The 288,358-nt window shown below is 38.6% G+C and overlaps 4 protein-coding genes across 7 annotated transcripts; 2 read left to right on the top strand and 2 right to left on the bottom strand.

Moving 5' to 3' along the window:
- Positions 1-104,870: 104,870 nt before the first annotated feature.
- On the bottom strand, positions 104,871-179,187 carry BRD1 (bromodomain containing 1). Of its 2 annotated transcripts, none has more exons than XM_074903246.1 (18): positions 179,052-179,187; positions 176,152-176,400; positions 175,479-175,594; positions 174,416-174,582; positions 172,857-172,951; positions 171,710-172,216; positions 162,245-163,625; positions 149,234-149,390; positions 142,789-142,920; positions 138,476-138,604; positions 137,344-137,656; positions 136,318-136,578; positions 132,642-133,130; positions 117,386-117,521; positions 116,018-116,145; positions 112,018-112,127; positions 109,497-109,651; positions 104,871-106,758 (listed from the first exon to the last, which is right to left on the bottom strand). In XM_074903246.1, exons 7-18 carry the CDS (start codon positions 163,609-163,611, stop codon positions 106,575-106,577), a joined length of 3,561 nt encoding a protein of 1,186 aa, XP_074759347.1. In that variant the 5' UTR covers positions 163,612-163,625; positions 171,710-172,216; positions 172,857-172,951; positions 174,416-174,582; positions 175,479-175,594; positions 176,152-176,400; positions 179,052-179,187; the 3' UTR covers positions 104,871-106,574. The 2 variants fall into 2 exon arrangements, with proteins under 2 accessions (XP_074759347.1, XP_074759348.1); XM_074903247.1 differs by having other exon boundaries at positions 132,642-132,746.
- A 21,411-nt stretch (positions 179,188-200,598) lies between these two features.
- ZBED4 (zinc finger BED-type containing 4) lies at positions 200,599-205,734 on the top strand. Its single transcript, XM_074903245.1, has one exon. It carries the CDS (start codon positions 200,861-200,863, stop codon positions 204,374-204,376), a length of 3,516 nt encoding a protein of 1,171 aa, XP_074759346.1. The 5' UTR covers positions 200,599-200,860; the 3' UTR covers positions 204,377-205,734.
- A 4,770-nt stretch (positions 205,735-210,504) lies between these two features.
- On the bottom strand, positions 210,505-226,979 carry ALG12 (ALG12 alpha-1,6-mannosyltransferase). 3 transcript variants are annotated; one of them, XM_074903241.1, is made up of 10 exons: positions 226,872-226,979; positions 222,640-222,817; positions 222,364-222,496; positions 221,674-221,847; positions 220,113-220,307; positions 218,713-218,816; positions 218,012-218,235; positions 217,126-217,295; positions 216,853-216,928; positions 210,505-212,960 (listed from the first exon to the last, which is right to left on the bottom strand). In XM_074903241.1, the coding sequence occupies exons 2-10, from the start codon at positions 222,802-222,804 to the stop codon at positions 212,729-212,731; spliced, it is 1,473 nt and encodes a 490-aa protein (XP_074759342.1). In that variant the 5' UTR covers positions 222,805-222,817; positions 226,872-226,979; the 3' UTR covers positions 210,505-212,728. The 3 variants fall into 3 exon arrangements, with proteins under 3 accessions (XP_074759342.1, XP_074759343.1, XP_074759344.1); XM_074903242.1 differs by lacking the exon at positions 226,872-226,979 and adding an exon at positions 226,308-226,379; XM_074903243.1 differs by lacking the exon at positions 226,872-226,979 and adding an exon at positions 224,252-224,393.
- Positions 226,980-227,316: 337 nt separating this feature from the next.
- On the top strand, positions 227,317-240,484 carry CRELD2 (CRELD disulfide isomerase 2). Its single transcript, XM_074901599.1, has 10 exons — positions 227,317-227,568; positions 228,703-228,785; positions 229,710-229,820; positions 232,139-232,230; positions 233,227-233,403; positions 234,642-234,740; positions 236,359-236,436; positions 237,206-237,301; positions 238,156-238,296; positions 239,824-240,484. Exons 1-10 carry the CDS (start codon positions 227,416-227,418, stop codon positions 239,880-239,882), a joined length of 1,089 nt encoding a protein of 362 aa, XP_074757700.1. The 5' UTR covers positions 227,317-227,415; the 3' UTR covers positions 239,883-240,484.
- Positions 240,485-288,358: the final 47,874 nt, after the last annotated feature.

The following is a 288,358-nucleotide window of genomic DNA, read 5'->3' as shown; positions in this document are numbered from 1 at the left end:
AAAGAGTATTGCAAATTTTCTTTCTATTTCAGTGGTCATTTTCTTCCCTTTCTTAAAGTGTTTCTTTATAGCATCTTAATAATTTTTTTTTTAATAATTTCTGGTTGTTTGATTTACAATTAGTTTAAGGCATTATTATCATTGTAAACTGCCTAAGCAGTGGTATTGAGACAGATTCTGTCTCCATTTTCTATAACTACCTGTACACAAACATACGATATTTATGCTGTCTTGAGGTGGTCAACTAGCCTGAGCCACTGAAGCCAACCATCCTTATTGACCTTATCGTCCTTACCCACACCAAACTGACCCATATTGTGCTTCTTATTTCTTGAGCTTGACTCTGAGTTCTGTCCCAGGTTTCCCTGCAGAGCTTTCCAGGTATTAATCTACAAAATATTGTCTGTATGTCCATCCAGATTTGTTTCTGCTTATAAGCAGTAGAAAGAAAAAGTGAGGCTCAAAGGGGTGTAACTCAAACCAAACAAATCTGTGCTAACCAATTTCTTGTGCTTGAAGACTGCTCTGTATCTAATCTCCAGCCACTGTGGAGTGCGAAGGTTAGGCAGTGAGCCAGGCTTATATGCAAGAGTTCAGCAAAGCTTGCAGGCTCTGAGAAAACTGTCACTGGAGATTATGGTCAAAGATTTAAAAGTTCCACTTGAAGACAAGCCTTATACAAAACTGTATAATGTCCTGCGGGTGTGCTTGCATGGCTCACCCTTTGCAGATGGCCTGTATAACATTTTTTTAAGAATATGGGTGCAGACACCATGGGTGTCACCATATGGGTGAATCAAATACAGCAAAATGCCTGAGGTGGCATCTGCCCCAAACTGGTCATGTTGAGGAGGAAAGTGACAATCAACTGGATTAAGCAGTTATCAGAGAATTACCAAGGGACTTCTGGCAGGGAAAAACATTAAAAAAAAAATAAAAAGAGTCAGCTTGAAATGCAAGTATAAAAAACCCTACAAAGTTGTGTTAACAGGGGAAAGACCCCAGGGAAGAAACGGGGTGGGGGCCGGCTGCCAGCAGCCCCCGGCAGCACCACTGCCCCTGTGGGGCACTGTGGGGTGGGGAGGCCGGGATGCGTGTGGCTGTGTGCGTGTGAGATGGAGAGGCTTATAACTTCCATGGATTAGCTGCAGAAGGGTGTTCAGAAATTTGTGTGTGTCTAGTAACTGCAGTTTATCTGTTGGTTTTTGTTGTTGTAGATCCTGAATGTATAGTTCTGAGTCTCACATAATTATGTCATTAATATATCAAATTGCTTTAATCCTCATTTGATATGACTACGTGAATTGCGCAGATTTTCCCTGCAACATGATATATAGTGTGCATCCATGCATATTACCCAGCTGAACATACAGGACTTCTGGCAGCCTAGCCTGGCAGCCGTGTGAGCCACATCAGCTAACCAGCGGCTTTCCACACCACTGCTAAACACTGCATCTCAGTCTGTGAGGATTAAAGAAAAAGGAAATAATACATGCTAGAGGGATAGCTGGGAGGAAAGGGGCATTAGGAGTGAATGGGAGGATTGAAGGAAAGTAGAATATATATGCCTAGGAAGGATTACAGAGTAGAGGAAAAAGAGATGAATGAAAGGTTGTAACAAGAGGGAAAACAACAGTGTTATAATAAAAACAGGGTTTTTTAAAAACGGGGAAAAAAAGGAGTGCTAATAAGCGGTCACTCTTAATGGCCCACCTATTCCTAGAATAGCTGTGGACCTCAGCAAACCAGTATATTCAGTCTCTTATAAGGATATACAGATTCAGTCCAAATGTCCTGTTTCTAGGAAGAGCTGCACATCCATTTCTTGTCTGCTCTCTGACGAATTCCAGAGAAGAGGATCAATCCTCATCTTCAAAGAAACCCCAAGCCTATTGGTCCAGAGTATCACTACGATATTTGGTGAAATAAATTGGCATCGGTTTTCTTGATTGCCATTGTCAAAAGTATGTAAAAATACATGGACACTTGATGCTTTTCACTGGTGATAAAGCACTGCTAATATGACCATAGATTTCTTATTCATATCATTCCACAGACAAAATGCAGTAGGGTAATTATAAATAGTTCTTCGCAGTTTCAGCTGTGTAAAATTATACTAACACAGAACTTGCGCTCCATATTTATGCCAGCTGAGATCTTGCTTGACTTCATAAGGATGTGTGTCTTGCTAGATTAAGCACAGTTTTGTACATAAAAGGGGATTTCCTTTGGGATATTTAATTAGGTTGAATATGACTTGAATTACAATAAAATTCAAACGAAATGAATGCATTTAATTCTATTTCTAGTGTATTCAGGATTCTATCCTGGTCCATGAGGTCTACATAGAAATCCTCTAGGGTCTGGAACTTGTGAATATAGCTTCACTAAATTATAGGGAGAATCATGCTATTTGAATTCATATAATACACATCTTGCTAGAAGAAGTTCTTTCTGAAACTATGTCTTTATAAATCATGGAAGGACTCATGAGGACCATTCAGCTGCTTCATGACAACAGCTACTTAGACCATTTCTCTACAGCTGGAAATTTATGCACAAGTTGGAGTCAAAATGACAAGAGAGACCCCTGGGATATGCTTTGGAATAGATTTGAATAGCACAGTTACATCAAGCTTTGCATTTAAAACAACATAATATCAGAACGATCACTAAACAAGTCATTTTTAATGCATGCAGCATAACAAATCTCTTTTAGATTGTGTCATGAAAGTTAAATTTATTGATCTAAAAACTTTGGAAATTTTTACACTACTGTATAAATTACATTTTCTTGTATTATTCCTATTACAAAGGGAAGATAAATAACTGCTTTGAATTAAAAGATAGAGTATAAATGAAGAAAAGTTACACTTAAGTTAAAGCTATTTTGATTACTCAGAAATAAGACATTAAATATTTTGCTTAATGCACAATAGATATGACAAGCTTCTGATGTTTCTCCCTCCCGAGCAGACAGAGTGAATTCCTGTTAGTCAGGGGATTTTATCCATTCACCTTATTTTAAATGCATAGGTCTGGAAAAACTGAGTATCTACAAGTCTTCCGAGGAAAATTCCTGGAGCTTTTGTCTGCCTTTGTATTCTTTAATTCTCATGCAGCTGAAATGAGAGGAGGCATGCTCTTATATAAATTTCATTTAATTATATTGCAGTCTTTTGGCTCTCTTCAGTCATATTCAATTTGTCCAAGGAATTGATGGCCATTACCAAATGGGTTAGACACAGTGATAGTTGTTACTTATTTCAATTGTGAAGCTACATTTAGTGCCTCATTTCTGCACTAGTGAGGGATTTTTCTAAAGTGTACATGTACAGATACACACTCACATACACACACACACATAAATATACACACACTGAACACTTGAGCTCTCCCAGTTACAGTTACTTTTCAGTCATAAAAATATATATTTATTACCAAAGGAAAATAAATCTGTGTAATTAGAAGGTGTTTTAAATAAAAATTCACTTATATACTTGACAAGTCTAATAATACTTGTGGAAATTACCATTTGCATAAGAGCTTATGAATAAAACCATTGCTGTCATGATACTTTCTGTAGTACTATTTCAGGTGAATATGTACAGTAAAAAAGTGACCCTTGTGGTTTTTTCTGGTCTTCAGTTTCTTCAGTGAGATATTATTTTCCAACCTAAAACTTATGACAAGAAAAATAAAACTGTCCAGATCATTCACATAGTTTTCTTTGAGTTTGATCCAATGTCTGAAGCAATTAAAACAAAGCATGAATCTTGCTAACTACAGTGTGTAGTATATACAGTTAACTAACAGGTAAATGCTTTGCCGCACATCAAAGTAGTATATATTTTCAGACAAGAAGTAGGATAGTCTTACAGATGTACAATCATTTTAATTCCAGTTAATCGATTTGTCCAGTCTTATTCACTGTTAACTCACCATGTATAGTACAACATTTTTAACAGTTAAATTTGAATCCTGGGAATCGTCCAAGGAAATGAACTTCTCTGTCAACATATCTTAATGAAGAGTGTGACTAGACTTTATATAAACTTATCAGGGATGTATTAAAAATTGATCTCCTACCGTGCTGGAGCAGATCATGTACTCATTTAATCAATTATTAGATTAGCTCTTTACTTTAGGATTAATTTTCTGGAGTACTTGAATACAAACTTCACTGTAACTAAGCTATTTGTAACTTCAGTTTTAAATGGAAGACCAGGCAGCAAAACTCTATCGTTAGAGTCCTAAACTATACAACTGTCCTTTCTGTAACATTTTCATATCTGTGTATTTTGTATGCAATCTCAAAAGCATACGATACTGTGAATCAAAAGTGCAACAAAATACTTTGGGACATGATTGAAGAATCCCATGCTTAAGAATCAGGAGTAGATTAGTGACAAGATCTTGCTAAGCACACTGAACATTTGACAAAGAAAAAAACAGAAATCTTCTTCCAGAAGATTACTGATACAGTGATCATGAGGTACATATTAAAAGTTATCTTCAAATAAACTGTCACAGGAATGAGTCTGAGGCTGTTCAGCCATATTTGACCAAGTTCTCATCTCCAAGTACACATCTCCCAGGACCTGCTTCTCCCTCTCCCCAAAGCCAGAACATTTGTGGCAAATATCATCCTAGTGGCAGTAGCCTCCATCCAAACCTGAACCTGGAAATCTTTCTCCCTATTCCTTTCCTTCTCCCCATCCCTTTCCCTGCATTTTAGAGTGCACAAACTGCTGGTTTCCTGATCTTGAGTGAACCACTGCATTGCACAACTGAGCTGGGTCATACTGGAAGGACAGCACACTCTTGACCTGGTTAGAATAGAGTATCAAAACAAAATGAAGGGTTCCTGTAATAAATAGCTGAATATATCTGAAATACTTCTGTGAGATTTGCAGTGTTGTCTCCTTTAGACTGGCTTTCCAATTTTTTACATGATCATACCACATGGTTGCATATTCATGTCCTGTAGCTATTACTTTCTTAATAACTTTCAAATGTATTTCTCAAATCTAACAAATGGGATAGAGTTTTCAGGGATTATAACCCCTTACAAATGAATAAATGGAAAAGACATTTACTCTGTCCCTAATGAAGAAAAATGCTAAAAATCTCACTCAGGCCTATGAGATTCCACAAAGAAAGAGTTTTCAGTGGTCCTGTTCACAGTATGGCTGTACTTTTCTCAGTTCTTCTCACACTTATTTTTGTTTATCACTCAGGAAGGAAGAAATAAAAAAGCCAGCTCAAGGCTTAAAACCTTTCTTACATGGTATTGTAGCTGTAGACTTAAAACATCTAATTGGACATCTTCTAATAGAATGTATTAAACCAGCACTTCAGGAGCCAAAGAGCTTTAGCATCTTTTATACCTTTCTGACAGTGGTCTTAAAGAAAGAATGAGAATGGACTCAAGGAACTAATGGACCTGACAGTTCTCTGAACAACTCTAAGAACCATGATCTAGACAAGTGACCAAAGATAATGAAAGAAGTGAAAAACAAAGGCACCAGAGAGACTGAAATCTCTTCTGAGGTATTTCAACATTTTTTTCCTTTCTCTTTTCTACTCTGTTGTTTGTTTGCCTTTTTCTCTTGACTATTCATTAAAATTCGAACCATTTACCACAATTAACAGACATTCCTGTAATTAAGTCATGAAAGGATCACATATTTTTGTTTCTCAAACTCTTACACTCAATGAAGGAACTACATTTTTAAGTTGAAGTGCATTGTGATTAAAGCATTTGTTGTGCTTTAACCTGGTGGGCAGCTAAACACCACACAGCTATCACTCACTCCCCTGCAGTGGGCTGAGGGAGAGAATCAGAAGGGTGAAAGTAAGAAAACTTGTGGGTTGAGATAGAGACAGTTTAATATATAAAGCAATGCTTTGTGTGCAAGCAAAGCAAAACAAGGAATTCATTCACGCCTTCCCATTGTCAGGCAGGTGTTCAGCTATCTCCAGAAAAGCAGGGCTCCATCACACAGAACAGTTACTTGGGAAGACAAACACCATCACTCTGAACATCCTCCCCTTCCTTCTTCTTCACCCAGCTTTTATTGCTGAGCATGACACCATATGGTACGGAATATCCCTTTAGTCAGCTGGGGTAAGCTGTCCTGGCTGTGTCCCCTCCCAGCTTCTAACACCCAGCCTACTCACTGCTGTGAGAAACAGAAAAAGCCTTGACACTGTGTAAGCACTGTTCAACAATAGGTGAAAGATTAGTATCTTATCAACAATATTTTTGTCATTAATCCAAAACATAGCACCACACAAGCTGCTATACAAAAACCCTTGAAACTTAAGACAAAATGAAGTATTGCTGGTGTTTATGCTCTAATGTCAGTCACCATTTTGTTTACAGTTACAGAATGTGTTCTCATTCTCTGTTCATATGAGCTGGATGGAAGATCAAAACAATGCTTTCCCTATCATTAACAATAAAACTATAAGAAGGAAACTTTTTGCAGAAAACCTGCAGCTTATACACTTTAGAAGATAGAAGAATCTTTTACTGTAGGAATGAAACTTTTATCACTGCCATGCCTTTGTTACTTGTCCTAGTGAATGCTTTAGTGATGGACTTGGCCATCTTCTCTGAAAGCCATTCCTTAAAGTACACAGTACATCAGGCAGAAAAAAAAATGGCATTTTCTGCACTCCAGGAAGCTGTTAATAAAATAAAGGAACTCAAACCACAAATAGGCAACTTATATATCAGGAAAAACAAATCAGCAAGGTAAGAATAATCCCGCCAAGATAAAGAAATGCACTCTTTGTTATTTTATTTTTTTTCTAATAAAGAACCTGTCACTACATGTCTTTCTTTTTCTCTAACTTTCATTCTGATCTCCACTGTAATTATCTGATCATTAGCAATGATGTACAGCTAAAACATTCTTGACTGGATTTAGACTTTTACCATTAGATCTGCTGTTTATTACTCCATTATATACCAGGAAACAATGTCACTGTTATTCCTACTCTGATACTCTGTACATTTTGGAACTTTTGAATAAAAACTCTTATAATCTGTATTAGTGTCCTGGTTCAGCTAGAATAAGGTTAAGTTTCCCCAGCAGGGGGAAGGGATCTCCAGCCGGGTTATTCATACCATGCTGAAGTCAGGTCCGGCGCTGAAGCATGGGAAACCTTTTCCTTTGTGGCTTTGGTGGCAGGGAGCATGGCGAGCGAGCTGTCTGTAATCGTTGTGGTGTTTCTCTGTATATCTTTTGTCTTCTTTATTGTTATTACTGTTTATTGTTGTTATTATTGCTATTGTTGTTGTTCAGATTGTTTATTACACTGTTGTATTAAATTTCTCCTTATTTTCAACCCCGGGATTTGTGCCCTGCTTGGTCCGAGGGTGGGGGAAGGACAACGGCAACATGGTCTCCTGTCCCAGCAGGGCTTAAAACTATCACAGCTTTCTTGGGCGCACCAACACAGGGCACGAGAGGGTTGAAATAAGGGTCAAAAAGGGACAGAACCTGACCAGAGTGTGATAGAGCAATCTGTTGGGTGCAATTTTTTCTGTTTGTATTTGTACTGTTTGATAAGAAAATATTTGCAATGCTGGCCAGCTTGCTTGCAAGGTGGGGCTGGATTATTCCTTATATCCACTGTGTGTTCCCAGTGCTGGTGTTCGTTGTTGGTGGAAAATGTATAAAGGGGCTTGTTTTGTCATACTGGCTACTGACTGCTTATGCTGCCTCTGTATCACTGTGTGTGGGGGCAGGCCAGTATCTGTTTGCCGTTTGGGCTTTTGTTAGGGGTCTCACCCCCTCTATGGGTGAGCCAGGGGAAGAGATCCTCTCGGTTTTTGAGAGTTTGAATTATCCTTGGAGCGTCTAGGCCAGTGTGATTGCGGCACAATGCTTTCTGAATGCCTGCCTGATTTCGGTGTTGGCCATGCAGCACTTCTCTAACCATAGCAGTGCCCGGAAACCTGCCCCGAGGTCAGATAATAGCGAGTGGCAAGGGGTGTGGGAAAAGACGGGCAAAGGCCTGAGTCGGTGGGCACCTCCAATGTTTGGGAATTTCACTCCCGAACAAATACAGAGCCCTAAAAAGCTGATGGAGTGCTTAGAAAGGGTGTGTTACCAAGCTGGCAAAACCCAGGAGACACAACTCACTGCAATGTGTTGGGGACTTGCCCATGCATACCGTGTCCTCTTTAATACCACCCACTGCCCTCAGGGGGAAGAAAGGGCTGCAGTATCTGAGAGTCAACTTACTAGTACAGCAGCTGGGCCGGGGGGACAGGCAGAACCAGTATCAGTTGCCTCCACCAGCAGAGCAGCTGAGCCAGAGAGCCAGCCAGTGCCGGTATCAGTTGCCCCGATACAGTAAACCAAATATACCAGAAAATCAGCTCGCAAAGTGGGGAATGGGGATGAGCCAGGCCCATCACAGGAACAGGAGGAAGGGCCAGATGTGATCATCCGATCTCTATCCCCGACTGAGCTGCGAAATATGTGGAGAGATTTCGGCCGCCTGGGAGGCGAGCAGATTTGCACCTGGCTGCTCCGATGCTGGGACAATGGAGCCAGTGCTTTTGAGATGGAGGGGAGAGAGGCCAAGCAGCTGGGATCTTTGGCCAAGGATGCTGGCATTGATAGGGAAATAGGGAAGCAGGCTCAAACCCTCAGCCTTTGGAAGCGACTCCTGCTCAGTGTAAGGGAGAGGCACCCCTACAAGGATGATGTCCTATGTCAGCTAGGCAAATGGACCAACGTTGAGAAAGGCATCCAGAACCTCAGGGAACTGGCTGTGTTTGATATGATTTATGGTGATCTGAATAACGAACAGTCACCCATGGACCCAGATCAGGCCCCTTGCACACACCTGATGTGGCAAAAGTTCCTGAAGAGTGCACCAGAAGCACACTCGAAAGCATTGGCAATAGTGTCCTGGTGGACAGACACACAGACTCTAACAGTGGATGGAGTGGTTGGCAAGCTCCGGCAATATGAGGGAAATCTCCCTTTATCTCACCATTCCCTGGTCTCAGCTGTGGAGGAACTGTCTCAGAGGATCCAAAAAATGGAAGAGGACATGTCCTATGTTCCACCTGCACGGGCTGATATCTCAGCCATTAGAAGTAAATGTTTCCCCACCCAAGAGAAAGGCAGCAGAAGGCACACACCACGAGGCACCCTGTGGTTTTTCCTCCGCGACCATGGAGAAAACATGAGGAGGTGGGATGGACAGCCCACTGCTGCCCTAGCTGCACAAGTAGAGCAGCTGAAAGGGAAGACCATCACAAAAGGGGAGTCCTCCAAGAAGAGCGCAGCTCCAGTATCCAGTCAGAAATCCCCCAGGCAGAACAGAATGGTGAACGTTATGTCTGACCCTCTTGAGGGGACCAGTAAATCGTTCTTGTAAGGAGTGATGATGAGCAGGATTAGAGGGGCCCTGCCTCCAGCCAGGTGGAGGAAAGGGATAATCGGATTTACTGGACAGCGTGGATCCGATGGCCTGGCACATCAGACCCACAAGAGTATAAGGCTTTGGTGGACACTGGCGCACAGTGCACCCTGATGCCATCGAGCTACAGTGGGGTTGAATCCATCTGCATCTCCGGAGTGACAGGGGGATCCCAACAGCTGACCCTACTGGAAGCTGAAGTGAGCCTGACTGGGAAGGACTGGCATAAGCACCCCATTGTGACTGGCCCAGATGCCCCGTGCACCCTGGGCATAGACTACCTCAGGAGAGGGTACTTCAGAGACCCAAAAGGGTACCGGTGGGCTTTTGGTGTAGCTGCCCTGGAGGAGGTTGAACAGTTGTCCACCTTACCCGGCCTCTCAGAGGATCCCTCAGTGGTGGGGCGGCTTAAGGTTGAGGAGCAGCGAGTGCCGATTGCTACCAGGACGGTGCACCAGCGGCAGTACCGCACCAACTGAGATTCCCTGGTTCCCATCCATCAGCTGATCCGCCAACTAGAAAGCCAGAAGGTGATCAGCAAAACTCACTCACCCTTCAACAGCCCTATAGGGCCAGTGAGAAGGCCTAATGGTGAATGGAGGCTAACTGTGGACTACCGTGGCCTGAATGAAGTTACGCCAGCGATGAGTGCTGCAGTGCCAGACATGCTAGAGCTCCAGTATGAACTGGAGTCGAAGGCAGCCAAGTGGTACGCCATGACTGACATTGCTAACGCGTTCTTCTCCATTCCAATAGTGCCAGAGTGCAGGCCACAGTTTGCGTTCACTTGGAGAGGCATCCAGTACACCTGGAATCGATTGCCCCAGGGGTGGAACCACAGCTCCACCATTTGCCATGGACTGGTCCATACTGTGCTGGAGAAAGGTGGGGCCCCAGAACACCTGCAGTACATTGATGACATCATTGTATGGGGGGACACAACCAAGGAAGTCTTTGAGAAAGGGAAGAAGATAATTGAAATCCTCCTGAAGGCCGACTTTGCCATTAAGCAAAAGAAAGTTAAGGGGCCTGCAAGGGAAATTCAATTTCTAGAGATAAAATGGCAAGATGGGCATCGCCACATCCCAATGGAGGTGATAAACAAGATAACAGCCATGGCCTCACCAACCTCTAAAAAGGAGACTCAGTCTTTCCTGGGTGCTGTGGGGTTCTGGAGGATGCACATCCTGAACTACAGCCTGATTGCGAGCCCTCTCTACCAGATAACCCATAAGAAGAACGATTCTGAATGGGGCCCTGAGCAACAACAATCCTCTGAACAGATTAAACGGAAGATCACCCAAGCAGTAGCCCTCAGGCCAGTCCGGGAAGGGCAGGAGGTTAAGAACATGCTCTACACCGCAGCTGGGGAGAATGGCCCTACCTGGAGCCTCTGGCAGAGAGTACCTGGGGAAACTCGAGGCCGACCTCTAGGCTTTTGGAGCCGGGGATACAAAGGCTCTGAAGCTAATTACACACCAACTGAAAAGAAGATACTGGCAGTGTACGAAGGAGTTCTGGCTGCCTCAGAAGTGGTCGGCACTGAAACACAGCTCCTCCTGGCACCCCGACTGCCGCTGCTGGGGTGGATGTTAAAGGAAAGGCCTCCTCCAAGCATCATGCAACCGATGCCACGTGGAGTAAATGGGTTGCGTTGATAACACAACGGGCTCGAATAGGGAACCCCAGCCGCCCAGGGATACTAGAGGTGATTACGAACTGGCCAGAGAGCAAAGATTCCGGGATGTCACCAGAACAGGAGGTGACACGTGCTAAGGAGGCCCCACCATATAACGAGCTGCCGGATGAGGAGAAGCGATATGCCTTGTTCACTGATGGGTCTTGTCGAGTTGTGGGAAAACATCGACGGTGGAAGGCTGCTGTATGGAGTCCCACACGACGGGTCACTGAAGCTGCTGAGGGACAGGGTGAATCGAGCCAGTTTGCAGAGGTGAAAGCCGTCCAGCTTGCTTTGGATATTGCTGAGCAGGAAAAGTCGTCAAGGCTCTACATCTAAACCTACTCGTGGGCAGTGGCGAATACCCTGTGGAAATGGCTGCAGCAACAGAAACAGAACAGCTGGCAACGTAAGGGTAAAACCATCTGAGCCACTGAAGTATGGCAGGACATTGCAGCCTGTGTGGAAAACCTCTTTGTGAAGGTGCCCCATGTGGATGCCCATGTACCCAAGAGTTGTGCCACTGATGAACATCGACACAACCAGCAGGCAGACCAAGCTGCTAAGATTAGAGTGGCTCAGGTGGACTTGGACTGGCAACGCAAAGGTAAACTGTTCATAGCTCGGTGGGCCCATGAGACCTCAGGCCACCAAGGTAGAGATGCAACATACAGGTGGGCTCGAGATCGAGGGGTGCACCTTACTATTGACACCATTGCAGAGATCATCCACGGATGTGAGACGTGTGCTGCAATCAAACATGCCAAGCGGGTGAAGCCCCAGCGAAATGGAGAGCGATGGCTGAAATATAGATATGGAGAGGCCTGGCAGATCGACTACATCACACTGCCACAGACCCGCCACAGGAAGCACCACGTGCTCACAATGGTGGAAGTAACCACTGGATGGCTGGAAGCTTACCCAGCACCCCACGCCACCGCCCGAAACACCATCCTGGGCCTTGAAACCCAAGTCCTGTGGCGACACGGCACCCCAGAGAGAATTGAGTCAGACAACGGGACTCACTTCCGAAACAACCTCATAAGTGCCTGGGCAGAAGAACACAGCATCGAGTGGGTCTACCATATCCCCTACCACGCACCAGCCTCTGGGAAGATCGAGTGCTACAATGGACTGTTAAAAACCACATTGAAAGCACTGGGAGGTGGGACCTTCAAAGACTGGAACATGCATCTAGCAAAGGCCACCTGGCTAGTCAACACAAGAGGATCTGCCAGTCGAGCTGGCCTGGCTCAGTCAAAACCTCCACATGGTGTAGATGGGGATAAAGTCCCTGTGGTGCGCATGAGGAATATATTGGGAAAAATGGTCTGGTTTAGTCCTGCGCCAGGCAAAGGTAAAGGCAAACCCATCCACGGGATTGCTTTTCCCCAAGGACCTGGGTGTACCTGGTGGGTGATGCAGGACAATGGAGAGGTCTGATGTGTACCACAGGGGGACTGGTTTCTGGGTGAGAACATGCCGTGAATTATTCTGTGCCTGTGTAAATTATTACTTTGTTATTGTTAACTGCTAAATGGCAGCTGGACATGACGCAGATGGTATAGAATAAAGGGGTGGATTATGTCCTGATTCAACTAGGATAGAGTTAAGTTTCTCCCCAAGCAGTGGGAAGGGTTATTCATGCCATGCTGATGTCAGGTCTGGCACGGCAGTGCGGGAAGTTTTCCTTTGTGGCTTTGGTCCGGGGAAGTACATGCAGGGGGCTGGCTATGTCCATTGCAGTATTTCTCTGTATATCTTTTGTCTTGTTTATTGTTATTATTATTGCTGTTGTTGTTGTTCAGATTGTTATTTATTACACTGTTGTATTATATTTCTCCTTATTTTCAACCCAGGGTTTGTGCCCTACTCAGTCCGAGGGTGGGGGAGGGACAATGGCAACGTGGTCTCCGGTCCCGGCAGGGCTTAAATCACCACAATTAGAAAGTGTTCTCATTTGAGCTAGATTTAAACAAAAACTTATTTAATTTGGATAACCGTTTTGCCAGTTATTAAGCCCAGCATAAAGATGAACCAATAACCAAATTGTATTTGATACAAAAGGGTCAGTACATGGGTGAGCGTTGGGGGTACAAACAAGTCAGTCAAATTATACATAATTGACATCAATCCCACTGACCCCAACAACACCACCACACAACCAACAATGGGTGCAATAAATGGTGAAATACAGTCTCCCATAGAAGAGATGGGAGACAACCGAGTCAACAAGCCAAACACATCAGACCAAGGAAGCCACACACTGAATCTCTACACAGCCCACACTTACAAAAGCCAGACCTGACTGGAGCCCAGTCCCAGGGAGGCGGGAGGTCCTTCCCCAACAGGGAACTCTGCACAGGGCACCCACCTCACAGACAGACACTGCCCCTTCTGCCAGGGGTCCCAGCTTTTATCCCTCAGTGGGACACCTGACCCTTGTTTACTGAATGCAGACACCTGGGGCTCCTTTACCTCATGGCTCTCCCTGCCAGGCCGGCCGCTCCCTGGAGGGAAGCCTAAAGGCAAACTCACCCCCCTTTGGGAAGGGCTGTGGGAATCACCCATATGTCAACCTTAATTTGGGGCTTGGGATTGTAATCAGGTTCAATAACTCAGCATAGACCTTGAATGCATAAAATAAAGTTTCAGGGAAGGAAACATCTTCAAAAAGGCAGACTTTGTACACCTCTGCTTTAGCTGGCTTTACTTTTCCATTTCTCAAGCTTCTTGGTAATAATGCCGGGCTAATTGGACAATTTGCTTCCTTGCATCATTCAAACACTGTCCATGCTATAATTCCAGCATGTAGTCTGTGCTGCTGTACAGAACAGAGTACTGCATTCTGCTCATCTGTGAATGTCTCAGCACTTCTACCTGAACTTTTTGACTTAAGTATACCTATAATAGAAGCAAATTAGACAAAATATTATATAATCAGGTTATTATTGATAGTTCTGTACCTTGGAATTTCACTGATCACAGGCTAGATGATGAACTGAGAGAGCAATAGTAAAGGAATAGGAAAATGGAAAATTAATAGATGCATATGGACCACATGTAGCTGAAAGCAGTAAACTGACATGTTTTCACCCTCCCTAGAAAGGATCTGTGGCAAAACAGGACTAACAGAAATGTAGGGAGATTATGAAATAGATTTGGCACACCAAACAGAAATACCAAATAGAAGTTTCTCACATAGGAGAGGTTAGAAATAACAAATGAAAATATAATTAGATTACCAGCAAAGAGAAAAGATAGAAAAAAGATGGATTGAAATAAAAAGAGAAAACTGGAAACAAAGGACTAAATAAGAAGAAATTAATAAATAGAGAAGATCAGACTGCAACATGCAAAGTCAAAGGATGAAAAGATGACTGGGAGGTTGAAGTGACACTACAAAGAAAATAATGGACAAATAGACCTAGTAAGAAGAGCATGTAAGAAGGGACAGTTAGATAAAAATAATAGATCTTAAGAAAAAGACAGGGAGGACAGGAAAGAAGAAAATATGTTTTGCCAAAGTGAGAGGATGCTAAATATACCAATTGCTGCCCAGCCACTCTCACAACCCAATGCAGCAATATTCAGACAAAAGTATTTTGGGGCAAAGTAGGAGACAATTAGGGCTAAACATCCAATAACCATTGAAACAAAATGAATATCCATCTGAGGGATGTAGCCCTTGGTAATTTCCTCCTCTGTCAGGTGTTGAGTCAACAGTAGTGAATAGAAGGAAAAGGGAAATAACTTAGAGCAGTAGCTAGAAAGGTATTCTTATTTCTATTCAAATACATGATTCACACTTCTTGAAATTCTAGGGGAAATGAAAATTTTCCTCTTCATACAGGTTTGGGTTATAGCAATGCATTCCATGTATAGGGCATCTGTCAGCCAGAGTTCTTTCATCCTGAGGGAAATCTAAGAATGTAGCAGTTACCCTACAGGCAGCGGGAAGAGAGCAGACCAGTGCCATACCAATTATACCATTTCTCAGAGGGATCCATTACAAGCACTTAAACTCCTTCAGTTCTGCTTCATAAAGGCAGTCTGTGTCAAAAGCTGAAAGCCACCAGTTGAATTCTGAGCTGCAGAATTCTTGAGATCAGTCTCAAGGATTTGGTGGAGTGGAATATGACTAATGCCTTCCATAGTGATGGAGAATCTTCTTTGAAATGTTGACAATTATGCGGCATGTCCCATATTTCTCTATTTGTGCACAATTCATATGCAGTTAATGATAGATAAAATATGCAGGAACAAACAGCTATAGTAATATTTTTCACACTTTTTTTTTTTTTTTTTTTTGCAAAAAGGGAAAAGAGCAAAATCAATGAAAATGTTTTTATACTTTACTTTCAATTTAAATTGCTTTCTTTTTCCCCCTCCCTGGGTTGTGCTCATTAATAATGATGGCTATCTGTTGAAAATTAGGTCTTCTACCCTTTCACACATCTCTGTAGTTCAACTTTTGGAAAAGTACTGTTGGGAATTTTATGTGGGATACTAATCAGTCCCTGGGGCTAGGAAGAATACATTCTGAGGTAGGTAGCAAGGCCCCTGTTATGTCCTTAGACAGCTAGTAAAGAGAGAGAGAAGTCACATCACAGCAAAATAATTAAGGCAGGAGGGGATCTCTGAAGGTCATCTCATTCATATCCCTGCTCAAAGCAGGGTCAACTTCAAAGTTCAATTAGGTTGCTAAGGGCTTTCTCAAGTTACTCTCTGGATATATCTATTGGTTATTTTAACCAAGACAATAAAAGTCTTGCTTTGGCAAGTTACAAGAGAAATAAACAGACAAGCTTGATATTCAGAGGAAACTGAAGAGAAAGTAAGGATGTTTTGGAGATGAACATAACAGACTAAGTGTAGAGGCATCACTGAGAGGACACTACATGTCATGAGGGGCCTGATAGTGATAAAATTGGGGTGTGGGCCTCAAAGTGCAGATGAATTGCTGGGAGATAGACCCGAGGAAGATATCTCAGAACATCTGTCAGTACTAAAGTTCCAGGAGAAGATTTTCAAACATACAGATTTCCTACAACATATTATTAAAATTTGTTTCTAATTTTAGGAGTCTTCAAAATTCCTCTGTGCAGAATGTATTACATTTCAAGGCAAGTTTTATCAGCCAAATGGAGAGCTGTTGCTCTGCCTATTTGAGTGAAAGAAAGAAGGAAAAAAAGAGGAATTAGTTTCAGCTGCATGCAGTGCAAATGTAACATGGTGAGAGTGGGAAGCTATGTTACTTATTCTTTTTATTCACTGCTCATCTCAGTGACATCACTGTCTACATGGGAAGTTCACACAAAGCACCATGCTCCAAAAGAGCATAACTCCCAAAGATACCATCTTACGCCAACCCAGTTTCTCCGAAGATCCTTGCAGTTATGTCCCCTTACTAAGTGCTACCACTGACCATTAAGTAGGTGCCCTTGTTCAGACCAGAGCCTGTCCTCACCTGCTATCCAACTGTGTTGCTGCTTTGAGTCTGTCAACATAGCAATGTGCATGTCTATAGAAATCGGAGTCATTCCTCTCTCTCCATCAAATTTAGCTTAGGATCACTGTGGCATTTGCCCATCTTTTGTCTCAGCAAGAGACATGCCTTCATCAGTATATTTTCTTTCTTCACTTATGAAAAGTCTAGATTAATGCCAAGTAATAAAATTATTTACCAGGAAAAGCTGCAGGGAACACTCCATTTTTTATGTTCTGCTTGTATTTAGTTCCAGAAAGGAAGGGAACTTGTAACAGCAAACAGAAATCTGTGAGCACCTGAGGCACCACTCTAAATTGGATGCAAATTGATAGAATAAAAATTAAGAGAATGCAGTCATGCAAATATTTAAACAGGGCAACCTGCCTTAATCTATAAGGAACTCTCTTCTCAGGTGTTGTAGTTCTTACCTCTAGATATCAGCTCTATGTACTTTGTTAACACTGAGAAACAGAAAAAAAAAAAAAAAATCCGTCTCTTTGTTACAGACAGAGGGTATTGACTAAAACTGCCTGGAAGATAAGTAGTTTTATTACACCACACCCAGAGGAGGAGAGCCTATTTTCTGCATTTTTTTTAAACCGACCACTGTTTAAAATTATTCTTGTGATGGCTTGTTTACTTCTCTTCTTAATCCAAAAAACCCACAGAGGTTTACTTATCAGAAAACAGTTTTCACTAAACAATTGATAACAATCACAATTAAATTTAACCTGCAATTTGAAGTAACTCAAATTATGCCCCAAAGCTCTGTGGCATGTTCACTGCTGCTCTATCAAGTCTCATTCCTCATAAAACCTTGAAGTTTTGCATTCCCCTTGGACTGCATTTTCCTTTCTATCTTTTAATGCTATGAACACTTCTAACACTAAAGAAGTAAATAATTTGTTCATTAATCAGTTTTCTCTGAATATCAAGCTTGTTTGTTTTTTTCTCTTGTAACTTGCCAAAGCAAGACTTTTATTGTCTTGGTTAAAATGAATCTACCTTGCAAATATTCAAAATCAGTTTTGTTATTCCATTTTCTGTTCTCATTCTTACAAGGTGACACTTCTTGTTGAATAATATGAATGCAATTTCCATAATGAAAATATAAAGACAAATTAAATGTAATTTGTTAAACATATGCAATATGGCAGCATCCTGCTGACACCACTGCACAGATGTGAAAGCAATTTAATTATCAAGATGTTTTTCTCTCTGTAAAATATTGAGAACTGCTAAGAAGCAAGACACACAACACTTGAGGTTAGTTCTTCCCTTTCTATTTCACCTTCATAAACATCACATGCATTTAAAGATAATTAACATGGAACACAAACCAAACAAGCTTACTCAACCCTTTGCGAGTATGACGCTGTTCAGTCATGATGTTAAATTTATATAATTAAAGTTTTAATGGTCTTCAGATACATTGTAGGAAAAAAATGTCTATTTTTATTTACTACTTATAATCTCATCAAAAATTAGTTTCCAGATCAAGTTATAATCTCAATGGAAACATTCTTTTTCATTAAAGAGCACATATGAAGTTCAGGAACAATCCTCCCGTCAAAGTGAAAGCACATTTGTACACTGATGAAGCTGGATTTAAAGATGAGATGACAACCACACTAGTTATGGCTTGTGACTTAACTAAATGTTCTGAAAAGCAGGAGGGAAGGGGTGCAAAGAATATGCCTACAGATTATTGTCAGAGGTTTTTTCAATTTAACATTCATGAATATAAAATATATAATGAAGATACACAAGAAAATTATGTCTTCTTATAATACAGCAAGTATACTTTTAGGAAAAAGACAACACTCAGTTACATTATCAGATACAAGACCAGCTTCCTGCAGAAAGTTGACTCATATATGACTCTTCGGGAGACCAGTTTAAGATGGGCTTTTGTATTTTTGCTGTCTTTGAAGACCTGGAGCCAGTGACACAATCTCCAGCTCATGAAAAGGCAGAGGGAAGGTACTAGGTACTGATTCACTACAAGCTCCTGCCCAACTCCCATTGCTAAGACTATGAAACTTCACTACAAGTTAAAGCTGGCCTCTTACTCCTAAATGAGATTAACTGGAGCAATATGAATGCTGGATTAAGAATAGAAGTTTACTTTTTACACGTTGGAACTCAGGTTTGATTTGGTTGTGTGACAGCTACAATTAGAGAAAGATAATGCCCTCTTTCCTCAATTCCAATGAAATTTCTGAAATACAAATGTAAGCAGAAAAATGTCTGAGAAAGGCATTCTTGAGGAAGAGACTTGTAATAGCTCAGCTCTACAGATCTGTGTACCTTAGCTGAAGTGTTATGGGGTAGACCTTCAGCTGGCATTTCAGCTCCATTAACTTTCAATAGCACTATAACAAATTACATGAGCTCAAGTTGTGCCCCATGATGTTTAATATCTCACGACCAGAGAAAAGTGGATTAAAGCAAGATCAAAGGCATACAGGCTCCTAATTCTCTATATAGATCAATGCGAGTTTCAGTTTAAATCTCTGTGGGTTTCATCCTTCACTTACTTCAAGCATCATATCCATACACAGTGAAACTTTGCTTATGTGACGTTGGGAGTCAGTACAATCATCTAGCTATATGGTAACACAATATATTAAGTATTTTTGTACTTGCTTTTCAAAAAAGAATTCTGTATTTGTATTTGTTTAACACAAAATATTTTTTTGTGTGTTAGTTAATCATACTACATATAAAGCATTTAACATTTATATTGTACTTGAAAGTTGCTTTTTTCCATTTGAGAATTATATGTATAACTGTTCAACTATCAATTGCATAAACTTTCAGTATGTATCTATAACCATTTCTGACAATACAGTACTGATCCCTGTATTGATAATTTAGATGTCAGACTTGAACTACAAACTTTCACTGTAGGAGGCACTAACACACAGATTCACAAAAAACGGTAGAAAATTACACAGTAGAGGAAAGTAGTTCCAAAGAAAACAATTTGTTAATTTTAAATAATGCCTGCTATTTCAAAGCACTTTTCCCTCCAGAATCCTAAAAGCAGTGTTTGACACTGGTAAATATATCCTGATCGCAGAATGAAATAACATGCACTTTTAGAATCACAAAATCACAGAATCATCTAGGTTGAAAAAGAACTTGAAGATCATCCAGTCCATTAACATAACACTGACAATTCCCAACTACGCCATATTCCTCAGCGCTATGTCAACTCAGCTCTTAAACACCTCCAGGGATGGGGACTCCACCACCTCCCTGGGCAGCCCATTCCAACGCCTAACAACCCATACTGTAAAGAAATGCTTCCTAATATCCAGTCTAAACCTTCCCTGGCGCAATCTGAGGCCATTCCCTCTTGTCCTATCACTTGTTACTTGGTTAAAGAGACTCATCCCCAGCTCTCTGCAATTTCCTTTCAGGGAGCTGTAGAGGCGATGAGGTCTCCCCTCAGCCTCCTCTTCTCCAGACTAAACACCCCCAGTTCCCTCAGCCGCTCCTCGTACGACCTGTGCTCCAGACCCTGCACCAGCTCCGTTGCCCTTCTCTGGACACGCTCGAGTCATTCAATGTCCTTTTTGGAGTGAGGGGCCCAAAACTGAACACAGGAATCGAGGGGCGGCCTCACCGGTGCCGAGTACAGGAGTCAGATCCCTTCCCTGTCCCTGCTGGCCACGCTATTGCTGACACAAGCCAGGATGCCATTGGCCTTCTTGGCCACCTGGGCACACTGCTGGCTCCTGTGCAGCCGGCTGTCAATCAACACCCCCAGGTCCCTCTCTGACTGGCAGCTCTCCAGCCACTCCTCCCCAGGCCTGTAGCGCTGCTGGGGGTTGTTGTGGCCCAAGGGCAGCCCCCTGCATTTGGCCTTATGGAAACTCCCCCAGTTGGCCTCAGCCCATGGCTCCAGCCTGTCCAGGTCTCTCTGCAGAGCCTCCCTACCCTCGAGCAGATCAACACTCCCACCCAACTGGGTGTCAGCAGCAAACTGACTGAGGGTGCACTCGATCCCTTCGTCTAGATCATCAGTAAAGATGTTAAACAGGAGTGGCCCCAAAACTGAGCCCTGGGGGACACCACTCGTGACCGGCCGCCAACCGGATTTAACTCCGTTCACCACAACTCTTTGGGCCCGGCCATCCAGACAGTTTTTTACCCAGCAAAGCGTGTGCCCATCCAAGCCACAAGCAGCCAGTTTCGCCAGGAGAATGCTGTGCGAAACCATGTCAAAGGCCTTGCTAAAGTCAAGGTAGACAACATCCACAGCCTTTCCCTCATGCAATAAGCAGGTCGCCCTGTTATAGAAGGAGATCAGGTTTGTCAGGCAGGACCTGCCTTTCATAAACCCATGCTGACTGGGCCTGAGCACCTGGTTGTCCCACATGTGTTGTGTGATGGAACTCAGGATGAGCTGCTCCATCAGCTTCCCAGGCACTGAAGTCAAGCTGACAGGTCTGTAATTTCCCAGATCATCCTTCAGATCCTTCTTATATATAGGCATCACACTGGCCAATTTCCAATCTGTTGGGACCTCCCTGGTCAGCCAGGACTGCTGGTAAATGATGGAAAGCGGCTTGGCAAGCGCCCCAGCCAGCTCCTTCAGCACCCTCGGGTGTATCCCATCTGGTCCCATAGACTTGTGTGTGTCTGTGTGATGCAGTAAGGTTTATTAAGATTTTTTCCACTAGGATATCTCAGATTTTAAAAAGAAACAAACAAATAACAAAAAAGCCCACATAGAAGCTATTTGATGTCAAGCACATTTTTAAGCATGCCCATATTCAAAATGAGATGAAGTTGTAATGAAGTTGTCTCAACCTCCTGAAATTTTTTGATGAATTCAAGTACACATTGGAAACTGTATCCTTTTATGTTTCCTCCTCTTTAAATTGCATATCGTGGGAGACGACTTGTAAAAACAGGTCCTGAAAGCAACAGGCCTGCGAGAAACTAAGACTGAGAAAAATAGCTTGAGAAAGAGATAAAGGCTAGTGGGGGGAGTCGAGACCCTCCGAGCTCAGGAATGGCTCAAACACGCGCAAGTAACGAAACTATAGTCATGGGGTGGATAGTGTGGAGGTTGAAGCTGATAAGGCTGCCCGAATAACACAAGATGCAGCTGGAGAAGGGAGTCCTATGGAGACAGGACAGTTCTGTTCTGGTGCACCTGGGCAAATTTCAAGGGCCATCTGTCTGGTGAATGACCTTTGCTTCATCATCCACGTAATACATATTAAAGTTAACAGCCCTCAATAAGCCAACAAAGACTAACATGGTCATGCTAATTACATCATCCCATGAAACACCTTACCCCTCCCCATACAAGGGATACATAGGTATGTTGGTCGACCTAGGGGACAGACCCAAGGAAAGTGTGTATAAATCAAAGGGGGTTTTTGGAGGGGGGAGGTTCGGAGAGTGAATTGAAGCAAAGAAGATGGATGCCTCCTTGAACCCTCACTGGCAGGATCAACAAAGAAACCAAGACTGGTGATCTTTATTTCTCTGTTCCCTCCATCTCCCTCCTTTCCTTTTTCCTCTTTCCATTCACTACCTTTAAGAAATGCAAAGCATACTCTATTGCTTGTCACAACTCATTACATACTTAGCCAGTTATCATGTACCCAATTAGTACGTTGTGAGAAGTTAACAAATGTTTGGACTTTGAGGCTTGTCTCACCGTTGTACACTCCATTGGGGTTTTACAAATCTGAGTCACTTGTCTCCCTCATCTGACTGGGATGTGACACATATAAAAAAAATGAGACTTTCCTAAAATGGACTGAAACCTAGAGTAAGAGATTTTTTAACTGAACCAAGTTATCAAGCTACATATTCAAGTAAACCCTTCTTATGTAGTTGTCATAGACAAAGTCTGTTCATAAAAGCTTTGTTTTGCAGACCATGACGTGAAAACTGGCATGTGAAAAATCTCATTTGCTTGAAAATTAAATACTTGAAGCAGAATTGAGATGCTTCTCTGTATATCTGTTATTGACAGTAATTCAATATGCTACACAGACTGTATAGAATTGTCACACAACAGGTTTATCCTGGATTCTTCAAAGTGATTTTACCTATTTCTAGTCTATCCACCCTCTACTCTGCACCAGCAAATATAACAGTCATTTACTCCTGTTCCACTGAGGAGCAACCACCAACACAAAAAGCTGGATTGTGCCAAGATACACACCAAGCTCCTCACATTTAAGAGCAAAGTCAGTGATATGAACAATGCCAAAAAAATACTGCTGCATTAAATGAGAAAGCTGTTCTGCAGTCATCTTGTTACTACTGACCGATAGCAAAATGAAGGCCAAGCAGCTTAGTGACCCACTTACAGATTTAAAGGATCTCATTTCATGTATTTCTTCAAGTACCTTCATTCTGTTTGCACAACATTACTTACCATGTGTCCTAGTAATAAGAAAACAGATTAGAAAAAAATGTTCTGGAACTTTTGTCATTGTAGAGAAGATTATTCCTAATAATTTTTGTACTTAGATTTCAAAATCATCACTGTGTTTCAGCTTTCCCATGCAAATTTTAGTAATAGGCTTGTAATTCCTGTTTCAAGTTACTCAAAGTCTGGTGGGAGAGTCTGAAGCGAAGGTCAAAGAATAAGGGCCAATATATAGGGAAGTACTGGAATGTGAAGAAAATGATGGTGACTAAAAGGAGTCAAAAATCGGTTCCAGTTTCTCCTTCTAGATTGTCTCCTCACTAAATTAGTCTTTATCAAAACCATTTCAGCTAAATAAATAAAAGTAAAGCAAAATGAAACTTCAGAAATAGTCTTCATTAACATTCGATCAAGAAATTGCACAGAAAAGTATTCATGATCACACAATTCTAATACAGCTTAATCCCATGAAGGAAAAGAGGTAAACTGATTGAAATATAAAATACAAGAAGATTTGACCCTAATCAAACTAATTAAGTGTTACTTTAAATTCATGTTTCTGGAGAAAGGTAGAGGGGCAAAAAAATTTGGAGCTGCCAAGAACATTGGTTTTCTAATTGCGTGTGGAATAAACTTGATTTGAATAATCTGCCTATTACAAAATACGATTTTCAGTTTTGACAAGATTCCTCACTGTGTAACATTGCTGGATGCCATGCTTAAAGACACAAAGGCTTAAACTCAGCATTTTTCTAGGAAGCATATAGTAGGCTTCAGGAAATCAGGATTAGATGATACAAGCAAGCAGAGGGATTAGTCCCACTATAAGAAAACATTCATGGCTGCTTATATGTAAGAAAAGGATGAGGGTCATTTGTCTGAATAATGCAACTATGGAATAAAAAATAATTAGCAAGTCAAAACCACATATTTACCCATTTTTTTAACTCCCTTATGGATTAAGTCATTGTATTGATGAGACTAACATAATAGTTTTCAAATATATATTGTATGTATCACCTTTCATTTGAACTGGATACAAATTATCCTCCACTTGAATCCTTACATTTAAAATAAATCTACAGCAGAATTGCACACAAATCCAAACTGTTCAGAGATTCATATCTCCTATTATTAACACAAAGTACTTCATACATTTATATTGGGGTCAGAAAAGTCATTTATTAGGATACACTTTATACCAGAATGTGACAATTTAATTGAAAACAATTAAGAAAAACTATGTTTTATTGCATAATACCAATAACAAAATAGAAAATTTATTGTTCTTTGCTCTCTTTTAGTCCTATTTTGGCTCATGTGCTGGGAATCTCTGAAAATACGGTCTTTTCATTTAGATAACCTACATTTCCACAACTATGCTTAGTAAAACTATGTTCTTGGCCTGTTTTTTCCAAAAGAAAAAGGAAACCTGGTATTTCAATACATATATCAAAAAAATGTCTTTGGGAAACTGACGTTTTTGACATGTATCAAAAGAAGTTGCATATGCCTTCATGCTGGAAAGTCCATTAAATACAAATCTGTAAATCAAAAAACGATACGCATTTGTTTACAGGCTTCAACACTGGCTTTCTGTAGGGCATACACAGCATCATAAACTAAATCTCTCAGCAAGATCACTTTTCACAAATGGAGACATTCAAATCTAATTGCACTTCACAAATGTAGTTTTAAATACATTCCATGATTTGATAAAACATGTCACCGTCCTTCTGAACTTCTACAATGATACAGCTTACAAAATGTTCAGTAACATTTTCATGTGAAGAAATTATTGTGCTTATCCAATTCTACAGTTACCAGATGGAATATCAAGAACCCAAGATAGCTAACTTTTCAGACTATATTTAGTAATTACTAATTAGAAAAGAAGGAAGATGTAAGATTTACATTTAGCTCTGGGTGAATTTGGGCCTATGTGTAGCCCCAGTGCATGTTTCTCACAGCTGAAACTTCTTTGCAGTCCTAGAGACTAGGGACTTCAGCAGGAAACCCCAGAGGGACCACCAGGGACTCTCTCTCCCTCCTGTGTCACTTCCATTCAGCTTTGCTGGGTGAAAAATGACTAGTGAAATTCTTCATCTTATATGCACAGGCTATGAAAATAAGAACACAGATATTATTTGTGTTATCTAGATAGTGAAATCAGGGTCTTACTGAAGTTAATCATTGTGTGCAATCAGCCTCAATTAAGTACGATTCCATCATAGCAGACAATGTAACCTCCAGGGAGATTAGAATAAAGTTCTGCAGGACCACCAGGGCAATTTATTGGCCACCCAAAAATATTTCCATGTTCATTTAATTTTTTGCACTTGAACAGCTCCACTAAACTGAGGGGGAGGGTGTATTCATGTTTTAAGAAATTAAGTACAGGTGTAAATATTTGCAGAATGTGTGTCCACATGCTTCACATATTTTGCCATTTCAAATGGTCACATCACTTAACATTTTCCTGTTACTCAGAATAACCAAGTATGCATTGTAATCATAATAACTTTATGATTTGAATAATTTTAGGAAGAGTGTTAAAAATCTCAGAGCATAAAATGCATCTTACAAAATGTCAAATGTTGGTAGCTCTTTCACTTTTCTGTAACTAAAATATGGGTAATTCAAAATGTTGTCCAAAAACTGTCTTCTGGACTGAGAATATGAATGCCAGGTTTAAATCTGATGAGGATTAAAATGAGATTTCTTAATGGAAACACTGTCAGATCTTTAACGATAGCAGAGCTTCCAGGCACAGCAATAATACTAGCAACAGTTGTTTGCAGATGTTCTTGTCATTTTAATCATCCAGTTAACAGAATTAGCAATGATCCACAGTTGTCTTTAGTATTCTGTTTGCAAACTGTTACACTGTGAAAAGATGAGGGGAGTCATGACAGCTTAATAAAAAAAACATTAGGTCTTTTTAAAATTTATCACTTACATTATTTAAATACAGAATGTTAGTAAAACTATTATAAATTTTATTTCAGGAACATTTCCCTTATATTTTTTTACTTCAATTTTTATCTCAACCAAAGTAAAACTACTTGTGTTCTGTAACCGTTACTGCTAGATATTCTTGCACAGTAATGCCCCATGTAGCACATAATACCAGGTTATCTGTTATATGTGTTGCAGCCATCGCCTTTGGTGTTATCAATTATGTATCAAGCATATCTCAAATGCCTTATCGAGATGTAATTGAAGAATGAAAATAGGCTCCACAGAGTTAAAGAACACAGAAAACAATATTCTTGCAAACTCAGATTTTGTTTCTTCAATAGTTCTATTCTGCAACTTTTTCTAGACATTTTCTAGCTAGTTTTGCTCTAGATACGATCAGGTACTAAAGGATTCAGCTGCAATAGCTATGAGAGACACACATAAGGTGCCAGCTGAGCGTAGAAAGCCCCAATTATCATGGCTAAATTGCTGTCTGTCCCCAGGCAAGCTAGTTTTAAAACAGAGTTGACATGTTTACACGTGGTGCAGTCATGCCGCTAGACTGAAACACAAACACATTAAAGTTGTGCTGTAAGTGAAAAGAGACATCCTATAGCCTGAGAATTATGGCCATACTTTCATGCTTCAAGACATCTTCTTAAATACTTATTACCATTAAAACAGTGCCTGCAGTCCAGCCAAGAATCAGACTCCCTGTTGTGTGAAGCACAGTGGAACCACAGAGTAGGACTGGATGCTCCTTGAGGCAGAATTTAACAAAATCTCAGAGTCTGCACATGAAACTAAACTCATTTTTGTCAGATGGCAGTAACAAGGCACTCCAGAAGGAAAGCACAAAACTGAGTAGGCAAAAGAAAGGTAACATCAGATGATACTCACTGTAGATGAATATAAGGCAATAATGCATCTAGGGAAAAATAATGTAAACCATGCCTACACAATGCTAACCTCAGAAGCAGCAGTTGCAATTCAGGAAAAAGACATTCGGTTCACTGAAATAATCAGTTCTGTAAGCAATGGCGGCAAAAAAAGCCAACAAAGTATTGGGAAGGATATTGAGAACAAGACAAATATATAATTTTGGTGTCATGTAAAACTGAGAACTGCCCACATCCTGAATAGTGTGTGTTGCTCTGGTCTCTGCATGTCAAGGAGAACATGGCAATGTTAGAGATCAGTTGAAATGCTAAAAGCAATAAAGCAGTTGCCTTACAAGGAGAGACTAAAAAGCTTGGAACTCTTCAATTTGGAGAGCAGAGCAATAAGAGATATCATCGAAGTTTATAAAACTCAAGGTGGCAGTGGCTATGACAAATACCAAACAAAATTCACTAAATTCTTCAGTACAAGAATAGGGGGTGCTCAATAAAAATAGTAGCCCAATTTCAAGCAGATAAAATAATATTTCTTTACACAGAATGTAAGTCATATTTCTTTCCAGATTCTAGAAAATTTCTGGAATGTGCTGCCACAGGAGGTTTTGAAAGAAGAAAGCATCAGCAGGTTTGGAAAGGGATTTTAAAAATTCATGGGCGACAAATCCATAAACAAATACAGGTAAGAAATAGTAAGGGATGTATCTTCTTCAACCTCTAACATGACAGCTATGGGTGCCAAAATGCCTAATTGGAGAACAGACCACAAAAAGTGATGAGGCTGGTGCTCTTCCTGTCTAGCTTGTCTTGTTACTATTACTTTTCTTCCTAATTTCTGGAAGCACAGAAATCGATGTGAACTAATACACAGACTATACAAAGCTAGCTTCCAGTCCCAGCCCCCAATATCTACCTAATATGTAGTTCATAAACCAAAGACTATCAGATATTAAACTGGCAATAGTAAATAGAAGACTAGATTGATTGGGTCATTGTTTTTAGTATTCTTAGACAAGGTTGAAACCACAACTTCTTGATACCTCTTAACTAAGCAATCTCTTAGGCTCCCAGTCTTCAGTACCGTATGCTGTTAGAGTACAGTTCTTCTATTTTCCACAGTACCCTTCCATTTATATAATTTGAACATCAGTTCCCATACCCTTAAGCAACAGTATTTACACTGAGGTCTCGGTAGGTTACACGCACATCCTTTGCTTTTCATCCAATACAAAGACCAATACTAATCACTTCTTTTTCCTCCAAAAGTCCCCAATTTTTCCTTTAGATAGAGTATTGCAACAAAAGCCAGACAGCAGCTCCTGTTTTTTCCAGGTGAAACCATCCTGTTCCTTATAACTTTCCTGGTTGGCTGATTCAGGGCCTCCATCCTGAATTACAATAGTCCCTTCATTAATGAATGGCTCCATTCTCTTTGTGCTATACCCTTACACAGCAGCTGTTTTTGGGGGAAGAAATATAACAGCAGCTAGTGAAGAAGATAAGGCTCTTCATTTCCAAACTTATCTCAGTTAGCTTAATGCTGGAGCTCCAAATGGAATGCTTCAATACCCCAAACACTATTTGGAAATCAGGTGAAGCTGTGGCTACACAAAAACGCAAAGTGATACAGGTGTTCTGTTGCGTCTTGTGGAGTAGGCTAGCTTGGGATTCGTCTTGTACAGAAAAAAACCACAGGCAGATCAACAGAAATTTCCAGCAGAAGTCGGAACTGGCTGATTAAGCAACATCTTGTTTATATGAGAACTAACACATCTTAATTCCTCCAGGTTGGAGACTATGAAGTAATATTGTTCAGGGACATACTGTGCCTGTACAAAGCAGCGATTTGTAGCTTTTCACCCAGTGGGGTAATAATACCTTAGGTATTGCCTGTCATTAGAGTCTGCTAGAATTATCCTGGTGTACATTGTTATTCGTAAAAGTAAGACTTCCACAGGTGTTTGGTTTCAAATTTGCAAAGCTGACACATTTGAATTCTGACTATGCATCTTCAGCTTACTACTGGATTGCAACTTAAGCCCTACATGGTTAAAATCTTTGACAAGGTGCAGTTGCAGCTGTATATATAAACTCTATGAATTTGCTGGGATTTCTCATGTGCTTAAATCCTTTTTTGAAGTGAAGCTTTAGCCTATTAGAAAAGTCAACTATCTGAAGCTTTGAACTTTTGAAAAGAAACTCTGTAATCTCTTTATGTTGTTACACACTTGATCTGATAGAGGATTTACAAAGGAAAAGTGTGGATCCTACATTACACTGGAACAGAATCTGTGATTTTTGCTATCTCCTCCAAAAAGCACAGCAAAAAGACAAATTCTTTACAACACTTTCATGCTCTACCAGGAGAGCTATGGACCAACATGCCAAAATTAACCTGAACACAGACAGAAGGTGAATTATATAATCTCTACCAATATATACATACTTGGTCAACTATCAGAAGTACGTTATGTACTCACATGAAAAATCTTCCTTTCTTCCTTCCTTTCTTTCTTCCTTCCTTTCTTTCTTTTGATACATCAACTCATGCAGTCTGCAATTACTTTATTATTTTAAATATATATTCTGAAGGCCACTGTGACCATCTGTTGAAACTAAACAGGAGAGGCTTAAATTGTAAGTGTTCATTAGCTTATTAACATATTAGTTAGCTTATATATGCTATTAGTGTATTTCCTAGGCATATACCAAAAGAGAAATTATGTCTTTGACAGTGCATTGCAGCACCAAGATAACAGGCTCTTCATCAGTCAATGTTTCTTAGCATCCCGTAAAACGAGACATGCTGAAAGAATGACTTCATTGCACTAATTTTAGCCAGCATCTTGCACAGGCTAAAATATAGACACAATCTTACCTCCTTCAAGGAAGCTAGTGCTTTATATTCCTTTTCTTCAACTTCTGCATTTTGGGCAAACAAGTAAAGAGTCCTTGAAGACTTTTTGTACCTCTAAGTCGTACACACTCATGCTTCAAAGTGACATAAAATGTGATTGCTATTTTTATTTGTCTCTTCTGGGTAGTGTGCTTCATTCCTCAGTACAGGTGAGTACAGGTGCGTGCTGCAGAGTGCAGGGAAGCCAAACTTTCACTACCACTGGATTTTTTCATGACCTCTCCAGCCATTCTTCAATGACCTTAAAAAAAGCAGAGGGAACCATTTCCCCATATACAGAGGCTTTTTACTTTCTCTTGGCCTACCTATAAACCATTTCACACCAACTCGTTCTATTTTTCCCTTTACAGTTTCACCAGTGCCAATATCCTTGCTGCCTTGCTGTAGTAATACCAATACTAGAGCATTCCAATAAATCAGCATTTTTTTATTATTTGCTGTATTAAAAGGATTTTTTTTCTCTGTCTGTGCATTTTATTATAGTTTCTGAGTCTTTAAAATATAATTGGATAACATTTCCAAGTAGTTCTCTGTACACAATGTAGTGGGAATCCCCGTATATTAGGAATTTACAGAAACAATACTGAGCAGAATATTTTAGCAGAAAAGCACAAAAGGTCATGCTCCTCAAGGAGTAGAAAAGGATCCTTCATAGTAAAGATGTGTATAATCCTAATTCCGTTCCATTTTCTGGATTGTTTGCTGTCCTAACTCCCTTTCTGAGCTGAAGCAAGTAGTACCCACCACAGATGATATAAATAGTTTATTTGAAAACTAGTTTCCCTCTCACTGCCAGTATTATGACAATAGTTCCTTGAGGACCTCACTGTGCTCTGCTGCATGTAAGTATGTTAATTCTTAAGCCAAATTTAATAAACAAAATTAATAAACAAAAAGCAGTTAAAAGGTAGGAAAAGAGTATATTATGTTGAAGATGAGAAGATGAGGCACAGGTTAATTACCAGCAAGCCAGACTCTCACCAGGACTGAAGGAGTGCTTAAGAAATACCAGTCTCCTCCATTCCATTGTAGCATGCAGCATGTAGCATGCCTGAAACAGAAAGTCAACTTTAATCTTGCTTCTCAGATGAAATGGAGAGACCCTACCTAATCGAATATTTCTGTGTATACCAATTTCCCTTATATTTGTTCTAATGCATGTAAAAACGTGCGTGTTCACAGTGGGAGTCAAAACATGACTACTCCAGCTTCACTAGGAAAACCAAGACACAGACTGAAAACATAAAAAATTGTGCCATCAGTGTACTTCATGTACCCATATATTGCATTAGTTAACTGTAAGCGTTTGGTATCTGAGTAGCATTGCTGAGAGGAAAGGAACTATTCTCTATAGATGTGGAACTGAAGCAGAGATAGATGAAGTAATCTGATCAAGTTCAAAAAACTCCAATTTAATAAACAAATGCACTGATGTACAGGCTTAATTTTAAACTTATATATCATCACTGAAAAAATGGCTTATATTTGATCAATCAAGAGCAATTATCTACCTTAGTGCCATTTAGATGGACATTGAGATGTCATTTCTGGAAGAAAGAAAAGTAAAAAATAATCATGCCATTATAAAACAGATTGACTTTGTTAATCTTTAATAAAAATGTTCATATTCTTTCATGTGACATTCCCTGTCTCTTACAGTTTTTTACTCAGTTTGTTAAAGTGATGTTTGATTTGGATTTTTTTCTCCAAGACTATATATGGTTGTGTGTTGTCCTTTGTTTCTGTAATTTTATGTTTTCTTAAGTCCTAAAGTTGGAGCCTCTGAATGAAAAGAACGTCAAACCTCAAACAGAAACTCAGTTAGATCCATTAAATATCATCTTCTTGAAACTGAAATCATGATAAATTATTGATCTTATCTGACCTAAGTAAAAATATCCAATAAATCAGCCCAAGCAAACTAGAAATTTGGTGTTCATGCTCCTTAAAACAAACATACCAGGAAACTCTCACAAAGTTCCAGGTAGGGTCAGTGAAGTTCTGCACTCAGTTCTGCTTATGAGGCTTTTGTATACTTCATACTATATATTGCCTGAGTTAGTTCTTTATTCTCAGCATCCTACAGCAACAGATTGCATAAAGAGAAAATAAAACCTTCCCAAATGATCAAAAATTATTTTATGTTTATGCTATAATGATACTGATTTGCTTAATTTCTTTTAACTGAAGTTTAAACACCTCCATAAAAGATAAGGATATTGTTGCTACCATAACTCTATTCAGCCTGGAGGGTTACCACTATTGACTGCAAAACCCAGCTATTCTTACTTATAGCTAAATCACTGGCATTTAATTATTAGGGAAACTTTTTCTTTCACCACAGACTTTATGTAGAATGAGATCTCCCAGGGCTTTGGTTTATAACTCATGGAAATACAAAATATGCTTTGCAGACTGATTCAAATACAATCCATGACTTACAAAACGTATTACTGTTTAACAATAAGTAATGTGATGAAAAAGATAAAATAATGTTCTCTAACCAATAGCAGTGAATTACCAGATGAGGAAGCAGTGATATATGAATCCCCCTTAATCTCATCGAAAACTACAACTTGATAGAGAAGGATTACATGACACAAACACATTCTCTGACATTTACTTCTGGTTTATCAGGAAATATTTGCCCCTCTTACACAATAAGAGTTGAACCAACCTGGAGCTAAACAAGAAATGAGAGAATAAGAATAGTTCCTTTAAGGTCACGGTCAACACAGACGTCAAAAGAAGAACATAACATAAATGGTTTAATTTAAACTTCTGAGGGCACTGAGACATGTTGCTGCTTTAAGGGCTGCATTGCCTACAGAGGTACCAAATGCATAAAATCTTTAATGGTGCTTACTGAGATTCACAAGTGTAATAAAGTAAATCAATCAAATACTTTTGTAGCAGTAAAACTACAGAAGGCCATTATTGGGGGGGGAGGGGTGGTAATATTTCAGATAGCTACTCCAGAGAAATCTTATAAGTGTTGTAACCCTCACCATTCAAATGTAAAGGTAACTGATAAAAAACTGTATTTCACATTTTCCATGCACTTGCATCATTTATATTTTAGAACTGTTCGCTATTTTATCCTTAATTAATTTAACAGCTAGTAGTTTTTATAACAGCTATAGTAAAAGATTGTTATTCTCATTATTCTGCTTGCTGGCATGAATAAGAAAATTAAGATGTTACATGTAAAATAATCCATTGTTAGGGGTAACTCTTCAGCTTAGAATTGATGAGTCCCATGCTTAGATTTAACCATTATATTTAATAACCTCATGGGGAAGGATGGAGAAAGAAATACCCATGAGAACAAGTATAATTTTCAATTGCCAGAAAAATCTAAATTGAGGTTCACCCTACATGCATTGTGGGAAATAACAGGAAATAAAGCTTCTTGCATGATTTATCAATATGCCCAAGAGAATGCAGAAAAAAGCTTCCAATTATCTCATGTAGTCTCAATTAAATAATTATTTAAGTTATGTAAGGTTGTGAATGGTCTTTTCTCTGTTTCCAATATAGCAGAAAATAATTTATCTATAAATTTAGATAGTTTATTTGAAAAGTACTTTTTAAAAATGATTAACCAGATTCATAGCTAGTCAGGTAACACTGATGAAGAATTTATTTATTGATTATAATAAATCTTGTCTTTTAAATCCCTTTTATATATTTGCCCAACTTTGAACAGTTGTACATTCCCAGAATATTAATAACTGTTCTTGCTATTACTTAGAAAGACAAAGATAAAATTACAATGTTATATTGTGTCATTTCTAATTCCAACATGTCAGAAATACATCATCATGGACTTCATACTGCTTGATTATTAATCAATGAATGGCAGAACTCCTGTTGATTACAGTGCCCTAGAAAATGGAACACAGGATGCAATTCAAGAGCTTTAAACATATTCCCAGTTTAAAGTGTCTTTCTATGCATATGTATTCATTTCTGTTTAAAAACAGAGGGAAAAAAAAATCAATAAAAAGTACAGAACAGATCATCTATTAATGCTACCACCATGTTTGTGAGCTATGTCTTTTTCTGACCTTGCCTGTAGAATTGGTCTGAGTATTCACACCAGTGTCAGATGGTATAACAAGAGACTTACTGTAAACAAGGGGATGTCTAATTGGGTAGAGTCTTGGTAAATCTGAGATCCAGATAGTGTGTCACTTCTTATATGTTATCTTGGGTCTCTGCAATCCCTACTATAAGATCCTCTAGTGGATGTCTGCTGTTCTATGCATAACATCTGGAATGAAGAAACCTTTTCTCTGTTGGCTCTCAGGCACTACTGTAATGTGAATAGCAACAACATACTACAGATGAGGTATCAGGGGTGCTGGGGAGGCATTTAATGCCTGTGGAAGTAAAGTACCACATCATCTAAATCAATGTTTTCACTGAAGTCAAATCTGATTTTAAAAAATACATTATGTAATGTGTGATGTATGCCTATTTTCATAGAACAGGGCAGTGCCAAGGCAGGAATAACACAGAATCAAGTACAGTAGCAGTACAGTAAGTACTTTGTGCCAGCATATAAAAGCATTTAACAGCAGCTATATAGTCATAACCACAGTGGCACCAAAAAGCCAGTCTGCATTTTCCATAACTGTGTACCCGAAACCATGATCACCTTTAAAGAAACTAATTGCAGCTCTATAATAACTAACCTATCCAGGGCACATGAAACTCAGGTAAAGAGTTAATCATTATAAGAGATTCTGCTTGCAACTGCAGCTGAAGCTATATTAAATGCCATTACCACATCTGAAAAAAAAAATAAAAGGAGTATTTTCATTGTAAATTAATGATGATCTATTCTTGATGCATCTAAAATTGCCATGACAATCAAGGAAGCAGTCATGGCCACCTAGCTATAATGATAGGTGAGTGATTAAGGCACTCTGAACACTCCTCTGCCAGGAGAAAGAGACCTGGCTTCAGTCAACAGTCAATCTACCTATAAATGTGATCTGAAAATGGGTCTTCCAAATGTGAGAAGAATGTGCTCCATACTATTAACTGAACTTAAGAGTCAGGTACATGTCCTGTGGGAAGGCAGATCAGATTGGGTACCTCTAGGTAGGAGCGTGTAATTAAATAGCAGAGAAATGCTGAGGGATGCAGTTTAAGCCACATAGCCATACCCCAGGATTTCACAATGGCTAGCTACATTGTACTGTGTATTTTTAGCTACTGAACTTCAATTCTTCTGCATTGAATGGTGAACCCAAAACAAAAACCTGCTTTCCAGTAAACTGCGGGCTTCCTACAATTCTTTGCATTATACTAATAAATCTTCATGTGTGTCTGACACTCTCTAAAGAGAAGCTCACTACAAGTGAGCTCTTAGTGTTAAAAAAAAAAAATTACTTTGGGCTCATTTGAAACAAGGCAAATTCATCACGTACTGAATTATGGAGAAAAAGATTCTTTTTTTCCACAACATATTTTCAAAGCCAGAATACCCACTTGTACTCGCTTTGGCGAGGATAGAGTTAATTTTCTTCATCGTAGCTCATATGGTGCTAAGTTTTGAATTTGTGGCCAGAACACTGACCTTGATATCTGCATGGCTGTTTCACATTTTCTCACTCCTCTCCGAGAGCTGCTGCACAGCTGGTTTTACCCTTTCTTAAACACGTTATCACAGAGGCGCCACCAGCATCACTGATGGGCTCAGCTTCGGCTGATGGCGGTGGGTCTGTTTTGGAGCCAGCTGGAACCATCTGTGTCTGTCACAGGGCAGCCCCATCCTCCCCTCACAGAGGCCACCCTGCAGCCCCCACTGCCAGTGCCTGGCACCCAGGAAGCACACTTCCCTATGTAAATTTATCAATTAGGAGTCCTTGGTTTCATCATATTACCCACACAGTAAAAGCCAAGAATGCTATTAAATACCACTGTGATGCAAGACTGTTCACTAGTTAAGTGATAATTTTTCAGCTTTCTTAAAATGAGTCTAATCCCAAATTTCATGGATACAAACTAAAATTGAAGAGCTAAAATTCAGTCCATATATGAATTCATATCTAATATTTTAATGATAGTATTAATCAAAAAAGTTTTATCTTTTTGATGAAGCACTGATAAACACACTTTTAAAAGTGATTGTATAGAAAAAAATAAATTTTTAAGGAAGTATTTAATCCAACTTCATACCCTGTGATCCTCTTGAATAATATCTGAGATTTCATTTTTGATACAGCAGCTGTCTCACAAATAGGCACGATGGCTTTCAGAAGAGCCACAAATGACTGACACATGTTATCACAGATGCTCGTATTCACAAACTACCTTCTTCACCAAACAAAACAGAATGTAGCCCTCTGTCTCTAAAATGCTGAACTTTTATCTGGATGGCTTTCAGGAGACTCAATTAGAATAGAAAGATATTGGAGACCACCCAATTCATATACTATCAATCAGGTTAAAGAAGAAGGGAAAACAAATCAGAATATAAAATCAGCCCCATGGAGTTGGGCTAGACAGGTTCTTAAAATTGACACAAAAATCTAGTCATATTCAAAGACAAAAAGCATTTTCAAGTTACACTCATGCAAGCAAGTTTATCTTTTTTACTACATTTCTCTGCTTTGAGCATATTAAAGTAAAATATTTTCACACTTGTTGAACACTGACCAGATGCTGATATCCTTATTCACCCATGCGATACAGACTTGTGTTCTAAAAGAGTTCCCACCAGCACTGGGATTCATGGACAAAATTACTTGTGTCCTGATTTGAGTGAGTGGCAGGGTCTTTTTGGTAGCAGGGGAGGGGGCTACAGCGGTGGCCCCTTGTAAGAAGCTTCTTGAAGCTCCCCCAGCTCCAAGTCAGACCCACTTTTGCACCAAGACTGAGCCAATTAGCCGTGCCTCTGCAATAACTTACTTAAGGGGAATCTGGGAGGAGTTGCGGGAATTGTGAAAAGAACATTTGTGTGAACTCCGAGGTCAGTGGAAGAAAGGAGGAGAAGGGGGAGAGGTGCAATGGAGCAGAGACTCCCCTGTATCCCACGGTGAGATGGCAGGACCGCCCCCCACTGACACCAGTGGGGGTCTATGGTGGAGCAGATACCGATTTTCGACCTGTGAGGACCCCACGCCGACCCAGGTGACTGCACCCGAAGAAGGCCGGGACCCTCTGGGAAGAAGCTCCTGCTGTTGTAGTTCAGCGCTGGGAGGATTACAACACGTGGGGGTGACCCACGCACCCATGGGAATGACTCCTGTTGGAGCTGGTTTGTGGAGGGCTCTCCTGTGAGAGGGGGACCACGCTGGAACAGGGGAGGAATGCCACAAGTTCCCCTCCCCAAGGTGGAAGAAGCAGCAGGACTGACCGCACCCCCATTCCCTGACCTCTGCGCCATTAGAGGGGAGGAGGTAGAGAGATCGGGAGCAAAGCTGAGCCGGGGAAGAAGGGAGGGATGGGGGAAGGTGTTTTCAGGATCTGGTAGTGATTCTCACAGTCCTACTCTGTCTGTTACATGTTGTTGTTGTTGTTAGTGTCTGTATTAAATTTATGGGTTTTTTTTTTCTTCCCCTAACAACTCTGGTTTTTGTCTGTACCTTAAAGAATTAGTTCATCCCTCCTCGTCCTTGTCTCAGGTTTCTGGGTCTTTTGCTTCACTCCTCCTCAGCACTGGCAGGGGATGAGGGGAGTGAGCAGCTGTGTGGTGCTCAGTTGCCCTCTGAGCTCAAACCACAACAGTTGGGTTGTGTGGGTATCAAAATCCATCCTGTAAATGTCCTTAACCTCTTTTTTTGTTCTTTTTAATTTTGCCACTTAAGAGAAAAAAATCATAAGCACACCTTTCATTCAAGTTATGCTAAAGATAGCATGCTATCTCAAAGAGAGATGGGAGAGTTAAAACAGTTCCATATAGAAAAGCTTATTCAAAACAGAATTTTAAAAGCCCCATTTTCTCATAATAGTAAGCAAGTAATCTTTATTTGTATCATTCTGTATCCAAAAAGGTATGTGTATGTGTCAATTTACCTTGTGGTATGAGCTCCTTATGTGAAAGTGATAGGGATGTGCATAATAAAATATAAGAAATACAGGCAGATGAGAAGAGTATTTTTAAATACCTCTTTTTCTCTAACCCTGATACGAAGTGGACTTTAGCAAGCAGCAGGTGTTTTCTTATCTTTCCAGGATAATCTGTAAATTGCTTGCATTTTGTATCTGTCAGCTTTTCCATGACTCACTCAGTGTCTGTTGCTATTTCATATACTCTGGGGGTCTTCAGTGTGGTTCAGTCTCTTGACAGCTACTGCAACCTCTTCTCATCACTTCTACTTTAACAGTTTTCAAAAACATGGAAGTCAGACCTTTTATTTAAACACAATTCCCTTCAGGAGATTTAATATTTTTTTCTTAGGAAAATTAGAAATTTTACTGGCAAAATCTAGTGCATCATTTTAGTTTGGAGTTTGAGTATGCTTTTATGTTGCGAAACTATTATAACTTTCAAACTGAAGGTGTTTTTTTCTTCTAGCAAAAGGTACAACACAAGACTAGGAGCACAGCAGTGCAAAGTACTCATATGTGTTGGGATGCTGAAGAGTAAGCGAAGGATTACAGTCCCTTGCAGGGGAGAAGAGACTTGCATGTAAATTGACATCTTTGTGTCACAACAGGTCCCGGTTAGAAGTGCCCAGATTCAATGCTTCCTGATCAAGGAAGCCCTGAGCCACTTGACCTAACACCAACCCTAACACAGGGTATGATTATATGTCATTTACATCCTAGGCCAGTTTGTTTCAGTTTCTTGCTCTCCAGAGATACCATCCCTTCCACTCCTGAAATCTTACCCCTGACCTGCTTTGTCCCACTGGCCTTTCACACTCCCCAGCCTAGAGCCACCTTTCTTCATCCTCTTTCAGACCAAAATGTCTCTCATACTAGTGTTAGCTCCTTCACTTTCACCAGACCAGTCTATGCACCCTATCTCAAAACCTTCACATTTCTTACTTCCACGCCAAATTCTCTCATTCAATTTTTTGTTAATTCTTTAAAAGTTTAATTTAATGTTGTAGTCTAATTCAAAATGGAGATGTAGGATAGAAATATGCATGTGTGCGTGCGCACGCACGAGGGAATCATGGACACTTTTTCTGGATGCAGAAAAGAGAAGACATCAATCAGCCTTCCTATGAGAAATGACTGACTTTCAGGTTTCACAGGGTTCATGCTGATTATTTGCTACTCAATAACATCACTATTTACAATGAAGTAACACCTGATGGCAAAGCTTTGGAAGGGAGGTGACAATGTTTTACTATAATGCAAGGATCAGCTGACTCACAAATAGATCATGGGAGCCTAAACTATTGCAAAATCACTTTCTCCTGTAGAGAATGCCTTGGCTTCAATAGGGGTATAAAAAAAAAAAAAAGGAAAAACAAAGAACAACAACAAAACAAAAACCCAAGCCACCTGGCTTAAGCAGAAATAAAGAAAAATGTATGTAAACTGTTCAATCATGTATGAGTATCTTTTTTTGAAACTTTCCTGGTTACACAACATCTATATTTCTTTGAAAAAATCATAAAAAGCTTACAAAGGAAAAATTAATAGAGTTTGAAGTGTTAGTGTTGAGCAAATATATCCTTCTCAATTTTGAATTCTGAGATGAGACATTATGCTATAGATTTTCTTTGCATACTCCAAATTGAAACATAACTACTTCCTGAAAGGACACATTGTAAGGTTAATTACAATGAGATGTCTTGGCTTTTCATTGAAAGAAAAATTCTTGTAACATTTTAATCTCTTTTAACTCTTTCTTTTTCACAGAAAAATGTAAATCATCCACTTAAAAGTCTTATTTATGTTTTTATATGGTATCTTTTCTCTAAGAATTATTAAAAACTATTTTAATAACCAAGTGGTTTTATTAGACCTGGATTGAAGTCAAAATTATTAACTATTCATAATCATATTTTTTAATAAAATGACTGACAATATTATAGCAAATCAATGCAGAAAAGAAGAAATATTTTCACAAAGTTTATCCCTTTTAAAAAGTATTAATGTGCAACTTTCCACAAACTCTTTCTATTGCTTCAAACAATCATACCACAAGCAAAAATATTCTAATATCTAAATAATTTTGCTATAATAAACTGCAGTATACGGATGGCAAGGTTAGACTAAACATCCAGCTAAACATTCTTAATGTTAATCATTCACCCATATAACAGTTTATTTCTAATAATAAAATCTACATTGTTCACTGACATGATTTACAAGATCTGCAGGAGCAAATGGTTGAGAGCATATTACTTGAGTATCTGAAGTGTTATGTCTGTTACTGTGAATAAGTTTGTCTGTTTTGGCCATAATGTATGCCATTAAATAATGACAAAACCTAAAACTGGAAATAGTTTTGAAGTATGTGGGATTGATTATAAACACATGATATTTGATTATTAATTTAAATTTTATTGGCTACAGAAGATTAATGGCCTTAGCCAACAAAGCCAAATACTATAGGTATTAATGCAGGAGACTTCCATTTACAATCAGAAAATCTGCATCTGCCTGTATCATTCAGCCAGCAACAGACAATATGGAGTTGGGTGTCAAGGGGTAGCAAATTATTTTGAAAACTGAGTGCCCACTCTGATAAATGGATAGCTGTTCTATTGGAGGAAAAGCAGTATTTTCTCTTCCTTCTCCAGTCCATTTCCAGTCTTATTCCTCTTTCAGTATGAACTGGGCTATTCCTTCCTTTCAGTCTATTAGCCCTAGTTCAGTTTTTATGTTTTAGTTTTGGACACCATTCTGACTCCATTTGAGATGAAAGCCAGCAGAATAGGTACACTCTGTCATTTTTGCTGCAGAGACCAGAGCAAGGATGGTTCAGTTAGCAGGTCATTAGCCTGCTCTGCTATGAACTCTTATCTAAAGCCATATCAAGATTACAGCACTAATATGCTTTTCTGCCTAGTCACCCTGGTAGGGTGGTTGCCCAGACTGAAGGAACTCTTGTAGCATATCACTCTTCTCTTCCAGCCCTTATGCTGGTTTTTCTTTCCTATGTGTCTGTTTTACCAATTATTATGCCAAGCATAAAGATGAACCAATAACCAGATTGTATTTGATACAAAAGGGTCAGTACATGGGTGAGAGCACAAGTCAGTCAAGTTATACAAAATTGACATCAATCCCACTGACCCCAACAACAACACCACATGACCAACAAGGGGTGCAATAAATGGTGAAACACAGTCTCCCATAGAAGAGATGGGAGACAACCGAGTCAAAAACCAAACACATCAGACCAAGGAAGCCACACACTGAATCTCTACACAGCCCACGTTTACAAAAGCCAGACCTGACTGGAGCCCAGTCCCAGGGAGGCAGGAGGTCCTTCCCCAACAGGGAACTCTGCACAGGGCACCCACCTCACACACAGACACTGCCCCTTCTGCCAGGGGTCCCAGCTTTTATCCCTCAGTGGGACACCTGACCTTTGCTTACTGAATGCAGACACCTGGGGCTCCTTTACCTCATGGCTCTCCCTGCCAGGCCGGCCGCTCCCTGGAGGGAAGCCTAAAGGCAAACTCACCCCCCCTTTGGGAAGGGCTGTGGGAGTCACCCATATGTCAACCTTAATTTGGGGCTTGGGGTTGAAACCCCGGCATTTCAGTGGCATAGCAGGATGTAAGAGCAGTGACGTGTGGGGCTCTGCACCTGTACCCCGAAAGGAGCTCCTGAGGGGAACTCATCCGGGAAAGCCAGTTCTTCCTAGACTTCTGCAGATCCTCAGGCATAAATATGGCTTTGTTCCTGGCTGACTTTGAAGTATATGTGTTATATCTAGAACTAGCTACATCCCCTAGATCTTCAGTGTGAAAGGACACTTTAGAACATCCAGGTGGAAAGAAAAAATCTAAGGATACATAGCAAGTATGATGTTGTGTGTGATTCAATTTAGATTGAATAATAGATATTCTTATTTCAAATTTCAACCTTTGCAAACACATATATGATTTCTGCAAGTGATTTTTTCATGCACATTTTTCTAATAATTTAAGATGAATTTGTAGATTAGGGTGGATTAACTAAAGTAATTTTAAAAGTATCTTCATACATTTTTGTGTGTATTCCCAAAAGAAAAATGCCCTGAAGCATTAATGCTTTAGTGTATAATGTTTGTTGATAATTTTTCAGAACACAGGTTGCCACTGGCAAATTATTTCTATTACTTCTTAAGTAAGTAATTAGTAGAGGTACTTTTTAGATGAACTTTTCATTCCAATGTCCTACAGTCTTTAAAAAAGCATGAAATTGTTTCTCACATTTCATATTTTTCAAGGGGAAGATCCTCTCCAAATCAGGTGTTCATTCGAGTATCCAAGTGTTAGGATACTTATCACCATAAGATCATGAATCTTGTAAGTAGCTGTCTCCACAGCTAATCTTCGGTATTTTTCTTCATTAAATAACAGGACTAATTAAATTATGCAGAGGGATCAAATCATGCAAATATATTACTTTGTACTTAATTCTGATTTGTGGTTCTAGCTGTTCCACTGTGTTCCTCACTGACGTGCTTTACAGTTTTGTGTGTCCTCAACACAGCAAAGATTTTCCTGGCACCATCACCAGCTTTTCAAACCTCACTCTTAATTTTTGACAAAGATTTCTTCTTTGAATAAATTCAGTATGCAGCAGGATGAAGTTATTATGTTGGTTTTAAGTTTGTCATGTTGTTTCATTTTTGTAAACAAAATATTTGCATGACTATTTGATTAAAGTTCTAAATGGAATTTCTTACACTGAATTGTTTTCCCAATCTCTTGTAAATCATCTGAATATCTAACATAAGTTACTGGAAAGTTCACCTTTCCTTTTTAAGAATATAAGACAAAGTCATCTCGGGCTCTCATCTGCTTTCAGAGAAATGATCAAATGTTTTTCAGATGACAAGCAGAGATATCAATGGAAAGTAATTATAATTCACATTTTTAAAATTATTAAAATATTATTTAAAATACTATTTAAAATACCGGATAATTATTTTTTATTTCTAAGGAACCCTTTCATTTTTCTCCTTTGCTGAAACAAAAGCTAGCAGAAACAGCAATGGTGCTGTAATTTATAACCACGGCTGGGTCATTAGGCAAAAACATTGCCTTGATGAATTCTTACAGGCAGTGAAGTAGTCCCCAATTACTCCTAGAATGTGTTTTATTTCACCTAAATGAGCAGATTTTTTAAAAAAGTCCACTACTACTTTTTTTTTTTTCCTGAACATTAAGCATCTGGTTATGGAAGCAGTTGAGACATCAGTGCCTTGCAAATGGTGCAACTGGTCATCTAGAACACATTCAGGTAAGAGGTATCTATTTACATATGCTCGTGGAGATTAAAATCTTTGTCTACTAGAGTCCAGATTTAGCATTTTAATTGCACAATTGAATCATGGACACAACAGCATTTCTTAAACAGACTACTTTTGAAAAGCTACAAAATGTTCAAAAGACCAAATTCACAACTGATGTCATTGGTTTGTTTGTTTGTTTTTTTTTTTCCCCAGAGAATTATATTAGAACAAATCTGGTCTAGTTATATTAAAGTGTTATACTACATGCAGCGGATGTTCCCCTAATAAATAATTTTTATACTATTGGACATCAATTTTTGAGTAAAAAATATCGCCAGAAACAAAAGGAGCAAAATTCCTCAGCAAAATTGTTTTTCATTTCATCAAAGGTTCAAACCCTCTGTTATAAACGGATTTTTTGTTATATCATGTGATATCATTAGAGGATTCTCTTGGAACAGAATTGTTGAGTTAGGTACTCTTGGAATAGCCTGCTAACTTTGTGCACCAATGAAATTATAAAGCCTTGTAAGACATGAATAATAGGTATGTTCTATTTCTACACAAATACTTTTAGCTGAAGAAAAATTTACTTCTCTGTGTGACTTGACTCAATATAAATAAATTGTACTCCAGTAAGTTGTGAGTATCTGCAGTCCTCATGATTTATTCCTATACTTTACTAGAATCTTTTTTTAATCTCTAATGTCTATTAAAATAACTGAGACTTAGTTCATTCCCCTAAGAACTCTGTGTAAAGGGATGTACCAACAAGAAATGAAAAAGCCTTGGCAAGAGAAGCTGGTATATATCTTAATCCTCTAGCTCCTGCACAGGGAACTGTAAATACTCAGGAATGTTCATGTGATCAAAAACCGACTGGGCAGGCCAGGACATAGCCTTGAGGTAAAGCAAGACTTGTAGCATCTCATTATCTATATCACAAGAAAATAATAATGTCTTTTTGAAACCATTTGAGACTTGAGGTCTTGGATCCAGCTGCCATTACCAAGCAAGAATAGTTCAGCTTATGCTCTGCTGACAGAGAGCAAAAGAAGTTTGGTAGACAGAGAAAACGTGAAGGCAAAGGACCATCACAGGGGTGCCCTGGCCTCCTGATAGCTTTAAGAGTTCAGAGTTCTTAGAGGCAGTCCCTGTAACTGTTCTTCAGCAGAACAAACCTTTCACTTTTTGAAGGAATGAAAGGAAGAAAAGCATCCCGATTTGCAGGAATAGTTCCCACTTTTGCATTATTGTCTCTTTTCCTCATAATAGGGAAGATCCATCCTCACATTTCCCAAATACCTCAAACCTGAAAAAAAGATAATCACTAAAGTCATTGTCTCATATTTCCATGATCATAAGGGAAAATTTTAGTGGTGCATGATGCATTTCAAGCTATACAATATAGCAACTCTACGTTCCTAAATCCATTACTTCGTCCAAAGGGCTGCTTAGCTCTTCTATGGTGGATGAGTGCATTTAGAGATTTTAGGTATATTCATTATGATTTGAAACCACAGAAATTGCACAATTGTAGTCAACTTTAAAACAGGAAAAATTGGACCAATTATTTAATATGTAGCTATATGTTTAGCTGCTTAGAAAAGTCTGCTGTGGAATGTAATTCACTGAAATGCTGAGAGAGTGGGAATAAATGACACAGCATAGATAGAATTAATATTGCAAAACAGATGTTCAACAAGTCTCTGTCTAGTTTTGGGTTTTGCAGTAACAATCAAGAATTCACAACTGATATGCAGATTTTTCTATAACAGAATCCTACTTGTGCATAAAATAACTCTTTAATGTACTTTTTACTCAACAACATCGTTATATATTAACAGATAGATGAATCATCTCATTGCTGCTCATTGTTTGGCATCATTTTTTGGGTTATACTCCAAGTTGTATGTCAGATAATATATGAAGAAAATTCTCATTCTAATATTCCTGCAAAAACTGCTTTAGGTTTTAGTCCAAATAAAATCCAATGGATTTACCTGGACTAGTTGCAATAGAGCTTTTGGGTTTGTCTGATCTTAAGCTAGTGCAAGAGTAGACAAGTTAGCCTTTAATTTGCTTCAGATAATCATAGTCAATTCATCTGTAAGTATTGGCAATCCCACAGGAGGTAGTTTTCATTCTTAAGACCTCAAAGAAAGGGATAAATGGAATATGAAAGGAGTATGTAACACAATGTGGGATGCTCTGGCTTCTAACAAAAGAAGAAAGAATCAAACTTCTCATTCCCCCCAAATCTGCGCTAACCAGAAACCCTGTAATGTGAAGTAAGAAACACCCACACACATTAGTATAACCATAGTTAAGTCTTAATGGGAGATAGAGACCCTCCGGAGCAAATAAAAGGGAAAGAATTACAGCCTAGCAACCAGACCAGTTCATTGACTCCCACTGCTGAACAAACGCAGGCTAAAATAAGTGTGTTTCTGTCAATCTCTCTTAAAGTAACGGTTCTTTAATAAGCAATAATATCCTCTGACTACTAGTAACATACGAGTCTGTCTCAAGATGGTTTATCAACAATCCAACAGTGCCATCTATCAGATTTCATTAGAATTAGATTTTTCCATATGGCAACATGAACATGTCATTTTTTAATGCTAAAATATTGAAGAATTTGAACTACAGAAAGTGTACAAAATACTAAACACTGATCATTCACACATTAATGCCTGCAGAGTTCTAGCTAATCATAAAGTTATCAGGATGGAGGGAGGGGAAAAAAAAGGAAGAAAAAAACCCCAAGATTAACTTCCTTTAAAACATGCTACATCTGTTTATTAGAAAGCATCAGTTAAATTCTTTTTTCAGCAAATTGGGTACTTTTTCTTGTGATTGTCAAATGATTTCCTGGAGTTCGAAGTTTGAAATCCTCTCTGAAACTTACCATCTAGCAGTCTTACAAATACAGTCTGTATCATCTAAAATAATTAAATAAAAGGCAGCTCCATGAACACTTTTTTTTTTATTATTAGTATATGAAAAATATGTCTTCTCATCTCCTGAAAATCAGCAGACAGGATAAAGTTATCCTGCCATAAAACTCCCAAAACAAACATAGAATGCAATTAGAACTTTAGAAGTACAAGACAGCTATGTCGTACTTGACTTTCAATTTAACAAGTAAGTTTTAGTTTCTTCTTCCTTCAGTGAATAAAACTACATTATGTAAATTTAAAGTAATTTAAATAAAGAAAATGTACAGGTGAGTCAGAGGACAGGCAATACTCCCAACACATAAGGCTCAGGTAGGGTGAGGTAGATGTCACATGTAAAATTAAATAAAATTTTTCCATTGTTCCTTCTTAAAATACATCAGGGAATGGTTCAGTGGTACTTTTCAGAAGTCAAGTGGATCTGCTTTCTAATTAACCAAGACCTGGAACTGACCTATTGTCACTGTGTAGTAGAAAACATAAAAGAGGGTAAAAATTCCCAGTTTAATAAATACATAAATTCTACAGTGCTCAAGGGAAAAGTAGCTGGATTACAGGCCTCTTGACTATACCTATACAAGTTGCAACTAGTTGGAACTATACAGTACTGCACGAGGATGGTCCTTTTCCCAGATCAGTAAGAAGTAGAAATCTATCACAAACAGATATGCAGATGTAAGTCCTTCTGTGAAGAAGCAGGACCGAAAATTAAATGTTTCCTGTCTTGAATTTATGTGATGAGTATTATGCCAGCCCACAGCTATCAGTGAGCAAATCAGATTAAATACTACTGGACAAGTTATATGAAATTCATTACATAAATTATTCAGTAATATTTTTCTTATTTTTACCAAATTATAGAGATAGTAGAACAATTAGTAAATTATTCAGAGAGAGATGAATATCTCTTCCAGTCCGTTGGCACTAAAACATTCTAGATTGTATGCAGAATATTATATTCATTAGAAAAATATCCAAAGTTCTTTGTAAATAAAACTAACATCTTAAAGTTTTGATGAATCATGTATATTTAAATGACAGTATTATAAAGAAAATTCTTGCAACTCTAATTGTCAAGATTATCAGAACAGAAATCATTCTTTTAAAATGAGCAGGAAAATTAATTCTGTCATTAAATAATTAATTATGTCTTCTTTTCTTTTCTGGACAATCTTAGTAGGAAGATCTGTCTTGAATAGTCTACTGACTGGCCTTAACTTGGACACCTAATTTTTAGACGTCTAGTACTGGGTGAGACAAATTTCGTCAGGTACTTTGGAACCACTGAGATGCACAAACTTATAGTTAAATCAATAGCCTTCATTATGAACAATCCAATAGTATCTTAAAAATCCATACAAAGTGAGTTTTTCGAAAATCCTCCGCATTGGCCTAGCTCTGCCCCCATTAAAGTCAATGGGAGTTTTTTCACTGACCTATGGAGTACTAAAGCAGAAAGAGGGAATTCTGAAGCAACTGACACGGCAAACTTGGCTCAGGACCAAGTATTTCAAAAAGTCTTACCCTAAACTTAAACATGTCCTTAGCTATTTCCATGCATTTACAAACTATGAAAGGGAGTTGCATAGGTAAAACTACTTTGGATACGTATGTTTACTTTGAAAGTATTGAGAGAGATCTAAGCTAAATAAGAAAGCAGTGGCTTATTTATCCCCAATAACACCACCTATTCAAGAAATTGTTTGTTAGAACAAGTCTTAAAATGTTTCTTAACACTGTCTTTCATTATTTTAGCTGATATTAGAGCTTAAATCTTGCAGACTAAGTTTAGGCAATACATGTGTATTTTTTAACTGTAATGCTAGTTTAACACCACCATGAGCCTGTATTCAGAGCAGATAGGACTATACCAATTGCCTCTGTGCAGATTGTTCCTACCAGGGCAACACTATTGTATCTGAGATGAAGGACAGTGGGGTCACAAAAGGTACTGTTAGATCCAGCAAGAACATTTTGATCAGAAGCATTTTCTGCTACAGCTGGAAATGTTCAAGAACCCTGCCATATATTATTGTCATTTCTACCATATTCTATCATACGATATGTTCTCTCATAATGAGCATGAATTCTGTCATCTTTGGGGAGATCACAACATGGGCATTCAAACTCTACCCTTACAGTTCCTCTATTCAAATTTAGCCTAATAGGCATGTATCTAGCTACAATATATAATCAGAAATTGACCTTCTGTGTTAGCCTGCCTTCAGCAAAAAAAAAAAACCTGTTCTGCAGTAGCAGTCGATAACAAGAGAGTAGAATGATCTAAACGAAAAATTCCTCTGCAAATGCAAATATGCAACTACTACAGTTCTAGCACAGTGTAGCAGTCCCCTGTTTATAACCAAACACATTGACATTCAATAAACAGTGCTGCATAAAATTTCATCTCCCTATGGGGAAAATTTAAACTTATTTTATTATTCCTTTGGAATATTTTAAATGAGAGAAAAATGAAGATAAACTGCAGTTGACCCTAGGCATTATAAATGTCATTAAGGCTCTCGCTCTGTTAGGCCCATCTGTTGCTTTTCAGGCCAGCTATTCATTAACCTTATTAGCACCAGCCCCTATAGCCTTGAGTTGACATTTCCCTGGTTAATATGAAAAGCCCATTTCCTAGCACACATGAAGGGGCTGATTAAAAAATTTGTTTGAATTGTCTAATAGATGCAGTAGGATAGAGAAATGACCGATCTGTTTTTCCAAATCCAACACAAAATTCCTTTCTGTGGGCTTTTAGGGGACTGCAGTGTTCTTATCTATTAATATATAGCTTTGCACAGCTACTGTCCTAATCAAATCAGCAGAAAATCAGTCTTCTTGGCATGAGTAATAATCTCTATCTGTTGCAGCAATATAAATCCAACTGGTATACTATCAGATTTTGTACTAGATTTACTGATGAGCCGAAAAAACAACAGCAAATGTGTTCATTCAACTGATATACCCAGCAGCTTAAAATGATGTGAATACATAAACTGTTTATCATGTTTAACCCATTGATATGAAGTCACAGTAAGGTGAATTGTTCGGTATTTAATCCCAGTGCTTCTTCAAGCTGGGCATTCATGCAATTTTTTACTCCCACAGAGAATATTGTGAGCAATTTAATTTGCAGAATGAATTTAGAGGAAGTGTTTTTCTCTCTTCTTTTTAGATTAGGCATTGGAAGCATAAACAAAATTCCATATATTTCTAAATCTGCACACACTAAAACAAATGTTTCAGAAAGCAAACAATATGAATTCCTTCCATGTTTTCGATCTGGTGGCAACAGCTGATATTATTTCACACACTAAAAAGAAATGTTGAACTCTTTTTTTTGTCTAGAGGTTGTTTTCAACCTTTTCTGAGAAGCCTAAGAGTGAAAGTAAATGAACTAATGGACTAAACTAGACAGGAACAGTTCAGCAGCCTTTCTCAGCATTCCTTTGGCTCCTCTGATTCTTCCTGTATCTGTGGCAATACAAGGTAATTTCCAGATAATTTTTTCCCATAAGTGGAATGTCAGGATAATTTATAGAGGTGCCCTATTGTTCCCGGCTGGTTTATTTAGTTAGGAGTGAGCCTTTTAGGATTTTAAGGTTAAAATTAAGATTGTCCTTCCTAAAAACACCCAATTCAGCAATTCAACAATGCAATTAATTAAAAATAAGATCTGACCTACAGAAACGACTACAATTGCTGTAGGTAGAAGGTGCTGGAAAACATACAGCTGCCCAAATGTCTTTTACTTCAAGGATGCATTCATCAAGTATTCTACTTCTGTTAATCATTGTGTGTCTTTTCTTGTGCAGTTATCTATCTCTACCATACCTGTTCTAAGCTTGTGTAAGACACAGCCTCTCATTTCACTTTTGAGTCTTTTTCAACCATCAGCCCGTCATTAATTGCTATTAGAAAAAAAATCATAAATTATATAGATCTTATCCAGAACAAGTGAAATCACTGGAAAGACTTGCAGAATCTTTGCATCATTTTGGAATATACAGAGTTCACTGAGTGTCTTGCATGAGAGCATGTGTTGTCTGTGTACTCGTCCTCCTGTTGTTATCACTGGGATAATCTCTCTTAGCTCAGTGTCATTATTTATACACACCTGAGGACTGGGCCTACACCTTTACTCCGTCACAGTAATGCTGATAGTTAGAAGCAATACGTAACCAAAATGTCAAGTCACAGGAGCTATTTAAAAATAAGGAAAAGCAGTTTCTATGGGCATTTCTACCAATAATGGTAAAATTCTTCATCTTTAATTCTTAAAGATGAAGTTTGTTTGATAAGCACCTCAAAGATTGGACACCTATCTGAAAGTTATTGACTAAAAAAGCTGAATGACTTGCATCAGCTCAGTTTAGCTGGGAAGTTTAAGAAAATAATCTGTTTCTTGAGGCGTGGCTAATAGATACAACAGAGGACACTCAAAGATAATCATTAAGTATAAGGTCTGAAAAAGAAAAAGAAGAAAAATAACTAAATTTCTTCAGACCTCAGAAACATATTTACTTCAGATTTGATTTAGGAAATAGGTTAAGAAATGGATTAGTTCATTTTATTTATGTCATCACTTTTAGTTGTTAATACTATTTTAGTTGTTAATCTTGAAAAAAACCTACATCATGTTAAAAAACTTGTTTAGCATTTCAGTGAGACATAGAGGGAGATGAAAAGAACAGTTTCTGTCTGCTCCTCTGCCTTCATTCCTCTGCAATGTGCTGAGCTGCAAGCTGAAGCTCTGTAATAGAAAAACTTTCCCAGTTTTGGTGCAATGGAAGTTTTCACAAGTGCTTCAACTCCTAGAGAAGCAAAACTGAAGATAACTATGTAAGCTCCCTCATCCTAACAGAACAGCACATTACCCAGCAATCACGAAGCAGCCTTTATGTGAGATTTCATATAAAAATATATGGTACCAAAAAAAGAAATTTCACACCTAGGAAGCTACTGCCTTTTTTTTCCGAGTAATTATTTCTTTTTTCCCTGCATATGCAACTCTTCCAGCTTATGTGGCTGTGACAGTACATTTATCAGTTTGCTGGCTTGAAGTTTGTGCTTTCCCTTAACTTGCACAATGCTACCTCACAATTCAGTTCCTAATTCAAAACAAGATTTCTTTTACAAAGCCCTGTACATACAGAAGAAAAGGCTCTGTGCCTTATCCTTTATAACTGAACAAAGATAAAATGTAGAAAGTGAGAAAAAGAGACATTCTTATTCCCAGTTTTAGATGAAATTTTCTTCTTGTTCTTCTGCAGTCCTTTGTTCTCCACCAGACTGAGGCCAAGCACAAAATACCACCCAAGAAATTCTTGTTAGTGCTGTTAAGAATTACCTAGGTAAGTATTAAAGAAGAATAGTGCATGGGGTTCTTTTTCCTAGACAATTAGAAGAGTAAGTAATTTGCTAATTTCTACCAGCAAATGAAAGAAAAACAGAGATCATGGCTCCATTTCAAGACAATTGTTCACAGAATTTTGACTCTACTGAAATGTTGATATTGGGGGAGGCATTGGAAGTTCATTTCATATCCAGCAGAATTAAATACATAGTTCTTACATAATCTATTTGAATGCATATTACTCAAATAACAAAGAAGCTCATTCCAGGTAAAAAAAGAGGAAGGCACGTCTCTCAATTTTATAAGAATTGAAGAGATGGACTGTGAAGGTTTTAAATGTGAGGGGAGTAGGTGAGTTTGTACTGCTTATAGCAAAAAAAAGCAATCCAATAACAACCATAAAGCCCTTCTTGTGAGCTAAGTTATGTAAATTGAAGAATGCCCTTACTGTCAGCAGGTATATTATTTCAAAGAAGACAGACAACTGTGTTAATCTCCCTTCTGCTTAATCCCTGTCTCTCCACAAATCATCATGTCGACAGTTTAAACAGATTTAGATGTGACTGAAATCAAGAAAAGAAGATAGTCTCAGGATACTGGGGCTGATGCAGGCCTCCAAGAGGTAATTTTGTTTGTGGTAGAGAGAGAGCAGTGGAGAGAGAGTAAATCTAACAAATCTAACAAAGCAGCCCTCTAGCCCAGCCCTGAGGATCAAATCCAATTCTACCAAAATACACATTAAGCCCTGTCTATCACAGCTTTGCCCTTGAAAAGACAAATAATGATGAGATTCACCTCGTTGTGTTTGCCTCTGGAGAGAAGAGACAGAAGACATTTAAGGAACCTGCACTATTGCTCATTTTGAATACCTTTTATTATTTAATTCTTATTACCTTACAGCAGGGGTAAAAAAAAAAAAAAGTTAACTCTGTTAGTTTAACCACTTGCTGTCCCTTAAGTAAGACGCAATAATCACTAGAGTAATAGAAGTCGTAAATAATTGAGAAAGTTGTGGTCAGTGGAACAGTGGCTCATGCATTATGCATCTTGACTAAATTATTTGTCGCAAACTGCATCTTTTGTACTTTTATGTGAAAAGGACCAATTTCTACTTACTGCTCTACTGAAAATAATTGTATAAAATGTTCTCAAAAGACTGCTGTGAACTGAAAAAAAACCCCAAACCCACCCAGTACAACTTTGAATATTTAATTTAATCATTTTCTGAGAATATAAAAGTTAGATTCACTTGTATTCCTTCTGTGTCTGGAGTCTGTCTAAAACAGTCCTTTAGCACTATTTTTCAGTACTTAATAGTCAAGATTTAGATGAAAGAAGTCCTTTTTCAATAAGGATTACTAGCATGTGACTCTTGAAGTTTTTAAAGCAGAAATTCTATCATTTAATCACTTTAGCTTTAACTCTTATCTGATCAAATTAGCATTTGCAAGACTACACCTAAAATAACAAAAATAGTCTTTGGAATAATCTTCAATGCAAAGAAAATTATAATTACCTAGGTGGTCTGCATGATCACAGCTTGCAATTCTGTGTCTTAGAAGAAAACTAGAAAATTAATTAGTTAATATTAGTGATACTCTTTGAAGATGAATAGCTATATGAAAGCGCCGAGAATTATTACAGTTATTAGATAGCACAATTAACTGCTACTCACAATTAAAGAATTGAAGTAATTTAACTGAACTTAAGGGGATGCCACTGTTAGCAGTTCCTTGGTCCAGCTCCCCAAGGTCTAGCTGATCGGCTGAGGGGAATGCAAAAGAAAATCTGGACAGATTATCAGTGTGTAAGATTGTAGGACCCCTTGGAAATGACCAAAACAGTGCAGGCTTCTTGATCCAGCAGTGGCTGGGAGCCATTCTTCAGCTAGAGTTTGCACAAGCAAAATCCACTCTGTCCCCTTCTGCCAACAAGTACCATATCCCTTACCATCCCTTGCTGTGGGGTCTCTCCTACCTGAGGAGAGGCACGTAGAGGGAAGAGGTGGGGACACCTCACAATATGGGAAATGGAGCTTGTGTTTGTATTCTCTTTAGACCATTTGTAGTCTCCTCTGAAACCTCTCGACTCAAATTCAGACTAAATTATTTCTGAGAAAGACTTCTGGTTTTGACAAATTAGATTTTTAATGTCAAAAAAAAGACTTTGTCAAAATGGCTCTGACCTATTCTAGATCCAGTAGTTCATTCCCTGGACCTTGAAGGTGCCTCTTTTGGCAGACACTGCCTCTTCACAATTACCATGCTGTGTTTTAGCACTTTTATCTGTTTGTATATATCCATTCATTGTGTCCTTTCAAATATGTTTTCATGTTATTCAAACATGGTACTATGTGGCAACTGCCACCTAGAGATTTATTATATGTGGTTTAAATTGAGTTTACAACATCTGCTGTAGATTTCATTCTCAGCCAACTTTCTTTACTTTGTGAAATACAATTTTTTAATTTCTTACATGCTTTTAGGTCATAGGAATGTGACAAGGAAGTCATAAGGAAGTACAAGATATAATATTCAAATTACATATAATAATATTAGCATATAATTTGCTGAAAATGAATTGACAAATTTAGATTCCCCTTCTACATTGTGAGCCACCTTTCCCGGAACTATTCATAATTCAGACATATTAGAAGAGTCCTTAACTGTGGTGTTTTATGAACTGTTGAATATTCATAAATTAAACTATACATTTTCTTAAGATTGTTCAAAGGAGCTACATAGTGAAAATTCTATTCACCGATTGCTTCATTGTTCATAAAGTATTGCTTGTGTTTGCAAAATTAGAAATGAGATTTTACTAGTACTTTCTCATCACTTCTAAAAACGTGCTTCATGAAAACATTGTTCAGTGAACTGCTTTGCCTGGATACCTGCAACAATAACGTTATTGTGCAGGTGAAAAGCAATTCTGATGGCAAGTTGTCCTGGTTCAGCTAGGATAGGGTTAAGTTTCCCCAGCAGTGGGGAGGGAGCCCCAGCCAGGTTATTCGATGCCATGCTGAGGTCAGGTCCGAGCACCCAAGCGCTGGAAGAGTTTTGGGACGGGTCGGTTCCCTCACTGCTGTATCTGTGCGGTATATCTCTAGTTCTGTTCATGGTTATTACTGTTATTGTTGTTGTTACACTGTTGTATTAAATTTCCCCTTATCTCAGCCCCAGGGTTTGTATCTCACTCCCTGCTCCATCCGGTCCGAGGGTGGTGGACGGGCAGCAACAACATGGTCCTGGGTCACGGCAGGGCCTAAACCACCACACAAGTTTAAGCTAATTCTTTGTCATGGCCGCCTTGAACTTCTACTGATTTTTTATGTGAATAATTAATAGAGATTTATCATTTTTGAATTGGATTTCTTTCAAAAAGTGTGGAAGTTATGAATGATTGGGCATACGTTTTTAGTGGGCCAATGTTTCAGTCATTGAATGCACAAAGGACAATGGAAGTCAGCAATGAGCAAAGTTGCAGACTCCTTTAAATGAAAAAAATCACCCTGGCAAGGGGACTGTGGTTTGTAAAGATCTAGAAAAATTAGTGGTAATTAAACACAGTAAGAGGAATAGTCTCAAAGTTAATTACATAATTGGAAACACAGAAGAAAGCTGTGACAGCCCTATTGCTCTGAGCTATTTCTCTAAAGGAATCGTCTGCACAGAGATACCCAGTGCTCTCTACTGTGCTGGGGAATGTTTAAGGGTGGTAACCACCTTATATTGCCTGCGGTAAAGGCAATCTCTTTAGAGACTAAAGAAGGGAGAGCTGGATGTCTGCCATGGCTGAGCCGTAGCAGACGTTATAGCACCAAACAGCTACACTTCATAACAGTAACGCTAGACAAGAATGCTCTTTTAGGGTTATGAGCCATCGTTTCAGATGCTACATTTAGAACTGGATGACGGGGGTGAAAATACTAATAATGCATCTTTCCAAATGCAAATAATAAAGCAGCTGTCTCTAGCTCAGGGCTGAGGTGCAAAAGCACAGCACTATGATGAAATCTGATCAGTCACTGTTCATGCTGTCTGCTCAGCCCTGAAACCTGGTCTTCATGAGAGTGAGCACAAGGGCTGTGACAAGGGGAAGTGTGTACTCTGTATTATCTTGTGGCACAGTCAGGTCCATTCTGTGTAGCAATAAGAGATTTTGAACTCTTCTGCTAACCTTTATCCTAGGCTAACAAAGTACTGCATTCACGGAAGAAGAAGGATCAGAAGGAAATGGTACAAAAGGTAAAAAATATTTTAGAGAACACCTTACTTAAATGTAGATAATAATCACGTCATGCAGATGTGATCACAACTAAATAATACATATGTCACCATCTTAATTTCGTGCCTTTGCGCTATTAGATATTCCAGTGCAATTCTAGCCTAACAGGTAAGAACACACAAAGGCAGTACTCTGGGTACTGCGGTATCAAACCTTGCAGTTAAATTCCTTACTGCTGCCCTTGCCTGGCATTGACTTCTTTGGGGCAGTTGTATTTTATGCACTCAGTGGAACTATGCGCTAGCTGAAATATAACTTGTAATGCCTTGGGCCTGGATTGCTTTATATCTTATGAAAATGTTAATTGCTTAGTAGCTATCCTCTTTCATTTTTTAATTAAACATTTTCCTTGGAAAAATTTTATTCTCGCAGTGTGCCACGTATTGAATCTTTTTAAATAACCTCCTTGAATGAAAAGAAATACAGTCGTTCTGGCTTTTTCCCTTTTCTCATATTTCTAAACTTTATTTCTTTGTTCTGCTATCTTGATAGTACTGACATACAAAAAGAATCATCTTAAAGCTTTTTTGTTCAGTCTGATTTTTGGCTGAACTTTATTATGCTGCTTCCATTGTTCATTCTTGTTCTGGTTATGCAAATATCTTTATATAGGCAAATTTTAATAAAAACAGGCCTGTTTCCAGTATCTCCTTGAAGTTTTCATGCTTTTATTCATTATACCATAGTGTCTGAGAGAAAAATAAAAGAATACTATCTAGAAAGCCAAGTGGAGAGTGCAATGAGCACAATTTACTGTGAAGGTTTTTCTGATTTTGACAAGTGACACTCTAATTATAGATTGCAGAACCCTCTCCACTCCCATCAAAGTCCAGGTGCTCTACTTAAACAATTCAAACTTCAGAGAAGTCAAAATCAAACTTCAGAGAAGTCACTGCTGCTTTCAAGCTACACTCACAAGTGTAACCAAACCACACACATGTGCTCCAGGAAGATATTTGGTGTAGCGTGTTCCTTTGGCATTTGCAAGGCTAATCCTCCCAAGATTATGCACACAAACCATCATCATGAGAAGTCAACTTATGCTACAGATGGGAAAAATTATGCCAGCATGTTCCTATGCAACAACATTCCCAGAAGAAACAGGACCTGAGTGGAAGAAAAAGAATATGACTTGTGTTGAAACCAATGCTCAAGATAGGAATTGTCAAGTTTCCTTTGCCTGATCCTTCCAGCATCTCTCAAGAACTACAGTGAAAAATTCATTCACTAGCATGTCACTGAAATGGGAAAGGAGGCTGACATCCCAAATTTATCCCATTAATCCAGGTTTTCTGCACTAATCATGGTATGTAGCAACAAAAGTCCAGTTCAGTTTCATAGAGTTAATGAGTTTAAGGAGAAAGGGCTCTTTCCTCTTGTGTATGATAGCAAAGATCTAACTTAATATCTTTGTGATCACATTGTAATTCTTAATAAAGTGATAGAAGTAATTGCACCTGATTAGTGTTCTGGATGTAATGTTCTTAGACTACCGTAAGACTTTTGGCTTAACACATTTTGCTTATGAAATTAGAGCAACACAAAGCCAATATGAAACCTATCAGAGGATTAAAACTGGCTGATCATTTCATAAATGGGTATAAGCAGCTCCCACTTTCAAGAGTCTACCTCATCTGCTAGCTGTTTAGTTCCCTTGCTTCTTTCGGTAACCAGCAGAGAGAAAGAAAGAGAAACTTCTTCAGAGAGCAAAAATGTAACTTGCATGCTAAGTAATAGCAATAATGGAAAGGACCTACTACCACAATTCTGTAAGGAGACTGGCAACTGAGATAACTGAAATTTCAATCCCCCAATCAGAAAAGGTAAAATAAATATCATCATTTGTATCAAGAGAGGATAGCAGTTAGTTTTTGAACATATGCTGTATGGTATATCTGTGATTACACAGAAGTACGTACTTCTAGAGGACATAAATAACTTCTACAGGACATAACAGTGTGTGTGAAAGGCAAACAATAAGGACAGGATCATTAATAATAAGGTTGGATCACTTGCTTAAATAAGCACCAGTGTAAACACTCAGTATGGCTTTCAGTATTTTTTGATTCATTTAGTACAGGCAAATGTAGCCATACTTACAGAACAGAAGAATCTCTCTCCTATTGCTTTATCTGAGGACATAGGCACTAAGAGACTGAATCAGCTAAGCACAACCTCCAAATGAAACAGTGTAGTGAAAACCAGTCACATAAATCCTGATAGAATAAACAGGATGTTTATATGAAATAGATAAGAGATCTGTATTTCTGTACTTGGCAGTGGTGCAAACACGTACTGCAATAATGTGTTGTCCAACTCCAAAGCCTGCAATATGAGAAGGGTGTTAACAGTGTAGAAAATGTTTATACAAGATCTACTGATCAGAAAACACTTCTCACAATACATGTCCTTCAGTAACTAGTTCATTCAGTCTGCCTCGATAAAGGGAAATTTAGGGGATTGCATGCCTAAAGTCTCTGTACCCACATGACAAAAAGGCACTTCATAATGGGAGATTCATCAGTCCAGCACGTAATCCTGTAATGAGATCAAATGGTCTAGATGAAGTAAACCAATAAACCAAATTCAGATTGACTACAGAGTACTAAAGTTAAAGACTAATAAAATAATTTGCTACAGATTATGGCAGATTTATCTCTGGAAACACTTTCAACAAGATTGGTTATTTTTCTAAACAGAAGACTCTAGTTCATATGGGAATTAATTCAAAAATCTCCAATGGACTGTGTTATGCAGGAGATCACAGCAAATGATCACAATGGTTTCTTCCAGCTTTTATAATCTATGGATCTCTGAACTTTGCTCAATAAAATGAGTGCAGATGCCTAGCTGCAGGCACACCAGATAATAGACTAAGCTTTCTCCTCTTCTCACCCTTGATATGTAAGCTCATATTCAAAACTCCCAACAAACAGACCACTGAAATAAATTAATATTCCTCTTGATACAGGTGGCTGGTGCGTAACTCTGAAAAATCTGTTGACTGTTTTATGTTTAGGCATCTGGGGCCAGAACTGAAAGAAAATTTAAGTAACTAAAAGCAGCAGTCTTCAGGGATAGGACACAACTCACCAATGGCTGGGTGTCAGTTCCAAACCCCCCAAAAAATCACATAAACTTTCTCTATAATCAGATGACAGGTGTAGGCATCCCAATAAATTGATTGCAAATCCCAAACAAGGTGTCCAGGAGAGCTGGGATGATTTGCTGCCTGATGATCTCTTTCTTCCTTGCTGACTATGGTGTACCATAAAAGCCTTGCAAAGACTAAATACCCAACTTGTAGACAGCTAAGTGGGAAAAATATGAGAGTATTTCATTAAGGGTAGAATTCTTGTTCACACCCTCAATGGCTGCCTAACACTGGTGTTGCAACTAAAGATATGGGTATATATACCAGCCAAAAAATTAGTTAACACTGTGATAGAAACATTTAAAAGACTTTAAACTTCAAAACAATACTTTACTAGATTGCCATGCATTAACAGTACACATTCCAGGTGGCTACTTCTTGCTCACTATCAATAATTCTCAGTACATATTCAAAATATTCAGTCCTTAACAATCATATCCTAAATTAGCTATGACTACACAGTGCCACTGAACTGATGAGGGATAGTTAGCTGGCTGACAGCTATGGGCTTTGATAGCCTTAGCCATCTAGACTGGGATGTCCAGGTCTAAGACCTTTTCAGTAAATAGTTATATCTATTACGATTTTAATACACATAAGGCTTATAATCTTACAGAAAGTATTAAATTGAAAGCAGTTGACCCAGAATTATTTATTTTTTTTAAGTAACTGTTGCTTATTGTAATTTTAAGTTTTACTTCTGCTACAGTCAAAATATCCCTATGAGCAAAAATAAGACACCCATCATATGTGGAACCAAGTATTTATTTTTAGGCTAGGTAAAATCTTAACAAATTTGACTGTGGAGACAGTGGTCCCTTCCTCCTCAACTGTAGTGAGGTAGGTATAATTTTACCACTCCTAGTAAAGGGCCACAGGCTCTGCCCTGAGCTGAGATCGTAGGTCTCAAGGCTATCCTGGGCTCACCTCGGCTGGTTCTGGGCTCAGCTGATTTCAGCTCCTGCCTTAGGGCCAAGTGCCTGTTGCCTCCCCAGCATGAGCCTGAGCTCCATCAGTGCCTATGTGGGAAGGGTCTGGAAACACAGTTCCTTAGTTGCTGTCTAAGAAACAAGAGGCCGTGGGGAGGCTGAGAGTGGGGAGGGTGTGAGGACACACTCACACTCAGCTGGGAGCAGCCAGAAGCCCAGGGCAAAGAAGCATAATCCCAAGTAGACCCCGATACATTACACCAGTACTCCAGCAATACACCCCAACAGGCCAGCAGCACTGCATTTCTGCCAGGGAAAGAATTCAGGATGCCAATGACTCATGGTAATGACCCAGCACCACCTGGCTGGGGGAAGGATGCCTCCATTGGCCTTATAACCTGGAGGGACACTGGGACAGTGAGTACAGCACCAGCAGAAAGGGGCAGATGTTGGAAAGGGTGTTTTTGTATAACAACTTTATGGATATTATTAACATTAAGATATTTCTATATTAATTTGGACTGTTAGTTCTAATATTATTTCAACTGGCTTAATGACAACTTTTGCTCTATTTTGATCAGATTGTTAAGATTTTAATCAAGCTAAAAGTTAATTCTTAGATCTACAGATGAGGTGTATCTCATTTTTGCTCCTAAGAAGATTTTGAGTTTAACATTTCTGTCAAAATTCAAGTTTCTTCCACTACAGATCCGTGCAGAAAGATGTGATTGCTCAATGACATATTGTAGTAGTAAAGATGAAAAAAGAAACTGAAAAATCACCCTGTTTACTGGTTACCATAAGTGAACTGTCCTGCAAAACCACCATCAATTAAACAAAAGATATTTTTATTCAGTGCCTGAGTAAGCACCAGGTTATAGCATCTAGGCAGCTCAGTTTCTTTTTCTCCTCACGCATGTTTCTTGATTTGTAGATAATCTAATTTACAATGTAAATCTAAATTAACCTAAAGTACTGGTCTAAGGCCTATTAAATTAGAAGACTTTCTACAGACTTCAGTTACCTTTGATTTACTCCTTATGTCTTAACTCTATGTACAAAGGATACCAAACCCAATAGGTTATTTAAACAGATGTTCCAGATTTCTGCAGTTACTACATGGTATTGCTTTATGTTGAACCAGATAAGCAGAAGCTTTCTAAACAGATGGTTTACATGTTCCAGCACAGGTGCAATCACCAATCCATTCCTGCTCATCTAAAGATCTGGCTGTAGGGATGAAATTCCTTCTAGGTATAGTTTGTCAGCAATCACAACAGCTGTTCTGCTGAACAGAAAGTTGTCATTTCTGCAATACATGTGAGAGTCAGGGAAGATAAACCTTAAAGGTCAATGAAAGTTGTGGTGTACTGAACACTTTAAATTCAAAACCGTAAAACTCAAGTCTATCCAGTACATTCTGATGTGTCCCTGCAGCAAGCAATGAAAAATTGAGACTGACTAAATGGGTCTTTGAAGGCTGTAGGACAACAGCGTGTGAGTACAGATGTGTGCTGCAAACCTTTCTGCTGGGTTAGAAGACAGTTGTTCACTGACATGAGGAAGGAAAGAAGCAGCCAGGTTGAACTAAAGGAAAGGGAGGAATCCACTCAGCATTTACCATATCAACATCACAATAACAGCTGATGCTGATGAAGATGGAGTTAAGGTAAACAGGAAAGTTTCTGGTCATCAAAAGAAAGAACGACTAAGACATGATAAGGAATGTGGTAAAGATACAGCCCCCCAAAAAAGGTATACTTTAACTGATAATCTTGAAGTTAAGTTTTGAGTACAAATAAACTGAGAGATCATAGAAACACTGTAACAACCAGTTGAAGAAACATCTCTGGGCACCAATTAAAAATGTAAATTACATACTGGTTAACCAAATCCTGTCAGTTCTGGTTGCTTTTCACAGACCTAGTCAAAAAAGGAGCAGGATCAACCTTCCCCATTCATTTTTCTAATGATCTTGGATCACCGATGAGAAAAAGTAAAAGCCAAAAACTGCAAAGTCTATTGCGTTTCCCGTGCTATAAGAAACTTCTCTTTAACTGGATGAGTGAAAGGGTGTGTGGATGGATGAATGGAGGGAAGGATGGAGAAAGAAAGATAATGTGTATACGCACAAGTATATGCACACACACATAAGTATATGCACACATAGAGCTTTCATGCATATAGAAGTGTGTGTGTATAGATAGATATATATATATAGATATATATATATCTCAAAATGTATTTGCTACAGACGAAGCTTAGTTCAGGCAAACCCCCAGGGAATACATTCAAAAAGAAAAAGGAAAAAAAGTGCTACAGTGAGAAAGCTTTTGAGCACCCTCAAGTTAGCTGACGAACATCCTTTTCAAACAGATTCAAACACTGCGGCATGCATGAATGGTACACAGTTGAGGAAAACAGAAGAGTTTGCAGTAGAAAGAAAATCTGATGCTGTGCAGTAGCTAAGGTAACATTTTTGAATTTAAGTATCGAAACAAAGAACTTACAAAAACAGAAATGAAACAGATGCAGTATAGCATACACAGCTTATTAAGTCAGTCACAACATTTCTGGTTTATACTGCTATTTTAACCACAGACTTCTGATTTTTAAACAAAGCTCCTGATCTCATGCAGGGTTAGCATAGATTTTAAATTCTGATAGAAGTGGTTTCGTGTGTTAGAGAAAACTCAATAGATGGAAAATAGATTGTTTTTCTTCAGTGATTATTTTATTCCACAGATCACGGAGTTGCTAAAGGCAGTGGGACGCTCCCCTGTGGTGCTTTTTGCTTGGTATTTGTCAAGTGAGTTGCAGAATTGTTCATCCGGTACTAATAAACAATCTCATTAATGCTGTCTGAGCCTTGCTGCCTGCTCCAGCAAATCTGTCCAAACCTTCATAGACTAGTCACCTTTACTGCAACACACTCTCTCCCCTGTGTGCAGGGAGAACTCCTCCTCCCTGCTGCACCTTATCTCCCCAACTATCCATTTGTGGTCCCAGTCATTAAATTAACACAAAAAGAATGATGTAGGGGAACTAACATACCAATTTAACAGGTGTATATTGCTTTCACAAATTACAATACATTAAGCAGTATGAAACATATGATCCAGGGGACTGATAATTTTTCATCCCCCTATTATTCATGGACCTTTTTTAGTCATTGCAAACAGTCCATTAAAACTAGAGAGAAAGCTGATTTACAAGCAAGGTTTCAAATCCTATTTAAGGGTACCTTGGATCTCAGTCCTCTAGGAAAATCACATTAGTTTGCTCTGCTAGAGCTTAGAGTCCCTCCAAAAGCAAATGAAGTCTCAGGACTCATTCCTATTGTCTGATTAGACACTCCTCAACCTGGAAAAACCTTACCTATGTGAACAACATTTATGTATTGGGTCCCCAGGTATTTCCACTCCAGGTAGAAGGAAGGTGAAATAATTAATACTTTTCTGGACAAGGTCCCTTAACTACATCTAAGGATTTCTGTATGTCTAAATAGAGAGGTAGGTAAATAGCCAGTTACATTTTTCTAAGAAACCATTTTCCTTTGAGAGTTTAAAAATTTTAATGTGGCTTTTTCTTATTCAGTTATTGTTTTCACTGTATGTAGAGTCTTTATAAAGTATTTGTGCAATAGGCTTACTGTTAAAAAATATATTTGAGTTATGAGAAGAGGAACCATTAATGAAAAAATGACGTCAGACTACCCTTATAAGAGAAGGTCTGCAGATGTGAATGTATCGAAAAATCGTTCAGAGCATCTATAGAATGCAAATATAAGATCTGAAGGCTCTAAAGCCTCCAGAGTGAGTAGACTCAATAAAAGAAACATGAAAATTACAAGAGGTCATTACAGAGAATGTTTCTATACAGACAGAAATCTCAGCTCCTGTTTTGAGAGCTGACCTACACACAAAACATCCAGGTGACAGATTTCTTTGGGATCAGGGGAAATCATTCATGTGTGTACATGTCACATCATCCTTCTGCTCAGCCCCTTTGGGTACTGAAATTTCCAGATCCTTCTCTTACAAAAGTGTGATGACAGACAGTCACTCCTTTCTGACTGAGCTAGAGTCAATTCACAAAAGGTGATAATTCTTTCTAAAGGAACATAAAAATAACTGTTTAATGAGGAGCTGGGTAGCATAGTTTTCCCTTCAAACCTTGCTCACAGCACCCAGGGCATTTTTTCAGTCTTTCCCAGAATTATTCATGCACACCAAGAAATCTCATTTATTTTATTCTTTGCAAAATATGCTTGGCAATTTACTAATGCCAAAAGGAGGAAAGGAAGATGATTCCTTACCATTAGATTCAGATGCTGCTTCAGAACTGAAAAGCAGAGATTTAAAAGTGGGCCGAATTCCATTAATGCCATTTCATAAACTTTCCTCCTGCATTCTCATCTGAAACTCTTCATCCTGTCTGGCACAACAAACCAAACAGCTGTTACATGAGAGTGACACTTAGACACTGCCATGCCTAGATCCACCATTCAAAGTGGGTGAAATGGAAAGTCCTCATATTCTGCTGTTCCTGCTTTCTAACATCAATTTTTTACTAAAAATATATAAAACATAAACAGTTTTTCAATATAGATATGTTTTAAAGGAGAAAACACATGTGTAAATATTTTCAGTAATTGATTCTTAATAAATATTCCTCCTTGACGTAGGAGAGAAAGATTTTAGTGAAATCTGAAATAGTTATTCAATGCCTAAAATTCATCGGGAGTTGAATTCACATGCATAAAAAGTCCATAAAGCACATGATGAACCCCTGGAAAGCAATCCAATACATCCTGCATCCTTAACTCAATTAGATACTTCTGGTATAATTTGATTAGCTAACTACCTTTTTTGCTACAGGCATACATCACCAAAGCATGGAACACAATGAAGATGATACCCTCAGCCACAAGGGTACCATCTACAAGGCAAACAATAGGTATCTCTTTAAAAACTTGCTCTTGAGCTGTTTGTTTCAGCTGTCTTTATATGTCAAAGAAAACACTGCAGAAGGGAATAATAAAACACAGATATTCTTTTTATTTTATTGAATTATTAGCCATCAAGAGAAAATAATCCCAATGCATGATTTTGCTGCATGATCAGTCAGCTAGGTCATTTCAATAAAGCCTAATCCATAACACTCCACCAAAAGGAAACAGAAATTAAGAAACAGACTTACCAAATAAAATTAATTTATTCCTCACACAATTTTCTTGTTGTTGCCATTGTCCATTTTCTCTCTCACCATTCCTCCTCATTTTGCCAAACCTAGTTGTACTTATTTGAGCTCTTCTCCTATTTCCATGTTTTGTCCTTTCTAGTTATTTTCACCCTTTTTATAATATAATCTCTATTCTCTTTTTCTTTTCAATTCAGTCTAAAGGACTTCCTAAATTCTTCATCTCTTTTCTATATAGTGATTTATTCAGCTTCTGCACTCTCCTGTCTAAATTTTCTGAACATACACTTCGAAAGTTTGTTTTTCGCTTTTTTCACTGAATTATGTTCACCCATGCTCATGCTACATTGTTCTGTTTCCTAATTTTTAATTCAAATAGACATTAGCAATGTACCACAAATCTGTTGTTAAGATGTCAACCATTTCTTAACTAAAAAATAAAAATACCTTGGATAGGGAAGTCAGACATTTGGTATAATTCATTTTAATGTTTTCAGCAGGATTGAGTAACTGAGGGGAGGATCAGCTATTTAGGAAAATATTCCTTACTTATACATATGTGCAACTGCTTGCATTTCATTCAGTTCTGGATTTGCACATACATGACCTTGATGACTTTGAAAGACGTGGGTCTACACTGCATATCAGAGCCCAAAATGTAGCTCCCTGGTTTTGCAGTGACTGCCACTTTTGCAGTGAGGTGATCATGTGCAGGCAAAACAGCTTAGGTCTGGAAGCAGTAAAACAAGGCAGTGCTGGATCTGACTAAACGAGCCCTACCTCCCTTGCACGATTGAGCTACAGAATAACACAGCTAGCTTCGCTCCTTCTGGGTCTCAGGATCCCCTCTGATCTCTCTTACACTGCCAGAAGACTTACCTAATCCAAGTGTCTCTGTATGCACGATGCGGTTGGGCTCTTAAAATGACAAGGGACAACCATTCTTGTGCTCTTTTTTGGCACTGACTGATGGGCTTTTGTAACCTGAAAAGAAGCAAATTTGAACCCATACCAATAACACTGTTGTAATTTTGCAATATTTTATTAATATGTAGTTAGATGCTAAGTATATGCTTTTTTTTTTTTTTTTTTTTTTTTACTCTGTAAAATGAATATCCAGGGACCCTAATATAAGGATGTCTGTGTGGTGAGGAACATATCAGAACTGTATTTAATGCCATCTGAAAAAGTATCACTGAGATGCCAAGGCTTAAAAAAGTCTTAAGGAATCTTTGTTTGAAGAAAATTCTCTGAGTTATCCTGATAAATACCTAAAAGTCTTTAGCTGCCTAGGAAAGGTTATTCACAGAGAAGCAGCATATCACATTAATGCAAGCAGGAAGCTTTGCTAACAAAAACAACTAACTGTTTTGACAGCATAGGTGAAATCACATCTGAGTTGCACATGCAGGACTGCATCAAGCACTGCAGAAATGTGCAGGGAACCCTTTTTTTAAAAAATGAGTATGCAGAATTGATGACTGATGTGCAGTACTGTACTGCTGCTTATGTTAAGTATTGCCTTAGCATAAAAGGGATATATGTCTCATATTTTGTACATTTATGCTCAGTCTGATTATCTGTAAAATACTGATGCAGAAGACTGATCCCTTTCTGGATAATATTTAAAATTCTATGTCCCAGCACCAAGACTCATCAACCCTATCCAAGGGAGGTAGTATAATTTGCAACATCCTTCTATGTCAGGAGGCTAATCTAGCACATCAAACACAGGACTGACTCCCACACTTGTGCTCTACCACAATGCTGACTATCATGTAGTGCCTATCCAAGCATAGTATATATGTCAACACAGCCCTGCCCCACAGGACAGAAGAATATCCCTAATTCAGTACTGACTCATATAACAGCTGTCATCTTATTCACATAAAAGAAGCACAATCACAGAAACATTCCTCTGAGTTGTGGACAGCATGCAGCCCTGATACAAGCTATCTATGTGAATCCCCCATTCCTGCAACTGCAGCACTTTGCAGCCTCTGCTGTGTTTTTGCAGTGGGTTGACCTTGGTTGGCTGCCAGATGCCCACCCAGTCACTCTCTCTCCCTCATTAACAGGATGGGGAGAAAACAAGATGAAAAAACTCATGGGTTTAGATAAAGACAGGGATATCACTTACCAATTAGTCATGGGCAAAACAGACTTACCTTGGAAAAAACAATTTATTGCCAATTAAAATAGATTTGGAAAATGAGAAACAAAGACATTAAAATAACACCTTCCCCCCACCCCCAAACACCTTTTCCCAGGCTCATCTTCACTCCTTCATTCCCAACTCCTCTACCCACCCCCAGCCCTCAAACAATGCAGGGGCATGAGGAATGAGGGCTGTAGTCAGCCCATAACAGCTCCTCTCTGATTCTCCTTCCTCCTCACACCCTTCCTTTGCTCCAGTGTGAGTCCTTCCATGGGCTGCAGTCTTTTTCAGGATAGATCTGCTCCACCATGGTCTCTTCAGGGGCTGCAGGGGAGTCTCTGCTCCAGCACCTGGAGCACCTCCTTCTGTGACCTTGGTGCTCACAGGGATCATTCTCACACTTTTGCCTCACTCCTCACAGCTGTGCAGCATTTTGCTCTTTCTTAACTATGTTTTCTCAGAGGCACCTCCACCATGGCCGAGGGTCTCAGCCGTGCCCTGCGGTGGGTCGGTTGGTGTCCGGCTCGGGGCAGCCCCGGCCTCTCCCCACAGAGGCTGCCCGGCAGCCCCCGCTGCCAGCGCCTGGGCACGGACACCCAGCACAGTTTTTTTCATCAAACAAGCTCTGTGGTGGGGGAACGGGCTATTTGCTAATGTCTAGATTGAAAACAAGGACATGAACGGGTTAAATGAGTTGCCCCAGATCTTAACTTTAGAGTGTGACAGAGCAACCTCAGCAGGTGATTATACTTGTTGTCAGCCAGAAATTTCTGTAGGGTCTCTCAGATGATGCGATTTACATCAGCTATGGCTGTGGACTGTGAGCAGCAACTGCGTTAGTTCAGGGTTATGCACAAACACAACAGAGCAGAATTTTCCTGACATTTATTTAATCATCTTTGGAGGTTTTTGTCATTTTGTCCATGACCAGAGAGATATACTTATTACTTGAAATGTTGCATTTTTTACATTTTCATTCCTTTGATTTGTTTAGCTTTCTACAAGGTCAGTAGGATGTTTTAGCTCAGTGCTGTTTCTTAGATCAAAAATACACCATGGCATATTCTGAGAAATGTACAACCAAAAATCTTGCAGCTTTCCTTACTGTAATATCCAAATGCCTTGCAGTAGTAATGGCATTTACAACATTCTATATTTTAATATAGGCCATATAGATTTATATGCTTTTAACAGTGGTTTAGGGACTGTATTATGTAGAACCTGAAGGAATCTGATCACTAGGGGTTAAGAGGTATCTGCAGTGGGTGCATGCATATCAATGCATTCTTCAACAGCTCTAACTTCAATAAATATTTCTCTTCAGGTGCTCCCATAAAGAATTAACATAATAAGTCAAAGACACACACACACACAAAATACATTTGGATGAAAGGAGGAGAGGAGAGGAGAGGAGAGGAGAGGAGAGGAGAGGAGAGGAGAGGAGAGGAGAGGAGAGGAGAGGAGAGGAGAGGAGAGGAGAGGAGAGGAGAGGAGAGGAGAGGAGAGGAGAGATAAAATACAAAAGACCTTCTGACTGTGTTGAGAATTCATACAGAAGGGGGAGAGCAACTGAAATGCCCACTTACCCAACCAGAAGGAAATCCTCAATTATAACAAAAAATATTCTTTTTATATTAAAAAAGAAAAGTCTCATTATCTATATTTACATCTGTTGTGCACAGGTATATCAGGTGGAAAGGTAAGTTAGATGTGCAACAGATAGTCAAAGTTTCCCCTGGTCTTCCCTGTAAAAAGTGGGACAAGAATAGCCTTAGACCTCTGCAAGCCTCCTTGACTAGTGGCTGCTGCAGGGACACAGAGAAGTTAATACAATGTAAAGCAGCTTTAACCCTAATTAGCACCAATACAAGCCCATCGTCAGGACTGTAGGACCACTCAGGGACTGGAAAGTACTGTACCCCCTCAATACAGTTTCTTTGTACTCCACCAGATCACCTTCTGCCACAGCAAACTCTTAGGTACTTACATGAAAGAACATTTTGTTCCTTTGAACTGCTCTGAGAAAAGATCAAAAACTAATCTAGACTATTCAAAAATGTTTATTTTCTTGCCCTCTGAAACTAGCATCAGGCACATGAAGCCATTTAACACACTATTTGCACAGTACTAGAATGGTTTAGAAATGTATTGTGGTTCAAATAAGTCATAAACTCCTTATGACTTCATATATTCAAGAATTATGTACTATAGATTCTTCAGTAAACTGCACTGATGATAACAATGGTCTTGAATGTAGGAACTATAACTTTCTGCAGCTATACTCTGCCTTTTCAAATATTTTAGTTTGTTTTCCTCACCTAAGATTTACCAAAAGGGGCTTTCCACTGCTGAAGTTCTTTGACTGAATCTGAATATTGGATAAGATGCCATTCATTGTCAGAGGACTGCAAAAGGTCTTCTCTGAATATAGCAACCTTCAAATGTCTGTATAATATTTAGACTGCCCTTAACATGGTAGCTGGACTGAACTAATTATCACGAACATCAAGAGGTTTTCAAAAATAGAGTCATTAAATATTTTTCCTTTTCCTAGCACTAAAAAGCAACTCCTGGCTTTGTTAGCATAAGTTTTCTCTTTAATTGGGTGCTAATGATAGTGCTTTTTCAAGGATTTTCATGGGTAGTACCTTGGCATAAGTAAACATTGTGGCAGGTGCACCTGCCCAATGAGATCAGAGCTTCTTGGCTGCTGAAGTGTAGCAGCTTTGGGCTGCCTTTGTTCTCAGGGCCTCGTGGCAATTGGGGCCTCTGGCCAATGGGAGCCGCTATTGACCACAGGTCAGATCGGGCCTGGGGATCAATGGAGTCCCCTGGGGGAGCCATTGGGAGCTCGTCCCCTGGAGCAGCAGCTGCGGTCGAGGACTCTCCCCTTGGGTCCGGACGCTGCCCAAGGAAACTGCTCGAGGGGCCTTGGGTTGGGACGCTCCCCTGAGGAGGTCCTCGAGGTTGAGAGCCCTCACTTGCCAGGTGAGTGATAGAGCGTTTTGGGTTGTCTAAACCATAGGAAGTCGTGCATTGTTCTGTGTTTTGGGTTGCTTAAACCCTAAGGAGTTGTGCTTTGTTCTGCATTTTGGGTTGTCATTAAACCCTAGGAAGTTGTCCTGTTCCCCTCTCACAGACATTCAAACCTGTAATTTACAGAGAGCTAGTTAATTATGTTAATAATAAATATTTAATTTTTGGTGGTTGGTTGTTTATTTGAGAGCCTCCGTAACAAACATATACTTAGGTCTGGTAAACTTTGGGTCTAAAATCTCAGGTTCACATCATCATTATAAAGAGGATATACAGGTACAACACTAAGTATTTCCTTAAATTAACTTTGATGCTTTACATTTCAGAATGACTCATGACTAAAGTCATTAAAATCTGCTCAATCATTAAAATAAAATAGTGATTTTCATAGAATCATGGAATGGTTTGGGCTGAAAGGGACCTTAAAGATCACCTAGTTCCAACCCCCTGCCATGGGCAGGGACACCTTTCACCAGACCAGGTTGCTCAAAGCCCCGTCCAACCTGGCCTTGAACACTGCCAGGGAGGGGGCAGCCACAGCTTCTCTGGGCAACCTGTGCCAGTGTCTCATCACCCTCACAGTAAAGAATTTCTTCCTTATATCTAAAATAAATCTACTCTCAGTTTAAAACCGTTACCCCTCATCCTATCAGTACATTCCCTGATAAATAGTCCCTCCCCATCTTTCCTGTAGCCCCCTTTAAGTACTGGAAGGCCACTATAAGGTCTCCCCAGAGCCTTCTCTTCTCCAGGCTGAACAACCCCAACTCTCTCAGCCTGTCCTCACACGGGATGTGCTCCAGCTCCTGATCATCTTCATGACCTCCTCTTGACTCACTCTAACAGGTCCATGTCTTTCTTTTGCTGGGGGCCCCAGAGCTGAACACAGTACTCCAGGTGAGGTCTAGCAAGAGAAGCGTAGAGGGGGAGAATCCCCTTCTGTGGTCATGTTTCTTTTGATGCAGCCCAAACTACAGTTGGCTTCCTACACTGCAAATACACATTGGCAGGTCATGTTTTGTTTCTCATAAACCAACATCCCTGTGGAGGTTTGAACTCAAGGCGGCAGCCAGAAGCCATGTGGCCGGCCCTTCACCTCCCTCTCTCCCCTCTGATCAGACAGACAATCCCCAAGTCTTTCTGTGCAGGGTTGCTCTTAATCATCACTCAGCTTGTATTTGTGTGTGGGATTGCCTCAACCCACGTGCAGGAACTTAACAGCTATTTTCTTGAGTCAACCTCTAAACAACTGTTTGCTGAATTTCAGTGATGCATGATTTATCACTATCCTTGTTCTGGGTTTTTTTTTGCTCCAAAGTAAACTCAAAATTAGGAAAACTCCTCTAGCAGCAGGAAAAAACCTCTCAAACAACTGGAATGTGACAAACAGGATCTCAAAGCAATATTCTTAATAGATATTTTGTTTTTCCAGATATTTAATTAAAATCTATTTGCTCACTGTATTCACAACTGATGTTTATTGGTAGCTTTACTCCTTCTATTATTTACATTACATGCTACTTTGTGCCCAAAGATTTCAGGGAGGTGATCAATTTTCTGTCCTTCATGATTTAAATGGGTTCGGGCTGAGGCTTGCTCTTTTCGTCCTGGTAATGCAGGAAGGTGTAGAGGAGTGAGGTCTGTCAATGATGACATTTGAGGCGTGAGGTTTGTCAGTGATGTAGTGCCATAAGCCCTGATCCTACCCTCTCTCAGTCTAATGGTAACAAGATTCATTATTCTGTAGGAAACTCGTAACAACCTGCTGTCACTGTCCTCCAGTGTGCAAAAGCACTATCTTACACCAAAGACTATCGTTATTCGTGTTCTCAAAACATAATGACTTCTGCTTTGAGATTCCAGGAAAAGAACAAATCAAAATATTATTAAGATAATTTACACACTGACCTTAACAGCAGTGACTTTATCTGGGAAAATATTATTTTTTAGTAAACATTCTTTCCTACAGAAATGCTTCATTCTGTGTACCAGTCTTAAACCTTGCCCCAATCAGACAAGGAAGAAGAGAAACTGGCAGCAAATGAAATACAATTCAGCTATTCTCCTCACTTCCCAGGTCAAATTTCCCTTTACCTGAGATTTTTAAATGTAAAAAACCCCTGACACTCCATTCTGCAGGAATTCTGAAATTTTGAACAAGATGATAAACTGATTAACCTATGAAATAGGAACAGGGTAAAAAATAAAATTAAAAAGTTGATGTTGAATAAGTTCATCTTCAAATTTTACATCAGTTTATAGTATTATATAGTCTGCTTAAAATATTTAACATTTTCTTCATTAAATGAAAAATTGATGGTGATTATTGTTTATCAAAAACTTCATTGAAATAAATAAGTTCTTCTGAAGCATCTAAGAGAGGTAACTGTTGTCTCTCAACACATCATGTTCAGAGGCAGTGCAGTGTGTACATGGACTGAAATAGTCAGCCTTCATCAGAAAAAAACAGAATGAGACTTTCTCTGCACTGTGGTGTCTTGGCATTTCCAAGGCCACTGCAGAATATTTCCTATGCTATTGAATCACAGAAATGGTATGCAAACTTATTCCCTGTCCCATGTAATCTTCTTCTTTTTTACCCTGTAAGCCATATAAATTTAGATTCTGAATATAATTCTTGCAGGTCATTTTCCTGACATTCCTGTTAAACTACTGACAGTGTTATCTCCTAAAGCTGAAAATCTTCCCGTTCTAAAGATTTTCTATAGACAGAAAAGTCACAAATTCTAATGATTTTAATAAACAAATTCATGTTGCGCTTTTTTTTTTTTTTTTTAGTGTTTGAAACAAAGCAACATTTCATTGTGACTGAAAAAAGCTACTTCAAACCAATCTCCCTCTATCTTTGAATAAGGTGCAACTCTAACAATTTGATAGACCAGACTGAGATCTGGATTTTCTTCTTTACAACTGCAAAGTTTGCTCCATGGTGTCTTTGAGCTTTTAGCTATATGAATGCATCACCTTCTTTAACAATGCCCTCTGGTCAGCTGGCTTTCTGCACTAGACATTCAGCTCCAGACAGATGTGAGGAATATTAATCATGCCAGTGTTTTACCTCCTACTGCCTTGACCTTCACTGGGGAAAGTGAAGATCTCAGAACTAGGATACCTGAAAAAGCAGATTAATTTGGGGTGAGTTCTCTTCATTTTGGGCCAGATCCCAAACCAGAATCAATCTGAAGACTCTGCTGAAGCCAACAAAATTATGATATTGAAAAGAGTTGAATATCATTTGCCACAGCAGTTTCTGCACCCCTCAGGAGAAAGTTTTTTCAGTTGAATCTAGGCTGCCTGAAACATTAAAAACACTAAAGCAAATATATCATATGTAAATGGTACAGTTTAGATTCTTTGGGAGCCAAACTAAAACTACCAAGATTCACATCTTGCTAATTTATCTGTAAATAATAATTTCATTCTTGCAAGATATTTCTCAGCTTTGCAGGCTATCTTCTTAAAATTGCTGGATTTTTTCCAGCAACTTACTAGTACAATATCATGGATATATGAAAATATCCAGTCTTGATTTCTTATATTCAAGAAAGGTTCTACCCTTTAGAGCTACAGCAAAAAGCACAAAACTATATCTCTAATACTTTAATGGCACAAAAAGTCTTCACAGTAAATTAAAAAATAAAAACCACAGGAATCCTCCCCCAAAAACTTGAATATTAAAAACAAACCGGTAATACTCTGGAATGCTGTTCATCACATTTCAGCTTTTGAGAATGTCAATGCAGCTGTCGGTCCCATTTCACAAATGAATATACTGTAGTAGGGCTTTGGATGCACTGGAGTAAGCTGCTTTTGAAAATGAGGCAAGCGTTAGGGCTCAGAGGCAGGAGGGAGTACTAGGTTCCCAAAAGCCTCAGGTAAAAGCTCAGACTGTATTCATCTACCTGTTAGGCTGTATCATCATGTAGTGAGCTAATGCCACAGAGAAAACTAATGAGTCCTTGTTCTTTCAGGGTGATCATAGTGACAGGCTCCGTTTTGGAAAGCCAGAGACCCTAGCTCCAAACTGCCATGCAGTTCTCCAGGCTATGTAACCCAGTGCATCATAGCAACAGTTGATTAGCCAAATCTGTATGAAAGTAATATAATTTATTCCAGTGTAAATAATGTAACTAATCCTCACATTATTTAATTAAGCATTATACTGGCAAGAAGCATTTCTGACAGGAGGGAAAAAAAAATAATTGGAAAGTGTGTTAATGGCCTCTATTTTTAACAAGGAATAAATGTTCATGAGACCTACCATGTCAATAATTCATAACTTCCTCCAAAAGCGGCCACAGCTGGGGCAGGAGCCAAACAAGATGCCCCACTAATGATCTCAAGCCCTGTTTTGAAGGAATAGCAGTGCTAATGACAGGTGGTCAATAAAACTCTGACATATGAGATGAGAGAGCGGCTGCATGACCGATCAACCATAGTCACTTCTCAAGGCAGAGGAACACCTACCCTCTGGGATAAATTCATGCATGAGCTAACACCTGCCATCGGAGGGTCTCTGGAGTGCCAGGAGCCCATGGCCCAGGAACAGCTCCCGTGCTACTTGGGAGTAAAAGGAGCGCCAGCTTCTACCCTTCCAGTTCGACGAGATCCTGTCACCAGATCTGACTCAGCCGTTGTCCTGAAAGGGAGCTGCTCCACCATTTCCATATGGTGAACACATCAGATGATATGAACATTTACACTCTCCATGGTCTGCAGATTATTAGAAGCAAGAATACCAAACTTGAGTAAGGTAACTCCTTCTGCAGGGGTAGTTCAGCTCTGTGGGACAAGGTGAATTGCAGAAAAGGTTTGGAAACCAGAAGCACCACAGTCCCTCAAGCGTACACATGGTGGCTGCCACCATGGGAGCTTACAGCTCCCTAGCAAAAGTCGCTCTCAGGATGGCACAAGCTCAGGTTCTCTGTGGGCTCAGCCCCTGCCACACCTGGGAGTCACGGGGGGGCACACACAGCGCAGTGTGCCCCCCTCCTTGGCAGGCACACCATTCCAGTGACTGTGCAACACCCATCTGGCAAGCACAAATGAGCCAGGCACCAGAGAGGCTTTTGGACACAGCCTACAAGAATGGTTACCACTTATCACCATTTTTAATTTGTGTTACTTTGTGAAGACAAAGGCAATAAGCTTTGAGAGAAAAAAGAAAAAAAACAACCAAACAAACAAACAAAAACAAAACCAAAAAACACTATGACTAAAAGTTCTCTGGTTTTCCCCCTTCCTCCTTGCCTAGAGAAACCTCCTACAGCTTAACTGTGGGAACCAAGGCCCCATAGGGAAGAATTTCCAAGAGCCTAGGAACAGCAGTGCAGTGTGAACCTCCAACTTCAACCAACTCTGCTTCCCTCAAAGAGAAACAAAGTGGTATTACAGTTTCAGTTTAAAAGAACAAATGCTTTCCATGATGTTCTTATACAAATCTCAGTTTGCAATACAGTGATTTTTTTACACAGAAATTAATTTTAGAAAAGCTATTTTTTAAATTATAATACTTTCTATAATAATTTGCTTCTGGTAACCTACAAATCCAAAGAGTCAATGAGGAATTTCATGCGCTCTGAAGTGATTTTTAATTTGTTTATATTTTAAGGATAATTTATCTTATGCTTCTTAGTGTATGCAATAAATAAAATTAAAATATTGGTCATGCATGTGTTTACTGCAGAGAAACATTCTCATTTTAATTATTCTGCAAATAATACACAGCTTTAAATGTAGAAATACAAACTAGCAGTGTACACAAGGTTAGCAGAAATGGTAAAAGAAGGGAAGAATTCTGACTAAGTATACACACTACGTTTCTTCAGGCAGTTTGGACTAACAAAGAGATCCTGTCGGAAAATTTTTAGAATAAAGCAATTAAGACAAGTAACTGTTGTCTGTTTACATTCTCAAGACCTGATCTCTCTCTTATTAATAGCAATTGAAAGACTCCCTATTGTGTAACAAGACTTAGATGACATCTTTAATTTTTCTGTCACCTTTCTAGACTGTTATGTAGGTGTATTGTTTTGCTGACAGAGATAAAATGAGAAATTACATGGGTAGGTTTTCTTAGTGTTTACATTACCTTTTTTTATGAGCTTTATACACAGTTGTGAGGATCAGGTCTACCCTTCCTACTGGTGTTTCTGAATCAGACCTTTCTTTAATAAGCACTAAGGGAGAATTATTGTAGACTATTCTAAATTCATTTCACAATCAACTCTATCAGTGGAAGACACTATAATTCAGTAATATTGCATTCTGGTAAGATCCTCTTTTTTTCCCAGAAATACCAGTAGAAATGTGCAAAATACGATTTTTCTTATACATGCCTAATCAAAAAAAATATTGCAGGTGATGAATAGAGGTGAGATAGATTTATTAAAACGCTTTGTGTAATGTCTCATAAAACCTTAATATCTCCAAAATTAATTACAATTGGAATAGCAATAAACACAATTGTACAAAGTGGAAACTATCTGAATAGCCATAAATACACATCAGTGATAAATATCAAAGTTCTGATTTGTGGGCAGAAGTATTGAAGATCCATTTTTGTTTACTTTCCCTGTCAAATCTGGAAAGCAGGAGGAAAACATGATGCTAACAGAAGGAAATCTGAGAACTAAAACAAAGGGATCTAGACAAATTAGAAATGGTATATCAAAAAGTGGTTCAGCTTCAGGAAGTACAGTCTCGTACCTCTGAGTAAGGCTAATGTAGACCAAAACTTGAAAGGAGGAGAAAGCAGGAAAGCAACTACATCAGAGAGTGTCAGGCTAATGGCAATTTCCTATAGTTATGTGATAGTATCTGCTCCTGCCAGGCTGCCTATACCTCTGTTTTCTGGACAAAGCCAAGACTAGAGCAACCCAGATGAGTTCTTGTCCGTTTGCATGCAGAATGGGCATAGGGTCAGAGGAAGGCTTCAGCTAATACAAATTTCTATGGCTACCTTAGCTTTTGTCTCCTTTTCTGAAGGACATGGAAGAGCAAGCAGGATTTCTTCAGTTTGGTTCCCACAAATATATTATTTTAACTTAGTCTGGTTAGAAAGAAGGCACAATGGTCTCTGCATACTTTATGCTTTAAAGAAAGGTGGTAACACCTCTTTTTGATCCTCAGAAGCCTTCAATAACTGAGAAAATATAAATAAAATCTAGTGCAAGAAAAGAGAAAGTTGTTAATCTTATTTCTGTTGGCTTTCTCCCAGATAATTTCCTTTCCATATTTAATTTTGGGATTTTGCCATTTCTATATCCCAAATTCAAGCCTTGGCATGTTGAGATGCCCTGAACAGTAATGAGTAGGCACAGCTTGTTCATTGAACGAATACAAATAAATTACAATTTTTTTTTTTTTTTTCACTAAGACTAGCAGGTGAGGGTTTGTCATTGCCCAGGTTTTGAAAACATATTTTAAGCTGGAGGAACCAACTAGACAACAGAACTCCAGGGCTAATACATGTCTGTGACACTTATGCTCTGCATGAGCTCCTCCAAACACCTTCCCAGGGATTCATGCTGCCCATTTGTGAAACTGTTTACAGGAAGGCTGAACTACCCCCTTGGACTACACTACCAACTACACTGTGTTAAATAGCCTAATTGTAAAATTGGTATAATGCCTTTAAATCTTTGAGTGCCCCATGAGATAGATGAGCAGCTCCTTCCAGGGCGTACAGCACAGTGATAATGCTGAATTCAGTGGAGCCACACTAGTTCACCAAGCTGAGAAGCTACAACTGTGGTGACTTGCTAATGTCGATGGTCTCACATTAAGTCAGTACAGCTCTACTGCAGACTGTTACAACTCTAGTTAGTAGAAAGGGGCATCCAAAGTGAATCTTTGTTGAGATTTAGACACTTTAATCCACGTGTCCTCATTCTTTAAAGTATTAGGTACCTAATAGCTGTGGGCAACCGTGCTGCTGTTTGTGTTGCAGAGTTGCACCCAGTGCAAAGCCATTTGAGTGATATAGCAGTCTGCAGTACAAAACCGCCTGAATTTATTGTCTGTGAAAACTATTATATACCTGAATTGATGCTTCTGTCTACTCTTTGGCCATTTCCACAAGACTGGAGGAAGGGCTGCCCAGTACCAGGGCAGTGACTTGTCAGGTGTTTTTTCCCTTTTATCCTCTGAGACACAGCTGCACAGGTGGACCTGTATATGCTGAAAGTATGGATTTCTCCTAAGTCTTCCTGAGAGAGAAAGACCGCTTGTAAAGAGAAGCAACAGTACTTCCAAATTCATAACTTGCTGAGAGGAAATATGTTTCGGAAAAGATTGTCAGAGATTTTAATGTTGTGGCAGGGACAGAGCGAGGTAACATTTACATTCAGCAGATAATGTGCACTATATCATTGTGTTTGAGGCTTTTGTTTGCTTTAAACATACAGAAGCCATTAAGAGGTATTTATACTACTAAACAGCCTCTTTTTAAAAAGTTTGTTTCAAAACTGGCTACTTCAATTAGAGTGAATATCACTGGAAACTGGTTAGAGCAAAGAAGTGTGTTTTTGCATTACTTGAGCTGCCAATTTTGAGGGTACTGGAGCCCATCTGAAAGTGCCTTGGGGGTCGTTTGCAGTGCAGCCCCAGCCATAGGCACACCAGGCTTCAAACCTGCTTCCAAAGTTGGAAACAGCCGCAAGACTAACAGAATAATTTGTGGAGGCACTCCCAGTCCAAGATTGCCATCTTGTGGACTACAACTGCAGAAGAAAATTTTTTAAATCTAGGCTTGCCATCCTGTGATCAGCAATGACAAATTTTGTATTTCATTTATTGAATCTTTAAGAGCAAAGTAAGGATGTTAAGGACTCCTGAAACAATCAAAGAAATTGCAGTTTACACCAAAAAAAATCATAATATCTAATAATAAATATTTTACAGCTGCAATGTTTTACAATTACAGGGAACAGTTTTATGTGCAAGAATTTTCAATATAATTTAATCCCCAGTATCAATACAGACTGGGGGATGAATGGATTGAGAGCAGCCCTGCCAAGAAGGACTTGGAGGTATTGGATGAAAATCTGGACATGAGTTGGAAATGTGCACTCGCAGCCCAGGAAGCCAACTGTATCCTGGGCTGCACTGAAGGAGGTGTGGCCAGCAGGTCGAGGGAGGTGATTCTGCACTTCTACTCTGTTTTCTCGAGACCCCCACCTGTGTTCAGTTCTGGAGTCCCTAGCACAGAAAAAATGTGCACCTGTTGGAGTGGGTCCAGAGGAGGGTCACAAAGATGATCAGAGGGCTGGAACAGCTTCCTTAGGAGGAAAGGCTGAGAGAATTGGGGGTTTTCAGCCTGGAGAGGAGAAAGCTTTGGGGAGACCAGATATCAGCTTTCCAGTACTTAGAGAAGGCTTATAAGAAAGATGGGGACAACCTTTTTATCAGGTCCTGTTGCAATAGAACAAGGTGTAATGATTTTAACCTAAAAAAAAGGTAGATTTAGACTAGACATAAGGAAGACATTTTTTATAATGAAGGTGGTGAAACACTGGAACAGATTGCCCAGAGAGGTGGTAGATGCCCCCATCCCTGGAAGAGTCCAGCGTCAGGTTGGATGGGGCTCTGAGCAACCTGATCTAGTTGAAGATGTCCCTGGTCATCGCAGAGGGGTTGGACTAAAAGACCTTTAAAGGTCCCTTCCAACCCAAACTATTCTATGATTCTATTCTGTGAGTCTATGATCAATGGTTTATAAATTCAGACATAAAAATTTAATTAAATCTTTGAGAGAGAGAGTGGCTTGGCAAATAAATCTGCTCTCCCAGCAGATGTTAGCTAGGAAAGCAGCTTTAATACAGGAAAACTACTCTCCTACTGAGTTACACAGGTAAGTGTAGTTTCTTTAAAGAGATTAATGGGAATAAAGTATTTTATTTACTCAATATTTTTATCTAAATCTGCATCCTAGTTGAAGATATTTTAGAATGTTGATTTAAAAAAAAAAAAATCAGCACTCAAGGAAAGACGAGTGTAATAAGGGAAAATTTTAAGCACCCTTATCTGCATCAGATAGCATATATCCAATATACATATATGATGCAGCATTGTGTATTAAGATTTACTTAGTTTCACCTTTGTCACACTTTTCAAACTGTCTGCTTTGTAAGCACACTGTCCTCCTGGATTCTGATTGCTGGGCTTGGAAATCTCAGACAACCAGATGCTCCCAACAGCAGGGCACATCTGGAGAACACAGGTTTATTATGGGAAATGATAAGCCCTGCTCCCTGCTCTGTCATCTGCCATTAAGGAGACTATTTCATCCAAAGATAAAAGCTAAGAGCATTGTTTTATGTTTTCCAAGGCCCTGAAGTATGTGCGGCTCCTTCTTTATACTGTTAATATGTAGTTTACAATGAGACCTCAAAATGCCAAATTCATTTGAGAATCCAATAAGCATCTGTTGAAAGGGCTCCTTGATCAATATTAATAATATGTTGGGGATACATGATATAGAGCGTATCAAACTGGGACATTATTAAAGACATACTGTTTTTCTTTAAACATTTTGCATTTTATCTCAGAGATACAAATGACGAACAATACCAAGTTTGAAATCTAATCACGTAGTAGCAATCCAGTAATAATCAATCACTATCAGCCTGATTTGCATTTCATTTACAGGTTCATTTTCTTAAATGGAAACTTTATTTTAATATTTTATACTGTACTGCAGTCACAATATCTGCTAGTTAACTGTAAGAGTGTTCTGGTGTAATTATTTGTATTATTTTATATAATACTCATTCTTAGTTAACTTTGGCTCTGGTCTATTTACTCTGCTATTTATTTGGTGTAGTAATATGCAGAGGAGATTTTAAGTTAACATACACAACTACTATCACAGAGGTTGAAAAAATGCAAATTTATTCAACCATTTTTTTCCATAATAATCAGATGAATTTTAAGAGTGAACATCTATTTTGACTTTCCAAGTTGAAATTATTCATACCTGATTTTCAGAAGCTCTTAACTTTCTCCTGTCTAAATTAAATGAATAGAAATTTTGTTCCTCTTTTGAAAAAAGAATCATGAGCATCTTGAATGAGGCATGAAAGATCATTGTATTTTTAAAATGTAAAACATAAAGCTTCAATGAACATCGGTGCATGTCTAAAAGGCTCAGGTCTATAATGTGAACATGGCACGTTCTAGAGCAAAGAACAGGGTAGAATATTTCAGTCCTTTAAAACAAGACAGAGAAGCAAACAGGCCAGCTCCCTTCCACCAGACACTGTGTATTTGGCTAACAAAAGGCACTCCCATGCTAACGTAATCATATCTCAGAAGAATAGATGTTATTGAGGCTGTAAACACAGAACAGATACGCCATAAGCAGAGATAAGACAAAACCAACAGACATCTCTTTTTGCTGTTTGCTATTGTAGTAAGCTTGTCAGTTTTATTACGTTTTCTTTTGTTCAAATTCTTCAACTTTGCAACTTTTTGCTATTATCATATTTCTCACATGAAGTATGTGAGTTGAAAGAGATATATTGAGTAACCACAATAACAAATATGTATCCCCTCGTGTGATGTATTTTCACAAGTTTACATTAACACCTTTCTGTTAAATAACAATTTTGAAGAAAACATCAGATGTAACACCAGAAATCATAAAAGGGAAAATATACCTATAGAGAACAGTTGAATATGGGTAGCTAGGGTCCATCTACTCTTTAATGTCCATGGATATATCAGCTGACAAAACCCAAAATTTTAAGGGTGACTTCCAGCACTAAAGACACAAGCATTTAATCTGCTGCAGTGTTAATAACTATTGTATCAAAATGTTTCTTCCAGCATGAACCACCAAGTGAGGCTTATTTTAAAGAACTGTTTAATGAAATATTGCTCCATGTAGACCAGTGTTTCCACTGAAAAGAACATATACAGAAAGAAATACATAGAGCTCCTGAGATACGGCTACTAACTTGTAGCTTGTATTTTATGTTATGGCCCAGAGAGACACAGGGACATAGAAAATTCCACACTAAATGACAGTGTTGTCCCTTCTGCCTAGTGCTGCAAAGAGAAATATGTAATGAATCCTGCTGCAGACCACACATAATAATTCCTCAATGAAATTATTAGGAAAATGAGAGCAGAATTACTGTCTGTGAAAAGTAATCTACAAATGTCAAAAGTTTAAACTATTATTCGAAAACAATTTAGGTGGATTTTACTCCATTGGAAAAAATCAAACATCAATAGAAATGATTTAGACATATATTTTGGTCATCAACAGCATACACCTTTGCTATTTTTCCCTTTCAAGCAAGTCTAAGTTTCTTCAGTCTGAAATCATTAACTTAAGACTGCGCACATCAACAGTTACAGCTTTCTAGGGCTAACATATTTCATTCGTGCAAACCAAATTAATTATTCTTTTAAAAAAATTATTTTAGCACAGAATAGAGCCTGGTGCTCACAGGGAGTCATTTTCATCAATCAAAGCAATAGACATTTCTTGGGAATTTCTGTATGCAGATATTAATCATCTGCTGGTCAATATGTTTGCTACAGCCACATGCTGAAATTCACTTAAAAATTTCCATTGATTAAAAAAGTCACAGCCATTTCTCAGAAATCTACTGCTCTGAACACACAAACTAGGTCTGCTTCACTTATTTTAACAGAGCCTCCATATTTACAAGGACACTGAATCATCATTGTGCAGAAGCTGACGGAGAAAAATCTCTTTGCAAACAAGCTTTTTTAAGTTTTACGGGTTTTAGAACAGTCTTGAAAAAACATTCTATACCAGAATACAAGACTTAAAGACTCAAAGACTCTGATATATCCACACCTGCCTATGAAGGAAGGTATTTTCAGTTTCTCTTGTATTGTGCTGAAAATTAAGCCTAGACATTTTTGTGCCTACATTCTCTACCTGTGCTAATAGATGATCTCAGTGGAAATACAGTGATCATTATAAGCAATGCCACAGAATGAGCCTTGCCATTATTACCCACAAGTATACCATGTTATGGGAATTCTCCACAACCCAAAGAGAAAAAGATATTAATCCTGCATGACTATATATATTCTTTGTAATTTGCTGCTAGACATTTTTATAAGTCGTTTGCTAGGCTCTTCTGGGGGAACAAGATTCTGGGCTACTCTCAATTGCTGTAAAGTCATTTCACAAAGAAAATTTATGATGGAGCTGTTATTTTCCATCATCCTTTTGGGGCTGAAGCGCTAAGGTTTGGACAACCGGCCCAAGCCAGAGCTGACCTATAGATGAATCCTGTATATTTTATAACTGATAACCATTGTGCCAGTAGGTATTGTACTAAGTTATAACAAACCACCTGTTCTGATGTAAAAAGTGCTAAAGCACTGAAATACTGAAGCCTGAACAACAGGTCCCAAGCCGAAGCTGTTAACTCAGTATGGAATCATTAACAAAGTATGTAAACTCGCCAGAGAAAGATGCAGCTTAGAACATAATCAGTAGTGAGGACAAAATGCTGAGAGAATGTATCCAACTTCCCTTGTTTAGCCTTGTTCAAGGCTGAGAACTCAAGTGTTTGGCCTTGTCAGAAACTCCCTTGGTTTCCCCCCCCGAGCCCTGGCCAGGCTTTGGGTGGAATCCAACAGGAGAATGAAACCAGAAATTCTCCGCTCAAAACAAAGGTGCCAGCTATTCTGGCCTGTCGATCTCTGGTATATAAGGCTGGACCCGCTCACAGCAACTTTGGCAGCCTCACCTATGGGTGGACGAGGAACTGCTAGTGTCTGTGAAAGACTGCATGAAACAGCAAGGCATGATTACAGCAAGGCATGTGTGCTGCTGCCAGAGAAACATGACTGAGACAGAGGGATTCACTTCCCTGGGCCAGTGCTGCTGCAGAAGAGAGGTTTTGTCTGTGTTCTGTTCCCAATGGACAGGTACCCACAGCATACACTGCTCTCAAAGAGCAGCAACTTTGCAGGAACTTTCAAGCAGTAAATCAGTTGTACAAAGACCATCTCAGCAGTGCCCCAGATGTCTCCAGAAGAAAGGTAGAAATACAGCATAATGCAATACAATTAAACTCTGCTGCTTTTGCCCTAAATAACCCAAGTTCTGTCCTCAGAACTTTGTATTTGTTTTTTTATTAAAAGCAAATTAATTTCAAAGTCCCAAGTAAACCATCTTTGAAAGGTGAATAGTGGTTTTATACCCAAGGAACCTACAGTTCCATCTTAAAACCACATAAATATTTGAAACAAACCTAATCAGGGATCTCTCAGAAGAGCTGACCACCTGTCAGGAGTAAGGAGAAATCCCTCCAGATCTTGTTTTGGACAGGAGGCTGCGTTAACCACCTGCCTGTACATATGTCTATAAGGACATTTGGGACCAGCTCTATATGACCTCTCTGTTCTTTTAGATTTATTTTAACACATTGTCTGTTACGTTAAAACAAAATTGTCCCTGTGGCATCATCCATCAAAGAGAATACCTGCAGCATAAAGAGCAAGCCTTCATGGGGGAAAACACACAATTCATTTCAAAGTTGCCAATATTCTTAAGTTTTTATTCAAATAATTGTTGGGATTTTTTCTGGATGTTGTGTGCAGTTAGTATGGGCATGTTCATTAAAAGGATTAAAATAGATATGTGAAGTTAAAATAGCATGTGAAGTTAAATCAAGACTGACATAGGAAGAAAACCACAAATGATTAAGTTGCTCTCATTTCTGGTATCAAACAGAGAAATCTCCTGGTTTTAAGATAGGAATGTTAAGATTTAAGAAACTTCTTATGAAGAAAGAAGTTTGATAAAGTTTTGATGACATCAAAAATAGATTTGTAGGACATTTTGTCTCTCCTTCCTGTAAGCATCCAAAATGTTTCCAGGCACACTTTTTATCAGATTGATAATAAGAATTACAGTATCAAATTAGGATAAAAGATTTACACCTTAACCACACACACCTTTCCAGTTCAGAGCACTTTTATGAGAGTTCAGATGATAGCAAACCCATAATAATAAAATAATTTTCTATTAAAATTATAAGTGTGCTACACAATGTCATTGTAGAACAAAGATGTTTTTAAAGGTTCAACTACTCTATTAATTTCAGTATTTTTAACATTAATACTGATAATGTTATTTTCAATTTCACAATTAAAAGACTAAGAAATGTGATGAGACTCATTATAAGTATTTATACCAATATTACAAATAGGGATAGCATTAGTCACATGCAAAAATTGTTCAAATTAAAAACCAGTTGTGTTTAATAGGTCATGTGAAACATCTTGAGCATGAATAAGTGCAGTTTAACAGACTAATTTAGTGTTGCTATTTTCATTTTTTTAACACAAACAAAACAGCAAAAATGAGAACATTACTTATTTGCTTAACTCTCCACAGATTACTGAAATGTCAGTGGGCATTTAATCTCATTAAATGGTTTGGATATTTTTTACAACAAAAATATTTGTGAACTCATATAGATTGAAATTTCAGCCAGAAAATTTAAAAAAATGTGAACCATTTTTAATGTGTGCAATTTCATTTTTCCACTTGGAAATATTTTACTTCAGAAACTGCCTATGCTTATTTTTAAACTCCCTGCAAGTGGGAAAAAGTAAAAATGGTTCACATCAGACGTAAAACCTTTAATGACAATTAAATTAGCAGAAAAATATTACTATACAAAAAGAAAGATCCATCCTGAAATAGTTTAATTAATTTCTCTGATAAGAAAGCAGATTTCAAAAATTCCACAAAATCCATCAGCCATCTAAACCTGTGTAGTCAGAGGCCTTATTTTTGCAGGACGTGAATGAGAGGCATGACACACACCAATATGGTTAACAGTCAAGCTCTAATGTTTTTTAGAAAAACAAGTCCTTATATATTCTTGCGACAGCAAATCCGTGTGTTGCTCTGGCGCATGCTCATTTCAAAAACTCGTTCCTCTCAGCACTTTCAACAAGCGCTACTAAGCGTGCACAACCGATAGATAAATTTCTGCTTTGTTATTCTAAAGATTCCTTTCTTATCTGTTTCTTCCCTAATGAATAAAAATACTTGCGCTTTTAGCTGTTGTTAATCTAGACGCCGTTAGTCTTCTAACACAAGTGCGTCATTAATTTAGACATTGTTAATCTTCTAACTTGAATGCTGATGACACTTTTACATTGTCAGTGACGCAGACGGTTCGCGACCCGGCATACGCACCCACAAACCTGAGTTGTGAAATTATTACTATTAGGGAGTTTTTTCCTAATGTCAAACCTAAACTATCTTAACTGCAATTAAAGCCCTTTTCCTACACAAAAGTTGTTGCAGAAAAAAGTTCCTTATTTTAGCTACTTTTTACACGTTGAAGGCTCACTTTTCCCTTCTCAGAATTAAATACCACCAGCAGCATATACTACTAGACATTTCTCTTTCTGTTGAAAATGAAACCTTTCCTGTTGTCTGAAAATAGAGCCAGCTTCACACTTCATAAAACCTCAAGAAATATGAAGATAGCATGGCTTATGCTGCTTTGCCTTTTCTTGTTGCTGCTGTTAGGAGAATTAAGAGCACAAAAGGGACAGGAAAGAAATTACTAGATGAGTAACATCCTGAGAAGAAAATAATCTTTGGCCCTTTTGGATCCAAATATTTCTCAACCAGTTGTTATTAAAATGTATGTGTTAAGCGTATATTTTTTTTCTGTAAATCTTATTTACATAAGCCTGAATCATGCAGTCAGGCTTGTCATGTAATCACACTGAAAGAGTAGGACCATGGCTGTCATCCAGACCAGCAGCATCAAAATCCTGAAAAAATTGTCAGGTATATGCAAAACTCTTAGTAAAACATAAAACAATTAAACTGTACCTCCTGGCTTTTCTCTATAGCTTTATGTCTTAATACACATTTTCTCACTGCAATGTGCAAGGAGGATGGGGAACAGCAGCAATGCTTTGGCCTCATTTAAGGGTCTTGGAACATGGCTAGAGATTGTCTGAACCACTGTTAGCTTCAATACACTTCAGATGCCTGTGTAACATAAAGAACATGAAAAGTCCCTTGTGAACTGGATTACATAATATGGGATTACATTATACGGGTTTACTTATACATGTATACATATGTAGACACTGAATTGTACAACTAGACTAATCAGAACATTTCTTGAAATTAATTTGATATCACTTCTTATTCCTAGACCTCAAGTAACTGTTTTAAGTCTTTGCTTCAGACTCTTATCAATAGGAGAGATGCAAATAGTTGCAAAATATATTGCATAGATTCATTTGGTATATACTCTCAAGATATCTGAAATTGTTGCTTATCTCTGCCCTTTGAAGTAGGAATCATTTTTACACTACCTATTTCTGTAGCCTTGTGGTTCCAACAGATTATTCAAATACAAAAGAGAAGCTCTACTTGTTTGAATCTGATAAAACAATTACCACTCAGTCTTTGAGGTTTGTTGTCACTTTAAAGCCTTCATTAACAGTAGAAGAACAACTGTCTTAAAATATCTGCTTTAGCATCAGATTCCTTCAGATTGTGCTCTGTTGGTCATATATAATCCAGACTGATGGATCTGCATCCCATCAGCCCAGGAAATACTGATTTAATGGAAAGTCACTCAATAATTTCAGTAAATTCTAGAAGAAACTCTAGCTAGTGCCTTTTGACATGATGACAGGTAATGATGAATCAGCATGTACATAAAGAAGCTTAAAGATCAGGAATCAGGAAAAGTGAGAAGTTAGTTCTAGCTAGCCAGATAGTGAACAGTGGGGAATAATAGCGCTCTGCAAATTGTTTAAACAAAAGAAATCTTGAAAACATTAAAAAAAAAGTTACTAAATGGCATCCCCAAACTATGCTAGTTCTGCAACAGGAGTGATCCAGCAGGGATGAAAATATACCATAGCATTTAGGTACCTGTCTGTACATTTAAGGTACATGGACTATTAGGCTGCAATACTTTTATTGATACCTGGATGGGATTTCTCTTGCAGGAAAAATGACAGGAAGAAAACCAACATTTTTCACATAAAGAAAATTACTTATTTCCGAAGAAGATTCAAATCTTTGAGATAAAAATTGCCTTTTAGTTATTTAATCCAAGACTATGGAGAACAAGAAAAATGAAAACAATGAAAATATTTAATTACAGTTTTTATTTAAATCCAAGCTTTTCACCTGAAGTCCTTTAAAAACTAGAGCTCATTGCTTAGCTGAGACCACCTTCACCCTGGAAACTCTCAGAACATCTGCAAGGAGACCTGTCCATTCTCAGCACACTTTAGGCTCTCCAGTATACAATATATTACATAAAATAAGGACTGGAAGACAGAAATTAACAGCCTTTGCCAACTGAGTAGAGGATCTGTCTGGGTCAGCACTGCTGCCTTGTTCCAAAGCAAAGTCACAGATAAGCTTAAATCATCATGGTTAATAATTTTGCCTATAACAAGAAAGGTCTTTCTCACTGCTGATTAAGTTCTCCCACTTTAAATAAGCAGCTAAATATTTATCAGGTGGGGAATCTGAATCTAGACATCTTATGTTTGTTCCCTGGCCTATAGACCAAGTCTTTGCAAAAATAGTTTAAAATTTACCAGAGTTGAGCAGCTCCACCAGTAAACCAAACCAAAACTATCTGCTTACACTGTAGCCATGAAGGACAGCAGTGAAGATATTTGCATTAGGTGCAGCACAGCTGTTTTCTGCTTCCTTGGCAAATTCAAGCACGGCACAGTGTTGATCTCACATATAAATCCTGGATGGTTACTGTCAGCCTACTGGTACCATGGGAGTTGCCTTCTTGATGGGTGTGGTAGTTGACCTTGGCTGGATGTGAGGTGCCCACCAAAGCTGCTCTATCACTCACCCTTCTCAGATGGACTGGGGGAGAGAAAAATTATAACAAAAGGCTTATTGTTGAGATAGGGACAGGGAGATCACTCACCAACTGCCATCACAGGCAAAACAGACTCAGCCTGGGGAAGTTAATTTATTACCAATCAAATTAGATTAGGATAATAAGAAATAAAAACAAAACTTAAAACACCTTTTTTGCAAACCCCCCCCCTTCTTCTCAGGCTCAACTTCACTCCCAGTTTCTCTACCTCCTCTCTCTGAGCAGTGCAGGGGGACAGGGAATGGGGGTTGTGGTCAGTTCATCACATGTTGTCTCTGTAGTTCCTTCCTCCTCGCTCCCTTCCCCGGCTCCAGAATGTGCTTTCTCCCATGGGAGACAGTTCTCCATGAACTTCTCCACCATGAGACCCTCCCAGGGGTGGCAGTTCTTCATGAACTGCTCCAGTGTGGGTCCCCCGTGGGGTCACAAGTCCTGTCAGCAAACCTGCTCCAGCGTGGGCTTCCTGCAGGGTCACAGCCTCCTTCGGGTGCATCCACCTGCTCCAGTGTTGGGTCCTCCCCGGGCTGCAGGTGGAGATCTGCTCCACCATGGGCCTCCCTGGGTGCAGGGCACAGCTGCCTCACCATGGGCTGCACCAGGGGCTGCAGGGGAACCTCTGTTATGGCACGTGGAGCACCTCCTGCCCCTCCTTCTTCACTGACCTTAGTGTCTGCAGAGATATTCCTCTCACATATTCTCACTCTTCTCTTCTGGTATCTGTTCTGCAGCAGATCTTTTTCCCCCTTCATAAATATGTTATCATAGAGACACTACCACCGTCACGGATGGGCTTGGCCTTGGCCAGCAGTGGGTCTGTCATGGAGCCAGCTGGCATTGGCTCTGTTGGATGTGGGGGAAGCTTCTGACATCTTCTCACAGAAGCCACTACTGTAGCACCCCTGCTACCAAAACTTTGCCATGCAAACCCAATACAATGGGTTAAGTAAAAGGTTTATTTTAGACCTCAGAATATTAATTTATAAAACCAGTGTTAAAATTTCTCTATTTCATGGAAGCTTGAGGTTCAGCAAACTGACCTTTAAAATAAACTTTTGAAAATGGAACAGTTGTTTAATACTTATGTCCTAGAGATTTGTCCTTTACTAGCTTATCTTCCTTGGACCATAAGTCAGGATTTAATTCTGTCACAGCCTAGGGCTTCCCATGATCTTCTAAATAGTTAACTTTCATAATTTGGTCTTAGAACATTATCAGCTTTCTCTGCCAAAGGCCTATTGACATTGTTACTATCTATATGATCTTTAGACATTGTTAGCAGTAAGTCCACTCTGTGATTTCAGTTAAAGTTGAAGGACACTCCAGCTGCCTCTCATTTCTGGACTCAATGAATTAAGCCATGGCAAATAGTAATAAATTCATTGAAAGACAACTGATTTTACATATTATATTTATGCGAGCATTCCATAATCCAAAAAAATGGTGTTAATCTAAAAAGCATTAATTTACCAAAACAAATTGAACATGAATCAGTTTTACTTTGAAGAATGTAGGCATATTTACTGAATAATAAAACGTTTTAATTACCTTTACATTATTTGTGCATATTTGTTCTGTTTGAACTGCTAGTTGTAGAATATTGTCTGGAAATAAGCCTCTTTCCAGACTTGTTTTTGTCTGTAATATGCATTGTTTTTAAAAAGGTAATACAAGAAATCCAATCAAATAGCTATTTTTAAATTTCTTATTTGATACATATTTTCATTCTGTTGTAAATGCCCTAGTGTTAAAAATTAAGGCTGCTTACTTCAGTGGACCTGTTGGTGTGTACAGAGCAGGATCTAGCTAAACTGTTTCTCGTACAGCTTCTTAATCTCACATTGTGCAGTGTTAAAAGTCTGACACAAGATTTGCTCAGTTTGTTCACCTCCTTCACAGTTAACATTTTCATTTCCTCTCTCAAAGTGAAGGAGAAGGAAAATCAACCATGGGGAAACCTGAAAATGTCTGTTAAAAACAGACCCAGAAGTAATCTGGAAGATGAAGGAAGACAGAGAAAATGGAAGGCACGGCCAAGTTCTCTTCATCTCTGTCTCCAGGCACTTTTCAGTTCCACCTTGTTACGGAGGCTCTCAAATAAACAGGTAACCACCAAAACATTTACTATTAAAAGAATTAATTACCTCTCTGTAAATTACAGGTTTGGATGTCTGTGAGAGGAGAACAGGACAACTTCCTAGGGTCTAACGGCAACCCCAAATGCTTTACAAAGCCCCACTCCCTAGGGTTTAACCAAAAATGCTCTATCACTCACCTAACAAGTGAGGGCTCTCAACCTCGAGGACCTGCGCAGGGCAGCGTCCTGGCCCAAGTAACCTTGAGGAGTTTCCTTGGGTGGCATCCCAACCCAAGGGGAGAGTCCTCGACCGCAGCTGCTGCTCCAGGGGACAAGCTCCAAATGTCTCCCCCAGGGGACTCCATTGATCCCCAGGCCCGATCTGACCTGTGGTCAATAGCGGCTCCCATTGGCCAAAGGCCCCGATTACCACGAGGCCCTGAGAACAAAGGCAGCCCAAAGCTGCTACACTTCAGCAGCCAAGAAGCTCTGATCTCATTGGGCGGGTGCACTTGCCACACACCCTTGAGGAATACTGTCAGAAATTATAAGGGATAAGTGGAGGAAGTGGAAACATGGTCATACATAACCTATGTCCAGACCAATCTTCATCTTTGAGCCTGGGGGAAGTGTGAAAACAGCAGGCATTGGAGCAGCCCAGCAGTGGGTCCATTTGCCTGAAAGCAGCCCCACTATATGTTATGATAATTCTTCTTATTAACTAACAAAGGAGGTCTACTGTGCATTAGGATAAACCTTTCCAAGATAGGGTATCTTCAGCATTTTAACGTATCCACAGTGCAGTTCACTTATACCAAGCAAACTGGCTGAGAACAAGTTTTCTGTGCTGGTATTTCCACAACTCCTTTAAAACAAGCAAACAACCTTAACAGAGTAAAATATTTAGGTTTAGTCTTTTCTTATCAAATATTTTGGTCCATGGCTGTAATTTTTCAGTAATAATATATGAATTTTAGCCTAAACCTTAAGTTTTGGTAAAGTTCAACCCATGACAGTATTTGTAACTTAGCTCTGAGGGAGAACTGTTTAACTAAAGTTGTACTCATTCAGTGAAAATGAATTATGTTTGTGAAAGATATATAAGCAATTTATAATTTCACTGTGTTTTCACAATAAGATGGTCTTAATGAGAAAAGTTCTCCACAAGAAAAATTATGCCTACCACAGTTCTCCTACATCTTTGTAATATATTTGTACTAAATGATCAGCTAATCTATCAGAATGAAGTACTCAAATCCCTTAAAGACCATTGTGCTAATTTCGTGCTCTCATTTAATTTATAGTTCACGCCTCCAGTTTTCCAAAATAAGGGATTTTTTTTTTCTTTTTTTACTACTTTAACATATGTTTCGGGGATCATACTTAACAACCTGTCATCTTTTTGCCTAGAGAGTATAAAATGTACTTACATAGAAAGTTAAAACATTCATATTTCAATTAGCGTGTAAAGAAATGGAAATACGGTTTCTAAATGAAGAAGCAGAGAACGGTTGTCCCAGTTTCAGCTGGGATGGAGTTAATATTCTTCCTAGTAGCTTTTACAGTGCTGTATTTTAAATTCAATGTGAGAATAAAGTTGATAACACACTGATGTTTTAGTTGTCCTAAGTAGCACTTAGTCAAGGACTTTTCAGTTTCCCATGCTCTGCCAGAAAGCAGGTGTACAAGAAGCTAAGAGGGAGCATGGCCAGGACGGCTGACCCGAACTAGTCAAAGGGATGTTCCGTACCATAGGACGTCATGCTCAGTATATAAACCAGGGGGAGTTGGCTGGTATGGATGGATCATTGCTCAGGCATTGGTCAGCAGGTGGTGAGCAATTGCATTGTACATCATTTGTCTTTTCTTGGGTTTTATTTATCTCTTTTTGTTATATTATTTTTATTGCTATTATTATTTATTATTATTATATTTTATTTTAGTTATTAAACTGCTTATCTCAACTCACAAGTTTTACTTTTTTTTTTGATTCTCCTTCCCATCCCACTGGGAAGTGAGCAGCTACATGGTGCTTAGCTGCCGGCTGGGGTTAAACCACAACCATGGTAAAACCCCGTAATTTTAAACACAGTACAGATTAATTTAAATTATTTAAATACATGCACTAATTACTTGTTTTGGTACTCTCCAAATGCATTCCCAGGATGCACAGTAGAACTTTTACTTATTTCAATCTTGTTGTGGCATACCTGTATAGAGAGTATACCGGGAACAGGTAGTACCAGCAGTCATTATAGCAGTAAATAGATTAGGATCAATTAGTGTCTGCTTCATAGAAAATGTTTTATATTGTGCCTCATATCTGCAGCACAGGAGTAGACATTAGGTAGAATCAAGATTTATGGGTGGATAAGAGGCTGAGATAAACAATTGTACTGATGAGAAACTTCTCGGTAAATTTATTAAGCTGTTTTTTGTAATAATTGTAATTTTTAATTGAATCATATTAATTTCAAGGTGGCTTTTTTTAGAAGGCTTCCTATTTACAGGCAGGACAGTTGGGGTAACAGGAGCCCAAGTTCAGTGTCCACAGGATGTAAATGAGACACAGAGGTTTCACAGGTAAGTAAGTACCTGTGCCAGGTTCAAAGTGGGGCCTTAAATCCAAGTGTCCTGTATCCCACAGGATTGCTCTGACTACAACACTACTGACTATTCTGACAAGAGGTTAGAGGACTTCAAAATAAATTTACAATTTTATCATAACAGGACCTTTGATGCTGATGCAAGATGAAAATAAATTGAAAAACCTCAAAATTTTTATACTGTGTTTGGCTGGAGTGGAGTGAACTTTGTTCACAGCAGCCCATATGGTGCTGCGTCTTGGAACTGTAACTAAACTGGTGCATTGATAATGCACCAGTGTTTTGGCTATTGCTGAGCAGTGCTTGCACAGCATCAAGGCTTTCTCTGTTTTTCAACCTGCCCCTTCAAGTGAGTAGGCTGGGACTGGGCAAGAAACTGGGAGGGGACACAGCCAGGACTTTTGACCTAAAGGGCCAAAGGCATATTCCATATCCACTTATTAAACTGCCTTTATCTTGACCCACAAGTTCTCTCACTTTTGTTCTTCTTGTGCCCTTCCTGATCCCGCTGGGAGTGGAAAGTGACCGAGCCGCTGTGCAGGGATTTTGACACTGGCTGGGGTCAGCCCACCACACTTGTTTTCTAACAAAATTCACTGAGTGGCTGAGTTAAAGTTCCAAATTTATCAGCTGACTAAAAAAGAAGGCATAATTTGGTGGTTGAGGCAGAAGAGTGTTCAATTCAATCCTTAGCTCTGTCCTAGGCTTCCTCTGAGGTCTTGTACAAGTCACTGAATTTCTGCTTCACTCCCTTATCTGTTAGCTAGAGATAACAACACTTCCTATTATGTTCTTCTGTTACACCTAAATTACAGCCAAGCCCGTAGAAGGGTGTGGGGCACAGTGCAATACCAGACCAAACACAAAGCAAGAGATCAGAAGCCCAAGCAGCAGGATAAGCAATACTATATAAAACTAAACACAAGGAGTGGAAGTGCATTTCCTTTTAAATGACCATTAAAAGCACCTTCTTATATACCTTCATAATACCACATGCACACGTATCTATCTATGCACACATCAAGTATACCTGATTAGTTCTGCATACCTGACTCAAGTATGGGGTCATCCCGGATAATGTTTTTTGTTGCAGACTTACATACATGATTGAAAGAGGATTTCACCTGTGCTGTCAGTTACGGGCAGTATTCATAGGTTGTTGCACAGTTCTGTATGTGGTCAGCATGCAGCCGTGTGATCCCAGTCAGAAGGCTTTTTTCCTAAGATCTTTTCTTACCATCCTTTGAGACACAGAGTTTCCCTCAACCCTTTAAACCAAAGTTTTCCATCAACAGGAGGTTTCTATTTTTATCAAAACTAGCTTAATGTCAGCAGCAGCAGCACTAAGACACGTATTGCTTTTGCCTTGCTCTAGAACAGGTTTCCCTTCCGTTTGTATTCAAATTAATCAATAAGTGGTCATCTAAACTTATAGCAGTACAGCTTCTGGCTTCATTTTATAACAGATCCCACGAAGATCATAGAAGATAGAGGTAATTTGATTATTTACACTTGAGTGGAATAACATCTGCAAAGATTTCATGTTATCTTGCTGCAAACATGACAGCTAAGCAAGCTCATCTTCAGCTTTCTGGTTCTTGACTTTCCAAGGCTGGCTGTTCTTTAGCTGGTAATTTTACATATATGGCTAATATTAAAAAGACAGTTGACTACAAGAGCTAATACGAACTTCAGACTATCCCCAAAGCTAATTTTTAGAAAGACAGGCAATAAGACAGACTTGTATAGTTTGTTAATTACACCTAACCCCAGGACTGACTGAATACATCACTGTCAACTCCAGTAACCTTGGACATATAAAATAGTGTCACACTAAGATTAATGAAAATACCGAATGTTAAATATGAAACAAGACCAGAGTTTTCAAAGCCAAAACATTTTACTGCTGAGGAGGTAAAATGCTAATGGTTTATTTTTTATGCAAGTGGCTTATATGAAGCATGGCAGATTTGATAGACACTTTGAGCAATTGCAGTAATAAGGCAGCAGCATGAGCAGGGTCTCAGGCATACAAGGCTCCGAAGGAGGTGTCATGTGACTACACACTGCTGCTACTGTCTTTGACCTTATTTTTTGTATTCTAACTAAACTGAGAAATCTACCCTCATTTTTTATGCATCCTCTTTTCCTCCCTAGAAATTAGGACTTTTTAAATAACAACTGTTTTACTGATGTTTGTCAAATTCAATTTGCCTTTTTTTTTGTATTTTCTGGTTGATAGACACAGTCTCTGATAAATTAAATAATTCAGTAACGCCTCTAACTGCTAACAGTTCCCTCTTACTGCTTATTTTGATGAGAAGTGTTTTTCACTCCATTCCAGAAGATCTTCTAAAAAGCAGAAAAAAATACAATATTGGTTTGTACATTTTTATTTCCATAAAAAAATCAGTATCTTTAATAAACCAGTGCTTTTAAACTTCTTAATGATATGCCTTGTATAAACACCACCACAACCACCCTTGTAAGAATGCAAAATATTATGAAGTAAATAATAAACAGAACATGAGAGTAAATAAAGAAAAAGGAGAGTAAAAAAACCCCAGCACCTTTGCTTTTCTTATCCTGGGAACTGTTAATTCTGATGACTTATTCTGGCTTTATTTTAACATATAAATGTCAGGGAGAGGGAAAAAAAATCATTCATAGTAGCATTATGAGCTAAAAAGCCAAAACCATATCATATTTACCTGTTATGGGGGAGCTTAACAATTAGGAAGTAGCAACATAGCATTGAAGAGACCTTCTGTATCATCAGTAAATTCACAGATGGCACCAGGTTAAGTGGAAGTGTTGATCTACATGAAGATAGGGAGTCTCTACAGAGAGACTTGGATAGATTGGATCGTTGGGCCAGCGTTAACAGGATGAGCTTCAACAAGGCCAAGTGCCAGGTCCTGCACTTGGGCCACAACAACCCCATGCATGGCTACAGGCCTGGGGAGGTGTGGCTGGAGCTGTCTGGAAGAGAAGGATCTGGGGGTTCTCATTGACAAGCAGCTGAACAGGAGCCGGCAGTGTGCCCAGGTGGCCAAGAAAGCCAACGGCATCCTGGCTTGTGTCAGCAATAGCGTGGCCAGCAGACGTAGGGAGGTGATAGTCCCCCTGTGCTCTGCACTGGTGAGGCCACACCTGGAGTATTGTGTCCAGTTTTGGGCACCTCAATACGAGAGAGATCTCGAGGTGCTGGAGCGAGTGCAGAGGAGGGCAACGAAGCTGGTGAAGGGCCTGGAGAACAAATCCTAGGAGGAGCGACTGAAGGAGCTGGGACTGTTCGGTTTGAGGAAGAGAAGGCTGAGGGGAGACCTCATCACTCTCTACAGCTACCTGAAAGGACATTGTAGAGAGGTTGGTGCTGGTCTCTTCTCACAGGTGATTAGTGACAGAACAAGAGGGAATGGCTTTAAACTGCAACAGGGGAGGTTCAGACTGGACATTAGGAAAGAATTTTTCACAGGAGGAGTGGTCAGACAGTGGAACAGGCTGCCTAGGCAGGAGGTGGAGTCACCATCCCTGGATGTGTTTAAGGGTCATCTAGATGAGCTGTGGGGGATATGGTGTAGGGGAGAACTATGCAGAGTAGGGCTGATGGTTGGACTCGGTGATCCCAAGGGTCTTTTCCAACCTGAATGATTCTGTGATTCTGGGCCATCAAGGGCAACCATCTGTTACTGCAAACAATTGAGTTACATAGTTCCTGTCACAAAATTATTGAGCTACCTTTTTGTTGTTTTTCCCCAGTTAAGTTTTAATGCCCAGTTGCCTCTATCCCACAGCTTCAATGGCCACATGTCAAATCCATTGCAGAAAGCTTGCTTGCTTGCTCTCTTTCTGTGTGTTAATGTACCACATGAATCACAGAGGGCAAACACTGCTGCACAGAGCATCTTGATAACGGACTGTCCAAACCCCAGGATATCTACTCTCTTCTATGTAACATCTTGTGGTTTTTTTCCATTTTCATGCTTCCTAACATGTGTTGTTTTGCTGTTACAACACTCATTTTCAGTGAAAGAGAAACAGCTAAGATAGAATACAGTTTGAGGGCAGCATTAAAAATCAGAATTACTGTAAAAGAAAAACTCTAGGTAAATAAAGCTAGCCCTGTGTTTTGTTTTTAAGTGATCTTTGGTTTACAACATAAAATATCATTATCTCTCAATTATTTTTATTATAAAATGATACATACAAATGTGCTAAAGAGAAAACCTTAAGCAGCACTTTAGGAACACCATCATAATCTTTCCTTTTTTTTCTTTAAGAGTCCTAAGAAAAGAACAGAAGACATGATTCATTTCCTCACAACTTCCTACCCTCCCCAAGGTGCCTCCTAATGGTATCTCTGCACACTGAAAAATTAGACAGTCTTCAGGAAGAAGGCTAATGGTATCCTGGGCTGCATTAGACAAAGAATTGCCAGCAGGCTGAGGGACGTGATCCTTCCCCTTGACACGGTGCTGGCAAAGCCATACCTGGAGTACTGTGTCCTGTTCTGGGCCCCCCACTACAAGACATGGACATACCTGAGAAAGTCCAGCAAAGGGCCATAATGATGATTAAGAGACTGGAGCACCTCCCCTGTGAGGACAGGCTGAGAGAGTTGGGGTTGTTCAGCCTGGAGAAGAGAAGGCTGACCCCTGAGGGACACGACTCATCACTGATCTCCACTTGGACATCGAGCTGTTAACCATAAATCTTTGAGTGTGACCATCCAGCCAATTCCTTATCCACTGAGCGGTCCATCTGTCAAATCCATCTCTCCAATTTAGTGATAAGGATGACATGTGGTACAGTGTCAAATGCTTTGCTCAAGTCCAGGTAGATGACAACAGTTGCTCTTCCTTATCCACCATTGCTGTAACCCTGTTGCAGAAGGCTGTGAAATTTGTCAGGCACAATTTGCCCTTAGTGAAGTCATGTTGGCTGTCACCAGTCACCTCCTCATTTTCCATGTGCCCTAGCACAGTTTCCAGGAGGATCTGCTCCATGATCTTGCCAGGCACAGAGGTGAGACTGACCGGCTTGTAGGTCCTCAGGTCTTCCTTTTTTCCCTTTTTAAAAAAGGAAGTTATGTTTCCCCTTCTCCAGTCAGTCAATGGGAACTTCACTGGGCTGCCACAACTTCTCATATATGGTGGATAGGGGCTCCTTAACTGAAGGAGCTAATGCCTCATTCATCAAGGTGGAAAGTCTCAAGGACAAGTTGTGGCTTCTGTGGCTAGTCTAAGGAATGAATAATCTGCCTAGAGAAGCACAGGGTATATCAAACGGTGCATGGCTCCACTCCCTTGCAGTTCTATTGCCAAGCACCCCAGATAAGCCTCAAAGGGTGTGAGACTGAAATGTCAAATGACTGTCTCAAAGTTTGCTTGTGTCTGTGCAAACCTCAAGGACAAACTGTGGCCTTTGGATTAGTCTAAGGAATGTCACCCAAGGAAGCAGGAGTGTATTGAAGGATGCACCCCTCACCCTCTTGCAGTTGCACTCTCCAACTCCTTAGATAAACCTCAAAGGGGGAGACATGGACTGAGCAAAACCAAATGTTTATCAGTGGCTCCACCGCGTAGCCATTTGTGACTCTACTGTGTACACCAGACATCATGTATCATTGCTAATGAACTGATAAGAGAAGAGCATTTCTGCCCAGAAGAAGAATGATTGCTCAAGAAGCATGAAGTCAGCAAAAACCTGTGGGACCAGAGGAAAAACTAAAGGTGGGCAGATATGCTAATCAGCTGATACAATGAACTTAAAAGGCAACAGAAAACTTTGCTCCATGTGCACACACCACCAAAGAACTGAAGACGGAGGACCAACAGGACTCTGCTGGATCCATGGTGGTGACTATTCTTGCATCTCTATTCTGGATGCTTGCTTGATTTCTGTCTTTTTCTTCAATTCTGTCCTACTGCCACCACTCTTCACTTCTAATAAAACCTGGTTTGGGTGTACAGCATTTGACCTCATTTGTGTCTTAATCTCACTCTTGGGATGATATTGAAACCTCCCCCAACATTAGATCAAGACAAAGGGGGAGAGGTAGACTGAGTAAAACCATGTTTGGGCTAATGCCTACACTTTAATTTATGACTATAGCCTTAAAGAACTAAAGAGAGATAAACAACTGGCTCCAGATGAAACCAAAGGCCGGATAATTGCCCAAGAATCAAAAACTGAGCAAAAGGTAAAGGTGGCAGGGGGAGATCATGACCATGGACTCAACTGGGCAAAAGGGTTAAAGCACCCCATTCCCCCTCAGTGCACACGCAGAACCCATGTTTTACCTTTTCCTTGTCTCTCATGCAAATGTGGAATATCTACCTCTCCTTGTGTAGTATGCGTGTCAGCTAATAAGATGAACCTAAAAGGTGATAGAAAACTGCTTTGTGTGCACCCACCACCCAAGACTACCAGACCTGAGACAACGCTGAAATCGGGGTGGTGATCCAGATTCCTTGACTCTCTCCCCCTTCCTTTCCTTTCCTTCCTTCTTTCTTTCTTACAGATTTATCAGTAAGAGGCCACATCTCTTATTATCCCTTTCTAAGTCATGTTTTTTTCTACCACAGGTGAAACATTTTAGCCAGTCATCTGGTGTCACAAAACCTTTACAGCTCCTTGGGCTCCCAGTCACTTCATCTGTCAGTTCTCTCAGGACCTGTGGATGCATCTCATCAGGCCCCACAGACCTGGGCGCCTTCAGGTTCCTTTGATAGTCTCGAACCTGATCTTCTTTTACAGTAGGTGGTTCTTCATTGTCCCGTGCTGTGCTCTCGCTTCACTGCCCGAAGGATCTTGAACTCCACCATTTCATGGTCACTGCAGTCAAGGCTGCTCTTGAGCTTCACATTCCTCACCAGGCCCCTCCTTGTTGGCGAGAACAAGGTCTGGCACAGCACCTCTCCTCTTTTGCTCCTCTATCACTTGGAGAAGGAAGTTATGAACACATTCCAGGAATCTCCTGGATTGCTTATGCCCTGCTGTGTTGTCCCTCCAACAGATATGGGGGTGGTTGCGGTCCCCTGTGAGGACCGGGTCTTGTGAACGTGAGGCTACTTCTATCTGTCTATAAAGGGCCTCATCCGTTCAGTCTTCCTGTAGCAAACTCCCACCATAATGTCACCTGTCCCTGCCCTCCCTTTAATCCTGACCTATAAACTCTTGGTCGGCTCCTCACCCACCTTCAGGTGGAGCTCCATACAAGTAATAAATATTGTGAAATTAACTAAAAATTAAGTTCTCCACAATCTTTAACTGTTTATAAACCCACATAATTTGTATCTTCTAAGTAGGAAAGTAGAAAAACACTGTTGCCCTCTCTCAGCTATTACCTTTTCATCTAAAAACCAGCCACCATTGCTTCTCTCACTATTCTTGCAATGGCTTCATCTTTAGCAAGACTGGTGGACAACTCTCCAAATCCCCCTTTATAAATGAAAAAATTACTTTAGAATGTCCAGTTCTTTAGAAAGCCCCAAAGTCCTTCATGAGTTCATGATGAAAAGTGCTGTTTTTCCTATAGCTCCCCATTGACTTATTGACAAAAACTGCTAATATTCTTCCTGTAGTTCTTCATCTACTTGAGCATGAGCATCAAACTCCTACAGCCCCGAAGAATAATTAAAGAAGATATTATCAATTTGTTTTTATGAAGGACTAGGAGTATGAAAAAATCAACTGTCAATCTCAAAGCAACTCCGTGAATAATGATCACTCAAAAGAATTCCAATCCTTTATCATCCTTGCATCATCTATTAGCAACTCTGTTTTCCCATTAAAATGAAAGCCAAAGATTTTCCTTTTTCCTTTGTGTTTTCCACATATTTAGATAAGCTTTTTCTGTTTTGTTTTATGCTACAAGAATGCGAAAATTCCCATCCTCATAGAGCCAAGTATGGAGGAGTGAAGGACAGTATAACTGAACAGAGATGAGGAAGACATGTGAACTCTCCTAACACATCTTAGGCTAAAATGAAACTTTGCCAGGGAAGTTGAACAGAGAATACAGTTAGATCGCCCCAGGGTTCACAAAGTGAAGCCTTTCACAGGGGATAATGGCTCCAGACAGCTTAGGCAAGACCGAAAATAATTAATGGGGGAGATGGGAAAAGTAGTATAAATATTTAGGCTCACTGTATAAAGAGAAGCACTCCCAGACCTCTTTGTCCACCCAAATATTAGCCCAGAAAGTTGAGGCTTCCCTTACTTGCTGGCAGCGCTGACTTGTTGCAGTGGAGACATCAAAACAGATGAACAAAAAAATGAGCTTGAAGGAAATGTGAACACAACCAGAGACAGCAAGACAGCAGTTTGACCAGAGGACTATTTTCTAAGATATTTGATATCACTGGGATTAATTTTAAAATTTTAAAGCATAATTAAATTTAAATTAAAAAAGAAAAATTGCTTATTCTGTCCCTTCTCTCCATGTAGTATTATCAGAAAATAGAACAGGGTGACTACAGTCACGGCAGTGTTAGATTTTTAACACTATAGAAACAATCAAAAGGATCATGAACGTACAGCTGATGAAATCTTGCATTTTCCTCCCTGACCAGCAGAGATTTGATAGCAGTTTCTGTGCACAGGCAATAAAAGAAAGGTGAATAAGTAGACAGATAAAAATAAATTTACAGTCCCCTCCCATCAAATAACAATTTCCAAAAAGGTTTTAAAAAAAGCTTGTCAATTTAACGTTGTTCTCAAATAATATCTTCAAACTTTCATTGGCCTGAATTTACTATTTTTCTGTCTTATGAGAGAAGTTTTAGAGAAAACAAATCTGTCAAGTAAGAACTGATAAATAGGTAAGTCATAACTGAATGACATTATACAAGAATGTAAACAAGGTAACCAAAAGGTGTTAAGTAGAATATGGACAGTAAATGCTTCCTCCATATACATTTCACTTTCGTATTTGTGTTACAGACTCATAGGGGGAAAAAAAAAGTGTTTTCTTTATATAGATAATGACCTTTACCCACACGATCACGTCAGAGATACGCTTATTTAATTCCCTTGTGCATATCCTCAAGACGACCCTCCTTTTCCAGTCTGCAGGGCAGAGCAATTGTCTCAACTTGCACCTTCATGTCCAAACTTGAATATTTTTGTTGACAATTGCTGCATGTTTGACTTGCACTGCCTTACTTGCAGCAAGCATCCGAGTCATTTTCTAACACTACAGAATGCACCCACAGCAGTACACCTGTGAAAAGAAAATCAACAGCTAAATAAAAGTGTAAAAAGTAACTTGCCTGTCACTAGCAATTAGACACTAAGTAGGAGAGCCAGAAAATCCAGCTGTTGTTCTAATGTTATGTTTGTAATGTTTATGTAATTTTATGCTTTAAAATTTTAATAGCAATATTTCAAAAATACTACTTATTTTGTGCATGTTGATGGTCTGTGTGTATTGCTCCCTCTAGTGTAAGAAATACAAAATCACATTCAAAGAAATCACCAAGTTTGTTAACAAATAACCATTTTTTTAAAAGAAGTAATTCTCTATCCACATTTTTTACCTAAATATTTATAACATGACTTCTCATATTTTAAAATAACAGAAGACAAATTTTAACTTAGTATCAGCTTCTGATCTGGGACTGGCACACTTTATTAGCAGGAAATGATCAGACCAGAAAGGAGTAGAGAACATGCAAATCTACACCCTGTATTTACTGCTATAACATTCCCCAATAAATCTGTAAGATACAATGTGGTGGTCCTTTTTTTCTTCCTCCACTAGAATACTGATTTCCACTCCATGATCACATTACAGTTCTGGTGTCATAGAAGAGCTTGGTCTAAAATGTAGTCAAGCACATTCTCAAATACTCCTACTCTCTGACTATTGTACCTGGTTAGGCCCTAGAATTTGGAAACAAAGCAGTTTTGGAGCTTGGACTTCCTTTCCAAAATAGGTATGAAATTCCTTAAAAACACACAAGTCACACTGAAGACTGACAAGTCTAAGAAATTACTTTAACACACTCTGAAGAGCCACTGGATGATACATAGGATGCACAGGAGAGCAGGGCAACAGCCACAGCCACTGCTGCAAACTTCTGTTCAGGCAGTATCTAGGAGAAATTGCTGGGAAAGTTTCCATCACATAAACACAAGAAACACACTGTAGCCTTTCATGCCAGTTTCACCAAAAGAATATGCAGTGTGGTTTGTCAGGATGCTTCACAGGCTCCTCTTAATCAGGAAAGTTTTGCAGTTTAGAATTCTCTTTAAGTGCACACAAATACCTGTAAGATCAAGGCAGCAAATTCACCTTCTCCAAGAACTGACGGAGCGGTCTCTGAAGATAAAAGCCAGAAAGTTTGAGTAAAATTCAAACTAAAGCTTTCACTGAAGATGTGATTGAACAATTTGTTGTTCAATTGAGTATATTTGGTGGAATGAGTCTGAAATAAACGCAGGCTATTTTTTTGAAGACTTAATAGGCAGCCCTAACAGATGAAAAGCAGTTCTACTGTCTCAATATTGCACAACTTAAGGTCCACTCCCTTCAAAGATGAGCATGGTTATATGGCAGATCTTTGAGGTCATTACCCAGAAGTTCTATTTAAGGCAAAAAATCAAATATTCATTTTATTTTTCTACATGATGTGGCTGTTGTTTATACGACAGCAGCACAATTCAGTGAAGGTCCTTACAGGGTCCCGGCCATCACTACTCTCCCTGAAGCTGTGTTTCCTGTCAAGACTGAGAAAACTATTTGCTTGATCGTTTGTGAATTTACCCAGCTCATTTCTGTAATTATTAAGAGTCCATTATAAGGTAACTGGTCTCAGCTAGTCTAGCTAGCTAGAATACGTACCGTGCAGGGGGCTCAGTAAGGATGACACTTCATGCCACAGCAAGAAAGCAATCAGGTTCTTGAACTAGTGCCTCTGTAGCAGCTGTCATGGAGTAAGAAAATGGGCACTACAGCAAAATCTCAGGGGCTAAATTCAGGACAAAATTAACAGTTGAGAAAGAAATTTTATTTCAAGCTTCTAAGGGGGTATTACAAACAATAGAGAATAAAAACATTAAAAACTATTTAAAAAGTAATTGTCCCTTTAAAATAAAGATTCAAGCAGGTTTAACAATGAAGTATGCTATTCAATGAAGTTTTAAAAAAAGATTTCAAAAGTATTGGTTTTGCTGTATTTGCTAATCCTTTATAAAAAAGCTGGGCATAAATACTTCGTGCATTCATATGCATTATTTGGTGTTTCATATTATATAACTTGGTACAGTATTTAAGATATCACTGCAAAAAAGAGTTCAAACACAGTGCATTTATAAATAATGGAGTCATTATAAATCACATTGCAAACATACCTTGCCATTTTCATTGTTACAAATTCAGTATCTCAGTGAAGGTAGGAATAAAGTAGCTACAACAATCAATATCTTGACTTTATTTTTTTTTTTTAATATAAAAATGCAGTTCTGGAAACCCACCCTTCTTCTTCCCCCTGCCCAAACATAATGCTTTACTTCTTAAAAATAAAAATAAAGTACTAATTCTATATACATCACATGTACCATACAAAAATGTATCCAAAGTTTCTATTGCTACCAAAGTGTTCTAAATTAAAAGTTACATAAATCCCCTCATCGGAAACAAAAGATTACAAGTTACAAAAAAATCAAATTACACACAAACCATCGAGTTATTTTATACAATTTCCAATACATTTTTCTCCCAAAGCAAGTTGTCTTCTCATGTGCCTGTATAAAAATGCATATCAATATATTTGTCAATTTTATTTTTCATTATAAAGCAAATTAATACATTTTCTACAATAAATAAAACACAGGGAGGCACACATATCAACAAAATTAAATCAATGGGAGATAAATGGGATATGGTTTTGAAAGAAATAATGTGCTTGCAGGCTTTAAGCCAGGTTTGTTCAAAACAAAAACAATCAAGTTATTTTGGGCAACAATGGAGTGTTTTTGGTGATTTGCAAGTGATGTACATAGTATAATTTTTTCTTGATGTCTTTCCCACAAAGTACCCTCCAAAATAATGCAACTTCCTTTCTTAAAATACATATTTGTAATTGTAAATTTACATCAATCTTAAATATGTGGTACTTTGTGCAAAGAGCAACGATTTACACAAACATTCAGAAGTCTTTTTCAGAAGCTACAGACCAAGGAAGAAATGATACAAGCAGCACCATATTGTATATGATTTAGGCAAACATATATTTGATGTCATTTTGATATTAGGTTTTAAGATCCACTAAACACCTTAAGCTGGAAGATGGTGCTTAGGTAATTTAACCTCAGAAAGAAAGAGAGAAAAAAGTAGAAAGCATGGAAACAAATACCAACTCCCTCCCCAGCAAAATTATAAAAGGAATTAAAGAGCTACTTCTAAAATCAGAATAAGTTAAGTGTTGAATATACATTTATGTACAATTATGAACACTATGAACAAGACATTTTAACAGGTTTAGTGGAAAATCCTCCAAACTACAACACGATAAAATCATTAATCAATATGGCAATGGTGATTTAGAAGAATTGCTCAACTATTTCAAGTTTGCAGAACTCAGCCACTGAATGAACAATTAAGGGGTTGTATCTTCAATACATTCTTTTAGACAAAGAGGTTCATTAGTACAGTTCAAGTCTGTGTGGTATTTTTCATGCCTTGGTAGAATTTCTGTTAGTCAATATCACTGAAGTCACTGACTGGTTCTCCATGGACTCTACTCAGGTGATTCATAGCACGATCAAAAGCAATTCTTACTGCTTTTCGTATGCTTGAGTTACGTCCTTCCATCATTTTTAACTTGTCTATGGTCTCATCTATCCCAAGGGGAACCATTTTGGATTTAGGAAGCCACTGCCTGTATGAAAGTGTAAAATAAGTATGTTAAATACAGAGTAAAATCAAGAAGTCTGTCCAGAAATGTCAGGGCTGCTATACTGTGTTTCTCATATGGAAGATCAGCTTTAGCATCTTAAATAAAGTGATAAAATTCCTTTTAAGACAGTACTTACTTGCCTTAAATATTTTAAAGAACATGAAATATTAAGAAAGCCTCTTCCAAAAACAAAGAATACATTCCAATTCAATAACACTTATTTAAAGATTAAGTATCAATTGAAAAAAAAAAAATAGCATGAAGTACTGATGCAGTTTAGTTTAAGAACAGGCAGAGCAACTAATAATGAAGGTGACTCAAGATCCACTTGACACAGTATTGTTTCTCTCCATTCTTTCATTATTACAAGCAATTGGCAGATGAATTTTTGCCTTACATTTGAGACATCTCAATTTGATTTTTAGGGGAAAGCCAAACTGTCAAGGAAGTTCTGCTTAGTATCCTTCTACCCTGCAGTATGAAGTCCCATTAACTCATTATTCAGAGTACTTTTCCATTTCAAGCTACATGAATATCATTAACTGCTGGGCATAGAGGAGTGCTAACGAAAAAAACCTTTACACTCCATTCTTCTAGTTAAATGAAAAACATTCTATATATTTAATTAAAAAGTATAAAGTAAATTTATTCATTTCTATAAATGTTTCTCTTAATCTTATCCTCTTAAATTACAAGTATTAAAGAAAAAAAAAAGTAAACTAATGAATATCTATTAAAGTATGTTACTGTAGTCTGCAATTCCAACCCTGCAAATGGCAGAAGCCATGCTTCTGTTAAAAAACTTCAGTTTGCAAGTCCATTTGGAGCCGAACCATCTGCAAATCAGACATTAAAAGCTGATATAAAACATTTTATTCAAAGATTATTTTTTTTTTACCGAATGAAACTGTCTCTTTAAATACTTTTTATTAAAGCATTCTAAACTACAACCCTATTGCATTGAGCACATACACTGAAACCAAAGAAGTGTCAGTACAAGGATACAGACAGAATAGTAAAGAACAGTAACATCATCATGATAAGCAGCAGTCTAACCATTATCAGTTTTAATAGAGATGAGAGGGAAGTTTTAAGAAGGTATTTTTAACAGAAAGCTTGCCAAGTCCCCCAGATGCAAGGGGCGTAGGAGAAGAAACAAGTATCACTATTTGAAAAGGTAATCCATAGGTGATAGAATCTGGTATCATGGACTTAAGATGACATATAACCTGCAAGCGAATGAAAATCACAGATGTGGGTTCAGGAGTAAAAGAGACAAAAGTGAGTTAGAATGATGAGTGCCAAAATGACCAAAATAATCAGGATAAACAAACCATTACCAAAATAAAAGGGGAGGGGGGAGTAGAGGAGGAGAGAGGAAAGGTGCTGGAAAAGAATTTAGCCTTTCCTGTCCATCTATGCAGAGTGTCCGCTAGAGACAGCTTTGCATAATATTTGCAAGATTTAGGACCACCTGCATATGGTAACAAATCAGAAAGGTTTAAGCTACAGAGGACTCCCAGGATCAGAAACAATCAGAGCAATTAAGAAAGTGGATAGGGATATTTGTGATACCAGTAAGAGAAAAATGAGAAACAAAATACTGAGTATATTTAAATCTGGATTTTCTCTATGAACAAAGGCAGAAGAATGCAGGATCTCATGGCATCCTGCACAACTGAACAAAGAAGATCATGAAGAAGTACCAATTAATTAAGAAAAGAATTGAAGAACAGAGAGTGCAAGCTAAAGAACTGGTTATACCAAAGGATTTAAGGGGATAGAAAAGCAAATCAGTTATATATTTCAGGCAAAAATTATTTAGGTGACAGTGTAGAGGAGAGTCAGGAGAATGGAAGCATTTCTAGACATCACATATGATCAGCTAAAGAGGGAAATGATATCTGAACATGTAAGCAAATTCAAGAATAAAACTGAGATATAAAAAGATTTAAAGCTAGCTTGACCCATGTGGAAACCCAGAAATGAAAGGTATTAAGAACACAGGAAATAAATACATTATTTGATGAAAGGAAGAAAGAGAGGTAATGAAAAGCTTCCATACCTTTTCTAGCAAAATATCCAACCAAACAAAAATAAATCCCCCCCCCCCCCCAAACTAACAAAAAAAAAATCCAAATCAAAAGAGCTAGTGAAAGCAGAAGAGAATGTTTTATTGTGTGAATTATCCCTTCAGGCTCCACACAGCATATTGCTGATACCGAAAGAAATGGAAAAAGGGAAGGTTTCATGAAAAAATTTAGAAAGGGCTAAGAACATCAAATGAGAGTGTTAATAAAGCATTTAACAAGAGAGGTTAAAAATGTAAAGAAAATGCACTTGAGCAGACTGTGGGAAAAAAAAATATTGTTATTAGGAAAGCAGTGATGAAGGCTGATACAGATAAATACTAAAGACTGTTATCTTAAAAAAATCTGTTTAGCCAAAGAAGCAATTTATTCAGGTCAGTAAATGAAACCAGCTTGTAAATTAAACCAGAAGACTAATTAATTACTTATATTATTTTCTTCCAAACTGACCACAAAAAGGCATCTTTAAGTGATGATATGCCTTGGTCCAAGAACAGACTCAAATATGAAATTTTAACATTACAGTTGATACTTCCATAGGAATGATAATGTTTCAATTTTCTTCTAGACTAAAGGTACAGGTTTTAAAATTTTAAGTCACTGCATCAAACAACACATTCAATAACATACCAACTTCTTTTATTGTCAAAAAATAGTACTAAGAATAGTTTCTCATCTGATTTGGTCTGCATTTGTTCTCCAATTTTCAGTACATCCAGAGGTGGCACTGGTATAGTAACACCGTTGTGATGACCAGCAACACGAGGCATTTTAGGGTCAATAATCTATAAAACAGAAGAAAGAACAGTTCCAAATTTTTAAAACTACATCATTTATTTTCAGGAGGTATCACAAATAAAGTTAATGGGAAAGGAGAATCATAAACAGCCACTACATATAAATTGTACTACACACTTAGGTAACTTCTTGACAGAAACTGAATAGGCACACTGGAGGGACAGCTATAGCTTTTAATTGAAAAGAAAAACCCAAACCCTATCTCTAGAGCATTTTTCACCCACATCAGTTGTTCTTAAAATCACATCCAAATTCCACTTTGTACTACTCAGTAGAATGACAAGCACGTTTCAGAAGGAGAAAGTTGAACCAGTGTTTCTAAAAGCTGTAACTGGCCTCAAACTTTGGGTTTTGAATTTCAGATACCTTAAAGAAACAACCTATGTTAAGGTATAACTATTTATTTCTGCTAAATACAAGTTCCACACTGAAAATCTGGAGGGAAAAAACCTCTAAGCAATGAAAACCACCCAAACAGAAAACAATAAATCAGAAGTCACTTTCAAGTATCTTGCATATCCAATTTAATGACTCAGTTTTCTGCAAAACATGCAGTTAGAGTCACAATTCCTTTGTAAACAAAAGTTGGGGGAGGGGCAAAAACGCTGCTAACATTAAACTGATCAGACTGATGGAAAAAGTCCTTTGTAGGCAGATCACAGTACTATCAAGTGCTCTACCAAGGAGGGGATATGTTACCCCATGCCTGTTCCACCCATCTCCTTCCCTACAAACTCCTCTTGCTCTTCCAGCATCCACACTGGCACCATCCTTAATCTGCAGTAAACTGATTACAGGAACTAAACCAACAGAAAGCTAACACAGTGGGGAGTTCGTAGAAATCAGAACAACTTCTCTTGAGTGAGGTTTAATTCCTCAATCAACTCTTCACATGCAGAGAAACACCAGTGCTGACAAAGAAGTGGGCAGAAAACAAGCCCTTTGGTTAGAAAAGAAGCCCTTTGGTCATGATCTGCTTAAATCTAACACTGAAGTGCTAACACCATTCAAGAGACAATCAAATCATCAAATTTTCAGCATGTGACCCAATGGTGTTCAAGTCACACACTGAAGGAACTTAAGTGCTCTGAATCTCACCTCCACAGGTTTTAACTTAACTCTGTATTGAATACATTTCCTGATGTCTCCAGCACACATATATTAAAACAGTCATGACTGTCCAGTCTATTATATATTATATAAATCAAGTATATTATACAAATCAAGTACACGAACTGTTTCTGTAACCCCAAACGCCTGACGCCAAACACTTTATCAATGACATTTTCTCTGCAAACTTTGACTGAAATAGAACTGCGTGTATTTCTCCTAAAATAACACAGGCACAACAGCTTTAATTTTCCAGTACAATCATTCAATTTTTTCTGACACTACCATGTTTTTTGTTTCTATAATGAACTGCAGAATCAGAATATTTTTATACTCATTTTGCAGAAGAAAATATCTTATAGTTCCAACACTAAAAAGATGTCAGTTGATCCTTTAACCAATAATATATATTGTAAAAGCCTACTGAGCCTACTGAGACAGGTGTGCTGGTTTTGGGTGGGATAGAGTTAATTTTCTTCATAGTTGCTAGTATGAGGCCATTTTGGATTTGTGTTGAAAACAGTGTTGATAACACAGGGATGTTTTCATTACTGCTGAGCAGTGCTTACACAGCCAAGGCCTTTTCTGGCTCTCACACCACCCCACCAGCGAGTAGGCTGGGGGTGCACAAGAAGCTGGGAGGGGACAGAGCTGGGACAGCTGACCCCAAGTGACCAAAGGGATAATTCCATACCATATGATGTTATGCTCAGCATATAAAGCTGGGGGAAGGAGGAAGGGGGGGACGTTGGGAGTGATGGAGCTTGTCTTCCCAAGTAACCATTATGTATGATGGAGTGCTGCTTTCCTGGAGATGGCTGAACACCTGCCTGCCAATGAGAAGTGGGGAATGAATCCCTTGTTTTGCTTTGCTTGTGTGTGCAGCTTTTGTTTTACTTATTAAATTGGCTTTATCTCAACCTGTGAGTTTTCTCATGTTTACCCTTCTGATTCTCTTCCCCATCCCACTGGCGAAGAGTGAGTGAGAGGCTGTGTGGTGCTTAGTTGCCAGCTGGGGTTAAACCATGACAACAGGTACTGTACATCCCAAAAGATGTGTAGGGTAGTAGAGATTGACTCAACATCTGATACTGCAATCATTTTCCAAACTGGATGCATGGTAGAGAAGGCGGAATAGTCTACCTTTATTCTATCTGAATGGGAATTTATCAATTAAACTCACACACCGGTATTTTCAGACCAGAAACAGTATCACTAGTGTACTGATGGGAAGCTTACTTACCAGAGCTGGGTAAGAGGGATATCCACTGCATTTGGCCCATACTACTTTTAAAGGCTCAAGAACAGATGTTGCAGCATCAGTTGAAATCCACATACTGCTATGCCCAACTTCTAAGAACAAATAATAATTAAATATAAAATTAAAATGTTAAAGAATGAAACCTCAGACAAATCTGCAGTTCATCAATATCTCATGATCATTATAATCCAAATACCAAAACCACATTTCATGCACGTACCAATAAAAAGCAGGTAATGTTCATAACAGCACTTTAAATGATACTAGTACTTTAATCCACACCTAGAGATAAACAAGTTTTTAGACACTTCTAGAAACAGCATTATCATAAAAGATCTTAGTACTCAGAAAGGAAATGTTTAACAAATTCTAGTAATTCCTTCCCTTTGAAAAAGCTCAAAAGAAAGCATAAAATTATGGTACTCCAAATAACCCGTTTCTTTTGAAACTATGATACTATCAAAGAGACAATGGTCTCGAAGATGCAAGTTGCATGGTATATTTCCAAGGTGTTGGATATCCATAGTAGGATTAGCACTGATAATTTAAAATGGTTGCCTGGTATACCTTTCTATTCTTATGCATAAATTCTAATCTGCATTTCAATTTCTATTTATTTTTAATCAGCCCTCTTGGTCTCTCCGCCTACCACTTTGCTGCAGCGAAGTTCAAAAAGACTAAAAGGGTTGAAAGGAAGCATCTGCAATAGTGGGTTTTTCCTTCTCAGGAGGCAGCAGAAAAGAAAACTGAGTTTTTGTTACTGGTTGCTTCTACCAGTATCCTCTGTTTTCTTCCCTGTTGCTCAGCACTGGACTGAAACATGAGACAAGGTTTAAGCCTTTCAGTAAACCAGAACTGCAGTTGGCCCCCTAGATACAGAGGGACAGTAGAGAATGGGCAGAAGACAGCAAGTTATCCCCTCAAGACAGACTTGGGGGTGGAAAAAGTAGGAAGAAGATAGTGAAATTTCACAAGATCTAAAGATGAGGCAGCATTTGTTGCACAGGGAAACGTGGTACCAAAATACTGTTCAGTGGTTGCACCTGCACTTTTTTTTAGCATTATGGCAATACTTGATAGAAGGAGCTCTCTACTTGCCAAAATACAATTTATTCCTCAATTCTTCCTAATCTGCTCCTATTTACGATGGGCAATGCTTGTTTATAATGAAATTTGACATGCAGATATATATTCTATCTCAACATCACAAAAAAAGTACTGGGAAAAAAGTGGTTTCAGACTTTCTAAGAGTAGAAATAGCTAGGAAAAAGTGTTCAAGGTGATCACAACACAAAAAAGTCCATCATTCTCTACAATATACTCTAGGTCTTTTTTCACCCATAGGCTAATCCTTTCAATTATATTTGATTTTTGATATATAATGGCATCAGCATTTCAAGAAAATACTTCATTGGGAAGTCTAACTTTAGAGATTCACGACTATGTAACGTTATCAAAATGCAGTAATTCATAATAGTTTGCCACCACATGACAAATATGTTAGATGTTTTTGAAGATAAAAGTGGTTATAGGTTCTATTATAGTAGTAGGTATCATAGGAGAAAGATAAATAAATAAGATTTTTCCAGTGTCTTTAAGACCTTGAACAAATCTTAAGAAAACAGAGATCTCTGCCATCAATCCCATCAGGCTTTACAGGTATCTCTAATTAGTGGATTCCATTACATGAAACCATAAAAATGTCTTATTTATACTATTTCTTACTGAATTACATTACCTTGGAAAAACAGTTACTAAATCTATTTACTAGTTTCTTTGTTTCTTTCTATGTCTTTTTAGAGAGGTCCTCTAGGACATTTTTTGCTTTCTCATTAAAAGCCATATTAATGTTAATACGCACAAGTATAATACACTCAGGCAATCTGACAAGAAGGTGGATCAACTGACTGGACAGAGAATTGAAAATGGGACAAAAAGCATGAGAGAGCCCATGAACAGGTGAGCTGGTAAGAATCTTGGATCAGAGAACAAGAAATAAGCAAGAAAAGGACTGCAAGAGTTCAGGAGGGACAGGCAGAAGAACACACTGCCACTTTGGCGCAGTAACTTCCTGTCCCTATAAAGAAACCCAAGGCCTACAAACCTCAGCATGTGTCTGTCTGTAGAGAGCAGCTATTAATGAAAACCACTCATAGCATGTGTCTATTCATCTTCCAGTGCTCTTGCACACAAAGGACAACAAGCTATTACATACAGGCAATTCTATTTAAAAGACAAGAAAACCCTATTGCTTCTACAAGTTGAAGGACCAGAAGTTAGAATTCTGAATCACTTTTGAACCTTTAATTCATCCTCTGTATTTATATCTCAATATAATCTTCATATTTCAGTATAGAACACAGTTTTCTGTAATAGTCTTAACTTGTCCAGTACACTGAGTGGACCTGGTTCCAAAGCATACCTCAACATCACAAGGTAAAAGTGCTGAACATGGCAGCAGTATTACAGAAAACAGCATGCCCTAACTTGCACACTTCACTTTGTGATTTTAACAGCACTCTTTGTAACACTGTTTAAGCTTCAACTAACATATTTCAGTGTACAATGATAACATCCATTAATCACTGAAAAACAGCATCCCATCCTAAGTGCAATGTTACAACATACCATAGGTTCTGAGACAGCATCCTGTAAGTAGAAACAAGATATTCCTTGGACCTAAAACCAGCATAACCATAAGCACTGCTTCTAAAGCATATATATCTGTCAAACAGAACTGTTTAGAGACATTTTGCCACGAATGAGCACCTCCTTATTTAAGTTTCTTTGTAGAATCTGGAATTCTACTAATAAAACATGGTAAAATTTCAGTTATGCACAGAACATTAAGGACTTTTCACTTCCCTCCTACTTATTTTCTCTTCTTGATCTGCTGAGGTAATAGGGTGCAGAAGGCAGCCAGGAGAGCTCAAATTAGACAGAATATATAGTAATAAATAAAATAATGTTGTTATATGTCATTCACTCCTACTCTTATGCAGCTGTAGAATGTATCTGAGAACAGAGAATTAAGAGAGATCAAGGAGAGTTCTGAAAAAACAGGCACAGGAATCTTAAGTGGAAAGTGTTAAATACAGGACTATCCAAGGACAGAGTAAGAAAAACGAATGGAAAAGGTTATGTCCTGTATAAGAGCTCACCACAGATGATAAAGATACTAAACCTGAGAGTAATGAAGCAGTAGCTAAAAACGGATTAGCTGCAAGAAAGAAAAACAAAACTGATCACATGGGGAGAAAAGAACAGACTAAGGCAAACAAAGGTAAAAGCACTAGAAAGACATGAGACGGTCTGGACAAGGAACACCCCCAGGATGAGGGGAAGAAAAGCTGTAAGGTCAGACACTAAGGCCAGTCAGACACTGCAAGGCTGATGCCTAACTTCAGCATGGGAGCACTGCATTAAACAAACACAGTTCTACTTGCAGAAAAGATGACCTACTTAAATCTTTAATGAAATTAAAATACTGAAACAGGTGGAAAACATATCAACAGAACATAATTATTTCCCTAAAATTTGGTAAATTGCTATCCTCTACAGTCATACAAATTTCCACTTCTTTCCAGTTCCAAATTTTTCTGTAATCAAAGCAGACCATGTCTTACTTATCTGTCAGCAAATTTATGCAGAATAGTACAGGAGGAGTAAAACCTAACCCAACTAGCTGAACAAACAAAAAGATGGACAGAACTACAATAGTACTTCAGGCCAAGTTTCACTTGTATTACTAGAGTAGCTTGATCACTTTAAATACCAATTATTAATCAAAAAAGCAAGAACAGGTACTACTCTTTTCGAAGTCTTTAAAGAATCCAAAGCAGAAATCAGTAGTCACTATCAACACCATTTTCAGAATGCTTAATGTATTTCAGCAGCAAAAATAACAATGCTAGAATCTATCAAATAAATGGACAAAATTATAGTTACACAATATTCTTAAGAACACGATATTCATAGTTACCAGCTGCAATTCTTGCTGCTTTGGCATAGTTTCCATTTTCAATGCATGATATTAATTCACTTCGGTCTTCCAGTGTGTGTCTTCGTATAAGTGCAGGTTTACCTTTGCCACACTTCGGTAGGCTAAAACTATGAAAAAACCAGTGTTAAAACCATTACTTGATAATTAATGTTCACTATAAATCAAGACTTTGAAAAAGCATTTAAAATTCATCAGTACATGGCAAAATCAGAGCAGCAAGCTCTAACAAATTTTATGTAACAAACACAAACAACATAAAAGCCAAAAACCCAGATTATTTTCATGCCCAGAATTGCCTGGTTATCAGAAGACAAACAGTATGCAGATGCACCTTGACTGCTGTACAGGTTATACATGCACAATGAGAGAAGCTACTTTGTCTCCAATGTTACACTGGATACTGTCCAAATGATAAAATGTTCCCTCTGCTTCAACAGTTCCACTACATAGGAAACACAATTATTTTCTTTCATTTTTCACTACAAATTCAAGTCTTTCAGTTGTGGAATGCCTATACCCAAAACAGGAATTCTTTTTCTCTGCACACTTGAGTTGTCTAAGAGATCACAGAATCTGAACAGCAATTATTATCTTCAATATATCACATTTACAAGAGATGCGATATTAAATTCTCTTTGTTTCTGAAAGCCTGTTTGACATGAGTGCTTTAACACCATTCCATTAAACAGTTTAATACCTTTTTTTTGTTTTCTTTAACAGATTTGCCCTATATTCCTGTATACACCATCCTCATAGCCCAGGACTGGAGACAGCTACCTTTTACACAGAGACTAGTGTGCTTTTGGAAGATGTGCACCACTGGTGATGGAGAACTATTTCTCACTGGTGACAGAGGTGACCATTCTGACAGTCCTATCTTTAACAACAGAGTTCACAAAGAGAAAGTCAATAGTTGGTATACAGGTACTATTATTACTGCAGTAACTAGCCAGTAATCCAAATCACAGACTGATCGTCTACAGTTCCACAGCTACTTAATTTACCTTCCCTACGTACAAGAGTCTGCTTTGGAAATTGCTTCTCTCCTCTGCTCACCAAAATAAACACATCCATTTTTAGTATTCAAGATTAGGAAGGTAATTAAAACAAGATATGCACAAATATGTACATGTACCTACACAAAGCAAGAGAAGCGTAGTCAAGTATAAAGTGTAACTGCCCAGAACTGCAATAAGCCGAATTCAACAGAAGGATAATACTAGCAATCCTGAAAGGTGTCTCAGATTTGACACACAGCTGAGAAAACTGAAATGCACTATTTTTTCTAAAATTTATGCAATCTTCATGTTGGTCTCTCAAATTTATATTTCAGATTTACAGTTTTACCTTGAGTTACACAAAAGACTGTTACTAGATGAAATACTAGATTCTGATGCACAGCGGCGACGAGGTTCAACTTTTCTTCCCGGAGTATCATCTAATGCTCTCTCATTACTTCCATCTCCAAACCCATTTGACAGACCTACAACATAACACAAGAATAAACTGTGTCAAACTGGAAACCACACCATTTGCATTAACAACCTTTTGTAATCACACACTGTATTTACTTGTTCTGTACTTCAAGTATTTTGATGTGACGAAAAAGAAAGAACATGAACATTAAAAAAGTATTTCATTTCAAAACACAGTATTCTAAACAGGAAGTTCCTGTGGTCCAGTTTTTATGGTAGGATATGTATTTAGGTGACATTAAAAAAAGTTAAGATTATAGTATGGAAAATGTAAAATGGAGTATCAAATCAGTTTTCTAATGTTTCCAACTATTAAGACAGGCAGGCTGCAGAGGCTGGGTAGAAAAAACAAGAAAAAAAAATTACGTTACAAGCCAGGCGGTTTTACCAAGTCAACACAACACTCATTTGAATACAATGTTACAATCCTAAATCAAGAAATACTGAAAATCCTTTTCAAACACTGGAACTAAAGAGCGGTAGGGATTCCCCCTCCTGATGCTTTCTAGTTCTTCCTTGAATTTTTTCCATTTTAGTAAATTCAGAGTGACATTATTTTGTCTGTTTTCTGTGATCAACAGTCAATAATGGGTATATTATTTTTGACTATCCTTCCCCTGGCACAAGTTTATATACATCCAAGGATATTATATTTTAATTTCGTAATTGTACTGAAAACGTAAAAAAGGCTTTTATATTATAAGTACCAATTTGATGGGCTGCCACCAATCCTGCTCTGGATTTGGTAATTCACAAACAGTACAGTTCTTATCAGGCCATTATAGGCCATTGATTAAAGAGACAAATAAAGAGGTTTAAGATAGCGTTCTGAAGACTTTCACAAGGGGGGGTGTGGGGTGTGTGAGTATGTGGAAATGACTAAAAAAGAAAGAATCTAACATGGACTCAAGAGTATAAACACAAATGAACTGGCTGTAGTCAATGGCACTAGCCTGCAATTGCTACTGCAAGCTGCAGACTGCAAAAAGAACAAAATGTTAACACAAATTCAATTCTAAGGATATCTATTTCCTTACAGCAAGTTAACGTTAAGTAAGTTAACTTAAGGCATATGACCAGCATGCTTCTCACAATGCAAGAAAGAGTTACTCATCCCAGTCATCCTATTACCAGTCTTAAAGGTCATCATGATCTTTGTTCATTCAGGCATAGTTAAATAAGCTTATGTAACTTCACGTGCCTCTTCATAGAGTGTTATACTACAAGACAATTATTCCCTTTATTAAGTTCTAATTCTTCCAGTCTGTTTGCTACAAGGACCTCTGCAAAGGCGGCTGACAACAAAGGAACTTGAGCTTAGCAAGTTACTTTGTATGATTCAGTCATATTTCAAGGCATTTCCACACAGTGATTTAAGGGATTTCCCCCTCCACACCGAGGAGACCTTCCATTTGGATTATCAACACAATTTGAGATTTTTAAGAGAAAAAGAATAATTTATTCAATGGTTTTAAAGACTTACAGATAAGCATTCTCTTTAATTGTAATTTAGTTGACATCGTAGAACATTAATTTAAGAGAATGTTTTCTAACTCCTATATTTGCTTTGATTTCCTATCCGAGAAAAGAAAATAAAAAGGCAGCATTGTCTTGAGTGTTCGAGTACCAAACTACATGCTATTGATTAATCTTGTTCTCATTCTCAGCAAGTACAACTATCTGGAGATTAAGAAATTCAAACCTAGACTATACTGAAAGACCTGTCAAAACAGAGTATGCTTTATGAGAAAGCTTAAATTCCTCTATGAACTACTGCAGTGCACTTCACATAGCATCTGCAATGAAAAGTTGAAAAAACATTCTGCAAAGATAAAAAGATCTCTTAGGTCTCTGCAAATAACTGTTCTTTATTCTTAGATATCCTGTCAGACCTATTTTTCAAGTGTAGAAACTGTTTTGTTTTCATCCTGCTACAAGCCAGAGACACAATACTCATCATTGAGCCATCTAGCTAATATAAATCAGCTATCATCAGAAAGAAGTTAGATCACAGATTAAATTTTAAATTTAAAGATAGATCAAATAATTATTGCTACCAGAACCAGAGCACAGCTCAGGTTCCCAACGGACTGAGAAAATGGAAGGCACTGTATGTTTATTCTTGTAAGAGTACGTATAAAATGTTTAACCATATGTACGTCAAATATGACTTGGCTACGCATGCATCTCTATGTACATTGGTTCTGTATGTATATGTATATCCAGGACAAAACAAATTAGGGAGTAGTTTCACATTTTGATTGCTTCAATCAGTTTATGATTGTGCTGCTGCTGAAATGGACACTTTGGCGCTCTCAGTCTCTCGCAATGGCTTCTCACTGCCACCATGCCAGTTATGGTTATGGCAATGAACTAGTTTTCACAGAATCACAGAATTGTCTAGGTTGGAAAAGACCTTGATGATATCCAGTCCAACCATTAACCTAACACTGACAGTTCCCAACTACACCATATCCCTCAGCGCTAAGTCAACCCGACTCATAAACACCTCCAGGGATGGGGACTCCACCACCTCCCTGGGCAGCCCATTCCAACACCTAACAACCCGTTCTGTAAAGAAATGCTTCCTGACATCTAGTCTAAACCTTCCCTGGTGCAACTTGAAGCCATTCCCTCTTGTTCTATTGCTTATTACTGGGCAAAGCAACCATGTGATTTCCTGATTGCTGACGTTGAGAAACAAGGGATGCAACAGAAACATGCAACTATAGCAATGGAGACAGCTCCCTGCAGTGGTAGTCCAGTCTCACACTAGTTTAAACATAACCTACATTATGAATTTAATGACTCTTTTAATTCACTAATGTAGGTTTTTAAGATTACAGTACGTAGTTTTTTCAATCTGTACAATGGTTACTAACAGTGGGAAAAAAAAAAGAACTTTTCTGACAAATAAGGAATATTAAAGTGCAAAAGAATGTAGAGCTTCTCGGAGACATTTCTCTCTTGCTTGTGGAAGTATGAAAAACAAAGAACATGTAGGCATCAGCAGGAATAATTTTCCTGAATATCAAGCCCTGAATGACATGAGCTCACACAGTTTGTGAGACTCAAGTTTATACAGTCCAATTTTCAAAATTATAAGAATAGGCATTATTTTAAGAATGGAAGACCTCAACGCTTATTCTAAACAAAACACACTCATATCTAGTCACAGATGCATGAGTTCCCAAGTGACCTTGTAACTTGCCAGAAAAATCCAGGCAATAAAATGGTAGTGCTTTATGGTATCACTGATGTGTAAAAAATAAAGTTATACTATATTTATATGCTCTAACTGGGAATTTGGTTTTGTAGATCATTACAAAACTCCTTTTCCATGAATCAAGAAACACTCAATCTCCTGTAGCTACTAGAATAACTGAGATTAAAGAAGATCCCAATTTGCTTTAAAGAATTTTCATTTTATTGGCTCAACAGATATTACTAAGAAGGTCAAATAAAAAAAAAAAAAACCATGGGAGAATTAACTCATTCTGCTTTTGCGAAGTAGTAGCCTGGGTAAGCTTGCAACATACCCCTATGAGCCATTTACATTTCCCAAAAGCCCATGATTTTATTAGATCAACTGAGCTTTCTCCACAGTTGTGTAGAAAAATTTTATTAGGTCAGGTACTTAACTTCTTACACATACCCCCTCAGCAACACCATTGACTGAGAACAACCCCCCTCAAAAAAATCCCAAACATCAAACTAACCCCTTCATTAGCCAAGGATTCCTTTTTATTTTTCCAGTGTTCTTAACTTTCTTCAAAAAAAGCAGTCCACTCTCAGAGGCAGAACTCAACTTTTTCATTAAAAAGTAATTCACTAACAGTGAAGTCAGCAATCAATTTTAAATGCAGGGTTACTGCCATTTCCAATCTTCAGCTTTAGTCTTCAATTTACATTACAAGTTTACTGTCATGTCAATCATGGCATATTAACACACACAACCATTTTAAAAATAGAGAAATGCTAACAAACAACTAAGAAGAAAAAAGCCAAAGATGATCTGCTTGATACTTCTCAGGTTTCTCATTGAAAATTGTATTTATCAGGAAAAACTTCAACAACTTCTCAACAGTAGCAGTCTGTTCTTAAACTGCAATTAAAACTTTCACTGACTACCTACATCAAGCAAGTTAAAACCTTGTTGCCTATGCTAAATTAACAGACAGAAGTTTGGAAAAAATGACAGAGGAAGAGAACTCAAGATAGTCCAAGGAACAGCATGCTCCATGAATGTACAAAATGCTGCCACAGAATACAGAACTGTGCATTTAAGACTGCAATCGCATCTTGTAGTTCTGTTGAGACAAAAAGCAGAACTTGTATAAAACTACTCTAAAGCAACTGAAACTTTTATTAGGCATAGCTTGATGCAAAACCAAGCATAACCAAATGTAAGATGAAGTGCTGTATTAAAACTACAGCTGAAGAGCTAAGAAATAATAAAAAGTGTTAAATAATTTCAACCGCCAAAAAAAGTGGTTGCATTCAAAAACAGAATGCACACAGCACCCCAGCAGTTACATAACACTATTTCAGTTCGTTTTACCAAGCAAGGACTAATCAAGTCCTGACTTGTGCACTCACCCAACACCAGTGACATTGATCTTCATTAAAATATATATATTAAAGAAAAATGTCTCTTTTATTAACACTACATAAATTCACAAAAACAGGTAAACTTTTTTTTTGGTACACTTTACTTCTCCAAGGAAGATTAGACTGTTTTTTGGGGAAGGGAAGAGGATGGAAATGGAACAACCTTAACTAATCTGCTCTCACAGAGTATGTTCTGGGAGCAAGAAAGCTGGGACTGGTAAAATCTGCGACCAATTTGTGTCACATATACTACAACATGTACAACTTTATAACTTACGGAAATGGGGCAAAATATTGAATGAAGAGCATAGTTTCATATATGTCAAAGACTTCCTCCAACAGTGTTGTTTGGTTTTTTTTTTTTTTTGTTTAAAGGATGGCTGGTGTCTCCAACATGATCCAAAATAATTACTTCAAATGTAATTGTCTTTCTGCGTTCCAAAATGATCATTTAATTGAATTCCATTCCATGTTGAGGATAACAGAAAATAATTAGGATCCAAAGAGATAAATACCCAGCATGATATTAGTTAATATGAGAACCTGGAAGACAGTGAAAAAGCCATTAAATCTCTCTGAAAGGAAACAGAGCTTTCAAATAAATAAGCCATCCTTATAGCAGTGTCAAGAGACAGTGAGAATGATACAAGTGTTCCATGTATTCTAACACTAACACTCAGCTAAAGTTTCAAAAGGGGCAAAACTAGACTAAAAGTTTCACTTTGATTCAGTCCTCTTTCTTGAAAGAGAAAATATATGCAAATCATTGAAATCACAGAATACAACCTCCACGTGCACGATATACATCAAGAACATGGTTTTGAAATTTACCTAGAAATCCCTCCAGTAAGAGTAAGAAGGGGGATGAGCCTAATTTAGGAGGATTTATATAATACAGGTATGAACAAACAGGATAAAGGAATACTTTAAAGTAATAATAATGAGAAGTTACTGTATTTTTAAATACGCAAACCTTGAAAATGGGCGTATTGCAGCAATATGAAAGCATCCACAAAGTTTTTAAAAAGTGAACCTTGGAGTAACCCTAATGTCTACTTCTAACAGTAAATTCTGTAGTGCAGTAAGAATATTAGATATAATCCTTCTTTTCAGGATACACAGATGATGAGCACGTGAAAGTTCAGAGTTCTTAAAACAGTCTTCAGTATGTAGACAAAATGGGGGCCAGTTACTCACAAAGATGATGAATTTCAGCGTGAAGAGTCCCCTTGGAAATAAAGCTTTTAAAACTTGCTTAAAATTTGGTCATGGCCAAAGATAGCAAAGAAAGCTCAGTGTAAACCCATGACGTGGCACCTACATGCTAAACAGAAGCAGCTTTCAAGATCCTAAACAGAAAAACTTAATCTTGTCGGTTTAAGTAACACATAATGAATACAGTTTGGTGGTTCACCAAATAGTCAGTTTGATATTTCAAAAGAATGCTTAGGAAATCATCCCGTAACTACTGATTTTCTTTTAAATCTGGGAATAAGAGGTGTATCTGGCTAATCAGATGAGTGCTAAAACAGCTGAATCTGAATTGCACAGCAGAAAACTAATCAACATTTAATAACTACAGCTTCCCCAATATAAGGATTTTTGGTTGCTCTGTGCATTATAATAACAGGATCACTTTATGGCAGGATTATTGTTCAAGACATTTTAAAATATATATGTGGGAGGCAACACTAGTGGAGAAGTTTGAAAACATTCCACGAAAATCTGAAAAAAAAAAAAGAAAAAAAAAAGAGCATACAAGCAGAAGTGTTTCTCAAAAAAAAAAAATTTTACTTTTTCTAGAGTATCAGCTGTTCCAGCAGTATAGAAAAGACTCATGACAGTAGTAGTATAGTAGAATGCCATTTAAAAGTGAAGCACAGAACTTGAAGAATTTAAAACTAACTTTACAAAGTGATATATTTAGTCAGCTCTAGTTTGTAACATGTAAAACACATACAGGTGATTGTAAAATACAAGATTTAAGTGCCTGAATCACACACAGATCAATGGTATGTCATTCAGGATCCAAGAAATATAATGATCCAAGAAATATAATCAGTAAGACCATTTACTTCTAATTATCTAGGCAAAGAATACTTAGGAGGAATTAAGATCAGATACTTTTTCCCAAACATTTTGTCTGAATTATGCAGTAATGCAAACAGTAAAGATGCTTTAGAAAAAATACTTCCTTATATGTTTTCCATTTGAAGACTTCTATTTTCTCACCTATCAAATCCTGATATAAATTTAAATAAAATTTAAGTTATTAAAAACTTAAATCAAAACCGATTATTTTTGTTGTCAACTTATATAATGAAAAAACATGATAATTATCTATCAATACATTGCATCAAAAACCTAGTGCCTAGCAGTTTTTCAGAGCAGCCCAGCAGGACCTACAAAGGCAGGCTATTCCTAAATAGAACTAGCTTCTTTTTCTTAAATTACTATCTAAAGGATTTTACACGGAGCTTTTACCAACACTTTTTTTTTTTTTTTCTTCCTTGAAAGTAAATGTTTCCCCTGTCATTGTGAGAACACAATTGGTTGGGTCATGGTATCCAACTGAAAAAGACAGGTGAACTTCAGAACTTGCTTAGGTAAGAATGTCCAGCAATCCTACTCTATTAAAAAGGAAACAAATAATTTACCATAAGCCTTTTACAGCTATTTAAAAAAATCAGTTCTTAATTTGCGCCTCATTCTGGGACAGAGAACAGAAACAGAAACTGAAGTTGTCACCTGAAAGAAAAGATGAAAGCAAAAATGTTTACCAGAGATCTCCCACTCCTGAGATGACACAGGGGACAACACAGTAGACTGCAAGTCCCTGAATTAGCCAGTTACTTCATTAAGGTACACAGCTGCATTTTTGGACCTAATTTTCCAGGCCTTTTGTACCCTGAGAGGTATTTCACACAGCGAGATGAAAACTTCAAGTGATTCAGTGTAAAAGATTCAGTGCTTACTTACTATAGGCATGGGACAGCCTCCTTCTACAATAGCTTGCACTGTCTTTGAAGTGCACAGTCTGAATCCTTTTAGAGACCATAACATCACACTAAAAATTTATTCAAGCCTAACGAAAAATTAACAGTGTTTGCAACCCTAAAATTGTCTTTCTGCCTTCAACGAAAAGAGCTGCAGACAAAACAAGATGTTTCACTGCTCAATACAGTCAACCTAACAGTGCCTGAAGTGTCATCAAGTGAGGATAATCAAGGGCTATTAAACAGCAACCCAGCTGTACTATTTTTAGGCAGCACTGAACACAGTGAACAAAAATAAGGCTGACCTGTACCTAAATCAGATGAATCTACAGTATGGTTTTTTGTCCCTCAGACCTAAAATACTTTTATCTTAAAAAAGAAATTTTTAAAGAACTCAGGAGTACTCAGACACTTTTATTGGCTGAAGGTTAGCTCTTAACATCTGCCTTTGTCTCCATTTTTTTCCAATGACGTGTTGTTAGAAATAATTTCTGAGTGACAGCTATATTATTACAGGTTTGGAGGGAGGAAAAAAAAAGTAAAAGTAAAGGAAGAGGAAAAAAAAAAAGGAAGGTGGAGAGAAAGGAAAATGAAAGTGGGGGGAGCATTACCATGTTAGGATAGCATGGCCTGACGAAGTCCAAGTGGCAGCATGACCAATGAACACTGTTTTGGTACCAATAAAATAAAAGCAACCTCGTTTCAAGTATTTTACCTATTCTTGAGTAATACATGTTTCTTTGTATAGCACAGCTTCTTAATGTGCACACTTCCTCTACACACCAAAGAAACTATGTCTGGGTACTACAATGGGAAACACAGAAGAGAGCTATCAATTAAAATGTCCCAAAATATTGGACTGCATGTATGATACAATGAGTATGTACTACTATAGCTACTCTTTATGGAGGATCTCCCTCTATACATGTAACTACAAAAAAAAAAAAAGAAAACATAACCACACACAAACCTTTTCTGAGACATATTAATCTTGCAGTCAGTCATACCATGGGATCTGTCTCCCTCTCCATGCATAGTAAAATGAACACTAAGTCACCCATATTTTTGACTGCCATGTTCAGTGCCCAAAGTTAGCGTTGGAGTCACTGGATTCATTTTTATGATCATCCATCTCTTAAATCAGACCTGTAGGCAAGTACGTGGGGGTTGGAAATAGATGACGTTTCAAGGTGCATTCCAACCCAAGCTATTCTATGATGTTCCAAACAGGTAAAAAATAATGGTGGTACGATCAACTCTGGTACATTACGTACCTGATACAAGGGACTTCATAATATCTAACCTGTGAATTTGAAGGCAGGCCATCAATACTCAGTCCCAACACCATGGGAAGTGTGTTCTTCATTTATAACCATAGTGTGGATCTCTTAATTCTCTATCTTTTTTTAAAACTGTCAATAAATCCCACAGTTCTCTGTTTACCATCTGCACCCCACAGAAAAATTAGTGTTAAATGCCACAGATGAAGCACATAAGGGACTATGACATTTTATTTTTTAGAAAGCCAAACCTGGGCCAAGAAATGAGCTAAGCATTAAAAAAAAAAAAACCAAAAAAACCCCCAAAGAACACCAAAAAACAACACCAAATGCATGAATACAGTAAAAGGCTCCACAATTCCTACAGCATCAAGAAAACCAGAAGGGAATCTAGAAATATTTTTTGATTGTTACAGAAGATTCAGTTATACTGATCTTAGAAAACACAGCAATTTTAAGTTGGGTGCTAATAATTAATATCTTAACCCACATGATAGTACTTTCAAAGAAATCAACCGGTTTAAAACCCAAGAAAAATTTCTAAAATAATAATGCATATTATAACTTATGTATGCACAGACTTCACAAGCCTTGAAGAAGGACAAAACCTCCGTTTATCTAGTTGTTCATCAAGCCCCACCATTCTTGACTCTTTTGCTCAAAATTCCCTCTTATTCTAATAATATAAATCACGAAATAAACAAGATTTTTAATGGTGAGGAGGTTAATACTACAGTTCTTTAGATGAAATAAACCCAAAAGGAACATTTATTCTCTTAAATGTCACTGCATTTGCTGACTGGTATGAAATAGTTTCCTCCCCCCTCTTTCTGCCTTATGCACTTATTTCATTCCACATGTATTACAGAAATCCTCTCCTAGTTTTCAAAATTTTCCCAGAAGTTAAATTAGCAAAAAATTTAGTAGGGCTGCCTGAACTTCTGTCTAAAGCTTGAGCAGGCCAAATACAAATAAAGAAATTAAGCTTTCAGGGTTTTTTTCAAATTTTTCTCCTTAATTTGATTTATTTTCTTAGCAGATAGTCAAAGTTTCCCAGTGGCCCATCACCCCACTAAAAACAAACAAATAAACAACTACCCCCCCCCAAATGCACAAACAAACTTGTTAAAAGCAAGCAAAAATGCACTAGCACCCCCCAATAATTTTGGTAATGTTCTAGTCAAACTTCACTTTCTCAGCCTTTTTGGTACCTATGGGTTGCCATGCAGCCTGGTTTTATCCTGACAACTCAGCAGTCAAGCTCCTGTAGTCCCCATGTCTCTACACTGACAAATATAACATGCCAGGTGGTAATTCCTTTTAGGCTTTCACAACCTCCAATGATTTGTTTGCATATACAGCTTTTACGTTTTGAAACTTCCTGAAGGCAGACAGCCATGTCCAAAAACTTCAGCTAAGTGCTTAAATATCTAACTACATTTCACATTAGATTTTACAGGAAAAAAATCACTATGCATATACAGAAAAAAAAAACAAAACACCAAAGAGAATGGTTTTAATTCAGAATATAAGGATTCTGGATCTGTCAGTAGATTTAGTCAAATTACTGCATTTTACTCATTAATATATGTATAAACTATCATTCCTGTCTATATTAACCAGACAAGTAATTATGCCAATTTGTTTTTTCACTGAGCAACCTCTAGTTCAGTTTATTTACTCAGAGGACACGTTATGGTCTTAGATAAGCATGTTTTACTTTCTTTTCTTCCATTTAGAAAATGGTAATTGACTGGGGCACATATGAAACTTTTAATCAATTGGCCTGTGCTCCAGAGAGTCAAAGAATTGTTAGAAAGCAAGACTTGAAAATTAACCTGTGTTCCATTTTAGCCCAGATATAATATCTACCCTTATCACACCAAATAAAATTAAGCATAAGTGGTCATCGCTACAATATTACATTATATTGAATGCAAGTGGATTTCATATGCTTGCAGACAGTTCTTAAGTTCATAGAACATTTTGTAGTGATCGGGCAGAAACAAGTCAGGCCAACATTTACTAATACATTTAATAAGGTATAATTACATTTGTTGCATACCAACAACTGCATTCGAAGTATGTATTAAGGAATGATAAATTCCCCCATTCCCCAAAAAGCCCTGTGTTTATACTGTGTTAAATATTCTAATTCAGTGATCCATGTTATAAATATTTTGCATCTGTTTCATTGCCTTGAGAAAATCTGTGTGGCTAGAAGCAAGAAGAATACTACGAAAATGACACGTTTCACTGAAATTTTCTATTGCTGCTGTCTAGTCAAGAAATAAAACCAACGCACTGCACTATAATAAACACTATTTGCAATCATAATTCTATGATAAAGTGACTGCTTTAGGATAGTATAATCTAAATACTTAGTTTCTAATTAAAATAGGGGGTACCAACACAGTATCTGTGAAATACTATCCTAAATTTATGAAAATTTAAAGGTGACTGATAAAACCAGGAACAACATGAAAATTTAATCTGCATCTAGCATTTTACAATGCTGAAAAGGTATCACAAAACAGTAATTTGTTCCAGGATTTTATCTTACTTACACATAACTGGTAGATGTTAACAACCATTAAAAAATTTGCCTCTAAAGCTGATTAATGGATAGAAGATATTTTTCTCACATGTAGTAATTGCACCAACTAATTTCCTGATGAAAAGGATTAATGTTTGTAACAAAAGAGCAAGGTAAGTATACAATAGATATTTTGAAAAGGTCATTGTGTTGCAGTTAAGATTTGACATGCCTTAACTTCAAGAATCACATGTCAATCTCTGATGTGACCAAAATTTCCGAAGTTAAAACAACCTATCTTCTTTTTGAAATTGCTAGATACCATCTGAAGCAAAAATCAAGATACATTAAGTACATATAGGAAATTTTTAAACACGTCTCTCCATTATGTAGTTGTCAGTTTCCACATAGCAACTATGGAGAAAGATGCGCTATATATGTAAGTGATAATGCCCTAGTAGAACACTGAAATTAAAATTTAAGGTTACATTACACTATTGCTTCGTATTTTTTAAACAAAGATTCACATATAAAGGGAGGTCAGAGTACTGAAGTGAACTGCTTTCGGTCCTCTTTGAAGGTTAAATTATATCGTGCAGTAGTCCCAGATTTCTGAAAAAGGCTAGTATTTCAACAACTATTTTGTATATGAAAACCAACAACAGATGGGGCACCATACTTACAAAATAATGTGCCAAGGGATCCTGTATATGTCTTTCTTGAAACAAACTGGCAAGGACATGAACTTCAAATGTAATTCAAGAAATCGCAATAAAAGGCAGTCTATGAGAATAATGAAACATCAGACAAAATATGTGCAGTTTTACTTAACCAGGTAAGCTTTAGAGTCTTCCTTTGAACTCCTCCATAAAAGAATACATATAAGAATGAATGAAAGGGAGAAATATCAAGGAGACTGAGCAAGGTGAGGGACAAAACAAAGCATCTTTAAATAACAGCAAAACCCCCACACTGGTTATGAATAAGTAAGAAAGAAAAAAGATGTGACTGCATCTCTCAACCACTTAAAAGTTTTAATGCTCTATGTATTAAGCAAAGTCTTTTTAATTACTTTTTTCCTATATACGCTAGAATTGAGGGTATTTAACATTCACACCAGTTAATTGTGCAAGAATTCATTTTCAACTACAATGACTGCTCATGAAGTTGCAAGCTCACAAGAACACATGTAAGAAGCCTGTCTCATCCTTTTCTAACCTGGTATGGCTTTGGAGGGAAAAAGCTCAAGTCTGCTGAATTCTTCAGAATAAGAACATTTTTTACCAGCAGCATGAAATTGAAATTTTGTGAAAAATAACCAAATAAAAAAAGTGTATATTACTATATACATAATCTAATTTATTTTTATCAGAACACAGACATCTGCATGATTCAACAACAGCTTGCATATGCAAAAGAAAAACAATTCAACAGGTTTTAAATCCTGGAAAGCATCTGAGGTTTGTGCTGGTTTCCTGCTGAACTGTAGCTCAAAATAGCTGCCAACTGCTAATTGCCTAAATTATGGTGGACACACAAGTTTGAAAATAACATGAGGAATAAAATCTCCAACATGAAAGCAAAATGTAGAAACACAGGAGTAAGATTTGATAAGTTGACACATCTGTATGAACTATATATATGCTTAAAAAACCACATACTATTACTATTAAAGAATAACTAGAACACCTTCAAGTGACTTTAATTTGGCTAAAACATTTCAATTCATATACACAGTCTCTTCTTGAACAAATAAGTTTAAATATAAATGCCCTCTAAGTATTAGTTCTAAATTAAATTCTGTACAAACCTTCATTAGTTTGAATTGACTACAGAATTTTACTTAAAATTATTTTTTAAAAATTATATTTTTTGAGCTCTCTTTTGACCTTTTGGGTCTGCTGTTACTAGCCTACACATTACATACCACCACCCCCACCCCCCATTCTGAAATGGGAGGAGTACTACAATTAGAAGAAACTATTCATATTTTTTTTGTTTTGAAGATAATCAAAAGAATATTTGCCCCACATACACCTAACTCCACAGGGAGAGAAAGACCAAAACCACAGATTTTAAATGTATTCAGAAATCTGGTGAAGGGTTTTCTGGTCAAAAATTAAGTCAGTTTTCCTATGAAATACAAACATTTTTTTCCCAAAGAAGTAACTCACAACATTTAAGATAAAAATTTCAAGGAATTAATTCCTAGTGTCATCTAGCACAAAATGATTCACTGTGAGTGTGATAAAATGCAATCTGTGTAAAGGTACATAATGAAATCACCTAGACTAAAAACTGGTAAATTAGAATATCTGGAAACCAAAGCTTTCTATATCAGAAATAAAGACTAACTCATTTCTATCATCACACTATCTTCACGATTCCTACTTCAGAACTGAAGTACCAGATCAAATCTACATGCTCTTTCCAAGCCATTATGAAAAGGAATGGGAAATGGGGCTTTCCAAGCAGGCAAAACAAAGAAACAAATATAGAAAAGAGACACACCTCCCCACCAAATCTTACTTACAATTTTCTCATGCTATGATAGCAGTATTAGAATAATTTTCTTCCTCACTTGATCATTCAGAAAAAAAATAAAGAACTACAACAAAAAAACACTAACCAAAAAACCAAAAACCAATCAAAAAAGAGCCTCCACGCAGTCCTCCTGCCACCCTAAACCACAAAAAAACCCACATAAACCAAACAGCTTTTGAAGCATGTCTTCACAACAAATGTGCAAATTAAAATTCTTGTATCTTTTATTCAAAGATACAAAAAAACCCACATGCTGCTTTCACACCTGCATATGGGTTAACAATGTCACAATGAAACAGGAGTATTTATTTCAAAAGTAATCTAAAAGTCATAACAATGACCATGGATAACATTAAAGAAATAAATAATCTCCTTATGCTGCTGTTCTTCCTCAAATATGGTTTTGTTCAAACTTCTCCAATAAACAGAACTACAGTTCACTAAGAAAAGGTGTAATTAATGTCTTCAACTGTACTGCACAAACGTGTCAACATTTTTTAAAATGTTCTTTAAAGAAGTCTCATTAAGAGCATAATCTCACACTTAAGATTCTTCAACTTTATTTATTTAAAGTGCATAGACAAAAAAAAAAAAAGAAACACAGGAAATTTCATTACACTTTGGGATTTCAACACTTCCATAAATTACACAGGTATAAAAAGCACCTCATAAACAGTCATCAGTTTCATAATGTGAAAATATACTTGGAGTAACACCACAGCAAAATGAAGTCATACATGAACATGTATTGTCTGTCCTCCACCTTGTAAGAGTTCTAGCTTTGGCACCATGTATGATGTTTTCATGTATTTTAACAGAGAATTTCAAAAAAAGCAGCAGATTGACCTTTCCTACTGGTTGCAACAAAAGGAAATAGAAAACAGCTTAAAAAAATAATATCACCCACTCATACATGTAAACTTGGAAGATTCCATTGCCAAAGCGAAAACTGAAAAAGTAAAACTTGGTTCACTAAGTCTAATTGTGTAGGGCCAAACCAAAAATTAATCATTCATTTTCTGAACTGTAACTACTCAACTATGAGGAAAAACTCTTCAAGTTCTAAAATCCGAAGATTAATAAATTACATGTATGTCAAAAAATTAACAGGTACGTTAACTTTCAAGATGCATCCATTCAGATAAGTTTTGTAACATTTACCTGTATCCAAGCGCTTTACAGGGGACTCATCATCAACCTCAGAATCTCCACATGCACTCCTTGATCTTTTCCTTGGGTGCAGAAGTGTCTCCAACCTTGGAAGGACTACAGACAAAAAGGTTTTGGTCCCTAGCTGTGGAGAAGTTGGCTGGGTTTCAGTGTTCTTTGCAGACTTTTGGGGGCTTATACTTTTCGATTTGCAGAAGAGAATGGATGTACGTCTGTTTACATCAGTTGATGACTCAGCTACAGCAGAAACAGTCGACTCATTGAGATTACTGTCAAGTAAATGTTCTGGAGTGTGTCCATTTATTTCTTTCTGAATGGAAGTGCTATATAATTCATTATCAAATTTTACTCTTTTGTAAAGCTTACTCTGCTCTGGATTGAGTTCTACTGGTTTGAGGGTTGGTGGTTCTGAATTAGTCTCCAAGTTTGAAGGAAGAGGTAATGCATCTGATGGTTCAAGTTTAGGGGGAGATTTATCTCCTGAAAAAATTATAAATAGAGTGTGATTTTTGAAAACCTGTAGTTATAAAGTCTATTATAAAACTCACTATAAATGTGCAGCCCACCAAATATATTGTTGTTTGGAAACAAAGCATAACATTTTAAAAACAAACCTTGTCTAGCAACAACCTGTCCTAGTTAGTAGTTCCTACTTTTATATTGGGAATGTAACAGGGAGAGAAAAGTAGGTGTTTATAGTTGGTGTTAACAATTTACACCCGGATAAATACTTTTTACTTCTCATGCAGTTATGTTAGTTTCATTAACTAAAAACTAAGAAATCTATTTTTTAAATAGGAAGTTGGGGTGGTGGACGATTATCTGTTAATGCAATTACACTGCCATTCAAGTAAAATTTTTTGTAATATACATTTTCATCTATTTCACCTTATCAATATTCACCTTACCTGCCTAAGACAAATTTGTAACCTGACCTACTAGAAAGAGCTAAAATGTGTTATAAAATTTACAGAAAGGTGCAATTTGCAGAGCTATTTTACAGCTCTAGCTAGAAGTTTTATGTACCAAAATGAAACTTAAAAAGGGGAGGGGGAAAAAAAACCCACCCCAAAGTCTTGCAGCTTGATTAGCCACTAGTTGTCAAATACACACTTGACAATGCAGACTTGATAGGAGAAATCAGAAAAACCACCCTCTACCATTTTTAAAATTTTTTTTTTTTAAATACATGATCATGTCCCAGTAAATTCCACTAATTTCATGCTGGGAAAGGACAATGGAGATGTAACTGTGAGCATATAAAACTAGTTTCAGTTTTTCATCCCAGGCAATGGGATATAAAATAAACATTCTACCGTTGCAGCATTTCCAAATACAAGCAGAAGAACTTCCTAACCCATAATTATGAATTCAAAAAGATGTTAAAACATTTCTAGCTTCCAAAAGAATCTTTTAAAATATAAATTAATAATAAGAAAGATGATGCTTATTCTGAAGTAACTGTATGAGACCAACATAATATTTACACTATCACATGAAATTTTAAAGGGTTTAGTTAATTTTTCTATGCCATCTGAAAAAAACCAAGGGTTTAAGTCCTGTATCTGTAGTTAATTAAATATTATTCTCTATATTGTTTTGATTTTCATTCAGCAATGCTTACGTGGAAGTCAATGACTTGTAAGTGCAGAAAAATCTCTGCCCCATTTTGTAAGGTTTAATCAAACAGCATAGTTCATGTTAAAAATATATTGTTAAAATGAAGTGTGACTATGCTTAGACCCTTTGAAGGCATGTAAGTTTTAGAACCAGTAAATAATATTTCAGGAAGACATTTAGAATTACATTTACAGTCCAATAAGCACATTTGAAGTACCACCAATTAAAAAAGCCTGCAGTTTAGAATGTCCAAGGCAACTGTTCTTTATGAACAAATTCTGATTTTCTTACAATTAATCACAAAATACTCACAAAAAAGTTTAAGCACAGAAAAACACTGGAGAACTATTTAGACACTATAACTTAAATTTCATGGGGCTATTCTGGTACCACATTTTTCACATGATCAGAAACTGAAAATAGAATTGCCAGGGGGTAATTCACAACGAAATATCCTAGGCACAGGATTCTGCTACTTTCCTCGTCTTTCTTTTTGGCAATTTGTTTACTCTACTCCTTGAAGTACCTTCCATTTAAGAGTTGAAATTTCAACTAATGACTATCACTCTTCACTAGATGAGAATTGTAACAACAATGCAAATCAACTCTGGATCATGCTCTTCACTATGTTTTCTTTTCTTAAAGCGTACTGTAAATGCACAAAACCAGCTACTGCTCACTTTTGGACTATTTTTTTGCACAACAGCTGCAGTGAAAGGCTGTGTCATAAAAATGTTAAGCTACAAGTAAAATAGTTAGTGTGTATTCATTATCTGCCAGAAACTACATTCTTAACTATACTCAGTAGCATCATCACTCAAAGATTTATAAAAACCCCAATTTGTACAAAAAAATAATTAAATATTTTAATACCTAACAGCCTCAGAACAAGGTAAGTGTGCTAATTCATGTACACTTTTTCTATTATTGTTGTTCAAATCTCAAGCAAGTTATAAGTTTGAAAAGCATTCTCTTAGTCACACTAAAAATTAAACCCCAAGTTGCTGTCTGAATGGCAGTTAAGGACAGTCATTTTATTGACTCCACCTTTCAAAAATTTTGATAGCATCACGCTGCACCAGACACAGACTATTTTATTTATTACCACGCTTCCACTTTCCCTTAAGCTATTTCCTCCTCTCATTCAGTGCATTATTCAAAATGAAACACATCTCTAACTCCCCTAAAGAAAAACAGGTTAGTTTTTAGAGACGAGCTGATCGTGAAAAAACCTCAGTAAAACTTTTTTGAGACTAGATTTTTTTTTTTATAATTTAAAAATGAGCAATAAACACCTCAGTAACTGATTTAAAAGCTAAAAATGCAAATAAAATATTCAACTGAAATACAAAGTTAGATCTTTCTAGTATATTGCTCTCACTGAAATCAATGGGAATTAGCTAAGAGTAGATGCAGTTCTGAGATGAATGCTTTGAGGAGGAAGACAAGCACAAGGGGAAGGGCTGCTTAGATATGGCCGACTTGATTTGACAACATGAAGTTTGTTAGGTCCTATCAATAGCTTTATTGAAAAAAACAAATTAATTTTTTTTAAAAAAACAACCCAAACCTACCCTCCACCCTCCCCAGACTCTGGAGTAGAGAATAACAAAGCTACACAAGACAGTATACAACAGCCAGTTTTCTGCACTATTGATCTAGGCTCACATGATGCCTAATACATATTTTGGCATTTAAGCAGATTTCTGAAAGTACAAAGATGTTTTCCACTCAGGCATTTCCAATTCTTTTTCATATGAGATTGTTTGTACTTTCATTTCTTAACACCTAAATTTTTAAAAAGCCTTGCTATTGTGAAAAATAAGGTTATTTTTAATATGGGAGGTTTTGTTTAAAAAGATCATTCTCATAATTTTAAAATATTTGTTGTGATTAAGTGGTTATTTGACCATTTAAAAAATCAGTATAATGTTCATTTATTACACTTTTTAATGTGTAAAAAAAAATATTTTTAATTCACATGATTAAAGCACCTGACTGAAGATGTTCAGAACAGTACTGATTTAAACATAATTTAAAATCTTACCTTCTTCTTCTCCGTCTTGTTCTAATGCTGCACTTTCTTCTTCAAAACTTCCAATACCTGATTCTATTTGAGGAGCTTGGTTGTGTTGCTGACTTAGTTTGTTGCGAATAATGCTGATTTCTTTCTTTAACAGCTTTGCTCTTTTGCTCCTTGACCCACTGGATTTCATTGCACAGGTGAGATCAAGTTTTTCTAGCAATTCTCTCAGCTGTTCTTCCAAGGACATATGTGCTCTGTTTGCAGGATTCAGTAACCTATCCACTGAAGTCAAAATATGTATAATTGAAAATGTGCTAGTGTTTGTTAGAATATTTCACACAGTAATAATATTAACAGGAGGAAGAAAACATGAAATTCACTTGCCAGAATCAAAAAATGTAAATAAAAAAAAGCTATTTAGATTATAGGCTTAGTAGCTTTACCATTACCAGTGAAGAAATGTTGAAATGAATGCCTACTATATAATTATTATTCTTCTTGATAAGCATTTTGCTCAAGAACACCAAGTAATAGGGCAAAGAATTAAAAAGTCAGAAGGAAGACATAATTAATCCTTCCCACCCTAATAGATGATTTCCTTCTTGTAGAGATCGGCAAGATTATGGTTATGAGAGAAATGTATTAATTATTCTCCTTTACTATAAAAATCTCAGTCACTTTAATTCCTAGTATTACAAACGCACTTGATTTTTAAATTCGGTATGTTAATTTAAAATGTGCACAAGTTTATGCACACTGGTAGTCATTTTCCATGACTTACAGGTATATACAATCATGTGAAAGTTCTCAATTTAAAAACCTTTTTCATTTCTCTTGTTAAATTAGGCTCTGGCATTGTCAAAATCAGAATCTGGATAACACTGTTTCCTAAACGACAGATCTAGTTGAATACAAACAATTGAATCCTTCAAGCAATGTTTTCAAGGTGGGGGATCTAGTCATCAAACTTAAAACATCTGTATGGAATGTACACACTGTGTGTTAATGAAAAATGCAACTTTTACAAATAATCCAAAAACATCTTACCATCTTCCCAAGAGAAAGGCTGGGGTGACTCAAGTTTAGGCCGTTCAGGTAAGTGCATTCCAGTTTCATTATTATAACCGATTCCTTCAGCATCTCGCCTAGCTTGCCTGAGAACTACACCTCCTTGATCTCTTAAGCGCACTGCAGCTCTATAGAATATTGTATCTTTTGCATTGTATTTCATACAGTTATCTATGATAAGATTGAAGTCTTCTTCAAACTCACTGAGGTTTTTATAGCCTTGAGCATCTAACCGTTTCCGCATGGTAGAGAAATCCATAGGATGTTTTATATGATCCAAATAGTCTGGAACCTTTGAATAAATATTTAAAACATGAATGGGTAAAATTACCTTATTACAGAAAAAAAAAAAACATTAGATCTTAACTGATCCACATTTTTTGACATATCTTGCAAGAACTCAAATCAAGAACTTCAAGATGTAGCTTAGAATTGCACACTCTGATAATGCAAATGTTTGCATGCCAACAGAGGTTTGCTTATTAGAAGACTCTGCATCTTAGGTAACAAGTTGGAGCTCTATTAACAGATGCTGGAACTACATGTTTTTAGAATTCTGTGGTTTTATGCACATAGTGTGTGTATTTATGAATATCATACTTATAAGCGTATGCATTTATGCATATTTACACATATGTATAATCTATACATATGTAGTATATGCACTCATACATATAGATACAATCTATACACATACACACACCTGTATGTTAATTACACATGTATGTGTTGCATATGTACGTATGCGCACATACAGATGTGCACGTACACGCTGAGACTAGTTTCTCAAGTGAATGAAAAGGAGTATCACCTGTAAGTAAGAACACAGTATCCACATTTCAATTTTTAAAACACCCTTTGAGTTCGCTTAATCAAATAATCCTAGCGCAAAAGATCATTATGTACCCATGTTACTCTGTAACAGTATTTCCCAGAAATTATTTTGGTATATAAGAATAGATTTTCATACCAGTAAGTCATAACTAAACATAAATTAACAGAATAGATTAAAATGTAACACTGCTCCCTGCTCTGCATGCAATGATCACTTTCTTGTACTTAAGTGTCACCAAGACATATCAGACGTAAGGAAATACAGCTTAAAACATACCTCTTTAAGGTTCACTGGCTGAGCAAATATACGGGCAGAATCCTTTTCCTGCAGCTGATCCAGAACTGATCGCAGAAGTACAGTGAATGGAGTAAGCTGAAGTTCCATAGCAACCTGCTCAATCTTGACCTAAAGAAGTAATAATTATCCAATTGAGCATTTTTCATTAAGATACTGTTTTGAAGTTGTTTTGCATCAACAGCAAAGTACTTCAGGTATGACACACAATATAAATATATTAAAGTAAATGAGTTCAATGCTACTTTCCGTATCATCAGTTGGCATTTGTCTGACATACATTTTCAGCTGATGACTTTGTAAGAAAAATAATTTTCATCCCTTGCTTGCAGACTCAACTCCAGCTTCTCAGAACTCAAATTTTATCTATAAATGAATTGTTTCATTTTTAAACTGTATTTCTTTTCTTTGAAAAGATGTTACATAAGAACAGCTTCCTATTTTGCCAACAATACAGAAATAAGAAGTATTTAATGGTAATATGTTTAAAATTAAATTTCAATTGTAGTTCCATGTTCAAAGTGTATAAAGAAAATTTAATGAACATTTACAGGATACATAAGACCAACGCAAAGAGTAATTTTAAAGACAGTGTTCTCTTCAAATTCCAAGAAAATAATTTTTAAAAAAAGCTACTAACAACATCTTCAAATACTTGATCATCCTTCAGAATTTTCATTACTTTTGACAATATTACAATTCCTCTACAGTTTAATTTTCAAGCCACTTAAATAGTTATCAACATTGAACCAGTCTTGTTATGGCAAAAATAAATTCTTCATGACACATTAATGGAGTGTTTATACATATAGACATCTAAACAAATTATACACAAACACACACACACATAAAATACATGTGTATAAAAATAATACATAATACATGCATATAGCAAGTGATATGTGAACGTACAGGAATGATGTATGGAATTCCAGAAAGCATTAAAGAATTACAAACTATATTAGCTTGCAATGAATGTTCACAGCTTCCAAAAACTAAAAAGGAAATGTTGTTTTTACAAATAAGGACAATTAAAGACTCGTAAGGGCAAACATTTTGCTTTCACAGTTTTCATACCAAATACATTATCTCTTCCTCAACTCTCTTCTCCCAGCAGTGTCAACTCTAGAATGTCAGAGGACACAGATGAAGCTTTTTTGGTCTTTTTTTGTCGACAGAAGAATCTAAGTGGTGCTCAGTATAAGCACATGTATTGGGAAAACCTGAAGAGATCAAGTTTTCTACAGTTCTTCAGAAACCGATTGTCTTTGCAAGTCTTAACAGAATGGCTTGTTAAATAATTTCTTTACACCAATGAACACGGCATGGGCAACAAACAGGAGGAGTTGGAGGCCACCATGCTGCTAGAAAGCTACGACCTAGCTGCCCTTACTGAAACCTGGTGGGACAAATCCCACGACTGGAATGCGGCTATTGATGGCTGCAGGGTGTGAGGAAGGGACACGTGAGGAAGGAGGGCAGAGGGGTTGTCCTCTACAACTAGAAAAGCATAGATTGTGAAGCGCTGTCTCTGAAGAAGAGCCATGAGCAGGTTGAAAGCTTATGGGTAAGAATTAGAGACTGAGGCAACAAAGGGAATCTTATGGTTGGTGTTTTCTACAGGCCACCCCATCAAGGGGAGCCTGTTGACGATGCCTTCTTATTCCAGCTACAGGAGGCATCACGTTCACAGGGTCTTGTCCTGTTGGGGGGCTTCAACTACCACAACATCTGCTGGAAAAGTAGCACAGTGAGCTGCAGGCAGTTCAGGAAACTCCTGGAGTGCATTGAGGGTAACTTCTTAAACCAAACAGAAAGCCCTACTAGAGGGGATGCGATACTGGACCTATTGGTCAGCAACACCAGTGAGTCCCGAGACATCAGGACTGGAGGCAGCCTGGGCTGCAATGATTATGCACTGGTGAACTTTGCAGTCCTGAGGGATATGGTTCAGGCAAAGAGCAAAGTCAGGACCCTGAATTTTAGGGAAGCAAAATTCCAGCTGTTCAAGGAGTTAGTCAGTTGGACTCCCAGGGAAACTGTCCTCAGGGACAAGGCAGAAGAACAGAGCAGACAGATCTTTAAGGATGCTTTCCACAGAGCACAAGAGCTCTCGATCCCCAGGTGTAACAAATCAGAAAATTAAGGCAAGAGACCAGCATGGATGACTCGAGGTCAAACTTAAGGGTAAGAAAGAAATGCACAGGCAGTGGAAGCAGGGACAGGTATCCCAGGAAAAGTATAAGGACATTGCCTGGTTGTATAGGGATGGGGTCAGGAAGGCCAAGATGCAGCTGTGGCTGAACTTGGCCAGGGACACAAACAATAACAAGGGCTTCTACAAGTATGTCAGCCAGAAAATGAAGGTCAAAGAAAGTGTACCCCCCTCTAATGAATGCAACTGGCAAATCAGTAACAACACCTGAGGAGAAGGCTAACATATTAAAAGTTTTTGTCTCAGTCTTCACTGTCAACCTCTCTTCCACACCTCTCGAGTGGATGGACCTCAAGGCAAGGACTGGTGAAGTCCCTCCCTCTGTAAGAAGTTAGGTTTGTGACCACCTGAGGAACCTGAACATACATAAATATATAGAACCTGATGAGATGCATCCCAGAGTCCTGAAGGAAATGGCTGATGCAGTTGCCAGGCCACTCTCCACAATACTTGAAAAGTCATGGCAATCAGGTGAAGACCTTGGAGATGGGAAAAAGGAACACACTGCACCCATTTTAAAAAGGGTGGAAGGAAGGACCCTGGGAACTACTGACCTGTCAGCCTCACCTCTGTGCCTGGGAAGATCACAGAACAGATCCTCCTAGAAGCTATGCTAAGGCACATGGAGGACAGGGAGGACAGTCAGCATGGATTCACCAAGGGGAAGTCTTACCTAACCAACCTAATGGCCTTCTGTGATGGAGTAACTGTATCAGTGGAGAAGGGAAGACTTACTAATGTCATCATGGACTTCTGTAAGGCCTTTGACACAGTTTCCCACATACTTCTCTCTAAATTGGAGAGATATGGATTTGATGGGTGGACTGTTCAGTGGATAAGGAATTGGCTGGATGGTCACATCCAGAGGGTAGCGGTCAACAGTTCAGTGTCCAAACGGAGGTCAGCGATGAGTGGTGTCCTACAGGGGTCCATATCAGGGCCAGTACTGTTTAATATTTTCATCAATGACACAGTGCGAGATCAAGGGCACCCTCAGCAGATCTGCAGACAACTGCAAGCTGAGTGGTGTGGTTGACACACTGGAGGGAAGGGATGCCATCCAGAGGAACCTGGAGAAGTGGGCCCATGCAAACCTCATGACATTCAACAAGGCCAGGTGCAAGGTCCTGCACCTGGGTCAGGGCAATCCCCAGTATCAATACAGGCTGGGGTATAAAGAGATTGAGAGCAGCTCTGTGGAGAAGGACTTGTGGGTATTGGTGGATGAAAACCTGGACATGACCCAGCAATGTGCACTCACAGCCCAGTAAGGCAATGGTATCCTGGGCTGCATCAAAAGAAGTGTGGCCAGCAGGTTGAGGGAGGTGATTCTCCCCCTCTACTCCACTCTCGTGAGACCCCACCTGAAGTACTGTGTCCAGCTAAGGAGTCCTCAGCACAGGGAAGACACAGATGTGATGAAGCAGGTCCAGAGAAGAGTGACAAAACTGATCAGACGGATAGAACACCTCCCCTACGAGGACAGGCTGAGAGAGTTGGGGTTGTTCAGCCTGGAGAAGGCTCTGGGGAGACTTTATAGCTGCCTTCGACTACTTAAAAGGGACTTACAGGAAAGATGAAGACATACTTTTTTACAGGGCCTGTTGTGATAGGACAAAGGATAATGGTTTTAAGCTGAAAGAGGGTCGATTCAGACTAGATATAAGGAAGAAATTTTTTATGACTAGGGTGGTGAAGCAGTGGAACAGGTTGCCCAGAGAGGTAGTAGATGCCCCAATCCTGGAAACGTCAGGTCAGGTTAAACAGGGATCTGAGCAATCTGATCTAGCTGAAGATGTACCTGCCCATGGGACAGAGGCTGGACAAGATGATTTTAAAGGTCCCTTCCAACCCAAACTATTTTACGATTCTGTGATAATTTCATATATTTTAAACAGTTTGCATGAGTGTACGCATGCTTTTAAACAGTTTGCATGAGTGTACACATATGTTTCTTGATCCTACATAAGGATTACAAGACAAACACTTCAGTCTCTCTATTGCAGAAACTGCGTGCGAGAATAGTTAAATTATCTTTCCTTCAGAAATGTTTAATCAAATTAGAAGGTACTCCATTTACCTGTTCTCTTTTTAATTTTTCACGCTTACGTATAAGTTCAATCAACAAACGGGCTCTTTCAAGATCATGGCGCAGCCTTTGCCAGTACTTCAATTTTTCTTTTAAGGCTTGCATTTCTTCATCATCTTCTCTCTAAGAAAAGAATCAACAGGTCTTCATGAAATCAAAAATGCTTACCTCTCTTTATAAGCTAGTTTTATGCAATTACAGAACGCATTCACAGAAAAGGAGAAACTACTGTCTTACAGTTACAGCACTTGGTCATAAACTTCATACTGCAACAAAAGAAAACCTCTCATCAGGGTATGTTCTAGAATTTCTCAATCATCTAGCTGAAAATAACATCTATAAACTGGAAAGCAATCCTATGGTGAAGGCTATTTACATCAGAAGAAGCAATACAGCAAACAGCAACCTAGCAGTGTAACAGGCTGTAAAATTAGATCCAGTATTTTCACATCAAAATCCAAGCTAGGTGAACATCATCAGCTTCTTCAGAAACTCAAGCCTAGTAGAAAAAAAAAATTCTTGTTCTGCTCAACACAGTCCACCTCCCCAGCACTCAGCAGAATTAGGACACACTTGTAACAGAACAAAATCATTATGAATTCTGAGGACAGGAAATGTAAAGCAGTTTATTAAATGATACAGTAATTTTAAAATGGTATTGCAAATGGGTACAACCTTTCAGTGAACAGATGAAAGAATTTAATTCACACATTTTTAGGAAGAAGTAGTTGTTTAATCACTTGCAGTATTTAGTTTGATTAGTACATACAGAAAAAAGCCTTTCTGGTTTTACTATTTTTCATATCAAAAAGGAGGATATTGGAATACTATCTGTACTACTCAAATGATATTGATAATTCAACAGAAACAAGGCCATAAAAAAGAGTAAAAGTCCTGGTATTAGTACCAAGCACACACACAAAAAAAATCTGTTTTGGAAAATTTCTACATTTAAAATTAGTATTGTGTAAAAAGAGTCTCAGAAAGAGACCCAAAGCTTTGTATGCTTGCCTGTAACTAGCATAATGCAATATACACTAGATAAATAATGGTCATATGGGGTTTTTTTAAAAAAACTAAATTACAAATGCCATAAAGTATATATAAAAAAAAAGAGAAATAAAGAAAACCTGCTAAGCAGATGAAAAATTATCAACATTACAGACTGTTACACTCAAAGCAAAAACCTCCTTAAGAGAAGGATAATTCAGAAATACGTAGATCCTCTGAAGGAAGCTTGTGCAATTTCTCAGACAGAAGGTTCTAAAATTAGAATTCAAAAACTGGCAGTTTAAAAAAGTATCTAATAGATTTGTGAGTGCTATGATTTTATGATCTGAATCACATTTTATTACTTTACACACTTCACAGAAGTAAAGGCAAGTACCTGTGGAAGCTAGGAAGTTGGTTTTATTCAAATCTCTGACTTCACTCAAGTTGAAAATGCTTAACTATCAACTATCTCTGTATTACAATATAGCAATCTGGAAACAACAGTTTGTTCCTCTTATAAAAAAAGAAACAAAACACCACACCACAAAAAAGAGACCAAAAACTGTAGCTAGAAACTTCTAGTTCACTTTCCTAATGACTGTTACTACTGACAGTCATAATTCTTTTAACAAGTTAAATTATTACATGTCTAAGTCAAGAGTTAACTGTTGGAGTTCAGAATAGTTCAAAGTAAGTTTTGACAACATTAATATGCACATTTCCAATTCCTTAAAATTCTCAGAGATTTACTGCCACTAACTGCTGGTCTCCTACACCCCTTTATCTCTGAGCACAGATCCCATGTGTGAAAAGCAAACTGTTAACTGACATAGCTATACATTTTTTTTATAGTTTTACTGTTTCTCAGGATCAAAATTAGGCTGTAGCTATTTCTAAAAGTGGAAGGCTTGTCCTCCCCTTTGCTGCCATTCAGAGTCTGCTCTTTTGCCCTATATAACTGCACAGTTCATGAAACTGAGAAACCAATCCTGCTGAAAACTAAGTCATCAAAACCATACTACTTTCAGGGGATCATGAAAGTTAAATACAGCAAGAAAAATAAAAGTTACTTTGTACATCAGGTATTGGGGTAGATCATTAGAGACTTAAATATTTGGTTAAATCTGAAGGTGCAGTCTCACTTCTTTTAAAAAAAACAAAACAAAAGATTATTCTTTTAGTTGAATCAGTTGTTTGACCAATTCCATTCCATAAAATAGATACGTAGGTGTAAATCTTCAGATGTTACCCAAAGTATCAAGAGCACCTTGTTTGTTTTTTTGTGTGCACACATTCACTCCGCACTTGAACATCATTCTTGCCTGGGGATTAATAGCAAGCCTCCAATTTTTTAACACAGCTATGCAAAGTAATGTTGGCAGACATGGTTATGGTTATAATAGCCAAGATAAAACCCCTTTACCCTAACCTGTTTATTACCTAACATATAACATATAGCTTAATTAGATTAAAAGATCCAGGCAAGCTGAAAAGAGCATGATGCACTGGCTTCCAGTATCTAACTAGTAAAAACTTGGATAAAAAGAGTTTCTTTCAAAATTTTTAGTTTTCAAAAGCTTTCCTATTAACTTCCTGGTAAAGAGTTCTTCCAAATCATTCTTTCTGTAACAAAGCCAGAAAAATTTAGAAAGAAAGTCTGTGGTACTTTCTGATGGACTCAGTATTTGGTGTTCAGCAAGAACTATCTTGAGAAGCTAAAACTGATACATTTATTAATATTGAAGGAAGAGGGAAACACTTCTAAATTTACACACAGAACATGCATTAACTGAGAACTGGTCTTCACCTCGAACTCTGCATACAAGCAGGAATACTGTCAGTATACCAAGAGATCACTCCTTATGCTGGATGTGAATACATGGGGACAGCCTCACTCTCTACAGGGACTGTTACTTAATATGAGCCAAGCAAAAGTAGAATTAACAGTGATGAAACTGGATCTTGATCAATACAGTTTTATGAAGACCCTCTGCTGCTACTTGTACGCCAATCAGTCAAAATCATTTACTGGTTTCAACTTGTGTTCTTACTGAAATTTTCAGTGCAGATATGACCTGTCACCAGCACCTTCTCACTTTGTTTCTCTCAACAGCAGTTTTAAACCAACCTCACTACAGCAGCAACAAGCTACTACACTTACATTTCATGTCTTATTTTTATTCAGGCATTAAGTATAGAAAAAAACTAAAATAATGGGGATATAAATTTATTAGAGTCTTTCCAATACCTGTCCTAAATTTCTAGGTAGAAAGAGGAGTGTCGGTATAAACCACTCTTTCAGAGAGGTTCCTTGTCCCTGCAGATGGTGAGTTAGAATATAAGCCAAGATCTTCTTGCCTTGTTTAGAACTGTTTGTTGATATAACATCACCTTCAAAAGCATATAATAACTGAGCTCTGAAACATGTTCATTAGTAAGTAATTCTAACTCAAACACTTCCCCCCCTGCTAAATTTGTTCTATTAAACAAACATTAGATAGGGATGAAAATCACATTCCACTAGGCATCTTGAAACCATTTTCAGGATTTTGGTTCCTCATCTTAACATTTCAGTTTAATTGTTAAAAAAAACAAGTCTTCTGAACCTATATTACATCAGCGTTCATGTTTCTCTGACTGAAAAGCTATTCAGGTTTCTTGACATTCTGACCTCTCACATAAAAGGAAAAAAGAATTTTCCCATCTAGATCAAAATGAACAAAATAATCATCTGTACCTCAAAAATGTTGAGGCTTTCTCCCAACAGCTATGCCACAGCTGTTTACCGAAGTCTTCATTATGGTTTGGGTTATAGTTGGAGTAACGAAGATGACTAATGCATCAAATGCTTTGCAGTTATGACTACTTTAATAGGTATTATAAATACATACAGAGGATGCTATGGAGAAGACACAATGTCATACACAGGACACTTGCTACTCACTGAAAAGCATCACCTACATATTTTTCATCAAGAGAATCATTTAATACTCTGCTTGAACCTAGCTTCTTCTTTTCAAGAGACAAAGGTTATTCTTAAAAACTTATTGGAAAGAAGTCTCAGAAGTGCCACAATTTTTAATAAACCAATATAGTTTCCAATTAATGTAGAAAATATTCTCATTATTTTCTTACTGAATAGTACACAGTTCTGAAATTAGAAAGGAAAATAAAGATACAGTGTTTGTACAGGAGCGCAAACGGGCAAAGGGATTTTAAAACAGCTCCTATCTAATGCTTATTTTATTATAATGAAACATCAATTATAAGAAACCTTTTACATTGGTAGTTACTATTTATATATTTAGAAATGTTGCAGTCTCATCATGCCATCTCAGTAGGAAACATACTTCCCAACTACCAACTAGCAAGTATTATTTTTTCAGACACTAACTGTAGTCTAGGTCTACACTACCTAAGTCCCAAACTTCTGTGCTTCATTTTATTATTTTTAAAAACTCAAGCTCATTAAAAAAAAAAAAATTCTACTATCTGAATAACTTAATTTCAGCTATTACTAGGTAACTGCAAGGTAGCACTCTTCAGAATGGAAACTTCTCTTACAGAATTAAAAGATTAATCAGAGATTAAAAGTAGAATACAGAATATTTTAGACAAGTTACAACCCAAACAGTAGTATTAAAATGTAGTAATTATAGAAGCAATGAAAGATACATGAATAAGTGACCAATTTATATTCAGAATCCACCTAAATTCCACATAAAAGGAATTTGAGCATTTCGGCTATGAGAAAAGGCTGAGAGAGCTAGGACTGTTTAGCCTGGGAAAAAAAGGCTGGGGGTGTGGATCTCAAGCTTATAAATATACCTGAAGGGAGGGTGTAAAGAAGGTTGAAACAAGATCCTTTCAGTGTGCCCAGAGACAAGACAAGAGGCAATGGGCACAAAGCGAAAAACAGGAGAGTCCCTCAGAAGATCAGAAAACACTTTTTTTTTTTTTTTTTTTTTTTTCCACTGTGAGGGTGACTGAGCACTAGCACAGGTTGCCCAGGGAAATTGTGGAGTCTCCACCCTTAAGAGATATTCAAAAGCTGTCTGGACATGGTCCTGTGGGGCAACCTGCTTTAAGTGGCCCTGCTTGAGCAGTGAGGTTGGACCAGATGATCTCCAGAGGTCCCTTCCAACCTCAGTTGTTCTGGGAATTATTAATTAGGTTTTTTTCATGAAAAGCTAAGAAAAGAAACACACACAAAAATGACAGATCAAATCATTACGAAGCAATGTTGACCATGGTAATTTTTTGACTACATCAGTAATGACTTAATCAGCAAATAGCAATGCAATCCAAACAAAAATAACAGTTAAGATTTAAAGGGGAAAAAAAAAAAAATAATCACAATTTAATACAAGTAAAAGATTATAAAATGCATTCTTAAGTTCTAGAGGCTATTTTACAGGAACAATTCCACTGGAAACACCTGGAGAACAGAAAGAACACAGCCAACTACTTTTTCAGTTCAATTAAAAAAAGGTAACTGCAATGCAGTAAGAATGATGCTTTACAGTATTTCGAGGTCTACACACATGGATCCATAAACAGAATTCAGAAAAGTAGTTTTAATTATTTTCGAAGCCACCCAGTGACTTGAAATCAAACCAATAAAAGACCTGCCAAAACTTCTACTGTCACTGAAGAGCTGTTCATATTACAAAACTGGGAAGCAGAAGAGTTTTGCTTTCTGAATCTGACTGATACACATCTGGAGTGACTTTTCCTGTTTTTCACCAATTCTGACTGGTAAACACGTACAACTTTAACCAACTTAGATGTATTTTAGCTAGGATGAGTTTTACTTGAATAAAATATCAGCATAAACTTATGCTTCTCTACAATCCCACTTAACTATGTTAAAAGTGAAACTGAAAGTTTAAACAGGTCTTTGAACTTCATCAACAACTTGCTCTTTGTTCTGTTAATACTGAACAAGGTGGGCAATAAGGACCTGAATTTGAAAACTGTAAACTAGCATGTCTAACCTTTCCTCTGTAAAAATTTCTGGTTTTCTCAGTTATAAATCAAAGATGACATTTGCTTTACATGATTTGATTAATTTAAGATAAAACGTATTTTTTATCTAACTCATAGCACATTGAGGAATGAGTTCCAAAAAATTGCAATACTAGTCAAAGAACGGAAGTATTAGGATAGTTTTGAGGACAGTGTTTTTGTGAAACATTTCAGCAAAACAAAATAAAAACCCGCACAAATTATTCCCCCCCCCCGTATCTCACAAATTAAAAAGGATTAGATAATGTCCGATTTCCAACATAGGTCATATTACTTAAGAAAAAGTTAAAGAATTTACTCAGTCCTGAATAAGAGAAAGTTTTTACTCTGTGCTATGTCTCCTTGTTAATTGTTTATTCTATAAAATAAGAGATTTTTCTGATTTCTTCTTATAAGTAAAAAGTGTGTCACATACCTGTTGTGTGTTTCTTTGTGACTGTAAACTGGACTGCAGCCTTCTCAACAGAGGAACACCATTCCTAGACAGTCTTTTAAGCAACCAGTAACTGTGCACTCGTTCAACAAACTGCTTCTTCCGCTGAATGGCCACCTGATTCATAATCTTATTTAATCTAAAATATGGAAAAACTGATATTGTATTTTTCACAGCAAAGCATAAAACATACTGGTCTACGGAAGATAAACATCATATATATATGAATGTATAACATAACAACAGCAGCGATCGCCATATTCTTTATTTCTTTCAATGATATCCCTTTCACTAAAATGATTTCTGAGTGGTAGATTACAATCAGATACATCTGCTTGACACTGCAGTTTCTACCAAATACATTAAGATACTTTATAAAGCTAAAGGGTATCAATTTTTTCATGACCATTATCTCAAGAGCAATCCCAGATTAGGGCTGAGAATAAAGCTTTATGCGAATTTCAAAATATAATCAGAAATAAAGAAGCTTTAAAACCCTACAGAAGTTTTCAGATCATTTGTTGCCATCTTCACACAAAATTAGTTTATTTTAAAGGTAATATTTTAAATATTTTAACATAAAAACAAAGTTTTAACATAAAAACATGCAACAAAAAGCTTGCATTGCTCATCTACTAATGTTAAATTTTGGTAAATGTAACAAAAAAATGTAAAACAGAAGAACACTTATTTTACCCCACGGATATGATGAAAATATCTACACAGAAAATATGCAAGAGAGGATACAAACAATGAAGCAAAATACTTAAATAAACAGTACTTTCTCCAAACTTGTTTAAGATGCAAATACTGTTTACAGATATTCTGTTTAGAAATACTGTAAGAAAGTGCTATATGAACATCACATGCAGCAACCTTGACTCTTCTCTTTTTTAAATAATTACATATTAATATGTCCAGGTCTCACACATAACACCAACCTCTTAAAATTTACATTCAAAAAGTTTATCTGAAATAGATCATCAGCCCTCTGTGCCTACAGTGTCCTGAAATCACAGCAAAAAATGTCAAAAAAAGTTAATGATCATAGAATTAAAAGGTTTTGCCTTTGTAATATATTGTAGGGGTTTGTCACTGGTGGAAGCAGAATTAACACAAGAGGCCCCAAGACACTAATCACCTGTACTGTTAGGGGGATTGTTCATTAGTTTGGGGACAGGGGTGAGCTGGAGTGAGAAAAGGATTTCCCTAAGGATATAAACCAGAGTATTATATGTATTAATGAACAGAAATCTGTTAATTCTTCGCTCAGTATATTACTGCCCATAGCAAAATTCTACAGTGAATAGTACTAAATTTATCAGATTCTCCAATAAAATCTAGTATCAAATTAGGCAAAATTAAATTCAAGAAGTGTCTGACTTGTAGAGCACTACCATGAGGTGTTCAAATAAAAACACAAATTACACATAGTAGTATTTTTCTACTTCTTCCCTTTTAATATTAGGAATAAAGCAGTTTGAGTAAGTGACAGAAGTACTTAAATACCTAAACAAAATGTAAAGCTATAAATAAACCTTGGGTAAAATTATTTTTAACAATAGGTGGGAAACTTGAATGGTATCTTTCAGACAGCTATACAAGTGAGTCTATCATGAGTACACCAAAGGTTACTGATCCCTGGTTGTTTTTTTCTTGGATGCACAGAAGGTAAGGCACAATAGGTCTACTTGGTGCTAAGTTAGCAGTACCTAGAGCTTTCTGCCATCACAGGGTAAAGGCAGAGCAAACATAGGTTTTCTTCAAAATACAATGCCATTGTGTCCTCCAGTTCTTTAGTGACATTGTTTTTCAATTAATAACTAAGCCAGTTAGGCATTTTTGAAAAATTTTAGCTTAACCTAAAGCTTAGAAAGTCTGCAGATGGACTCAGGACTGTCCTATAAGTCTTTCACTGAAGGGCAAAGGCAGGCTCCACAAAGATTTATTCAATGCTGAACAAACCTTGATGTGACAAAACTTCCAACATTACAGTTAATTATAGAATGCAATCAAAATCAAACAATTACTTTCACATGTCCCTCTTGTAAACAGCAAAACCTACTGAACGGAGTCAAAAAAAGGCAGTCAAATATATACCTATTTGTAAAGATCATAACTTAACATGAAGAAAGATGCCTGGGCTTCATGCCCATCAGATGTGGCAAGATTAAGCAAATATCTTTAATTACGGTTTTGAGTACATTTGCCAATTCACATAACGAACCATTCTACTACTAGATAATTATAACAGTAAAGTGCTAGAACAAGCCTAGGACATGTTCACAGAGGATATTCTCCAACTTTCAAAATACAAATAAACAGAAGGTAATTTGGAGTGCAGAAACTACCTAACAAGGGGCAGGAATCTATTCCTGTCTGCCTTCCCTCCAAACAAAACCAAACACTGATTGTTCATATTTCACTTAGATACCAGACTTTGGTAGTGGTAACATATATCACCAGTCACTCCTTAATTTCTCAAAATACAAATGTCAGAGGTTCTTCACATGGCCACTATCTACAGAGCCTCTACACTATGATCTTACTGATATACGATGATTTTACATCTGCTGTTAGACCCTAAGAACCCACTAGCTATAGAGGAGTTCTTTGACCATCTTTCTGCTTAGTCAGATACTCTCAGGTAGACTTTTACTGTTCAAACTGCTTTGAATTTTGACAGACAATACAAATGTTTTGGAGAAATAAGACACAATACGTCCACTGCTGTAGAACCCTAGAATTAGCACTGGGTGTTGATTTTGAAGCTCCCACCCTTGACAGCGCTACCATATTGGGAAAGAGGTTTTCACTCAAAGAGACATTCAGCTGCAGTGAAGCTGAGCACAAGCACGAAATAAGCACATAGGTATGATCAGTCTTGAACAAGTTCCTTTCTGCTGCCTGAGCTTGAACTAACTTTGTAGATGTTGAAACTAAATTTTCAAACTAGAATTCTGAAATTCTTTGAGATCTTAAAGGAGTTTGCCACACATTCTACTTCCTTTTTTTTTTTTTTCCAAAAGAAAGATGTAATTTAAAAAAAAATTAAATTATTGAAGAGTAATATATATATATATATATATATATATTTGAAGCAGGTAAGGGAGTGCTGTTTGAAGGCTTTATAGTTTTGCAATCCAGCATCTGACTTGCACAAGACAGGATTAACTGCTACACTACACTAACAAATCCCCCATGCAGAGGCAAGGCTTACAGAACTTGGGTCACCTCCCAGAACTACATAAAACACCTCAGCAAAGGCTTTTTTTGCTAAGGTATCTGTCTACCCTAGAACTTTTTCCAAGTGCAAGAACAGCAGGAAAGAACAGCTTTCTGTGTTATGTTCTAATGTCAAATCAAGCATAGCAGGTACTGGGAGAAAAAAACCCCACGTATTTGGAGTTCACATTAAACACAAGTGTTATCAACTGAAACTGCTTTCTCTTTAAAAAAAAAAAAAAAGGCCCATCTCATTGCAATGAGCAATCTCATTACTTAATTTATTATATCTCTGTTAAGACTGACAAATAAGCGCAAGACTACTGTTGAAGAGAGTTCACAAAGAGAACGTAGGAACATACATCTGGAAGATACTACCAGAGTTACAGTCTCCCCTATGACAACTGACTTTAGACACATCAGGGAAAAACAGTCATTATAGCGACTACAGAAAGCAAGCAGGGAGACAAATGTTCTTGCTGTCCAGGTTTCACACAGAACAGAGAATTTAAGACAAAATTCCCAAAGAACATCTTGAAATGGACCATGTTAAATGCTAAACAGTTTCCTCTCAAAACATTCAAACAATTAACAGTTAAGCTAAACCCAGAGCAGAACAGTTCTTACTCTAACGCTGCAACCTGAGCCACTGTTCTGAGGCCTTAAGAACAGCTCAGCGTGGCCCACAGTATGTTGTTTTTCCTTCAACTTATCAGTTATTTAAAGTACATACAAGGAATTTGAAAATTCTTAAAAAGGTGCCTATGTTCCCACAAAATTCAGTAGCTGCTGTCATATAACTGGTCCCATAAAAGCAACATCAGGTTTCAAGCTGATGACCACCCCAGACTTTCAATATTTTCACACTGAAAGTCATACTCCCTCATTTTCTCCTTTTTTGGTGGGGGCTACATTCCATGACTACACAGATGTCAAAACGTTTTTCAAAACAGTTTTATTTGTGCCACAGGCAACTGAGAAAGCCAGTGTTACTTCCCTTCCGCAGCCCCACATGTATCCAACTGTAAAACACTGTGACATTCACTATAAACGTGATAGGGAGGTATCATACAATTCCCTGCTTGTCTTTAAAAAGGGAAAGGTCCCTTTTCAACTGAATCTTTCAAACAGCACCTGCAGTTATCCACCTGAAAACACAGTTCAGGCCGAAGTGTAAATTTATAGCATTAAAAATATGTTGCATTTACAAAAGCAACAGAAGGATGAGGAGAGGAAACTGGTTTGTTTTGAAAGGGTAAGACAGACTCAAATAATTTAATTTAAAATGAAAGTTAATATACAATAGCTTTGTTGAGAAACTGTTAATTTATCAGCTGCTCTACACTAACCCCCTCCTCACATGGAGAGAGCTGTTGGATAGTCTACCTTGCAAAGGGCGATACTCTTAATGCACTGGTCAAAGCATTCAAAGAAAGTTGAGTGTTACTCAGTCCTCTGTTTTCTCATCTTTTAGTTAAATGCATAAAATAGTTTTTGTCAACAGAAAAGATGTGCTCTTGTCATATTAGCAATCTCACAGTTTCCTTCTTCCGACTCATGACTGCCTTCCTCTCCCAGTTTCAGTTGCATGTTGATGTGGCAACTACAGCAACCGGTTACAAGAAAAAGTGAAAACTATTTTTGGTGATTATGTGACAGTTTAGCGTAAGAAATCCAGTAAGAGATAAGCAGCCACTTTTCTATTAATCATCACTAACTGCTCCACAGACCATACATGCTTTTTAACCCCACAGATATCATTTTAGTATTACACATATGAAGAATTCTATAGCATCCCTCCATTCTCAAGTTTTTTAAATACAAACTGGAAAGAAAATTCCCTTAAGCAAATATGTCATTTTGCTAGTATTACTATAGTAACTCAGGCAGAAGGAATATACAGTGAAAATCTGTAAGATTAAGTAAAATCAAATGCCAACCAAAAAAATAAATCTATTGTTAAACATGAACTAAACCTAGTATTTTAATTACTATACTTGTCCTGAACTTCCAGTTTCATCTATTTGCTATTTTGCACCTTTCTTTATCCAACATAGCGGTATTAAAAGCACGTGCAAAAGACTAGCCAAGCTAAATTAAACTGTAATGGTTTATTTCATATCACTAAAATAGCAGTTTCTCTTGACCTATGATAATACCCATGAACAATCAAATGATGTTTCACTTTACTGGGCAAATAAAATACCTCTATTTTCCAACACAAAGACTGAACAAATTGTAACAAAGTAAACCGAGTTTCAAGAACATTTGAATTTTCAAGCCTTGCTCAGCAAAGTTCCACAGAACATACCAAGACTCATAGGAAAGACACAAAAAGTACCTACAAACAATTATAGTAACTCTAGTAACACTAACTGGAAGAGAATTAGCAAAAAAAAGAATAAAAAGGTATGGGAATGTCTATTTTAGGAGCTGGAATTAATTCTGGGGCTGTGCCAACTACTGCTCCTAGCTCCGTGTCCAAAAACTTCAGCTTTCGAAGACAACAAATCGTGTTTGCACAGACAAAACTCTACTCGTCCCACAGAGAGCCTCTAGCAGCAGCTGCTTATCAAAGTGTTTGGAAAGCTGAAAAAAACCAAACAGAAGAGTGGAGACCGTTTTGTTGCTGTGTCTGTATTTGTTATCCCTTCCCTCAATAAAAAATTCAAATTACTATATGATTTCTTAACTAAAAAAAAACCCAACCTCTTTTTCATCAGTTTTAAAGGCAACACATGTAAATGAATAACTATGTAAAAATTGGAGTCCATTTGCACGTCTTTATTTCCTTTTGAAAAAGGATAAGGTTACTTTTGTAACTAGAAATCAGCTATATATCCAACAGGGTAGATATCAAATCCTGAAAAGACTGACAATTACTTAATTTAAAATTCTGTGCAACATAAGTCTGCAGAATCCCCATGCGACAAATACACACTTTCCTAATTATAACTACTTTCCAGATTTTGTACTGCAGATTTGAAGAAACGGGAATGTCCTGTTTTACCAAATCACTTCCCTCACTAGTCTAATGCAGTGATTAATCATCTTCACAGTTACTCCTTTGTGTCTGTACGTTTTAAAATTCTAGCTACTGAATATGCCTTTCTCTGCTAGGTTAAGAGTCCAACAATATATATTTTACCTACTGATACATCTTCTGAAGCCTGAAAGTCTCTCCAGGTTCCTATTCTTTGTTCTACATTTACTGACATTTAAGTAGTGTTTGATTTTGATTGAACATGTAGGAAGCACTTCTTGCTTCACATGACTGAAATCAGGCATCTATTTTTTACAAGCTGTTTGCTCAAGTCGAAATTTTTCTTGGACAGGGAAGTAGCACACTGAACTTAAGAAAATCCCATGTTATTTCAGTCAATTCTCCATTAGTTATAATAGGTTACTTTTTTCCTCTTCTAACAATTAAGTTTGTGATCTTCCAAACCTCTGAATAAGGAAAAAACCCCCAAAACGATAATAAACCCCTCACCCTGTCATACTGGAAAACCTCCTTAAGTCTTCTCAGAAAAATCAGATGCATAGATTTAGTTCTGTCACTTCCTAAACATAATACCTATAGCTTTTCCTTAAAATTATTCACAATAATTTTCTGTGCTTCTTTTTTTTGGAGTAGTCATAACTATACCAACATGATACTGAAATCTAATCTCAAAAGGCTGAATTCACATCAGCAGAAAATAAAGTATTAATCAAAATTTGCCTTTTTATCTGTAATAAAAGAAATCTCAGTATTTATCTACTAATTTTTATGCACTCTAACTTGACCATTGAATTAAAAAAATGAAAGGAGATTGTTCTTCAGACAGTAAGTTCTGGAAATCGTGTTTGTATATGGCACTTACAAGATGCAACACTAATTGCCACCAAAAAAAATGTAATGAAAGTTCACGTAACTGGTAAAACTCAGAAGTACTGAAAACCAAAAACACATTAATCTTGACCTTCAAAACTGCATTATCACATATATAATCACTGTGGACTGAAACCCTCAGACAATGCACAGAATACTAATTATGCACCTTACAGAAATACCTAACACATTAATTTCTGCTTTAAGCTTCTTTACTCTGTACCTGAAAACTAAACAGAAGAAAAAAAAAAAAGAAAAAAAAAAAGCCAAACAAAAAAGCCCAAGGAAATTATATGTACAGCACTTCTATTTTCTAGATTTTTAGTGGGGGGGAAATCAGCCCTCACACATCAACCAACATGCGGCTTTTAATACCTGATACACAAGTATCCTTCCCATTATTTTTACCCAAAATCAAGATCCACTTTTACAACTTATTTAATAAGCCATGTTTTCTCAAACACATTAAGTAATTCTTACTTAATAAGCCAACCAGAGTCAAGATGAACTAGCTTTAAAATAAAGCTCTAAAGTTACCCTGATTTATTTTTTCTTAATACCACTGAGGCAAACACCATAGTAGCTCTTTTCTTGCTTCAGGCAAAATTATTTTTATATTTAAGCAAAGAGGTCAGGGTGATATCAGCTGAAATTTCCATATGTATCAAAAGGGTTTCAAAGTCAGTATTACAAGAAACAGTAGATGATGACTGCTAGCATCCCCTTCCTACCTAGGTGATTCCATCATCTAATTATTAGGTACAGCCATAAGGCATGTCTACATCATGCTCTCCTGTAATTAAAATAAGTATTTCCACATGATTTTGTGAAATTTATACATACATGTATATTCAAGGGCAAACAGCTAACAGACATTAGTCTGGATTTATTCAGCTTTCCTTTTTTTTTTTTCAACACTGGCTCTAGTAGTATTTTTCAATGGCTTTCTTGTGTTGAATTTTAAACAGCATTTGTTATTCTTTCCCCCACTTAAATCCTTTCTGAAGGTATTAAAAAAATGCCAGTATCGTAAAAACATTAAAGCAAATCCCCAAAAGAAACCCACAAGCTACATGAAACATGATTAAGAAGATTAAGAAGCATCATCTGTGAATGCAGACTAACAGTGTGTCAAAGTGTTCCTCTCCACTTATATTTCATCACCTTCTGTTCATTTATTTTTCTAATCCATACTTCATCTTAAGGACAATCAAGATTTCTGTGTCGAGAGAACAAGACTGCATTTAATTAAACAGTAAGAAAGTTCAGGATAGTTCATCTGGATAAATTATAAAACCAAAGGAAATACTACTTCTGCCTTGAGACATACAGTAACAGAAATCCAGTTTTACTACCAGAAGCAATATGCTTTCTAATAAAAGCAAAGGTCAACACAGAAAAATCAGTTAATGTGCAGCACATAAACGTTGATTTCTAAAGACATTTGAAAATATTTTTTTTAGAGCATTAATTATATTTTCTCTCAGTTATCTAACCACTGCTTACATAATTTCATAAGCATCTTTTAATTCTCTTTCAATAATGATGCAACACAACTGATGCATACAACATGGAAAACAAGTGTAACACCTCGTTCCTACTTATTATGAAAGTGGGGCTTGTGTTTGCTTATTTTTTGCTCTCTGCACAAGTATAACATTTCAAACGCTTTCCTAATTTCAGACACTACAAATATACCACATAGAAACTAAAACCAAAGATGAAAGCAAGGATTTATATACTTTAAAATATCTGCTTCCACTTAATAGAGCAATACTTGCACGAATGGTATTTTAATAAAGCCAATTACACTTTATCTCAGTGCATATTTTTAAAATATTGAAGATTAAATATTTTATACCACATTTAATTTTCCCCAGATATACAACCACAATATCCTAGTTTCACAACATTTTTAAGAACGTAAATACTGACACTCGCTTTGCTTTTCATCAAGCAAATGAATTTTAAATGTCTCTTTTGACACACATGATCAAGAGACTACACCAACATGCTGTTATTTGTACTAAAGAATCAAGTACTCAAAAATAAGAGAAACCAGATAGTTTTCACAGCTAACACCGCAACTCTTCTCCTTTGTGTATCCATCCTACTCCCTGGATAAGGCAGTTGTTATGAAGGACAAGGATGAGAAGCAACAGCGGAAAAAAAAAACAAATCTCAAGAAATGGAGCACAGAGCCAGTACAACATAACTAACATAGACAAGAAGCTAGATAAAGATTGTCAAATCAGTCTTAAGTCAGCACTGAAAACTGAAGCCACCTTAAGGCTCTAACATGATCTATTGCACCTTTGGAAGTCAATACTTAGGCACAAACATTCTAAAATACCTAGGCAACAGGTTAGATAGATGCTCAGCATTAAAAAAAAAAAAAAGACACATGGGGAAGCAAGCATGCATCTCCTATTATCAATGGTTAAAAACTTGTGATCCTACACTCTTACATCAGCAGTTCACAGATGATTGTCTGCAAAGCCATATAAGTAGATTATAAACGACCTACAGAGTTATATTATCTATGTAATTTAACAGCAAAAAGCTTAAGAGTATGACATCTGTATAAGAAAGTCTGATAATTGAAAAGTGTACAGCGTCAAAATCATTCAAGGCAGTAGCATAGAAACCTGGCCTACAGACAAACTGTTACAGAAGTTCATGAGCTACAGAAGTTGTGTAGAAATTATGAAGTATGTTGTTCTACAACAGTCTTTTTAACACATCCTGGTAGGTGTTTCAGAAAACAGAATTGTTACAATGGCATTATTAAAATGCCCAGTTTTTCCCATAAAATCAGCATATAATCCCTCCACCTCAAACTAACATAAATGGCAAGATGGTTTTTCTGAAGCTTTGTCAGGTGTGCTCAGGGGCGACATCCACCAGATACTTTCTTCCTCACTATAATCTTCATGTTTCTGTACTTCTCCAGCTACTGACTCTAAAAGAAGCAGCTATATGCTAAGGAGACATATAGTATAGTTATTAATGATTAAGAAAATAAACCAACCAAACAATTCCACGTGTGCCTCGATTCTCAGAGATGTTGAAAACGTGTGTTTTAAATTCATTAGGAAAAAATCACTAGTGTTTAAACACTGAGCACATATTTCTTCTCTGATAATTTAAATAGCTTAATTGCTCTTCCTTGAGATCTCTGGAAAGGCAAATCATGCTTCAGCTCCAGGGGGAAAAAAAAAAACAGCACATTAAAGAACAGATTAGAGAAAAGGGATCATTTAAAGACTGCCAGGAAGTGATCCACATCTTTCAGTATTAGTTTAGGGGTATGCATTTAACTCCCACACACAGAGAAGAGGTTTTCTAAAGGAAAAAAAAAAGTAAAAAGACAAATAGCCACAGAAAATTAGACAACAGAGATTTAGGTCTGCAGCGTAACCACTTTTTAATATGCTATTTCTGGTTTGCTTTAAATTCAGGTATCAGTTTTCCAGGATTAAACACATTCACATTACGAAGAGTACTTCAGCAAGTCTCCTTCAGCTGAAAAGCAATTTATAATAAAGCTCAACTTCAAAATAGTTTTAAACTCTGCCCATTTCTTACACTTCTGACACAGAATATAGGAACTATACTTGTGTCCAGTAACATGAAAACAGAGCATAAATAAAAGAAAGACGAATCTCTCTGCAGTCTTGAAAAGAAATTTAATCATTATATTTATATAAAAAATAAAAAAGTATATTTCTGTTCCTGGCATCTAATGACACTATTAAAAAAAAAAAAATCTGATGATAATATCCTTTTCACAGTGTAGCTTTTATGGAACTTACCAATGGAAAGAATTGCCAGAGGCACAATTGAGAACATAGATTCTAATCCTCAACTCTCACTTAGTTCATGTTATTTCTTATTTTGTTTTAAACAAAACAAGAACACACTACACCACCAATCAGGACTGTCCTAATTAAGACAAAGCCAAATTCTTTTATATGAACCCCCCACTCCCACAGACAACAGTACCTGTTCAAGTAAGTGTTAGTTGCTTACTGTCAACTTAAGCTCTTCTGCAGTGCATCACTAAACAAAAATGCTATTTTACCAAGCACATCACAGAGAACAGTGCAATCAATCTGATGTTCGTAAACATCACAAAGGAGCTAAAGGCTCTTTGTCAAAGTCAGTCAATAAGTACCTACTTACATTACAAAACTTACTGTGGGAAAGGACTGCAGTCTCAAAACATGCATTTATTTAGATTAATTTAACCAGCCTTAATTGTCCACTATGTGAGACTTGGGTCTCAGCATGGTTTACTTCTATTATTTTAAGAGCCCTCACTGCCTGAGCATTCAGAGTCCTGTCACAGTACAATGAACCTGCACATGTAAGTGGTGCTTGTTTCATGAAGCTTTCTGAACCACTGGTTCTTAAATCAGTAATAATTTAAATCAAGGGGTAAACAAACATATTGATGTTGTAAGTGCTAGAAACAAAACAAATAGGCTATAAACGTGGCTTCAGTCTCAACAGTCCAATTTTTCATTTCTCAGCCCAGTATATTTTGTCTTAAATGTTCAGCAAAGACAAAACTGTTTACCACAGAACTTTGTAATTACTCAAATCCCAGAAAAAAATATTTCCATTGTTGAAATGCATAACTCAGATTAACTAAAAGAAATCTGAGAATAGATGCTACTGTTCTTTTAAATTAAGATACAGCTAAGCTAACTGAAGCTCATGGTGAGTTTTTTGAACTCCTGAAAGATACTAAAAATCTTCATTTGCTACAAATCTATTATTCCTTATGAAAACATCACTTCAAACATCCCTGCTTTCTGATGCACCACTTCACTAGCCTCACCAGATCTAGAGCCATCTGCCAGGCCCCCGACCACCCCTGTAAAAAATACAAAAATATGGCACATTAAATGTAAAGCGCAATTTCAGTTCTGGTGCTCACGCTTTATACTTGCACTCACATAACAAAAATTCCTTCAAGAACTGCAAAAGACACAGTAATATAAAATCAGTTTAAACAGGACTTACAAAGTATAAATTTGTAAGCAAAGACAAGATTATAACTCTTTCAACAAAAATGAATTAATGCATGTGACAAACAAACATTTTACTGAAGTTATAGGACAGATATTTGGTAGCATCACTGAACAGAAGGACACTGATTTCAGGTTCCATGGCTAAAAATACATTAGCCAGCTAACTTACCATCACTTACTTGCCAACTTGTCTAAAAAAAGTCTGCAAGGTACCAAGTTCATCCAAGCCTTGATAAATACTATTGCATTTGCAAAAGGAAAAATGCAAATTTAGGAAAAAACTCCTGAAACGTTACTCTGCCCCACAAGGAAAATACTTTCTGGAGGGGCCTTTTTTGTACTACTTACATAGATCTTACAATACAAGTTTATATTTAACTAAGATTAACAACATTCAAATCTGATATAAATAAATGTAATTAATTTTCATTTTTGGGCTCTTAAAATTAGGACAAAAAGTTCAGATTCCCAAATTATGAATACAGTTAACCTTGCACTTGGCTGCTGTTTATTTTAAATAGGAAGGTAAACTACATATGCTACTCTGAATTCGGTGGTTAATTCTCAGTGGGTGGCAACAACTGAACACACAACACGATTTGGTCTGACAAAAAACAAGTTTCTGAGGACAAGACAGACCACTTGACCAGAGACTACTAATTTCTCTGGGGAAGTTCCTGCATTTTTAATGTAATTTCACAAAAGTACAATGTACATAATTTACATTAATCCTCTGAATATGGCCTGAAAGAAAGCATGTAAGAAATGCTGATAAACTTCAAGTTGGCATCTAGAAGCACTGGTTTAAAATGAAACAGGTAACTAAGTAAGGTTTCTCTCAGTTAGTTTGCTTACCTCTGGGGGGGAATATAAGGAGCAGATACTGTTGGCATAACTGTACAGGGTTCAACCACTGTTTTCTTGGCTTTTTTTGTCTTTTTTCTGACTTTTGATGTAGACCTAGCAGTTCTGACTGATCCTTCCTTTCTACAAACACCGTTTTTGATTTCAGCTTCTCCATAAATATTTAGAGGTCTCCGTGTGCAACCTGGTGGAGTATGTACATCACAATAGGCAGTCTTTTTTACAGAGAATGTTGTCCCACTGCCAGTTAGTTCTTTCACAGGTTCCATTTTCATATACAGACCGGCCTTTTGAGCACATGTCACATGGAATGCAGTATAGCAGTTTGCTTTGTGGCACTGGATGCAGGCACCAACACCTTTCTGTTTACAGAGGTAGCATGTTAACTTCCATCTGGCTGGGGGAATGTTCCTGACACCATCAATTGGCTCAATAAAAACTGTATTGGCAAATCCAACTTCTGGAATCCACAAAGCACACACAACGTGTCCCCAACGATCATCATCAGTCTTTTTAAAGGCACCTCCCTTGTTTGGGCACAGCACACAGTCTACAGGCCGAGAACGGGACTGCAGGCAGTGTCTGCAGAGCCACTGGCCCTCAGGTATATATGGCACCCCATAGCATTCCTGATGTACTGCTAAATTACACATATCACAAAACAGGATTACATTGCTGTTCTGACATTCACCATCCATGCATATACAACACACTGCATCTTCATCAATTAAAGACTGATGATCACCCTGTTTTTGGTTCTCACAATAAGACTCTTTCTCAAACCTATCCATAAGGAATTCAAACATATTTTGTGAGACAACTGACACTCCATCACTTTTCCGTTTCTCATTTATTATTTCTAACCATGCATAATCTTCTTCATCCATGTCATACTCAACTTCATTATCAAGTTCTTCTGCTGACTTCTCAATGAATTTGTAATAAACCGGAGGTCTCCGAGGAGCCGAAGGGGGACTGTATTCAACAATCCGTACTTTTGGTTCTGGAAGAGGAGTCGTTGTAGCAGGTATACCGTGTGAGCTCGGAAGAGCTTCATTTTTCTTTTTCACTTTGTTATTTTTATGCCGTTTGCTTCTGAGACAAACTGGTGGTCTTTCACTATTTTCTTTATTGCTGTTGCATTCACTCATTTCCTGGGCTGTAAGATCATCTTCTAATATAATCTCTAAAGGATCAAAGATACTGATCCTATGCAAGCGACCTTCAATTTCTATTTCAACCATTCTTTGAGCCTGAGCGTATGTCAAGGTTTCTCGTGTGGGGGAGTGCTTAATACTGCATGGGGAAGAAGAATGCCTTGCTGCCGATACTCGATGACATCTTCCTTTTCTCCTCATTTGGTAATGTTTACCTAAAATTAGAGCAACAGTTAATATTACGAACTCTAAACATTCATATTCAAGTATTAGTTGTATTATAGCAAGAAAAACCCCAAAACACTCAGTTCTACAGCACCCCATCTCTCTATTCAATCGGGGAAAAAAAAAAAAAAGGCTGTTACCTTTACTTAATAGGACTGCTCATACTGTTTGTACAAATTTAACCTAACGATAAAGAGCTCTCCTAAGTAACAGCTTCTTGAAATAAACCCAGCTAAACAAAATCCTTGATACAAAAATCCCATATCAGAGCTACCTGTAAGACTGCTGCATGAGAAAAAAACATTTCAGAAGTGACAGAGGAAAAAAATTACACTTGTTACATTGTAAGAAATGTAACATACTATTTCATACAATGTATGAATATAACGTGATATTTCATACCATATCTTCTAATACCTTAAGGGTGTCTGCAGTTTGAAATTTTCTTCAGCATCTACAGACTGCTTTCTCCAGATCTCCCCGCAAAAGAACGTACATAACCGTGAAAGAAAAGCAAGTCTTCTCCACAGTGTTTTCCAGGGCAATTTGAAATAGTCATGTTAACAACTCAATTACTACAGCTATACTTAAAGTTAGAAAAACACACTTAATTACAAATTTGGCAAGTATGAAGTTTGACAGCCCTTTACTTTTTTTTACTTTTCTTGTCAAAATGACAAGAACACAGTTGAATTTGCAATGGCCAATATGGTGCAGAATGTACTGCAACTAGGAGATACTCCACCTGTAAAGCAGATTGATCTTACAGCGAAAACTTTCTCCCTCCATTTAAGCGTGCATGTACACAGACCCTCTCCCTATTCAAGAGTTCTCAGAGCAAATGAGGTAGATGAAAATCTCCCTGTCTTAAAATCCAATCCCAAGCTCCTTAACATAATTTTCAAGTTTATCACTTACTGGAAGATCATTCCACATATGATGCAAAGAGATAGCTTTTTTCCCCCATCATGAAGTGCCATGACTAAGACAAGCAAGTATTTTGATCACAAAATTTCTAATTAAAAAATTCCATACTTATGACTTTTAACATTTTAATGTTTTGGGTTTTTTTTCCTATGCGGGTTGAAAATATTATAAAACCAACCGATAAGGTCAAGTTTAGAAGTTCCATCACCCTCCTTCCTAATAAATCATTAATAAATAGCAAAATTCAACCTCAGCTACTGTGAGAGACAAGAGAGCGGGACATGACAGCTACAGAAAAAACTCCTGATCTTAAATCTTAGATGTGGCTTAAAGTATTATTAGGGCCTCACGGTTTCAATTCTGCATTTCAATGCAGTGTTGCCTACTAGTTAAAATAATGTAACTAGTGTTAGCATGTGTTGCCAAAATAGCAGAGAAATAAGAGAGATCATAACACAATTATTGTTGAAGACTAGTGTATCTATTTCAGGAAGAAAATAGCAAGGACTGGAACAATTACATAGACTACTTCCATGTAGCCTGCCTTTTGCTTAGTCTATGATGCCAGTCTCTAAGGTGAACCTAAAGTACTGAAGGAACTCAAAAGGAGACTAATTTAAGCAGCTAGCATTAAAACTAGTTCTTGAGAGGGTCCATCTATCTGCTCTCACAAACAGACTGTTTTCCCAACCTAAGCTAGTTTTATTATTCATGCAAAAATTGTGGTGCTCAATAGATCTGACATTTACACAAATACCTTGTTATTACTTGTTTTTACAGCACAAGCACAAAACCAGACAACAGCTGGTGTTTAACCGTGACAGACCTCTGATCTGTTCTATAGAATCAACTGATGAATAAAAAAGGGTCCACCTCTTCAAGAAAGTTTTGAAGAAATATTTTATAATTTAATTCTGTAAAACGACACAGGGTTAAATCATAATGATTTCTTAACTGTAAAAGTTTAAACCAGTAACGCTGCTACAGAAAGTCCAATAACTATAAACAAAGGCATACCGATAGTTTAACTGAAATTAGAAGTTAGCTTCCAGTTTCACAACAGATTTGATAATTCAGAGGCCAAAGATAACACCATGGCCCTGATTTTGTTTATTACGGTGAATAAATAAAGCAGGATTCTTCAGCTAACACACTGACATGTCAAGGCACAGCAATGTACTGCAGATAAGAATGTTTTATTTTTACAGTATTTTTTTTAATGTGTCTTTATTTAGTCACCAGTCAAGAAAAAAACATTTACATTATCTTTACCTCGTATAAATGCATGTAAATTTTATCTAGATGTAAAATTCTAATTTGTTTTTTTTTTTAATGTCCCTTCCTACATCTTAGCTGGTTGTGTACCTGTTCACAGTGGCTTAACAAGTGACTGTTTTGAACAAAATACTGGGGGAGGGATGAGACGTAGCCCTCAGAAATCAAAAACGTGCAATATGCCTACACTTCACTATCTAACTTAACCCAGTATCACAGAAAAACAACATTCATGCTGGGTTTCCAAGCTTTCCATCCTCCTCTTTTCCCAAGGTTCTTAAGCTTGGCTGCAAGCAGGCAATAAGAACAGGAAGAAAATATCCAAAAGCACAGGTGTTCTTGCTTTGAGGTTTAGGACTACTATTGTAAAACTCAAACAAACTATGAACCAGAATTATAAAAAAAGGTTAAGCTAACATCTAAGCATCTTCCCTGTAATACCCAACTGTAAATAAAGCTAAATTAGGAAGCAAATTACAGTCACAGTTAAATGCAGAATGGATACCCTACAAATACAATGCAATGAACACACAATTGGAACTGGTAGCACTCTGGCCAAATTTTATAGAAACTTAGCGTGAATAACTTAAATGTTCTGGAAGTCAAATCAGTGTTTTAATTCTCAAGACTTTTTCCGTTTGCAGATGTCTTATAAATATTCCGCATGAAGACCAGATTTCTGCATAGCCAATTCATGACTGGCAGTTGTTTTGCTTTTCCCAGTTAGCTATCAGGCACCTTTCACACACACACACCCACCCCTCAGTATCCTGTAGATGGACAGGAACAAAGACCACGAATCTAAGTTTGAAAAAGAGTATAAACTAAGGCAGTTTCCATTCAATATTAATAAAGATATTACGCTAACAGCAAATTAAATTACTTAGTGTACTTCTGTTAGAGCTTTTTTGCCTCTTAACTCAAAGACTGGAGGAGATAAACCAGGAAAGTTATCCACAGCTTTGCTCTCTTGGAATTACATCAGCTGCTTGGGAAGAAAGTCACCAACAGACGCTGTCCTCGCCACAACAAAAGTACAAGACAGCTGTTCCTGTGGAATGCACGGTATGAGGTGAAAAAACACTTTTTATTGGGGTGCAGGATAACCAAAACCAACAGGAAAAGTATTATAACGCACACTTTTTGATCATAAATTCCTTTTCCAACCTCCGTCCTAGCTACCTTCCTCCTCTCCAAACGAATTGCCTTTGGCCCCTGGATCCCCTGCTCAATAGAAGCGGGAATTCCATTCTCAACGGACACTTTCATGCAGACCATTAAAAAGAAAAAGACCCATGAACGCTCTTTGGTCCCAGACAATGAGGGAGATAAGCAAACAGAGCCTACGCGCATACGGGGCGGACACCACCCACGACTCCAGCTGTGGAGCAGGAGCAAACCCCTCAGGGGAACGCGAAGAACCGGCCTTCAGGCAGCCCCGTGAGCCGGCGCGGGGACGGCCAGCCGGCGCGGGCTCCCCGGGGCCGCCGCCCGCCGAGCCGGCCCAAGGCCGCCGGCAGCGCCCCCGGGACCAGGCCGCCGCCCCCGGCCGGCCCCGCCGCCCGCGCTGGGCCTGCCCACGCCCACGGGCCGCCCTCGCCGGCCCCGCGCAAACACTTCCTGCCCACGCCCAGGGCGCCTCCGCCGCGCACACACCCCTCTGCGCCGATGGTTCCTGCCCGGCCCCGGCATTCCCCCCTCCCGGCCCCCAGGAGGATGGTTCCTGCCCAGGCCCATCATCTCCAGCCCTTCCCAAGTCACCTCCCTCCCCTCCGCGAAAATACTCGGCCCACAAATATGGCGGCTGACAAAACAGCTCGAGCGGCGCCCTCCCCCAGACAGCCGCGCTCGGCTCCCCCCCGCGCAGCCTCCCCGCCCGCCCGCCTCGCTCCCGGCCGCCTCTCGCCTCCGCGCCCTCCCCCGCCGCCGTGCTCAGCCCGCCCTGCCCTTCCCCCCCGCACCCCCACCCCGCTCCGCCGGTCTCCCGTCTCGCCGCGGCGGGACCCGCCGCTGCCGGCCCCGCAGCCGCCCCCGCCCGCCGGCCCTCGCCGCCCGCCCGGCCTCACTCACGCTGTGGGAGCCGCCGAAGCGCGGCTGACAGACCTCCCGCTCCGCCTCTGCGGCCGACGCTGCGGCCGGTTTAATGGCGGAGGTCCCGCCGGTGCTGCCGCCTGGCCCCGCGTCCGGCAGCCGCGGGCGGGCGAGCGGGCGCTGAGAGGGCCGCGCTGCCCGCGGCGGCGACCCGGCGGCGACTGCGGGGCTGCTGCTGCAGCCGGGCGCGGCGCATTCGTGAGGCGCGGCGCGGGTCGCCGTCGGGCTGCGGGCTCGGCGCTCAGCTCCCGGGGCTGAGCAGCTCCCCTCCCCCCTCGGCACAAACAATGCGGCTCCACCACAGCGCTGCGCCGACGGGGGGGAGGAGAGGGAGGCGGCGGGGAAGGGACGTGAGGGCGCCAGGCACCGCCCAGCCCCGCCGCGCCGCCGGGCGGGGCCTGCGCGCCGCCCCGCCCCCGGCCCCGCCCCGGCCCGGCCGGCGGAGCGCCGCGGAGCGCCGCGCGGGGCCCGGCGCCAGCCCGCACGGGGCGCTGCGGCGGGCGGGGCCAGGGCGGGAACGCGCCGCCGGGCCCGGCCGTGCCCTCCCGCCCAGGGCCAGGCCGCCGCGCCCCCCGCCAGCGGCTCTGAACGCCCCAGCGCGGGGCGGGCGGCACGGGGGAGGAGGGGAGCGGGGCGGGCCGCGGCTCGTTACAAAACCCAGGCTCGAAACGACAAGACGAGTCGTATTTATTATTTCTTTGGAGGAAGCCTCAGCTTGAGATTCGTACGCAGGAGACCTGCTCGGAAGTTCACTCCTGCGCGGACTCCGGGTGAGGCTGCTGCTTGTGAATTACCTGATCGTAGCCTCACATTTTGACGAAGCAAAAGCAAGTTATTTCTGGCTCTCCCGGCAAAGGACACCCTTTGTTACGTATTATTTTTAGACAGCCATTACAGCCATATTCGAGATCTGGAGGATTTTACTGCAACACATTTCTGGGAGGCAGCTGCACCCACACACTTACAAAACAACTTCTAACTCGCCCAGCCCGCGACAAACACTTACGTGCCTTTGCGGATCGTACAGAAAAAGTCCTGCACGTTGTAAATAAAAAGCAAACAGCCAAGAGGATGTGTGATGGTCTTGGCCCATCTGTAACCACCAGTAAACCTTTCTTCAAAACAGCTTAGCAATTCATTTTTACGTTTTCTCTAGCACTACTGTATTTGCTTGCTTCAAACAGCAGTTTGTCCTGCCATAAGTTTATGAGTGGGACTTCAGAGATAGATACACCTGTCACTACTTGTAGAAAGTGAATCAAGGTCCAGAGAGCTGAAGTAACTTTGCTAAGGAAATCCCGTAGAACAGGCAAAGTACTTTCAAACTCCTTCCCCCCCCCCCCCCCCCCCCCCCCCAAATCAGGGAACCAGCGCGCTGCTCTCTTAACAAAACAAACTATTAAAACAGCTAACACTTCTGCAGCACACTCAGTATAGAGATAGATCTTTAGGATTAGACAGGCCTAGTAACTTAAATTTCCAATATAAAAAAAAAACCTGTATGAACTGTAGAGACCATCTGGTCCTTTGTGTACTCGCCTGTGAGGAATTACTCTCCCATTATATTACTTAAGTGATCCTACCATCAGTTTTACAACATGATGATTTAGTTAATGTTGTTGCACTGGGATTCAGCTTGTGATAGAAAAATTAAAGAGGGAGCAGTAAACTACATCATAAAAATCAGTGCACAATGTATAAAAATTACTAGAAATTATAAATGTTGTCAAGGAGCTAGTAATAATAAAATCTTACTTATGATTTAAAGAGTTCTTTTAAGTGATAATCAACATGTGTATCTGCCCTGCAGCTGTACAAATGCTTTCTAACTGGAGACAAGTTTTCCAGAGAGAACTTGCAGGTGTCCATATTCTCACGTGTCTGATGCGCAAGTAAGTCTGGCACTTTTCCAGTTTCTTTTTCCTGCCAGGTGGACTACAGCATTCCATAACTGGATGTCCCTTCAGTGATACAGTGCTCCTTGTTGCTATTTGCATCATTTAACCATCTCTTTGTAGCTGAAACTCATGCTTTATTCTCTCTAGTAAGCTGTTGTATTTACATGGCTTTTTCTTGAGACTCATCTTCCAGCTCTGTGCGTAGGGCACATTTGGTAAAAACACTCCATCCATAAGGTGTAAGGTCTTAAACTTCACCCTGATAAAAATGGGAAGTGGCAGTTCCAAAATGATTTCATTAAAAAGACCGCGGCAGCATCGATTCCCACAACCTATTGACCAAGGACTCACAGCGCAGCCTGAATCAATCACGACAGCATGCTATACTGCCAGAACCCGATTTCCTAACAGATTTGAAATGAAAAGCTTCTGATTCACGGTAGCCTAATGCAGAAAGGCCTCGCTGCTCCTCAGATTCTCTACAGAATTTCAAATGACTGCTGAGCTTCATTTCCTGGTTCCCATAATGGAGACAAGTGTCTCCACCTCAAATTACTAGCATGCAGGCAGGGTTCATCAGCGTTCTGTATCCTCTCAATTACTCTCTGTAAGAAGGTATAAGGAGTTGTCACCACAGACTGTCCAGGCTCTGGCACAGAACGCATGTCATTCCTTGATATAGCACTTCAGAGCAACAGCACAGAGATCATGGCAGGCTCAACACATAGTTCAGTATTAGGAGCGTTACACTTTTAAATCATTTCTCATTGACATTATGACAGACTACCAGATCAGGATCCTCAACCCCTCCATGTTAAGTATTAGTATGTTAGTCCCTATCATTTCAAAACACAACAGAGTATGTAGTATTGTCTGGGGCATTTGACCAGTCCTCAGCACTCTCTTCTATGATCTCAAACATCTGTTTCCTCTGCCTTTTCCATCTCACAAGTGAGACTTGGTGACTCAAAGTAGTATTCTTTCTATTTTTGGACAAGGAGGAAACAATTCTACTGGGATACTGTACAATTTCGAGCAAAAAATAACTGGCTCTCTGAACCACAGTTTGATGACAACAAGACCCTCACCACCTTTTTTGGCACTAGCTCAAAGTGTGCATGGGGCTTCAGTCCCAGTCCATGAGAATCTACGCACCCCTACTTGGATTCATCAAGTTCTTATTCAAGTTGCCACTGCTGACTCACCCTGCAGGGAAGACTTCCACAGAAGGAGCATCTTCTGCCTACCAGCTTTCATCTGCACTAGTTATCAAATTCTCAAGAGAAACACTTCAAGAAGGAAGGATCATGTAAACAAACACAAATGCTATTTATCTGCTTTGGTATCCTCTTCTCTTTCCTTGCAGAATCAAGCTTCATGAAACACATTTCTATACTGCTCAAATGTATCACCCACATGGTATCACCTTTGTTTTACAGATTAACGAAGATCAACTCAGTTCTGCTGCAGCACTGAAATATTGGCAGTGGTGCTGGTCTTCCCTGGATAGAACTCTGATCCCTCTGCTGGTCTGAACAGCTGGATGGTGAAGGGACAAGCAAAAGGCAGAACCCACTCCACACGTCCTTTAGAACCTGCAAGAATCTTTCCGTTTCAAGGTAGGTTTGGGACTGCCATAACATGCGTGCGTGAGTGATAGGAAAAATACACCATGAAGAATGTGCCTAACTTCGCTCAGTCATGTGATGCCTCAAGACAATCTACCCCTATAAAGTTTTCAAGTCTGGCTTCCCCCTATACAGTTTACACCTTCAGACTCATCTATGCATGATTAATATTCCCCTCCAAAACACTGTCTCATAAGATACAACATTATCATGGTCCTCTCATTCTGCAAAGGGATGCTTTTTGATCTCACTTACCTCATCAGTTGTGGTATATGGCACTGGTAGCGTACTTGCAGGCATGACTGTGCAAGGCTGGTTGTTCTCAAACCTCGCTGAAGCCAGACAGCATGCACTGTGGAAAAGATGCTGAAACCCTATTAAAAGACATGTTATGGCAGTGTGCTGACAGACAAAACAACTGTTTATCTTCAGTCTGTGAGGCTGTAATGTTTCTCCACCTCTTCTGACTGATCTTTGTGAACCGCTGTATTTAAAGACAAATCCACATATCACTGATCCATCTCCTAGTTATCACTGATACACTGGCAGAAAGGCTGACTTTTTCATACCGGACTGAGTGGATATATGGTCCGAAGTCCTAGATGACAGTTCCAGAACAGAAAACAACCTTTTGGCTTCAAATATGGAAGAAAAGTGTTGGCCCTTTTTAACCCTACATGTTTACTGAGTATCTTCCTTGTTCTCTGGTCAGGAAGAATTATCTGCATTTTCCTCTTCATTCCTCTGATCCTGAAGTTTTAGCTGTAATACGACAAAAAGGTGAGTAAAGATGAAATAATACTGGTGTTCATCCATGTTCACCAACTGCTAAGTAATCAACGATTTTTGCTTCTTATGGCCTCACTAACTCTTACTTCCTGCACATACCATCTTTCTCATCCTCAGAATCAAAATGGCTCTCTATTTATAAAATTGGTAAGATCCTTTAAAACACAACAGTTCAGTTCACGCTGATCCAAACAAATGGTCTTCACTGAAACACAAGTTTTAAAACAGACTGGAGGCTGAGTTAAGGCCTTTTACGGTACTGATAAAGACAGAGCTCTTTTGTCTTCACAGCTCCACCAGAACTCAAGCTATATCAGTGTGCTTGCTAAGAAATACTTCTGAGTTGCATCTGCTAGGCAGTCCTGTGGAATGTTATCTATAGATAATACTTAAAGATCATTTGACAGAGTGGTCTTTAAGCTGTACAGCTGCTATGCAAAGGCCCTTACCCCACTTCCATTTAAGCCTTTGTGGGAACTACTGCTTGCAGTCACCTACTGCAGATAGAAAGATATGTTAAGCACTGTGCTGAGATACACAATTGACAAGGGAACCTACTTCCTGCCTTACTTATCCTTCCACTATCTATCCTGAATCCTTTAACATCAAGTACCTTTGGGATTTTGCAGTTATAAGATGGTCTCTACCATACATGCTCATAACTGTTGCATGATGGAAGGTGGGGCTTGAGCTCATGCCTACACGACACTGCAAAGATAAAAAAAAAAAATCTTCAGTATTAGGATATACATGAAAGCATATGTAAACTACACTTCAACAAAACAAAATATCCCCAAATTACAAAATTCTGCAGCAAAAGCACAAAGCTTGCCCACCTACTCACCTGTAGGTGTTCTAAACAGCAAAACTACTGGAGACTTCTATCAAGCGCAAACCTCTGAAGCACAGTTATTTGCACTTACGTGTAATGATACTGTTGTTTACAAAAGAGCAGACAGAGCTCCTTCTCTCCCATCATTGCCACTTTGGCATTAATTATTCAATTCCTAGAGTTTACAGTTTGGCACCTTTATTATGTTCTGCATAATAACTCCAGCTGCAAAGCTCTTTATGGGAAGCTATTCCCATAAACAAGTCACCGATTTTCTGTTTAGCTCCCAGAATTGCCTCCCTGCACGATCAGATGACAATGACCGTCAGCGCAAGGGAGGCAGCAGGAAAGTAAATCCAGGGTTTGGGAGTGCCCCTTCAGCATCCCTAGTCATTAGCTTAACTGATAAAAGAAGCTGCATGTTTAGAAATGAAGTGTCTGTCAATTCACATAGGATAATTAACCTAGCCAAGTTACAGGCAAAGACAAAAATGTAATGGGTAGGACTCAAAAAGCAAAACAGTAATTGCTATGTAAGAAGTTCTAAAAATATACTTGCATAGCAAAGAATTACAAAACACTGTGGCTAAACAATTTATGTTGGATTTTGACTTCTTTTTTTGCAAGACATGATGAGGAAACCTCAGTAGCAGATAAAGACAGAATTTATAGACAGTTAATGAAACAAAAAAGAGCACCTATCTGAACTGAAAAAATTTGTGAAAGGCAGCCATAGCAAAGGGAAAACAAAGTGCTCTCCACACAAATCTGATACACAATATATTTCTCAAGTCAAACATCAATTTCAGTACCTTAATTTCTTTAATTTCTCCTTGTGGTTGTTCTCCTCATCAGGTTTGAATTTCAGAAGACACTTCTTTTAGCACAAACTCAGCCAGCATAACCCATGTAAACAATATTACTGCAAATACACCATTACTTTCTCTGATAACCCTCTCCTACTCCATGATCCTTTCCTCTACACTGGAAAGGATCCTCTACACAGCCTTCATCCAAGGAAGAAAAAGTTACTTGCTGCCTTAATAAAGTTTAAGAATATATAAAGTTTATTTTATTTATTAAATCCTTGGACTGACTTCTCAATTCTCAATTCCTTGCTGTCAGTATCAAAACTTGCAAGTGTAATGTGATGAAGTATAAACTCTGAATGAAGTTGTCTTCCTAGTTAGGTCACTCACAAATGTGTATCTCTAAGGAATGATCTCAAATGTTTACAATGAGTTAATACTTCAGCCTTAGTATAATTAAGTTAAAATTCAATCACAAATCCAGTCATAATTACTTTACTACCAGTTCCTCATTCATTTTAGAGGACAGACCTGGTCTGCAGATGATTAAGTCAGTATGCAATGGAGGAAGCTTTGCTGTTAGAATCCCTAGTCATTTACTGCAGAAGAAATCCCGAAATAGATGGGCTCATTCAGAATTAAAACCTCATCTCCTCATTTACAAGGCAAAGGACTACAAAGCAAGGTGACATCAAAATCTGGTGAGGAAAAATAAAGTGAAAAAGTAAGTCAGAACCAAGACTCAATACATGACATCTACAAAAATAGCCAACAAGAGAATCAGACATGGCTCATGGCTTCCTCTGTTCAGAGAAAACCAACTTGTATGTATCATTTAACAAACAGTAATGAGCCCTGTGCAAGTTTTCTTTGCTTTGTCTCAGACATGCCTACCACCTCAGCCAGGGCCTGATGCTGGCTAATAAAGAGATCTTCCAAACTCACGCATCTATAAATCAGTTCTGATACACACTATGGCTTCATAATGTAGACAGAATCTCAATAGGCTCAAAAAATGCTTGAACAGGAACTTCAAACTGAGCACTTCTAAAAGACATGTTCTAGCACCATCCTTACTCCACATAAAGGTTAAATATAAATAAATCCTGTGAACATGCTATCCTATGCTGAACTCCCAAGTCAAAAATCACTGATGTACACCTCTGATGTGCTATAAATCCAGAACGATAAAGAGATTAGACAGCTGTGTTTGTAACAAATGAGGTCATTAATAAAAAAGCACAAAGGCATCATGGTTTTGGCAGCGAATGCTGCTTCAAGTTTCTCACAACTACTGTGTAATTGCTCATTCTTTATTTCCTGAGCACCCAACTCGACATCTTGACACCTGATGAGCAGAGCCAAGTGCCTGCTGAAGTTACTGGGGTATGTATGCTAAATATATAAGTACTCTCCTATGTTAAGTGTTCTTAGAAATCGTGTCCTTTAGATGCTACATTAGACACCCAAATTTAGTACTCCTGACCTCTATTTTAAGGTTTTGATCATTAAGCTGACACTGTCTAGATAGGGTCCTAGAAGAGGCTGGAGTCTATACAAGGAGGAAAAGAGATCATTTTATGAAATATATTACCTCAGTGCACACACAAGGCACCAATTCTTTGTGCTTGACGTAAGAACTCCTATTTCTTGATATAGTTTCTGTCTTCAGGATTTCACATGGGAAATGCATCACTGATGCAGAAGTTGCTAGAGGTGAAGTCAAAGGTTTAAGTCATTCAGTAAGGAAAACAAGCTTATCAGAGCAGGTCTGGAGATCAATACATTAACTGCCCAATTCTGCTACAAGGTAACGTAGCAAAACAGTTAATACTTGCAACATTGGTATTATCAATATGCCATTATAACATTTAATGTTTCCAAAGGTATACAAATTCAGCAAGACAGAACTACACCAATTTATCACTGCAGTATCACTATTATCTTTACTACCAAGAAATAAATGGATGTAAGGAAACAAAAAATCAGATTAACACAAACAGCTCAGTGACTGGAGACTCTGGGACCACAGAACACAAAGCTCTGTCTGCAGCAACTGAACATCTACAATTGTCTAATAACGTGTAACATAATATTGGCAGAGAAATAGCTACATTTAAGGCATATTTTACATTCTGTCACAGTAGGAAGGGATACAAGAATTTAATTTAGTTTCCAACTGGTTTTAGGCTCTTGTAGCCTCCTGGGAGCCTTCTGAGTTCAACGTGCATGTCAGTATTGAAAATGACAGAGAGTTGGTTACTTACAATTACTGCAGTGACATCTCCTTCTTCTCTGAGCCTGTAACACCTATTTTCCAGAGAACCCAAACAATTTTCTTGGGAGCAGGCTCTCTTAGTTTTCCAACATTCTACAAAACGGGGAGCTAAGAACTTGAAGTTTGCTCCAGGGACTGGACTGAGAAATTACCTTTTTATAATCATCTAATATCAGATCGTTTTTCCTTCATGACAGGCTCAGTTAAACATGCAAACAAAGTTGTTTATTCGCAGTATCTGAAACAGATAACAAGTTTATAAAGGCATAAATGGGGGGAAATTAAGAAAAAAAAATAATTACTCTTCTGAAGAGTTCTGTTTTCTTCCTATCATGATGTGTTGCAGAGACTTTCCCAATATCCAGTTTGCCAAATGACTTACGTTCTTTCACATACTTGCACCTCAGGCTGCCCATTTTATGACGAATCTGTTTCTTTAGACTATTGCTACACTGGTGCTGCTACATTCACCACAAGCTGGCAGTCTGGAGCCTTCTCTAGGAATTGCAGTTACTTACTCTTTCCTTAGCCTGTCACTAGATCACTAAGATATCTTTGTTTTATTCTTCATATTACTTGGTTATTTGTGAAAAGACTTTCTGGCCCCAGCTTTGCTCAGATTTTTAAGACCTACTTTCTTGAGTTTCCAGTGTATCTTTGCAAAACAGAAAGAAGTTCCAGCTATTTCAGTCAATCTGTGATATACATCTATACATTATATACTGAATCACTGGTTTTCAAACCATTTAGAAGATAATTTAAAGAAATAATCAACTTTCATTAACCTCAACTTTCACTAATGCTTAAGGAAGTTATCAGAATAGTATGTATGAAAAAATGAAGAGGTACAGAGAGGTGCATACAGAAAGAGCAACATGCAGTGGGAGAGCACAAAGTGAATTTCCAGTCTTTAATTTACTGTTATATTTTCAACTACAAATTGGGAAAAATCTTCAAATTCATAGCGGTTAAAAAAAAACCCACAAAAGTTAATAGAGCCACATATCCTGCTATTACCAGGCTTTACTTGGTTTGATAAGTCTGTGTAATTCCAAGTAAAATTCAACATAACGGTTACAATTCTATAGTTCTCCAAGAGATGCTTATCTTTCTATTCATTATTAATATTGCACGTTAAATAATCACCGTAATTTCTTGCTAACAGACTGATGATAGAGGCTTCTTAACCAAGCTCTCACACCTCTATAACTGAGTCTAGTTGGCAGATCCAGCCAAGACTGATCTTCATTTTTAAGTAGTTTTATTCATATAAATGCACTTTGTAACAGTGGAAACTGGGCAAGTCAAAAGCACCTTCACCTCAAATCACTTCAGCCTCAGTCACTTGACCTCAATCACCTATGGTAGCAGTCCAACTGTCTCAGTAGAAATACACTGTAAGTTAAAAGTTATAACATGGAACAGAGGAGGACTGCCAGCACACAGCGTAACAGCTATTTTGTTGGGATTCTGAGTAGTGTATGAATAAAAAAAAGTGACATGAGATTTCCAAAGGAAGCATGAACCATAACAGATCATTTGCTTTATGCTGACTGGCATTTAGAAGACCCCCACCAGCACTACAGAAATACAAACATAGAAATACTATAGAAGAATGTTGAAGAGCTCCACTATTTCAAATCAAAAAGTGATCAACTGCCATATATCTACTAAAACACTTTTTCACTAAATCTGTTCAATTAAAAAAAAATAATTAACTGATGAAAATAACTCAAATCAAAAGAAAGTACTTGCTTAAGCACTATTTTGCTCCCTGAACCTTAATATAAAATTTATTATTGTTTCCAAACCAGTGATGATAATGTTTTCCTCCTGCTTCCAATCCCAAAGGTAAGATGCACGTTATTATGACCAGCAACACTTAAGTCAAAGAAGCAGAAATCTATGACTACCACTGGCAATTTGACAACAAAGTTCAAAGTCTTACCAGATCATATCTTTACCCACCTCTCTGCAGAAGTGACATACATTTAAAAAAAAACCCCAACAAAACAAAAACAAAGCACCTTGTTTTACTCCCACCCCACCCAAAAAGCCTTGGATCACTCAGTCCTGACAACCTTGACTACTCCTTCTCAATTGGAGAAGTCAACCTACAACTGAACACCAAAACTGGAGGAGCTTTAACAAGAATTCCAAGATGTCAAGAATATAGTGGGTCACCGCTTCGCTGAACTGACGCAACACATATCCTTCATCCCTCGACTGCCTTCCCCGTGATGGCTACACAGAACAGATGGAAGCGTCATTTGAACTGCCCCCTCCTGAGGCAGACAGTGGCTGCAAGTACAGCAAAACAGAGCCCAAAACCAAATCCAGTGTGCATTAGACCACAAATATATGTCAACACCGTTGTTTTTTTTAAAAAAACTTAAATATGCACAATGGAGATTACATTCCTGGAAAGGTTGATCTGTGTTCGGGATAACGGCGTGCCCGTGCGCCTCCAGAGCGATGCCCATGAAGGCCTCTCCTCAGGCTCCCGGCCAGGGCAGACCGCCGGCCCTTCCTGAAGCCGAGGCCCCGCCGGCAGCCCGCTCCGAGCACGCCGCCCGCCAGGCACCAGCGCCCCGCGCTGCGCCGCCCGCCAGCCCCCGCTGCGAGGCCGGGAACGGCCGCTCCGGCCGCGGGATAGCTCGGGGCGCCCGCCCGCGGCCGGCCGGGGAAGGCGCTGCCGACCGGAGAGAAGCCCCGCCAGTCCCTCGGGGCCGGGGCGCCGCAGGACGCCCCAGGCCGGCGCCGCCCCGTCCCCGTCGCCCTCGGAGCCGCGGCAGCGGCCGCCGCTCCCCGCGGCCGCCCCAGAAACGAAGCGGGCGGAGGCGAGCGGCCGCCGCGGCCGCGCCTGTGCGCAGGAGGCTCGCGTCTCACCCCGGCCCCGCCGCGGGGGCGGCGCAGCAGAACACCCGGCTCCCCGCGCCGCAGCTACCGCCCCGATCCGGATCCGGGCGCCGAGCCACCGCCCCGCCGCCCCCTGAGCGTCACGGCCCGGGGGCAGCCATTTTGCGGCCCGCATGACATACCGCGCGTCGTGCGTACGGCCGCTCGGCGGCGGCACCGCCCCCCGCGCCCGGCGCCTGCGCACCGCGCCCCGTGGCGGCCGAGCCGGGGCAGCCTGCTCAGCGCCGCGGCGGCGGCGGCGGCCGGAGACAAAGCGCCCGGCTAATGAATGGGACGGTCCCGCCCGGCCCTTCCTTTTAACTCTTTCGGGCCCGGCCGGGCGGCGGCGACCTCTGGCTTCCCCTGCGGCGGCCGCCCGGGGAGGTGAGTGGCACCGTTCCGGCACCGGGAGGGGGCCGGGTAGGGCGGTCCGGCTCGCCCTCCGCCGGCCCCCGCCGCTCCCCCCCCCCCCCCCTTCCCCCCCCCCCTCTACCGCCGCCGGGTTTTGGCTCAGCGACGCCGGTGCCTGTGCGGCCGGGACCCCGCGCCCCGGGCCAGGCGGCGCCCCGTCCCGCCTGGGAGCGCCCGCAGGACAGCGCCGCCAGGCCGGGGAGGGGGCGTGTGGTGGCGGGGCGGCGCAGGAAGCCGGGGACTAGGCCCGCGGTGCTGGCTCCATTGTCTGCGAGGCCCCGGGAGGGGGCCCAGCCAGCCTGGCGGGCGGGGGTCGCCGGTCCCCAGGGGCTCGGCGCTGGCCCGGGCCGCCCGGCAGGCTTTGCCGTCCTCCGCCCCGGGGGGGGGGGTGCCCGCCGAGCTGCTGGCCGCGCCCCGAGCCCGCCCGGCATTGTGCGCGGCGCGGGCCGGGCCGGAGGGACCCGCCGGGACTCCGCGCCCGCTCCCACCTGGCGGGGCCGCGCCGCCGGGAGGCCGCGGGAGCCGGGCCCGCGGAGGGAGCGGTGACCATGTGGCCGCTGCCATCCCGAGCGAAGATGGCCTGGGCAGCCCCGGGGACGGAGCCCGCTGCTCCTCGCAGGGTGCGGGCTGGGGCTGTGCGGGGACTGGCGGGCGGGCTCCTCCGCACAGCCTGGCTAGTCGGGCGCCGGGGCCGAAAAGCCCAGGAAATCCTAGAAAGCGTTTCCCCCGAGAACGCGGGACACGAGGGGGACAGGCGCCCGCCGGCGGCTTCGGCCGCGGCGTAAACATCGCATCTCTTCCTGCGCGGGGTGAAGTCCCAGTCCCGTCCCTCTTGAGCAGAGTCGCTCAGGAGAGGTGCATGTGGGAAAACTGCAGAATTTAACTTTCGTGTGTGTACTGATGCTTCCGTTTTCCTCTTGGGATGCGCTAATTTTGCTTAAAAATGTGTTCTGTAACTTCTAGATATACACCGAGACAGCTGCTCATGGTAGGGACTGGCTGTGTGACAATACTCACTGGATTTCAGAAGGTGGTCACCCTTAAAGTTGTCTGAGCACGTGCAGTCTACTAAAAGTGTAGAAACATACATTACCTCAATGAAAGGTGACAGGCCTCTTCTGCATTAATGGTGATTCTAATTATGATTGCTAAGTTTAGTAGTGTTTGGCTTTGCAGTGTAGAAAAAAGTCCTCTTTCCTGGATCCTTTCTCTCCGATGCTTGTGTGTCAGAAGCAGCCGTGTCTTGTTTCTGAGGGGTATCTTTGAGAGATTTCAATAATTTAGCATGAGCTGTCATGCTATGCCTATAATGCCAAGCAGAGAAAGTCTTTCAAGCCCTCATAACATAAACATAATTCTCAGGCTTTCCTTATGTGTTGTTGTCTGTATGACTTGCTACGTATGTGTGTGTTGCTTTTCAAGAGAGTGAGTGCAGTTCTTTTCTTCTAAAAGTTATCTTCAGTAGTGCAACGTTTCACTTAAAGCACAGACATGCACTCAAGAGGATGTTCATGGAGTACATGTGTGGGGTAGTGAAGTCTGGAAGACTTTATCAGCAGTGACCAAGATACCACACTGCTACTAGGAAGCTTGTGTTTGTACAAATACTGGACAGGGTGTTCTAGTTATTATTTATTATGGAGATTGGTTTTGTGGAGAAAAAAAAAACAAACTTGCATCTCTTCCTTGTATATTAAAAGCAGCAGAAATTCTTCTGGGGACTCTTAAATGGGTGCTATCTTCCAGGTGTAAGACCAACAGGCAAGGTGCTGAAAGCTTTTATACGGTTGGATGGCTATCTACTTTGGTACTTAAAGTGTTACTAGTGTCTTCCAACTTTAACAAATGTTGAGGAATTTATTCCACAGACTATCTCCAGAGCAGACAAATGTAAGAATCGATTGAGAATTAAGTAAAACGAAGTATCTAAACTAAGCCTCTCAAAGTTTTTTTTAAACATTTGTACTTTTGAATGTGCAACTCTGTTGTTACTCTATATGAAGCAACATTGTGACAGGTACAGCATCCTCAATGATCATGTGAAAGGCAAAGTATACAACGGTGAAAGGCTAGACAGGTGATGAGTTTAGAATAATGCTTACTGTCTTTCTGTTACCTTGTCTGCTATGGCCTCTCTCTCTGTTTGGTGTTTCCACCTATTCTGGCCCATTTTAAACCTAGACTGCAAATGTCCTGAGCAAGAATTGTGTTTGCAGAACAGCTGGTGACATGGGGTCACGGGTGGTTAGTGCGGAGTGGGATATATTTCAGAACACATAATGCATCACTAAGGCTTATAACAGGTTCTTTGGAAATACAGGGGGACAACTGAATTTCATACGTTTATTTAAAATTGTCTATCCATGTAGAGTAGAATATCCTCCTATCAAAGATTCTTAAGAACTATGTATTACAGAAAGAAGTCCTGGCAAACTCTTAGGTTGTAGGGAATAGTTGCTGGTTTATGTGGCCTTTGAGCTTGTATCTTTTTTTTCCTTCCCTTTTTACTGGAATTTGTTCTCTTCTAATTTTCGGAACCCTAAATACAATGAATTCTTGGAGATTTTCTTTTTTTTTGTGGCTCAGAAAGACTGAGTTAAGGAATGCAGATGATGTATCTCCCAACACCTTGCTGCATTTTACCACCATTCACAGTGAAAACTCTATGGAAGGATTTTGTAAATCCTGTCTTTTGAGGCTGGTTTTTAATTTGTAGGAGTTATCATCTTCAAAATTAGCATATTGCATATTGTGCTATGGGGTTGCCACCTTAATGTACAGTTAAAATAATTGGCTTTATGAAAATAGGTGTGATGATATACATATATTAGCTTACGTTTAGATAGAAAACAGTATTATAGATAGTTTAGTTGGGGATTTTGCACACTGTAGACCATAGTGTTTAACACATCATCATGACTGAAGTTTTTTCCCTAAATAGAGACAATCTACTTTATGTAAATTATTTTATGTCACTATTACTAATCTATCTGTTCTAGTGTACACTTTCAGACAGGCCTCACAAAAAAATGTTCTCTTGCATGTGGCAGATGTGCATTTGTTTTCTGTACAACTTTGGCTGTTTATTTTGCATTTACTACTGGCATCATCAATATCTGTCAGTTCACAACTACAGGATTGTTTGGTTTCAACCAGTTAGTGAAAAAAATGAAGAGTTTCTGTGGCCTAAAGATTGCTTTCAAGTGAAATCTAGAGTTTAAAGCACACAAAACAAGAAGTAAGAACAACTGAAGCTTTTATCAGTTTTTTCCACTGAAATGGGGGAACTTCGTATCCCACTAGTTTATGATAGTAGTTTAATCATGGTAGTATTGTTTCTTTTTCGTGTGTGTGTGATAAGAATAGCTTGATTTTTAAGGTCCCTATATTCATTCATGTGTGATAATTCAAAACAAATTGTGAATCTTTTTATGTTGAACAACATCTTGGAAAGTGAAGTATTAGTCTTTCTTATAACATATAAGACTAGTTTTCAGTAGATGTTGACATAAGAAATATTATATTACCATAATCTTTACTTAAACTTGCAACTGTGTGCTCTGTTTAGCTATTACTGCACACTTGCCTCCCTTCCATCTATCACCTCTTACACTTTCCCCTCTGCTTTATAATGACATGTAGGGCTGGTTAGACAATCCCTTTTTGAAGGTTTAGAGCATTACTAGTCCACTGTTATAGCTGCCTGAAAGCATGTTAGATTTTTTTTTTTTTTAGTTATGTCTGCTAGTTTGCATTCACTAGTGTCATACAGATATATTTTTCCCTCCGTGTGTTAGAGCAGTTTTTGCACTGAGTGCTCCGATTTTTTGTACTTTTAAAACAAAAGCCTATTCTGGATTTCAGTAGTCAATAGCTTGAAAATTACGGCTGAAAATAGTCTTGGTTTAACAGCTGGGACATTTTAGCAATATTCTTTTGCAGTTCTTTACAGAACATATGGAAAACTGTCTCATGACAATGATCAAATAATTTTTACCAGTTTTGCCCCAAATAGGTTCATTTAATTATCATTATGCTGCTTACCTTTGGCTGTAATTGTGTATGCCATTTTCTGAAAGAGTGTTTACCTCTAAAAAAAAAAAAGCTCGGATCCAGCTAAAATGACTTTTTCTTTGTTATTCTTCTCACTAAAATAAACAATCAAGAAACCCAAACATTAATTTGAATTGAGTGAAATACTTGGTCTGTCTTGAAACTGTTTTATAGTCATCTTTAACAAGTGAAAGAATGGGAAAATGAGAATGGAAGGGTTGTGGGGTTTTGGTTTTTTTAAAAACATCGGGGAGGATAAAGCTGCATTATTTGTACTCTTATCTTGCCTGTAGTCTGATGGCTCTGGCACTTGCAAGGAATGTGGGAGAGCCAGGTTCACTTCCCTACTTTGCCTGAGGAGCTGAATCCACGTCTCAGTTCCTGAACTGCTCCTGCTGAGCACCCTGCCTCGGGTGGGTCTCTGTCTCCTTGGCTGACACCTTCCTCTTTGTATACATTATTTAAATGTTTGCTGTAGTAGGGACAGCTGAAGTGTCTCATCTTAACAGTCAAATTAGCCAGCCACACAGCTCTGGAGATGTTTTCACTTGCTTAAGAAAGTATGGAAGTATTTTTAAGTGAAGATGTCAGTAAAAGAAGTTACATATAATTCATTCTGTAATGCACAGTAAGCCAGTGGTCATGACTCCCCTCTGAGAGGTGTTCTCAAGGAAAAGAGAAGAAAAAAAAGTGTGTGTATATACATATATGTCAATGACCATCTCACAATCTGAGTAAGAGCAGTTAAACACTGAGTGGTGGGGAGAATGCTTTGTTGGTTTAACCCCTGTTGATGCTTGATCCATATGAAGTTTAGAAAAGAGGACAAAGCAGCATCCTGACCAGGAAGCATTGCAGAGTCCAGCATTTTCTGCATTCGGATTTGGAGTCAAAGTTTACTGTCTGGATTTTCTAGAATAGCAAAAAGATTTATTGGTTGGTTGATTTTTTTTATTTTTATTTTTTTTAGTGTACAGGGGCAGTAAAAAAGCTGGAGCCTCTACACAGTGGTGCTCATGTCTGTATCGTGGTCAGTGGGACTGAAGTTGCAAAACTTCAGAAATATGTCCTGTGATAGACTGTTTTGGTCTGTTTTGTTGCAAAGTCAAAATATCTGACTTAATATGCCCCAATTGCAATCATTCCTTTCTCATATGTGGGGAATGATAATCATGTGTTGATCCTATGCTATTGCATGTCGATTAATACACATGCTAGGTGTAGTGTGTAAGCAGTATGTTTAGCTCATGAAGAGAATGCATAACAAGCTGCCAGATGAATCCTGTAGTGCTTTGAAAGGTGTCGCCAAGCTCCTTTGAAATCTTGCATGTAGTGAAGACTTGGTTTCATTCATCATGAGATGTAGTCATCCCTAAGCATAAAAAAAATGGAGCAGCACCAAGACAAGTACAAAAATTTGACTTTGCGATCTTTTTAGTACTCGTTTTGGGGGATGGTATTTTGGTATTTATTTTGCTTTAGAGCTCTAGAGTTGAAAATGTCGTAATTTTTCTTGACAATTGCGAGGGCTAGGAATTTTGAAAAAAAGATGAGAGCTAATGCAAGTCCTGAAGCTGTCACCTAAAGAGAAACTTGAAACATCCTGTGACTTGCCACTGTGATAGTTAACATGACTAAAAAAAATTATTAAAAGGAATTACTTTCTTCTTTTCTCTAGATACAATCATCAAGTTCGAGTAGCAAGTATTTAACCTCAAATGAAGCTGCCTGCATGCAGTGGAACAGATGTGTAAGTTTTTTTTTGTGATGGCTTTTTATTTGTTTTGCTCAATAAACTAGTGGGCAGTTTGTTTGTTTTGGGTCTTGTATCATTGTTGTTGTTATTAGAGTAAGTCAATGAATAAAGGTAATGAATAATTGTATGCCTGTGCATTGACTTGCATGGAGCTTAATAATTTAGAAGGAGATTTTTATGAGTGCCCAAGACTTAAAAATTGAGTTTGGAAGCCTGGATATCTTTAAAGTGTTACAGTAATAGTGACTAGTTTATGATTTGTGGGGTACTTCTTACTCTGTGGTAACAGCTGGCATATATACATCCTTACCCTGCAGTCTACCTCTTAAAAAGGGGGAAGTAACTTTCATGCTACATTCATCCTATACTCAGATTACACTTGTCTTGTTCAGATTTTCATGTCCTCACTGATAAATTAAATTTTAATATTTTTTTCTAGATTTTTGGTCTGAAACATGTCTTTTTTTCTTTACATGTTTAGTTTGAGTACAGATTTTTCAGAAGCCTGAGATTACTGACTAAGATGGAGTAGAAAAAAATCATTCATATTCAAATCAGCATTTATATGTAGATTATCAATAAATGTTGTTCTTGTATAGCATTTCAGAGCTTTCTGATTATTTTTTTCTCCCCCTGCTCAAAATAAAATAGTTCAACTTTTAGGCTGCCTATACTGTTGGTTAACATACATGTTATCAACAGATGGACAAATGTTTAAGGTAGGTAAAATACTGAGTTAGGAAGTCTTGGTGGGGTCCTAGAATCATAGAATAGTTTAGGTTGGAAAGGACCTTTCAAGTTCATCTAGTCCAACCTTCCTTCAGTGAGCAGGGACATCTTCAGCTAGATCAGGTTGATCAGAGTCCCATCCAACCTGACCTGATGTTTCAGGGATGGGGCATCTATCACCTCTCTGGGCAACTTGTTCCACAGTTTCACAACCCTCATCATAAAAAAATTCTTTCTTATCTCTAGTCTGAATCTACCCTATTTTAGTTTAAAACCGCTATCCCTTGTTCTACTGCAACAGGCCCTATTGAAAAGTCTGTCCCTGTGTTTCTTATAAGTCCCCTTTAAGTACTGGAAGGCCACTATAAGGTCTCCCTTGAGCCTTACTCTTCTCCAGGCTGAACAACCCCAATTCTCTCAGCCTGTCCTCATAAGATTCTGACCTCTGTAGGAAAAGAAAAATAAAAACATGATTCAGAATATTTTCTTGAAGGAAAGTTTTCCTAGGTGACTCAAAAAAGAAGGTGTGGGGGATTATTTTACATACTAGATCTGCTTGTGGATCATTCTTCATCAGTCTAAGCAAAAATGAACTGCTAGTGCTTTCCAAGTCCATAGCATAGCCAAAGAGCAAGAAAGAGTCATCGTTTGCAGCAGCCTTTTGAGTTAGTTCTAGACCACTGTAAAGAGATTTGATAAAAGGGACAATGTTGCTTTTGCCAGAATTGCCAAAAGTTCACTCTCATGTATTTAATGCTGAATTCTAATAATATTCATCTCAGGGTCACTGTATGCTCTGCACTGTTTCATGGTATGTCAAGCACTGTAGCATTTCACAGTTCTACCTGAAGTGCTTTTCTAATGTGGCTCTCAAGGTTAAAAGCCTTCAGTGAAAATATCTACTTTAGTATTGCCTGTCTACTGAAAATGAGTATCTGGTGTTAGTATCTTCAAGAACTATTTCTTGAATTATAATCCCAGATGAAGTAACTGTTGACTGCAAATTGAGTTGTTCTGATAGGTAAGGAAATCTGTAACTGGTTAGTCTTAAAAAAATTAAATGTCAATATGAGCTTCTACAGAAAAGTGTATACATTTTATCACCTGTTTTTTGTCATATTCATGTACTTCGCTGAAATTCACCTTGTAAGCACTCTGGAATAGAATTTAGATAATTTTGGTCAGCCTAAAAAAAATGCATTTACAGAATACATTTTGAGTTCATTGTGACAATTTTTTTTTCCTTAACTATTCTGTTAAGGTTTTATAGAACACGGTAATTTTTTATATGTTTATTTGGGGAAGTATGAAATGTGAGGAACATATCAAATACATAGACTTCGAAGTGTCATACTACTTCCTGCTGGGGTATTTTTCCTTCATGTCATGGTAGTTGAAGACTTGCTTTGGTTTTCCTCTGTGTTTTAGTGTATCAATATGCAAGATGTGATGTATTCACCATTCACCATGCAGCATATTAAGATCAAGTTATTGCATACTAGCTCCTGAAGTTGAGTAGTGCGGCCCAGAGAGCTAGCATTTTGCAAATGTTCCTTCTGTCTGTGATGCTTTCTTCATTTGTGATTAAGAAGGCACTCTTTTGGTAGCATGAGTACTTATATAGAGCTGGAGTCTCCTGAGAACAAAGATTGGAATTTTCTGCTGTCCAGATGTTTTCTGCTCTGTTAAAATGTTAAGTTTTGTTAGGTTAGAAATGTTATAGGTCTGCATCCCTTAGCATCCACTGCAAGTATTAAAGTTTTCCAGTGCATATGCTATGCTGTAGATTTAATGTGCAGATTAGATCGTTGAAGAAAATCTCGTTCCTGATTAAAGAGATCTAGTAGTGTTAGACATGCCATGAGGAGGTGGGAGAGGAAAGAGCAGTGTGGAAACTGCTGCCTATTTATAGCTCCCACTCAACTACTGGATCCCGGCTCTTAAGAACTTTTCTTATTTAAGATTTGGGACAGCAAATCCTTGCTGAAATGTGGCATAGATAATGGCAATCATATAATATTTTCTATTTCTACTCTGTGGTTCCCTTTCTTTCTTTTGCATTAGAGGTGGTAACATGATATGATAATAACTGTGGGCGTGTATCTACAGACAGGAATAAAAAGAACAACCAAAGAACAACAGAGTAATTAATACACATTACATGAAAAGTTTTCACTTGTTGCAACTTGCATTAGTAGCCCCTGGAATAGTAGGAAAAGTGGGTAAGCTTTCAGGGAGCCGAACACTGTGCAGACCGTGCTGTCGGCAGCACTGAGAAACAGGAGGAATTGAGGTTCCATTCTTCCTTTTCCTTTCCCAGTGATTTTAAGTTGTCTTCTGTGGCTTATTGCACTGTGGGGAGACCATAATCTGTTTATGGCAGGAAATACAGTGATGCTCATACAGAACAGGGAGATTCCTGGTCCTTCTCTAAATGTTTTTATGTTTCCCTTTTCTATACCTCACAAAATATTAGGTTTATTAAAATAATTATTACAGCTTCTGTTTAATAATACAAATCAATCAAATGGGAACAGCAAGGGCTATCGTTTTTGTTACCTGCTCTTGTACTAAAAATGTCGTGGATCCTGCTCTCAGTAAAATACCTGTGTAACCTTATTCTGTAAAACTTATTTAAATTACAGGTTGCATTCAACGAATTAAAAAGCTCATGAACTGCACTGGTTAAAATAGGTACTACTAAAAGCTTTATTCTTAATTAAAATTATTGTATTTTTTGTTAGCTCCTTGAGCAAAACCTTATTAGCTCAAAGTAAAATCTGTCTATGGCAGCAGGATGATTCTTTTGGGAGAAGAGAGAGTTATTTGTTTGCCAGAGACAACAGGAGTGTCTCTTTGAATTTCCTGCTAGTGCTCCGTGTGGTGCTAGTGGAAACAATGTCGGCTTTCCTGGCTTGGTTGTCCACTTCAGCTGAGTCTTTGCTGCAGAGTCTCACCTTGTCTTGAAGAAGGCAAGGAGAATATGTCCATAGAAGAGGTTAAGAGGGAAAAGACCCCTTGTCCTGGAGTCTAGGGACAGGCTGGTTGACAAGTGAATAAGGAGGTCTATAGGCTCATTTTTCTCTTCCTCTCACCTGTTTTATGAATAGGAAAGTTTGTTTTGAGAGGGACAGAGTTGAGGTCATTGTTTTTTAAACTGGGATATCAGCTGAAGATGTCAGATGCTACTGATGAATGTACAGTTTCCTTAGAAAATACCAAGTGACCAAAAATAGTTGAAAGGGGCATAAGAAGTTCACCCTTATCATAGGCATGATCCATCTATGCCTGCATGTGGTATGGAAGCTTGTCGTTAAAGTTATCTGGTTGTTTTTGTTGCAGTTCTTGCACTCCTTGGCAAGTTGAAACTGAGTATTTCTGAACTCTATAAAACTTATCTTGGATGGTATTGTGAATACTATTTTCTGTTATATTTAGTATATGTAGTAAAAAGATGGTCTCTTCTTTGCCATATTTTTTCAAATTATTACACGAGGAAGGAAGAAGATAACCAGTATGGAGAAACAGATTTCTCAGGAGAATCATTTGCAAATGAAGGTATCTTCTGACTTGAAATAAAGTTTTGTAACACAAGAGTGATTAAGCTTAACTGTTAAAAATCCTTACGAAGTATTTAAACTACTGTTTTTCCTCTTGAAAATATTTTTTATCTTTTTAGGGACTATGAGCTGCATTTTCTTTCTAACCTGCTTTTATATGCACGAGCATTCCAGGATACAAGTACATACAAGCATAGTACTATGTCATATTACACATATATGAATATGATATATGTAAATCATGGAAAATCTCTCCATAGCACAAGTGAAATTATCTGAGGACATGTAACTAACTGGCATCAATATGAACACAGAATTAGATTAATGGGTAGATATGAGGGGTTTTTGAAACAGAGCTCTTTAGACTTGATCTGGTTAGTATCAGAATAGATACTAATATATGATAGTCTTAGCAGTTCAACAGATACAGTTAATTTTTAAATTTATTTTAGAAAAATTATAGTTAAAACATCTTAATATAACATTACATTCTGTAAAGGAGCCTGTTTGCGTTTTGTGAGGATTTTTTTCACTTTATACTTACGTCGATGTTTTCAGCAAGATTTCCAAGAAGACTTACTGTGTACAAGACCTGGTGTGCTTCTCCTAACTGCTTTTTCATTCTTCATCATCCTGCCTATTCAGCTTTGAAACACTCAGCTTTCTCCTTTACAAGTGTCTCATTTTTAACTGAAATAATTCTTAAAGTGCTTAAGCTTTCACTCTTACTCAGTTTAAAGATAGACATTTAAAAAAACACCAGACTAACAGAAGTGAATGTTGCAAGCTAAGAAGGTGGACTAGTCAGGAGAAGAATCTCCGGTCCTAATCCTATCCTATTTATTCTGTCAGCTGTCGACTGCACAGGAGGAGGAAGAGAAGAGTAATGGGCTAGGCAGATGAATTGATCACTTGGGGAAAAGAAGTGTCAGAGGAGTTTTGCTTCGAATTTTCTGATGCTTTTCTGAAAGCAGGCTGCTGTTCGCTAGCAACATGGAGTAAATGTTTTGTCTTCCGATTTTCATTCTTTTGGAACCTAACTGTTGTTACTGTGGTTTTGGTTCTGTGTTGTTTCCAGTTCCATGATAATACTGATGCATCTTCCCTACTCTGTTCTTATTTTTATCTTCTGCATTTTACCCTCATGTTGTGTTACTGCAACCTTCCTTCATCTCTCCTTGCCTGAGCCCCAAATTGTACAGCATGAGCTTCTAAAAGCAGCTTTGATGTTCTGCACTAAAAATGCTATAAACCAAACAATACATGCTTCAACTGCTTAAAAAAAATCTAATTTTTTTTCTTAAGAAAACCACCTTATCTCTTGTAACATCAAGAATTACGCCATCTTATTAGATATAACATGTTTGTCAAAAATGGCAAATGATAAAAACATCAAAGTAAAAGGATACTTGCCTGTAGCTTTCACTTAAAGCAACACTGAACAGATGTGTAAAATTTAGGAAAATCCCACTTAAGCAATAATTTAATTAAAACTTTAAAACATCAGCATTTTAACAAATGACAGATCTGGTATTTGGTAGGTGTGAACAAAAGCATAGAAACATATCCTGCAAGTATGGCTTCAGTAGTATCAAACCAGATAATGAGAGAGAACACTTCAACACTTATGAGACAGTTTGGATTCTAGACAAATGTTGACATAATTTGCTTATCGTGACAGATCTTTTTTATGAGTGATCTCTTAGTAAAGCTGGGACAGAAGTGATTAGCATGTGTACAACCTGCTTTTTTTTATATCCTTTCTTATAGTGTGCTGCTCTGGGAAGTTAGCAAAGGACATGTGAAAGAAGATAGCCCCATTTGAGATTATTAGTATTTTTAGTGCTCTAGGGGGGGGGGGGGGGGGGGGGGAAAAAGCAACAATTAAAGGCTTATCAGGTGATTGTAGGTGTGAGTAGTGTTACTGTTTGTGGTGGTATATAATATTATGTATGGTAGTACATGCAACACATTGATATTTATTTTTTAAATGAAACGTGGGAGTGACATTGTTTTGGTTGAGGTCATTCTTTGTTGTTTTAGCTTTGCATTTTCATTTTACTTGTAAGATAGTTACTGTTTGAAATCATGTGGAATGGGGATTTTTGTGCTATGGGCTTTATAGTGTTTAACAGTGCTGCTTAAATCTGGGTGGTGGAAGATGATGCTTCAACTAGATAATTAATCAATTGTCATATAAATTACGAAAGCTGATTTCTCCAGAAATAAGCTTGAGTTTTGACTCTCTAATCTATATCAAACGCCTGCTTTATTCTTAAACATGTCTGTATCATTGCGGTCTGATAAAACATTTCGGTACTGAGTATGTTTAGCAAATCGGTTGGGCCCTAAACAGGGATGCCAGAAGTAAATGTCAGCCAGATGTGAATAATACACGTGCTAACACAAACATCCTTATTTATATCAGATTTTAAAAATAATGAATATGAAATGTATAATATTTAAAAAGCATTCTCTCAATCTTTTAAAGAAGTTTTATGGTTGAGGATATACTGGTGTAAGAACTGAATTAAGAACCAGATCCTCTTTTAATTTTTAAAATTAAATCTTAATTATTTTCTGCTTCTTAATTAATTTATATTCCAGAGTATTTTAGTTTAATTATGATAATCTGGAAAACATAACATTTCTCTTCAGTTCTGCCGCTGTTGTAAATTATTTTCTCTCCTTTTACACATCAGTGTAAGAGCCAACATAGTTTTGTGCAGGAGGAAGCTGGTGTGCACACTTTCTTCCATACACCATGATTCAAATCATTAAGGGTTTGAGATGGAGTTATTTGTACAAAGCTGGGGCTTTTAGTTCCTGAATATTTCTTGAGGTTTCAGGGAATATCTGAAAATGATCAGTGAACAGAGTCCCATACACTTTTTGATGTTTACAGCAGCAAGAGTAGAAAACAAATGTAGAAAATAAATCGGCTTTTTTAAAAGAGTAAGAGGCTAAGTTTGAGGAGTTTATGCAATGTTAGGTGTTTTCTGTGTGCTGATTAGATTTTTAACTCGACACTGTCCCTTTAACAATGGTCTAAGACTAAAACTCTCACTTCTGAGCTGTGCTGTTGATTGTTATCTTCCTGCATGACTGTTAATATAGCGGTGGTGAGGAAAAGAGAAGACAGAGAGAAGAGTCCGGAGACAGCTACACCAAAAAAATATGACTTGTCACCAACAGGTCTATTTTATAGCTTAATATAAAGTAGTCCATCTTCACAGTAAAATTATTTAATGTTTGGGGGGACAGGAGGCAAGAAAGGGGGAATATTTAAATTTAGTTAGTAGTCTTTTTAACTTTCCAGTGTCTACTTTAGCTAAATTCCTACATTTGTAATCAGGGTTGAGTACCCAGAGTCTAATGATGATAGTTATGGCTATAATACTCATCTCTCCACATCTTGTTTTCTCTTTGTCTGGAATGACTGATTTAGGCCCCAGTTTACACCAAGCACTCAGTTTTTCAGCAATGTGAAGAGGCATGATGATCTTTATACATGGATAAATCGGATGTCTCTGTGTCATGTCCTGACAAGTAGTATGAGCACACCGGGGAGCTCACATACCTTTCTTGGAAGGCTCTAATTCTTCCTGCCTTGTCTCCCAAGCCTCTGAGCATGTACCTTTGTCCCAAAGCACGTTTTAATTTCCTTTCTTCTGCGTTACTCTGGATATGTTATTTTCTCTGTAATTTTTCCCAGCTTCTCTTCTCTCCAGGGATGAGGGAGGTGAGGGCATCAGCAGCCCTGACAGGATGCTGCCCCGTTTCTTCCAGCCACTGGAGCCCAGCAGTCATAGCGTGCCCAGGAGCTGCCTGGCTCCTGCCTCCCAGCCTGGTACAGCTCCTACGCGTGGAATCCTGCTTGGCTGGCCACATGTCTGTGAAATGCTCCAGCCCCGGAGGAAATAATCCCACCCCCTTTTTTTTTTTCCCCTCCCACCACTAGCCCTAGTCTGAAAGCTGAATCAGTCTTTTCTTGTTTACACAAACATATAAAACTGTTCATGAATGTTCCCGGTGTGTAAATTAGGATTTTTCTAAATGTTTGTCTCAGGCCAGAATGGAACCTTAAAAATAATTATAAAAGTCTTTTGGTTTTTGGGTTGTTTTTTTTTTTCATTCTACAAGTGTTTCAGGCCTACTTAAGGAGCTTAGTGAGAGTGAGACCTTGATAAGTCCCATAGGAAGATGACACTGTAAAACTCATGGTGGAATAGATGGAACAAAAACAAAAGGTGAAAGATAAAATATTACAGCCCTCCCAATTGGGAAGGGGTTATGGAGAGAGAAAATTAGACTTCTGCAAGACCACTAGTTTGTGACAGAACAAGAGCTAAACCTAGATACTTCGGGCAATATTAAAAAATGTTGTATTTTTGTTAGTTCCATATATCACTTTTTTAAGATACAAGTACAGATAAAAGCATAGAAAAGAGTTGAAATTTTAAATAAAAATACCTTCAGTTTCTAGCATCAGGGTTTTTTCTCCAGTAATAGCACTTATAAGAGTAATAGCTTCTGTGTTTTTGGTTGCTGGTGTTTTTTTTTTTTCCCCTCTTCTTCTGTGTATATGTTCTTGGGAGGTTTTTATTGACTTAAATATGATTTTGGTTATTATGTTTTCCCCTTCATTAACATATGCTTCTCTGACTTTTTTTAAAAACATCTTCTCTGTTAAGTGCACAGATTGCTATAAACTTCAACTCACTCAGATAAGACTAATAAAAATGTCTGATTTACTTGTCCTAATTGTTATATTCTGTTCCAATATTTGGTTAGTGTGAAGACTATTCGTGTCAACAAGGAGCAATGTACAGTATTGGTGGTGCTGTTTCCACACTTTACTCTTGTGTCCAGATGGGGTGTTTGGGGTCATGGATGTGAGAGGTTATTTTGCAAGTTGAAGAGAATACCTTTGTAAAACCACAATACTTGCAGCTTAATGTAAGATCTGCCTTTCAGGTGACTGGAAAAGTGATGGAATAGTAAAGGTGGCTTTACCTCCCTCTTTTTTCCTCTCCCAACAGTCCTCTGCAAATCATACCTTCCATGAGGTGCAAAACAACTTGTTTCTTTTATTAAGCCTAACTTTCTGTACTTTAATCCCAGTTATGCTCTTGCATCCACTAATTCATGCTTGTATGTCTGTGCAGATTCCTGTGAGCTTCAATAAAACTTCAGCATAGGACCCACCTCGTTTCAGAGTGTGACTAACTGCTAATTTTGCAGTCTCTTCTAGTAACACTTTAATTGCTTAGTATATTGCAAACTCCTGCAGTTCTTTATGGGTAAGCTAGTACTGGTAGTTTGTCATAGGAAATTTTTACAGTAAAAATATGTTACTGTTCTTAGTTTTCCTTCTTCGAAGGATTTGTAACTTTGAAAAGTGGCAATGTTCGTCTAGGCTATACATTTATAAAACTGTGTTCTGCTTATTAGTTACAGGTTTTTGGATGTGTTTTTTCACTTTTTGTGTGTGTGTGTGTGGTAGGATTTTTTTTTTTTTTTTTTTTAGCAAATATTCCTTAATTAGCATAGTACCTGCCATTGAAGAGGAAGCTAATAATAATTTCTTAAATTGTTTCCTCCTTATTGCTTGTATTGCTTGCTTGTAGGGCTTTTCTTTTTACTCAATGTTCTTAATGATGTCTGCACACTTCCAAAAAGTAAACAAAATTAGCACTGTTTATTCTAAAACTGACATCTATTTGTGCATTTTGTTTTTAATGTGCTTTTATGTACCTCCTACACTCAAAATCTGTCACTACTTACGATTTTTTTTTTTCATACTAGTAAATAGTTTTGCTTTCACTTTGTCTCCACATTTGCATCTTTCCTGAAACAACTACTCTTGCATTTTGCAGGTGTGTGTATTTGCATGTACACTATATGCACTTGTATAATAATTTTAAAGTTTTTTTGTTTTAAGCTACTTTCTCTAGACCATTATTTGCACAAAGATTCTGTAATACAATGAAGTCCATCATTATTGCCTGACTACTCAACCTAAAATCTAAGATTGTTTAAAGCTTGCAGGTCACTATCTGCTTTACAAACAAATAATCTGCTTATGGTTCAGTGTTCTCAGATACTTTTCATACTTCTTTGTATGTTAATGTATGTCTCTGCAATCTCAAGACACTGATGCTTCTCTTTTTTTACCCCCTTCCTTCAGTAGTGATTTCTTCTGGTCATGGCAGTCCACTGTGGCACTTTTTGGATCAGTGACATTATCCTGACACTTCTTGTCAGCCACTGTATGCTTTCAGTAATCTCATTTTGAATGGAAAATCCTATAAAATGTTTCTGCTGGCTTCTTACCACAGCAAACCACCAACTGTCTTAGCTGCTCAGGAGCTAATAGTCTAGAGCAGTACATTTGACTAGATAATTGTTCTCTACTTCCATTTATTTTCTTTGAAGATTTTTGTTGCAAGGTGACTCTTAATTCTGTTCACTTGCTTGATTGTATCTAATTGAGAAGATTACAAAGGCATAAATCACTTTACTTTTGAGCTCTCTGTAGCCTTTTGTACCTTTGAGAACATTTTCCTTCTTGAATATCCTGTTTGTTTAGCAGTAGTCTTTAACTTCAAGTAGCTTGTGTCCAAGGATAAATAAGCTGTCTAAAGGTGATCATAACCAAACTCATACTTTGTTCTTGGTTACTATAAAATTTTAAAACGGATGGAGCATTTTGTTTGTTTTTAAAACAGGTAGACTCTTACACAGAATTGGCATGGGAGGGGGAGGTGAAAAACCTTATCTTTCTAACCCTGAATATTTCAGGGACTGTATTCTGAAGAAAATTTTGGTTGAACCCTTAAGGGTTCAGGGAGGGAGTGAGCTTGACTTAATTTCACAATATGATGTAGTAACACTCAAAGTAATAGAGATCATGCTTAAATGTTTGAAAGAAGATGAGGAAAAAAAAACGAACAAAACCACCAAAACAAAACATGCAAAATCGTCTAAGGGTCATCCAACTTTTGGGGATTTCCCAGGAAGTGATCTAGCAGCCCTAAAGAGTCTCCTCTAAGAATCTCAGCTGGTCTTCATTCCTAGCAGGCAGCAACAATGCCCAGAGAAAATACGCGCTATGTAGCCAGAGACCTGTAACAGTCATGAAGTGGACAAGATATAATTGATGATTTCTTGTCTTAAACTCATTTATAAGTACACTAAAATAATGTAACTGGCCACAGTTTATAAGCGCTTCATAACACTGCATAACCCTCCTAACAGCCTGAAAGCATATCCTAGCAAAGCATAAATGTAGAAATAATATGTAGCTGCAAAGGGAGACCTATGTTTAATTGAACAAATAGGGGACAGAAAATCATGGGAATCAACAATTCAAGTAGTAACATGCAAGCAAAACCCAAGGATATAGAATAAGCAGGAAAGCTTTCTGGTGGAACATGAACAGTTAGTGGTCCTAAAGAAAAGAAGATAGCGTAATGTAAGGAGCAGATGAGATTGCTTTCCATACTCATTTTTGGTGGAGATTATGAGCATTAAAAACACCCAGCAACAGCAATGAGAAATAGGGAAGAAAGTCTATCACTGCCATTCCTGCTTCAGAGTCCAAATAGTGCTCTCACCTATTCACCTCAGCACTAAGCCCATCAGTGACCACAGCCATCAGTATTTAACTACAAGGCATCAGCTCAGTGGTGTTGTGTACTCAAAGCTAATTTAGGGTAGGATGATTAGGGCCTAACTGTTTGAATATGTAGTGATAATGGCTGATAATGATTAAGAACTTAACTGTTATAAATGATCGCATCCAAATTTAGTCATAAACAAAATTTCCCATGTATTAAATAAATAGATAAAGATAAGCAAAAACAGCGCTGGACGGACCGGGAGCCCCTGCTCTACCTGGCCTGCACCGACCGGTTTCCCTCCTCAGTATTTATTCTCTCTCTTCTCATACATAGTTATAACCTTTAATACATATTCATAGGATTTCCGGGAAAAGGGTAGGTTTATGGAGATCTTTCTCGCGCATGTTCTCCTTGTCTGTTGGCGTCTTTTTCACCCCTCTCTGGTGGTCGTGGGATGAAGTAAACACTCTTCCTCGGCCTGCCCTTTTGGTGACCCCGAACTTTGCGCAGGCCTCTTACAAACAACTTCTTTTTGGGCCCGGATAACTGCAAACAACACTTAACAGAACCAGTTGGACCGGCACATTAGAACAGGGAGTCAGGATGGCTTTGCAAAAAACAGAGAGCTATTTACACATTACGTCACCCTGCCCCCTCAAACCTGCAGTTATACAAAAACAGTTCAGTCAAAAATACATATAAAAAGAGCAGTATTTTAAACTTACTTTACGCTGTGCAAAACCATATGCTGAGGTAGGTGAAAATGGACTAAAAATTCCTAACATTATTTTATAATAACACGAATCATGTAAACTTATTTCACATTAACCATTGGCCATGTGTGGTGTTCATGAATGTCGCTCTAGTTAAGTATTGTTATGAAGTTTGCAATTGGTCTTATTTATCAAGTTTCCCAATCTTCCTATTACAGCTACCTTGTGCTTAGCTGTGTTAAGCAGTAACTGCTTATCAGGACAGGGACAAGTGAAGCATCTCCAATGGATTTTTCTGTTTAAAGCCTAGAACTGTTTGTGCATAGTTAAGAAATTACAGGAATTGCAGGCTAGAGATGTGATTACCTGTTTTGAGTCAAAGGAATTGTGCACAACTTGATCAGAACCTGATGCCAATGGATGTGTGCAAGTATTTTGTGCAAATCTAGCTAGGAATCTGTAATGTGCTTACTGTAACTTGGCACTTACATGCATAATTTATGTTCTGTAAGCTGTGCGTGGTGACACTTGCTTGTGAGCCTTTCTATTCTGTGATCCTAAGTCACAGCAGCTTATTATATATTCTTGCTTTTCCTGTTTGAAGTCCAAGCTCCAAATTCACAAGCTAGATCAAAATAAAGATGAAACTAAAGACCACCTTAGATTTTTTATTAAAAATGTTGACTATCTTATAGTTTCTCTCTTGTCCCAGGTGCACATGCTTGCATATCATCAATATGTGTATGGTCACTAACTCGTGTTTCATTCAGTTTTATACTTCCTCTTAAAGTCTCTCCATTTATGATGTTCTTTATGCTCAACACTCATATCTTCGGGTGTCTGAAAACTTTTTTTTTTTTTTTTTTTTTTTTTTTTTTGGTGAGGAGGAGAGAGAAAGGCAGAGCACAAATACTAAAACTTTCACAGAAAGAAAACCAGAGTTACTGCCTTCCTCTTTGCAAGTTCTGACTGCTCCATCTTCCTTTTCTTAAAATAGATATAATAAGCTGATTGCACCTCCTTTTCTCTGCCCCTTCCCCTGCACTGGAAGAGAAAGTTATCGCTATGGTAGGCTTTCCAGAAATCTGACATCCACAGAAAATGTGTTTCTAATTTTTGTAAACAGACCTCAGAGAAATATTATTTTAAAAAGGTTACAAGACTAATATAGTCTTGTTACAAGGGGGAAGTGGCTGTATAACCTAGACATTTTTAATGTGTCTTGTAGCTATGACTAATTTCACCTTTTGTCTGCCGAAATCCTTGTGTTTGAGTAATAAATGAAAATTGTGTGAGAAGTTTTTAAAATAACCAATTCAAATTTGTGTTTTGTTTTCAGCTGGGAAGAGCCCCAAAAAACCCAGTTTGCACAAATCGAAGTGCGTAGTGTAGCATCACCTGTGTGGTTAAAAAATATTTATTATCTTGAATGAAGGCACCAGAAACTACATTAATGACACAACACAAGAGAATAAGTGAGAAAGGGTTTGGCAAAATTTAGAATTCTGATAGAACTGTAGTAAGAAAAAAAAAGTGACCGACAAATGCAGACAGCTTTTTCAGGTTTGTGTGGGGCTGGTAGGGGGTTCTGGTTTTGAACCTGTTTTTGCCCTGTGATTTATATGCAGCTATACATGCGGCTGTATTTCAAAAACCTATTCTTTGTACTGGCATTGTTGGTAGAGGAACTCTTTACCCATGAGGCAAATGAGCTATCTCAGTGTAAATGGGCTTGGTAGTATAACCCTTGGGTACATGAGGAACTTGAGCTGGCAGTGCTGCACTAGGCACCAGCTTATGCAACTGTATGTATCATTGCTTCTGAGTGATATTGTTATGTTTTTGGGAGACCTCAATGTATATATGACATTTTCATAGCCCAGTTATCCTAAATTAAACATTTTGCGTTTTAATCGTGACACTCTAAAAGTAGCTTGTTTCTATAGTATGGTGTTGTCTGGTAGTGTCATGGCATGAATATAACCGTGAGGTTGTATTCATAGGAAGGAAAGATTAGTGCGACAATGCTGAACACCCTTACGGAGGTTTCTTGTAAAACATTTTTTTTTAAACACTGCTGTCATTAATGAAGTGCTCACATGTACAGGAGTTTAACTTAATATTTGGGTTTAAGTATGTATTTCTCTAACATGATTAAATGCCTGCTTGTCTTCATATATATCTGTACATACAGACACCTCTCTAGTATATGTTTGTGTATATAAGTGTGTATGCAGTGGGTGAATTAGGATATAGGATGAGGCATAGGTTTGTCCAAGCAAATACAAAAATGATGCTTGGACTTCATATATTGTCCAAGCTGAACCAGAGCTGCATGTGTAGACATGTATTTGCCCACAGTAAATGTACTGAGTAAAATGTTGGGGTTTTTCTTTTTTCAATAGTACACTGAATTGCTTTTATCTCAAAGGAAAAAAAAACAACCCTACAGAACATTTACGGCATGTTTTCAGGTAACTTTTATTGTAGCTATTTAAACTGTGTTAGTCAACTTTTGTCTTTTTATTTTTATTTATTTCTAGATGGTGCAAAAGAATCACAGTTGCCCAATCAAGATGAACAGAATGGCTTCCTTCAACAAGAAAACAGAACATTCATTTTTTAGGATTATGTCTACAACATGAAGCATTTAAGAGTAGCTGTCTTTGAGAACATTCATCTATGACCTGAAATGTCCTGATCCTGGGGAAAAAAAATGAGATTCCATTAATTAAGTCTATAATTTTTAAATGCATTTTTATGACTAGTCATATTTGCTTATGCACAACACGGATACAGAATTCATAAACCAGAGATTATTTTAACACATACACACATTTGTGTTTGCGCATTCAATATACAAGATACATCATTTTAATCAAATTTTAAATAATCTTTTAAGTTATATATATTTATTAATAAATGAAGATTTTGCAAGAAGAATTTGTCATCCATGGACAAGAGTAAAACAGGTTCCCCCAGTATGGATGGTAATTTTGTATTGGGTAAAATCAATAACTTAAAAGTAGAGCAAGAGGAAGACAGCATTAACTGTACTCTAGAAAGAATGGATATAAAGACAGAACAAGATGATTTCAAACATGTGGACAGCAGTGATGAACAGGAAGACAAAGAAAAGAACTTCATTACCAACAACCCTGGCAAATATTTATCTACAGAAAATGAAGATGATTATGGATCTCTTTTTTCTCAGTATAGTAGTACGCTGTATGATGTAGCAATGGAAGCTGTGACACAAAGCCTCCTTTCTAGCAGAAACATAAGCTCCAGAAAAAAGTCACCTGCTTGGAACCATTTTTTTATATCTCCCAGAGATAGCACTAAAGCAATATGTATGTACTGTATGAAAGAATTTAGCAGGGGTAAAAATGAAAAGGACCTGAGTACAAGTTGTCTCATGAGACATGTGAGGAGAGCCCATCCCACTGTACTCATTCAAGAAAATGGAACTATGCCAGGTATATCCTCCTTCTCTTCACCTACATTGTTACTGCCACCTCAGTCTGCAGATGTTGGAGATCTGAGTTCTATGTTATCACCCATAAAACTAGTTAAGAAAATGGCTTCTAAAATACCGTCTCCAGATCGGATAATTGAGGAATCTGTTTCTATTGTTTCTTCTGAAGAAATATCAGATATCTCAGTTTCTGAAAAGTGCAGCAAAGAAGTCATGGTTGGGTCCTCTCCACAGCTACCCAACAACCAGTATGATGACACTGTGGAGAATGTAGCAGAAAAAACTGTTGTAATTCCAAAGAGCACATCAGGTTCCAGAAGGAGATCTGCTGTCTGGAAACACTTTTATTTGTCACCTCTAGATAATTCTAAAGCTGTTTGCATCCATTGCATGAATGAATTCAGTAGAGGAAAAAATGGAAAAGACTTGGGAACGAGTTGTTTAATAAGACACATGTGGAGAGCCCATCGTTCCATTGTTCTGCAAGAGAATGGGGGTGGTACCAGCATACCACCTCTTTACACCACACCTCCAACTCTGTTGCCTTCTTTACTACCTTCAGATAGTGATCTGAATTCTATGTCATCCTCTCCTGGAAAACTAATGAAAGAATCAACTTCTGTTTCTTCTTCTCCAGACAGAATCTCTGAGGAGATCCATCCTAATCTGTCTTCTGGAGATGCTCTAGTGGAAGACTCAATGTTGTCATCTTCTGATGATATAGGTGAAGTCTCCTTTGTTTCATCTCCTGAGAAACAGTGTGAGGGACTAGGTCCACTAATATTTGAACCTACTGCTGTATTTCAGCAAAATAAAAGGATTATGAAAAGGCTTAAATCAGAAGTTTGGCACCACTTTTCACTGTCACCTGCAGACAGTCTAAAAGCAGTATGTAGATACTGCAGTTGTATGATAAGTCGTGGTAAGAAAGGAGATGTGGGCACAAGCTGCTTGATGAGACATCTATATAGACGCCATCCTGATGTAATTGGAAACCAAAAGAGCTTTCTTGATGTGAGTTTGGCAAATTCTCCTTACGCCACTTTGGCTTCTGCAGAATGTTCATCTTCAAAGTTGACTGACTTGCCTACAATGGTTACACATGATAATCAAATTATATTTCCTGTTAATAGTAAGAAGACCTCAAAACTGTGGAATCACTTTTCAATTTGTTCTGCAGATTCAACAAAAGTAATATGTATGCACTGTGGACGTACAATAAGTAGGGGGAAAAAGCCAACAAATCTAGGCACAAGTTGCCTTCTAAGACATTTGCAGCGGTTTCATAACAATGTATTGAAAACTGATGTCTCGGAGACAGTATTATCCTCATCTACGGATAATCACATGCCACTGAGCACAGAATTATTAGGATCTTCAAATTTTGACGAAACCAATGACAAGTTTTGTGACTCTCACCCAGTTGCCAAAAAAATCACAAGTCTTGTAGCCGAAATGATTGCACTTGACCTTCAGCCATATTCTTTTGTAGACAACATTGGCTTTAACAGGCTGCTTGAATATTTGCAACCTCAGTACTCTTTACCTTCTCCATCTTACTTTTCTAGGACAGCAATTCCAGATATGTATGATAATGTAAAACAAATAATTATTTCGCATCTTAAAGAAGCTGAAAGCGGAGTGATCCATTTTACCTCTGGAATATGGATGAGCAACCAAACACGAGAATATCTAACTCTGACAGCTCATTGGGTAACATTTGAGTCTTCATTTCGACCACAGTGTGAGGATTACCATTGTTCAGCACTACTAAATGTATCACAGATTGATTGTGACTACAATGGAATCAGTATTCAAAAGCAGTTAGAGTACTGGTGGGAAACATGGATTACTTCCATTGGCCTTCAGATTGGGATTACTGTTACTGATAATCAGAGCATAGAGAAAACTTTAAATGAAGGTGATCATTCAAGTGTACAATGTTTTAGTCACACTGTTAACGTCATTGTAAATGAGGCTATTAAAAGCCAGAGAATGGTTCAGAATTTGCTTAGTATTGCAAGAAAGATCTGTGAACGTGTCCATCGATCAGCAAAAGCAAAAGAGAAGTTAGCTGAGTTGCAAAAAGAGTATGAATTGCCTCAGCATCAGCTAATACAAGATGTTCCATCAAAGTGGAATACATCATTTCATATGCTTGAACGTCTTATCGAACAGAAAAGAGCAATTGATGAAATGTCAATAGAGTGCAGCTTTCGGGAGCTAATAAGTTGTGATCAGTGGGAAGTCATGCAGTCAGTGTGTCATGCTCTCAAACCTTTCGAAGCTGCAAGTAGGGAGATGAGTACACATGTGTCTACTCTAAGCCAAGTGATTCCAATGATACATATACTTAACAGGAAAATAGAAATGCTGTTTGAGGAAACAATGGGCATAGATACTATGCTGAAATCTTTGAAAGAAGCTATGGTGAGTAGATTATCCTCCACCCTTCATGATCCAAGGTACATTTTTGCTACACTTCTGGATCCCCGGTATAAGACATCCTTATTTACAGAAGAGGAGGCTGAACAATATAAACAAGACTTAATCAGGGAGCTGGAAATAATGAGTTCTACCTCAGATGATGATAAACCTGTTTCCAATGGATGTGGTATAGGTTCACCATCTACAAATTCATATGGGGAAGATAATCTTTGGTCACTCATGGGTGACATGAAGAAAACAAAAGACCTGAAGGAGAGAGCAAAGTTACCAGAGGAAATGGTGCTTTCTTACTTGGAGGAAGAAGTGCTTGAGCATAACTGTGATCCTCTAACTTACTGGAACTTTAAGAAGTCATCTTGGCCAGTACTGTCAAAATTGGCTGTCAGGTTCTTGGGTTGTCCACCAAGCATTGTTCCTTCAGAGAGATTGTTCAATACATCTAATGAAAGCAACAACTTTAGTCAGTCAAGGTTAATGATTGAACACTTTGAAAAGCTTATCTTTTTGAAAGTGAATCTTCCTTTAATATACTTCCAGTATTGAAACTAATGAACAAACTGCTAGGCTAAATCTATTGTTGCTCACTGGATATTAACTATCTATAACTTGGATTTTTAAATTGCTCCAATAGGGGCCATGTATGACATCTAATCAGTGACTATAATTCCAAATTTTAGTTTCATTTTTTTCAGCTTTCAATATGTCTACATGTGCCTTATTCATAGTACTTCAGGCCAGATATTGTATATATGTTTTTTAAAAATTCACACTAGAGATAGCCTGTCTTGTCAAATTATACAAAATTATGTAGGTTTTAATCCATAATTGTAAATGAACTTTAAAAAAGCTCAGTCATTTGTTTTAATAGAATGGCAAAAAAAGATGTAAACAGTTCTATTCTGTAGTTTTTTATTCAATTATTATGTAAAAACCATAAACCAGGTACTGTATTTTAGTTGGACATTGCTTTAATTGCAACAAAACAGCTTTTGTAGTTTTCAAGAGAGCTGTACATGAAAGATGGGGTTCAAGCTGTCTTTTTACTATGTGATGTTTTTAACTGCAAGCCCTAAAGTACTTAAAGGATTAAGAAGAATTATTAAGGAAGATGTGTTTACAGGAGACTATTGATTTATTATCTGAAAATAAATCTTAAATTTGAGATGATATGGAATGTCAGTTACACAGCAATTGGTAGTAAAACTTCCCATTCTGGGTTCTCCTGTTCAGGTTTTACATTTTAACTGAACTACAGAAATATTCTGGGTATTTATAAAAGCTCTTTGGAAGTCTTATCAAAGTTTATGAATTAATGCTTGTTATTTAATGCCATGTACAAAAAAGGCAAGAAACTTACCATGAAGACTCTAATGTCATTCTAAAGCCTTTTCTAATCTTTAGTGCATCAAAACTATAAGGTTCCCTATTGTAAAAATTGAGCCCTTACTCCTAATGTAATTTCAGTTGTGTAGAACAGCCTATCTTAAAGCTCCTAGTACAGAAATAACTGATCTTCTGATTTTCAGTAATAGCCTTATGGATAAGGTGCACTGCTTAGAGTTTTATGTAGTAGGGTTGATACTTAACTGTTGGTGTCCATCAGGCAAATGCGATATAGAGCCCTCAAAATTTCAAATAAGATGGAAAAAAATAGGCAGCATTTTAATTCGAACGGAACATTGTCCATGGTTTAACTCTAGAAAGATTAATCTTCTCATTTCAGTTTTCATTGAATACTTTTTGGGAAACAAGTCATCATTTGCCTATGACCTTTTAGAAAAGTTGTAGCTTTGTTAAAATACTGTACCTATGCCTAATCTAATTTTGCATTTACTATGTTTTAGTGTATTTATAAATGGTGAACTCAGTTTCTGAAATTAAACATTTTATTTGCAATTTTCTAGTGGTAGTCAACACTGCCTTTTATTTTCAGATGGATTTAAGACAATCATTGAATAAAAATTAATTGATACAATTGTAATTGTAAATATACCACAGAACATGCTATGTGAAGAGATTGGTTTTCCATTTAGCTCTTTGGACTTAAGCCTGGATACTGGTTCTTTTCATTTCACTTGAGCTATTCAACCTCAGGAAAAGTTGTTGAATTCTTTCCCAGGTGGCTTTGGTTTCCACATGATGTTTTTCTAAACATTTTGTGGTTTCAGATATTTCAATTGTTATTCCATCAGTTATGTTTACACCTGTACTATTTAAGTAAATTATTATATAGCGTACTTGAGAAAAACTAATACTGCATTTTGTCTCTAGTATTTCGAAAGGTAACTTATAATTCTATCAACAGTCAGCATTTCTTTGTTCTTCTAGGGTTAACTGAGAACACCACGTGGTTTTTTTTCTGCAGTAATAAAACAATTTGTTCTAGTTTACGTATAGTTGGAACTAGGTGAGTTTGAAGCAGCTTATTGGGAAACATGTTTAAATGGTTACTGGTTAATTATTATCTCAATTTTTTTCCCTACATTTTAACTGTGAATATAACCTTGACCTTTGTAAAGGAGATGTTTAATCTCTCAACCAGTAGAGAGGGAGGTATTGGATGAAGAAACTTTTTTTCTTTTTAAACAAGTGATACAGTTTTCACTCAAGGCTTGAATGTAAATACGGCCTTTGGCTTATAGCACTGTAGAGCCACATCACACCAGCAGGAGTGCTGGCAGTGAACATGCTTACCTGAAAATCCCAGTTCTCTGGAAACAAGCATCTTGTCTCCTCTGAAGGCAGTCTTTACTGTAGCTCCTGCGTAACTCATGTGGAAAGTTGATGCGATGGCATTTTGTAGCCCCCGATTTGCATCTTATTCATACAGATATTTAATTGTATAGTCATGCTTCTTGTCAAAACTTCCTGAAAGCATGAGAACTAGTCACTATTTTTAAAAGTAAATTTTTGTCAGTTAAAGTTAGCATACTTTATTTGTACCTGCAATTTCCCCTTTTTTTTTCAGTGTCAGTGTGATTAAGAATTAATAATAGGCTTATGTTAGAATTTTTTTAAAGATGGTATGCAGGCCCCAAAAAGGCCTTAAAATCAAAATAAGTTGTTCTTAAATAAAAATAGGAGAGACTGAAAGCGTAAAGTTGTTATTTTTCCATTGTAAGCCTTGATCCTTCAATAAGAGTTATGGGAGCATCTCCATTTTCAGTTCAGGCACTGCTGCCTTTTAAGAAAAGAATGACTTCAAAAGAAGGGCTGAAAGCTTTCATTGAAGTACTGAGGTAAGTTATTGAGTGGGTGGGATTTGTGTTGGGTTTACTTTATTATTTTCAATATAAATTCTTAGTGGTTACTAAAACTTTTGGTTTTTTCAACCCTTGTCATATTTGTAATGTGTAGGAAACTCCCCTATTTTTACATTACCCTCTCAAACTGTAATAATGCACAAGCTGTTAACAGTGGGAGTTTTCAACAAGCCGAGTTTGTGCTGCACCAGTCTCTGCAGCAGCAGACAGCTCCTAAATGCATAATGATATGGTCACCCTGCAACAGTGATACTTATTTAGAGAGTTAATTTGAGTATGTTAGCAACTTTAGCAATAAATTCAGTAAGCAGACTTTTTTTTTCCTCTTGGCATAAAAAGTAAAGTGTGGATGGTACTAAAGATGTAACTTTGTCATTGTAAAAATCTTACAGCTTTTGTCTCTCTTAGGAGTAGGCAGGTGTAACAACTAATTACGTGCTGCAGTAAAGAATATTTTGCAGTACTAAAGGTCGGAAGGGGAAAATGCAAAGATCTGCAACAGCCTTTTCAAAGATCTCAAGTCCTGTGAAGGGTATATAATGAGAAATATCTACTGACATCTATATTATGCTCTGGAAACATGCAAATAATGCTCCCCCCACATTGCCCCTTGTCATTTGGCCTCTTTCCCTACCCATCAACTAAAAGTGAAGGAAACCTGCTTGCAGAATTTGGCCAGTGAGCATTTACAAGGGTACTCATAGCTTCTCCTTGCTCCCCAAGAGTGGCTTCTGAATTTACAAAGAAAAAAAATCTCAACTAGAGCAGTTTAAATTCCAGCATAAGGATGTGATTGATTAAATAAATGTAGATGACAAGCTCAAAGTAGATGTCTACAGTTGTTGAGAAATCTATCTCTTAAACTAGCATCTTTTTCTGCCACTGTATAGACCTGACCACAACAAACTTGCATTTAGATGTCTGCAAACACAGGAAAATTAAAAATATAATTAGCAAATAACACTTTCTAATTACAGATTATTTAGATTTTACAAACTAAGCATTTTAGTCTTCCATAAATGTATTCATCCTTTGCTTTATTCTTAGCAACAAGAGTGATTCTTTACCTTCTTGGTTTCCTTGCAAAACTGACCCAAAATTGCTGTCATAAAATGAGTATGTCAAGCAGAAATAACCAGTGATGTCCCCAATTCAGGTATCAACTTGAGTTCCAAGAGCTAGATCAATGCGTAAGCAGTCCTTGTCTCTTTTTGTTGTTTTGTTTTGTTTTTTTTCTCCTCTGTATGAACCAATTCCTTTTTTCAATGTCTTCATTTAAACTGGCAGTTTTAAAGGAAAAGAGGGACTCCATTTCAGATAGCATTTTTACCTTACACTTGACATAACGACACAACTCAAGCCTTGGTACAGAACCAAGGGCAGCTGCAGCTGAAATAAAGCAGAATTGGTGAAAACACTGCCTGTGACAGTAAGATGTAGAATTTCAGAAGAAACTGTCTGTCCTTGATATCATAAACAAAGGTCTGAAATGAACAACCAAAAGTAGTTGTAGTTGCTCATGTTTATCTAAGGAGCTGATCTAAAATAAGTAGTTGAATACAAAATGGATCAATTACATTTAGGAATCATACATATTTAAATAAAAAATGAAGAAAACCTTCATGGAGGTGTTCTTTGTCATTTAACTTCAGCAATTTTTACAAACACACTTTTAATCTTCTGTGACATATGTTATATAGATAGTGATATACTTAATTTAAGACATATCTGAGACTAATTATGTAACCAGCTAACTGAGAAGGCTGTGGCTAAACAGTCTTGCTTACATCAGTGATAAACTCAGCTTGTGGTTTTGTTCTTTTCTTGCAAACAGAAAGTGAAGTCATTTGTACAAGACTCTGAATACTAAGTTACAAGGAAAGCTTTTGGCTGGGGGGTGGAAAGGGAGTATTTAAGAATGAGCACAGGTAGTAAAGCAAAGAAAGCAACACGATCTCTATAATTTGTTACATGCGAAAAAGCATTTTCTGATGCAAGGAAAATGCAGACTTGCATTGAAATTGGGATAGAGCAAACAAATATTCTATCACCTTTCAAGCTCCTTAGTGTTACAGAAAGAACAGTAAAGAAGTATTGAGGAAGATGGGAATGGTCCTACAACAGTTGTAACTGCAGTAGGAGAGGCAGCACAATCTCAGTCTTGGTCGCCCAAATGTATAATATCTCTCACCAAGGGGATGTGTGAAATAGCCAGGGAGCAAGAAAAAGGGGTGTGATCAATGTTTCAAAATGTGTTATGCAGTTAAATTGTGTTAAGGTGGTGTTCTGATGGCTGAAATGAAAAGGACAGCAAAGGGAAGAAACTGTGACATGTTCTGTTTTTTCTCAGTGTTAACAGGTAAGTATATTTTATGTCCAATAAAACCAATGATCCAATACAACCATTCTCCAGGTCCCCTAACAACAAATCCGTTCTTGAGAGAGAAGACCCATAGCAAGTACTTAGGGCAGGTGTAAGGTAAATATGGTCTGATTTTATTTTTTTTTTTCCCCAGCTCTGAATGCTGTATTACCTAAGAGACTTTGTGAACTGGAAGTTGTTCCTTGATCTTTGGTTCTTTTAGTTCTTGATGGGAGAATGATCTGTTTTAACTCTGCTTTGAAGCACTTTTATTTTCAACATCCAAAAATGTCTTCTATCAGTAAGTTCCACAACTCTTTTCATGCAATTACTTCATTTAGTTTTACAATACAGGGTGTCCTAAATCTTAGGCTGTAAGACAGTGATCATTCACCATGTCTGGGTGAAATGACATGGTGACATATTTGTGTCCAAATCATCTGTTAGCCTTGCTCTTTACAGGAACAACCACTGCTTGTAAGAAATTAAGTCAAGCTTCAAAAGGCAATATATGATCCTATGCAACATTTGACCATTGGGGAGTTTAACAAGACATCCTAAAACGAATTTCATTCTAAAGTAGCATTATACATGTTAAATGTGTTTTATTTACAACTCCATTCTATTTTAAGTGTCATAGATGGAATTTTAAGAACCTGAATAGTCATGAGAAATTTATTCAAATCTTCAAAAATTCCACTCTTATCTGCACCATTCATGCAGTAACTTGAGGCTTCCCCCTATGCCTCCCAAATGCAGAATTTGTAATACCCCACTGCAAGTTTGTAGAAGGGATGAGAGTTCCTTAATGCCCTCTTCTATCTAAGGTAACTTACAACCCACACTTTCTTTCTTCCATGCAAGTACACAGAATATTAATCTATATTAAAGGAAAAAATAAGATTCATCTTTCTTGTGGAGCTAACAAAAGACAACACAGGATTTGGAGATGAGAAGATTCATTTAAGAGAAAGGACAGATGGCTTCAGTTTCTATTCCAAAGACTGTTTATTGAAAGCATCCTTTGGGAAAAAAAACTCCAGTAATCTTCATCCCAGTTTGACAGCTGCCCCTTCTTATTCTGGGTATGGGCTACCATAATATTCATGGCCTATGTTAGAGGGGGTTCTATGCTCCACAGAAGTCATACAGCTGCTGGTGCTATGGTGCTGCATGCACTGCATGGGTCATGATCTAGCCTTTTGACTACAAATTCAAACAGGTTCCAGATCTTAAATCTAAGCACTGTTCAAAGCTGCAATCCAGTATCTCCTGTCTCCTTGTATGCATTTTACATTTCTATACCCCAAACAAATATACTTAACAGGCCCATTTCTTCTGTTTTTAGTACACACTACCACCGCAGCTGAACACCACTGCTGGTTTAAGTCCAAAAGGTACCATCAGACTCAAAGGTCTGTGGACTGACTCAATCAGCTACATGTGTCTGATACTCAGCAAGATTATTTTCAGATGCCTAATGTCAACAATTCTGTGCCACTTCAGGCATTAGCTTGAGATGCCTGTTATAAGCATAATAGCCCTAGGTTTTCTCTGTAGTTAATAGCAGCAAGTTTCTACAGAGAGATTCTGACACCCAGGGAGTAACTATACACCTAACTTCAGCAGTGCAGACATTTGTCTATGCTTGAGCAGGATAAATTTTAGTTTAGGTTCTGGAGATGTGGATTACAGTGTGGGGGAGTTACGTAAAGTCAATGATTAGGCTTAACATAAGGGCCTACATCCTTACTCCAAAGTTTTCCTTTGTATTGTTCCAAATTCTCAGCTATTTGCACATGTACTTCCTTCTGTCTCGTGAATTGTTTGATGTTCAAATTGGCTCTGGAGGAAGCCAAGTTTTCTTCTAAAGAGAAATCAAATAGATAATACTTGAGTGATTTCAATTTCAAGAGCAACCAGAGACTGGACCAACAAGTTCTGCCAGTTGCCTTTGCCAGATCTGCTCAGTGTGAGGAAGCCTGCACAACAGCAGCAGCCACCCACGGGGAACAGGCTCCACCCCACCAGATCAGTTCCTCTGATACATAGTCTGGAGCATAAAAAGAAAACATGGTCCTAAAAACTGAAGCATACGCAGGTAAAGGTAGCTCCTGAATGAAGCATACTTTAAGAAAAAAAGAAACCTGAAGCAAAACACTTTATTCAGTAAGAACTTTTTACTCTAGTTTTCAGTCAGCAAGGAAGTTTTCTGCCCACAATTATTTCAGCAATACTGGTTTTTTTACATGAATGGAGCTGCTGTCATACTATAACTTGCTCTAACCAAAATTCTAACATTTTTTTCTTAGTTTACCCCTTAAGTTGTTCCATTCCACAATTTAGGCTTAACAAAATCCTTAACAAAAACATCTACTAAAGAAGAGACTACAGAGCATGCTATCTTATTCTAGCGTGTAACACATGGCACATTAGATTATTCCTTTCCAAAGGGACCACTTAGTAAAAAAAGAAAAACAGCACCTATTTTCTTAAAATGTATTCAAGTGAATATCTTCATAGGTAATTTTTGCACTGCAAATTAAGATAATATCGTTACAGCAGAAGAGGGAAACATTATTTTAAAATTTCTCCTGTGAAATCCAGGCTGCTGCTTATTCATGAACTGTTGGAATAAAGATAACCAGCCTTTAATACTCAAATCTGTTATAAGACAGTGCTTGTCAAGAGGTCCAACTGCTTTTTAAGTGAATCTTTCACTTTAATTAGTTTGGTAGCCTACAGGGCACAACTAGGTATTGTGATGAAGCTACAAGGAATATGGCTTTCCTATGTTGATAACATCATTAAGGTTCACACAGGCAATCTGACAATGGAGGGGGCTACAATCCTGCAGATATACATCAAGTAATACATCTTTGCACACATAGATTACATATCAAATTATTGCCATAGCACAAACCTGTTCCATTATGTATCTTATATAGGACAATTAGGACATACCTGTGCTACATTATGAAACAGCTACCCAAACCAAGTAGACAGGTTTTACTTAATACCACTAAACTTGTAGGTAGCCTCTCTCAAACTTATCTAACAATACAACTCAGTATTTGAGTATATACTGACTAGGAATGCATTGTAATATTTATGTAATAAACAGGACGGAGCTAAATACCAATTGGTACAAAGAATTTCCGTGCCTTTCCACAGAAGCTGAATTGCAGTGCTAGAATGACAATTTGCTGCTGTCTTAGACTATTCGGTCATCAGCAAAATTACATCAAAACACTTACTCAAAATTCACAGTCAAGATGATACAGGAAGTTTTTCCAACAGTACTAATTTTGGTTTCAAATTTAAAGTAAAAGGAGGTAGTGCAGTCAGGTTCAACCCAATTTTACTGATGCCAGGTATATTTGCCAGTGGCCTGTGGGTTGTCTTGTAATGTGATATTTGAAGAGGATTTGTTTCCATCAGTATGTGCGTGTAAGAAAACATCAACTGGTCTCCTGGTTTAACATCTTCTCTTTTGTCATACCTGTAAAGAACAAAGAAGGCTTATTTACATTCCTCTCTTTACATATTAAATGTCTCCATTATTGCAAGGGCGTGTAGGATCCAAGATGAAATGCAAAAGAACATTCTCAGTTATATCTCTTGATTAACTTAACTAGTACAGAGGAGGAAACTGTATTTTTGAAGAGTTCAGGGAGCCAGTCATTCTATGCAAGTATTTCTCCTGCTATTGTGATTTAAGTCAGGACTTTCTCACTAGTCCTCTACTTGAGTTCTGTGGAGAAAGGACACCAAAGTCTAAGACTGTAGAAAACTGGACTAATTTTTAAGTTTACTCCACAACAATTATGTTTTGAGTAAGTGTGGGGTTTGGGTTTTTTTTAAGGGTTTTAATAAATTTTAAAAATGTTATGAAACCCTTTAGCAGAAACCTTTCTCTTCTAGTAGTCATACATTAAAGTAGGAGCCTCAGAGAATAGCAGGGAGAAGACTTCCTTGAATGCTGCAGGAAAGAAAGAACATCTTGGCAATTACAGTATTAACTTGGCACTTGTTATTCCTGGGTTTAGTTCCCTGATCTATACTACATGTTTGGGCAGGTCCCTTTGGGTCAGCTTTATAAACCTCTTCAGGTACCTATATATAAATTATACACTTTAACAATTATATAAAAAGTAACTAGTGAGTTCTGAAACTATTTAAGACATACACTTATGGTTATTTCTTGTTCGAGTTATATTCAATGTACCATAGAGGGAATTTACAGGATGAGAAAACAAGTGATTATGTGGCAGGGATGTGAAGGATCTAGGTTCAGCCACTGATCTCAGCCCAGAACCAAGTTTGTTATCTCGGAGATGTATGAAGCTCTCTTAATTCTCTAGAAACAGAGAGATCTCCCTCGCTGTCTCATGAAGAGATGGTTCTACTTTGCAATACTTATTTATTCATTCACTGAAGAGTCGGGTGGAATTTATAGCCCAAGGGTTAGGATGCTCATATTGGACACAGTAGCCTGATCGAGTCCTCAGTCCTTCCCTTCAAAAGGGAAGAGTAATTCCACCATGCCAACGCACTCCACAGACCACTGTTAAAGTGTTCTTCCCAAAGTGGGAAACCTAGATTCAAATCTTTGCTCTGTATCCCAGAAAAACATTTTACACTAATGCTGGTAACAGTCCAGAAGACAGAGGTTAAGATGGAAGTTACTTACCTTTAGTTTATGACAGGACAGTCTTAGGCATCCAACTACGAAAGTGTCCATGCTCTGTAACCCCAGTGAAGAGCAGTGCTCAGTTCTTCACCATTTCTATTGCCCTTTACTGTGACCTGTTTTCTACCAGCTTTCGGAGCTCCTATTCTTAGGCACCTGATTCCTCCCAGGCATTTCACAAGCAACTGACTCAAGGCTGTGGCTTTTCTTACAGGCATGGACACTGGTAGGGAAACGGTGCAATCCCAACCCTACATACTCTTAAATGCACCTAGGAGTAAATCCAGGCTGCATCTTTTGCCATGTGTCTTTGAAGGCCTGTCCTCTCATCTGCCTGAACTCTCTGTGAAGAACTGGAAACAATCTCACTTTATATTTTTAAAACACTCCCTGCCATAGCAGTCATTAACATTTAAGAAATTTAAAACAAGTACTCTGCAGCAAACTAGAGGATTTGTGTGGCATGTTAACTAAAATTTTGGCAACCCAGTAAAGACTCCAGGCTGACAAAATCCAGAGGTGTCAATAAATACATCACATAATGCAGAATTAGTCTGCACACTGAACAAGTATTCTAAAAAAAAAAAAAAAGTCACACACTAATTTCAACTGCTATTTCCAAAAAGATCACAGTATCAGTTAGAATGGTACATGCGTCCAAATTGGCAGAAGGAATGGTATACTTCGTAACAGCTTTACCAACTAATTTTGCATTTCCTTCATCAGCAAATAAAAGGCCTTTCATCTGGCTGCAAGCATTTCTGAATTTTGTTATTTTTAAATACTTCAAGCTTACACAGCGTTGTTTATTCCTGGTTCAAAGAGACTGCACTAATTGAAGACAAGATTGTAACACCTATCCTGTGTAAGAATCTGCATCAAGCTTCTTTCAATCACCCTTTGAAGAAAAATAATGGATCACTTGCATTTTTCTTGAGGCAAATAGATCTAATCCAAGCACGCCACTGGAAGCTGTTAACTTTAAGACACTTTTATTTATGGATTGTAATTATCCTGATGAATCATCAGCCTTCATGGCCACTCCATCCATAAATCTATTTTCACCTGATAGACACAGTTTATGAAGATGGTAAATCAGTTTTCACCTATCTGAAAGGCTGTCACTTCCTTGGATAAAAAGAATATGGACAGCTGATGCCACTAAACTTTGCACTATTATGCTGTGAGACAAAGTGGTAATCCTGTGTATGATGCTCAGTTGTGGATTTTGCCTGATTTTTTTAATAAGAAGCTTTATGATGAATCAGCCCTCCCTTGAGGCTTTTTTAAGATGAGTAGAGACAAACTGCTTGGTAGCTGCAACGCTATGAAGCATCCATCAGTGACAGGGATATTATTTGTTCATCTTCCAATCCCACTACACTACAGCCTTGCAAGCCCAGAACAACCCAAAACCCACTGCCTCGAAAAGCTCATTGAAACTGAGCATTGTATTTAGAGAGTAGAGTTGTATTCAGAGTAGTGTGTGTACTTAAGCGTATTCAAAAAACAAAGATTGGAACATTTTAGCTATCACACGTCTTCTATCACTTGTACTCTAATAGTTTAATGTGTCCTCCTGACTGTTCATGGCTTAAGACTTTCTCTACATTAAACATGCAAAAACCAATTTGAAATTAACACTGGACTGGTAACTCTGAAGGCAATTCAGTTTTAAACTGTCCATACCATCACAGAATTATGAGAGAGCATGGAAATAATATGAGGCATAGCAAGATTGATTATTTTTATAGTTTCCACAGAAGCATTAATTTTCCTTTCTTCATCTTTACTTCCAAAATACTTCTATCTCTAAACATACCAATAATTAAATTCTGTTTGTTCACTTGATCCTGAAGACTGTAACTGGGGAAAAAACCCTCCATGCTCAGAGCACTTCTTAACTCAAAATCTGCTTGTACTGCTCTTGTTTTGTGCAAATATAAAGTGAAGCTTTCTATTTGAAACATTTTCATTAAGATGACATTTTAAATTAGAAACCTCCACTTCAGCTGAAGAGGTAGGCCTAGGGATCAGAAAGGTGCCTTTTATTGGTCTGCATCCTGAAACACAAACAATGCCATCCCACAAATGTCTCCTACTATTCATTTCAGTATTCTGGTTCTTAAAACTGTTTGTGCATCACTGCTGGTCATGATACCAAAGGACTCAACTTCTTTCTCTCAGAAAAACTTGTCCACAACAGCTTCTTCAATGCCATCTATGTGAAGGGTGTTCCACATAAAAATAGACTTTGAATATTAATACACAGATAAGCCTCACATTGCCACACATCATTCAAAAACAAACAAAATGAGAACACTGTTCTGCCAAGAGCGGTAAAGTGTTCATCTACAGCTGCATTTTACAAGATCTAGTGAGATACCAAAGGCAGCCGCAGTACAGATATTGGTGGTTTAGTAAGCTAACAATTATTTGCACTGTTTCTGATGTCTTTAAAAGATTCTGCATTATTTAGGCAAACTAGAAACAACCAAAACAATTAAAAAACAGTGCAGTGCTCCACTTCTGAAAAGGCAGAACTGCATACATAAAAATTCTCTGAATAATCACATTGTTCTTGACCTGGCTTAATAAATACCCTGTGCCAGAAACTGTTTCTGTGATACCCCTGTGCATATACAAAAAAAGAAAAAGCAGGCTCATGTCTTCAGATCAAAATACTTTGTTCATAACATACCTCCAATCTGAATTGATTTCTAGAAAACGAGAAACTCCTGTCTGTGCTGCAGCCACATCAATATGAACAGAGACATCTACATAAATAAAAAGAACAAAATACAGTTTCAAAATTCCTCTAAGAAAACTCTGATTAATAAATTAACAAAATAGTAACAGAAAAGATGCATGCAAGTAGCATGAAGAAGTAATATCCAATACATGGAAATATATACTTGCGAAAAAACCCTGCAATTGAAATTAGGTGAGCATACCTCATACCAGCTTTACATACCTGCTGTTGAAGGTACCAACTCATGCAACTTCTGAATCGCCACTCCTCCAGGATAATTGAAATGTGAAACATATAAAGATGTTCCTGAATAAGCAGCATTAACTAGAAGGTGCATTATAACAAAGAAAGATCCAAGTTTGTACAGCCAGGATTTCCGATAGTTATTCAGACTGTTAAGGGAGGCAAAAAATGAGTAAAAATAAACTTGTTATTTTTCTTTCATACTGGTTATTGACTCTCGTGACAGAACTTTTATGAAAACTCCACTGCTAGTTTATAAAGATTAACACAAACTTTATTACAATCGTGTGTATGAAATGCATTTACTATCAATTTTTTAAAAGACTAACTTCTAGTGACATTTAAATTAGAATATTCTCATTAGTAAAGCTAATATAAGCTCATCAATAAAGCTAAGTATTGCTGTGTTTAAAACCTTTAGCTATGAATGTGTTCTCTTTCAAAGAACTTCAGTGTTTTAACTTATTTACTCAGTACACCCAAGGTTAACTATTCAATGCAAACTCACTGTTTCATGAGCCCCACCTGTATATTAAACTATCTCCTAAGGTAAGTTATGTTAACAACACAGTAGTACACTGCATGTGCCTTTCTCTGGTGGATAAAGTAAACTGAACTGTAACAGCATAACAATAAAAGCAGGGCTCTATTCTTGACTCTGTCCCAGATTTGCCAAATGGTCCCGTCAAATTATTTAACTTCTCTTTTATCCATTTGACTAATGAGGGAAATGGAGACAATAATATGAACACCTCAAGATAATCCTGACTCCAAGATGGAAAGAAGTGCATAAAAATAGTAATAATGGTTATTGCTTTTCTTTCGTATTTTCAGAGAGAAGAAAAACAAAAGAACTTCAACTTACATTCGTGAGCACATTTTAGCAGCCACTATGTTGAAGACAGGGAAAGTATATATGATAAAACGCAGCTCTTTGTGTGGAAGAAAGGAATATAAGAAAATAAAGCCCAGTGCTGGCAAAAGTAATATCCGAGTTCTCTTTTCTGCTACACCCAAAGGTACAAATATAATGCTGCATCCCAAAGCACGAGGCAGGGCTGAATAAAAATACCACAAGAAGGGGAAGGTCTTCAAGGTGAAAAGGAGAGTTAAGGATGCTTTCACTGCTAGCAAGTAACTTAACTATTCATGATAATACATGCAAATTTTGCAAATATGCAGTATCTTTTTAATGTATCACATTCTTCCAGGCATTTGGTTTCCTGCCTTGCCCTTTAAGAAATAAAAGCAGTTGCCTAACTACGTTCACATCACCCAACAGAGGCACATCAAATGGTGATAATGAGGAGCACCATGAAAAACCAAGGGGAAGAAATCTGGCTTTACATTGGTAGAACACAAAGAAGCAAAAAGGAACAGTTAGGAAAGTTCAAATTCACAGAAAGATCTAAGAAACAAACATTGTCTCAAATTTCAAATAATGAAATACTAGATGAAAAGTAGAATTTAACACCATAACTGAGTCTCAGGAATAGGTCACGTCACATCTTTACTTTGACTGGTAGTGTTCAATAGATCGTTTTCCCTGGAAGTTTCAAAGGATACTCCCCAGTTGGAACTTTTGTTTAAAATTGTGTTATACCAGAGCACTTTCCCCTCAGGCCACACAAGTTGCCTCCAAAATAGAGAATCCACAATAACTGTTAGCCCTAAAAGAATTAAAGAAATACAAATCTGCGTGAATTAAAAACTAGGAAAAAGCAAACTAGCACATCCAAATTGCACATTTATTGATGAGATCAACATAAACTGCAACATGCATTGTAAGCCTCACCCAAAGCCACAGAGAAGGCTGAATCTCTCTTGCAGTGGAAATGCAGGGGAGAGAGGCACTTCTTAATAGAAGTCTTAACAGAAGCATGTTAGATGGGAATCTGACTGAGATTCACCCCACTCCAATCCCAGGTGTAAAAAGCAGTGGTTTAAAGTTTGTTTTAAAAGAATATTAGAGCATTAAACTGAACGAATGCTAAGATGCCCAGGTTAACTTCAAATAGTACAAAATGGATTTTTATAGTAAAGCTGGTAAGAAAAACCATCTCTAGAAGTTTGCTACTATTTATTAGGTGGGAGGGAAGAAGGAGAGTAAGGAATGAAAGGCAAAAAGACAGGAAAAGCAGTAAATCCATTGGCCTCATCTCCTCCACTCAGCTCTGTGAAAACTGCTCTGGTATTTAAGAAGTTTGCCCAGTGAGGGAATCAGTACCAGTGACTAATTTGCACTGGACCTCCAAACTCTTACACTGTGAGGTGTCTTCAAATGCACTTGGCATGATCTTTTACTGTTTCTACTGTCCACGCTGTGAAAAGGACAGCACACTACCAGAGGTCACCATCAGGCATCTGACAAGCATGTTTTAATTAGGTAGGCTGACAGAGAAACTTAAGAGTATTTATGTGCATATGCATGAGCCTTCCATGGATGGGTAGAGACAAGGGGATTTTTCAACCTCTCTAGCATGGATAATCACTTAAGCTATTAAAATTAACATAATAAACAGAGCTGAACTGTGACTCTCCCCACAACCTTCTTGTGCTTGGTATCCTTGTCTGTCACACAGTGTTTCATCCCAGGATTCACCTTATTGTTGCGGCAATAGATATTACAACTAGGAGTGCATGTGTAGCTACAGCCAGGTACTAATTATACTTAAGTCAACTTGCATGTCTAAGCCTTTTTAAGACCAGGACGTTATACTATAAACATCTAAAGGCAGGGGTCACAGTATCTTTCTCCTTGCTCTGTACATACCTATTTCCTCACACAGAAATCTTCAAAGAAATAAATACCATTCTCAAATTACTAGCAAATGGAATAAAAAAAAGAAAAAAAAAAGATAAAAAAGCCCTAAAGGCCAGGTCAGGTCACCAGAGAAGTCAGTCAAATCTCCAGACTTATGCTGAATTTACTACATGGCATTTGTTTTTTCTAAGAAAACACTTACCCAACCAAAAAATTCCAGCAGGAACAGCATGCGAAAGCACCTTGAAAATGGAGATTCTTTTAGTTAATAACGTCACCAGGAGCATAAGGCCCAAGAATATGCAGAGCTCTGATCTGAAGACTATAATTGCCAAAGCTGAGAACCAAATGAATGGCCTTTGCTTTTGCTGTATCCAAAATGTCAATGCCAGGAGCACTGCAAAAATAAAGCACAGCATGTGACACACTGAACTATTCGATTTCTAAATGGCAACACTTTTCTCAATGCTAGCGTCTTCTACCTCTAACTCCCCACTAATCCTCTCTTGGTCTTCCTACCATTTCTATTCCAGAAATTCTTCCTCTGTATGAGAAATGTAATTTGGAATAACACAGAACTTTTTTCTGTTGATGCTTAAGTAATTATAAAAGTACAACCACAGAAGGAACAAATGGGAACTCTTCCTAGACAGTGTATTTTATAGGTTTTGGAAAACAAAAAAAAGGAACACCAAAAAAACCCCAAACCTTAAGGGAGTAATAAAAGCCTTCCAAACTAAGATTTTTAATTATTATTGCTCAGTATCAGCTGAAGAGTTATTTTATTCTCTTGGCTGAGTATATCCTGTATTCATAACAACAGCACCCTACTTCAGATATGAAAAAGAGACTACAGACAACTGCTCAGGAAGGAACTATAAATCCATTTGTGTGGTTAGCTGGAGACACTGTATCTCTAGAAATGAACTTTTTAACAGTTTAAATCACATGGTAACACTGACTACAGAGTAAAGTGTTCACGATATTAAGGAAAATGTTTGAAATATTAATAGTGCAAAACCATGAAACAACTTATATATTTTAATACCTCCAGAAATTATCTGAGAAGTTTATTATTACACAGTGTTTATCTGACAATTCAACTGATTTTTTTTTCAGTTCTGATCTACATAGGTTCTTATAACAACCTCGTATTTTTACTAGTTGAACAACTTGCACTGAAGCATTAAGTGACTCAGCTAATATCTGTCACATGCGGTTAATCTTCCCTCTCATCGTCTCTGGGGAAAAACTGTATGTGTAGAGCAAGGCTTTAACTCCACCTCCCCACCACCCCCTTTACTTTAAGTGTACAAACTGCTAAATTTGTAGATAACTCCAGAAGAGGAGAGGTTGTGGTGGGAGTTTGTTCCACAGTCTCATGAGAAAGCTGTTTCCTGTGTACACTAAGTTCACAGATTTTTTTTTTTTTTTTTTTTTTTGAACTGCAGTGGTACCTAATGCCTTTTCAATAGTTCTAGGTTTTATGCATCAGATGTGTGTACTCAAACCTCTAGTTAATGAAAGCCATCTGAAAGACTCCACTTATGTTCAGATTCAATAAAGATTCAACAGTCATCACAAGCATATATGGTAAAAAAAACAGAAAAATCACAATTGCTTAAATTTTCTAGTCTTGTTATCACACAGTTTAATCAAGCACATGTATTAGCTTGATCTGACCACACATCATCTGTGCTTTAACTACTGATACATTGAGAAGAATTTTTATATTTTAGAATTATTCCTATGCAAATACTTACCAAAAGGAAGTGCAAACACATTAGGGAGGGTTCGTGTACAGTAAAACATCAAATGAAACTGAGTAACAGTGATGAGACAGAAGACTGTTGATGTAGTTGCTCCAAACTGCTTTCTAACTTCTTTCTGCAACTTCCATAATGTGTAAATCACACTAAGCCCCAAGCTTCCTCGGACTATTAGGAGAATAAAAATGGGAAATAAGAGTAGTATCAGACAGATCACTGATGAATAACCATGTTACATAACATATTGGGAAGAAGGTATGAAGAACCATACTGAAGATATCAAAATATAACTCAAAAAAAAACCCAAACAGAACTTCCCCATTAGTTTATCAATTTTAATCCACCTTTAACTCATCATATATTTTTGCAAACATCAATGCTTCTATGCCCAAGTTAAACAACGTTTTCTGAAGCATACACAGAAGTACAAATGGGAGTATATTCTCCGAAGACACTTGCTATTTCTACAATGACATTCGTTAGCACAGACTTTCTCTGCACTGTTAGGTACCTCAAAGAGGGGGTGGGATTGACATGCTGGCTCTAAGTACCCACAGCTTGCAAAATCCCTCATTAAGGAAAAGAGCATCACATTTTAACCACTGATCCAAACACTGAACATTACATCACTCATTAGTCCAGCAGTAAAAACATCTCTGTTCTGACAATTTAAAGTTCCCATACCTATCAGCTGGGAGTAAAACTTGGACATTCTTAGCACAGAAAGTACATATATAGCTGGGCTGGAAAGAGCAGCAATAAAAATTGGTCCAAGGAACGTTCTTGGGACAACTCCAGGAAACTCATGATGGTCATACTGCAAAAACAAAGATCTAAGTAAGGCAGGCAAATCAGGAAAACTGGGATAAATTGTATTCACACTGCATTTATCCTACTCATCTAGCAGGGAACTGCAATCTTTAGCAGCGTCCAAGAAAGAACATCTCCTTTCAAATTTACCTTATCCAAGTCCAGTTGGTGGTATACCACATCATGGATAGCTTGTAGGTTAAAACTTTCCTCCACTTTTGTAAAAGGACAGACAGTTAAATGAACAAAGGCCACAACAATAATCAGCAGTAGCAGTGGGAACGACCGACCACTCGAGCTCCTCTTCTGAGCCATATTCACATATATTCTGTTATTAAAAAGAAAATACATTAATAACATGGTACAAAGTGTACAAACAGAAAAAGAGAGATTGGTAACACAAGGAAAATATACCACAGTACACTAAAAGTTTAAACAAAGACTAATGAATTAAATAATTGATCCAATTTTTTAATAGTCAACTAATTCAGTAGATATCCAAAAATATATTCAAGCAGCGTTTCAGTATTTATGCTACCTTCTGTAAATGCAAAAAAACTAAAAATCCTCAGGCAATATAGACCCTACTTAAGAGAAGATCTCCCTTTGCGTCCCATACTGCCACAACTGCTGAGAGTGCCACCTCAATTACATCTGCATTTTGTGGGAGACAGTTTTGTAATCTACTCTCACTTTAATATCACACTGAATTTACACATGATCTTTAGAACATACTTGCTCACTTGTCTAGGACTCAAACTAGTGGGAGAGGAACCACAAGGATAAGAAATTGCTTGGAACAGAGCGCTTTGATCTTTTGAGTTTGCCAGCTTGACAGCAGCTAGGTCGGGACTTGGCAAGTGAAGGACAAATCCCCTTCAGTACCCACACCACGTGTCATGACGGCATGAGATGGTCTGAACCCCATCCTTCACACTCCTACCCAGAAACAAAAGCCATCTCTCCATAGTGCTTAATTTCACAATACTCTGTTAAGTCATTCTTGTGGTAGCATTTATGATGTATTTTATCATGTTGATAGAGTCATGTGTCCCAGTGATGCCAGAGCAAATAAAGCATAAGTATTGTCGTGGGTAAACAGCTCATCTTTTCTAGTTTCAGATATAAAACAGTTAAAAAAAAGTTATTTTCCATGATCATTTCCAGCAAAAGCACAGTAACCTATTTCAAGTTCTTTTAATTTAAGCCTCCCACTTTTTTTAAATAGACAATTTAATAAAAGACAAGAGATTTTGATTGTTATTATTGCTCTGTTCGCATGGAAATAAAACTTTTAAACCAGCACCTTTCAGGTACAACCAGGGCTTTGGTTAGAAATGTTTTCTCCCATGTTTTGGTCTAAATACGTCCATCACACAGACGTAAGATAGTTGGCAGATTTCCCAGAATCACTTAGCAACTGCTTCCTAGAGTTACCTTTTCCAGAATCGATGTTTGGCCTGCTCATTAGTAAAAATAAATAAAGTATGAGCTAAGGTTCCTTATTTTCAAGGCTAAACCAAATAAATCCTGAAATTAGAGTACTTCCTGTCAATTGCATGTATATGCCTATTATTTTATATATCTCACTGACTGCACTGCACCTGATTGCCACTGTCACTGTGCTGTAACTGAAGTTCCAACACTGGGCTCAAAGACAACAGAATTCTGTGGTAGGTCCTTACGATTTTGGCCTTGTTTTGCAATGGTAAGAGCCTAAATAAACACAACAACCCAGGAAGTAGGAAGAAGTCTTTTTAACCTGTGCCTAGTATTGCTTCTTTACAAGGATGGATAAAAATGGGTTGTGCTATGACAGAATCCTTTTTCCACAGCAGCAGTAAAAGAGGTATGGGACTGACATCAGCAGCACTTCAAGAAATGTTTGGCAGGAATTAAGCCTCTGCACAGCGCAATTTATCTTCCACAAATTCTTGTCTATAGAAAGCTCTCTTGCTGAATTCTTCCTATAAATACAAAGGCATCTCATGTTTCTGGCCAAATTTACATGAGAGAAAGATGGACACTGAAGCAGCAATCCACTGCTGCATACAGCAATACAGGCATTTGAGCAACTTGTGTGTCATGTAAAGCAGCATGTTAATACACCAGCAAGGTTGGTATTCCTCAATCCCAATTCACAGCTTCTTAACGTTTCAGATATTTTAGGACCCAATAAATCCTTGTAAAACAACCCAAGTGCCAAGAATCTCTATTTTTTTCCCTCCTTACCACTTGTGTAATAAAAAGATGTTACCTTCAGCTACCAATACCACATTCATTATACTCTGATCACTCAACAATACAGTCTGCTCCTGATGTTTTAGCTGATCACCACATGAATAATCAGTCCCCAACTGCCTAAATTGTCAGAATAACAGTGAAGCTACATATCCCATACACTTTATCACAAGGCTTTTTTTTTTATCTAGTTGATTCCAATCCTTTCTATATGCCTGAAGAAAGTAAGTTTGCCAGCATACTCACACATTTTAAAGATAATCATATGCATTATACATGCTGAAATTCCCTAAAGGGAAACACGCTAGAAGATAAAAAACCAAAGCATGAAGACAACAACTAGGTTTCTGAGATAAAGCCTAATAAATTTAGTGGTCTTGTCAAGACTCAAGATAACTTGCTCTGTCAGAAGTTCATGCTGACAAAACCTCAAAATTCAAGTAGTAATTATCAGGACAGGTAGACACTGAATATGATGTTTAAAATAAATTTGCTATATAGAGGGAAAATACTTGCAATTACAGCTTTTTTTTAAATACCAAAATCACAGAAACAGATTTTCACCTAATAAAAAGATTTTAATAATGAAGGTTAGAGGAATATTGTAAGCAAATACAAATATTTTTATCCATCATTAATGTTCTAGCAACTTCAAAGAATCTTTCCCAGACCTGCACAACAACGAGACTGAATCATAGAAGAGCAGAGACTTTCAACACAAAGAACTTATCCCTTCCTAGGATTAAATTGGGTGAAAATAAATTGTTTTCTTACATTAAAAAAAAGGCTGAAGCCCTTTCATCAAAAATTTATTCTTTTGCTACACTTTTTATGTGGAAGTGTTTTTAGTTTCAGTAATAGGCTTTTTGCTTTTTCCATGAAAAATCTACCATATTTAGCTCACTTATGTTTTTCAGACACTCTTCAGCCTAAATATATTAGGGTTTGGCAGCCAAACTGCATGTCGAATCTGTCTGCAGAGACCGCATTTCACTCCCTCACACGCTCTGTATGGATGCATCTAAGCAGAACCACCAAGAGCATCCCACCATAAGGTACTCCCTCCTCTCTAGCTTGATCCAGCTTTGGTAAAACCTATGTTGTACTAACTTCCATTTTCATGGGTTGTTTCCTATGCTTTAATAGCTCTCCCAACTCACTCTAAAGCTAACTTCTAACTGAGGTCAGATTTAAACCTTGTAGTTGCTAGGACTGGTTTTATTCTTTTCTAAGAAACAACACGGCAGTTGATATTCTTATATACGTTTCCTCATGAGTTTGGGGACAGGCTAAAGCAAAATAACTGAGACACGAGAACGCTGAGGCAGGGAATGAAGCCTGGGGCAGCACCGGCTATGAAAGGACGACGAAGCCATGTCACTCTTCGGACTGGGGAAGAAACACACAGAATGCTCTCGACTGAAATAAAACCCCAACCAAGCCCCCGCCCCGCCGCGCCGTCCCGCCGCTCCCCGAGCGCCTCGTCCGCCCCCTCTAGCGGCCGGCCCCGGGGGCACAGGCAGCCCCACACCGGCGGGTCCCGCCGCCCTCGGCTCGCCCCGCGCCGCGGGACCCACCGAGCTCAGAGCCCAGGAAACGGCGCACGACGGCCGCCGTCAGCACTCGGGGCGGGCTTAAAGCTACTGCCCCTCCGGTCGCTGCCGGACAACCCTGCGGCGTTTCCAGACGAGACCGCAACGTCACCCGCCGCTTCCGAACCCGCCGGCAGCGTCCCCGAGGCCGCACGGGGCCCCCGCGGCAGAGCCGGGCCCGCCCGCCGGCCGGCACCGCGCGGGAGGCGCCTGCCCTGCCCCGCTCCCTCCCGCCACGCCGCAGCCACCGCGTCCGGCAGGCAGGCGGCCGGGAGGAGGAGAGGGAGACCGCCTGGCAGCGCCCCGCTGCCTGCCGCGCCGTTACAGTCGCAGCCCCGGGGCCTCCGCAGGGGAGGGGGCCCCCGGGACGGCCTCTGGCCCGGCTGCAGCCGGGCTGCGGCGAGCGAACGGGCCCCGCTGGCGGCAGCCCCGCTCCCCATCACGAGGGCGAGGGCGAGCGCGCACACCCACACCCACACCTCCCCGGCAGTTACCCCGCGCCCCGCCCGCCGGCACGGGCGCAGCGCCCACGGCCCGGCCCGCACTCACCGCCCGGGCGTCCACGTGGCCGCCCCGCAGCGGGCGCCGGCGGGAGGGGGCCGGCGGCGGGAGGGCGGAGGGGGGAAGGCACCGCGGCGCCCACGTGACCGCCGCTCCGGCCAGCCATATTAGGTGAGGGCAGAGCAGGCTCGCGGCAGCGGGAGGACTCCGGGGCGTCTGCCAAGTACAAATGGCGGACGGATCCGAAGCCCCTACGGAGCTCGCGACTGCCCGTTCTCATGATGGCGGCGACGCGCGAGGCCGGGGGTCCCTGCTTCCGCAGGCCGCTCTCTGCGCACGCGGGGAGCTCCGATTGGCCCGGAGCGTGGCGGGCGCCGATTGGACCACGTTCCGCCGGTCCCCGCCAACGGGTGCGTGCGGCCGGAGCGTGCGTGCGGCTGACGCGGAAATCTGAATGGAGCTCGCGGGCTGGTTGCTATGGGGGCGGGGCGAGCGCGCTGCGCGCGGCCGGCGCTGCCGTCGCTGAGGCGGGCTCGGTGCTGCGGCTGGGGCGGCCCCGCTCCGTCTCCCCGGGGCTCCCCGCGCCCTCGCCATGGGCCCCGGCCCCGCGTCTCGCCCGGGCCGGGCGCCGCTGGCCGTGGCGCTCTGCGCTGTCCTGTTACTGCTGCCGCCCGCCCTGGGCGCCGGCGAACGGCGGCGCCTGGCGTGCTCCACCTGCCGGGGCATCGTGGACAGGTTCAACCAGGTGGGCGGTGGGGCTGGGGGGCCGCGGGGAGGCTGGCGGCGCCGGGCGGCCTCGCTGTGGGGCAGGGGGCGGCAGGCGGGGGCTTCCCGGTGAGGGGCCGGCCGCGGGATCCCGCTGGGCGGCCTGAGGCGCGGTGGCAGCGGCGCAGGCCGCTCCGCGGCCGCCGCTCTGAGGGGCAGCCCCCGGTCTCCGGGCCGGTCAGGGACGGCGGGCGCGGAGATGCGCCGGGCCCGCCAGAAAGCTGCGGCCCCCTGGGCTGCCCGGCTTTCCGCCCCGCAGCTCCTAAAGCCCCTCGGCCGAGCTGTGTGAGCGCTTCCGCCCGGTGCTCCGGTACTGACGGCGTCTAGTGAAGCCGGTACGCGGCAGCAGGTTGCTCCCGGCTTCGGTAACAGTTGCAGTCCTTAAGCCGGTAGGCTACAAAGCTGCTCGAGCTTTGCTATCGAAGGTGTTTTGGTGCTTCAGTGCAAAAAGATTGGCTGTGCTGGCTCCATGAGGAGTGCTGATGGAAAACGTCACCCCCTAGAACTCTGTGTCTGTTGCCGCTTGCATTGTGGCACAGTAAATTCAACGTAGACAGCAATGGGCTGCTTCAGCTTGTGACAGGTACTTTATGTCCTTTGTACGTGTATGCTGTTGTAGGCTTGCTAGATCACTTTAATTGCGGAGATTTTTTTGCAAGGTGTGATTTGATAGGCATTGGCTGTGACTCGGGGAAGTTGTGCTGATGACGATGAATTATCCTGTTGTGTGGTCGTGTGCTTAAACTACGTGGTGAAGCTTGGTTCAAGTACTATTAAAGCTGATTGAAGTAGAGGTCCCGCTCAACTGATTAATAAAGTTCCTGAGAACTTAAAGGAGAAGTACATGTATCTTTTTTGATGTAAAGCCGTATCAAGGCCTCGTTTACACGTTATGCAAATTGAGTCATGTTAGGCTACAACCTACACTTTCTCACTTCTCATGTTATCGCTAGCTGTTTCTTTGACTTAGGAATTTAATCAGCAGCTTCAGAGCTTTACTGATGCATTACTGGTGCTTTTCACAATTTCAATACATGCATTTACTATTGCCCTTAATTTTTGATGGAAACAAACCCTATGTAATTTACATTCTTTCGGTACTTTTCATTTGTAGGGATTAGCAGATACAGCTAAAAAGAACTTTGGTGGTGGAAACACTGCTTGGGAAGAGAAGACGCTGTCAAAGTATGAGTCCAGGTAAGCTGTCTCAGTACTTCCCGTTCGGCCATGTTTCACATCCACTGTGCATGATTTCACCATACTGGTGTTTGTCTGGAACTTAAATACTGAACATTGCAGCTGAAGTTTCACATGTCCAAGCCTTAAATTCTTACTGATTAAAACGTAACATTATGCTGTAAAGTAAAGATTACAATAAAGACTGAAACTCTTTATTAATGTCTTTATTTGTCTTGTTTCTGAAACCAACAAAAACTAATACCATTGTTGGTCATAGTAGTTTTTTCTATTCACCCCAAAATCCTAAAACATGATCTTAAATAATGGTCAGTAATTAATTGATAGTCATAAAAGGTGTAGAGTACTTCAATACTTGTTTTAGAATTAAAGCAGTGTCTACTCCCTAGAGTTGTTACTATTTCAGTGCTAAACAGAAAACTGCAAGAGGTGCAGATTACTGTACACTTTTGTATGTCTGTTTGATTTCTGAGCAAAGGGCTCTGGTATCTTTCTTCCAAATTTCAAACTCACTTTTTAATCTCAGTTGGAGCATTGAGATGCAAGTGTGGGAATTCTGAACCTCAGTTACTGTGAGCTTTGTGGACTTATATCAAATATTAACAGTACATGAAATTTATTGTTGAACTTAGGAGAAAAATACTGTACTCAAAATTTGCTGGGAAGCTAAGTATCTATCAAACCTACAATCTGCAGACATAATGAATGCAAGCACGCCAAAGTGCTTCTTGTGATCGTCCTATTTTTTTTGGTTGAAGTAATGTTCATTAGTTCTTTATTCTGATATTTTCTTTGTTTTGGAACTAATTCAGAACACACTATAAACTGATAAAGTGTTCTAGGCTGAAGTCTAACTTCTCTGTTACGTCTTGAGTGTTGTCAAATGTTTAAATTAAAATTACGATTTTCCTTCTCTGCTTGTAGTGAGATTCGTCTTGTAGAGATCATAGAGAATCTGTGCGACAGTAGTAACTTTGAATGTAACAACATGGTAGAAGAGCATGAAGAACATATAGAGAAATGGTGGTTCAAACTGTAAGCATAAATTATTTTTTTTTGTGGAGATCTCTGTGGATAAGTTATCTAAGAGGATAAACTACTAATATTGAATCTTGTGCCTGAACAGTAGCAATATGGGTAATTTTTCATTATCCTTCGAGCGTTGCCATTGGGTACAGCTGGGTACAGGATGACATATCCAGTCTGGCTTCTTATATACTGTCTGTTCAGTTACCAGTGGGGTGTCGAGGCAAACTAACATTGGAAAACTTTGAAGTTTATTACCCTTTTTGTTTTCCTTTTGTCATAAAAGTGCAAGGGACTCTCTGGTTCTTCTGGGTTTTTTGTTTAATTTCCCCCCCCCCAAAAAAAAAAAAAAAATATTTTGTTCTCCTGGCAATCAAAAAAAATAGTTGATACTAATAAATCTAGAAGTAGGATCTCTTGAGGATTGTAGTGAAGCAGCTGACTTTTCTATCTGCCTTGTAAGCTAGTCTGTGATTTCTGTTATAAGTAGCTTTTCGTATACCGTTATAATTAGTGCAAGGATGGCATTGTAACATTTAAATTTCTTAAGATCTTTTATTAATGCCAAATCATGTTTCTTTTAAGTTGTTTTTTTTTACTACTTTAGACTGTCAGCACTCCCAATCAGATAGAATTCAATAGGGTGAACTGCCATTATAACATTACATGAGGATTTTTGATAACCGACTTTGCTCTTAATGACTGCTGTATTTCACCATCCTATATAGTTAGGTAGAAGGATAAAGTATACATTAACATGCCAGTTGAAGGGAATAGAATAACATAGCATAGAAAATTTCAGTTGGAAGGGATCTACAATGATCATGTGGTCCAACTGCCTGGTCATTTCAGCGCTGATGAAAAAACTTAAAGCATGTTCTTAAGGGCATTGTCCAAATACCCCTTCAACACTGACAGGCTTGGGGCATTGACCCACCTCTCTAGAAGGGCTGTTCCAGTGTTTGACCACCCTCTCAGTGAAGAAATGCTTCCTAATGTCCAGTCTAAACCTCCCCTGGCACAGCTTTCAAGCATTCCCATGCATCATATCACTGGATACCAGGGAGAAGAGATCAGCACCTCCCTCTCCACTTCCTCTCTTCAGGGAGCTAAAGAGCAATGAGGTGGCCTCTCAGCCTCCTTTTCTCCAAACTAGACAAGCCCAGAGTCCTTAGCTGCTTCTCACAGGACATGCCTTCCAGAAAGGTGAGCTGTGCAACCCAGAGTCTTAAATTTGTCTTAATTTGCAGAACTGAAAGAAATGGGTCTTAAACTAAAGAATTTGACAAAGTAGACTTCTTAAAATAAACAAAACTATTAATAGAATACATTGGGTTTTTTTGAAAGTTTCTGTACTTAATAGACCTTTTGAGTGCAGTTGATTAACTTTGCCTTCTGTCCTTTAACCTGCAATATCCAAATCTCATTTTCTGTGGTAGTTTCCAAAGACAGTTTCTTTGTCCATGAATAGCTTAGAACTTTTTTTCACAAGTTGCTACATTACACGTGGTACTTGGTAATCTTACTTTTAAGGGCCTGAGCCATGGAGTCAATATGGTCAGATGTAATCGTTTAGAAAGAGAAGCTGTACGTGTCTCTAGAGTTGCTGGACTTCTTTCAGACTACAAAATATCTAAGCCTTTCCTTTAGTAAAGTTTTTGAGACTTCAGCATCATCATGATACTGAGATATGTGAATTGTCATTCAGAACTGTAGTAGTCCCCGGGCTTGCTTGCAAAATAATATCTGACGATTTCATTGTTACTTGGAGGTATATGCTAGTGCTAGAGTAGCACATAACTAACTTTTTAATATTAAAAAAAAAATCCTTCTAAAACAATATTTTATTCAGTCTAAAAGAGAGGAGCAATTTTAACAGTCACCCTGTTGTCAGGTTGGCAATAATATGAGCAAATGTTAATATCAGTCCTGGGTTATCTTCTGCATAGTTGAGATAAAGGCACAACAGTTATCTTTAAGAGGAAGACCTAAGTAAGACAGTCTAAACAATATATAAACCTTGCCTAAAAATAAGGGTGGGGGGTGTGTATCAAGATGAACTGATTTTATTGGTTGCTCTTATTTCACATTTTTCATAAATACAATCTATAAAATTTGAGTAGAGTCCTGTTAATAATATTGTAGTTTAAAAGTTAAATTAATCTTAAATTGGAGGCTGATTTCTAGAAATTATTTCCTGAAATAAAGTCGTCTTCAGACAGAAGAAATGGGTTTCCAATTTGTCATGTGCAATAGATTTCTCTACTGCATTGTGCAAGTTGGCTCTTTGTTCTTTTTATTGATAAATTGATATCTTTCATATACAGAAAGAAGAAGTATCCTGATTTGTTTCAATGGTTTTGCATAGAAACAATAGAAGTTTGCTGCCCTGCTGGAACTTACGGACCCGATTGCCTTGGTAATTTTTCGTTTGAAACAGTGCAGTGGCAGTTATGTTCTTTGTACCTGTTTGCTTCAGTCTTTCATAACATAGATACATGAAGTCTGGTATTTTGTGTAAGACAGCAGTTGCTGTGTAGTAGCTTGCTGCCTGTTACATAGCTGCCTTGTGACCATCCTACCTGAAGAAAAGTCATGAAGTAATGTACAAAGCTGTCAAGGGTACTTATGTGTACAGAATCCATCTGATCTGATGCTCACATCCACAGCTGACCCGTGCTTCAAAGACTCTGTGACCTCAAGTCTGTTGTGTAGGTGGCCTTTCAGAAGCTATGTAGACAACAGTCCTTGACCAGTTTCATGGGTAAAAGGCCAAAACACCCTGTTGGGGATTAAATGAAGAAATTCACAACTGAGGATTAGTTAAAAAGGCAATGGGAGAAATTCAATAAAGTAGGTTGGAGACAGTTGGGTAAGAGTAAGGCCTTTGATGGAAAAGTGATGAGTCATTTTGGCCTCTGAAGTTTGTATAATTTATAAATCTCTAAAACCTTGCACCTTGTTAGAGATCAGTTTTGGCCTCTTATATTATTAAGAATTAAGTGCCTATTCCCAGTATTAACCTAAATGATTGCTAGTAGGTTTTTCCAACTGCAGAATGAGCATTCTCAGCAATCCAGCATAAATAAAAATACCAGCTTTAGATAGGAAACTAGGAAAATAGATAAAATTCTAAGCCATGGTCTTTGCCCAAAATTAAATTTGTAACTGAACTTTCCTGGAGATTGTTTTGAGTTCCTCTTATACTTGAATATATTGCTGAGCATTCCTTATTGCAAGCCTTTTGGTTACTCTCAAGGGAAAAAAGATTTTGGAAAATATATCTGGGTTTAGTGTGACTTTTTTTTTTTACCTTTCCCTGTCTGTGAAGAAGGAATTCAGGTGTTGTGACTGAGAATAGGAAGTTATTTCCTTTAAGTCTGATTTAGAAGTTGTTTTCTTTAATTCTTTTTAGCTTGTCGTGGTGGGTCAGAAAGACCTTGCCATGGAAATGGCCACTGTGATGGTGACGGTACCCGAGGTGGAGATGGCTCATGTAGCTGTAACAAGGAGTATACAGGAGATTTTTGTTTGGACTGTTCTAATGGTTACTTCAGTACCTTGAGAAATGAGACACATTCCGTTTGTACAGGTAATGAAGTCTTTGACATGTGCTTAGATTTTTGTCTTTCTTCCTCAGTTTTTGTAAACAAAACTAGAAACAACTTAAACTGACAAATGTAAAAAAACCCAAATATGTCAGTCGGTTTGGTGGAATTTGGAATTCTAAGATTTTCTTAAATCATCCTTCCAGACTGCCCGTGATAATTTTAAAAAAAATGTTTTTAATTTTTTTTTTTTTTTTTGTACTTTAAATTAAGAAATAGACTTCATCTATGTCATGAGGGAGGTGGGAAGGAAGGACAGACCTTGCCTGCCCCCCCCCAAGTACTGTACAAAAATCTTGAGCTGAAATTGCTGCATAGTGGACTACTTTGAAGGCTAGGTTTTCCTCATTTCTCAGATAAGCTTAACTGGAGTAAATGGGCATGGAAACAGCTGATCTGTACTATGTAGACTACATAGAATCCAGTTAAGTATGTCTAAGCTTAATTCTGAAATAAAGTCAGGTCATAGGAACAAACTTCTACAGTTGGTCAGGTTTTCATCTGGTTTTACGTCTTGAATTGAGATTCTGCAGGAAATAAATCCTGACTGGGGGTCTAATAAGATTGATTTTTCAACATGATTATGTTAGGATTTTATCTGGCTATGTAGTAATTCTTCTGCATGTTTTGTTTTATATTACAATATATAACATGCATATATTGTATATTGCATGTTATATGTGCATGTAATATATAAAATATGCATATACAACTGGACTTCTGTTATGTTTCCTTGTGAAGTTCTTCAGACTCTTATCACGTCACACATAGCTCTTGTAGACAGTTGCAAATGAACTAGTCTGAGGATTTGTTAGGTGGGAGTGCTGAGTCTATTGTTTAAACTGTTGTCCCAACTGTGAGTGGTCAAGCAAAGTTCACTTTCTTGATTACCTGTTCCTAAATATTTTGGAAATTGGACCTGCCACTTCTAGTCACCAGAATTTTGTGGCACTGTTTTAAGTGGTGCAGATATCTGTAATTACTGGGTTTGGCTTCCTGGGTGTTTGGGGGCTTTGGGGTTTTTTTTGTAGGACAGAGCTGCATTTTTGTAAATGATATTCCCATAAAGTCAAGATTTAATCTTGTAAATGGAAGAGTCAAGCTACTAAAATATGATGGCTTCCAGTGAATCCTAAATAAGGTTTTCTTTGAGAATCTGTGTGCCCAAAGTTGTCTTGGAATCTCTCAGCAATGTTCAGATTGTAGTTTTTTCTTATCTCAGCCTGCCACACTGCCTGTAAAACGTGTACTGGTTCAAGTAACAAGGATTGCCAAGATTGTAAAGAAGGCTGGATTAAAAATGAAGAATCAGCTTGTGTGGGTGAGTAAGGCTTGGTAGACTTCAAACAGGTTTTGTAGCAACGTTGGCTAGTGAGATTAGATGACATCACATCGAGTTTTATGGTATTTTATGGAAGTGTTCTGTCAGTTTAGATTTTTTAGTTTGTAGTCTCTCTTGCTAATTTGTTTCATGTTGCAGGAAAGCAGTATTTCTTCCTCACTGATCGCCTCATGATTACATTGGTCTTTATCAAACTGTTCACTGTGTATCTTTTTAATTTAGTGGAATACAGATAGCAAGTGGGGTGTTCCTTTTACGCCATGGTTTTTATTTGAATGCTGAACAGTGCCCTGCTCTTGATGGAAACCATTTTGTCAACTACTGAAAGATTCCTGTCAACTTATCTGCATATTTTGTAGTAATTGTACAAGTGTTTTCACATTACTGTATGTTTATGAATGCTCAACCCTAATAAGAGTTCAAACATTTCACTAAAAGCCAGGCATACTAACTTTTGTGATTATTGGAGAGAAATACCAGGAGATATCAAGCCAGTGCTTTCATTAATCTCTTATCTATTTCTAGCTTAGCATTTCTCTTGGTTTATGAGGCGATATGTATGAAACACTTCAGGAAAACCCAAATACTAAAAATAGTCCTAATGCAGGAATGCACCAGGGGGAGAGTAACACATTCTATTTAACTGATTGAATTTGACTTGTTAAAGACCCTTAATGTAATGTCTGAAAACATTATATTAGAAATTATTTGATCACTGCTTCTTTTTAAAAGTGCTAATGAGAATTAGGATTTGAATTACAGCTCCTGCGATACCTGCTTAGGCAAGTGTTGAACGCTCCAAGAGTGTTTTTAAGATGCTCCAGTATTGTCTTCTATACAGCTGGTTTTTACCAAATAATGATTGCAACTGATTAAGTATAAATTAAGAAATGAGTAGGAGTAATGTCTGCAGGGACAGGATGAAATAGACAGCAAGGGGACTGAAATAGCCTTTCTCTGACTGAATTTTTTAGTTGAGTGCTGCTGTGCCCTATCCTTGAAATCACAAGACTAGCATGTTTTAACTTAAGAGGTAGAATTAGTTTTCATTTAACTAGTCCTAACCATAACTTGGCTTTCTCCGATTTGCTTTGTATAGAAGACTAAGCGGTATATGTGTCTGCATTTGCCTAACGTTTTTAATACTTTTAAAAGTTACATAGCGTGGTAGTATAAGAGTAGAGAAATCAACAGTATTCCAGAAGACTAGTCTGTCTGCTTATTTGTTATGCTATTTGCCTAAAAAACATAAATGCATGCAAAATGCTGACTTGAAAATTACATGGAAGTTTTATTTAATTTGAGTTCTTGAATTTCTGATATGTCTTATTGTCATCACAGAACATCTGAGGATCAGTTTTGATTTGTTAATTTAAGTTTAAGCTGAACAGAACAGTATATGTTACCATGTTACTTTTATGTCTAACATTGCATGTCTGATTCTGAGCTCCTTGTAAATCTCTCAATGCAGTCAGTTTAAGTTTATAGCATCTGAGAGCCAGTTCTTACAAGAGCTCAAAGCATATCTCTCAAGTATTAATCTGGCTATTTAAACATGACTACTATTTTAGATAACTTGTCACTTTTTATCTTTTAGATTTAGATGAGTGTGCTGCTTCTCCTTGCAAAGATCACCAGTACTGTCTGAACACAGATGGATCTTTCTCATGCAAAGGTTTCTTTTTAATCTGCTGTTGTGCTTTATCGTCTATAATTCTAATCTAATGCTAGAAAGGGCATGGTACCAGGCATTTAGTACAGTGTGGTCTGGTTCTGACTGGGCATGGGGGGGGATGAGGCTTTAGACTTATCGCTTGAGGAAAGCAAGAGATTTTTTGGTTATTTCTACTCTACTCTGGTGAGACCCCACCTGGAGTACTGTGTCCAGCTCTGGGGCCTCCAGTATAAGAAGGACATGGACCTGCTTGAGCAGGTCCAGAGGAGGGTCGTGAAGATGATCAGGGGCTGGAGCACCTCCCCTGTGAGGACAGGCTGAGAGAGTTGGGGTTGTTCAGCCTGGAGAAAAGAAGGCTCTGGGGAAGACCTTATAACAGCCTTCTGGAACTTAAAGGGGGCCTTCAGGAAAGATGGGGAGGGACTCTTTATCAGGAAGTGTAGTTATAGCATGTGGTGTAACAGTTTTCAACTGAGAGAGAGTAGATTTAGATAAGTTAAGAAAGTAGTGAAACACTGGCACAGGTTGCCCAGAGAAGCTGTGTCTGCCCCCTCCCTGGCAGTGTTCAAGGCCAGGCTGGATGGGGCTTTGAGCAACCTGGTCTGGTAGAAGGTGTCCCTGCCCATGGCAGGGGGTTGGAACTGGGTGATCCTTAAGGTCCCTTCCAACCCAAACCATTCTGTGATTCTGTGACGTCTTGTGTGAGTAAATTGACTGACTTTAAACCTCAAATATATTAATTTTTATGCTTAAAATACTTTGGTTTTAGCATGTGATGCCAGCTGCATAGGTTGCACAGGGGAAGGTTCTGACAAGTGTAAGACCTGCGCATCTGGATACATGAAGGAAGATGAAAAGTGTACAGGTTGGTGGATTTAGCTGTACACAGTAGAACACCAGTTAGCTCACTTTTGGTTAGCCATGATGAGGAGCTGTTACATACATTCACGTTTGTCTGCTTCAGTTTTCAAGCCTATCAAAATGAATCCAGTCATTCTGGTATTAGCAGCAAAGACTTTCCTTATAACTTCCTTTATATTATTTATAATATGCATGACAAGGCTTAAAGTTGAAACACTTCTACAAAAGGAATAAAATATTTTATAGCAGGTTTGGGAAACAAATACATGAGTCTCTTGTTAGTTATCTACCACTTCATTAGAAGTGTGCATCTGTATTCATTTTGTAATAGAAAGGCAGGAATGTAATGTGGATTCTGTTATCTTTCTGTTAATCCATTAATGTCCAGATTCAAATTATATTAATTCATAGTGAATTATAATGTGTGAAATGATAGTAAAGAGAGTGAAACAGGAATTTCTCTGTGGGGAAGAGTAGAAGATACCCATGATCTTAAGTAGCTGATAACTGTGATGATTAGTATTTACAGGCTCCCTTCACCTTAGCTGTAGTTTGGCATCAACAGAAAATTATTATGGGAAGTCTTCAGTAGGTTAAAATGAGTGCTATTAATTAATTTCCTCACACAGGGACTTGCAAAACAAAAAAACCCACTACTATCTGAATAAATTTGAAATGCAGTCTAAATCATGAAGAACTGTAACAGATTATTTTAACAGAAGTTAAATCTGTTGCAGCAGCATTCTGTTCCTCAGTGTTTTTTTATTTGAATAGATTTTTGATTATATGGCTGAGCACCAGTAAGTATTACAACAAAATAACAGCAGTGGGCTCTTTCCTTCCCTATCATATCTCTAGATATAGATGAATGTAACCTTCCTGAAAAGGTCTGCGTGAAAGAGAATCAGGACTGTGTTAATACTTCAGGAAGTTACAAGTGTGTATGTTCAGACGGGTTTGAAGAAAATGATGGAACATGTGTTCAAACTCTAAAAACAGGCAAGTGGCTTTGCAATAACAGATTTTTTTTAAAAAATATGCTGTATAGACAACATGAATGTGTATTTCTGTCTAAGGGTCTAGTCACTTGCAGACATCTGTATAGTTTCTTGTCTTCCTACAGCTGTGGTCTGTGTCAAGTAGTTTGTCGTGTAGGCCATATTTTGGCATGCGTGTTTTCTTGATTAAAGACAGTGGATTTTTTAAATGTCCCGTTCTTGTGTTGCTATTTTTTTCGCTTAACTCAAGGTTGTGTTTATAAGTCACTTAAGTGTCTGGCTTCATTACATGAAGTGAAGTAGCAAATTACTGGTCTCATAAAAAAAGAGGTCTTCCTTCTCCCCACTTTTTTCCTTTATTGTTAAATATATTGACTTACGGGTTTTATCTGATTGCTTGCAAGCTGCTTCAACTCACTGAAATATTGGAAGATTAAGCAGAATTCTTTTTTGCTGGATGAGAAAGCTGAATTTGTCTATTTAGTGATTACAGAAGTGCCAGAGCTGGTGTGAAGGTGAATATGGAGAAGACATCCATTTTTCAGTCATGAGAAACTGTTTAGCTTGACTTCAATTTCTTGACTGAAGGTCTAGTTTAAGTGTATTTTGCTCTAGGATGTATGACACATTATGGGCAGGATTATATTCTTATGGGCAGGATTATATTCATTAGTGTTTCATTACTCCATCAAAGCTTTTTTAACAATTTCTAAGTGAAAGACAGGATTATTTTGCAATATAGGTTGTAGAACAATAGATGAGACACACTCAATTTCATACCTTTATTTTCTTTCTGCTTAGCTTGTTTGGTGTTTTTGTGTTGTGTGCCCATGTTCCCCCCTCTCCCCTGGACTGCTTTTTCATCTTGTACGAATAACTTATAAAGATCTATGTAGTATCAATACTCAAGGCCATTAAGTTCAGACGTTATATTCTCAGTACACACTGTTATTAGTCCTTTAAAATCAGTTCTGTACTTCTCCTACGCAGATACTCAGGGTATCAGTTACTATGTCTTTAAACATGGCCTGACATTTTATGAGAATAAAAGCAAAATGAAAAGTTGACAAATAGGCTTGCTTTTTCTTAGACTAATGATTTTACCAGTGTAATAAAATTATTCTGCTTTTTAAAAGACTGTTTTAACAGCTGAACTTAGCAGTTTGCACTACAGAAAATAGTTCTGAGTAATACTTGCTTTTTGTTTTCAAATACCAGAATTTCTTCTGACAGGTCATGTAGAAAGGAGGAAGTGTGCTTAGAGTAGAAATAACTGCTGCTTTTCTCTTCCACTAACAGTATCTTATCAGTTTATTTGAAATGTTTAGTTTGCATCTAGTAAAATTTTAAAAAAATTATAATCTTAGACTAGGAGGTTGGTGCAAGTAGCTCTTCTATAGGGCTTTATTGGTTCTCTGGTCTTGATAAATATGTTGATTTGGGTTTCTCTTTAAAAAATTCCTGATGTCAAAAATTATATGGTATAATTAATACATTTGTATTCTAATTATGATACTTAATTTTGCAGGAGAGGAAATAGAGAGTGAAACAACTGAGCCTCTACCTACTGGACATGATGACCTATGATCTGCATTCAGAACCAAAAGACATTCCTATCTAAAGTTTTAAATTATTGGACTATGCCTCTGCTAGCTGACATACTGTGGAATTAAATATGCAGGTTGCCATTAAGATTTTTTTTTTAATGGTGATAAGCTGCTCTTTAAGCTGCATTTCTTTATTCTTAAATGCCACTTTTTATATAATTCTTCAAGACAACAGTAGATGGGTTAGTATAAAATTTGAATTAACATAACATTGTACCTAGCAATTGTAAACAATTTGCAGGTTTCTCATTCTAGTGCCTACTGAAAACTATCACAATTTGGAAGGACTTAGTTGCACTTCATAATTCAAGAAAAATTTAGACCGAAGTTTTGTGTTTCTTGACATGAGAAATATTTCTGTAACTGAAATACAACTTTTAGAAATTGTCAAAGGGAATCTCTTTGGGGGGAAGCACTGTTCCCTTAAACAAAATAGAATGCCTAATACTGCATTCAATAAAAGTTTATTTTGTTGGAATGTGCCTTAAAATTTTCTAAGATGTTAATACCTTGCTGCATTGATATGTCTATTTTTCATTTAGGCAGTAAAAAAAAAAAAAACCACACCAAAAAAATCCCACAAAAATGTAGAACCTTGTAAGCCCTGTATTTCAGTTCAGCACTGAATTCCAGCCCTGAGTTGTGCTGGGATGTATATGGCAGAGGGGGAGGAAGCAACAGCAACCCCCCGCCGCCGCACACACACACACTTTCCTCTAATGAAAGACATGTCAAAACAACTTTCCAACAGTAGGTAGACAAGTCTTTCTCCAGATACTTGCATTAAGTACGTAAACTAGTTTATACAGTGATGAAAAGCAAGTTTGGCTAACACCTGCACGCAGTGGCTCACAGTTATGTGAGTACACTATAGAACTGATGAATACATGACTTTCGTTAGTCTGCTGCCGCATGTAATAGCTTTCTGTCTTTTTCAGAGCAAGAATGCTGCAATCACTTTGTCTCTTATGCCATTTCAGAGGGATACCTAATAAGCATAGCATAGATACAACTTCCTAAGTCCCTAAACTTAAAGGCAAGTATAAGGGCTAAAATTGGTGTATTCTGTAGGGCCATCATAGCTGTAAATAAGTCCATCCAGGTACAGTATTTGAAGTTCAGTGGTTGATACAGGGACCATAAAGAGGGATTACAGAATATGGCCATAAAGAAGACAGTTTAGGCTTGGCTATGAAGAAGTTATAAACAGTACCCTGAGGTGTAAGTGGAAGTAAGAAGGGTGTGAGTAGGGTTGACCTGTTGAGCAGTGAAGACCACCTTCTGTATACTCCTGAAGACTTCTTTGTTCGGACTAAGTCACAGTTCAGTTTGTGAACAGTGCATGTAGAATCTGTATATGCAATAGATATTTATGTGATTATTATACAAAAAAGGGTTCTGTTGGATTCTTATGTTAAAAGCTAAGCTGATCTTGTGTGCTGAAGTTAAATAGCCAATAGTATTAAAGTATCTGTAAGTTTTCTTTATTTTCCTTCAGCTGTTATATCTAGATGTTTCTTAATTTGCCAGTCTGAGAGTTAAAACTTTAGTATTTTCTCAGCAGTAATTGCCAGAGATGGGCTTATGTGCCACATATCTTCCAAGTTGTAGGGTAGGTGTTTTGTTTAATAACTGCTAAATTAGAAGGAGGAAAAAGTAGGCAGTTTAGGGAGCACAGGGTATACAACTAAAAGATCTTTAGGGGTTTTTAGTACAGGCACAGCTAGTTAAGGATCTTACAGGGGTGTAGCTTCTCTTTATTGCTAGGTCATTGATGCTTAACTCCCAGGTGTTCCAGATGATGGTCCAAATGGTCCTTGTTAATAGTAGCATGAAATGTCAGTTCTGTTTAGAAACTACCATCAACTTGTACTCAGTGGAATTCTCCAGTACAAATTCTTCTGTTAATGTTTCAAAACTGCAATAATGCTTCCTCATACGAAAAACAACTTGCGATTCTAAGTTCCTTTCAAGTTATCTGGGACTCTGGGGGAATACCTGATGCAGTTCTTAAATACATTGTGAAAGCATTTACCTTTCATTTCTTCCCCTTCAAGCTCTGGATGAAAAGCCCTAACTGAATTGGTCCTAGTTAAGCTCAACTCTGGGAGGAAGTAATGAAAAACAAAAGCTTAAAGATTTTTATTTTTTTTTTTCCTCTAGTAGATAGAGAGGAGAAACTCTTCCTAGCCTGACCTGCAAAAGTAATGATAGTAGTATGATATAACCAAATTGTTATTCAGTTCCAGAGAATAATGTTCTCAGATTTTCATTACAACAGTAAAACCATCAGAATGTTGTTCCCTAGGAAATGTATGGATGTGTGGTACCCGGGTATTAGGAGTTGCTAATATCTTTTTCTCAGTCCTCCCACTCCCCTGCCTCCTGATTATTAGCACCTGTTGCTCTGCATTAAATTATTTTATATGCGCTTGGTTAAGTCAGGGATCCAGAAAGGTGAATTCAAGTATTTAGAGCTTTCTCTGATGGAATGTTGACCAAATTATATACTTGATAAATATTTATCATTATGCTACTGCCTCATGCCCTCTCAGTGCTGAGTTTCTAATGAGGTAGTCCTCTTTTTTTATTCTGCATCCTCATTTGACTACTGCAGACTGTAATTACTGCTCTGTTTTAGAAGTTGGAACTGAAAATTGTTCTGACTGAATTTATCTTCTTTTTTTTTTTTTTTCCCCCTCCTCTGATTTGAATAGAGTAGGGATCGGACTCAGTTATCTTGGGTTTTGCCACTCATAATCAGAATGAAAGGGGTGTGGGAGCAAAATTTAAACTGATTAGCAGAAACTGCCAATGACGTCAAGTGCTTTGTGTTAACCAAACCAGTCCAGTGTCTGAATGTTTTCTACTGTATGTGTTAACAGCTTAGTGCTAAATAAAGTGAGCTGCTCCCATTAAATTTTTATTACATTGTAAGGAGATACTGTTATGTGGTACAGGGCTTTGTACTTATGGTTGCCTGGAGTTACAGGTCTTATGTCAAACTATATGAATATGTTGGTAAATATTTCAGAAGTGATCTGAGATATCCAGCAAACAAGATCTGTGTCTCAGTGAAGTGTTGGTTAGGTACTTTTGTCATAAATACCAAGGTGAACCTTGAGCTTCTAGATTCTCACTTACTATTTTGTAAACTTCATACTGTGTGGTATCACACTAAAAAGGGCATCCCTTTTGCTGGTTTGTCTTGCTACTTAAGTCTAAGTACTTTTTGCAGTGGGAAATACACTGTTCAGTACTATACAGTATGTTATAGTTGGATTTCACAGAAGGTCCAGGAACAAGCAACCCTACAGGCCTGTATGTTTGTATTAAAGCTCTAAACAAGGCCAGGAGAGCAGTCTCAGGTATGCAGCCTGTATACCACAATCACCTTGCAGTGTCTAAACTTGGGAATCAAAGTATGTGCTGACTTATTTTCATCTGAGCATTGGGGTATAATACTGTATCTATTCTTTGGTGTGAATTCCTAGCATGTCTGTCATAGACACTGAGTTCTCTGCAAAGTATAATGCCTGTCATTCATAAGTAGGGTAAAACTAGTCTGTTTTGCAGAATAACTTGATTTAGGATCACCTGAAAAGGTTCAAATCACTATCTTCTATCTCAGGAGAGATGCCAAAGCCCATAGGTTATAGACAAGATCAAGAAACAGGCCACTGTAAAATATATGGGATTTATATATTTTGTACAAACACACCACCATTTTTCCTTTTATGGTTGATGAGGACTGATCTTATGTTGTCCTAGTATGTATGGGAGAGGTCCTCTTCAGTCAGGCAGTTGTCAGTCTTAGCCTTTCAACTGACATTTCCAAGTTGAAAAAGCACCAAAAGTTGTGCAAATCATTAAATCACATGTTGAGTGTTAAGCTCTCCGTGTATATAGCACTATGTACATATGTTAAGAGAATTCTCCCTGACACATAGGGTTCACCCTGCCCTTCAAGCTGCTTTCAGACCATTCTTAATACAGCACAAGGTTAGGCATACAAATAATTGAAGCTTGCTCTAACAAATGACTAACTGGAAAGAATGCATGGGGAGGAAAAAAAAAAAAAAAAGCTTTAAGAAAACCCCAACAGTCTTGGATAGCAATAATATAAAAGACAGTTCTCTGTAATGGTGCTAGGTGACCTCCTAATACTCCTCCCTTTCCTTCCCTCTGTCTATCAATCTTTCATGGGTTATTCTCTGAGATTTTATTTTATCGGTTCTGAAAGGAAACTTCGAATGTTATTCAAAAGCAACTGTCTGTGCTTTTTTTTTTTTTTTTTCCCCCCCCCCCTTTCTTTGGATAAAAATGGAATTTTCCTCATTTTTTCAGCACCTTCACACCATGTCTAACTTTCTGGTTTCAGTTCCAGTGTTAATCCAAATATGATCTGTGGATAGAGCTCAAAATATGTTTGCAAGGATTTTCGTTTTGCTCAGATTTCTCTTAGAACTAGATGTTAATGGGTGCTAATGTAGTAGTCTTTCTCTTGTACTAGCGTATTAGATTTTCTTTCTTACTTGGAAGTACCTTTAAAATTGTAATTTTTGGTATCCTTTTTGGTTTGATTTTTACCTTTTTTTCCTTTAAAGTGTTCAAGTTATTACTTCCTCTTACAGGACTGGAATGTTAAAACTTAATTTCTAGTCTACTGATGGCTCTTTGTGGCACACATGGCTAAGCGTAAAGTAACTGAGACAACAAGCATGTCCTTATTACCCTGTCTTTGAATTTTTGGGGGGCAAGAGGTAGAGTTGCCATTAGTCCTATTGAATTGAGACTCTTAAACAAAGATTCTGGAAGGTGGAGGAATCTCCTGGGATGATCTGCTGGGAGTTAAGAGAGCTAGACCCAGATATATTTCTCCTGCTTTCTGAGAGTGCTCTACCATCAGGTAAACTAACAACTGGGCAAGACTACATCTGGCCTCATGTCAAAAGCAAAGAGCAAGCTTGTACGAGTTTGCGTGTTCTTTTAGGTATCTGAGGGGGTTTTTTGGTTTGGGGTTTTGGTTTTTGGTTTTTTTTTTTAGAAAATGAGTATCTGTTATCAGTAGACACAATTTGCTGATCCTGACTCATACATCTAAGTTCTGTAGAAGGAATGAAAAGTCAGACTCGTTCATGTTGTGGGTGGGGAAGGTTTGAGGGGAATTTTTGGCTATGACTACATATATAGCTTGCTTAACTTTGGCTACCTAGAATGTAGACATAGAAGTCTGGCTGAGTTGTTTGATAGTTGCCAACACCTGTTGTTGGCACCCTGCTCACGCCTAGTAGGTACTAGGCTCCTGGAGTGGAATCTAGAAGTCCAGATTGCAGAGAGTGTGATTACATGAAAGTACTAACTGTTCCACTCCATTCCTGGCACAGTGCAATGTCCTGTACATTGAGCTAAGCTGGGCCTGGCCTGGCCTAGTGTCAACTTGCTTTGTTGGTATGTTATCATGCCATGAGCTGCAGGTTCTGATTACACCAATTCTGGTTGTCCATTAAAGACTGTAAGGAAGTTAGTGACCTGTCTCTTAAATGTGCCTGAGACCCAGTTAACTCTTCCACACTGAGGGATATGGTGTAGTTGGGAACTGTCAGTGTTAGGTTAATGATTGGACTAGATGATCTCCAAAGTCTTTTCCAACCTAGATGATTCTGTGATCCCGTCAGGCCCCATGGGCTTACAGTCAGTACATCTTATTTAAATGTTCTTAATCTGATTCTCCTCCAGTAAGTCTTCCTTGTTCCAGACATTCCCACAAGCCTGGGAATCTGGAAGGCAAGTCTTGCCAGTAAAGACCAAAGCAAAGAAGACATTTTCTGTGTCCTTTGTCAACTGTTCCCCTGTCCACACCAGTGCGCTCATGTTTTCTGCCATCTTTTGTTTGTTGCAGACATGCCCATAGCAGCCCTTGATGATCTTAAAAGCCCTTGCCGGTTCTGCTTTTGGTGGGCTTTGCCTTTCTTCACCGCACCCTTCATGCTAAGACAACGTCTCTGTATTCCTCCTTGTTCACTTGCCCCTGTTTCTACCTTGTGTTTTTTTGTCTTGAGTTTATTAAGGAGCTCCTCGTTCATTTGTACTGGCTTCCTGCCACCTTTGCTTGATTTCACGCACATCAGGATTGTAGAAGGAGATTACTGAAAATCAACCAACTCTTCTGGACCCTTCTTCTGTCTAGGACTGTCTGCCTTAGCTTCCCTTCCAAGCAGATCCCTGAACAGGCCAACATCTACTCTCCTGATGTCAAGGGTTATAATCCTGCTATTGATTTGATGACTAAATGGGATTTGGTTACACTAGTTGGTCTGCTGTTGAGGTAAAAATATTGTCTCTACTTAATGATGCTTTTTTGTGGAATCTGACCCTCCTAATTTAGCCTTTGTCAGCAGGGAGACTGTAGGTTCTTTGGGACTGGGAGTCATCTTCTTGTTTTGCTTTGCTTTGATTAGGGCTTCATGCCCTAATCCTCACCCATTCCCGTTTGCATCTGTGGCAGGTGCACCTGCCCAATGAGATCAGAGCTTCTTGGCTGCTGAAGTGTAGCAGCTTTGGGCTGCCTTTGTTCTCAGGGCCTCGTGGCAATTGGGGCCTCTGGCCAATGGGAGCCGCTATTGACCACAGGTCAGATCGGGCCTGGGGATCAATGGAGTCCCCTGGGGGAGCCATTGGGAGCTCGTCCCCTGGAGCAGCAGCTGCGGTCGAGGACTCTCCCCTTGGGTCAGGACGCTGCCCAAGGAAACTCCTCGAGGGGCCTTGGGTTGGGACGCTCCCCTGAGGAGGTCCTCGAGGTTGAGAGCCCTCACTTGCCAGGTGAGTGATAGAGCGTTTTGAGTGGCTGTTAAACCCTAGGTAGCAGGGCTTTGAAAAGCATTTGGGGTTGTCATTAAACCCCAGGGAGCGAGGCTTTGCTCTGCGTTTTGAGTTGCCGTTAAACCTCTTAGAGTTCTTCGTTACGTGTTCTGGGTTGCCCTTAAACCCTAGAAAGCTGTTCTGTTCTCACAGACATTCAAACCTGTAATTTACAGAGAGCTAGTTAACTGTGTTAATGGTATTTTTCTTATTATTTTTGGTGCTTGATTGTTTATTTGAGAGCTTCTGTAACAGCATCACAGCATTTGATATGTAGGATGTACATCTACTGCATCTACTAGTGCAGAAACTGCTTGAGTAGTGGCTGGAAAATTGTGCAGCTAGGAGAAACATTGTTCTGTTGCTAAATTCTTCTGTATTCATATGGCGCAGTAAATCCAAGGGGGATTAAAAAAAAAAAAAAAAGGAAAAAAGTTGGATTTCATACTAGCTGTAAAATGAATATTTAAGTTAAGCTTGTTAATGTTGGGACAGTTATCTTTAAATACATCTTGGGGCTGCTATGTCCTTATTTCTAAGCATATTTGAGAAATTATTATGGATACTTTGGTGATGGTGCTTCATGTTTTGCAAATCTGTAATGTCCATGTAGTATAATCTATCATTTTGATAGATTATTATGCAATAACTTTATAAATGCAGTCCTTTCTGTCTTCTTTTTGACAGATATTGTACTTGAACTAAGCATATTTAGCTTCCTTGAGGAAAAAAGAAAAGTCACCTTAAATTAAATCATTCTGCTTCACATTAATTTTTTTCAGTGTTTTCTAAGAATATAGTCTGGATCCTGTTATTCTTGCCCCATTCTGTGTACCTGTAAGAAGTTATTTCTACTTAGAAATAAATTACATTGTTTTTATTTAATGTTTCTTATTTTTTTAAAAGAAAAGTTTGGCCTTTTTTTTTTTTTAATAAAGGAGAAAGAGGAGGAAGAGGAGGAAGGAGGAACACACAGTTTAAAACCAAATAACAAGGTGGCCTACATATAGGGGTTTGTTTTTTTCTAGATAAAGATGGCTGCCCAAAAAAGGGATGTATGAATAAATTTTTCAGTATTCTAACAGAAGAGACCTTGTGGGTCATCTTATTCTTCCCTTGCCAGTGTGGAATTATTCTCTCTGTGCCATTTGAAAATGCAGTATCTAATTACAAAATTGGTGAGGTAATGTCTTTTCCATAATTTCCTATTATTTTATCTATCAGAACATATTGTCAGGTGCTCATTTGATGGTAATTCTTTTTAATGACTAGTACAATAAATAACTCTCCCACAAGCAGCTGTGATCATGGCCTCATTTGAGGTAATGTACAGACACAAAAGATGGTCCTGTATAAGATCTTTGCCTTGCACAAGGTGGAAGAGGAGCAGATTCAGAGAACTGAGACTCATCTTTGACATTTAACATAAATGATATGCAGTTTTTTAGTTTGCTTTCAAATTTTTTGGTTCCTGGAGTAGGCAATCTTCAAGCACTGAAACAAAGAAGGCCAGAAACTACAGTTTAGAAAAGCATAACAACAGCTTCCATTTTCATATGAGATGCAGTTATGTAAAGGAAATGGCTAATCATAACTCTTGGCAGCAATGAAACATGTACTTTCAGTGCTAAGGTCAACTTTAACTTGCTCTTGGGAAATTCAAAATTTTTGCTGTATGACTGCATCTTCTCAGTGACTATGTAACATAATTTAAGAAAGTTCTTGTTTCATTTATTTGTCAAGTAACAGCAACGTTAGCTGTGGCTTCTCAGTGTTGGCAAATAGAAAGATCACACATCATTGGGAATGGAGAAGAGGGAATGCGAGAAGTCATGAGATGCATGAAGCAGCCACCAGAAAGGGGTGGTGTGGCATCTACCATCAGTGGCAATCTCTTGGAGCCCTTTAATAATTTTGTCCAAAAGCCTGGACTGAAGCCACAGCTTCCCCTTAGTAATCAGGTTAGGAGATAAAGAATTGTGTCTCAACTGCATTTTTACTTTTACTCATCTATACATCTAAATGATTATGTTTATAAAGAAATACTTTCACAGATAGGTATATATAGACCTGTGTGCCATAGTATAGATAAATAAACACCTTTTAGTTGGAGTACTTCATAACATCTTTTTCATTATTTGTTATCATATATGCAGTGATTAAAATAAATTCTTCCTACCTGATGTCAGTTTTGCAACAAGGAATTTGATTGCATTGTGAGCTGTAGAAGGTGGATAAACTTCCCAGGAGCTTGCATGGGAGAAAGATGAGTCATTAAGATACAAGCTGTTCCATCTTTTAGGACATAATTCTGATATCAATTCATTGCACACTGTTCATGTTCAAAACAAACAGTGTGTCCCCAGAATAAGTTTTATTTTATGTTAAAGCTCTTCACACAGATGGTTCTTGACAGGCTATTTGACAAGACAGGCATGCTAATGGGATGACAGCTCTGGAATTCCTGTTGTTTGGGAAAGAGAGAGCTCTGTGGCAGGCGTGGTGTGATGTTCCTTCAGGCATTCCCTTTGTAGATGATAAATGTTACTGCACAGCTGTTTGCTCCATGCAGAGATGCACAGTTGTGCTATGCTGGGAGAGGACTGTATCTCTGTGATGCTGTTTCAGTAGATTCTGCTGCAGATTTTCACAACTTTTGCATTAAACCAGCAGAGGGTACTCTTAAGCTTCCAAGAAGCAGTTGTGATATTGGCTGCTTCAGGAGGACATAATCTCAAACACAGTTGCGGTGCTGAGGGGAGGGGCCAAAAATGTGATTGCTTTAATTATATTGGCCTTATTGCACTTAAGTAAAACTGATGATAGGTCATATACTTCTTTGAATAAATCTTTTACACTGCATTCTTTCCAAAAGCACAAACAACTTAGATAATCTCAGTAATATAAAATAGCATGCGCTTATAAACAGGAAAATTCAGGTTCGAAGGGACTTCAGGATGTCTCTCATCCAACCATCTGCTGAAACGGGGTCAGCCAGGAGATTTGAGTAGCTGCTGTAGCTACTCTTAAGGATGGAGACCACACAACCTCTTTTGGCAACTGTCCTCTCAAAGTGTTTTTCTGCATATTCAGCCTGAATCTGACTTGTTCCAACTTACACCTGTTGTCTCGTGGCCTCCTGCTATGCACTGCTGTGAATCCTTGATCTACTGGCTCTGCTTCTGCTAACGCAGCCCAGGACGCTGGTGGCCTTCTCTGCTGCCAGGGTGCTGCCGGGTCATGTTCATCTCACCGCCCGCCAGAACCCCCAGGGCCTTTTCCACAGAGCTGCTCTCCAGTACAAATCATCTGTACAAATATATTTTATTTAAAGCACAACTGTTGCTCCCTCATAGGTTTTCAGTCTTTCCCTCTACCAGTCACCTGTATCACCAGCTGTTTCTATGGCCTACATTGTCTATGTTTTCTGCAGACTAGAAGCAGAGCAATGAGGTAGCCAGAAACACCTGGAACCTTTTCACGATTCTTGCTGGCACATCTGGAGCTCCCAGGATCACCAGAGCACTGACACTATTGGAACCACTTTTATGATCAATTTGATACCTGGCACCAGCCGAACCAGATGAGTTGTAATGAAACCTGATGACTCATTAGGGCAGTATAGCAGTATTTTGTACAACACCCTCGACTTGACACTACAGCCAATTAAATTCTACTTTTTCCTTCCCAAAACCTTGTAGAAATGTTTTGGGGCAGTAAAAATCTATGGTTCTGCAAAGGTCACAGTCTACTGTACTTCCCCTTTTATTTTATTTTTTATGATTTGATAGTTAGAAAAAGTAAGAGATTAGCAAGGAGAGAATTAGGTAATGGAATATGTATAGACCAGACAGTTAATATTTTTGTTTTCTGAAGAAAGGTGAAGTCACAGAATCACAGAATTGTCTAGGATGGAAAAGATCTTGAAGATCATCCAGTCCAACCATCAACCCAACATTAACAGTTCCCAACTACACCATATCCCTCAGTGCTAAGTCAAACCTACTCTTAAACACCTCCAGGGATGGGGACTCCACCACCTCCCTGGGCAGCCCATTCCAACGCCTAACAACCCCTTCTGTAAAGAAATACTTCCCGATATCCAGTCTAAACCTTCCCTGGCACACACTTGAGGCAATTACCTCTTGTTCTGTCGCTTATTACTTGGTTAAAGAGGCTCATCCAGACTGCAGGTTGCTCTCTGCACCCTCCTTTCAGGTAGCTGTAGAGGATGATGAGGTCTCCCCTCAGCCTCCTCTTCTCCAGACTAAACACCCCCAGTTCCCTCAGCCGCTCCTCGTATGACCTGTGCTCCAGACCCTGCACCAGCTCCGTTGCCCTTCTCTGGACACACTCGAGTCATTCAATGTCCTTTTTGGAGTGAGGGGCCCAAAACTGAACACAGGAATCGAGGGGCGGCCTCACCAGTGCCAAGTACAGGGGTAAGATCCCTTCCCTGTCCCTGCTGGCCACGCTATTGCTGACACAAGCCAGGATGCCATTGGCCTTCTTGGCCACCTGGGCACACTGCCGGCTCCTGTTCAGCCGGCTGTCAATCAACACCCCCAGGTCTCTCTCTGACTGGCAGCTCTCCAGCCACTCCTCCCCAAGCCTGTAGCGCTGCTGGGGGTTGTTGTGGCCCAAGGGCAGCCCCCGGCATTTGGCCTTATGGAAACTCCCCCAGTTGGCCTCAGCCCATGGCTCCAGCCTGTCCAGGTCTCTCTGCAGAGCCTCCCTACCCTCGAGCAGATCAACACTCCCACCCAACTGGGTGTCATATGCAAACTGACTGAGGGTGCACTCGATCCCCTCGTCTGGATCATCAATAAAGATGTTAAACAGGAGTGGCCCCAAAACCGAGCCCTGGGGGACACCACTCGTGACCGGCCACCAGCTGGATTTAACTCCATTCGCCACAACTCTTTGGGCCCGGCCATCCAGACAGTTTTTTACCCAGCAAAGCGTGTGCCCATCCAAGCCATGAGCAGACAGTTTCTCCAGGAGAATGCTGTGGGAAACGGTGTCAAAGGCCTTACTGAAGTCAAGGTAAACAACATCCACAGCCTTTCCCTCATGCAATAAGCAGGTCGCTCTGTCGTAGAAGGAGATCAGGTCTGTCAGGCAGGACCTGCCTTTCATAAACCCATGCTGACTGGGCCTGAGCATCTGGTTGTCCCACATGTGTTGTGTGATGGTACTCAGGATGAGCTGCTCCATCAGCTTCCTGGGCACCAAAGTCAAGCTGACAGGCCTGTAATTTCCTGGATCATCCTTCTGACCCTTCTTATATATGGGCATCACACTGGCCAATTTCCAATCAGTCGGGACCTCCCCGGTCAGCCAGGACTGCTGGTAAATGATGGAAAGTGGCTTGGTGAGCACCCCAGCCAGCTCCTTCAGCACCCTCGGGTGTATCCCATCTGGTCCCATAGACTTGTGTGTGTCTGTGTGATGCAGCAGGTCACTGACTATCTCCTCCTGGATTGCAGGGGGGTCATTCTCCCAGTCTCTGTCTTCTGGCTGAGGAGGCTGGATTCCCTCAGTACAACTGGTCTTGTTATTAAAGACTGAGGCAAAGAAGGCATTAATCACCTCAGCCTTTTCTGCATCACTTGTCACCATGCTTCCTCCTGCATCTAGCAGGGGATGGAGGCTCTCCCTGGTCTTTCTTTTGCTGTTGATATAGAAACATTTCTTGTTGTCCTTTGATTGATGAACCAGTCTTCTGATTCTTGGAGCTCTTTTATTTTTTCAACCATCATCACTTTAAGTAGGCAATTTTATTTTTTTTTTAACCCTTTTTTGTCACTACCATGAAGAGCATTCAAACAGTATGATAGAAATGCCAAATATATTAAATAGAAATGTATTTTCCGTTTGGCATGAGGAATACGTATTGCTTTAAATGTAAAATCCTTATGTTTGTATTTTGTATGTGTACATGTGTTTTTTATTTCACCTGGTTTGGGCACTATTCAGAAGTAAATATACATTCAATATACACATGTACATTCTTATTCAGGAAAGTGTGTAAAGCTTAAGTGGAAAGTACTCAAAGCGAAACATATACATAGCCCTGTTCTCAAAAAGTTAGTGGGATTTAAGCAGAGGTTTAACCAATTTGATGAATCAAGTAAATCCACATGGATGTGTGCTTGATGCTCTTCAAACAGTAACATATGTGCTTCATTTTAAGGTTATGAATAATCTAACGGTCTTCAGTGTGACTGGTGCAATTAAAATTTAATACACATGTGAGAGGATTCAGTACTGGCCTGGAGGGTTCAAGCATTACATTGCACTATTGCAGAGATAAATATCTGCATGATGGCTGAAATGCTTCAATCTATGGCAAGGACCAACAACATATGGCATAAGCGCCAAAGTGGGGAGAGGTAGATCCTGAATGTCACTCAGGTATAAAGGGCAGGGGCTACTGAGTCCTGACCAGACATTTGGTGGCTTTCACAAATTATTTCTGAGTTCAGGGCTCAGACGTCCCTGACTCACTAAAAGGAGAAACTATCAGCTGCATCATCCCTTTCAGAGGCTGTATTTCCTAGCTCCCACTCTGCTCCTTCCAGTGCACTCAGCTTCTCTTTTGGGAAAAAAGAGAGTAGTCTGGCACACTGCACTTGAAAAGATGCTGACCCTGTTCTACATCTCACACTTCCACAGGAAACATCCATGGTTGTTGAATTTTGCTATATCAGAGCATGTGTTCCAAATCCTGTGAACTTATGTGTCTGTTAACAGAAATTTAAAAACCTGCCAGTTTTGATAGTATAATCAAGATACTATAAACAAGAATATGTAGTACTTCTGAAGAGTTGTCTACTATTACTCTGAAAATAGTATGATATTTACCAGGGAAGTCACCACCAGTGATAGTACATGTTCCCTATTGGCTTGCATTCTTTTTTGTAATAATATTTGGGCTTCCCACAATGTGAAGTAAAACCACAGTGTTTATATGAGTTAGAAGCACAGTACTGGAAAGAAGCAACTAAATGAGTTATGTTTTTGAATAGCAGTTGAATAAACTTCCATAGGAAATTTGTTTATTTCTGAACTTAAAAACGGTTCCAGGAAATACTCGTACTGTGACAAAGTTTCACTATTCTCTGGGGTAGAAAGGGATTTTGTCATGAGATCACGGCCTTCCGAGTTTGCTAGTGAAAGAATGGACGTGCTATGCTTTTTATTCTGACTCCTTGTGTTTACAAATATAAAAAAAGAGAAAAAAAAATTGTAATTCTGCAAACTAAGCTTGGCAGTTGTATTTAAGGTCCCAGGAAAGCCTTAAAAACCTTACAGTTCCTAGTAGCAGGTTGAAGGAGGAGATGATGGGGATTTATAAAAATAAGCAGTTGTGGGAAACAGTCACTGCTGAGCTTTGTCATTGCAAATATTGCTTCTTCTAATGCTGTTGTCCTCTATAAATAATCAGTATACATAAGATTTTTACCAAAGAATCCAAATTGGAGGTGAGTTTCACCTCAACAATTTTTTTTAAAACCAGTGGGACTATAGGAAAAAGTAGGATGTGATGACATGTAGAGCAAAACATAGAATTTACTGAAAATGAAAATAATTCTGAATATATGGTGAAGATGATGCCAGTGAAATGGAATGAGGTGGCACTTGCCACAGAAGTCTTTCCAATGGCACACTGACATTTTCCTTTGGTTCTTCCACAGGAAGATCTGTGGAACATGTCTCCTAAGGTTTTTGACTTGTACCTGTCAGCAAAGACAGATGACTGTTGGTTTAAGACGTGCGTAATGGTAGCACACTGAGGCATCAGTCAGTTGCATCAGTATGTTGCAAATAACAACAAAGATTGCTCTGAGTTTTTCCAGGGACACCTTCGAGATACCTTTTCTTAAAGTGCAGGAAGTTCAGATAGCTTGTCCATAAACAGATCCCTGGGAAAGGACAGTCTGGTGGAGTGCATGCAGGGATGAGATTTCTGAGTTCTAGGTCTAGTCCCGTTGTAAATTACCTGTGTGATTTTGGATCATTTGCTTCATTGAGCTTTATTCTTTGTGCAGGCCTGTACTTGATAGGTTGGCTTGGGGAGTGTTATCCCAGAGTGAGGTAGAAAGGCATCTCTCAATACAGAGAGTGAAATGATTCCAGTGCCTTTCATTGAATGTGGAGGCCAGACTCAGGAATGGAAAACTTTGACCTTAATGAGGAAACTTCGTGGGCTTAGTGGTCACCCACAGTCACTGCTATTCAGAGTACTGTCATAGTTTTCTGACTTGCTTTGGAGAACCTGACAGGCCTGTGGCAGCCTGGGCTTTGGATGAACACAGTGGTATCTGGTGCAAACCAAACTTCTCTAGTGAACACAGGGATCAAAGCGATTTTGTGCTTTCTACTGCTTCTGTGAAATCCATATCACCACAGAAGTGGGTGAAACACTCAAATACCCCAACAAGAACAGTTGTGGTGTAGTTGAGAATGGTCAGTGTTAGGTTAATGGTTGGACTAGATGGTCTTCAAGGTCTTTTCCAACCTTGATGATTCTGTGATTCTGAGAGTGTCCAAAATGGTGAAATAACTACAGGCTTTGGACTGGGGAGCATATCTCATACCAGTTCAAACGAAACTGAGAATGAATATAGACTTTGTAAGGACAGGCAGCTGCATTTTTGGCGAGAACTCAAGGAAAATACAGTCATGGAGAAAAAGTTGCTTTTGATTATACAAGGTTTGGTCATATGGTCATAACTGGAATTTACACAGCCTCTTGTTCAGGGAATCAGCACTTTGCTGCATTCCCACAGCAATAATAAAATGTATGTACAGAGAAAATGACAAAATGAAACATGACAAATACATACTGTCCCCAATCCTTCTCTTTTCCAAAAGGAAACTTCTGAATTTTTCCTTTATTTTTTTCCCTTAAAAGTACCAGTGCTACTAAAAACAAAGCTTGTTAGGGGATGGCATTACAGCAGGATAAAATGTTCTTTCTTCTTAACAAATCCAACTTTTCTTTTGGAAAGAAATGCTAAGTGTCAAGAAATACTAAACTTTATGAAACTTCTTTAATCTTTCATTCTTTCATAGCAAATGATGTATAGGCTAGTGACAAATGATGAATGATTTTGTAGAATACTTGTTTCTACTAACAGGAGTCACAACATATTGTCCAGGATAAAAGCTCTTAGATACAGTGATTCCTGTTTAAAGTAGAAACTGATTTTCAGAATCTCTACCATAGTGGAAATTACTGAAACCAGAAAAAAGGAATTTTTATTCTTTTCCAGCTGCAAATATACCTTAAGCTATTTTGCTTGGATGGCCTTCTCCAGCTGCAAAGTTAGGTACAAAGGTTTAGCTAATTAGTAGAGTTGTATATGCAAGCAGGCAGGAGGGAAGTTGAAGAATTCTTTCCAACACCAAATGGATTTTGGAGATGACTGGTGATACTGATTAAGGGATGCTGAGGATCATTTTTTTGTGTCTAACTCCCTGGCTTTCTCCATCCCTTTCCTTCCCCACCTGCCACATTTCTCCCTACTCCCTCCTAACTTTATCTGCAGCCTCTCCTCCTCCACACACCACAGCTGTCCGAAGGCCTTTGTTCGCTGATTACATTTTTTCCGCTCTCAGTCTCGGCTTACCTCACTTCTGCTGGCATCTAAAGAGACATATCAGCTGCTTTTCCTCACCAGTAGAATCCCAGATGATCCTCAGGGGTTCAACACTGCAGAAGATGGGACTAGTCAGCATGTAACTAGCCTCAATTATGCAGCCAACCCTGTCATTCTGGGTTACAGCAAGTAAGGTGTGACCATTGCTGTGATAAGTGGGAGATTTGCCCACAGCTTTTAACTGGACCATGACTGAAAATGAGCACTGAAAATGAATGAGAAAACCCAGAAACCTTTCTGCCAATGTTTTAGAGAGGTCTGTTGTAAGGCAAATACCCTAGTCATTGGGGACTCCTCTGTGTTGGAGCAAATGAGCTTTCAGAAAGGAGTAAAAGCTCAAAAAAGAAAGAAGAGAAATAGATGTTATCTGAATACTCGGTTTAGAGTATTAGAGAACAGAGAAAGCTTTATTTAGTCTTGTCCTCTCACAAAGAAAAATCTATCCAAAGAGATGCAAGAGTAGGGGTTAAACAAAGGAATAGATATCAGCTATTGGACAGTAAATGGCTTTGCTTGCCCACAGGTAAGAAAAAGCAAACTATCTCCAGAAAACCCTCACATGTGAAGTTCTTGCGTTTAAGTACTGAGTTTGGATGATACTGATAACTGCATCTTTGGGTCTGCAGGTGCCGAATGCCTCTGAAAAACTCTGTGCTCCCAAAATGCCAGGCTGGGGTGGCTGAAGATCTCTTGGTACAGTGCCAGTGCACATTTGGTGCTTCACAGAGATATTATGAGTTGTTTATTATGGTTGTAGACTTTATCTACAAGGGTTAAGCAGTGCTGAGCAGGGCTAGCAGCATGTTTATACATCTTAACCAAAGCATGGTAGTCTGCTGAGTAAAGCTGCAAATAAAAATATTTATGATACTGTTATCCAAGTAAAATATAGATAATATTTCTGAACACAAAGGCCATTACCTATCAGTGAATAAAATGCTGCTATCCTGATGATGATTTCTTGTTTTGGATGTGTCAGTGGCTTAATGTAAAGTCAGACTATTATATCCCTGATGAAGCTGAGAAAACAGAGCAAGTAGCACTCAGCAAACAAAATGAGTCCCTCCTGTTTTAGAGATTTATAGCCTTTTGTCTTGTAGGGAGGCTTAATTTGGCTTGAATTAGCAGAAATGTCACTGCAATGGGTATGCAATGATGGAAATCAAGTCTGGCTGTGTAGTACTGCACCATTTTGAATGCAGGTTATCATAGACTAAGGGTAGAATGAGGCTTGGATGCAAAAGCACTAAGACTTCAGAATCAGCATATATTTCTCAAGGCAGATCTGCATTGCAGTTTCACCATGGAAAAGAACAGAAAAATGTGTCCTTTTTTAATTGGAAAAAGTTCTTTTGGCAGACTGAACACCCCTCAATCAACAGACAGACATGTTTTATAAACTCTATCACACTGGTAAGAAATTATGCCTGCAAAAGTGTTATGAGACAACACAATGATAATTAATCCCAATTCCCATCAGTTGTATAGTAGTTTTAGTGCTGTGCTTTGTAACTAATAAATAACATGCTATTTCTCTAGGGTGAGGCTTCTCATGCAAGGAGTATATTTTCAATGTAAGATTCTATTGTTATGCTGGTTGAGTCTACCAATTCATTAAATTGTATTTCTCAACTTAATTTTGCATTATTATTAATGAAATAATTTGCTATTCAATTATCAGTGGTAATAATTTCCCGTGAAAGTCTGCTTTCTGTACCAATTTTATAGTTTCTCCAAAAATAACAAAAAAATGTAATTATAGGGGACAGTTTATGGTAAGTCATCAGATGCCTTGGGTACCAATCTGGACCAGACCTGTGTGTTGCAATTAAATTATCTGGTATTTGTGATAACACCTGCTTAGTATCTTCCAAGTCTTCAAAAAGAAATAATGAATTTTCTGTGTGTCCAACTTTGTGTATATGAAATTTGTGGTGTCCAGCAGTGGTAGGTTTTAGGGCTATTTAGGAATTCTCTGCTCCTCTGTCAAGTCTCTCCAAAAAAATTTTCAAGTGTTGATGTCATATATAGTTTACAATATCTAGAGTGCACTATGCGGTAAGCTGTCCATGTGGAGCTAGCCTTACTGCCAGGGCTGTTTAAGAGAGTCAAGAGGTGCTGGGCATAATGTGCTCAGGGAGTCCTCAACATAAATGTGTTGGCTCTGGAACAGCACTCATGTCTGGCACTGACTCACCGCATGCTGGCTGTGGGGTCCCTTCAGAGCAGGACCATGGGGACCCCAAGTCAGCTTTGTCTATGGGCAGCAGCAGATTTTGAGATACCTTCATCTGGATGTTCAAGAACTTAATTCAAAAAGAAAACCTTCAGTTTCAGAAGCTCTAAGCAGTTCCCATGGTCTAGGTTACACTTAGCTCTAGGCTAAGTGGGTGTTGATTTACCCCATCAGGGCAGCCAGGGATTCCCCTGTCACAGGGGGACCCAAAATGGATTTAATACAGTGTAGCAGCAGGGGAAATTTGTACCCTAATTAGAAACATAGCTCTTAGGAGCAGGTCTAAGCCTGCTAAGTTTGAAGTAACCTGTGTGCTTTAACTGCTGTAAGAATCACTTTGGCCTCTCATTGGGCTAAAGGTGATGGAAACAGAAAAGTATACTGCTATTTCCCATATGTTCCCCATTGCGGAAAGGCTGCCCACTCCTTAACTCATGGCAAGCTGCACCTTTACTCAGGAGGCCCCCAATGCTAAATGTGTCAGTCAAAACCCATAAATGGCCCTACCCACTCTCTGCATGAGCGTCTTCAGTCAGAAATAGACCTCCGTATTACAGAGCTGTTTTATAGGGTAGGGTTAGGAGTAGTTTAAGTAATAAAAACCACCTGTGAAATGCTAGAGACTCATTGCTTATACCCAATCAGAACAGGAAATTACTTTCTTCTTAGGATATACTCCTTTCCTGGACTTACAATTAGGCAAAAGTACAGAATGAGGTGCTTGCTCAGTGAGACAAGAACTTGGTGAAGTAGAGGAGAAAAGCAGATTCTTAGTTCTTTTAGACTTCAAAGTAATTAAACTATTCTAGAAAAATGCTGTGTTCATGTTACCCAGCACGTGCTGAGTGTTCATTAAAAAAAAAAAAAAAAAACCAAACCAAAAACAAAACAGAAAGAAAAGCATCCAGAAGACAGTTAGATTCTTGCAGAATATAGCAATTCATCAAACATAACCCACAAAAGTAACTGAAACCACCTGTTTCCACTTCCTCCCTAAAAAAGAGAGTACTGCAATGTATAAAGCGTAGAGCAGCTGAATGCAGCAAGTCCTGAAGATGAATCATGGCAAACACAGCCACACAGAACTTGTTTAACAGGGAAATGGCATATGCCCTTCTTTTTCACTTTAAATCCAAGCATTTGTATCCATAGTCTTTTGTATAGCTTCAGCCTGCTAGATCAGAAACCTCACCTACTAGAAATTTGGCCTCAGATTATCTGCACTGTAGACATTTTCTTAAGTTTTAGGATTCTTTCCAGGCTTTATATTAATTGGCTTGTGTTTAGTTTGGATTCCAATGATGAAGACTCATGAGTCCTCACTGAAGAGCACAGAACACATTTCATTCTCACTCCAACTGAGGAGGTAGTGAAAGCTACCATTACAAAACCTTCCATTTCTTGTGGTCTCCTGCTTAGGTACAAATTTAATACTAATGTTAAATGGTGCTTTACACTGTGAGTGCCCTGTCAGTTCATGTTGACTTAATCTGTATACTTACTGAGTAATTTGTACCTCTGGCCAGCAGATGATGCATTCGTTCTGTGTGGTCTCCTCTTGCTGACCGATACTGAGGTGTTTTGAAACTTTACTTTCCTTGTGTCCTTTAAAACACCACAAAGAGCATTTTCAGACACCAAATACATAGCTCTCATTTTCACTACTGTCTTTATTGAGCCAATACTAACATTTCAGAAATTCCTGGTTCTGTTGTTTCACATCATACATAGCCCTTGTCTTATAAAAAATAAGTGTCTTTACAAGTGTGCTCCTAAAACTGCAACTAATTATTGCACTAATATTTGAAACCACTATGTCTCCAAGTATCAAGACCTCATTACTTAGACCCTTTATGTTTTGTTATTTTTATTAACTTAATGGAATGAAATAAGTAAAAGAAAAACAGAAAAAAACTGTAATTGCAATTGGCCAGATCCTCAGCTGGCAAAACTTCAGCAAAGTTGCATCAGTTTATGGGGTGAGGTCTTCAGACACTGGAGAAATTACCTCTGAGAACTTTGTATGCTATATACATTACATATATAACGCTTTGCTGTACAATAGCTGCTAATTGATCATTTAAAAAGCACCGTTAGCAATTCAGATAACACTAAGTATATTATACATTTGCACTTCTTGATCTTCCCTTCAGATGGAATTACAACAATCTGTGATTGACATTTCATGTTGTCAACACTAACTTTGCAGCAAGCGTAGTTAAATAAGCATTAACGTTATAAAATCTGGTTTTGATATCTGCTCAAACCCCACAGTTATCCAGCCTGCTTCATTACTGTAGCACTGTCCTGAAGTAAAGATTCAGGAGCTTGTTGTCCTAGATGGTGGAATGAATTTGTGATTTGAAACCTCAGAGATGGTTTCTCTTCAATCCTCCTGTAACATGAAAAGTGACTTGACAGTGTTGGTAGCCAATGCAGTTATGCAGAGCGTGTTTGCTTGGTGTCTCTTCACAGTTCTGTTCATGTTTCCCTGGGGGCACAAAGCAGTTCAGGGACAATGGTGAAATGACATATGCTTGAACTAGGAGCACATGGCATCTGTAAAACTTCCATCCTTAATGGCTTGGCAGTGGATCATGTGGGAATTAGGGATGAAAGCAACAGATGTTGTGCATTCAAGCACCTGGATAAAGAAATCAAAACCTGAAAACTACGTATATTATTTTGACAAAGCAAAACTGTGAAACCTGCATTTGTCTGTGATGTCCCAAGCTATTCAGATAAGGTGCTGTTTGTTGTTAAATGGAAATATGGTTTGGCATAACATGACAAAACCATAAAGGCCCTTGTGGCCATGTTACATCTGGGTCAGATGTATTTGATGTTCTTACTTTGATCTCCTGTGTAATCAGTGTGTTTTCAGCTTAGATCTTGAATCCACGTCTCTTGCAAACAAGACCAATTCCCAGACCTTTTGATCTGCAAAATGACTCATTCTTCCACAACTCTAGTCCAGGACAGCAGAGGGAAGTAATTCCTGTTCCTAGGGGTTTCTTTGGCATGCTCCTCCGAGACATTTAAAGCTCGCTCCTAAAAAAAAAAATTAAAGGGCCTAAACAAGGTCTCTACTGGATCTCTTGGAGCTTTTCCTTTGGCATTCTTCCCATGGACTTTAAAAACTTGGATAAAGTTCCTTATGATGACTGGATTCACTGAATGCATTTCCTGGGATTTGTTTGATAAGGAAACTGGGACTGCAAAGTAAGAAAGGAAAAAATGGATGGTGTAGAGGCTGATGGGTTTTGAAGGAAGCAAGGAAGCTCTGGGCAAGGACCAGAAAAGTGCAAGATAAGGTTCGACAGGGAGAGAACAGAGATAGCAGAGACAAGGACTTGGTGGCAGGTGGAGCTTTGAGAAGGGCTATGCAAGGACATGAGGACAAGGGACTGAGGTGCCCAGGGCAAGGGCGTTGCAACTGGCTGAGGAGTTTGAAGGAGAAATTAGAAATCTGAACTCCAGGGATCAAGACCTGTGGGTTGGGAGAAGTGATGGGAGCTGAGTGAGAGAGGAGCCAGGCTGCATGAGTGACCCAGGGCAGGGGGTGTGGGCCTGGCTCAGGGGGGAAAATAGGAGCAAGCTTAAGAGGCAAGGATGTGGAAAAGACAAGAGGAAGCCCTAGCAAAAATGGATAAGAAATGGTGACCACTAAAAACAAACCCTTCACCATATGACCATACTTCTGACCTTCACCATTCATCCACCACTTTTTGTGGTGCAAAATATCCTGTTCCTTTCAGAGCTGGTGAAAATCTCTTACTCTCTTCTTTGAATTTAAGGGGTTAGGTTTTGTACTTAAAAACCTACATTAGCCTTATTAAGTGTGTGAGGGTTCATTTGAGTTCAAAACCAGATTTTTTTCTTTGAAAGCTTACAACCGTTTTGAAAGAACGTATTTTCCACCTGCCTCTATCCCATTCAACCTGCAAGTACTAAATAAGAAATGAATCTTACTAAAAATAGGATGAGATCGTATAAGGAAAGACAATGCCAGTGCATTTACAGAAGCCTGAATTACAATAATCCTTTTTGCTAGTGCATTTTGGCTTTTCAAATCACCCTTAATAGTACTCTTTTAAAAAACACTTCCATTACTAGATAGAAACATTTCTACCTAATATACTGAGACATTACCCATGATTTCTATTTCTGCCTCGTCTATTGTGCTTCTTTTCTGTGATATACTCAGAATGTGGGTAGTAGCTGTGAGCTATTTTTGGTATGTAATACTATAGATGTGAGCAATGGATGATGTGTTAGAGACAGAGGAGGATTCTGCAGAATGTATCTCATTAGGTGCTATTAAAAGTATATAGCTCACAAATAATGTGAAATGCAGCAGCCTCCCAGGACAGCAAGGCACAAAACCTTTTCACATGTAAGCAAACAGAAACAGAAAGCAGTGGCACATTTTTCTAATTAATGGGTGCTGTCCACCTTCTAACTTGCTTATTTTGACGCAAAGTTACTATATAGGCACAAATCTTATTTTTTACTCTGGTTTCCCAGTTCAATTGCTTTCTGTTTCTTGCCTTTTCTCAATTAGAGGAAAAGTATGTGTCTTTTTCTCATTTCTTTCAACTTTACAGGGTTTTTTACCTGAAAAGCACTTACTGAGAGCTGTGCTGGAAAGCTTGTTGTGACGTGTCATCCTCAAGCATTTCAGCAGCTGTGTATCTGGGACCTGTGGTGTCCAGAGTGGTCATAGAAATCCAGGCTGATGAGTTTTCCTGGCATGGCTTTCACATCATACACAAACACTTGATTAAACTACACAGTGGGGGCCACGTCAAGGTACCCCCATTGCTATTTCCCTTACTAAAGGTGCCGCTGTCTTTGGTAATTTTTAGGTTTTGGCTAGAAAACTGCTGAGGTTTACTTAGAGGATCTGGGAGTTCCCCTGGTGTTTTCCGTTGGAGAAACTTACATCCTGTTTTTGGGGTGCTTTTCCTCTTTCCTTTGCAAAGTGAAAAAAGTCCAGGAATGCGATGTTTAGCTTTTTCAAACTCTTTCTGGCTTGGGTCTGTCTACAAACAGCAAGTGCCTAAATAAAAAGGAAAAGCTGTCTAATAGGGTGCTGGTTTAAAAACAGAATTAATGGCACCAAGAAATGTATATGTACATTAGATGTATATGAATGTATTAAACACTGTGTGTTTAGTCCTAAAAAGCCCATCCTTCAGGCCTTAAACATTTCTATTAATAACTGAACATTTCTTGTGTATTTCTATCATTACCTATTTCTATACAACATAGATGTGAGTGTGTATCTGTTGATTTCACTGAGTTACACATATGTATGTGGGCCTGACCTTTGCTTCTGTGAAAGTGCTGGTGATGCTTCCATGGTGTCAGCCGGCCTCTAGAGGGGACCGTAACTCTGTGCTGAAGAAGGTGGATTTAGGGGCGTTTGAGCACGGGCTTCCTGTTGCTAATACATACTTGTTTAACTTTTTGTTGCCAGGTCTGGCCTGCATCTGTGATAAGTCCCGCACAGGCAGGAGGCAGGTTGTGCCTGGAGCTTTCCCTTTCACCCAGTTGGAAGTCGGAGGGCGAGGGACGGTGCTTCTGGCAGCAGCTCTGTGGGTGAGAGGCTGGACGGGGAGGGAGGCTGCTGCCCTCGCACTAACATCTGACGGCACCACGGGAGGGAATGGTGGCCCTGAGGCCCCTGCTGGCCCCCTGGACATTTTTCTAGAGATTTACAAGTGCTCGAGTGATGTGATTGATGTGAGACTGCTGGATTCACAGGGAATACTGTTAAGAAAATGAAACTTGGTCAGGAAAAGTTTGATCCATACATGTCCCTGATCCACATTTCTGTAACAGCAGGATAGATGCATTTGCACACTTGGCCACACAAGAAACTCATTCAGTGATACTTCTTTAAATGATAAAGACATTACTATTTAGGTTTTTATGGAAAGGAGAAAGCTTAAAATGTCTTGCATTATCTATATATATTTGGGATATAGCAATCCTTCATACAGTTATGACATTTATTCAGGAAGAGTCAGTGTATAAAGTAAGCCTGGACAATAAGCATCCTAATAGAGTTGAAACACCTTGTTCATGTCCATTGTTGTTTCCATGTCCTGTAAGTTTATTAGAGAGACATAGAATCACAGAATCATCAAGGTTGGAAAAGACCTTGAAGGTCATCTAGTACAACCATTAACATAACACGGACAGTTCTCAACTACACCATATCACTAAGCCCTGTGTGACAGCTTACAAGAATAAACTCATGTTGATGAAATACCTTTGCTTCCCTTGGGGCAAAGAGAATGCCTCTGAGCTCAGAGATACAGTAGTAACAATACTAATACCTTTTCTGTTTCTTCTCAGGGTAAATACTACCACCTTCTGCTCTTGAGACTTTCCCTATTACAGCTGAGTACTGTGACAAGTCTCTGGCACATGGTCCAAAAATGTCAGAAGTTTTCTCACCTTTGTGATTCCTCCTGGCTTGCTTTACTGCACTTCCATGATATATCATTTCCTTGAAGCTGCCCAAAGCTCTCAAATGCCTTGAAAACTTTTGGGAGTAGTCCAGTTTGAAGGTCAATGGAATCAATTAGGAAGGTTTTATTGGCTTCAGTTAATTTGAACAAAGCTTCCATCCTGCTCTAAAAATTTTAAGGTTTGCCTTATGTTTTCCAAGCATTTGTGAGATGGAGGAGCATGCTGATTAGCTTGAAATAAGCTTCCAGCTGTATGAACCCTCACATGTACTGCACTAGAGAGCCTTTAATTTATCCAACTGCCTGAGCATGTGGCAGCTGACTCCCAAAGTCTCTATTGAACAGGAAAGCCAAGAGCTAGGCTCCTAGGGCACCCTCTATGCTCTCAGAGCATACTGGACATTTGTTTGCTTATAGAAGTCAACTTGAAGACTTCATCTGAGCTCCGTATGAGTTTGGTTCATGTAATGGATGAGGCGTCTGACCTTTCAAAAACTTTCAAAGGTCTGACATAACTATGGGAACCTAGGATGTACCAGGCTGGAGATTCACAGTTGGGAGCTGAATGACCTGGTATGTAGGAGCCTCTCAGCTTGTGGAAGGGACATATAAGCAGGGGTACTTATTGTCTCTGGTTTGTACATTTCTTTTCTGAGATATATTCAGAGAACCAAAGGCACTGGAGAAATCTGCAGGTTTATTTAGTAGCTTCTCAGAAACCAGATGATCTAAGAAAATGAGCAGGAAATCCTTTTTTTTTTTTTTTTTTTTTTTTAAAGGCAGGCAATTGCAGGTCAAAAGTGCAGAGTCATTATAGACTGCAGCAAGTCCAGGAGGGGAAAGTGAGGACAGCCTAGAAGCAGCTCTTTTAAAAGCAATTGGAGAGGGAATCTCCTGAGCTCCAATTTATAAGGAAGTGTCAGGAGGCAGGAAGCAAGCACTGTGGTTCAACCACAATGAGAAATAGGGCTTTTGTACTGGTCACCCAGGGTCTCTGTGAGGTGACTCGATGTTTTAAACACTGATGGTGATTGAGGCGAATCACCCAGGTAAGAGGACAGTGAAAAATCCATGGTAATGAGGACCACAAATTGGTCTCTTGAATCCAGACGGAAATCTGCTACTTCTTACACTTCAAGGGAGTCCCAGATATTGTCATTTTCTCTTTCCTGACAGTGCTTCAGAGGCATCATCAGGTGTGGTGGTGGCTTTAAGCTTACACCAACCATACTACAAACCAGTTTATGAGTAACCAGGATATCATAAAAAAGTTTCAGACCCTGTCTTTGAACAGGTGATTAAGTGCTTTATAGACTGTGCTATGCATGCCAGGCCCCATCTTACTCATATCCACACTAAGCAACACTTCCCTTTTTTCACTTATTTATCTTTGAAAATTTTTATTGGGGTGTTTTCTCTGCTGCTTGGTTACAAGTTTGTGTCAGACTGTGAATAATTGCTTTGGTTGTTTTTTTACTTGTTTGGCCTAACTGATCTCATTGATTTAAAATAAAATTTTAAAAAAAATGCAAATGAATATAAGAAAGCTAAAATGATGGTAGAGTAGGTTGGTTTTAATGTCCTCATTTTCACGTGTTATTTGACTTCGGTCTGCTATGAAGGGCCAGCCATCAGTGTTTGTATCTGCACACACATGTATACACACACAGATACAATGAACTCTTTCATAGTCAGCCTTTTCCAGTAAATGGAGAGTAGCGTTGAATGCCTGCCGCTCTCCTGTTCGTACAATTAGTTTAGATTTGATTGTACATGCTTTTGAATGCTGCCTGTGAGGTGCTTTGTGACCTCCGATGTCACGTAACATCCCTCTCCCATCCAATGGTTAAGTACCAATCTCCTAGAGCATCTTTGTGTGAAGTGGTTCTCTGGAAAAGATGCTTTTTATTCAAAAATTCCTCATAAGTGTGCTCCAGTAAATGTTCCCTTTAGTTTAGAGAAGGGTATGAAAGGCTTCACTTAACAGTATTACTGAGGTCATGTAGTAGTGAAAAATGTAGGAGCCCAAAAATTTGTTTACAGCAGGTTGAAAGTGAAAACTATCAAAAAATGTCAGTGCATCTAAATACTCCTGTATATACATTTTACAGTGTAAGAGTTCAAGAAAGATCAAATTCAACACAAACTTTATTCTTTAGATATAAATGTCAATTTATGAGCAACACTGTAGCCATATCATATCACTGTGGAAAGACAAGGGCTCTCTTGCTTACCATGTCTCTCCAAATTACCTGCAATGAGTTAAGCAGAATGTATAAGAAAAGCCCAAATTCATAATTTTCTAGGTACATTGAAAAGCCCAATTTTTGTAACTGATTATCACAAACGGCTGGGCTGGGGAGTGAGAAATCAACTAGATATAGGGTTAGTTGAGGACAAAAACGTCAAGCACACTATCATACTAGTAAAATGTGTGTATGGAATAGAATGATTTTCATTTGCATATTTGGCGCTGTTTATTTTTTAAGTTTCCTAAAGCATCAAGGATAGACATATCATATCAGCCAAATCTCATAAAATTGGCTCCTGCCTTGCACTGGCATGCTGTAAAACATGTATTTTAAATCCTAGCAGCATTCTCCCTTCTGCTCTGTAAGTACAATGCCAGCTGCCACCGGTCAACCTGATCTTGCACACTTGTAGATCAGTCACAGAGTGGGAGGAAAGTCATACTGCTGAACAGCAGCTGGGATAAGCATGTACCCAGGCCGGAGCCAAGATAACATTGCTGTGAATTTTTTGAAGTGTAGTGGCTGATCTGACTAAAGCTATCTAGGGACTTGGACATGCACCTTCTATTCATGGTAAAGGCACGTATGGGGTGTGTATATTTAATGCCTGTGTATCTAATGGCTGTGATCTCGTACTCTGGCCATTTAGGAACAGGACATCACTGGTTGTTAAAACTGTATGTGGAATGCAAGCGAAGTGATAAGAAAATGTGGAGGAAACACATATTCACTACATGAACAAATACAGTAGGAACAAAGTTCATCTTAGAGACGTTGCTGAAAAAGTTAGTTATTTAAATCATATATGTCAAAGTTCAAGTTTATTTCATCCTAGATTAGACTCATGTGCATCTGGATTTGGTTATCTAAATGTAGGTCCTGTGTCATTTCAGTATAGGTCCTGTGTAATTTTTAATGCTTGTGAGACATCCCACCTGCTGTTCCAAAAAATTTCAAATCTTTTGCAAATTCAGTGTCATATGCTAGCCTTGTGAGGAAGCCTCAGATGGCTTAGAGTACCTGAGTACTCTAAAGTAGCACAAGACACCTACAAGTATTCATTGAATACTTTAAATGTGTTTGACACCAAAACGTAGTTGTTTTAATCCAGTGTTATGTCTCACTCCTAAAATTCAGTGACATCAGTTCCAGTCAACAAACCTCAAAACTTCAGCTTTGGAAATGTCCATCAATATGCTTGTGCTAGTAACTAAACAACCAGTATCACACTGATTTAATAATGATGTGGGCTTTGGACAGGAGTAACAGGCTTGAACTAAGATGAAAACAGCAGTTCTAATTACTATTCTTTGAAAATACAAAGGAGCTAGATTTTTGCTTCCTTGAATGGCTCAGGGAAAAAAGAGCCTCACAACTCTTCAAATTTGGAAAGTAAAAAATATTGCTTTATGAATAATGATCAACAGAACAACACTCAGTGTTCTCACACATAATAAGCTGTCATCAGTTACTGAATCCAATCTGGAAGCTGGAGATGTTATTGTGGTCCTTTCTGGAACCTGTTTTATTTATGTAACGCAACATTTAATCTAGCCATGCTGCAAGGTCTCCTTGAGCCTCAAGTTTCTTTTGAAATATAGCAATTTGTGATTGTTAGTGAAATGAAGTTTGAGATTCCCCCCTGGGAATGGGACCATCTGCTGTTATGATCTCATGGATAATTGTCTCTCCCATGAAGGAGTAGAGGCCTTGCCTGCATGAGAAGTCCTCTCCTACACAGCCGTGCCAGTAAAGCACACTAGTGCAGCATATTCTGAAAGGGAATTATTTTTTTAAGGGGAACTTTATGCTTTTTCTCAGAGCAGAGAAGAGCCCTTCTGTGTCTCCACTGGTGTGGTACCTGACTACATGTAAAGCTTAGTATGGTCTGGAAACATTGGGATTTCACTGCACACTTACTTCTCCAGGTGACTGACGAAGATGTTAAATAAAACTAGTTCCAGCATCCATACCTGGGGATACTTGAGTATCTTCTCCATCCTGCCAGTTACAGTTAAGCCCTAATTTTTGTTTTGTTTTGTTTTTTAACCAGCTCTCAAACAATTAAATAATGCTTCCTCCAGAACAGTGACATTTTGGTCTTGGTAACCTTTAGTGCAAAAGAGCTTTTAATTAGTTTTTCTGTACTGCTGGTTGTCTTATTACATACTTATTGCTTCTGACCTTAATAAAGATAGTCAGATTTCCATGGCAGACACTATCTCTTGATATTGTGTGAATGGCATGTATCACAGATCAACATACCCCAAGCAGTCCCAATACTATTTTTCATATTACTGTCAGATGATCAGCTCCCACTAAAAGATTTTTAAATGCTCTGCTCTAAGACACAGGTCTCTGGGGCATGGGCACAGACTTGGTTTCCATCAGAAAATACAAAGGAGAAAAGCACTTCAGGACCTTCTGTTCCCCAAACATGCACATGAACACAGCTGCTGGAGTTCACCTCATTACTTTGTGATGACTAAGATGATTTCCATCTTAAGCTAAATATGATCTAAGCAACTTAATTTGTCAGTAAATATTGTGCTACTTCTCACCTCCATGCTGGATATCGTAGAGTCTGTTTTGGAGTCTGTGTGGAAGACGGAAACATGGAAGATGTTCCATGGTGTCTATTAAGCCATAACTTTTGCTTCTACTGCATCATTTGATAATTAATAACTCAAAGCCTTTGAAATGAGTCTTCCTGCTTTTATCACTCATCTGTTTGTTGTCTTGGGGTTTTCTGGATAGTGTTAGGTAACTAATTATGGTTTTGGTACAGTGGCTGGTTTCTGGGGATGGGCTCCATTTGTATACAAAAGCAGTCACCCAGCTGTGGTGTAGCAGAGCTATCATCTGGGAGCAGCTGCACTTTAACAAAACATGTTATCAGCTCAAAGACTATTTCACAGTAGTTTTTAGACTTATTTGAGACACAAATAGTTTGATTTTACTATTTTAATTTAGACCATTTATACTGTAGTAACTGATGTATTTGGTTAAAGGGAATTAAACCTTTAACAAATAAGTTTTTGCTATGAAGTATAGGGTATGTATTTCTACTTTGATTTGTGTGTTTTGTAGGAGACAAAATGTTCCTGATTTATTGTCATGGAAAAAATACACCTCTAATTTTATAAAATGGAGACAAATATTTTTTTTTTTTTTTACCTTGATAGAACTTAGGAATTGATAGAGCAACTTACTGAGGCATCTTCAAAAATATTTCACCTTGGGACTGAATGTAGAAAGGGAAGATTTAGCCTACTGCAAAACGCAAGGGTTTTAACCCCTGTATAACTGTGTACCTATATAGACATACCAATCAAAAAGCAGTATGTCCTGACAAATCACAACTGTGTTATACAGTTTCTAACAAAGCATCTAAGGTAGCATGACCCCATTATTCAAATATCTGCAAGCTTCGCAATATTTAATGTTTTCTCTCATAACATCCTTACTAAGAAGAGAATGCCTCTGTTCTCCTTTAGCAGACAGAGAACCAGGAGGGACTTCAAAGCATTGCCTCACAAAGGCTGCTGCACTGAACTTGAGCATCTGAACTTGTTCCTGAATTTGTTCCAGCAGACAAACTGCTGTGATTCAGGCCTATGTGCTGTGCTCCTTAGTCCTCCCCGGTGTGGGGAAAGGAAATGTCCAAGAGGGAATACATCTGTATAACACCATAAGCAGTCATACAGATAGATATAGCTATGTAGCTCTATAGCTCTGCTAATGCAGGCATCACCCCTGGCTAATGAGAAGCAACGTCAGCCATTTCAGACAAGCTACATGGACTGCAGAACCTGAGCCAGGTTGTTCAGGGAGTGCCTGGGGGCCTCCAGGTGACCTTGTACTTGCAGAGGTGGTCAAGTCTCTGAGGTTTGTGGCTTGAGACACTGCTGTCATAGTTAGTGGAGATTTCTGGCATCTGTTTTAAATCTAAGTCAATCTGGGAGCAAATTAGACCCATCTAGCAAATGCTGTATTGAGTTCAGTGCAGAGCAAAGCAGTCATTTCCAAACCACAGCTAAAGGAGACAGTGGTAGTACTGCACTTCATTTTGCATCATGTTTAGAGATGTTAATCAAAAAGGGGGAGATCTGTTTTAATATTCCTTTCATCCTGATGAGATTCAGACTGTCCTTCCCAGGACACGTCACTCTTTGTCAGTCCAGACAAGCCTGTGGTGATGGTCATCTACTCTACAGGAGAAATGTAAGACTGATGGGAGCACATAAAGCAAAAAAGAGTCTAATCCTGTGGGCTACTATTTATAGGTATGTCCTTGGCAAAAAAGAAAACCTTGATTCTGCTTCTTGCTTCCTTGTCGGTTCGTGTGCTTGATCTGATGACATTTAGTGAGCTAAATTCAACACACCATGTCAAGGGTTTTATGTTGCATGAGGTAGTCATGACAAAATGTAGAGCGGAGCAATCAATAGTCACCATGACTAGTAAGTTGTTTCTCTCAGTCAGTACTGGAGATTGCTGCTAAAATATTGCCAGTAGTCCCTTCTCATGGGGAAAGTGGCAGGGTGTGTGGGGGAGTTTAAGTCATATGAATAGGATGAGGGCAATAGGTTAACAAATTGTTTGGCATGAAAGCAGGTGCTGGGAATGCTAGAAAACAAAGCTATTGCTGGTGGTGGAACAGGACAAGTAGTAAATGAGAGCCAAGAAGGAACTGTGTCATGCAGGGTGTTTGCAGAGAGAGTGGGCTGTGCCAAGGTGAGGAACAGCAGAACAAGGAATTGGTTCATCTTCCTGTGTTCCTTTAAGTGAAAAATGAGAATAGTGAACTTTGCAGCCATGTAATCTTTCTTTTGCTTAGTATAGATATAATTTTAATTAAAAGCTGCATGCCTCCCCAGATGGGTCATATAACTTTTGGTTTTTTGTCACAGTACTTTTGCTTTCCCCCCTCAGTGTTGGGTCATTCAAAAAGAGAAGGATCTGGCCATAAGGCTACCCCAGGTGTGGTGATTTCTTGACGTTTGGGACCTCACTACCAAGGCTGTTGGCCCAGCTTCTGTTTGTCTCTGTGCTCCCCTGCTCAGACGCAGCCACTCCGATTCCCAAAACATGTGAGTTTTGTTCTTGTGCCAAGGACATGCAGCTGATGGGCACTGCTGCAGGGCAAAAAGGGTGGGCAAGCATCACTTGAGTGATTTTCAGCATGTAGAGATGGATACTCTGTATGGCTGCATGAACTCAAAGAAGTTTTCGTTTTCTGATAGAAGGATTTTCCTTAGACTTGTCCACATTTTAGCATATATATGAGTCCTTCAAAACAGATGGTCATCTTGAAAAAAATTTGAAGAGATTGCATCAGTTAAAGCAGGTGATGTTTAAGACAAATTGATTTCATACCACACCATGTTCATGGTGCTAGTCATCTTCTATTCTGTGGTCTCTGTTAAGAAACCGGAGGGAATGAGAGGTGTACTATGAACTCACTGAGTTTCTTACTTGTTCTTCAGGCTTGTTTCTCTTCTTCACTGGGACAGGAGAAGTATTATTTAATTTTAAAGTTTAATTCTTTGTAATTTTAAGTCAGATTTCAAAACTGCGGAAATCCAGGTCAATCTTTACAGCTCCAGGCTAGCAGAGAACAGAAAGTTTGAGACACAAAAGCAATCAAATCAGCCAATCAGTCAGTCAATAAAATGGTTAGGGCCCTTCTCTGGTAGGCAAATAATCTATAAAACATAATGCCAAATATTTTAAATAAATGGTCTTCCCTTAGTTCAGGGACTAGTGCAGGGTGTGCTGGCATTTTTCTTTATACAGGGTAATATTGCTTGTTAGAATGGGAAACTTTAATGAAGAATTAAAGGGAATGCCTTGAGTTACAGTCAGCTGTCATTTATTATCTACGATCATAACAGCAAGCCAAGTTTTTCTTGGCATTCTAGACACTTTAAGAGGACATTAGAAAGACATTTAAGTTGGGTGAGAGATGCTGTACCAAATAAGGGCAGACTTTTGATATCTAGGGATTAAGGGAAGGGATGTGTATGATGGCTAGAAAGCTCCTATCTCCAAACTTCCAGTGACTGGTTAAACAAAATTTAAATCAGTTTCCTCCTGGTTGGTGGGCACTGAAGACTGATGCAGCAAAATGATAATGGCTCATCCTGACAATTATTCAAACCCCTGCTAAATAACAAATGCAAAGCTGAAATGTTATGAAGCATTAGGAGTTGTCATTGGCCAGCATTTGTATAAGGAGTAACTGGAGTTGTTGGATTAGGAAAGTTATAAACCCAAGATTTCCATTTACCACTATACTTGAAACTAGTTACCTCTTTTAAAATATGCCAGATCAATCATCCTGAATTTCTGAGTTACAGAAGAGACTGGAATGATATTCATTGTCTCAGGTAGTGTCCTATGACTGTTTCCTTGCTTTTAATTTCTTAAATAGTCAATTATCAAAAGTAATTACACTTCACAATTTGAAAATAATTTAATACAAAGAAGCACTAAATTTACTTCAGGAATGTTACTGTTACAGAGGCTCTCAAATCACCAAAAGTTAAAAATTTATTAACACAATTAACTAGCTCTCTATAAACTACAGCTTCAAATGTCTGTGAGAGGAGAACAGGACAACTTCCTAGGGTTTAACGACAACCCAAAACGCTCTGTCACTCACCTGGCAAGTGAGGGCTCTCAACCTCGAGGACCTGCTCAGGGCAGCGTCCCAACCCAAGGCCCCTCGAGCAGTTTCCTTGGGCAGCGTCCTGACCCAAGGGGAGAGTCCTCGACCGCAGCTGCTGCTCCAGGGGACGAGCTCCCAATGGCTCCCCCAGGGGACTCCATTGATCCCCAGGCCCGACCTGACCTGTGGTCAATAGCGGCTGCCATTGGCCAGAGGCCCAGATTACCACGAGGCCCTGAGAACAAAGGCAGCCCAAAGCTGCTACACTTCAGCAGCCAAGAAGCTCTGCTTTCATAGCATGGGTGCACCTGCCACAGTTACCTCAGTTTTCAAAGCTTACTAGGAAATTGAAATTTAATATCTACTTTTTTTCTCTCTCTCTATGAAAAATGTGTCTAAGTGCAGAAAAAATACTAAAGCAAGTGGTTGTTCAGTAGGTCCAGCAGTGAGCAGATGAAGCAATGTTAGACGTCAACATTTCATTTCTGATCCTTGGGCTTTAGCCTGACACCACCAAGTCAAGACTAAATTTTGCAATGGTACATGCTCAAGTGAGCCCTAAGCTAGCTGTGAGTGAAAGCTGTGTCTACAAAGTGTAATGATGCACTAGACACAGATGTTGGCTTGGTCATAGAAACAGTATAATGCTGTGAACACTGCTCTGAGCTCAAACTAACTGCTTCTAGCTTGGGTTCAGGGCTGTACAACCATCACTACACTGCTGTGCTCTCCTGACTGTGAGGATGAGCTACATGAAGGCTCTGTGTTGAGTGCCTTGATACACTGCCAGCATATCCTGGGTGCTCTGCTGGCCTCAGGTCTTGCTGCTGCAGGTCTGCACAGCTCCACTTACCTCTTGGTTATATGCCAAAGAATGGACAAGAAAAAGAAATTTTCTGGGATTTGTTTTGTTTTGTAGCCAATACTTTTTGAAGGGTTTATAGACAATTTGTCCTCAGCTTATGCTGAACAGCGGTGAAGGACATCTCCATCACTCACTGGCAGTATGTTGATGCCTGACCTTCCTGTATAGTTATGCAGTGGTCACTTATTAGCACATTAGCTGTTCCCCCTTACTTTACAATTTGGCTAGTCAGAGATTTTTTAAAAATAGATAATTTTCACAACCACAGTGCACGAGAGAGTAACTATCTTTCTCCTTTCAACTTTGAATGAATCATGGAGTTAATCATGGACGCTTGGAAAGCTGTATTTCCAAATATCAGGAAGCTATTTAAAACCTGTGATCAGCTGTCATTGTGTCCTGATGGAGGTTGGATGGCTCTGAAATGTTGACAAATGCACTATTTGAAAATAAAAGCAAGTTATAACACACCAGACTGCAAGCATCTGTACTGTGAAGGCTGGATGCAAAGCTTAGAAAAGAATGCGGAGTGGGATTGCACGCTGACAGTTCTCAGGCGTTTTTATTCAAATGTTTCATTTAGGATGATTTAAGACCTGCATGAGCAATGCCAACAAAATAAATAAATAAATGCAGTCAGGCTATGAGCATGCATCTATCGTGGGAGAATGACAAACAAATACCCACATATCATGTTCTAATGGGGTCCCAGCTTGTCCCCCACCTTTGTGCAACAGGCTCTGTGGGTTTCTGAAGTGGTATCAAAGCCATGAACTGTCTCCTGATGGTGTACAGATGTGACATCCCTAAACACTCGCAAGTGTGTGTCTGTGCATGTGCATGCAGACGTGCGCATTCCCATGCCTCTGTGATTCTGTTTGTGGGGACAACACATTAATAGGAGAATAAACAGCATGGGAAACCACCTGGAGAGCTGAGGTGGCAGTGAATGAAAAAAGGAGAAGACATTGCCATTACCTGGTACCTTCTCCCTTGTCTCCCGCCCTAGGACTCCCCTTTGTTACAGTCCTCTGTACCCAGTTACCTTCCAGTGAGGTCAAGGTCAGCATTATTTGATCCTGTGACAACATTTAACATGTACTTTAACTTGAGACAAAAAAAAAAAAAAATCTGTAGCTTAACACTGCACTGGGTCGAGGCACAACTTCATGTGTTTTTTCTACACTGTTTTTGCTAATGTTGTGTTCTTCAGGTGTGGATCTCCATGACGGCCTCGCTAGCTGAGAGCATGACCAGCGTTCTTCATTTCTAGGGGTGTAACTGTGGAGGTCTCTGTTAATATGTTTTGAAAGGCAATAGAGAAAAGCATCTAATAGTGGTGTATGACACCTTTGAAAGATCCTGAGCCAAGACTGTGGATGCACTGTGCTAAGCACTGTACATAGATTAAATAGATATGCAGAATTCTGGAATGAGGGTAAGTCTTAGCTTTGGGCAGAGTTCTCTTCAAGGACAGGTATAAACAGAATGTTTCAAAGTTAAGGGAACTTTATATTTCTGTATGGGTGTTTCCTTGTATTTACATGTTATAGTAAGCCTGAAACCTTAGGAAAGGCAGATAAAAGAGTAGAAAAAGGAAATATTAGTCATGTTATACAGGTGGAGAAAGAAAGTACAGAAGAATGCATAAACTGCATGAGGTTACCCAGGAGATGTTTGTGCTTCTGCTGACCTGTGGCTCTTGACAAGATGAACATTTGTCAGAGCATTTTCAGCCTGGGAAGCTTCTGAAAAGGTGCATCAGGATGCCAGGCAGTGTGGGAGAACAAGCATTCACGGAAGGGAATGAGCACTCATGGCTTTCATACTGTCTGGCAGGGCTCATCTGTTAAGGGAAAACATGAAGGGAGAGAACGTGCAAGTTTGTGCAGAGCTAGAGCAAGTTTGTAGGTCCAGCATAACAAAATCAGGAGAGAGTGGGCAGATGAGCACCTCAGTGGAAGATGATTTAAGAGGCTTATGACACATCCCCCATTTTTGCTTTCACAGTCCCATGACATCCCTTTCTTTCTCCCATTTAAACTGAATTTCTGTTCCCTTGATATAGAACAGTTACCAAATTTCACCAAAGTGGCTGCAACAATTCAGCACTGGATGAACAGATTTCTTTGTCTCAGACTTCATCTCATTTTATATGTGAAAAGTGCTGTAGGATCTGTTAAAGAGGGAGGTATAGGTTAGGAAAAATCAGAGAATTAAAACCTCTGGCCTGATGGGTGAGACACTCATCTGTGTAGGTAAGAAATTTTTTCTGGTCTTGGAGGAGATTTTAAATATTATACCACAAAAGTGATTATGAGAGTCCCATGGTTTTATGCTTAGGGAAAAATCTCCTGGGTGGTGGGAATTTAAATATCAAGCACAGTCCCATGGATGTCCTAGTTGAGTATTGTCTTCTGGCTTAAACAAACCCACCATCATAGTCTTATTATGAATCTTGTATCTTCTATTTTTTTCCCAGCTGACAGTAATAAGCAATTCAACACGCAACCTGCAATATTTCCTATCATCAGATAAGCCACTGCCATAGTCCATGTGGCTCTAGTGTAAAGGGAAGAACACAAGCAGATCAGTAATTGTAAAGGATGGGTCTTCAAGGTTTGCATTTCTTCTGCTTTTTCTTCCTTACCAATATAATATCGAATAAATTGGTACTAATATACACTACAGCATCTGGACCAAACCAAGTAGTTGGTTTTTATATTACAAGCCCTTGCAATGCTCAGCCCTTATGAAACAGGATGCATGAGCCTTATTTGAGCTTATCAACTCATCTGATCTTACAGATGAGTTAAAAACTCTATTAATTTACATTTTTAGTTAGAAAAAATCCAAACCTAATCATTGATGTTCTTTGTTATAATCAAACTGAGATTAAAATACATCTGTGTGTCATTTTACTCTAGGTTTTTAGCCTCTCTACTTTTGTGTTTGCTCTACCCCAAAACCTAAAACCAGATGGAAACTTACTGGTTCAGGGACCACATCTTCCATTTACAGTGTAGCGCAGTGGCGCCTATGAGACACACATTACAAAGTATAACTGTAATAATAGTTGACACTCCAGAAACTCAGCAGGAGCCAACCAGATTTACTTTTCCAGACATTTTCCTCCTCTCCCAGTTTTTGTTTTTGAAGTGTTTGAGCTTGACATAATGCAAAAATAGTCTTCTCACATGATAAGAGAAATTTTCTGGATTTGTGTGAAAGTTGTGCAGTAATTTATAAGAAATCTTTTAGTAAAGTCCTCACCATACTTCTGTGCTTTGCAACTGTAAACAGAGAATCTGTTTGTTTTCTCTACAATAATCAGGGCTACATGTAAATTGATTAATATAATTTGGACTCGCTCCTTTTCATAAAAATTTAATACATTTCTTCAAGCAGCATATGGGAAATTAATGGATTTTAACTAAATCAGTTAAAAAAGTTTTAGTTAAATTGGTGTAACGTCTGCATATAGCTAGCCCTTGGTCACAAAATTATTCTAGATGACTTTCATGAGAATTTTGCTTCATCTTTTATCTTTCTACCAAGCTAGTAGAAATTAGTGGTTGTATTGTGAGGTGACTCAACAACACTAAGACAGCATTAATCAGTCAGAATAAATCTTCATTGCATAAAGGTAAACACGTTTCCTGAAATAAAGCAGACATAACATAAAAGCTTCCCTAGCCTGTGACTCCCACATCAACAGGTTATAGCACCCAGCCTTCTCACAGAAGTGACAGTCTTCCTGGTGACTTTTCATACATCACTTTTTTCAAGAACCTGCCTAACAGAAGGCAAAGAGATGGTGTTAACTCCTAGCCAGGAGCAAACCTGCAAGAATCTGGCTCCCTGATTCATGCATGGAAACTCAGTATTAAATGGTGATTACCCATGTTACTGTAGCAGTACAGCTGAGTTAACTAACTCGGACACCTCATGGCATTGCGCAAATATTCTGTTGTGCTGAAGAGTGTTGACAGGTCTCTGATTTCAGGATATCTGATTCCAGTGTAAGTTATAGCAGGATTTGTTTTAGTGGGTACCTGTTGAAGAAAATTTTCCATGGGAATGAGAAAAAACAGAGATCTACCCTGGCATGTTACCTCCCTTTTGACATGTTTCAGATCATAACTCCCAAAACATCCCCTGTCAAAGGCCGGTGAACTGAAGGAAGACAGGCAGCAACGACAGGACTGCTGCAGTCATGGGAAGGTACATACCAGTGGAGGACTCTACACAGCTAATCAGTGGCCTTTTATGACCACTTTCTCCTGAAGATTACTCGCATGCCCCACACCAAAAAAGTATGTGGTTTTTAGGCAACGAAGGCAATGCAAAACCCAAAACCAATTCTTGGTGGAAGTCTATTGATTTCAGTGGTGTTTTGTGAGAATACCCTGTCTCCTGGTATAAAAGGGGCTGCTATTTATATTTGAACTTGTCTTTGAAGTCACTGTTGTATAAACAGGAAATACAGAGAATAATAGTAAGGTTAGCAATAGAAATAATGACAGTATTATATCATACAAAGGGCTTTGGAGGCTGGTGAGACTTTGATTTCCCCTACTGTAAACAGAATCACTGATTGAGGTTCAGAATATTTTTGTCCAAGTACTTAAAAGATGAACTCAGGCTCCTGTGTTTGGAGCTGGTATTGCATCCAGCTGTGCATTCCCACCTCCTTCCTTCTTGTTTAAAGATGGAGTAATGGGGTGCAGGCTGCAACAATTATCCCTTTGCCTGGCTACAGAACCAGCAACCTTTGGGAGAAGGAAAGAGTAGAAAACTTCATGTGATAAGCAGCTTAGCTCCACTCCTTTGAGTCCTAAATTCAGATATTTAAACTTCTAAGAAGGTTGATAAAATATAATGACCTGTAATGTGTGAGAGTATGGACTAAATAATCTCACCTTTTCTATAGAACAGAAGTTATAAACTCTGTATATACAATACTCATTGTTGTTATCATTCAAGTGAGTGGTTTAGATTTGTTCTGGGCACTGCTTCTGATTTTCCCAAATGCATGTGTCTTTGGTAGGGAAGTAATGTCCTAGGGTTTGGATCGTGTGCAGCTGGAAGGTAAATCTGTTTGTGCTTATGAAGTACAGCTGGGATGCAGAATTTTCATAAATGAATCAACTATATAGAAATAAAAAGCCAACCAAAATAAAATAATGGATTATTTTTCCTAAGGATCTGCTGGAATGAACGTTTTTCTAAACATTAAAATATCTCCTTCTTTTTTTTTTTAATTTGCAAGAGATCATTTTTCAGAAATCAATACTACCAATAGCTAAATAAAAAACTAATAAGAACTAGAGGGAGACAATCTAGAGCGAGAGACATACAGAAACAATTTGGACTCACGGAAGCTAAAGATTAACATGTGAGATCCCTGAGCTGTTTCTGCAAAGCCAAGAAGCTGCCCAGTAGAAATGCTTTGGAGGACCTCCATCACTAGGGCTGTCTCCTGAAAGTGGCTTAAGTTATATCATACAAGAAGCACCACTTTTTATGTCCACACATTTCTTCTTCCTGGGGCTTGTTCTTCACCTCAGTGGTGGAGGAGATACGTACCTTGTGTGTTGTGCACAGCAGACTAGGCTGGTGTGAATAGAGCACAAGCAGACACAGCCCTACAGAAGCAAGGCAACGAAATGCCATCTTGCCTGGTAGTTTCTGCTCTCTTTCATGAACCAGGCTAGCCCTGGACCAGGACAGAAAAACCTAGCAAGAACTTTACTGACTTTATATACAACTGCTAGAGGATGTCTGCAATATGCCTGGCAACTTGACCTAGAGGTGCTTGAGCAGACACCCTGCAGACACAGCTTAAGTTCACGGCTTAGTAGCTATTGTTCTCTGTCACCCGAAGCCACTCCTGGGCAGGATATGCCCCTGTGGGACGGATCCAACACGGTGCAGTGCTGGGTTGGTGGGCTCAGCATCAGTGTCTGTGCACCCCGGGCACCGTTCATCCAGCATGCAGAGCAAGGCTGAGCGTGAACTCTGTCTCACCTTGCATGGTACTGTGTTGAGGTAAGGTGTTAGCTGTCTTTTTCTACCTGCCAATCCACAGAAATGTGGCGCTCAGATCACAGCTAACCCTTGCAGGAGGTTAAGACCTTCCCGGGAACAAAAGCACAGACACCAATATGGTGGTTGCTACTTGCTCAATTTATTAACGGCGCAATTGCTTTATATATGCCTTTCTGTACATCACGAGATCTTTGCTTCCCTATTCTTTCCGTACATCACGCCATCTTCCGAGCGCCTCTCCCTACAGTACTGGCATTTTTTCTCAGCAGATTAAAGCCATCTGAAGTTAACTTCCATAATGCCAAGTTTTCTGATTTAAAATTAAAAGGACAAAAATGTGTTGAGTCTCATTCCACAAAGCCATTGACAAAACTCACCTCCAAGCCCTTGTTCAGGTTGGCTTGAGACTGCATGTTGAGACTGATATTTAACTGAAGGGGATTTAAACAGTCACTTAAAGGGAGTACATGTCTTAGTTGACCCTAAAATGGAAGCAGAAGTGTGGTTTCATATGAATTATTAGTTATATCACATCCTAAATATGGCATATGTTGAGAAGTGGTGAATGAAGTAAAATAAACTACAAAAAAAAAATCCTTCCTATAATTAGAGACAGACTGCAAAAATTTCCATCATACAAATAAAACACAAATGCTAAGTGAAACAATAACAACAGGTTTAGTGATTTGTAACCCATTATTTTATATGTATCCTGTAACGTCAAATCTATTGCACATATTTAAAAACGAAGAAACAACTTATAAAAATATTGGTGATTAAATAGCATAGAGACAGTCCTTCTTTGATGCTAAATCAAGTAGATACCTTTTTGATAGTTTATCTCTCTGGATTTTACCCTTATCTGCCTGTTTTTATGGATATCCCTGTATTTTAGCTCCTGACTTGCCAAAATACAGAAATAGAGACATAGGATTGCTTTAAAAGGGTTGTTCTGTTTTGTTTAACAATATTTAGGTAATATACTTTAGATAATTTTAATATGTCTGAATCTTCTGCTTGATTTAATATTTTTCATTCTTCCCAAAACTTACTTTATTTATCCCTATTACCCAAACATTCCCTTGATGAAACTAAATTTCAGCTGTGTACAAACTGCTGGGTGCAAGATTATAGCTCTTTTGAAATCAATGTTTATCCAAAATTTAAATGAAAATTTTTATTTCTGAAACTCTTAGAACACAATCTTGTCTTGCAAGAAACTGAAATAATTTAAATAATGATAGTGAATGCCAACCTCCATGCTGCCTCAAAAGCGGTTTAATGTTCTTCTGATATTAATGTCTACTATTAAAAATATAAAGTCTATCAATTCTTCCAGTGTGAAGCCAAAATAAAGCAGGCCAGATCCATTTATCTTTTCACTGCTGTTTTGAACATTTGGCTTGCTGTGCTGACAAAAAAAGGTACAGTTTTCTTTTAAACATGAAGCTTAATGGGATCTTTGATCTTTTCACTTCAAAAAGTTTTTTGCCTAGAACAGTCTTCCTTAGATGAGTTATAAATCCCAGAAAACAGAAATTTATAATGGAAAAACTGTCACCCCATTAATTATGGTAGCATAAATGTAGTGCTGCTTCTATAGTTAGTCACTGCTTTAAAAATAAAAACAAGGAACAGAAGATGTTCTGACATGAAGTCTATCTTCATAGTACTTAATGTCAAATAGTTAATATTCAGTCAACTTGCATTTTTAGAAAGTGATAACTATAATGCTTTCCCTTGCATTTTTTTTTTCTTTTGAGAACTTTCATTTGTTGGTGTATAAAAGATTACATTTCCACCGACAGATAAGAGTTGGAAAGGAGTGAAGATAACATATATAAAAAGCTTCACTGCATGATAAAAAATATATTGGATGTTTACTTAAAAAAGCCATCAACTGGATATTTTTTTTGGTTTTTTTTTTTTTTTTTGACCCTGCAATCTTTGTCAGCTGTTTGGATTCAAAGACTTTAAATGTAAAATTTCTTATTGATCTCCTGTAGGTCTTGGCTTCCTTTTGATTGCTTCTGGACTTACGCTGGCTCTTTAGGCTTGAAATGAATTTGGAGGAGAGGAATCACTTAAACATAATGTAAATGATCTAATATGGTAAACTTTGTAGGCATTTAATAGATTGTGTGTTTGCATTTGGTTTAGACATGATACTGAGAGCATATGTTGTAGAATATTAGTATGTATCTATTTGGCACAGGGATAAAGCATAAATCATGGAACAGCACAAATTTAGTGATGACAATCTTCCAGGGACTATCCAAAGAAAATTCTAAAGGAAAAATTGTCTGGTGATACAGCATGCTGTGCTGAAAGGTTTTCTGGGGTTCAAAAGACATACAAAAAGCATAACAAATAAAAAATACTTATGAAATGGAAATAGATACTTCCTGTGTTACAGAGTACTATCATAAAGCTGACACTGCAGTCCAAATATTTTAGTCTTGGTTGCAGTATTTGTGATCCACTGAATTTTAACTGTTCATGGAATAGGCATTGAACCCTTTGCATGGTTCAGAATGCATCAGAGGGATCTTCTAATATGACTGGAGATAAACAGAAACAGAGCAGCTAACCGTAGCAGTCTCATTGAGGTATTTCTTAAGATGCTGGGTGTAACACATTAAAAAAGACTTCATGTTTTTTGTTTGGTTTGAGTTCTTCCAGATTCCTCTCTGTGAAGTCTTCTGTGATGTTCTCTTTCTGCATAACTGTGTCATAATCATCTTTTCTATTTCCAAATCTGTTTTAAAACACATTTCTTCCTAACATACTACTGAACATTAAACCTTCCATGGAAGGATGTAATTGTAGGAATCTCTGAAGGAACAGCCCTTCTCAGTACTGGTCCTTGGCGATGTTATGGGATCTGGCAGTACTGCAAAATATTTTCATCCTATTCCAAGCATTGCTGGGCACAGAAAAACTGTGAAGTGCACGTTGAAATTAAAGTGTTTTCATCATTATCATTTCATTTATGCTACATTTTGACTGGTCTTCATTTTTGCTTCCTTATGTCATAACACATAGATTAGCCAAAAATAACAGTGTTACTATTGGCCCTGGTCACAAATCAGCATAGCAAAATGAGATGCTCTCCTATCACTGCATGCAAAGCAACAAAATACTAGTGTCTTCTGCAGAATTCCTTCATTCTTCCCTTGGTACAGGAGGTGTGAGTGATATCTGTCATCGTGGGATCCTGCCTTGGTATTGCCTCTGACAGTGTGCAGCATGCCGGCAGCAAAACCAAAGGATGAGTCTTAACATCCAGAGCTTTAATACTTCTGGATTTTTGAGGTTGGAACTAGGCCTTGATCAGATATTTAAAGAAAAAAGGCACCCATAACTCAGAGCAGTTAGTGCACAATAATACTCCATTGAAGACGGGACAGTTTATAGGCTTCAAATAAATTAAAGATTGAGCAGAAGACTGTAGAGAGGCCAAAGGAAAACTATGAGTTTCTTTGCCTTTGCTAGGATTTTACCTTTAGTTAACTAATCCAAAATAAGAACACACCTTTTTCTTTTTTTTCTTTTTCTGTTTTATTTTTTTTCCCTTAGTGAAGGCAAGACCTTGCATCTGACATACCAAAGTAAAAGAACATTTAATTCAGGATCCAGATTTTGCAATTTGGGTCCATCTGTGATAAGAACAGAGTGTGAACTCATAGAAATGCTTGTGTGAATTTTTAATAAATTGTCACTAGCCCATTATGATACAAGCTAGAAAACTGCACATAAGTGCAGCAAGGAGCTACCATACAGAAAAGAGGTGCTTCCTAGCCCAAGAGTCCAGCCCAGCCCAACCCAGTCCAGTGCTCCCCAGCAAGGTGCAGACTAACAGCTCCCCACAGCAGCATTTGACTCCATCTCACAGAGCTGCTACAAGGTTTATGTTAATAATGGGGCATGGTCAGAAGCACTAAATTCCTTCAGGACAGGACACAGAACAACAAACACAGGGAGAAACATTTGTGTTTAATCTGGTAACCTGTTTCAAACTAGTTACCTCATTTTCAACAAAAAAATTGCATGCTGACAAATGCAAATGTTCATAGTACGTTAAATATACTTAAAAAGCCATAAAGTCTTAAAAGAAGATCTTTTTTTTTTTTTTTAGTCTTCAAATGATTTGCACCAATTTGTCTGTTTTTCCAAGGAAATGAGAAAAGGAAAGTTCATTTTAGGTCAAAGTGGGTTTTATTTCATTATTTGATATTTTTTTGGCAACTAAACCATACAAACAGATATTCACATAGCTCTAGTTTGTAGTTCTGGTGATGGCCATTTTCCAAGATGTGTTTGGGAAACAGGCTCCCACAAGTCCATTTAGTAGGAAGGGAAGTATTTTTGGGATTTCATAATTATTTCTTAATTTTCTCTTGTATTCAGTTTCCAGAATTGCAAGGAAGGAAAAAATTAATCTCTTTAAGATGAAGCACACAAATTTGAACTTAATATGCAATGTGAAGAATGAAAATTCCTTTTCTGGGTAGAGTTTGTACACTCCTTTAGTAAATTTTGTGGACACATGGTAATAATCTGAATTATGTTAAGATATGCAAATAGTTTTCTACGGAAACTAGAAAAAGCTGCAAACTTTAAATCCCAGATGGAGTTCTTATTAAGGAAACCTCGTACTTTTGAAAATCCTATTTCTCCATCTGCTTGTAATATCTTTCAAGTGTCTCTGTATAATTGTAATGATGATTTCTTTGGGTCGTATTCTTTCTTGTTTATTACAGAATTGCACTCCTTCCCCAAAAATGCAAATATTCACCTTATCAGTCAGCAAGGACTAAATTCAATTTCTTTGCTGATCTGAGTCAGAGAAAGTAATATGGTTGTGGCATCTTGGCAAAGGCTCCACAAAGGGAGTGTGTGGCTTGAAACTCTTCTTCCTCAAACCGTCTGCAGAGAAAAGTTTTGTGCTGGGGCCCTCTCCCTTCCTTGTGGTCTGACTCATTCTGACTCACTGAATTCGAGAAAGCAGTCAGCTTTACTCCTTTCTGGGAAAGTGCAAAGAAGGAGCAATCCTGCTCCAAATAAATGGAAATAAGCTTCAAGCATCTGGGAAAAAGCAGTTAGAGAAGTGAGAAATTATTTCTTGTCACCTAGCATTCATCTGCAGTGTCATTTTAGATGCTATCTTATTTTTCTTTCCTGATCAAGGAATGAAGTTCATAGGTTGTGAATCCAAGCTCAGTACATGATTTGAGTGAATAATAGGCCACATTCGATTAAATTTCTATTTCATACCGTTGTTTGGAGGTGCTTATCCAGTCATTTCAGTTTAAGAATGCAAGCAATTTCATTGACTTCAGCACATTGTTCAAATGCATTATCTTAAGCCTTGGCTGTTTTACTTGGAGAAATGCTATGGTTCCTCAAACATTCTTGCCTCTCACCTTATTTGCTTGCATGTTCCTGAGAAGATAATACAAAAGCTAGAGGTTCACCCTGCTGATATAAAAAAAGTCCAAATCAGTATTGACTAGAAACCGCTTACGCTAGGTGACAGCTTTTATTTGGGAACATCACAGACCTGTGGTAATAGCTGCACCTGCCTTAAGAGCTGTGAGGGAAGGAGGGTGCCTGCCGCTAAGGAGCCCTCAGCTCTTCCAGCTTCCACAGGGTGCACACAGGCGGTGCTGGCTGTTCTCTGGGGATTCCCCACTTTGAACTCAAGGTCGAAATACTGTATTTTTCCGGGTATAAAAGCAGTATTTCACACAAATGTTGTAAAGCCTGCAAAATCTCTAGTAGCCAGATGGTGTCAGTCTTGCATCAAAGCTTTATAATTACTCTCTCCTGGTGCTCAGTAGAATATAATAAATTCTGCAGCTCACATTTTTTTTCACCTGTACTTGCCTAACAAAAACATTAAAAAAAAAAAAAAAAAGAGTGACTTGCCAAAGCCTGATATGTGCAGGTCACACAGACTGTCCTTGAATTGCAGTGAACTTCTTCAGGCCAGAGTGCAAAATCTGCATTTTGCTAAATCTAAGAGCTCTTCTCTGAAAAATTGCCTGATCTGTCTGGATAGATTTTATTTTCAGAATGACCAGCTCCTGCAGAAATGCTCCTTATCAGAGAGAGACACAGAAAATAAAGAGTTCTTGTAAGATTTTAAAAGGACTAAACCCCCCCAGAATTGGAAAAAACAACAGCAGTGAATGACAGACCATTTTAAGGTGGGCTCCATTATCAATAAAAAAAAAATATCATAATATGCAGAGCTGAAACACATCGCTAAAATGCTAATTATTGCATAATAATCCACTCATTAATGCAAACATTATGGGCTTCTGGACGAGCTGTACAATCAACTTCTTGGCCACTCTTAACCTTCAGAAGTACTTTGGCCAAGAGCTGGCATGTTAACATGAGAGTCCTGTCCAAATTCCATTTGGGTAACTATATTTTGCCTAACTGACATTTGCATGTACTTTAGTTAGATACATTATTATTCCTTGCTTGTCTCATACTGTAGTACAAAGCTGCTGTATTAAGTGCTGCTGCTGTCTTGCCAGAGGTTTTAATAATCCAAGGACCAGTGAAGGGATTCCTGTTAGCACCAGAAGAGGGTTTGAGGCCAGTGTTTTGGGAGTTTGGAGTGAAAGTGTTCTATAAATAAATGTCCATAACCAAAGCTGTGTTTCAAATATCACAGATACTCTGGAAGCCTTGGCATTTGCTAGTGATGCTGAACTGCTGAGACTGTTGGCAATATTAAAGGAATTGGTTAGCATCCCTGCCGAGCCCTGAATGAATAAAACAAGAAAACTGGTAAGAGGGCTCAAGAAATATATGCTGTGTGTTTTTTTCTTAGTCGAATTTCAACTATTTATTTAAACTATTTATTTTCAAAACTATCTATTTAGCAATCTATCCAAAGTCTGTACACTACTTCAAATATGAGCCACTTCTGTCTCCAGACATAAACTTGACAAGGTCACTTGGCCATTTTTCTGTGGGGTTTGTGTTGTGACTGCATCCTTGGTTTTCAGGCAGGATGTTTTGGAGGGTGTCTTTAGGAAATTTGCCTCATCTCCTCTGGAAGATTACTCCCTCTCTGGATTCTCTGGAATAGGAATGTTTTGCTGTTTCATGTACATCACCTTAAATATTGTGACCAGGACTGTTTTAGGGAAAGATAGTCATCATGGTAGCCAAGGCTCCTCTGAGCACAGTTATGCAGGACTTTTGTTGGGGCAGTTTGCTCTGCACTGCAATGTTAAAATGGAGGAGAAGTTGCCCATGGCAGCTAGCAGAGGGTGAGCCTAAGTCTGTGCAGTTACTGCTGACTCCTGCAGTTCCTCTGGCCTTCTTGTCCTTCTGAAGGACCAT

The sequence above is a fragment of the Athene noctua genome, chromosome 3 (assembly GCF_965140245.1).
Source record: "Athene noctua chromosome 3, bAthNoc1.hap1.1, whole genome shotgun sequence".
Taxonomy (NCBI): Eukaryota; Metazoa; Chordata; class Aves; order Strigiformes; family Strigidae; genus Athene; species Athene noctua.
This window is presented reverse-complemented; position numbering and strand designations above follow the sequence as displayed.

Bases quoted from the DNA above. Each gene is read 5' to 3' on its own strand.
- BRD1 (XM_074903246.1), bottom strand. From the start codon at position 163,611: ATGAGGAGAAAAGGAAGATGTCATCGAGTATCGGCAGCAAGGCATTCT. The intron at 133,131-136,317 runs GTAAGATTTTAA...TAATTTTTTCAG, and splicing joins ACAAGACGGAGAAGAAGAAG to GAGATAAATCTCCCCCTAAA. The intron at 116,146-117,385 runs GTAAAACTGTAA...GTTTTTTCATAG, and splicing joins AGTCTTTTGTGTAACTCAAG to TTTTAGCCTACCGAAGTGTG.
- CRELD2 (XM_074901599.1), top strand. From the start codon at position 227,416: ATGGGCCCCGGCCCCGCGTCTCGCCCGGGCCGGGCGCCGCTGGCCGTG. The intron at 227,569-228,702 runs GTGGGCGGTGGG...TTTCATTTGTAG, and splicing joins TCGTGGACAGGTTCAACCAG to GGATTAGCAGATACAGCTAA. The intron at 228,786-229,709 runs GTAAGCTGTCTC...CTCTGCTTGTAG, and splicing joins CTGTCAAAGTATGAGTCCAG to TGAGATTCGTCTTGTAGAGA.
- ALG12 (XM_074903241.1), bottom strand. From the start codon at position 222,804: ATGGCTCAGAAGAGGAGCTCGAGTGGTCGGTCGTTCCCACTGCTACTG. The intron at 222,497-222,639 runs GTAAATTTGAAA...TTGTTTTTGCAG, and splicing joins ACCAACTGGACTTGGATAAG to TATGACCATCATGAGTTTCC. The intron at 212,961-216,852 runs GTATGTTATGAA...TGTTCTTTACAG, and splicing joins GAAATCAATTCAGATTGGAG to GTATGACAAAAGAGAAGATG.
- ZBED4 (XM_074903245.1), top strand. From the start codon at position 200,861: ATGGACAAGAGTAAAACAGGTTCCCCCAGTATGGATGGTAATTTTGTA.